At 34.3% G+C, this 288,358-nt stretch overlaps 2 protein-coding genes across 6 annotated transcripts; one reads left to right on the forward strand and one right to left on the reverse strand.

Moving 5' to 3' along the window:
- Positions 1-42,095: 42,095 nt before the first annotated feature.
- Positions 42,096-50,052, forward strand: LOC149961205 (very long chain fatty acid elongase 4-like). Its single transcript, XM_090175779.1, has 8 exons — positions 42,096-42,110; positions 42,712-42,834; positions 43,524-43,711; positions 43,785-43,868; positions 44,927-45,098; positions 45,161-45,288; positions 47,034-47,183; positions 47,833-50,052. The coding sequence occupies exons 2-8, from the start codon at positions 42,735-42,737 to the stop codon at positions 48,091-48,093; spliced, it is 1,083 nt and encodes a 360-aa protein (XP_090031905.1). The 5' UTR covers positions 42,096-42,110; positions 42,712-42,734; the 3' UTR covers positions 48,094-50,052.
- Positions 50,053-53,549: 3,497 nt separating this feature from the next.
- Shal (Potassium voltage-gated channel protein Shal) lies at positions 53,550-242,045 on the reverse strand. Of its 5 annotated transcripts, none has more exons than XM_090175807.1 (6): positions 239,952-242,045; positions 73,453-73,615; positions 62,492-62,674; positions 61,627-61,779; positions 57,420-57,725; positions 53,550-54,067 (listed from the first exon to the last, which is right to left on the reverse strand). In XM_090175807.1, the coding sequence occupies exons 1-6, from the start codon at positions 241,064-241,066 to the stop codon at positions 54,065-54,067; spliced, it is 1,923 nt and encodes a 640-aa protein (XP_090031933.1). In that variant the 5' UTR covers positions 241,067-242,045; the 3' UTR covers positions 53,550-54,064. The 5 variants fall into 5 exon arrangements, with proteins under 5 accessions (XP_090031933.1, XP_090031925.1, XP_090031942.1 ...); XM_090175799.1 differs by lacking the exon at positions 53,550-54,067 and adding an exon at positions 55,690-55,969; XM_090175793.1 differs by lacking the exon at positions 53,550-54,067 and having other exon boundaries at positions 57,393-57,725; positions 239,952-241,825; positions 241,905-242,045.
- Positions 242,046-288,358: the final 46,313 nt, after the last annotated feature.

A 288,358-nucleotide genomic window follows, 5' to 3' on the forward strand; every position in this document is an offset into this window, starting at 1 on the left:
GTTTAACCTGTCTATTGTCCATAATAAAGCCACATCTACATTCCTAAAAGCTTTCCCTACACGTTTCCAAGAGGGTGGTTTAACTTGTCTATTGTCCATAATAAAGCCACATTTACATTCCTACAAGCTTTCCCCTACACGTTTCCAACAGGGTGGTTTAACTTGTCTATTGTCCATAATAAAGCCACATTTACATTCCTAAAAGCTTTCCCTACACGTTTCCAACAGGGTGGTTTAACCTGCCTATTGTCCATAATAAAGCCACATTTACATTCCTACAAGTTTCCAACTGGGTGGTTTAATTAACCTGTTAATAATCTAGTAAAAAACAACGTGTAACTGTACAAAACCATCGACCCCAAATTTATAACCGAAAGATAAAATATCACCAATCCGTTGGAAGGAAATGTGAATAAAACCAATATTCGACATCACAGAAAAAAAACGAAATATTTTAAAACCCGGGGATGATAATGCTCTCCAAAAAAATGTAAATTTCCGCTTGAACAGACCTAAACTTCGTCGTTGAATTGATGCTTATAAATTGGCTCTTTCGTGAAAGTATGAACTAGACAAAAAAATTAAATCACGATCTTAGGTTTTCCCACTTCCCACAAGACCTTTATTACTAGAGAACACATTGATATTTTTTTTATAAAACCATTACAAAAAATAAAATCGTTTTTTCTTCTTCTAAATGGTTGGATAGAAATATTTCTCACCTCCCAACATCCATGTTTATTTATAGAATACCAGACTCGCATACCAGCTGATACCGTCTAAGGGTTACTAACATGAATACAAATACATTTACCGAATCAAATTTCATTGAATTGCTTATTCCCAAAATATCATATTTAATAACGTAAAATTCGGTAATATCATCATTATTTATATAATATAAGGCTTGATAATATATTACATATACGACCTGATAATGTTATTAAATATAATATAGGTTTTGGTAATATATTACATATACGACCTGGTAATGTTATTAAATATAATATAGGTTTTGATAATATATTACATATATGACCTGATAATGTTATTATATATAATATAGGTTTTGATAATATATTACATATATGATCTGATAATGTTATTAAATATAATATAGGTTTTGATAATATATTACATATATGACCTGATAATTTAATTAGGTCTAATATGTCTTGATGTCCTGAGAAGGTATTATATATGAGCTGATAGTAAAATTAAGCCCCGTATATGTCCTGATAATGTAATTCAGTTATTAAGCGTAGTATACGACCCGATAATGCATCCTAGCCTATTATATGTATCTAAGCATAATATGTGTCTGGATAATGTAACTAAGTCTAATATATGCCCTACATAATATGACCTGATAATGTATCTAAGTCATGACCTACATAATATGTCCTGATAATGTAACTTAGTATAATATATGACCTGATAATGTATCTAAGTCTAATATATGACCTACATAATATGACTTGATAATGTATCTAAGTCTAATATATGTCTGGATAATGTAACTTAGTCTAATATATGACATTATAATGTAACTTACAAGGAGAGTACCCGAGGTGTTTATTGCCGATTTTGTTCAAATTCGTTGGTAATGTACACCTATATGAGATATGAAATTTCCCAAAAGGAGACGTTGCACTACCCATTCGATTTGCTATGGCAACCGAAAACAATAAAATCTCCATTTAAAAAAGCATGGGATTTTCTCGGTTTCACAGGGTCCTAGCTACGAAAATTTTGAAAAAATTTGAAAATCACGAAATGTGAAATTTGGACCACATTTAGGTAAATTTCATCAAATTTGGGTAATTTGAAACATTTTTAGGGTAAATTTGTAACAAATTTTGGGTAAAATAAGGAAAAAATCTTATTTTGGTTGTAAGTGGTCAAAAACATTTTCGGTTGCCATGGCAAATCGAATTTGTAGTGCAACGTCTCCTTTTGGGAAATTTCATATCTCATATAGGTCTACATTACGGCCGACTTTGAACTAAATCGGCAATAAACACCTCGGGTACTCTCCTTGTTAGTCTAATATATTACTTACCTAATATGACCCTATAATATAACTAAGTCAAATATATGACCTAGCTAATATGACCTGATAATGTAACTAAGTCTAATATATGACCTGATAATGTAACCAAGTCTAATATATGATATGATAATGTAACCGAGTCTAATATATGATATGATAATGTAACCGAGTCTAATATATGACCTGATAATGTAACCAAGTCTAATATATGATATGATAATGTAACCGAGTCTAATATATGATATGATAATGTAACCGAGTCTAATATATGACCTGATAATGTAACCAAGTCTAATATATCACCTACCTAATATCACCTATAATGTAATTAAGTCTAATATATGACATGATAATGTAACCAAGTCTAATATATCACCTACATAAACGACCATAACATAATTTTTAAGTTTCAGTTCAGTTCAGTTTAGCGGAAACTTCTCTTGAAACTTGATTCGAGGCGATGGTAAAGTGGTTTAGTAAGTCACTTCTTTCGACAGTCGTTTCTCACACAAAAGCACTTTAAGAAAAGTTGTAAACGAGAGGCGGGTTTCAAAAGGGCCAGATTTCCACAAAGCAGAGAGCCGGGGTTACGCTACGGGACTCCTCGGCACTCCTATTGAAACTAAATTTATTTTATTATAAAAGAAAACTGGATTTCGTGTTAAGTAAATAAGACAATTCAAGTTCCCGGTATTCAGAGGAGCCGTGAAAAAATTAAATCAGAAAAAAATGGTGTTAGAATAATTATATTGGTAATTCAAATTTGAAATCGGAGAACAGCGTTTTAAACGTTCATAATATATCTTTATCTTAGTTTTAAAACGTTGTAACTTGGGATATATTAAAGATAGAGTTACGACATTTTTTAAACTAAGGTAGTTATTTTCATTTTGTTTATGGTGAAACCTAGGGCTGTGCTAGTACTCTGCCTTTTTTGAAGTCGAGTACTCGAACTCGACCTCGAATAAATAATTGGAGAATACTCGTCGATTACCGAGTACTAAAATATTGCATATTCGGGTACCCGATTACTCGAATAAGCTGCTCTCTAAACTCGTCGAATATTTGCTTTTTTTCTATCCTCGTTGCTTCAAAGTTTAAAGAGGGGTTCTTAAAACTTTTTGGGGGCAATAAACGATACCTACAAAGTTGTGGAAAGTGTGGTTCATTTAAATTAAAGGAATATTTTTCAGCATTGAAAGTTACTTTATACTCATTTTAAATTTAATTTCATAATTACTCGAATAAAACCAGCTTCTAATTAAGTACTCGATAACCCGACTCGTAAAAATATTACTCGAGGTGAATTTAGTTACTCTACTCGAAAAAGTTTCCCCTTAATCAAGTACTCGATTACTCGACTCAACTTCAATATTAATCGACTCGAATACTCGATGAAAATAAATTGATACTCGATAACTGACTCGATTGCCTAAAACCACTACTAGCACAGCCCTAGTGAAACCTTATCATACTTTTCTTACTAAGATGTTACAGTATTTCTCATGAATATCCAGTAAATATATTGAATTATTTTATGAATATTTAGTTGCATAATTAAATATTTAAACGCTTAGTTAATACAGCGAATATTTTGATTTTTCACTGTTATGGATATTTAATTAAATATTTCAATATTCAAATGAAAAGTTATTCAAAGGTATTTGGTAAATGTTAATTTTAAAGGTTTGTATCATTTGTCAAAACTTGCGTTGAAACTTAGGCTTCTCAAAGAAAATCATTTTAATATTTCGGAGAAAAAATCAATACGGGAGAAAAAATAGATTCAAGGTAACGAAATTGCGTAATAAATTTGGAAATATATTTGGTTAAAAGCTTTCACATACTGCCACCGTGGAAATATAATGGTTGTATTCTTTATTTACTAAGCTTCGAAACTATTGAGAATAACGACGTACAGTTACTTCATTTTTCATATTTACAAAATGTATCGCACCCCGAAGGACAATTTGTGTAAATATAAATGCCTCCATTCAGAAGATAATAGAAATTATATTATGAGATAAGTATTCATATTCCAATACTTCCGATGTTATTAGCTTGAAACATCTACCTTCACAAGTTCCCGCTGATTTTACAAAATAAGTGAATAGCAATAAGTAGTTTGCCACCATTCAGCTCCGATCACAAATATTTTGAAATAAGTCAGGTCTGATCACAAATATTTGGAAATAAGTCGAGCCCGATCACAAATATTTTGAAATAAGTCAGGTCTGATCACAAATATTTGGAAATAAGTCGAGCCCGATCACAAATATTTTGCAACCAGTCAGCTCCTGTCACAAATATTTTGAAATACGTCGGGCTCGGTCACAAATATTTTGCGATAAGTCAGCACCGATCACAAATATTTTCCGAGAATTCCTCACCGGTCATAAAAAGATGGCGACAAGTCAGCTCTGGTCAAAAATAGTTTGAAATAAGTCACCCACGGTCACAAATATTTGGCGTTAAGTCAACACCTGTCACAAATAGATGGCGAAAAGTCAACACCGGTCACAAATATTTTGCGATAAGTCGGGCCCGGTCACAAATAGGTTGTTAACATTCAGCTACAGTTAAATATTTTTTGCGAGAAATCTACCCTAGTTACAATTATTTTGGGACTAGTCAGCCCCGGTCACAAATATATTTGGACTAGTCAACCTCAGGCACAAAAAGATTACGACAAATCAGCCCTGGTCACAAATAGTTTCCACTAAATCACCACACAACCTCAGACTAAATAGTCAAAGTACCTATTTTTAGAAGAACTCAAAGTACTAACGGGCTTTGAATTTGCATGATAATTTGGGTCATTATGGGAGTCGTTTTGCCCACAAAATAATGTCCAAATCAGAGGAGATTTATTGCTAATCTGACAATTGCCTAATTGTTAGGGCACCCTGCAGACGACTTAGATTAACGTTTTTCAAATACCGGTAACCGTTAGAATGTCAACGTTCCACCCATCTCCATAAAACCAAGTGGGTGTCAATATTTCTAAAAACGTTAATAAAGGTAACGTGAAAAAGACCAAAAATATTTCTACACAAATTCCGAGTGGCAGGTCACTTCCTTGATTAACGACGCACCCCTCGAAAGATTAAATACGATTTAATCGTGATTATTTTGATTAAATTCAATACAATCACGATTATGTTGATTAAATCATGTTTAATCCATAATTAGAATGTTTAAATCTGATTCAATCATGAATAAAATGATTAAATCTGATTCAATCATGAATAAAATGATTAAATCTGATTAAAATGATTAAATCCTGATTGAAACGATTAAATCATGATTAGTATGATTAAATCGTGATTAGAAATTAGAACTAGAATCAAAATAATAATATTGGTGATTGGAATGATTATAATTGTGCGTGATTAGAACGAGCTGATAAGAATAATTTAAGATGCGATTAGAATTATTATTTCGTATTTACCCCGCTCGATAAATTTCGATTCGACCGATTGTATTAATTATATCGTGATTAAAATGATTAAATCGTGATTAAAATGATTAAATCTGATTAAAATGATTAAATCATGATTAGAATGATTAAAATTCGTTTAAATCGTGATTAGATTGATTAAATCGTAATTAGATTTTTAATCTTGATTACCCTGATTTAATCATTTTACTAGCTATGATTAAGACGCACCTAAAATGGAAGTGACCTGCCCCTCGACAAATTCCCACACAAAAGGGTTCAAAACGGCACCAGGAAATCTCGAAAGACAATAATCTAGTCATTTCAAGTCATCATCCTTTGATATAATTTTCACTGTCAGGAACTTTATCTTAATAACGGCTCAGGAAAAAAAAACTACCAAATAATTCGTATTTTTTTATTGGACGAATAAAAATCATTCCAATATTGAAAACATATGTAGGTAAAAAATAAGTGCCCAAACCAATAAGTATTATATATTTATATATAAAATGTCTTATTATTTTGATATTCTATAAATAAGTTCAGTTTGTCCCAGTTTAAAAGAGCCTGGATATAAGAAATGGAGAGAATTTTTGGGTGGGAGATATACGTGAAAACTTTCACTGCGAGCGATATAGGAAAGTGAACCGCCTCTGGTAGGAGGAAGTATTTCATTGAAAATAATATATATTTATACGTTACGTAGCCTATATTCCCCCCAAAGAAAGCGAAATCTCTATAGCCCAAAGATAATGGCTACTTCCTTTTACTGGAAAATTTTACGAAACGGGCTTTGTAGTCGACAGCTCAAGATCAAATGAACAAAAAAGAAATATAAAACAAATTTAATTTAATTATTTTTTTATTCGAGGGTTACTTTAATTCCATTGTTTTAACCCCTAATTCTTTATTTTTATATTTTAAGAGGGATAAAATATTATTGAAATATTATATTACTTAATTTCTTTATTGTATCTGATATAATGAAAGTTCTTTATTGTCTACTATCATTTACATTTTTAATATAGTCTCGTGTTTCACAATTTACGTAATATTATAAATCCGATTGTTTTTATGGTGTGGATATGTTCTGCCTTCATACAGTAGTTATTAACTATTTTAAATATAAGGATGTGGTAAGTGTCAAAATGTCTTTCCTACTTGGGCAATGTGGAATCCAATCTGATCCAACCCCAACGAAACCTAACCTAGACTTAAATCTTTTAAGATTTGACTTAAGATTTACATTAGTAATCTTGAAGTAATTTTTTAAAATTGCAAATCACAGAAAAAGACCAGTATAATATTTGAGGCTAATTTGTATTTATTTGTATCTAAAATTATTTCATAAAAAAAAACCAAGTAATATTAAAACCAGTAAAGAAACCTAACTAGCATGGGCTATGAAGTAGTATGGTCCAACCACGCTTTTGTTTTGTCGTGTACTCTTCGTTACCGAATTCGGAACAAACACATACCATACACAACAACCGATATCGGTATATTTATTGGTTTTTCTCCCGTACCACCGAATTCCCATTCGACCGAATGCTACAATTTTGGAGGATTTAAAATAAATTTACGAGGAACTTTTAATATGCAATAATAAAATATATTTTTATTCAAACTAACTTAACTCAACCTAATCTAATCTGACCTAACCCTATACACTAAACCAAACCCATACCCTATCCTGGGGGGCAAGTCACTATCATGATTATTAAGACACCCTCAAAAGACTAAATCAGATTAAATCATGATTAAAATAGATTAAATCAGGATTAAGTCAAGATTAAATCATGATTAAAATAGATTAAATCAGGATTAAGTCAAGATTAAATCATGATTTAATTTTGATTAAATCAGGATTAAGTCAAGATTAAACCATGATTTAATTTTGATTAAATCACGAATAAATCATGATTAAGTCATGATTAAGTCAAGATTAAATCATGATTAAATATATTAAATGATTAAGTCCAGATTAAATCATGATTAAATATATTAAATGATTAAGTCCAGATTAAATCATGATTAAATATGTTAAATGATTACGTCAAGATTAAATCATGATTAAATATATTAAATGATTAAGTCAAGATTAAATCATGATTAAATATATTAAATGATTAAGTCAAGATTAAATATATTAAATGATTAAGTCAAGATTAAATCATGATTAAATATATTAAATGATTAAATCGTGATTATTAGGACACCCTAAGGCCTAGTGACCTGCCCCTCGCCCTATCCCTAACTTATAGGGATATATTACTTTTAAAATATCGCATATTTATTCATTCAATCTTATGGGAATTTGGTTCTAAAATTATTTTTCAATTAAAACGAATAAGATTATCGGGGACATACAAAATTGATAAAATATTCGTGACCAATAAATAAAATAAAGGTTTTGCTATAGTGTTGTTCAATCTCGTTTTTCATTCGTCGTGTGTCCTTCTTTATCAAATTTGAAACAATCATGGCGTAGTCAATATTTGGGTATTTTGACACTCTGAACTTATTAATAAACTAGACTTTACACTTAAACTTGACATTAACAAATAAACCAAAAAACAAAGAGTGAAATATCGACTAAATTGCTTTCGTTCATAAATTGGGTCGTACACGCGCTATATCGCTAATGCTTTAGTTATGTTTTGAAAACACATTTTTGCCTCTTCGTTCCGTTTACCGATAGCCTACTTCGAAACGAGTCGAAATGAAAAAAAAAAAATATATAAAAAGGTTCACGCCATATTTAAGTAAAGTTTAAAACTACAAACATTCTCGATGAATATGGAAATATTATTGATATTACGTTTGAAAACAGCGTAATATTAAATAGCCAGAGCTCGTTAGTTATATCATAAGTTTATAACACGTTTCTTACGAGATAAGTTTCCATTTAGGCCATTAAAATGTGGGCAGGCTTCAATCAGTAAATTAAGTCGAAGAGTAAAAATTACTCTAATTTCATGACGATAAAAATTACCCGTCACCTAAACAGATTTTAATTTCATTTAAGTCGAACACTAAAAATTTCCTTAATTTCCTGACTTTAAAAATTAACCATCACCTAAACAGATTTTAATTTAATTTAAGTCGAACACAAATTACCCTAATTTCCTGACGATAATTATTACCCATCACCTAAACATATTTTAATTTAATGAACAAATTCGAGTCTTTATAAATATTTATCAAAGATTAATTACCTATATTATTATTTAATTCGCTTTTTAATATTATTGATGATCTTAAGCACATCGATGATAAATATTTAAAGTATGATATATATTGTATTATATGAAATAAAAATTTATTTGATATCAGAAGTTTATAAGATATAAACTATTGGTCTATTTCTTCAGAATTTAAGGCGTATTACTGCGTTTAACGATGTAAAATGTAAAAATTACATAATATTGTTCCCGATGAAATTGTTTTAAAAAGTTACATCTGCACTATTTTTTCATTCGAAACGTGTTTTTGAAAACATTTACGAGTGCCTGCAAAGGTACATGATTCAAATAAATATAATTACTTCAGATACTTAACAATTAGCTATCAAAATCTAAGATGCGTAAAATCATGCTCAACTTTACACATTTATATAACTTATCTTAGATCTGAAGAGTTAGTACAAGATGTATTTTTAACACCTTTAAATTTTCTTCCAAAACATTTTGAAAAATCAAACCATTAGCTGTATAGTGTACATTGGAAAATGGATAAGTATTTCGTAAGAAGTATTGTAAATAGCCAAGGCTCGAAAGCTTGCTAATATTTTAAAATAAACATTATTTATAAAACCCCGAAATATTGGTTACGTTCTCAGTATTTTAATTTTAAATCAATTTTAATTACTTGTTAAATATAACGTGGTAACTATGATTTTTTTAAATTTCTGCTTACATTTAAAAAGGGGTACCTAAAAATAACTTATTCAGAATGTAGACAAATATTTTTTACTCTACGGGTACCAGCATGTTTTATCAGGATCTTTGATCTACTATTAAATGATTTATCAATAAATATTTCCCATTTCGATCACTGTGATATTCGGGGAAAATCTAATTTAAATAGAAACTGTTGTGAATTTCCCGAGATATTTCAAAATCGGCAGTCGGAAATCGGGAATCTAAAAATAATTTTTTTTTGTAATTGTGTTTTTTTTATAAAGATATCTAGATCAGATTTGTCGCGAGGGATAGAAACCAAACAATGGAATAACGTCAAGCGTGTCCGTAAAGAAATATCAGATTAAAATACTGTCAACCGATCGTCTTTGGTTTATAGAAAAAACATTCAGATAAAAAATAAAATAAAATCTTTCAGTTAAAAGTTCACATCTGTCCCTTCCCAAGATACTAAAATTAAACCATTTTTTTTTAACAAATATTAATCCATAAATATGTTTTTCGCGTCTTTATCCGAAGTTTAGTTCTAGAATTTTTGCTTCCGTAAACAGATTTGGTTTACGCCTATAAGGCCCACTTTCGAGTATGATATGCGTTTCAATAAATGCCGCTCTCTCTTTTTCTTCCCTCCTCTACGCGTATGCGCGAGTCACTGAATAAAATAATCACGTGTTTCCGTTAGCTTTTATTTGTAAAGTTTAAGTTGATAGCGCGCGCACATTTTTTTATTTGGGGAAGCACGTGCGAAATTGAACGAGTCCTTCTGTACTGAAATATTAAGGAGCGCGCGCATTTTAAAATATCACGCTTTTACGAGTATGTCGTGGCTCTCTGTATTACTACTTCTAGGCAAATCACTGAACGGGTTTTATTTAAGCGGCCATTATCAATAAAACCGCAGAATACACTTGGTGTTAAATTATATAACCTCAACGCGTAAAAAGAGCTTTTTGAAGGCTAGTAAATTTCTGTTTAAATTTATCTTAAAATTTTGGACTGCTTTAAAGTAAGTATAATCTTGCTAGTGGCATTAAATTCAACTTTGGAATGCTAAAAGCAAGTAAAATGTTGTTATAGTGCAAATTAAATAAATTTTGGAATTCTCAAAGCAAGTAAAATATTGTTAGTGCCAGTTAAATAAACTTTGGAATGCTAAAAGCAAGTAAAATATTGTAAGTGTAATTTAAATAGACTTTGTAATGCTAAAAGCAAGTAAAATCTTGTTAGTGCCATTTAAATAAACTTTGGAATGCTAATACTATTAGTAACAATTAAATAAACTGTATAATACTAAAAACAAATACAATATTGTAGTGTCATTTAATTAATTTTTGAATACTAAAAGCAAGTAAAATATTGTTAATGCCATTTAAATAAACTTCGGAATGCTTACAGCCAGTACAATCTTGTTAGTGTCATTTAAAAAAATTAAAAATGCTAAAAGCAAGTACAATCTTGCTAGTAACAATTAAATAAATATTAGAATGCCAAAATCCAGGAAAATGTAGTTTTAGCTAATATTAAAAGTAACAATTAAATAAATTGTAGAACACTAAAAACCAATACAATCTTGTTAGTGTCATTTAATTATATTTTGGAATGCTAAAAGCAAGGAAAATCTTGTTAGTGTCATTTAAATAAATTTTGGAATGCCAAAAGCAAGTAAAATATTGTTAGTGGCATTTAAAAAAATTAAGAATACTAAAAGCAAGTACAATCTTGCTAGTAAAAATTAAATAAATATTAGTATGCAAAAAGCCAGAAAAAATCTAGTTTTAGCTAATATTAAAAGTAACAATTAAATAAATTGTAGAATACTAAAAACCAATACAATCTTGTTAATGTCATTTAATTATATTTTGGAATGCTAAAAGCAAGGAAAATCTTGTTAGTGTCATTTAAATAAATTTTGGAATGCCAAAAGCAAAGAAAATCTTGTTGGTGGCATTTAAATAAATTGTAGAATGCTAAACGCAAGTACAATCTTGCTAGTAACAATTAAATAAATATTAGAATGCCAAAATCCAGGAAAATCTAGTTTTAGCTAATATTAAAAGTAACAATTAAATAAATTGTAGAATACTAAAAACCAATACAATCTTGTTAGTGTCATTTAATTATATTTTGGAATGCTAACAGCGAGTAAAATCTTGTTCGTGGCATTTAAATAAATTTCAGAATACTAAAAGCAAATACAATCTGGTTAGTGGTATTTAAATGAACTTTGTAATGCTAATATTATTAGTAACATTTAATTAAATAAACTTTGTAATGCTAATATTATTAGTAACATTTAATTAAATAAACTTTGTAATGCTAATATTATTAGTAACATTTAATTAAATAAACTTTGTAATGCTAATATTATTAGTAACATTTAATTAAATAAACTTTGTAATGCTAATATTATTAGTAACATTTAATTAAATAAACTTTGTAATGCTAATATTATTAGTAACAATTAATTAAATAAACTTTGTAATGCTAATATTATTAGTAACAATTAATTAAATAAACTTTGTAATGCTAATATTATTAGTAACAATTAAATAAATTGTAGAATGCTAAAAATAAATACAATCTTGTTACGCGCCATTTAAATAAACGTTGGAATGTTAAAAGTTAGCACCATCTGGTTCTATATTTATCTTGTCGGTCATCTTACAACGTTCGTCTTAGGCAAGCTACGGAGATAGGTAAACATCCATATCCTCAAACGGAGGATCAATCGATGTTGGATCCGGTCCGCGTATCATTACGAAGAGAGGGGGCTATTTGAACAAAGCAAATTCGATCGGGGTGGGTGGGAAATTTCCCGAATATTTCAAGTGTAATCCCAATTTTCAAGGTAACGGCTCTCGGGGTACATTCAACGAGACGCGGAATAGGTTGAAGGGGAACAGCACCACCGTTACCGTAAAGAACAATACTGGGTCAACGGCATTGAACTAATAACCAGGTTTCGATAGACGCGGACAGCAACACGCAGCGAACCCACGGAGTCCTTTGATACCCGCTCCCAAGTTTACTTTGATCAGTACCCTTAAAAGCAACGGACCTTATCAAGCCAGACGCGTAGCGTTGCCATTGGTACGCGATACTGCCGTTCTTGGTGGAAGTCTTAAGTTGATGTCTGTTCAAAACAGATCCTCGCCTCAACGGAGAATCTCTCTTCTTTTATTTGCGAATAAACGCCCTTACGCGCTACCTATTTGGAAGTATATTTTTCTAACACGTTTTACGCGTGGTTCCGTATTTGACACGGAGAACCACTAGTGCCCTGGTCCTGTATACAGAAATATTGGTACGCTCCGAAACAGTGTTCGTCTTCTTATCGTGCCGCGCTTTTGCAAGCTCTTACTTACCGGAAGTAATGACCATTGTTGAACCAATATTGAATTAATGGATGTACCGATTCCATTTTGTCCAGTAAGTTTGTCGTTTATTTGTTATTGATCTTTTTGGTGGTTGATATTATTTTAGTGCTTAATTTCAACAGTCAAATAAAATTAAATTGGTATGAGTTCATTTGAGTATCGGGATAAAAAAAGTAATCGAAATTTTTTAAATCATGATAAGAAATTAACTGAAAATCAGAAAATCAAGATAAGAAATTTACTGAAAATCAAGATAAGAAATTAACTGAAAATCTAGATAAGAAATTAACTGAAAATCCAGATAAGAAAAAAACTGAAAATCTAGATAAGAAATTAACTGAAAATCTAGATAAGAAATTAACTGGAAATCAAGATAAGAAATTAACTGAAAATCAGAAAATCTAGATAAGAAATTAGCTGAAAATCAAGATAAGAAATTAACTGAAAATTAGAAAATCTAGATAAGAAATTAGCTGAAAATCAAGATAAGAAATTAACGGAAAATCAAGATAAGAAATTAACTGAAAATCAAGATAAGAAATTAACTGAAAATCAAGATAAGAAATTAACTGAAAATCAAGATAAGAAATTAACTGAAAATCAAGATAAGAAATTAACTGAAAATCAGAAAATCTAGATAAGAAATTAGCTGAAAATCAAGATAAGAAATTAACTGAAAATTAGAAAATCTAGATAAGAAATTAGCTGAAAATCAAGATAAGAAATTAACGGAAAATCAAGATAAGAAATTAACTGAAAATCAAGATAAGAAATTAACTGAAAATCCAGATAAGAAATTAACTGAACATCAGAAAATCTAGATAAGAAATTAACTGGAAATCAAGATAAGAAATTAACTGAAAATCAGAAAATCTAGATAAGAAATTAGCTGAAAATCAAGATAAGAAATTAACTGAAAATTAGAAAATCTAGATAAGAAATTAGCTGAAAATCAAGATAAGAAATTAACGGAAAATCAAGAAAAGAAATTAACTGAAAATCAAGATAAGAAATTAACTGAAAATCAAGATAAGAAATGAACTGAAAATCAAGATAAGAAATTAACTGAAAATCAAGATAAGAAATTAACTGAAAATATGATAAGAAACTAATTGAAAATAATGATAAGAAACTAATTGAAAATAATGGTAAGAAACTAATTGAAAATAATGATAAGAAACTAATTGAAAATCTAGATAAGAAACTAATTGAAAATAATGATGAAGAAACTAATTGAAAATATGATAAGAAACTAATTGAAAATAATGATAAGAAACTAATTGAAAATCGTAATAAGAAATGAATTGCAAATTTGGAAATCATTCTCAGAAATTAATAGTAAATTTGGAAATCCTTCTCAAAAATTAATAGTTAATTTGTAAATCACTAGGAGAAATCAATTGTAAAATTCAAAATTATAATAATTAATTTAATTAATGTAAATTTTAAATAAATGATAAATAAATTTTAAAAATATGATAATAAATGAATTAAAAAAATTTAAAATATGATAATAAATTAAATAAAAATTTTAAAAAATATGATAAAAATTAATTGGAAATTTTAAAAATATAATTATAAGAAATGAAGTGAAAATTTAAAATTGATTTATTTGTAATTTGGGATAATTTATAGTACAAGCATTTAAATTGGATTTGCGCAAATATACTAATATTCCCGATTTTCATAAATATAAATTTGCTTAGATCGCTAAAATGAATCTAAAGAAATTTACGTCGATAATTTTCCTATTTGAAGTTAAAAACGTGTTATTTATTTTACTTCAATTTCTTAAATCAGGCGATTTACAAAGCCCTCAAGTTCAGGAGAAAATCGGTAAATAACGTTACTGTCGGGTATGAGATCACGAAAATTATAGGGAAATATTTTCAAACCTTCATTTTTCCTTTTAGCGTTAAACAGCTATAAGAAATGTCTCAAAAACTCAGCGATCTATCGCAGGAATTCGCCCAAAAAAGAATCCAGTAATTACACCCGGGTTAAGAAACGGGTTTTAAACAGTGTTGAAGAAAAACAGTAAAGAAATTATGCAGACGGGGAAAAAATTTTGGGTTTTCCTTTTTAATAACAGTAATATTTCTTCTGTTACCTGAATTTTTTTATATATAAATTATACGTTTTCAAAAGAAAAACACGATCGAAACACACGATTTACGTCAAAGCAAATGGCACTAGTTGAATTATTCGTCAAGATATTTCGTTTTAACTCGATCGAAGGTTGCAGAAATCAAATATTTGACATTCTGATTAGGAGTAACGAAGTAGTAGGTTTATACCGTATTTATGTGGGTGTTTTAACATGTAATGATTTTAATATTGCCAGTCAAAATCAAAGACTATGAAACCTTTCATAGTCTTTGTCAAAATGATCAATTATCAAGAAAATAATTTAAAAATTTTGAAACGACTGATGCCATATGCAAAATTAGTTTCGATTATAACAGAGGGACCAGCCATTCGAGAAATCGGGGATACATTTAGAAAATAATCGATTACTCGATTTCTTAAAATCTAAATCTTAATAAGATTTTCGATAAATATTTCTAGATCTTAAGAAATCGGTGAAATTCAAAATATACGAAAATAATCTTAGAAAATCAAAAATTATCCAAAATATTATTAGAAAATCAAATATATTCGAAAATAATCTTAGAAAATCAAAAATTATCCAAAATATTATTAGAAAATCAAATATATTCGAAAATAATCTTAGAAAATCAAAAATTATCCAAAATATTATTAGAAAATCAAATATATTCGAAAATAATCTTAGAAAATGACAAATTATCCAAAATATTATTACAAAATCAAATATATTCGAAAAGAATCTTAGAAAATCAAAAATTATCCAAAATATTATTAGAAAATCAAGTATATTCGAAAATAATCTTAGAAAATCAAAAATTATCCAAAATATTATTAAAAAATCAAAAATCTTTGAAAATAATGTTAGAAAATCAAAAATAATCCAAAATAATTTTAGAAAACCAAAACTTATCCAAAATATTATTAGAAAATCAAAAATTACCGAAAATAATCAAACAAATTCATAAAAATTTAAAAATCTCATTTAGAAATCAAAATAATTTGGAATCAAAAGAATGCTTTAGAAATCATTGTTAATCAGTAAAAAATCCTGGAATTCAACTATTAGCTTAAAAAATCGTAAAATCGTTAATAGAAATTTTAAAAATCCAGGATTATTTTCGAATTTGTAAAATTACTGGGAATCGAAATAAATTAGAAATATTGCGTACACTTTTTACTTAATCAGCTGGTCCCTCGATTACAACGTTTAAAAAATTTAAATGACCTCTGTAATATATAAATCAAGGATTCAACTTGCTTACGACCTTAAAATGTCAAGAACCCAAGGTTGTTTATGGAGATATCCCCCCACGACCACACACCCAAAACCTTTTCCAAATCAACTGAATACTAATTTATCTATTCCGCAGGTATAACGTGTACAATTGTCATAGTGGTCAAGAAGCGCAGACTGATCAAGACATTTGAAGAAAAATTCAGCCAAAGAAATTCAGCCCAAATAATCCAAAGAGGAAAATAATTTTAACCCCACATAAAAGAGTAAGTCATATAAGTTCCTTTTTTTAATTTAGTTTTCCGTTTCAAATTTCTTTGAGAAAGTGGTCTGTTTCCTGGGCTGACTTTCAGCAGTATAACCCTTTAGCTCCGTCCTTTTTTTCGTACGGTTATTTAGAAAAATTAAGATCACGTTTTGTGTTATCGCCCACTGACCCATATTAATCTTCGGACTTTTGAAGAAGGATTTTTTTTGGTTTCGAAATATTTGGCACGCGCCTATTGATTTATTTACGTAATAGTGTACCGGGTTTCCACCGATAAGGTTTATCTTCCGAGGAGAATCTGTTTTAGGAAATAATTGTATTTTCGTTAAATATACGAGTTCATCCTTTAAAAAAATATATATTTGTATTACGTATTTTTAATTTTCCAATTTTTAAAATTAAAAAATTTCTTTGTCTTACGTAGTTTTAACTTTCTGATTCTTAAAATTAAAAAAATTGTCTTACGCAGTTTTAGCTTTCCGATTCTTAAATTAAAAAAATTGTCTTACGTAGTTAACTTTCCGATTCTTAAAATTAAATAATTTCTTTGTCTTACGTAGATTTTACTTTCCGATTCTTAAAATTAAATAATTTCTTTGTCTTACGTAGTTTTTACTTTCCGACTCTTAAATCTAAATAATTTCTTTGTAGTTTCAACTTTCCGATTCTTGAAATTAAATAATTTCTTTGTCTTACGTAGTTTTAATTTTCCGATTTTTAAAATGAAAGAATTATAATATTTGTTTTACGTAGTTTAAACTTTACAATTCTTAAAATGAAAGAATTATAATACTTATCTTAAGTAGTTTTAAATTTCCGATTCTTAAAATGAAAGAATTTTAATATTTGTCTTACGTAAGTTTAACTTTTCGATTTTTAACGTAGTTTTCAAACTCTCACCGCTCCAAAAATAGTGAAAAACAAGGAGTAAAATTTTCACCGCTCAAGAAAAGAGTGAAAGCTTAGGAGCCAAATTTTCACCGCTCAAAAAAGAGAGTGAAAGGTTAGGAGGTAAATTTTCATCGCTCAAAAAAAGAGTGAAAGATTAGGAGCCAAATTTTCACCGCTCAAAAAAAAGAGTGAAAGATTAGGAGTAAAATTTTCACCGCTCAAGAAAAGAGTGAAAGCTTAGGAGCCACATTTTCACCGCTCAAAAAAAGAGTGAAAGATTAGGAGCCAAATTTTCACCGCTCAAAAAAAGAGTGAAAGATTAGGAGCCAAATTTTCACCGCTCAAAAAAAAGAGTGAAAGATTAGGAGCCAAATTTTCACCGCTCAAAAAAAAAAGAGTGAAAGATTAGGAGCCAAATTTTCACCGCTCAAAAAAAAGAGTGAAAGATTAGGAGCCAAATTTTCACCGCTCAAAAAAAAGAGTGAAAGATTAGGAGCCAAATTTTCACCGCTCAAAAAAAGAGTGAAAGATTAGGAGCTAAATTTTCTACGCTCAAAACCACACCTGCGCGATCGCCTGCTAAAGAAAAATTCCCACCACTGCTTTCGAAAAACTAGCGAATAATAAAAATTCCCTGTTAAAGGTGAGCCTCTTACAGTTTGACCTATTTCGAGCATTCAGAACCTTATAATTTGGAGGACCCCTCTAAAAAAACTATTAAATCAGCGGCCGGAACTGTCCTGACAAAATGAAAGCGCGCTAAAAATCGAGAGTATTCAGATCAACTTCCACATTTTGATACCGGCGGAATCTGGTTTTTCCCCAAAAACACGTATTAGCTACTAAGCCTCTGTCTAATCTCCAAATGAAAATAAAATGCTAGGAATAATGCGGGCCCACCCATCTGCTTCTAGACACACGTATATCCGCCCACTACCAACTAAATAACAGGATTCTGCCTTCATCGACGCCATCGCGGTTGGCCGTAATGTGGATTTTTAGCTCAACGGCGTTTTTTTTTCCACAAAAGAAAGCTGGGTCATTACCCATGTTTCGAACTACTTCCTGAAACAAACGCCACCATTAAAAATAATAATTATATTTTCTGCGGGTATATTTCATCGAGGTGTCTATGGGTTTTTGGGGAAATTGAATTACCGGTTGCGAAATCAATCATTTTAAGTGTCTGGAAATCGGCACTAGGTTTTAAGCGTTTATTCCCATTCGACCGAAATCCCATTCGACCGAAAGAATTTTAAAATGTAGCCCAATTGGCGGGGTGATTTGGTATTTTATTTATAAGGTATGTACTATCGAAGATCCATGTTTAGGTTAGGTTAGGTTAGAGTTGGTTAAGTTTACTATTTCAGTTTTGGTTCAGTTACTTTTCTTGACTAGGTGAAGATAAAAATATAATTCATGCTCATTCCAAAAGCCAATTTATATAGCAGCGTTCGGTCGAATGGGACACATAAAAACCGCCTTCGGTCGAATGGGACACATAAAAACCGCCTTCGGTCGAATGGGACACATAAAAACCGCCTTCGGTCGAATGGGACTAAAGCGTTTTTAAGGGCCCAATTTAGTATCTCGTATTTGTATTCGGTTAATTCATATACAGGTCAATTAAGTGGCCCAATTAATTGTATAGTGCGAACTGGGCTTAAGACTACCTGTATATCAGGTAGCCGTTTGTTATACACCCTAAAGATTTTACAAAATAATTTTTTTTGAACAATTTTAAAAAGGAACCATAGACTAAAATTCTAAAACACTGAAATATATGGGTTTAAAAAAGTCAAACATTACAAATTAAAAAATGAAAGTAATAAACAAACAAAATTACTATTCCCAGTTATTACGGCACTTCTATTATAATGTCTAAAAAGAATCGTTGAAATCAAATTCCCCATTGTTTTCTTTTATTACACCACTGACTAAAAATTTAGGAAATAATTATATTTTGTGTTGTTTGTGCCATTCTCGTTCCTTTTCTACGAATTTGAGTAATTTTGATTTAATCGCGATTTTCAACATATCTAAGGCGTTATCGTTACAACCATTAATTTTTTTATGGTAAGTGAAATATATGGAAAGTTTAGAAATAGCCAGGATTATTTTAATAATATTTACTAGTGTGGATATAATATAATATAATATAATATAATATAATATAATATAATATAATATATTTAAAGAATAAACAACGTTTATACGTAACGTTTAAGAGAGTTTCGTTGAAAATTTGTAACCAGAAATAATTGCAAATTTAATGCTTTAAAAGCAATTAAATTAAATAATGGATAGTTTTATACAAAAATATTATTTTTAATTTAATGTGCATAGTTATTTTTGTTTTATTGTTTGAGAAAATGACCATGAATAAATCGTTAAATTGGAATACACTGAAATTAGGGAAATATATTCAGCCAAGTCAAAAGATGCCAAGGTTACCTTGATTGATCTTTAGAAATACGGTTCTCACAAATGTAAGTTTCCTATTTAATTGGACCTATACAGGGTCTTTTTTTTTGCTCGGAAAAGTGTTTTTTTTCAAAAACTATTTATAGTACCGATTTCAAATTTGGAAGGTCAATTCTCTATACCGGGGGACATCAGTTTGAGAAATTTGAGCGTTTTCGGTAATGTTTTTCACCAATTTTGAAAAATTATTTTTCGACCACTAGGTGCGAGATAAAAAATTTCTATTATAAAGTTGTAGGCCGTCATCGAAAACCCTTAAAAATTGTTCACTCGACGAAAAACAACTTATTTATCAGTGAAAATTCGAGCTTGAAAAATTTACAAGTTGGTGAAGCCAAATTACGATTGTTTGAAACGATAATTGAAAAGGGAACAAGTCTAATACAAACGTAGTAGAGTTTTCACACTTGAAAAAATGTACACGTTTGGTTTTTAAATGCAGATATTTTACTCACATAAATTTTTACAAAACATTTTCAATAATATCACCATTGGCTGCAACACAGGTTTGTGCGCGGACAATTAAGCTCTCAAACGCTTTCTCTACCATTTCTGGTGTGACGTCTCGGCAAGCACTGATTATTCGTCTAATGAGTTCCTCCCTAGTTTCAATGGGCGTGGCGTATACCTTTGCTTTAACGAATCCCCAGAGAAAATAATCCAGCGGTGTTAGGTCAGGTGACCTTGCTGGCCAATGCACTGGACCATTTCTCCCTATCCACCTTTCAGGAAACTCGTTGTTGAGGTGCTCAGTTACTTGCCGGGAAAAATGCGGAGGGGCGCCATCTTGCTGAAACCACAACTGACGTCTTTCAGCCAATGGAAGGTCGTCGATTGCGTCACTCAGTTCGTTCTGTAGAAAATGTAAATACCTTTGGCCGTTGAGGTTCGTCGGCAGGAAAAAGGGACCAATCAAACGGTTTCCAACAAGTCCAACCCAAACATTGACCCGTTCAAATTGAACCTGGTGATGATATTCAAAACCCCAATGTGGGTTGATGTCAGACCAAAGATGGCTGTTTTGATGATTAAAGGGCCCATCTCTAGAAAATGACGCTTCGTCGGAGAACAAAACATGGCGAAAAAATTGTCTATCTTCTTGGACAGCATTTAGTAACCAGTTGCTAAATTCATAACGTCTTTGATGGTCTCCGTCAATTAGTCCTTGGTGGAGCGTAGCTCTGTATGGGTGATAGCGATTCTTACGAAGAATTTTCCACACACGATTTGCAGAACAACCCAAATCAGCAGCGGCGTTAGCGCAACTGTGACGAGGTTATGCCACAAAGTACGCGAGTACATTGTTCTCGAAGTCTAAATCCGGTTGACCCAATCCGCGAAACCTAGGTTGCAAGTTACCAAATTGATTGAAATCGTGAATTGCTCGTCCTACTGTATTTACAGATGGTGCTCCATTTGGATGTCTTTCTGCGAAGATTTCAGTCACTCTTCTAAGGTTTTGCGCTGCTTCTCCATAGTAAATGGCAACTATCTCGGTACGCTCAGCTACTGAATAACGAGGCATTGTTCGAAATATTATCAAACACTGATAATAATCTCCCAAAGTTTCCCTTTAAATACCCAATGCATGTTTAGGATTGACCTATAGCCTCGTGTTTTTTAAATCCGGTCGTTTTTTTAACCAAAGTTTCAACTGGATTAGGTAATTCGGTTTCAATTATCGTTTCAAACAATCGTAATTTGGCTTCACCAACTTGTAAATTTTTCAAGCTCGAATTTTCACTGATAAATAAATTGTTTTTCGTCGAGTGAACAATTTTTAAGGGTTTTCGATGACGGCCTACAACTTTATAATAGAAATTTTTTATCTCGCACCTAGTGGTCGAAAAATAATTTTTCAAAATTGGTGAAAAACATTACCGAAAACGCTCAAATTTCTCAAACTGATGTCCCCCGGTATAGAGAATTGACCTTCCAAATTTGAAATCGGTACTATAAATAGTTTTTGAAAAAAAACACTTTTCCGAGCAAAAAAAAAAGACCCTGTATAAAAATACCTTTTGCGGGTAATAATTTTTTATTCCGTTAAAAAAAGTTACGGTTCATTGATATTTTTATTTACGCGAAATCTTCAATTGAAGTTCCAATTCCTTACCTGCTGCGTGAGTTATTCTTCTATTTACCTTTAAAATGTACGGCGCAAGATGTTCCTGCAACCTTCAAAATATTCGTTTTGTGTTGCGCCATATCTGGAAACACACATAATAAAAATAATATATAGTATATACTGGGGGATAAAAAGAAGATACTAAGAAATATTTCTTTGTACCAATAGCCCGCTCCTTCTTGGTTTGGAATTAGTTGGTTAACATAGAAGGAAAACATTGTTTAATATAAAGTTAAAATTTTTGGTTAATATAGACAAGAATTCCTTGGTTGAAATACGCAAAATTTATTTCATTAAAATAGACTGAAATTACTTCATTGAAATAGACTGAAATCACTTCATTGAAATAGACTGAAATTACTTCAATGAAATAGACTGAAATTACTTCATTGAAATAGACTGAAATAACTTCATTAAAATAGACAAGAACTCCTTGATTTAAAAAAAAAAAACAGGAATTTCTTAGTTAAAACAGACCTACGTTTCGTGGTTTAAAATATTTAATTAAAATAGATAGGAATAATTAATTTAAAATAAAATTATTTTACTAAAACAAACAAATTATTTGATTAAAATAGACAGAAAATATTTGATTAAAATATACAGGAATTATTTGATTAAAATAGACAGAAATTATTTGATTAAAATAGACAGAAATTATTTGATTAAAATAGACAGAAATTGTTTGATTAAAATAGACAGGAATTATTTGATTAAAATTAAATATATTTTATTAAAACAAACAGAAATTATTTAATGAAAATGTACAGAAATTATTCAATTAAAATGTACAGAAATTAATTGATTACAATGGACAGAAATTAATTGATTAAAATGGACAGAAATTAATTGATTAAAACGGACAGAAATTATTTGATTAAATTAGACAGAAATTATTTAATTAAAATAGACAGAAAAGACATAAATTATTTAATTAAAATAAACAGGAGTCCCTCGATTAAATAGACAGGAATTCTTAGTAAGAATTGAGATAGATGTAAAATAAGCTTTCACTTTTTGGACAGCCTATGAAATTCGAATTTTTGTACGACTTTCCAGAGAGTCACCCTGTAGCTACAAACACGTTGTTTTTGGGCTTGTACAGAATGAAGGGAGAAAATTCGAATAATGTACGTCTGCGCAGTAGCAGCGAGAGTCACCTTTGGGGTACCCCTTCGGGTTTTCCGGGGCGATAAAACAGGCGAGAAAGAAGCGGGTTATCTTCAGAGACAAAGCAATAACGTTTCACGTAATTGCCAGAGCCACGCGTGATACAGGTATCCGACAGGTATTTAGGACGGAGAAACGACCACGGAATAGTAGCGTGCTCTTCGGTTCTTAACGTCGAGATTTGACCGTGGGAAGAAATATTGAAATTTAAACCTATCCACTTTTATAATCGGTATAATATAATACGGTAGCAAAACTTGTTCAGATTATTTTTAGACTTTCTCCAAATCCATCTCAGATAACAGCGGGGTTAGTTGACCTGAGCAAATATATATATGATAAATCAGATATCAGATTATCCGCATTAACGCTCAGATATTACCAGATCAGTTCAAACGGTTGGATATCAGGGAAAACTTTCCAAACACTCATAAAATTCCCTTTTTTTTCAAAAAATTATAATATTCCTGAGTTTCTCTAATGAGAATTTAATAACCCCGATAATTCCAGGTCTAGATATGAACCCTGCCCTTGTAAAAAGCTGTAGTAATGAAACGCCTACGATAAAGCCCCTGCCATCCCTAAATTCATTAAAATGAAACGTGCTTAAAATGGGCTTGAAACTTAAAGCGTGTATTACTAATGTTGCAAATTGTAAAAATTACACTCGGTTATGGAGCGAAACAAAGTCTATTAGGGTTGCCAAAGTTTTTTAGGATTCAAATTCCATGACTTTTTCAGGTTTGCCCTGGTCATATCCGGAGATTTTAAACCAAAATTTATAAATTTTTACCTAATTTTTACAAAATTAAATTTCCTGACGTTTATACCATTTTTTGTCAAGATTAAATTTCCTTCTTTTTATACCAATTTTTGCCAAAATTAAATTCCTTAAAGTTAATTCTAATTTTTGCAAAATTAAATTCCCTAAAGTTTATTCTAATTTTTGCAAAATTAAATTCCTTGAGTTTATACCAAGTTTTGCAAAATTAAATTCCTTAAAGTTAATTCTATTTTTTTTTGCAAAATTAAATAAACTTTAGGGAACTAAAGTTTATTCTAATTTTCGCAAAATTAAATTCCTTGAGTTTTATACCAATTTTTGGAAAATGAAATTTCTAGACTTTTAAACCAATTTTTGGAAAATTAAATTGCTTGACTTTTATATTAATTTTTAAAATACCCTGGATTTTATATTAATTTTTAAATACCCTGACTTCTACACTAATTTTTTAAATACCCTGTTTTTATACTATTTTATTAAATACCCTGTTTTTATACTAATTTTTTAAATACCCTGACTTTTATACTAATTTGTTAAATACCCTGACTTTTATAAAAAAAATTAAAATACCCTGACTTTTATATTAATTTTTAAAATACCCTGACTTTTATACTATTTTATTAAATACCCTGTTTTTTATACTAATTTTTTAAATACCCTGACTTTTATACTAATTTTTTAAATACCCTGACTTTTATACTAATTTTTTAAATACCCGGTTTTTTATACTAATTTTTTAAATACCCTGATTTTTATACTAATTTTTTTTAATACCCTGACTTTTATACTAATTTTTTAAATACCCTGACTTTTATACTAATTTTTTAAATACCCTGACTTTTATACTAATTTTTTAAATACCCTGTTTTTATACTAATTTTTAAAATACCCTTACTTTTATACTAATTTTTAAATACCCTGATTTTTATACTAATTTTTTAAATACCCCGACTTTATACTAATTATAACCCTGCGAATTTATTTGTTTTACTACGCTGGAATTAATTATAATTTAATTAATTGTAACCCTGTCCATACAAAGTTAGAATAAATGTATTTTGGCCCACGCAATATTATTTCTTCAGAAACATATTTTTTTAAATAAGCGGGAGACCGCGTAGGTACACCCTTCTTTACAAGCGAATAAGATGAGCACTATAGGGAGTTGGATAAACATCCGGGAAGATGGAGAAATAGCTACTCCATAACCGTAAGATTTTAAACAAATATAATTGCGAATTATAACATCAATTACGTGTAATTTTTTTGTGAATCTCCAACTAAAATCCACGCTCGATTTACTGTCTCATTAGAGAATATTTTGAGTTCACATTGTTTCCTGTAAAGAGGCATTCTTATAAAACCAATTACGAATTAATTGGTTTGGCTAACTGGCGTACTTTCAATAGTGGTTTTAATTTTTTTGTTTTGGTAAGCTTGAAAGTGTTTTAATTACAAAATAAATATTCATTAAATGTAGTTACAAAATATATTTTTATTGTATCAACCATTTTAGCTATTAAAAATGTCATAAAGGGGACGACGGTGATATCGCTATTATTCCATATTTTTTTGGCATACAGGAAAATATTTTACCATATTTTATAAATTATTTATATATAATAAATATATTATTGTTATAATTGTTTAGTTACTAAAAGACAAATACAAAAAAAGGATTGAAATAAAAATATTCTTCATTATTACTTGATTAATTAAACGATACAATATAAATAAATAATTATATTTATAATTAATCGATTAATTAACAGATATAGTATGACATTCAAATAATAATATACTTTATAATTAATCGATTAATTAAGCGATATAGTATGACACTTAAATAAGAATATACTTCATAATTAATAGATTAATTATCCGATATACTATGGAATTTAAATAATAATATACTCTATAATTAATCGATAAATTATCCGCTATAGTATGGCATTGAAATAACAATATACTTTTTAATTAATCGATTAATTACCCGATATAGTAAGGCATCGAAATATTAATAAAATTTTTAATTAATCGATTAATTACCCGATATAGTATAGCATCGAAATAATAATATAATTTTTAATTAATCGATTAATTAATCGATACAAAATGTCACTGAGATAATTATATACTTTTTAATCGATTAATTAATCGATACAACATGTCACTGAGATAATTACATACTTTTTTAATCGATTAATTGGGAGATACAACTTGGCTCTGATTTATCGTTGATTTCTTGTGATTTGCAGTGGTTTATCTGTGATTCCAGTGACTTTCGTAATCGGTATCACATGATTACGTACAATTTATACACCTGATTACTTAAGTGATCACCCCCTCTATTGAAGTAATAATATGGTTTATTATTAACCGATTAATTAACCCATACAACATGGCATTAAAATAATAATATACTTTATTATTAACTGATTATTAATTAATTATATTTTTACTTCAATACCAGGTTGTAACTAAACAATTATACCACCAACTCAAACCCTGTAAATTAAATTCATAATAATATTAATTATTATTATTCTTGAATTATGCACATTATTTAAATATTAATATATTAATATTAAATCTGTATAAATACACTTTTTAATAATATAATAAAAAGGATAGAATAACCTGTTTCAAGGACAATATTTAGAAATTACAATATCACAATATTTTAACTTTTAAAAATATTACAAAAAAACTTGGTTATATATATTTTGACACTTCAACTTTTAAGCTTTAAAATATCTTGGTTTTTACAAAATATCAATTTAGTCACTAAAATTGTTATTTCATTTGAAATCTCGTTAAAGGAGATGAAATATTGTTCTTGGAGATATATTTACACACATTTTAAGACATAAAATACACTGACTTTTATACTAATTTTTTTAAATACCCCGACTTTTATACCAATTTTTAAAATACCCTGACTTTTATACTAATTTTTAAAATACCCTTGACTTTTATACTAATTTTAAAATACCCTGACTTTTATACTAATTTTTGGAAATACCCCGACTTTTATACTAATTTTTAAAATACACTGGACTTTTATACTAATTTTTTGAAATACCCCGACTTTTATACTAATTTTTTGAAATACCCCGACTTTTATACTAATTTTTAAAATACACTGGACTTTTATACTAATTTTTAAAATACCCTGACGTTTATACTAATTTTTAAAAAACCCTGACTGTTATACTATTTTTTAAAATACCCTGACTGTTATACTAATTTTTAAAATACCTTGACGTTTATACTAATTTTTAAAATACCCTGACGTTTATACTAATGTTTAAAATACCCTGACTGTTATACTATTTTTAAAAAAACCCTGAGTGTTATACTAATTTTTAAAAAACCCTGACTGTTATACTAATTTTTAAAATACCCTGACTGTTATACTAATTTTTAAAATACCTTGACGTTTATACTAATTTTTAAAATACCCTGACGTTTATACTAATGTTTAAAATACCCTGACGTTTATACTAATTTTTAAAATACCCTGACTGTTATACTAATTTTTAAAATACCTTGACGTTTATACTAATTTTTAAAATACCCTGACGCTTATACTAATTTTTAAAATACCCTGACGTTTATACTAATTTTTAAAATACCCTGACTGTTATACTAATTTTTAAAATACCCTGACTGTTATACTAATTTTGAAAATACCATGACGTTTATAATAATTTTTAAAATACCCTGACTGTTATACTAATTTTTAAAATACCCTGACTGTTATACTAATTTTTAAAATACAATGACTGTTATACTAATTTTTAAAATACCCTGACGTTTATACTATTTTTTTCAAAATTAAATACCCTGACTTTTATACAGCTTTTCAATGACTAACGTAAAATAAACATGTTTGTAAGATCTCATTTTTTTACAATAATCCGTCGAAATCGTATGTGTGTCGCCTCAAAGATATATATGCCTAGGTTAGAAATGAGATTTTGGTCGGAAAAGCCCACGATTTTTTCGCAGTAACTGACCTATTTTTAAGCAAAGGTCGTTTCCGAGAGGAAAAAAAAAGGACCAGAAGCAATGATCGACTTCCGGGTCTCTCAGTCAAAAAAAAAAACAACCTGTGGGTAGTTTTACGGGTGTACTGGTTTAACAGGATAGCGAGCTAACTCATCTTTTTAACAATGCATAAATTGTAATTAATCAACTTTCGTTTTTCCTCTTCCATCGACCTTAATTTCTCTTAAATTCCTGCACGTTAATTGAGAGTTATACAATACCTTCATTATACTATACAGCTTCGTATCTCGAGAATTTAGAGCGAAGACATTTCTGATAAATAATGATTATTACAATTATTGTTCATATTCATTAAGACAATGCAAACTGTGTTTACCGCTTTATCAAAAAGCGTTACTGTGTTCCAATTTTTTTTATTCGAATTATATTAAATAGAAATTTTAACTACGTAAAAGTGACTAAATAAAACACTAAATAAAATTTTAAAATCAACGGTATTTATTGTGCACAATATTTAATAATTACACAACTCGACTTTAGTTTAGTTTCGGCTTGTTTGTCCACCTGAAGATGGCCCAAACAAGCCGAAACTCATCCTTCTCACAGTCCATAGGTGGTTTCTTCTAACTTAACTTATCGTATATACTATTTTCCACCATACTCCCCCATTTTGGGCTTTCCGTTGCTATGCAACGCGTTTTTAAATTTTTAATGTTTAGGCTTAGTTTCTCTTTTAGATATAACAGTCGCCAGCCAGATTTCCCGCACGGTACTGATGAGTTCCAAAAAGAACGAAACCGGTCTACCGTTGGAATTTCTGGCTATTTTATTTAGTTTTTATGTAGTTTTTTACTCGAAGATCTATTTGATCCGAGATTCACGTCTTTTTGTTTGCTCGAAGACCTATTGGTACGAGTTATTAGTAAGTTTTTTAATTTCATCAAATTTGTTTAGGGTTTAGCTATATTATCCCTTTTAATTATGGACTAATCTACTTTTTCGCGTATTTTCTCTTCTTAATTTTTAAATATTGTGCACAATAAATACCGTTGATTCTAAAATTTTATTTAGTTTATTTATACACAAGTAGCCACAAATAATTTAGTTACGTAAAAGTGATTTGTAATTTTTATGATTATTAAATAAAAATTTATATAACTGACGTATCAAAATTACGTATTCGAAACAGTGATTTACCATAGTTCGTTCTATGCAGTGTAATTTTAACTAAATTTAATATCGAATCAAATAATAATAATATAGGTAATTAAATTTTAATAAATATTAATTAAGACAAGTCAAACTTAAAAAAGGTTGCTGTATCTTCGAATTACTACATTACAAGGAAAATGGTCATTTTGACGTATAGAAAGTAACCAAACTCGAATTGGCGCATTAAATTAAAATCTGTTTAGTCGATGGGTAATTTTTATCGACAGGAAATTTGGCGAATTTTTAACGTTTTACTGACTGAAGTGAAAGATTATCGATATTTTCCTCGTTGGAGTTTCGGGGAAATTACGTTATGGAAAGTATTCTTTTTTTAGCGACGGTATGATAATATTTTCCTAGTAGACGGAAGTACATAAACCTATAGGGCACTCTGAATGTATACTATTGAATGACGTTACGAAATAGTTAATATAATAACGAATTTAAAATTATAGTAAGAAATATTGGTAACTGAAAATTATAATAAGAAATATTGGTAACTGAAAACTATAATAAGTAATATTTGTATCTTAAAATTATAATAAGAAATATTTGTAGCTTAAAATCATAATAAGAAATATTGTCAACTGAAAATTATAATAAGTAATATTTGTAGTTTAAAATTATAATAAGAAATATTTGTAGCTTAAAATCATAATAAGAAATATTGTCAACTGAAAATTAGAATAAAAATATTTGTAGCTTAAAATCACAATAAGAAATATTGTCAACTGAAAATTATAATAAGTAATATTTGTAGCTTAAAATTATAATAAGAAATATTTGTAGCTTAAAATCATAATAAGAAATATTGTCAACTGAAAATTAGAATAAAAATATTTGTAGCTTATCTTCATAATAAGAAATATTGTCAACTGAAAATTAGAATAAAAATATTTGTAGCTTAAAATCATAATAAGAAATATTGTCAACTGAAAATTATAATAAAAATATTTGTAGCTTAAAATCATAATAAGAAATATTTGTAGCTTAAAATCATAATAAGAAATATTGTCAACTGAAAATCATAATAAGAAAATTATAATAAAAATATTTATAGCTTAAAATTATAATAAAAATATTTATAGCTTAAAATTATAATAAAAATATTTATAGCTTAAAATTATAATAAAAATATATAAAGCTTAAAATTATAATAATCACATTTACTGCTAAAAATTATAATAAGAAATATTTAAATCAGCTTAAAATTATCACTGACGAATTTACAAAAGTTTATTTTCCGCAACGGAAGGTCAGACCAAAACAAAAACACGTTGTCATAGTTAAATAATCAAATTCTACACGTTGCAAAAATCTACTCAAAATTTATATTAATAATAATACCATAAGTCTATAATATTGTTCCATTCTTTGAGGAACATTTCACTGAGAGTTAGTCAACACAAGGAGAAAATCTCCCCCTAGCGAGGCGCTGTCAAAGGCTACGTGTAACGCGTTAGCGAGTGGACGCAAAACGGCGACGAAGCCCTGAATTCAGTCTGTCTTGTGAATAGCTCTCAGTAATATTTTTGCATGTGAAGAATAGAAAGTGTCACACTTACGTATCAATATTATGCACTTATGATAATGCTAATAATATTCTAAACGTGGAAAATTGATGTCTGTTCAAACGGTAAACGCTATAGTCGGAATATATTCAAAGGTCGTAATTTTACCAGCAACTCAACAGGGTTGTGTTGTCACAATATTTTCTTATTCAATTTCCCAGTTTTCCCAGACCATTTTAGAGATTTTTAAATTGACCTTAATAAGGTATAAATTAGACAATTTGAAATTTAATATTTTACTTTTATCAGAAGTTAATGAAATCCCTTCAACTCAATCGTGACCGAAAACTATCGCAACGCCCCCTTTGGTTCGCCATTGCAACCTATCATAGCCAATTGACGCTAGCATACACTCGTAAGATTAGTGTTGCATGTTAGATTAGGTTAGGTTAGGTGTTCCTCGCGTTCTTTTTCATCGTTTTAGTTTAGTTTTTCAGCCTGTAAATTTTTAAGTTAGGTCTTTACGATTGCATTATATCTCCATCTTTAATTTGGTGTACGTTTCGGCCTTCTGCAGTGTTCGGTTGAGGGCTTTGCTTTAATTTAAAATAGTTGTTCGGCTGGTATAAATTTAACGTGTGCCGTGTCTGTTTCGGTTATTTGTGCAACGCAGTTACCGGCGGTTATTTGTGCAACGCGGTTACCGGCGGTTATTTGTGCGACGTGTCCGTCCTCTTGGGGCCTACCTTCATTTTATTTCTGTTCGGTGTGATAATCATCAAGTTTGCATTCCTAATTTTATTTTAATATTGTTTTGTGTTTTGCGTCTATTTCGCCCGGTTTTATTAACGAATATTGCCGATTAATAATTAATTAACTATTAATTTTAAGTTGTCGGTTCCCTTAGTTTAGCCTGCCACTGCCACCTCATTGGTCCTGCGTTATCCGACGTTTTCCCGATTTTCCAAATTTGTTCATCGCCCAATTTTAGTGCTTTGCTGTTAATTTAATATTATTTGACTTTAGTGTACTTAATTTAATTCATCTCCCTGCTTATTTTACGGTTGTATGTTGACTCTTATAGTGTCCATTTACTGGGTAGTGTCGCCGGTTCTTCCAGTTTTTTTATTGCGGTAGTGTTTTAAGTCCCTTTTTATATTTTGCTTTTACGCTGTACTCACGATGGTAGTTTCTTTTTCGTGCTAACGTGTACTAACAATATTTTTCTGCTTTATCATTGTATAGCCACTTTGTTTTTGGTAATTAGTATTCTATCTTATTGTATAATATTCAACCTAATTTCTTGCCCGTTATATTTCCCTTTTATACTATTGAACTGTTCAACTGTGTAGCATTTTTAGTACCCTAGGCCTAGTGCTATTACATATAATCCATTTGTTTCTTAATGCTTTGTTGGTCTTGCCAAATGTGATTCCTTGTTATGTAACTCGGTTTATACTCAGCGTTGGCTTCCACGCCTCGTATATGTTCAAGCTTGGCAATTGTTTATTCGCGATACTTAACTTTATGGACATCTATATATTTTTTGTATTATATACTGATTATACGTGTCTTACAATATCGGCATTTTGATTCGCGTGTATGTACATTTAACTTTTAAATACGTTGTGACGTTCATGAACTTCACTATTCCCAAAATTGGAGTACCGTTGAACATATGGCTAATACTTTTGCTGTTTGGAAGAAAGTACTGAACTTGTCAGGTTAATTTAGGTGCTCTCGTCCTTTTTTGGTGCGCGAAGCCGCTAAGGCTTAGGTAGCACCCTTTGTCGGTTTTCTCCCCCCCCCCCGCCTCGCTCATGTCTCCAGCCTCGTCCTCGCCAGATGGCGCCACCCTTCCCACTTCTCCAGATTCTGCTTCCCAAGACGGCGGGAACAATATTTACAAAGGTGGAGTCAAGCATCCCTTACCTCCCCCCAAGGATATTTCTCACTGCTATGTTGATTGTCAGCTCGGTAGAGCCGACGAAACAGCCGGCCGGATGCTAGCCTGCGCCCACTGCCGTCGTCGGTTTCATCTAGCTTGTTGCGGCATTCACCACAAAACCAACCTCTATTTCCTGTGGGCTTGCAAGGACTGTCTAGATTTCCCGTCCGCCCTCAAAACGAAATTGGCCACCTTTGAGAAGAAACTCACGGCTGCCGTAAGCCGTATTCAAGCGCTTGAGACAGAAAATAAGAGCCTCAAGCAGAAGCTGCTCTCCGCCGCTTCTCCAGCCACGGATAATCTACAATCCAACTTTAAAAAGGTGCCGCACGATGCCAGACACCCTGATCGATCGAAACCCAATCCTGAACGTAACTCCCTGCCACTATCTCATGGCCCCCTAATCTCAGCTTCTCATGACCCAACTCCCTGGACCCAGGTTGTCCGAAAAAAACCACATAAAAGGCTTCCCGCTAAACCACAACAGCACCAGGTCACTGGCGTTGCCTCTTCGTCTTCTACCACTTGCCTCCAGGCTGCGCCCGCCTTGACGGCCATCTACATTTCTCGGCTTCACGAAAGCCTCGCCTCCAAGGATCTCGAGACCTACATCACAGGTCTCGGTATCACGCCCTATGGACTGCGGCTCTTAGCTCTTCGCAAGCAAGGCTTCATAACGGGCTTTTTTGACGTCGTAGCACTGGTCGTCCAAGCTGCACTTGACCCTCTTAACTGGCCCGAGGGTATAGTCATCTCCCGGAGTGAACGTTCACCGACTAAGCGGGAGCCAGCTCTCTGGGGGCAAAAATCCGACCCCTCTCACGCCCACCTTGTCTCCAAAGTAGAAAGGAGTCTCCTTGTGTCCCACGCACACATCGACACCACAGTCGCTCAGGTTGAAACCCACCTGCATCAACTCGATCTTCACCCACTCGCCGTTCAGTTGGTGCCGGGCTCTGGGCGGCCCAGTCACGCATCCTTCAAAATAACTCTTCCTGCCCAGGAAGTGAAACTAGCCTACAGACCAGAAAATTGGGTCAAGGGCATAACGATAGGCCCATTTCGTCCTTCTATCACCCTACAGCACGCCGACAATCCTCCTGAGGCGCCAACGCCCAGTTGTTGACGCGACATGAGGAACCAACCAATCCTCTATACTAACTTGAATTCCATATGTAACAAATTCTACGGTCTAAGAGCATATATTGACGCCCACCAACCCTTCATCGTTGCAGCTACTGAGACCAAGGCGGATGACTCCGTCTCATCCCTTGAAATGTTTGGTCCTTCCTTTACGGTTTACCGGAAGGACAGGAACAGACATGGTGGAGGTGTCTGCTTAGCCATCGACACAGCCTACAAATCCTATCCCCTTGATCTCAAGACTACAGTGGAAGCTGTGGCCGCGAGAATTAACATTGGCCCGTCGTGTCTCTGCATTTGCTGCGTTTATCGCCCACCATCTGCTAAACCTACATACACAAAGCGCCTGAACGACCTGATAACTCGCTTGGCTACCATCTCCTCAGACCTCCTTGTTATCGGCGATTTTAACTTCCCATCAATCAACTGGAGTACCCTCTGGAGCTCTTCCTCTGAAGCTACTAGCTTCATTCACACCACCCTCGCAGCTAATCTCTCACAGAGTGTTATGGAGCCCACCAGAGACAATGATTCTGGAGGTAACCTTCTAGACCTGGTACTGGTATCGGATCCCGATCTCATAGACCGGGTCGACCATCTCCCCGGTATCGCGGATCACGACTTCCTTTTGTTTAATGTCAGGAAAGTGAGCCCACCTCCCCGCAAGCCACCACGTAGCGTTCCCAACTTCAACAAGGCCGACTACCCTGCCATCTCGGCGACCTTATCACAAGTGACTGTAACTCAAGCCACCTCGGTTCATGACGCTTGGGCCATTATCAAGGCGGCCCTTCACTCTGCTGTACTCTCTCACGTCCCTTTGAAGAAACTATCCTCACGGCATAACCTGCCTTGGGTAGGTCAGTCTCTCCGCCGACTCATTCGCATCACGAAGCGTCGCTATAATAGGGCTCGAAAATACCCTTCCGCTTGTAACCAGCAGAAATTCTCCCATCACCGCTCCATTGTCAAATTCGCTCTTCGTGCTGCACGTACCCAGCACATGGACCGAGTGGCATCAGATCTCACTAACAACAGGCGACAGTTTTACCAGCTTGTTTCCCAAAAAGCCAAGCACTCTGGTATCCCTGATCTTAATGGCCCGGAGGGTGCTATCACCTGCGCAGAGTCTAAAGCCAAACTACTGGCCGAAACATTTCAACGCACTTTTCCTGTTCACACATTTGAAACTGTCTCCCTTCTGCCGCCGCGATGTCCTGTAATGCCTCCGATCATCTTCACGGAGCAAGGCGTACAACGTCTGCTGCAGAGAGGCAGGTCTTTTAAGGCTGCGGGCCCTGACGGAATTCCAGCTGCTGTCTTGAAGAACTGTGCCGTGGCCCTGGCTGCTCCCCTAACGCGGCTTTTCCAACTCTCGTACGATTCTGGGAGTATTCCGGCTGATTGGAGTACAGCTAATGTGACTCCCGTTCCAAAGGGCGGTGACAAATCAAATCCGTCTGAATACCGCCCGATTGCACTACTTTCCCTGGTGCTCAAGGCTGATGAACATATCGTGGCTTCGGACATAACCTCCCACCTTCAATCCCATGATGTTCTGCAGCCTTACCAACATGGTTTTCGCAGCGGCTTTAGTACGGAAACCCAACTACTTTGCTGCGTTGAAGATTGGTTCGACGGGCTGGAACGCACTGGACGTGTTGACATTATCTTCCTCGATTTCCGTAAAGCCTTTGACTCTGTGTCTCACGAACTCTTAAAAGCCAAGCTCCACTCCTATGGCATTAGGGGCCAGACCTTGCTTTGGCTGGCTGCCTACCTTCAAAACCGGCGTTTCCGTGTTGTTATTCCAGGGGCTGCGTCCGACTGGCTTCCTGCGGCCTCTGGTGTTCCACAGGGCTCAGTTCTTGGCCCCCTTTTATTCGTCATTTTCATAAACGACATAGGGGACCATGTTATCTCCCGACTGTATATCTTCGCCGACGATGTTGCGCTCTCAAGAACCATTTTCGCCCCCTCCGATGTTATGACCCTACAAGAGGATCTCAATCGTATTCTGTCTTGGAGTGACTCGAACAGGCTACCTCTAAATGCCTCCAAATGCTCAGTCCTCTCCCTTCACCGCTCAGGGCAACCAGCTCACTCTCCCCACTACACTTTGGGGGATGTCGAACTTAAGTCCGTCACCTCCCAAAAATACCTCGGGGTAACGCTATCCTGTACCCTTGATTGGAATCCCCATATCTTGACCGTCACTTCCAAAGCCGCCCGTGCCCTAGGTTTTGTGCGCCGACACGTCTCACATTGCTCCTTCCAGACAAAAACCCTCGCTATAAAAACATATGTCCTCCCCATTCTGGAGTATTGTTCCCCAGTCTGGTCCCCCAACACCGCCAGCGGTATGCATACCATTGAAACCATCCAACGTAAAGCCCTCCGTTTTGTTGCCAACATCGGTTTCTCTTGGAGTACAAGCATGACGCGAGTCTTGAAAAACTTTAAATGGGATTCCCTCTCGGACCGTCGCCGCGTCAAACGCCTCGCAATAGTAAACAGTGTTATTCACCGCTCCAACGGAGCCCTGGCCCCGCTTACGTCCGCCATCTCATCTTGGCGTCGTGCTCCGCGCGGGATGAAATCCGCGGCTCTCATTCTTCCTGGCTTTCGACTCTCCGTCCGCAGGCACTCCTTCCTCCCCTCTTCGGTCCGTGACTGGAACTCTCTCCCGGACTTCCTAAAGTCCATTCCCAACCCCAAACAGTTCCGCAAGGAGCTAACTGAGTTCCTAGAACTTCATATTTAACTCGTTTACATGTAATAATGTAATATAACTCCTTTATTTTGTTTTATTTCCCTTGTATCTCCCTCACATTGTACTGTTTTCCTGTACATACAAACTGTATATATTTTTTCTCTGTATATGTATAATTTGTATTGTCCACTGTCTTAACGTGATGGGTCTTAGACCTCTTGTTGAGCAATAAAAGAACTAAAGAACTAAAGAACTAGATAGGTAGCGGCTAAAGCAGACGCTATTAGTTTTTCCTCATCGTTATTCGTAAATTTGATGATATAATATATAATTTTTGCATCGTTTGCTTATATTTGGAGAAGTTTATTTAAGAAAAAAAAACGTTCTTATGACTTTTTAATTTGTAGCAGACGCTAGATCTTAGGCGCAATCTCGGAGATGCTAGCGCCGTTACGCCACCTAGACAGTGCCGTATTTCCGCCTAGGCCAACCTAGGCCGTGGCCTAGGGGCCCATCCTTGGAAGGGGCTCACCAGTGACCGTAATTACTGTATTCGAAGTCATAAATCTATAATATCAATCGTAATTTATATTGGAGAAATTCCTAGGTAGAAGATTTGGTTTTAAAATTACCAAAATTTCTGCCTGGCAGTTTTCGGACGCAGCCTTAAATCACAATGTTGCATAATTATCGCGTATTTAGTCGACACTTGTTAAGAGCTTTTATTAGTAATAAAACCGTAGAGTTCAGACTTCTACGCTGAATCAGGGAAATTCCGGCACAGAATAGTTCCAGGGATAAGAATAAATTCAGTGCGTGAAAAGGGGGCCCAGACTCCTTATCTGCCTATGGGCCCAGGATCTCTAAGTCCGGCCCTGCACCTAGACTCGTTTCGGTCGCGAATAAAGGTATAATTCTTCAGGTTATGTTTCAACTAAAAAAAATTAACTGCAACGCTGAAATTACAACGTTTATGGAACGAAATAATAATCACGAAATTTATTACTATAGTAAAATTACTTTAATAAAATTTTAAAGATTAATTTTAATATTTACGGTTGTTCAAAATTCCTTGACCTCTCCCTGACATTTTAAGCCCATCTCCGGATTCCGTAACCTTTCCCTAATTTCCCAGTTTTCCCTGACCCGAGGAAACACTGATAAATTTTAAGCTCTAAACGGGGCTTTCCCAAATTCAAACTGACCCTTTTCGCGAGTGACTCTAAAGGACGCCGACATTACCAGGAAGCTACCTTTCCCAACGCTTCGTAACCTGTTATGGCGTCCCCCGGCAGCGATTGGATAATGGTGCCGTGAAAAGGGTCAATAACGATAATGGAATTTACCTGTTTTAAAGGAAAGTAATGAAATATATTTTTCAAAGTGTGCTTTTGAACAGCCGCTTTGCGACCCGAATATGTTTTTATTTTATAGAAGTACACATTTTAATTGGTAATTTTCGTTTTCACACAGGAAGTGAGTGTGCCAGCCACGTGTCTGTATTTTAATATTTATGGCAAATTTAAATTAAAATGAAATATCGTGGTAAAGTAATCGTTTTGGGGACGTTCAAAAATTACGTTACGGTTAAAAATCTTCTTTTTCGACACCCGCTCCCCCTCGTGCCAAAAAGTGTAACAATTAGCCCTTTCAGTTTACATAAGAGCCACGTAACGGCCAACGCGAGAAGCTCATAATCTAAGCAGGCGATAAATCAGTAAGGGTCTGCTTAGTAGACAAAAATCCGGCAGTTTAGAACAGGGTTGGACTTAAGGATATTTTTTTAGTAGTCACTGACTAGGGGGGGGTAAAAATGGGGGTATAAAAACAAGAAGGACAGCTAACATTTTGCTTTACCCAACAGAATTAAAACAGCAGTTAATTAACACTTTAGTTACATGATGGTTTTTTTTATTAAAAAACGGGATTGATGAATAATGAATTTATGATACGCCATATTCGCCATTATTTATGAATATTTAGGTAAATTTTTCACTAGTCAAATTGACTATCGAGCCACCAGATTTCGTCTAATTTTAGTAGGCAGAGCATTTATTTTATTAGTCAAATGCCGTGACTAGTACCTTATGTCCAACCCTGGTTTAGAAGCTTCTCAAGTTAACCGCTACGTGGCACTAAGTAAATTGAAAAGGCTATTGTTACCTCAATAATAATAGCACCGTAAATCTTAAAATTATTAAATTTAATTCAAAATTAAGTATATATTTTTATGGTTCTGCGTTTATAAAAATAATCATACTATTATAAATGTGAAAAACAAGTATTAAATTGCTTGTGTAGCTCAAAATATTTTATGAATTAGGCTCACGTTTATAATTATGATGTATGACGTAACATATTTTAGCGATCCATCATCCTCCGAACGGTAATATTTAGTAACGCTTGAATGACGTTACATTAAATTTAAGTCAGTTTTTATGACACAGCGTTGAATTGGCGGGTTTAATTAAAAATTCAAATAAAATTTTCCACATTTAATTTCCCCATTTACTTAAAATGCAAATAAAATTTTCCACATTTAATTTCCCCATTTACTTAAAATGCAAATAAAATTTTCCACATTTAATTTCCCCATTTACTTAAAATGTTAATAAAATTTTCCACATTTAATTTCCCCATTTACTTAAAATGCAAATAAAATTTTCCACATTTAATTTCCCCATTTACTTAAAATGTAAATAAAATTTTCCACATTTAATTTCCCCATTTACTTAAAATGCAAATAAAATTTTCCACATTTAATTTCCCCATTTACTTAAAATGTAAATAAAATTTTCCACATTTAATTTCCCCATTTACTTAAAATGCAAATAAAATTTTCCACATTTAATTTCCCCATTTACTTAAAATGTAAATAAAATTTTCCACATTTAATTTCCCCATTTACTTAAAATGCAAATAAAATTTTCCACATTTAATTTCCCCATTTACTTAAAATGTAAATAAAATACTTAAGTGTTTTGAATTTCTATGATATGGTAAATTATGGTTCAAGTTTTTAATGAAAATTATAGGTGTTTTTTGGTAGGGTTACTTCCACATAAAATGGAACCGGTTAAAGGTTTACTACCGGCATTTATAATGTATACCAAATATCGGATTTTTATTTTGGTCTCAGAGATATCCAAGTATTTAAGCACCATATCAATTTAGTACGACAGCTTACCGGTTCTCCACCGATTATTATTTTCAAAATTTTTCCGCACTTTTAATTTCGGAATTAAACAATTCTGATTGGCATTTTAATTAATAGCTCTGTCAATTTTATATCTATAAAAAGCGCGCTTTGATTAATTACTGGAAATTGATTTGTATTTAATATTATACCACGATTTATATTTTATAGCCAATGAACGATGAAAATAGCTAAAGAAATATTTTAAAAATATGACCAATATTTTATTCCACGGAAATATGCTACCTGAGAGCCAGAGTCAAGTAATTTGATATACGTGACTTTGGAAAGAAATTCTAAATAAAAATCTTCAAGTGTTTTTACATTAGGTTGATTTATGTACTTTTTATGTTACTTTAACCTATTTTGTATATTATGGTTGACATATTTTTCAAGAATTTGATAATTACAAATAAGCGATTATTGTACTTTGATTAGTTTTAATTACAAATTATACATTTTAGTAATATGAAGAAATAAACAAATTTTATCATGTAATTTTTTTAATATTAACAAGTTTAGTTTGTCAATATTAGGAAGCGAACTACTTTTTACCTTAATAGGAAGATAACTACTTTTTACCTTAAAAAAGCGAACTACGTTTTACCTTAAAAAAGCCAACTACGTTTTACCTTAAAAAAGCCAACTACGTTTTACCTTAAAAAAGCCAACTACGTTTTACCTTAAAAAAGCCAACTACGTTTTACCTTAAAAAAGCCAACTACGTTTTACCTTAAAGAAAGCGAACTACGTTTTACCTTAAAGAAAGCGAACTACGTTTTACCTTAAAGAAAGCGAACTACGTTTTACCTTAAAAAAGCCAACTACGTTTTACCTTAAAAAAGCCAACTACGTTTTACCTTAAAAAAGCCAACTACGTTTTACCTTAAAAAAGCCAACTACGTTTTACCTTAAAAAAGCCAACTACGTTTTACCTTAAAAAAGCCAACTACGTTTTACCTTAAAGAAAGCGAACTACGTTTTACCTTAAAGAAAGCGAACTACGTTTTACCTTAAACAAAGCGAACTACGTTTTACCTTAAACAAAGCGAACTACGTTTTACCTTAAAGAAAGCGAACTACGTTTTACCTTAAAGAAAGCGAACTCCGTTTTATCTTAAAGAAAGCGAACTCCGTTTTATCTTAAAGAAAGCGAACTCCGTTTTACCTTAAAAAAGCCAACTACGTTTTACCTTAAACAAAGCGAACTACGTTTTACCTTAAACAAAGCGAACTACGTTTTACCTTAAAGAAAGCGAACTACGTTTTACCTTAAAGAAAGCGAACTCCGTTTTACCTTAAAGAAAGCGAACTACGTTTTACCTTAAAGAAAGCGAACTACGTTTTACCTTAAAGAAAGCGAACTACGTTTTACCTTAAACAAAGCGAACTACGTTTTACCTTAAACAAAGCGAACTACGTTTTACCTTAAACAAAGCGAACTACGTTTTACCTTAAAGAAAGCGAACTACGTTTTACCTTAAACAAAGCGAACTACGTTTTACCTTAAACAAAGCGAACTACGTTTTACCTTAAAGAAAGCGAACTACGTTTTACCTTAAAGAAAGCGAACTACGTTTTACCTTAAACAAAGCGAACTACGTTTTACCTTAAACAAAGCGAACTACGTTTTACCTTAAAGAAAGCGAACTACGTTTTACCTTAAAGAAAGCGAACTACGTTTTACCTTAAAGAAAGCGAACTACGTTTTACCTTAAAGAAAGCGAACTATGTCTTACTTTAAAAACAAGCGAACTACGTTTTATCTTAAAGAAAGTGAACTACGTTTTACCTTAAAGAAAGCGAACTACGTTTTACCTTAAAGAAAGCGAACTATGTCTTACTTTAAAAACAAGCGAACTACGTTTTATCTTAAAGAAAGCGAACTACGTTTTACCTTAAAGAAAGCGAACTACGTTTTACCTTAAAGAAAGCGAACTATGTCTTACTTTAAAAACAAGCTAACTACGTTTTATCTTAAAGAAAGTGAACTACGTTTTACCTTAAAGAAAGCGAACTACGTTTTACCTTAAAGAAAGCGAACTATGTCTTACTTTAAAAACAAGCGAACTACTATTTACCTTAATAGGAAGCGAACTACTATTTACCTTAATAGGAAGCGAACTACTATTTACCTTAATAGGAAGCGAACTACTATTTACCTTAATAGGAAGTGAACTACTTTTTACCTAAAAATGAAGCGAGCTTCTTTTTATAGCTTCGGAGTTCATATTTTTATAAAATCCCTGTAAATAAGTATTGAAACCTTAAAAAATATTTACCCCTCAAATAGCTCGACAAGCTAGCCGACCCAAATCGCAGACTTTCTCCACCTATTTACTTTTGATACGATACCATCCCATCTACGACAAACCGCAATAAAAAGTGGACCCATTAAAGTTGAGATACCAAATCAGAAACATCGAACCCAACCCTCACCGGCACAAAATGAAAATATCTTATCGATGGCTGATGCAAAAAGTAACAAAAATCGTCATGTACTATTAACGGTAAGCAATCACGGATCTCAACGTTTAACCCATAAATACTCATTAACTTTTAAACAATGGTCGTTTAAAACAATTAAGCTCCTCTTTACGCGTATATCTGAAGCATCTTAAGATACGACTCAGCTGGTAGTGAAGTTGAACGAGGACAAATACCCGTTTCCCTTTGAAATGAGATTCCAAATAAAGAAACGCGATACCGAAATTAATATAAATGAGAGGCTACGCTAGACTAACCAACCGACAGATAAAGTACTTTGAGCGTAACGCCGCACGCGTACGCCAAAAATTATTACACGATGTAGACTTTTTTATACGTACGCGTTTTGGACAATTTCGTACTCGGTAATTTAAAAAGGTTTTTTTGGTGATTTAATTAAGCGATTTTTTGGACCCATGTAACAGGTCAATTAATTTTAGTTAGAGATCAGAGTGATATTTTTTTAATATTTTCCGTTTTTTTGTGGAATGGTTTATTTCATAGTGGTGGTTAAAAAAAAAGTTATAGTCATTCGACTTTCCAAACGAAATTTGCATATTGGTTATAGAATTTAGTGTACACGGTGCTGTTTCGTATATTGACTTTCGAAATCTTCCCGAATAGGTTGTGATATCAAGCCAAACAATATGTCAGTAACCGAGCAATATATCAGTATTGGAGTACCAATTATTGACGATTACATTATACATTGGTATAACAGATACCTTTATTCCCTGCAATGGGCAGGTAAGTACTTAATCATTATTAATTTATTTTAATTGTTAGAAAAATTAATTGGAAAATATGTAGATATTTAAAGCGGCTGAAATATTATACCTGTTTTAGAAACATCACGAAATATTTTGAGGTTAATTCCACACTAATTAAATTAAGCGTAGTTTTAGTGTTTGTAATTTTAATTTAATTTTAAATTTAATACCTATTCTTCTTGACAATAATTTAAAATTTGGGTGTAGCGTTAACGTAAACTAAAATTTAAATCTGGATTTAATAGTGAGTGTAGGGAGCTGTTGGCTCGCGTGGCATGAAGGGCTTGCCACCACCCTCCTCCGCATAGTAACCCGGCCACCTGAATTAATGGCATTAAAAGTTGCTTGATGACTTAGGCCTAATGTGGTGCCTTGGGTATTAGCCTAGCATATTATAGTAATAGTGAGTATAGAGGGCTGTTGGCTCACGTGGCATGAAGGGTTGGCCACCACCCTCCTACGAATTGTAACCCGGCCACCTGAATTAATGGCTTTAAAAGTCGCTCGATGACTTAGGCCTAAGGTATTAGCCTTTTGTAATTAAAGCTTTAGTAGCGGCTTTTTTAAGAAAGTTGACGTTTTGTATTATATTTCAACCATCGGTGATTTCATATCTGTTGATAGTCCAGTGTAGTTAATCCCTGTGAACCCTGTTGCGTGTTTCAGATCCTCGATCGAGCAAATGGCTGTTGATGTCATCGCCGATTCCGACGATGATCTTAGTCTCGATATACCTGACAATCGTCAAATGGGGTCCAATCTATATGCAGAACAGGAAACCTTTCAACGTCAAATACCCCCTCATAGTCTACAACCTCGGCATCATGGCCCTCAACTTCTACATTGCCACAGAGGCGAGTACAATCGCGTATACTTCCATCCAAGGGTTAAATAATAACTATTCCAATATCTTCCATCAAAATCTAGCTTTTGTACTGCGCTTTTTACCAGCTCAATTACAATTGGTTCTGCCAGTTAGTCGACACGGGTGATAACTATTACGAACTCAGGGTAATGTGGAAACTTATAATCAAATAGAATTGTACCATAAGTAACATAATAACAATAAGTATGACACTTCCTATTGCTGTAATGCTAATTTTCTACCCGAACCATTTTCCGGCGCTGATGCTCTCTTCAAGCTGTGACTTGGACTCGCGACTTACTGTTTTGGATGACTACTTTTTGATGAAAATTTAAGCCTAATATCGGAGAGCACGTGCTGGAGTCGCGAGGGGCTTTGGCTTTGTTTCAAAGCCCGTGTGCGAATCACGCGTGATAAAAAAAAAGCTCGTGGCGCCGAGAAAAACTTCTTTAATTTTTATCATTTTAGCCTAATATTCCGCCTATCTATCGGAAACCTGATATTTTGGCTTAGCGGAAGTCTCGCGTATTTTAGACACTAGAGGGCTCTGTTCTGAGAAAACATCTTGATCACGCAATAACTATGAAAATCAGTTTAGTTGTAAATCTCGTTAACAGGGTTCGTACAAAATTTCCGGTATTAAATTCCCTGACATTTCCAGGTTTTCCCTGACTAAATTGCCAAATTTCCCTGACCATTTTTGTAGAATAAATTTATGTTTTGAGGTAAAATCTTGAAAAATTGTTAATTATGTATTTTTAATACATTTTTAAAACATTTATTGGCCGGATTTGTTTTTGGGGTCATTTTAAAATTCCCTTACTATTTTGGACCATTATAAATTTCCCTGACTATTCCCTGACCATTGGGAATCATTTTCAAATTCCCTGACTTTTCCCTGACCTTTTGGAAACATTTTAAAATTCCCTGACTTTTCCAAGTTTTCCAGGTCGTGTACGAACCCTGGTTAATTGTCATACTTATTGTTATTACGTTACTTATGGTTGTACCAATATGGAACCCTCATACGAACGTGGCAAGCCAGTTATTGAATAGAAAACAAGTTCGCTCTGTACGTGTACATTTGTAATTCACACTATTATCGCTGTAAAGAAAAACAGGTTGGCCACGTACGTGTGACAAGATTCACGGACAGCGTTTAATGATTTAATATTGAATGTCTAAGCGCAACGTGTTTTTGCAGATCGCGCACGCTCTCTGGTGGTACTATTTCTCGAAATTGGTGGAGTTCATGGATACTTTCTTCTTCATTTTGCGCAAGAAGGACAACCAGCTGTCCTTCTTGCACGTCTACCACCACTCGACCATGTTCGGCCTGTGGTGGATCGGCGCCAAATGGGTGCCCGGAGGATCCGGTCAGTCCGCTACCATTTTTACTCCCAATTCCATACTAATGACCTTTCCTTTTCGTTATAAGCCGCGCCCGGTGCAATTGTCAACTGCTACGTCCACGTGTTGATGTACCTGTACTACGGCCTTTCCGCACTCGGACCCAAAGTTCAAAAGTACTTGTGGTGGAAAAAGTACATCACAGTCATACAATTGGCAAGTTAATTTTCTAAAACCATCTATGTTTCACTCCTAAAGTAGCCACCATGGGCCCACTAACCATGTCCGCCAATCACCTTCACTTACCAGGAGACATCCCGAAGTGTAACACACCGATTTTTTTCAAACTCGGGGGATTGGTAGACGTTCATGAATCATGAAAAATACTAAAGGGAATTTATTCAATGGGCAACCGTTTTGCCATGGCAACGAAAAATGTTTTTGACAACACAAAATATTAATTTTTCCATTGAGAATAACATGGTATTTTGACCTAAAATTGATTTTTATCTATTTTTTCTACTTTTGGCATTTTCTAAATTTTTAAATTTGTTAAGATTTTTCACAGGGGGGGTACCAGGAATCGGTCAGAATCCCATGTTATTTTCAATGGGAAAATTTCAATTTTTTGTTGTCAAAAACATTTTTCGTTGCCATGGCAAAACGGTTGCCCATTGAATAAATTCCCTTTAGGATTTTTCATCATACATGAACGTCTACCAATCCCCCGAGTTTGAACAAAATCGCTGGGTTACACTTCGGGATGTCTCCTTGTTAGCAGAGATCATAGATGGTGATTTAGGATAATTCTTTCCATGTTCCTACAAGCTTCTACTAGAGTTATTTTCCCCTTTCGAGTATGACGGGACTGTGTGTCAGAATTTATAGCCCGGTGTACCTAGTAACAAAGACCATACCACCGGAGGCCTATCATCATAGTGCCCTACGCCAGCGTCCCCAAGCCCGGACAGGTGACAAAGCCAGCATGGGTAGCAGAACCCTACTACTGATGGTCGCGCCTTAGACGCAAGCCACTCAACCCAGCAGAAGGTGCAGCAATGGGTGGACCAAGACGGGACTACAAGAATTGGCAATATTAAAAAAAAATAATCGCCACCTTAGGTCCCAATCATAGGGCGACTTTGAATGCCATCAATTACAATGCGGAAGAGGGTGGTAGAAAGCAGTTCATGCCACGCGAGACAACTTACTATTACCGTTAACCTCCACAAGTAGATTGGAGTGTAGAATCTTACTCATTTACTTATTAAATTAAAAAAAAACCCTAGTATACATAAAATTAATACATATCTTATTGATAAGGTAAAAAGTACATTTAGAATATAACTATTTAAAAAAAAATACTATCTTAACCTAGGTTACCTTAGCTATATCCAAGAATTTGCTTTTAAGCTGGCAATTTAAAAAAATCTATAATATTGCTGTATTTAAAAAAAAGCTAAGACCTCAATTAGAGCTGATCATTTAGGTTTGGCCATATTTTAAACAGGTAGATTATTAAATGTATTTTTTTCGAAATTTTAAAGAAATTATTGTATACAGTGAAGTAACGATATCTGATATTTAGTTTTATAAATTAGAATATTTTGGAAAATAATCTATAATACGCTATAATATAAGAAGCTTCAAAATACCAAACTTTAATAGTATTTTTAATACAGTTCAAAAAGGCGGCATCCATGGGCGCCCGCAAGGGGGGGGGGGGGCAAACGGGGCAAATGCCCAGTGGCGTGGCCCCATTGAGATTTTTACAGGGGGGGGGCCTTAGTTCTCAGCTACGCCACTGAAAATACCCCCTTTTATGAGCTATAAATGCACCAATGAAGTTCCTTCCCCCTTTTGACTAAGTATGAAGATTGACCCCCCTTTGAAAACTTTCTGCGGGCGCACCTGGCAATATTTAAAAACCTAAATAACTGTCATAACCCTTGTGATTCCAGATTCAGTTCATCGTGGCTCTGACGTGCGGAACGGTCACTCTCTACAGCGGGTGCAAATTCACATTGTGGATGCAGTGGGCTTTCGTGACATACGCCGTCTCATTCATCTTCCTTTTCGGAAACTTTTACTTACACGCTTACATCAAAAAGGTAAGCCCCCGCCCACACTTCCAATCGATTATTTCCCACGACAAAAGTACCGTTATCGATAGAAATAAATAGCATTTGCAATTGGAACCTTATTTCTGAATGTAACACGCCGTTTTGGCGCCAAACCGCGACGCGTGAGAGACGCCGTTTTGGCGCCAAACCGCGACGCGTGAGAGACGCCGTTTTGGCGCCAAACCGCGACGCGTGAGAGACGCCGTTTTGGCGCCAAACCGCGACGCGTGAGAGACGCCGTTTTGGCGCCAAACCGCGACGCGTGAGAGACGCCGTTTTGGCGCCAAACCGCGACGCGTGAGAGACGCCGTTTTGGCGCCAAACCGCGACGCGTGAGAGACGCCGTTTTGGCGCCAAAGCGCGACGCGTGAGAGACGCCGTTTTGGCGCCAAAGCGCGACGCGTGAGAGACGCCGTTTTGGCGCCAAAGCGCGACGCGTGAGAGACGCCGTTTTGGCGCCAAACCGAGACGCGTGAGAGCCACCATTTTGGCGCCAGATTAATATTCAAATCGTTATAACTCGACGTTGAATAGAGATAGCAAAATGATTCAAATTGCAAATCCATACTATTTTCCAAGCTCTATTGAATCAAACTAATTAAAATATTATTACTCAAATTATAAATCGTGAATCTAGACTGGACAACGCAAGGCGGCCGTGAAAGCCGGCGAGGCCACGAATGGAGTTGTCAAGAACGGCTTCGCAAAGAAGAACGGGCTAGTGGAACAGAACGGCAAGGTGACGGTGAACGGCAACGGCAAGAAGGAGTACATCGACGAAATTAATGGCAACGTCATAAACGGATACAAAAACGGTCACGTGATCGAGCCCGTCCGGTTACGGAACGGGATCTCCAAAAGCCACAGTTTATCCGACGGCTGTTACCCGTCCGATTAAGAATGATTTATTATTAAACGCGACAAAATAACAAAAAATTTGCGGTTCCCAATAACAAGATAAAACACAAAGTACGATAAAAAAAATGCTTCCAATAAAACCTTTTGGGTTCTTCTAATTACCTAAATCGAAAAAAAAATACATTTTAATTTCGTCTTCGAGAAAAAAATTCCGATGACAAAAAAAGTTTTTTTAGGACTACGTTAAAAAACTTTTTAGTAATGTTCAATTTTAACGGTTAACCGAATGAGAAAAAACATTTAATCGATAAGTGTGACGTCATATATCGCGTAGATGACGTCATATAGACGGCCGCGAATACGTTAAAAAAATACTTGTCGTAAAAATAGCTTTTCAATTCGTGAAAACCGAATTTCTCGAATATTAAAATTAGTAAAATTGTTAAACTTATATTTTTCATATAGTAATCGTAAAATATTCCTTGATACGTGAGCGCCATCTGGAGACGAGTGAGGCTAACGTGTTATTTATATGGATTTCCTAATTCATTTATAGTACAAATAGTTCGAAACCAGATGGCGTTGCGTTCCCGATTTAAAAACAGAACTAAATTGGATTCAATTGAAATCTCAATCTAATTAGAAATAAGTGCTTGTACGGAGGCCTTTGTTATATATATTTTATTATTATACCCCAAAAAACCTATTGTTTTACGTTTATTGTTATTATGCACCCCCCTTTTGTATATATATGTATAGTTCCCCTTTTTGACCCCCAATAGTGAAATGCCCTTATAATTACCCTTTGATGATATTTTGCTTTTTTTGAATTAAAATGAAACTATATCCTCCTCATAATTTGTTTCATAAATAAATTATTATTTTCCCAGCGTTACGCCATTTTTAGCGTCGAAATAAAACCCAAATATAACGAATATTTAATCTAACTCTGGATTTACGTTTATATAAAAATCCTAAACCAAAATAAAGTTTTGTACCGGTAATAAAAACTTAAGAAACGCGATGTTACGCCGTTTACGGCAGCGGCTACTACAAGTACTATTTCATAAGCTAGGCGAGTCGCGTACGAAAATGTGCTAGGATAAAAAAAATTACAAAATGCTAAACATTTTAGGTACTTATTTGCACATAACTTTTAATAGGTTATAGTAGAAATTCTTAGAGAATTTGGAAAAGCACCTAAAATCCTTTAAGTTCCATTTTGGATTACCCCCACCCAAACAAAAAGGGCTGCAACTAAACGCTACAAATTTTTCTATAAAATGTAGAAGTGCAAATTGAGATTTAAAAACCCCGACTTTGCAGTAGAAATAAGCTAAATAATTTGGCCTCTATACTCTGTAAAATACAATTAATCTAACTCTATGAAAAAATTGCAAACAATTTCTTAATTACTAGCTTTAAAGTAAGGTTAATTATAACTACTTCACTAATAGCTCCGATTTACTTACTGAACGACAGTAATTAGCCATTTGTTACTATAGTAGAGCCACCTAGTTGCAGGCGGGAAAACCACTGGAATCCAACGCGTTCCCGTTGGCCGTTGGGTGGCGCTGTTGCAACTTGCAAAAAGCTAATTACAAATCTTACGTCGTAAAATTTTCCAAAATGCCATCGGGGCTGATATTTTTCCGATTAATCTATATTTAATCGATTAAAATTATTATCGATACGAGAAGAAATCGAATAAATCGATCATTGTTCGATTAAGTTCATTGATTATAGATTTTGTTCTTAGGTTGTATAACTCTTAGGTGGTTTTAAGGTTTAATCGATTACATTTACTTAAATCGATTACACTTACAAGGAGAGTACCCGAGGTGTTTATTGCCGATTTTGTACAAAGTCGGGCGTAATGTAAACCTATATGAAATATGAAATTTCCCAAAAGGAGACGTTGCACTACCCATTCGATTTGCTATGGCAACCGAAAATGTTTTTGATCACTTAAAACAATAAAATATCCATTTAAGAAAGCATGGGATTTTATCGGTACGAAAATTTTGAAAATTTTTTGAAAATCACGAAATGTGTAATTTGGACCACATTTAGGTAAATTTCATCAAGTTTGGGTAAATTGAAACATTTTTAGGGTAAATTTGTAACAAATTTTGGGTAAAATAAGGAAAAAATCTTATTTTGGTTGTAAGTGGTCAAAAACATTTTCGATTGCCATGGCAAATCGAATGGGAAATTTCATATATCATATAGGTCTACATTACGGCCGACTTTGAACTAAATCGGCAATAAACATCTCGGGTACTCTCCTTGTTAGTTTAACACCCTACGGCGTACTATGTTAGCCTAAGGATATAAATCGCAATTTCGTTGCTCAAAAATAGTACGTACTTCCTTACTTTAAGATTATATATAAATACTAGGATATAGCGAAGTTTTTTTTACACGATAAAAAATGTATAATTATAAAGACAATTTAAAATATCTCTGATGTATAAAACAAAAATGGCGTACACTTTTTAACGCGTGAATCTCATTGTAATCGTCAACAAATAGATGAGGCAATAATAAAAAACGATTGATTAACATTGCGTCAATTTATTTTCCTCCATTTTCAAATTTTGTTTCGACAACCACTCAGACGGCTTGTTTGATTTCATATGTACACGTTAAGGCGCTAGGATAAAATAAAACTACGTTCCATCTTGTTTCGATTAAAACCAACACAAATAGTCACTTGTTTGCTAAATTTAATCAAAATAATACAAATTTAAATAGCCAAAATACACCTAAGCCTTGATAACTATTAAAGGGAATATAACCCCTTTCTGACGCCGTCAAAATTGTTCGATCTCCTTTGGCTTTTCGCATTTTTGACGCTATTTAGTGGTTTGTTGCGGAGGTATTACCGAAAATTTTTAGTTTCTTCGTTGAAGATCACGTTGTATGTTATATTCTCTTTAAGAAAATCGTTAATTCTAAAACTAAAATAAAAATCTCTGAACATGAAAATATTAAAAAAAATTTATCTTACCTGATACAATTATCCAAGTCGACGAACTTTTAGACGTTCGAAATTAAATCTTTTAGGCGGGCAGTCGTACCAAATTAACTTATTTAGATGTACTAAAATAACTTATTTAGACGTACTAAAATAACTTATTTAGACGTACTAAAATATCTTATTTAGACGTACTAAAATATCTTGATTAGACGTACTAAAATAACTTAGACGTACCAAAATAACTTAATTAGACGTACCAAAATTACTTAATTAGACGTACCAAAATAACTTATTTCGACGTACCAAATAAATCGTTTTGTACGTACTAAATAAATCTTTTAGACGAACTAAAATAAATCTTCGAGACGTACTAAAATAAACCTTTTAGACGACCAAAGTTGTAGATGGATATCTACAATCTAGACTTCAGATCTCATTTCACTTTTAAGAATGGGGAAGAAAAATCATTTACGTAATAAACCAATAAAAAAACCTTAAAAAATACAAAAGTTTTAAATTAAATAACTATTAGTTTTAAAATAGATACATGAAAAAAAATAAAAAACTCTGACTTCAGAAAAAAAACAGGGCCGAAATGGGAAAAAAAAATCGTAAAAATAAACTATTTTAAAGTTTATAACAAAACTTGAAATTTTAAAATTTCCCCGTTAAAAATATTATCGAAAAAATCAAATGTTCAAAAGTTTATTACAATAATGTAGGAGCCGCCAGTGAAATACTTAATATGTAACAAAGAAATAGTAAAGAAAAATTGAACAGAACCCGAAAATATCGATAATTAGAGAAAACAAAGATTGTACACTTTTCAATGGTAGAGAAAATGAAATATATATGATTCGGTCGAAACACATACTGTTCCTTGTTTTCAACTGGTTGTTAAAACTATTATTATAGTTAATAGTTTTATTTTTCTGTTACTAAAACCAGTATTATTATTGTTTACACACTCGAGGAAAATTAATTTGTTTCTTTTATTTTTTAAAATGATAAAAAAAAGAAATGTGGTAAAAAATTGTCTTCAACGAATTAAAACGAAATTCAGGTATGATTAGATATTTGACTTAAATATTATTATACCTGTTCGTAACGTTTTTTTAATTCATTTTCATTTGGAATTGAACATAGAGAGTATGAAATGGTCTTCATTTTAATAAATACTCTGGTATTTATTTTTTAACTCTTTTTGTTTCTAGTTATTTGTTTTATATATAAATCAATATGAGTCATCACAGACATTGGTAATATATATAGCAACTGTATTTTTTTAGCTGGAGTCAACTTTTTTTCTGTTAAAGGGACTACTTTGTTTTTTATTTTTTTAATAACGGTTAAAACGGTCTTTTACGAATAAAATTTGTTTTATTCGATGAAAAAATATTTTTTTTTTAACTAGAAGTGAGAATAACTCACTTCGATAACCGCTTAGTTTGCATTATTAACGATTTATAACGATTATCATTCTAATTACACTTAGTTTTTTTAACCATCGAATAAAACAAAATTTGTCATTCGCGTATATTGGATTTTTTTTTTTTTTTAAATATTATCGGTTCTCATTAGACAGAAAAACAGATATGCTATTTTTGAAATATTTTTCCCTGTTATTTTTTTATATAATCAGAAAAACCTCTTAATTCTAAATGAAATTCAATGCTATTAATCTACATGAAATTAAATTAAACTTTGATCGCTATTAGTTTATTTTTAACAGAATAATCGTTTTTTTTAATAAAATTTGAGTAAAATCGGGGATGGGGAAAAGGGAAGATAAAATAAAAAATTTCAAATAGTTTGTACTAATGTTTCTCCAAGGTTTTTTTCATATAGGCGTTTATTTAATAAACATTTTTCAACATAATAATAACTATAGCGCCTTTTCAGCCACTAATAACAATAATTTTTCGTCGCTAAATAATAACTATAATAATAACTTTTAACAGTTTCATTAATATTCAAAACAATAAACTATATTTTGTGTTTGAAAGAACGTCTAGTATTTCTATACGAATAAAGTTCGGAAAAAACGTTCCTAATTTTAAATAAAATTAAATTTCTTACCGATATTTTTTCGTAATTATTTTCCGTACGCTATATCTGTGTTTTCTGAGCAGCATAAAATATATTACAATGGTATATATATTTTTCTTTTTTTTTTTCAAGTCTCCCCAAAAAATTGGTACCCCAAAAAATTTCACATCTTTTCAAAAAATTTCATATATTTCCCCCAATTTTATTTGGGTTTTGCGTAACATTAGAGATTTGGTTTTTTTCGTAGGGTACTGGTATAATCACTTTGAAATAGTTCTTTTTTAAACATGAGAAGACAACGCTCCAGGTCTTGGAGAAGTATTTTTTTGTAGTTTGTTTCATTTACTAAGTACAGGTATTTACATTGAATTTGTTGTTTTTATCTGATTGTGTAGACATACATTAATTAATAATCATTAATTAGCGGTTAATTCATTAATCGTTAACTATCAATTATTCCTCGATGTATGGTGAATTAGTGAACATAAACTTTCATACGATAATTAATAATTTTCGTATTATCTTCCACACATATACACCAAAATCAAATTTTCCAAAATGTTTCATTTATACCCATATTTTGCATTTATTCGCGGAATTTCATTATCTTACACAGAAGATGCAATTTATAAATAAGATTTTTGTTTTGTTTTTTTATATATATATATATAGAGCAAAAAACCGTCCAGCTTATATTTTTTATTATTTATTTTTAACATTCTTTATTTTTCTATTCGTTTGCAACCTTTCCGAAGTAATGAATGAATGAAGGAACCGTTCACCCCTCCTCTCCTAAGTTATTTTACATCTTCACTGTAATTAACGGTATCGGAAAGAGCAACACTAATTTCGTTCTTTGTTCATTAAATATTGTAACCTATTTTTTTTACATTTTTATTACCGTTTATTAACCACGTACAAAACTGAGCAAATGTTCTCATTGGTTGCATTTCGTGGGCAGCCCTGATCTTTGTTTTATTTACTGGAATAATAATAAAAATTAGATGACCGAAAATTACCCGATTCCATAATATAACTTTTGCTTAAGTTTTAATCATTCGAAACTAACGTTAGTTAGTGGGCATACAAAATGCCACTCCACCGTTTCACTGAACGCACCTTAAAACAGGGCTAAGAACAGGCACAACGTTACTACTTTTAATAGTAAATAACGGTAATTTTATAGCGATTACTTTTGTAATAAAAGTAGGGGGAGAGAACGAAAATCATAAAATGTGTAAAAAACCTACCTAAATAGCACACTTAGTAATTAAAAAATACCGAAATCCTAAATACGCGAGTAGGGGGAAAATGCTGGTTCTACCACCCTGTAGATATAAAGGGACCCGCCCAGGGGCTCCGAAAACGAAATATTGTGCCCAGAAACGTTAAGTTTCCACAGTTATACTTTTTCAGAAAAACCTATAAAAGTTCACAATTTCACAACGTACAGTTATTCTTAAAAGTTAACAAGGTTCACGTTTAACGCGAAAAATTTTCACATTACGCGATGCAGCGTAAAAAGGCCAGGCAATATGAACGCGAGTGTGAGTGTGTATGTATGTGTGTGTGTGTGTTTGTGGTATCAATGGTTATGTGTCGTGGTGAAACACTGTTTAACGTGATTTCAATGGATTTTTAAAAACATTTTAAAACTTAATACAAAAATTAGTTCAAAAATTAATTTAAATTAAATTAAAATAAATATCTAATAAGCTCTTCGTTAAACCGTAATTACAGTCAATATAATAAAATAACGTCGGAAACCAATTGGTGACGAAAAAAAGATAGTTCGATATATATAGTTATACAGCGTAATTTAAAAAAAAATATAAACACTAGTATTTATTTGAATAATAACGATAATTTTTTTGCCAGTTTTTGTCGAAAAATTATTGTGATTCGCTTTTCGTCAAATATAGTGCACAAAGTGTTAAGAATAATTCAATAATTTTTCATTTAAAATTCGTACTTAGATAGAAATCCTTAGAATATTAATTATTAATTAGTTTCTTAATAAATTTCCAATTGCTTAAGTCTATATCTCTCTCACCAGGATGTACCGAGGGGCGGGGCCAAAATCTTATTTATAATATTAATTAATTATTAATATTAGCAGTGAAGAGTTCGTCTCTTCAAAAATACTAATTATAATTAATGAGCAAAAAATATTGGTTATCTGGAACGTAAAATATCCGTGATCACCACGCCATCTAGTGACCAAGGGGTGATTTTATTTGTTTTTTTTATTAAATATTTTCTTAAATATCATAAAACGCTTTCTAAATTTTTCTGTTTTTCTTTGAATCCGAAGCGAATTTTCTTAAACGGTCTCGAACATTTTAAAATCTCACCATTTATTTTTATTCATATTTTTTTAAGTTTAAATTTTTCCCTAAGTATTTGTAAATCGCTATACACATCTGTTTTTTATATATATATATATTTTTTTAATATTCGTAAAAACTAAAAAAAATTGCGTTTTTTTTTGGAATTAGATGAACCTAAAAAGCACTACTTATCCGGGTATTTTTTTTCATACGTAACTATGACGGAGAAAAAATTATCCCAAAAAGTCCAAAAAATGTCGTTAAAAAATTCGTGTTTTTATACAAAAAAAAAACCAAAAAAACGACTTGCACACATCGGTTATTGTTTTTCTGGAATCAACGTGTTTTGTATCATTTTCTCTAAGTGTTTTCAACAACGTTATTGCAACGTGTGTTCACGACGTTATATCAACGTGGTTTTTTTATTTATTATTAGAGGTGTATGTTTTGTGTGATCCGGGTTATACGACGCCTTCAGCACCATTTTTTACAAGTCCTGATCTGACCATCCTCTCCGGGAATGCGTGATTTCTTGGTTAAAAAAATGTTGGTAACTTGAAGAGAAAAAAATTGATTTTTTTTGGAGGATACTAATGGCACGAAATATTTTATTTTATATTATTTTATAATTTAAAATTTGAAATATATATTAATTGTCTAAAAAAGATTCTAAGTTTATATTTTTTATTTAGATCCAATTTTAATACGTTTAACTATGTGACTACTATAATATGATAGAAAATGAAACGTAAGGTGGAATAATATTAAAAACCGATAACGGAAGAGACGTTGCTTTTAAAATTTAATCTATATTTAAATTACAAACGGGGGTTTATAGCTAGGTCAAATATTTTATTTTTTTTTATTCCTAAGTTTCTCTGAACACGTTTTAGTTGCCATCTAGCCTGACTTTTTTTGCAATACGTTAGGCCTTTCGCGCTCAAATAATTATAGCTGCCATATACATATTTTTAATCTTCATTATTATTATTATTATAATTTTTTTTGCGAAATTTAAGTTTAAAAATTATGAGATATACGCGGGAGCTGGTGGTTAATATATTATTATTATTATTATCGTTATTATTATGTTATGTAATTTTAGTTAATTTTTTAAAATTAAATATGAATAATATTTTTTTTGCAGAAAACGGTGAAATAGTGCGACGAAATCACATATATATATTTATATTTTTAATAAAACATTTTCACTTATAACCGCTTGTTTTTGTTTGTTTAGTAAAATCACTTTTTGTTATAATAGGTCAGGGGTCATGCCCTTATATCACTGCGCACACTATGGTTACGCCATCTGACGAGGGAAGAAGGATATAACACGAGTTCATTATTATATCTCCTTAAAAATGACGCAAGTTAAAAATAAAAATTAAAAATTAAAAAATAAAAAAAACGTTAAACATCACATATTAGTGGCACATACGTTTCTTGGTATATTTCTTAAACTTCTTACGCATTAATACTGGAAGATTTCAGGTTTTTCATCGTAATTTCGTAGGGGCGGGGCTTGACGATTAACTCCTTAAGAAAGGGGGCGTTCTTCGTAAACGGGAGGGCGGGGGTTAAGGGCGTGGTTAAGGGCGTGGTTAAGGGCGGGCCATTTATAGTTCGTCCAATTATTTATTCTCGATTTCTCAAAATATTACTTTTTTCCGAGAAATACCATAAAATTCGTTATTTTGAATTAGGTTTGAGCGAAACCTAAATTATTGGTTAAATTAATATAAAATAACCATTCTTTACAACCGCTAAAGGGTCGGCGAAATATTTAAAGGTATTTTTCCACCTTCAAAAAACTTAAACAGCGTTAGTTATCGAACCTTATATTTAAAAAGAAATCGTTCATAAGCCGTTAGTATTTTTTTTTAATAATATTTGCGTTTTCCAATTTTTTTTTAGGTTTCCTCGCGGTAAACGATTTTATTTAAAGGAAAATTTTTTCTCTCATATTTGTGTGTGAGTCGACTATAGTGTAGAGATTCGTACCATAGGGCCTGTACTAGCATTTCCTGGAGACGGTGTCGCTGTGCTGACGGACATATTGCCTTCTTGCTCAGACGAGTTGGGATTGGGTAGCGTCACCACGGTCGTCGTCACGACGCTGCCGCCCATAGGGGGCGTGGCCATCGAACTGACGATGGGCGCCGGGTTGTGGAGACTGGAGCGACTGATGTTGTGGTGGTGGGCGTGAACGTCGGCCATGCCCGCCCCCGACGACGGCGTCCTATTGGGCATGCGAACCTGGATGTCGTTTAGCTCCTCCTCCTGTTCGGATACTGCCGTACTAGTGTGCTGTTTTTTGCCATTGGGGATGGGAGGGACCAATGGAAATAAGGCGGGCGTTTCGGAAGGGAGGAGTTCAATAACCCGGTCGGAAAAAGGGGAGGGCCGAGGGATAAACGATAACCAAAACAAAAGACAAAGAAAGAAGCGCAAAATAACATTACGATGTGCGACGATGTGCATTGTGGTGCGATACATCGGTTCTTTTTTTTTTTAAATTTTCTTAAATAAATTTCTGGTAGAAACTTGAAAACGGGGGCTGGTTGGGTGGTGGTGGGCAGTACCGGGTGAGGGGCGGGGATTCATGCCACAATTAATGCAAAAAATGTGGGAGGGGTTTCATTGTGGTGCGACAAACTTTAAGGATACAAGACAAATTTGTGTATATCGTTATGTGAGGGAAATTTATCATATATTACAAAAAAAACACGACGTTACAAAAACGACAGTAAATTATTTGTAAAAATGGAGTTTCAACTTGCAAATGCAAAAATTGTCTACAAAAATATGACGTAAAATGTAAGTTTCGGTAATGAACAAAATGTTGCAAAAATCAAGACCGAAGTAGAGGTATAAAAAAGTTACTTGAGTTTAAAAACGTCGTAATTTTAATTTTAAATGAAAATTAAAAGTTTTGTGAGGGTAGGTATAGGATCTACACTGTAGTAGAACTCATGAAGATGAGTTCAATTGTTTGGACTGATTTAAAATATAATTATAATTCAGAAGTATAGTAAAGTAGAACAGATGAAATAATTGGTGAATTGTTTGGACAAAACTAAACATTTATATAGTAGGGCAGGTTTGGTTAGGTTAATATTGGATTGGACAATACTTCTAGGTACTGTCCTCTAGGTGGCGTTGTAGACGGCCCAGCTTGTTTAGCAAAAATGGGGTTGGAGTGGCGCCAATACTTACCGTACGATACCGTTTGTTCAAACAATAAAACTTCTTTTTCATCAGTTCTACTTTACTTGTCTCAGTTACTATAGAAACCCCTTCGTTTTTCTGTGTTCAATTTCCTCTAGTATAGTCTAGCAATGAAAATCGTTTTCGCGAGTTCTGATTTAGTGTAGGACCTATACTTAAGTGGCCCCATCAGGATTAAATAAATAATAAGTCAATTTTCATTATCTTCATATCGCGACATCTATTGGCCGTCGGATGAAACTAAGAAAGTGCATTATGGGAGGAGATCAAACCGAAATAAATTCGTAACCGAGATACGATGTTTTTAAACTCGGGCAACGAAAAATTTACGATTTATCATAAGCTGTGCAAAAATAAAATCTCGGATAGTAAAATTTCCCTGACAGGTGGAGACACAATCGGTTAAAATTCCGGCGTTACCGAGGGCGCCACTATCGCCACGCCAACAGCTCTCAAAACAGGCAGGAGCCGAAAAATCGAAATAAAATCGCCTGGAAAACGGCTTGAAAAATTGAATGTCAATTGAAAGGCCGAAACTAGCTGTCAATGGCCGAAAATAGGGTCATTTATCTGGAGCAGCCGATAGTTCGGAGGGAGAAAAGGTTCGCTCTTCGCTGTCAAATAAAGTTGCCGACCATTGAGACAGTTATCCATCTAACGCTACCCCCGGAATTGACAAGTTAGCCTATCAGTGGAGCGTCATACGCGGGAATCTAAAAAGTGTATTTATTTTGTTGCTCTGAATAACCGATAGATGGCGCGTTCTATTATTCGTTTTTTTTACCTCTTAGGAACGATTGAAATATTAAACCTCTAGGTTAAACGTCCGTATTACCCAATATTAAAAACAGGGAAATTATATATATACACTGGGATTCTTCTAAGGCGTAGTGCGATGGTTCTGATGATTCCCATAAGACGGGCGTGGTTTACAGCCGAAATTTTTGGGCTGTTATGTTAAAATTAAGCCTTGTCACGAAAAAGGGTTCATAATACGTCATTTGCTCTATTTTAACCGCCTAAATACTGTTTCAGCCAATGAGTATTCGCAGCATGGTGCCCACGGACGCTTAGCCATTCCCAGTGTATAAATATATAACTTCCTGATAGATCGTACCGATTTCAACGGAAAAAAAATTACAATGTTAGACATCATTACAAAGGTATCATACTCTTGCTATGAATATCAGACGTTCATTCAAATGTATGGAAAGATTCTAACGTGCTTATCCCAATGCGCAATCAAGGAGGGTGGGAAGTTGTAGTTCATCACGATAAATCATAGGTAATCACGATATATTTAGGGAAATCACTGATAAACTAGTACAAACCACTGAGAAACTAGTGTAAATAACTGAGAAACTAGTGTAAATCACTGATAAACTAGTGCAAACCACTGAGAAACTAGTGTAAATAACCGAGAAACTAGTGTAAATAACCGAGAAACTAGTGTAAATCACTGATAAACTATTGCAAACCACTGAGAAACTAGTGTAAATCACTGAGAAACTATTAAAAATCACTGAGAAACTAGTGTAATTCACTGATAAACTAGTGTAAATTAGTGAGACACTAGTGTAATTCACTGATAAACTAGTGTAACTTACTGATACACTAGTGCAGATTAGTGAGAAACTATTGCAAAGCACTGAGGAACTAGTGTAATGCACCGAGAAACTATTGAAAATCACTGAGAAACTAGTGTAATTCACTGATAAACTAGTGTAAATTACTGATAAACTAGTGTATATTAGTGATAAACTAGTGTAAACAACTGAGAAACTAGTGTACATCACTGAGAAACTAGTGTAAATAACTGATAAACTAGTGTAAATAACTGAGAAACTAGTGTAAATCACCGAGAAACTATATATTTGTCCCACTGAAGATGACCTAAGCAAGCCGAAACTACCATCGGGTTGTAAAATTTTAAATACTGAGCACAATAAATACCCTTGATTTAAAAAAAAATTATTTAGTTTCTTTATGCACAAGTAGCCACAAATAATTTAGTTATATCAAAAGTCAAAATTTCCAACAGTTGACCGGTTTCGTCCTTTTTTGACTCATCAGTACTGTGTAGGAACTCTGGCTTTACTCGGAGATCTGCCGATATCAGTTAAACTAATGTACATTAGTTATAGGGCACTCTGAATGTATATTAATTTAGTTCAAAAATAAATTATTCAAACCGCCTAAAAACATTTTTTTTTTAGTTTAGTCTAGCTAATAATATTCTTTATTACCCACTAACGTGATGAAATCATAGATCATTGAGTTGGGAATAAATAGAGGTACAACTAAATTTGGCTGGCGCGGGACCAATTCCGTTCAATAAGGAGACTTATTCAACTTTATCTTTCTACCGTGGCGGCATCTGTCTCTAGTGGTGGAAACTATATTGCAATTGAATTTTTTCGCGAATCTGATGCGAAATTGAAATGTATGATTACTCGTAACAAACAAACCTTTGAAGTTGTTTAAAAATAATTTTATTCTGTCAACACGATCCTTTTTAACTCAAGTTACGGTGAGTTAGCTAAGAATTATTTATTTTTAGCCATATAACTTTACAAAATATGGATGGCGCTACTGCCTAATTATAAAGATTAATTTCGTACAGTCTTCTCAGAACAGGTCCCGCGTAACCATGGCAACCGATACCGTAATTGTAATTCTAGCAGTATTATTCCCAATTCAATATCATAGATTCTATAATCACGACCTCGGGTCAAGCATACCCGAAAAGAATCTTTCCATTTGACAGATGAAGAAATACCACGAACGAGGAGTGTTAAGAGGGGGGAATGATTGATAGTGAAAGTGCAGGTGCGATGGGACTAGTGACGAACTACAAAAAAACTGTGACGTCAGACAGGAAGTGTGTGACGTAAAAAAAACGCAATAGTCTCGAGACAATGGAACGAAAAGAGAAGAGAGAGAATGGAGACTCGAAATCGCGGAGAACGGAAAGGCTCACTTGATATTTCTTTCCGCAGCGGCGACCGCAACAGGACTGCAGAAGGTTGTTACCCTGAGAAGACACAGATGGCGCGGGAGACAGCGGTGGAGTTGAAGGCGGCCGGTTGGGCTGCCCGTTGTATGGAACCTCGAGCTCCACGAACTCGCGGTCCTGCAATGCCAAAAGATATATCATTGATTTTCAGGTCTTAAAAGGCGCTAGCTAAGATACAACACTATTTGGGATTCCACGATGGTATTCAGTGGGCAAAGTTCAAACTAATTGGGATTCCGCGATTGAATTTAGTGGGCAAGGTACAAACTAATTGGGATTCCCCGATGGTATTCAGTGGGCAAAGTATAAACTATTTGGGATTCCGCGACTGAATTTAGTGGACAAGGTAAAAACTAATTGGAATTCCACGATGGTATTTAGTGGGCAAAGTCTAAACTATATGAGATTCCAAGATGGTATTGAGTGGGCAAAGTTCAAACTAATTGGGATTCCGCGACTGAATTTAGTGGACAAGGTAAAAACTATTTGGGATTCCACGATGGTATTTAGTGGGCAAAGTCTAAACTATTTGGAATTCCACTATGGTAATTAGTGGGCAAAGTCTAAACTATTTGGGATTCCACTATGGTAATTAGTGGGCAAAGTCTAAACTATTTGGGATTCCCCGACTGAATTAAGTGGGCAAGGTACAAACTAATTGGGATTCCACGATGGTATTTAGTGGGCAAAGTTCCAACTAATTGGGATTCCACGAGGGTATTTAGTGGGCAACATCTGAACTTTTTAGGATTCCACGACGGACCACGTTTTTGGGGCAAGATCTAAAATATTCCAGAGTCTCGTTATTCGCGGTAGCAAATAAACTTACCGTAGTTTTCTCCAAGCATCTTAGCAAATGGTGATGTTGCAATTCGAAGATATCGTCCGGTTGATCCTCTAGTTCTTGACCACTCTCTCTGGCGGCCATGCGGGCTTCGGCCGCTTTCTTTTTGGTCACGAAAGCCGCTCCGCTCGTTGCTTTGGCGATTCGAATTCTGGCCATTCGTGCTTTCTGCGAAAATGAAACGAAAAAAGAATTAAAATTTTGTCCCTTTGTTGGAACAATTTAGTGGTGCCATCTGTGCTTTTTTAATATAACTATTCTTAATAATTCGTAAATTATTTAATATCGTATAGCTAAATAGTAATTTAATAAAAAGCTTCACAGCTTTTATTCTTAATAATTCGTAAAATATTAATATTTTAACTAAATAATTATTTAATTATATTCTTAATAATTCGTAAAATATTTAATATATTAACTAAATAATTATTTAATTATATTCTTAATAATTATTAAACTATTTAATATTTTAACTAAATATAAATTGAATAATATTCTTAATAATTATTAAACTATTTAATATTTTAACTAAATATAAATTGAATAATATTCTTAATAATTCGTAAAATATGTAATAATTTAGCTAAATAATAAGTTAATAAGCCTTTCAAAGTTCTTATTCATAATAATTTCGTAAACTATTTAACAATTTAACAAAAAATGAATTTAATAAGTTTTCAAAGCTCTTATTCATAATAATTCTAATCTATTTAATATTATAACTAAATACTAATTTATCATGTACCTTCAAAGCTTATAGAAACTGACCACAGATGTCGTAGCACTCAACGTTTAAAAATAACTTCCACGTTTCCACTATCTAAATTATCACTACGAGTCCCTTTGTTGGAACAATTTAAACAGACCAAATATATCCAATGGGACTCGTACCGTTAGTATTAGGGTAGTGAAGAAAATTTAGTGGTATCATCTGTGCCTTTTCAATATAACTATTATTAATAAATCGTAAAATATTAATATTTTAGCTAAAAAAGTAATTTAATAAGAAGCTTCACAGCTTTTATTCTTAATAATTCGCAAAATATTTACCATTTTAACTAAATAATAATGTAATAAGTCCTTCAAAGTTGTTATTCATAATAATTCGTAAACTATTTAATATTTTTACTAAATATAATTTTAATAATATTCTTAATAATTCGTAAAATATTTTATAATTTAGCTAAATAATAATTTAATAAGCCTTTCAAAGCTCTTATTCATAATAATTCTAATCTATTTAATATTATAACTAAATACTAATTTATCACGTACCATCAAAGCTTATAGAAACCGAGGGGCAGGTCACTTCGTTGATTAACGACGCACCCCTCAAAAGATTAAATCCGATTTAATAGTGATTATTTTGATTAAATTCAATTTAATCAAAATAATCACGATTAGAATGTTTAAATCTGATTTAATCGTGATTAAATGATTAAATCTGATTAAAATGATTAAATCCTGATTAAAAAATATGATCGCGATTAGTATGATTAAATCGTATTTTAGTTTTGATTTTAATGATAAATTCTCTATTCGACCGTTTATATTGATTAAATCGTGATTAAAATGATTAAATCGTGATTAAAATGATTAAGTCTAATTAAAATGATTAAATCTAATTAAAATGATTAAATCTAATTAAAATGATTAAATCTAATTAAAATGATTAAATCTAATTAAAATGATTAAATCTAATTAAAATGATTAAATCTAATTAAAATGATCAAAGCTGATTAAAATGATTAAATCTAATTAAAATGATTAAATCTAATTAAAATTGTTAAATCTAATTAAAATGATTAAATCTAATTAAAATGATTAGATCATGATTAGAATTATTAACTCTCGTTTAAATCGTGATTAGATTTTTTAATCTTGATTACCCTGATTTAATCATTTTATTATGATTAAGACGCAGCCAAAATGGAAGTGACCTGCCCCTCGATAGAAACTGACAACAGATGTCGTATCAATCAACGTTTAAAAATAACTTCCACGTTTCCACTATCTAAATTATCACTACGAGTCCCTTTGGGTATAAGTGGTCTAAGAAACAGAGAAATGAATTTAATAGCAGACGACCAAAACCGAATCATTTACGTCATCGAACAGCGGATTAATTACGACATTTTCGGGAGAGCGAGTTTTGGGGATTGACACCCCTCCCGAATGTAAGAATTTAAATTCCGAAAGAAGTCAAACGAAACGCGTCTAAGATGTAATGGGCGTGTTCGTGTCCGCCCTCAAGAGCGAACCAATTTAAAAAAGGGGGGGTACACACAAAATTAAATGACGGAACGAAGGGGGGTTTCAAGAACGGGGGGGGGGAATGAAATTGGAAAACCCACTTCAAACTTATCTAATCCAAACTGTACGCCGGGACGACAAGCTGTTTAAATAAGATGAAGACGAGATTTTAGGGCGAAAGGGGGTAGGTTGGAGGGGCGCGGCAAGACGAAACCGATCAATATAGCGTACAGAGGCGGAAGCGACCCCTACCGGCGTACGGCTATAACACAAAATAGCTACTTTCTTTAAACATTAGCTTAGGCTCGTCGCGCGAGGAAGGACAACCCGAATTTACGAGTCTTCGAAACTCGGCAGCCCCCTTGAGAGACGCTTCTCCTCCTTGCTTTTTTTCGGCCCTTCTTCTTCTTCTAAGGCTAAGACGTCCGTAGCGCCATCTAGATGTTCCGTTTCAAAGTAGGCTTTTGGTACGGAAGGTACGAGGGGAAAATACGGTTAACGGCTGGTGAGCCATCCGGGTTCGTCTGACAGCTTCTATCGGCCAGACTTAACGCGATAGATAAGTAGAAAGAGCGCCTTCTAAAGTCGAACTCCGGAACTAATAGGGAATATTTATTCCGACAGCGTGGGGGATGTGTGTTTGGGTTTGATGGCATTTGAAAGAAACAAGACTAAGACACGACTCAAAATTGCCGTTTGACAAAATACAATAGTTGATTCTGAAATATAATATCGACAAATACATGTAAAAAGAGTTAATTTTATGGGCGCGCGCTCTTGATTTATTAGTAGATTGTGGCTCGCCCGATTGTGCACGCGCGTTGAAAATGAAAAATAAAGCGCGCGCTAAAATACTTTAACCATACAACAGAAAGTAACCAAATCATGTGACCACCAATCTTTTTCGGAATCACCTATTATGGAATTATGGAATTTGTGGACTGTATTTCGTCGCCACGTATCTTTTCGGTGGCCTTTTTGAGAAAAATGAATTTTTAATTTTGCAGGGAAATCGCGTGTTAAGTTTTTACACGCGAGTTAATTTTATAGTTAAATATTTTCGTTTCAATATTGAAATAATGATGATTTTAATTTTTTGCGTGTCGCTAATGTACTCATTATAATAATTATTCCCTGGTAGAAATGTTTCTTTCATACAGATGGGGTAAAGATAGTTCCATCCACTGGTATTTTAAACCATGATACGGTAATCAGAGCCCTTTATTTCTTAATGTTTAGTGTTTTTTCATCGTACAACGAGACGTAACTTGTCCTGGAAATTTGCCTTTTTAATTTCTAGGGTGTAGCCAAACGTTGCCATACGTTATCATGATCTAGCCAATTGGGCGGTTTGAGTAAAATATATTTTGTTTTGGCTTCTTCTACGTCAGACATTCAAGAATTCGTGTTTTCCGATCGATTGAAGGCGGAAGATTGTTTGCTAAAATTCACATTTTCTATTTGGAATAACTTATAAAATAATTAATATTTTAATATGAAATTTTGACAGTCGTCGCCGTTAAAACCAAACCACGTATCTTTTCGGTGGCCTTTTTGAGGAAAATTTATTTTTAATTTTGCATGGACTTGTGAAATTGCGTGTTAGGTTTTTACACGCGAGTTAATTTTATAGTTAAATAATTTCGTTTCAATATTGAATTAATGAGGATTTTAATTTAAAAATATTTTTCTAAAGGGGAATTTTTAGAGATACGTGGTCTCGCGTCATGTAGTGAGATAGGAGCTGACAATAAGCGAGATACGTGCTTTTGCGCGAAATAAGTTGTGAATATCAAAGATACGTTTAAATGTTTTCTCGATTTAAAAAAAGAAATTCAATTGCAACCTATTAATGTTTTTAATGTTATATACGTAAATTGGGGTGTAGAATCTAAATATGTCAATTTTGACAAAACCACGTATCTCAAGTTACGTGGTTTTGTTTTAACGTCGACGATTTGTCTCTAATTCTGTCAGGGTTATTTAACTTTTAGAAGGTTGGAGTACGACGCTATAGTGGTGGCCCAAAACAAGTCAAACTTTTTGCCCTCCCCCAAATAGAAAAGAATAGGGGATTCGTGTTGATTTGTTAACAGTTCCCTCTATTGCATAGAAATAGCAGTTTCGATTAATTATTAAAGAATGTGGCGGCTCTATCAAAAAAGTAAAAAAAAAGGTTTACAAAAATTCTTTTAAAAGCACTTCTAAGTGGCAGCTAGGAGCAACAAATACAATACTCCACACAAGGAAAACGCAACCCGTCAAAAGTCGTGCATTTTCTTGTGTACAGTTTTCATTGGTTAGACGCTTTAGCTCCTGCTGACGTAGGAAGGGGAAAATTCAGAAATTGTCTTCCCTCTTTCCGTAAAACGTTCAGCGTAAAGGTTCGTCCAATGAAATTTGTACACAACACTGCGTTAGCGTGTTTAAAGGCTAGCTGCGTTCTCCTTGTGTTTGTTGCTCCTAGGTGGCAGCACCTTCCGGGGACTTAAAACAAAGGCGAGTTGTTTGCAATCTATTGGCTTCCCGAAACCACGTGTTTAATATGTGCATAATCACGTGATTCCGAAAAGCCAATCAACGCGAGAAGATCCCAATTTGCCACACCTTTTAGGCTAGATTTGGATACTTACTCAACTTGTTATGATTTATACGCTAACGACATCTAGTGCGAGATAATGCAACTAGACCGGAGCCACCACTTGCGTTAAAGTAATTTAATAAAATGTATTTACTTTCATAACAAAATTATCAACAAATATTTATTTAAAATTATGGTTAATTTTATTCAACATAGATGGCGTCCCTGTGCAATAACGATAAAAGAGGGGGAAATTTGGGGAAAGTAAGTCTGATTTATGAACGCTATTAACATGCTTACGTAATCCAACCTGCTAAAGTTGAATAACACTGATACTGCATTTTCTACAAAATATTTTTTTGTATTCAGTTTAATCTTGTTCTTTGTTACCTTACAATGTAACGGAACGCGACTTCTACTGCACTTTTAAAATAGAAATGATAAAAGCATTGAAAATGTTCTTTAAAACTTAAATGTAACGACCAAAACTTGATAATGTGTTCGTAGATTGAAATGGTACCTTATTTAATGTACTTATGATTAAAATAAAAACGCGCTAAACTAAAATTTCAAGAAAGTTTTATGAATAGGGATGTATTGTAGAATACGCGGCGATAGGTTTTATTCGATAAGCATGGATAAATTGAACTAATAAGGAGTCGACCCGAGGTGATTTTAACTGATTTTGTCTAAATTCGGGGGATAAGTAGACTTTTATGTAACTTGAAATTTTCCAAAAGGAAAAGATTCAACGGGCTTTAGATTTTCCATGGCAACCAAAAAGGTTTTTGATAACTTAAAACCTACTTTTCCATGTGGAAATTAATATGGAGAAATCGCAAATTTTAATGGTCCTTTGAAAAAATTTAAAATATTAAAAAATAAATTATTTTTAAAAAATTTGTACATTGGTTAAATTTAGGTGAATTTTTGTAAATACGTGTAAATTTGCGGGAAAATAAACAAATTGGGTAAACACAAGTAAATTTGCGGGAAAATAAACAAATTCGGTAAATACGTGTAAATTTGCGGGAAAATAAACAAATTGGGTAAATACAAGTAAATTTGCGGGAAAATAAACAAATTGGGTAAATACAAGTAAATTTGCGGGAAAATAAACAAATTGGGTAAATACAAGTAAATTTGCGGGAAAATAAACAAATTCGGTAAATACAAGTAAATTTGCGGGAAAATAAACAAATTGGGTAAATACAAGTAAATTTGCGGGAAAATAAACAAATTGGGTAAATACAAGTAAATTTGCGGGAAAATAAACAAATTGGGTAAATACAAGTAAATTTGCGGGAAAATAAACAAATTCGGTAAATACAAGTAAATTTGCGGGAAAATAAACAAATTGGGTAAATACAAGTAAATTTTCGGGAAAATAAACATATTGGATAAATACAAGTAAATTTGGCTTATATTATTTAAAATGGGTAAAAATTTGTAAATGCATATACATTTCGGTAAATATTACCCAAATTTTGCTTATTTAATGGCATGTACTTAAATTTGCGACTTTACTTGAATTTACTCAAATTTAGGCATTTTAATGGAATTTACCAATTGTCCTTCCAAAACCAAAATTTGGTCAATTTACTTGAATTTACCCTAATTTAGCCAATTTAATGGCATTTACCATGTGTCCTTCCATAACCAAAATTTTGTCAATTTACTTGAATTTACCTAATTTCCACATTTTACCAATATTTCCCGAAATGTACACGCATTTACCCATTTCAAATAATATAAGCCAAATTTACTTGTATTTACCCAATTTGCTTAGTTTTTTTCAAATTAACACGCATTCATCCAAATTAACCTGAATTTACCCGATGTACGATTTATTTTAACTTAATTTTTTTTTTTTTAATATTTTAATTTCCACAGGGAAAAGTAGATTTTAAGTTATCAAAAACGTTTTGGATGCCATGACAAAACTAAAGCCCATCGAAACGTTTCCTTGTAAGTATTAGGACGGTATAAAAACGCATAGAATGACTAAATTTTAAGTTGTATTCGAAGATTATAATTATTAACGTAGTTTCATAATTGAAATTAAATTAAATCGAGAGAATATGTCATAATTTGATCATAACTCTTTTTAAGCGAACGAACTTGGCTCATGTTCAAATGGTCGTTAAATATTCGGATATAAAATAGGAACGAAACGGGTCCTAGACCCGGTTAATAATCGATTTTTTACCCCATTTTTCTATGAAATTCCGTATACAGGGTGTTTCAAAAGGTTATGCAAACATTTGAAGGAGTTGTAGGGGGTGAGTTGAGAAGTATGCCTGTTTTTTCCCATTACCCTACGATGAGTTATAAGAGCGCCAGAGAACTTCAAAGTGTGACCTACAAGCCCCTGGAAGTAGGCTGCAACAAGCGCCAAACCAAGCAGCAGGGACTTTAAATACTGTTTAAGTATACTTTTCTACGCTGGTTACCTCGATTTGTTTACAAAGTCCTTTTTCACCTATCACACGAACCCAAACCCAGGGTGACCAGCGAAAGGCTTTCAATTTTTTTAGGAAAAATAGGAATTTTAGAGGCGAATTATACGAAAATATAGGAAACTAAATAGGTGAATTAAAGGAAAATGTAGGAAACTAAATAGGCGAATTAAGGGAAAATGTAGGAAACTAAATAGGCGAATTAAAGGAAAATGTAGGAAACTAAATAGGCGAATTAAAGGAAAATATAGGAAACTAAATAGGCGAATTAAAGGAAAATGTAGGAATTTAAATAGGCGAATTAAAGGAAAATATAGGAAACTAAATAGGAAATATAGGACACGAAATAGGAAAATATAGGAAACTAAATAGGCTAATTAAAGGAAAATATAGGCAACTAAATAGGCGAATTAAAGGAAAATATAGGAAACTAAATAGGCGAATTAAAGGAAAATGTAGGAATTTAAATAGGCGAATTAATGGAAAATATAGGAAACTAAATAGGAAATATAGGACACGAAATAGGAAAATATAGGAAACTAAATAGGCTAATTAAAGGAAAATATAGGCAACTAAATAGGCGAATTAAAGGAAAATATCGGAAACTAAATAGGCGAATTAAAGGAAAATGTAGGAATTTAAATAGGCGAATTAAAGGAAAATGTAGGAATTTAAATAGGCGAATTAAAGGAAAATGTAGGAATTTAAATAGGCGAATTAAAGGAAAATATAGGAAACTAAATAGGAAATATAGGACACGAAATAGGAAAATATAGGAAACTAAATAGGCTAATTAAAGGAAAATATAGGCAACTAAATAGGCAAATTAAAGGAAAATATAGGAAACTAAATAGGAAATATAGGGCACTAAATAGGAAAATATAGGAAACTTAATAGGAAAACATAGGACACTAAATAGGAAATATAGGGCACTAAATAGGAAAATATAGGACACTTAATAGGAAATATAGGACACTAAATAGGAAAATATAGGACACTAAATAGGAAAATATAGGGCACTAAATAGGAAAATACTCATCGTAAGAAAATGGGGAAAAACAGGCATACTTCTCAACTCACCCCCTACAACTCCTTCAAATTTTCGCATAACCTTTTGAAACACCCTGTATTTGGCTGGAAAAGCCGATGAAGGAGCTAGACGGGGATGCGCTCTTCCAGGGGTAAGCCCGTTCTATTTTTAGAAACTCGCGGAAAAGACGGAGGGAGCAATACGCTTACCCCTTTCATTTTAATCGAGAGAACGGCGAATTTTTCTAAAGGATGGAAATAAATTTTATATAAAAGGGAATTCCCGTATGCTTTTTTTCAGTAAAAGGGTCAACTAATGTCCGGTTTTAACGAGCTTTTGACACGGAACGCTCCTATCTCAATAAACAAGGTACCGTTAGAAAGGACGTTAAAAGTATAGCCGGACCCCCGACGAAACGAGTCTGTAGCCATTGTGTAGCCGACGCGATGGCGTGTTTCTAGTTAAGCCTCGGCAGTTTCTCGAACGCCTATATCGAGTTAAAAACGGCACCGTCGCGTAGAGCTATAATCAAATGCGGAATGGAGGATTGAATCGTAATAAATGCATCCTTCTCTCAACAAGGACTTCCGAGGGATAAATGATTAGCTTTTTTACAAGCTCTATTTTTAACGTTTACTCCATTGAGTGTTCCAAGTGGAAAATTACAGCTGGACTGTACAATAGTGTGGAAAAAGGTGGAAAATTTCGCCCTGGACAAAAGTGTGGAAAAAGTGGACAATAGTGGAAAATTCTAGGTGGGTAATAGTGGAAAATTCCAGGTGGACAATAGTGGAAAATTCCAGGTGGACAATAGTGGAAAATTCCAGGTGGGTAATTCCTGGTGGACAATAGTGGAAAATTCCTGGTGGACAATAGTGGAAATTTCCAGGTGGACAATAGTGTGGAAAATTCCTGGTTTACAATAGTGTGGAAAATTCCTGGTGGACAATAGTGTGGAAAATTCCTGGTGGGCAATAGTGTGGAAAATTCCTGGTGGAAAATAATGGAAAATTCCAGGTGGACAATAGTGTGGAAAATTCCTGGTGGACAATAGTGTGGAAAATTCCTGGTGGGCAATAGTGTGGAAAATTCCTGGTGGAAAATAATGGAAAATTCCAGGTGGACAATAGTGTGGAAAATAATGGAAAATTCCAGGTGGACAATAGTGTGGAAAATAATGGAAAATTCCAGGTGGACAATAGTGTGGAAAATAGTGGAAAATTCCAGGTGGACAATAGTGTGGAAAATAGTGGAAAATTTCAGGTGGACAAAAATGGAAAATTCCAGGTGGACAAAAATGGAAAATTCCAGGTGGACAATAGTGTGGACAATAGTGGAAAATTCCTGGTGGACAATAGTGGAAATTTCCAGGTGGACAATAGTGTGGAAAATTCCTGGTTTACAATAGTGTGGAAAATTCCTGGTGGACAATAGTGTGGAAAATTCCTGGTGGGCAATAGTGTGGAAAATTCCTGGTGGAAAATAATGGAAAATTCCAGGTGGACAATAGTGTGGAAAATAATGGAAAATTCCAGGTGGACAATAGTGTGGAAAATAATGGAAAATTCCAGGTGGACAATAGTGTGGAAAATAATGGAAAATTCCAGGTGGACAATAGTGTGGAAAATAGTGGAAAATTCCAGGTGGACAATAGTGTGGAAAATAATGGAAAATTCCAGGTGGACAATAGTGTGGAAAATAGTGGAAAATTCCAGGTGGACAATAGTGTGGAAAATAGTGGAAAATTCCAGGTGGACAAAAATGGAAAATTCCAGGTGGACAAAAATGGAAAATTCCAGGTGGACAAAAATGGAAAATTCCAGGTGGACAAAAATGGAAAATTCCAGGTGGACAATAGTGTGGAAAATAGTGGAAAATTCCAGGTGGACAATAATGTGGAAAATAATGGAAAATTCCAGGTGGACAATAGTGTGGAAAATTCCAGGTGGACAATAGTGGAAATTTCCGGCCAGGACAAAATTTAATTTAGTGGTCAATCTGGCCAAAAGTGACCAATAAATATTTTTACCACAAAAAATTATAAAATAATAATAAAAAATATTTTAACGCAGAATTTTCAGATTAAGGCAAATATATATGTATAGGAATGGTCAGACTCTGATTAACATTAGAATAAGTCGGTAAATTTTTTGGAATAATTAATTCTAACATTGTAAGTTCAATGTAAACTAAGATATTTTTACAATAAACTTTTTTAAGGTTTGAAATGCAATTTTTCTTTAACAGTCACTATTTGGCACTTTTGGCCAAATTTCTACTATTTGCCACTGGCCTGGCCTTTTCTCCAAAAAGGTGGCCTTTTAGAAACACTTAGAAGATCATTCGCTTATATAGGGTGGAAGCCTCAGCCGTGGTCTAGCCTCGGTACTTCTCCTAGTACACCAGAGTGCTGTGGGTGGAACACTTCTACAGGCGCTGGTAGGCCAAAAATAGACCAATGGGATAATATATTTCTCCCATTGGTCTATTTTTGACCTACCGGCGCCTGTAGAAGCGTTTCACCCGCAGCACTCTGGTGTACTAGGAGAAGTACCGAGGCTAGACCACGGCTGAGGCTTTCAACCCTGTACATGTATAGGAGTGGTCAAGAATAGAAACTGACCTTTTGCGCTTTCCTCTTGTCGGCCCTCTGGTTCTGATGGTAGATTCTGGAGAAGTTGGAGACTATGACAGGAACGGGAAGAGCGATGACCAATACTCCGCTCAAGGAACAAACACCACCCACAATTTTGCCCGTGATCGTCGCGGGTACCATGTCGCCGTATCTGTCAAGGGTAAAGGAAAATGTATTAGTTTGAGTAGCTCTCAAATTATTTCTTTCTTGAGAGAAAGAGAAAGTAAACGCGGCCATCTTGTTTTAACGAAGCTCTTACGTCACTGTCTCTCTAAGAACGTGTGCTAGAGGAATTCTGGATATTTCTTTAAGACTTTGTACTATTATAAAGATCTGAACAGTTATGAAATAACCCATCCAAAAACTTAAATTCCTTATAGGAAAAATACGGTTATATTTTTTGAATTTATAGGATAATACAGAACAAAATATTTTATAAAATAGGATATTTAAATTCCTTATAGGAAAAATAAGGTTATAAGATTTTAATTTATAGGATAATACAGGACAATAGGATATTTAAATTCCTTATAGGAAAAATACGGTTATATTTTTATAATTTATAGGATAATACAGGACACAATATTTTATAAAATACGATGTTTAAATTCCTTATAGGAAAAATACGGTTATATTTTTGAATTTATAGGATAATACAGGACACAATATTTAATGAAATAGGATGTTTAAATTCCTTATAGGAAAAATAATGTTATATTTTTTAATTTATAGGATAATACAGGACACAATATTTAATGAAATAGGATGTTTAAATTCCTTATAGGAAAAATAATGTTATATTATTTGATTTATAGGATAATACAGGACACAATATTTAATGAAATAGGATGTTTAAATTCCTTATAGGAAAAATACGGTTATATTTTTTGAATTTATAGGATAATACAGAACAAAATATTTTATAAAATAGGATATTTAAATTCCTTATAGGAAAAATAAGGTTATAAGATTTTAATTTATAGGATAATACAGGACAATAGGATATTTAAATTCCTTATAGGAAAAATACGGTTATATTTTTATAATTTATAGGATAATACAGGACACAATATTTTATAAAATACGATGTTTAAATTCCTTATAGGAAAAATACGGTTATATTTTTGAATTTATAGGATAATACAGGACACAATATTTAATGAAATAGGATGTTTAAATTCCTTATAGGAAAAATAATGTTATATTTTTTAATTTATAGGATAATACAGGACACAATATTTAATGAAATAGGATGTTTAAATTCCTTATAGGAAAAATAATGTTATATTATTTGATTTATAGGATAATACAGGACACAATATTTAATGAAATAGGATGTTTAAATTCCTTATAGGAAAAATAAGGTTACATTTTTTAATTTATAGGATAATACAGGACACAATATTTTATGAAATAAGATAATATAGGACTAAATTGCTCAAATACTGGATATTCTGAGACAAATTTAAACATTAATAACGCAATAATGATTCCAAAAAGTTAAGAAGTTGAATTGTTTTATACGAGTATGACGATTATTTGAGACCGAAACAGACATAGGTGGTGCTGCAGACTCAACAATCAATTGTTGACGGTAGTCGGAAACCGAAACCGGATAAAGCGATTATTTATCTAAATTTTTATTATTTCTGAGATATATGCAAATTCAATTTACCAGGATTTACAGGATAATATGATAGGTTTAAAAACATTAATTCCAGGACTACTGGACTGTTTGGAAACATTTAATATATTTACTTTGGTTTTATTTATTTATATAGATATATGTATTGTCCCTTTAAGGACCGTTACTTAAAGGCCTTGGTTTTCTTCTGCCTGTCACCCTTTAAATTTACTTTCCTTCCAAACAAATACCCTGATGGTAGGCCAACATGTTCTGCTGTGGGCCTACCACCAGGGTATTTGATTGGAGGGAAAGTAAATTTAAAGGGTGACAGGCCGAAGAAAACCTAGGCCTTTAATGTAGTATGTTACGTCATATATCCTTATAACCTAATTTATCAAATAAAATTAATTTAATTCTTAAATTTTCACATTTATTAAATTAATTGTTGTTATTTTAAAGGTATTTTAGGGGATGGGGTTTTACTACCAGGGGGAAGGGTACGTCGATTTATTTTGATTTGTAATTTAGGTAAAATTTCGCCTTGAGAGCATTTCATAAAAAGATTAAATATTTCAAACACTATTCGTAAGTTAAGACAAATACTACAATAATGAATTGCATCATTATATAATGTAATTAATTATATAACTAGCAATTAATAAATAAAATTCCAAATTTAATACCAAAATATAATTATATATTTAATTACATAATTCGCGACTGAATATTAAAATTTTATAATAAATTCCAAAATATGATTGTCTCCCATACAACCGAATGAAGGGCTTGCCACCACCCTCCTACGCGTTGTAACTTGGCCACCTGAATTAATGGCTTTAAAAGTAGCTTGATGACTTAGGCCTAAGGTGGTGCCTTGTGTATTAGCCTAGCAGATTTTTATAAATCCTTCAATTTTGGCGGGTTTCAAATTTATTTATGAGGAACTTATTAATATGCAATAATTAAATATCATATTATTAAATGTTTTCTGGTACATTACTAAAAAAAAGTAAAAATGAATTTAAATTTAAATAAAAATATCAGATTAATTGAAAAACTAGCGCTAAATTTCACAAAAATCGCCAAATTACACATTGCATAAAAATTTCCGGTACCGACATTTCTAACCTAACCTAATCAAACCCAATCAAAGCAGAGCCGCGGCTCGCAAAGAATATTATGGACCGGATGAAGAGTCCATTAAAGGCTTAAAATTGGCTAAATTTCCTCATTATAGAACCCTTCCCAGCCCCGCTCTCAGCTGTGACCCTTTTATAATAATATAAACCAATTTCCAACTAGTCGCGCGCCCAATAGCGGAGATTCCAATTTTCGCTATCTCCGTCTATAACCTTTAAAATGCCCGCGTAGCCAAACGACAATGACCAGTACACTCCGACGAGGACGAAATCGATTATTTGCGAAATTCACCAGATATTTACTCGAACGAATTTCGTATATCTATATTTTACATATTTATTTATTTTATAAATAAAATCGCGGTCTCCATATATTTTAAATTTAAACTCTACGTTGGAAGATTATACAATAAAATGATAAATAATAACCCTAGGCCCAAGTCATCGAGCGACTTTTATTGCCTTTAAATCGGGTGGCCGGGTTACAATGCGTAGGAGGGTGGTGGAAAGCCCTTCACGCCACGCGAGCCAACAGCTCCCTACACTCTCTATTACCATTAACGTCTACAAGTTTTTATGGAAAGGGGAAACCAAAGAATTTGGGAGGAAAACCCCTTAAAACAGTGGGGAGAGAACTTGCAAACTTAACGCAGAAGGAGTTTTTCCGAGTTTTCACCCAGTGCCACGAGCTGGGATCAAACAAGGCTCGTTTTGTTGCTAACCACCCCGCCACCTTGTTGCTAACCACCCCGCCACCCTACCTAACCTAACCTAACCCTAGCCTAACTAATAGGGATATATTGAAATACCGTGTACATATAGCAATCTATATTATCAACGGATCGAAACTAAAGTTTTATTTGCTCACCCCACGGTCCCACCAACTTGGTGATATTGATTCGGTCGAATGGGAATTCGGTTATATGGGAGAACACCCAAAAATTTAAATTATATAATTAATTACATAATTCTCGATTAAAAACTACATTTTTATAATAAATACAACAAATATAATTATATAATTAATGAGGAAGATTTTTACACCGACTACTCTGAAGATGGCGCTACACAGCATTATTTAATAACGCACGTGACAACTAACACGTGCCCCCGAGCTTGCGTCGGGGGCCGTTACTAAATAGCAGTGAGAAAGCCCACTTAAGTTTTGTAGCGCCATCTTCAGAGTAGTCGGTGTAGAACTCTTCCTCCCTATTTAAATCGTGATTAAAAATTACAATTATAAATTAAATTAAAAATAAAATAATTAAAAATTAAAAAATTTCAGTCAGATTGTATATTTCTTACTGAAATGTACATTCTGACTAGCCAGTTTTAAATCGGCTCCAGATCGAAAGCTTGCGAACACTTTAAATGTTTTTAAAATAAACTTATATGAAGTATCCGTCAACATAAATTATTTCTAATTGTTGAAGTAAAAAAATAGGCTTAATCTCGTTTTCCCAATATATTTCCTCCCCCCCCCCAATGGATATTTTAAAATAAGGTTTTTTCACCCAATGTTTTTAATTTAAAAAAAAAACTCTTTATTTTCGAATGGATTTTTTGGGTACAACTATCTTTACTTTACCAATAAAAAATCTTTTTGTGATTAAAAATTATAAATTAAATACAAATAAATAGAAATTGATCTTAAGGTGGAAGAATACAGCAAAAGCCTCGTTTTCGTTCAAGCTGAACGTTTCTGTTTTAACAATTACACAATTGAATTATATTTTTCTTATTAGGCTGAACCTTCCTCTAGTGCTTAAAATATTTTTTATAATTCTAATATTAATAGTTAACGAGATATAAGGTCCTAACTAAAGGGTAGTTTGGGCGGTTGCCCAACTTGTTTAGCTCCGGGGGTCCGAATTAAAACGTAATAATTTAATAACTTTTAAATTTAAAATTGTCAAAATTATTTTAAGCACTAAACAAGAGGCTGTTCTACACTTAAATATTAATGTTTTAAATTAAAATACAAAATTAAAAGATTTCAGCTTGAAAAAGCGCGAAAGTAGACAACGGCCACTGTAGTCTTCCCCCTTAAACCGTAACCCAAAAAATATATTTTACGAAGATAAAAATAACCATCAAAAACAACAACTCCACAACGTGACGATAGATGTCGCTCTGTCTATTAGTCGGGCGACAGAGCACGACGAGGGCGAGGGAGAGATAATTGCGTTGGAGGACGATTAGCGGCTGAGACTGAAGCGGAGGCAGAGAGACAATCAGTTTCCTTGGGCGGATCGGGACGCACTCGAAAGGGGGGCCGGCCAGAGTAATTAAAGAAATACGATGCCGACGGATCTCTAATCGAGTAAAACGCCGTTAGAGGGAGCCAGGCACGTCTTTGTTTTACAGCTTCGAGTATAGATGTCGCCTCCGTTCGCTCCTTTCAATTTCAACTATTATCCGGAGAATTCGGCCGTTCCGAAAATCTCCAGAAGATACAATCGCCGAGGAAAATCTGAACGCCTGGTCATCTCTATACCCTTGACCTTTCGGACCATTAGACCGTCAAATGGACGGACCGGACACCCCCCAAATCCTTGGAATACGAATGGGGTCGTCTTCGCGACGAGTTTCGCGGAATACGTATCGACAGTATCCCTTTAAACCCCCAACTATTTTAAAACAAAGCTGACGATTCTTAACAAATCGTCTGCATTTTTTTAAACGTTTTCTTCCTTACGTGTTATCATAAGTTTATAATATTAGGCCATAAGTTTATCACTTTGGGAAATATTTTACTGAGAGCTGATATTGGTTCATACGTTTGTTACTTTGGGGAATATTTTACTAAGGGCTGATATTGGGCCATACGTTTGTCACTTTGGGGAATATTTTACTGAGGGCTGATATTGGTCCATAAGTTTATCACTTTAGGGAATATTTTACTGAGAGCTGATATTGGTCCATACGTTTGTTACTTTGGGGAATATTTTACTGAGGGCTGATATTGGTCCATAAGTTTATCACTTTGGGGAATATTTTACTGAGAGCTGATATTGGTTCATAAGTTTGTCACTTTGGGGAATATTTTACTGAGAGCTAGTAACGGAGTGACGTCATCACAAGAAGAAAATCTCCCCCTAGCGAGGCGCTGTCAAAGGCTACGTGTGACGCGTTAGCGAGCGGACGCAAAACGGTGACGAAGCCCGTAATGCAGTCCGTCTTGTGAATAGCTCTCAGTAAAACTTTTGCACGTGAAAAAAAGGAAGTGTCACACTTATGTAATTATATTATACACTTATGATGTTACGTATAACCAACGTTGAATGAAAAATAAATCAACGCTACAGAGTTTAGAATCATGACGTCTACATTTTTGATTATCGTCGCATTTTCATTGATTAGACGCTTTGACAGACGACAAAATCCAAATGAAAATCAAGATAAACGCTCTTTCAACGCTTCACTGCGACGTTGAATTTGTTGCGCAACCGTGAGAGTACAATGACTCCGTTGACTAGTTACTGAACGTACCCAAAGAATGTATTTATATGTACCAGAGATAATGCAGATCTCGTACCCTAGCTTCAAAACAACTGCCCCCCCGCGTAGTCAATAGCGAACTATAGATAGCCAGGCCCTTATATGGGGTGGGGGGGGGGGCGCCAAGATATGCTAATATCTAAGGCACCACTTTAGGCCCAAGTCATATAAAATTTTCCAAAGGGGGGAGAAATTGTTGCCGAAAAAAATTAACGCCACCGGGTAACTTTCAAATCGGCGCTATGCTCTAGGTGTAAATAAAAAGCTTAAATTAAACTAGCGAGATTTCGGGGCCAGCCACTATCCCCCCAAATATAATAAATAAATGGCCAACAACATTTCCCACCCGCGCTGACCCTTACGCTAGTCAGAACTCGCTGGACATTCTACTAATAGGCCCGTTCAACTACGAAGCCTCGTATAACGGTAGGCCATTTACTCTTTGTCATGTTAGGCCTATTTTTCCTTCCGCAACCTCTCCGAGTCCCATTACTATGGCAACGGGAAGCCGGAGAGGGAGATCCCGACCATATCTCTACATCTCCGACGAAGCTATTTTGGGCCCCGGCAGGAATTAGAAGGGGTGGGGGCTAGGAACAGCCGGTCCGGTTGAGGGTGGCTGGGCTGCAAAGCGCCAAACGGTTATAAATCATATTTTCTAGACCCCCGAAATCTCTTCTCAAGAGCCAGGTTCACACTTACCCCTAAAATCGCTTCGTGATGGTTCGGAAAGCAACTCGTCCAAGTCGGTTCGCTTAGGATCACTTTCAAACCGACCAATATAATCGGAATAAAATTCTAAATAATGTCAAATAACAGTGGCCTAGCCAGAAATTCGTCAAGGGGGGGTCGAAGTATGTGAAGGTTATGAGGGGGTCGAGAAGGGGTGGAATTTTAGTACAGTCAAAGGTAGGCCCAAGGGCGAGGGGTCTGGACCCGGAAACCACCCCCTTGTCAAATAATATTACTGTACGTATAGTAAACATGATTAACTAATTGTTTTGGGAAACATTTTTAGTGTGCGGAATTGTTTATTCATTATCCACAAATTGTCCGATTTATTTCAAAAACGTTGGTCAAAAGAATATCATTTTAACTTATTTAAATATGTTTTTTACGCAACCAAACATTTATTTGAATAAAAGTGGTATTTATTTAAATAATTGTTTGTTTTATTTAAATAATAGGCTTATTCACTTTCGATTATTTAAACATTTTACAATTTTTATTCAACTATTGGTTATTTAAATAAATATTATTTAAATATAGCCGAGCTTATTTTATTCATGGATAAAAATTAATCGACTGCCGATCTCTAAACATTTTAGTATTTTCAAAATTCTGGTCATAATTTGAAAATACGTTAAGTCTTGGCTATAAGCGATTTCGCACGTGTGAACCATGAATTATCGTCTGCGGTCAAAACTGGTATTCAAACCGACCTGAAATGGGTTGTAAGCTCTAGTGTGACCGTGGCTAAGGTGGGGTGGCGGAGTGGTTAGCACTTTCGCTCGGCAGTAAGGGGTGCCGTGTTCGATCCCAGGTTGTGGCATTGGGTGAAAACTCGAAACCACTCCTTCCGCGTTGAGTTCGGAAGTTCTCTCCCCACTGGTTAAAGGGGTTTTCCCTCCCTAATTCTTTGGTTTCCCCTTTCCATAAAAAATTGTAGAGGTGAACGATAAAAGTGCGTGTAGGGAGCTGTTGGCTCGCGTGGCATGCAGGGCTTACCACAACCCTCCTACGCATTGTAACCCGGACACCTGAATTAATGGCTTCAAAAGTCGCTAGATGACTTGGGCCTAGGGTGGTGCCTTCGGTATTATTATTTATCATTATAATCTTCCCACATAAAGTTTTAATTTAAAATATTTGGACTGATTCCGCGATTTTATTAATAAAATAAATATGTAAAATATAGATATACGGAAATCGTTCGAGTAAATATCTGGTGAATTTCGCAAATAATCGATTTCGTCCTCGTCGGAGTGTACTGGTCATTGTCGTTTGGCTACGCGGGCATTTTAAAGGTTATAGACGGAGATAGCGAAAATTGGAATCTCCGCTATTGGGCGCGCGACTAGTTGGAAATTGGTTTATATTATTATGAAAGGGTCACAGCTGAGAGCGGGGCTGGGAAGGGTTCTATAATGAGGAAATTTAGCCAATTTTAAGCCTTTAATGAACTCTTCATCCGGTCCATAATATTCTTTGCGAGCCGCGGCTCTGCTTTGATTGGGTTTGGGAGCGGCCAAATTGGACTCTGATATTTTTAAAGGTTCTATATGATAATTAGTTAAGAGCAAGCATTTATTCGACTATCCGTTTTCAAGGTGCTGGTTATAGGCGCTAGTTTTACAAATATTTTCTAAATGTTGGACGAATTTTATATCTATATAGTGGAAACATATAGAACGGTTTAAATCAATTCGAAATTGCATACCTTATCTAAATTAGCTAAAACCCATTTCAGATCATTTAAACCGGGTTTTAAACTCTTTTACGTAAAACCAAAGATATCTTATTTATTATTCTGATGTACGTTTTGGAAAGTAATTTCAGACGATGACTATATTATTGAAATACACGTACGAAAAATGCAATTTTAACTTGCTAATACGGTTTCGTAAGCCTAGTCTGAAAAGCGAACACGCGAAACTTTGCGAACAAATTTACAGATCTAAAATGTAAGTTATCTAAAAAAGAATGTTACGATAACTGTGATCTGAAATCTACTCATCTTCTTAATTCAGATTAATTTCGGGTTTAAACTATCTGATTGGTTTTTGAGGTGTATCACCTGATCTGATAATATCCGCACGTAAATGCGAATAATCTGATATCTAATCTATCTTAATTATTACCTCAGATAATTTCCGCAACTGTTATCTGAGAATCATTTGCAAGAAATATGGAAATTTAACTATAAAGTCACTTTTTTGGAGAAAAGTCCAGGCCAGTGGCAAATAGTGGAAAATTGGCCAAAAGTGGCCAATTAAGAAATATTACATTTTATAGCTTAAACAAGTAACTGGAATTAAATTTTTAAGAAGTTTATTGTAAAAATGTCTTAGTTTACACTGAATTTACAATGATAGAATTCATTATTCCAAAAAATTAACAGACTATTCTAATGCTAATCATAGTCTGAACATTCCTATGCATATATATTTACCTTAAGTAATCTAAAATGTTTTAAAATATTGTTTTATTTTTAATTTATAATTTTCTGTGGCAAAAATATTTATTGGCCATTAAATTCACTTTTGTTCAGGTCGGAATTTTCCACTACTTTCCACATTATTGTCCACCTCGGAACACTGAATTTAACAAAATTTATTCCACTAAAGGGGAACGGTCAAGCTTTAACCAGTTAGATAGCCTTATAGCCCATTAAAAACTAAAATTTATGGCGAGAACCGCGTCAAAAAATATTGAGTGGTTAATGTTTAATAAAATAAAGAAATTTCGGGAAATCGAAAAGCGCGCGTCCGCCGCGACACCTGGTGAGAAGTCGGTGAGACAGACAAACAACGTAAAAGCGCGCGCTGCTGAAGCCGCGAAAAATTTGTTTTGCACGCGCGGCGCGTTCCAGTTATAAGAGACCTAAGCCTAAATTGCGCGATTTTAAAAGTTAGGATAGTTCGCAAATCGCTCATACGGGGTTAGGGGCGCTGGCGGCAGCCCCTAAGATGGCGCCGAAAATTCCAACCCAAACACCTGGCGTTATTTTTCGTTTCAACTTTTTTGGCCAAAAGCTGTTTTTTCAAGACAAAAAAAGGTACGTGTTAGTATATTGAACGTCTTGTTAATCTTTTGATACGGAAATAAGGCCATATTTGGAAAAGCTTGGCCGTTCCCCTTTAACTTCCTAAATTACAATCAGCATATGGCACTGCAATCAAAGCAACTTCTCCTAAAGAAGTATCTTATTAACTTCTGGTAGTTCGTACAGTTGTAATACAAGATCATCAAAAAAATTCGGTAAAGATTGGTAGGTTGTTTTTCATGACGTCCGTGGCGTGGCGTTGTATGCTTAATGACATCGTCCATGGTTAATGGTTATTGTGTTTTGCTGAGAATTAATTACCACTTTAAATGTCGTCAAGGAGGTTCGGAGCGCCGTCTGGCACCAAAAAATAGGCCAAATTATTAATGTTTAAGAATTCTATTTTTAACACAGTCGAAAAACACTTAAAAACTCATTTGATTCTAACGTAACATATTGTATTAGAATTACCAGTGAGACGCAATTTAAGATAATCAAAGATATTTTGGGAATAAGGCCGTTATAATAACTCTAAAACGAAGAACGTATTGAGGTAACCTAGAATTTATAGCCGTAGTGGCGGTGTGGTTTGCACTTTCGCATCGCAACGAGAGGAGCCGGGTTCGATAAAAACTATTTCTTCCGCTGCTTTTAGGGGCTTTTCCCCAAGTGCTCTGGTTTCCCCTTTCCATAAAAACTTTTGGCGGTTAACGGTAATAGTGAGCTGTTGTCTTGACACCACCCTCTTACGCAATTTAACCCGGCCATTTGGGAAAAAGGCATTAAACGTCACCAGAAGTAAATGAACCGAAGTTATCGAAATAGCGCTCAGAACCAGAGGGCGTTTTCCTTAAGAAAATGATGAGAAAATCGAGTCAAATAAAAGAGGAGTAAAAACGCGAACAAGTAAAGAGACCAAGAAGTGGGGGAGAAAACCGAGGGGCAGTTCACTCCAATGATTATTAGGACACCCCTCGTATGATTAAATCATGATTAGATTAGATTAAAATTAAATCTGTAGCTTTGGCTGTACAAAGATTAAAAATGATTAAATCATGACTAACTTTTTAATCATGATTATTAGGACACCTTGTAACAAAGTGATCTGCCCCTCGGAGAAAACTAAGCTTTATTGGGGAAAAATATGCGGTACTTTGGCCGATAGGCCTTCAAGGCCAAAAACTTTAATAGTCAAATAAAAGCTAATTTCAAACCCCGTATTTTGACGCGATAAATTGCCCTGGGGAATTGTGGGTATAGCTATTTCTTTGTATTTTTTTTTCTTTTTTCGGCCTAGGAGCGCGCAAAATTTCAAATTCGAGGTCAAAATGTAACTTTATAAGGAAAACGCCTCCAACATGGGGAGTATAGCAGTCCGATAACTTAGGTTCATTTACTTTTGACGTCACTAGATAACTTTGGTTTAAAGTGGTTCCTTTGGTATTAGCCTTGCTGATTAATTTTAACTAAATCCTGATGATACCCGAATTACACCCGGGAATCAGTGGCGGGGAAATATGGTATCTATTCGTACCTCCCAAAAATTTCATAAGTCATATTTAAAGGGAATATAACCTCAGGTATTTGGTGTGGAACACCAACGCTTGCAGCTCTGGCCGCTCTTGCCTTCGGCTTTAAAAATGTTTGGCGCCACTGTACAGGGACATTTGAAAAATTGAAGGGGTCTTCCGTAAAGATTGCTTTGCAGGTTATATTCCCTTTAAGCAATCTTTACGGAAGACCCCTTCAATTTTTCAAATGTCCCTGTACAGTGGCGCCAAACATTTTTAAAGCCGAAGGCAAGAGCGGCCAGAGCTGCAAGCGTTGGTGTTCCACACCAAATACCTGAGGTTATATTCCCTTTAACTAATTTAAATTTTTTTAATTGATATTTGATGCTGTTTTATTTTCTTTAATTTTGAAACGTTCAGGGCCAATAACAGGGTTGCCACAAAATTTTCAGATTCAAATTCCCTGACTATTCCCTGTTTTCCCTGACCATTTTGAGAGATCTTCCCTTACTTATTAAGGCCAAATTTTTTCATTTATATTTTACTTTTATCAGAAGTTAATAAATTTATTTGGACTTAAATATTTAAGTAAAAAGGTTATTGCAATGTTGAAAAAATTAGCCAAATATTCAAGGAAATAAATGATAATCGTGGAATTTATTAAATTACCTTCAAAAAGTGCCAAGATATAATTGAATTCCCTGACTTTTCCCTGACTTTTTAGGCCCATTTTTAAATTCCCTGACTTTTCCCTGATTTCCCTGTTTTCCCTGACGTGTGGCAACCCTGAATAAGTCGCAAGATGACTTCGGCAGATAAATTCTGTAATATAACCCAAATCCATCTATTACTATTACTCAATAAAATTGAAATTTAAAATTTAAAAAAAAATTAAAACTTGAGTAAAGGTGAAGAATGGATAAATGTTTGAACATAGTAATTTAATCGATTTATGTTATTGTGTGGTAAAGTAGAGTACACGAAGACAGACATAGAGTAACTGTTTGGACAATATTAACAAAGTAGTTTATAATATATCTTTTACGAGTTATCCATCTAGGCCATAAAAATGAAACGTGTGATTAAATGTTTTACAGGGTTTACCCTTAAAATTGGTCAGATTCCCATGTTATATTCAATGGGGAAATTTACATTTTGTGTTGTCAAAAATATTTTTGGTTGCCATGGCAAAACAGTTACCTGTGGAGACATTTCCCTTCGGGATTTTTCAAGTTACACGAAGATCTACGAAAACCCCGAGTTTGAACCAAATTGGTGCGTTACACCCGAGGGGCAGGTCACTTCCTTGATTAACGACGCACCCCTCAAAAGATTAAATCCGATTTAATCGTGATTATTTTGATTAAATTCAATTTAATCACTATTAAGTTTATTAAGTCACGTTTAATCATGATTAGAATGTTTAAATCTGATTTAATCATGATTAAATGAGTAGATCATGATTAAAATGATTAAATCTGTTTAAAATGATTAAATCCTGATTAAAAAATTATATCGTGATTAGTATGATTAAATCGTACTTTAGTTTTGATTTTAATGATAAATTTTCTATTCGACCGATTATATTGATTAAATCGTGATTAAAATGATTAAATATAATTAAAAAGATTAGATCGTGATTAGAATGATTAAATCTGGTTTAAATCGTGATTAGATTTTCTAATCTTGATTAGATTTTTTAATCTTGATTACCTTGATTTAATCACAGTTACCCTGATTTAATCATTTTACTATGATTAAGACGCACCCAAAATGGAAGTGACCTGCCCCTCGGTTACACCTCGGGTCGTCTCCTCGTGAATTTTTCTAAGAACAATTGGCTCGCATATTCTCTGTCCCCTGAATACGTTCCTGGTAAAGTGTGTACAGTGGTGATTCAGTGGTCAAAAATAGAACCAAAAATACAATCGTTTCGACATTAGAGTATTTAAGCCAACACTCGAAAAACGTGAACGGGGAACTTGAAGGAGGTGCAGGCTGTACGTCTACACTCGGCTACAAGTTCCACGTTCACGTTTTCGAAAGGCGGCTTAACAAAAATACAAATATGAAAATAACAACAGCGTCTACGTTGGAGAAGCCGTAACCGTTATAAAATAACTGCTGTTTACTTCAACGTTGCATTTGTAGCAAATCGCTTTGAGAAGGCGAGGAAATAAACGAGGTTGTTGGCTGAAGCGGAACACGCGACGTAGACCCCATTCAAAACTACATTGATTTCTTTTCGAGGGTACGCTCTTTGCGCTCCAGGAATTTTCCACATTCTTTTTTTGCTCAAGTTATTTTTCATCTTAAACTAGGTGGTTCGTCAAATGAACATATATACACACTCTATAGCAGTGTTTCCCAAATATAAAGTGCTAATAACCCATAAGGTTTAAATTTGTAGCGCGTAAAACGGATTCTGTTTATTTGGGAGAAATATAAAGTGCGAATAACCCATAGGGCTTAAATTTGTAGCACGTAAAACGTATACTGTCAATTTAGGCTTTATTTTATTGCTATTTATTTGTTTTACATAAACGGCGAGCACATACTATCTTGGGTACAAATTATCTTCCGTTTTCGTGGAAGCTTATTCATTTTTAGTTTACTCTAAAATGTTATTCCATTTTACGCGAGTCCTGCTGCACAATTTTATTTAAATAATTAAATCCTGGGTTTTTTATTAAAAAAACCAAAACACAGATTTGCGACTCCCCATTAGGGGTTCCGCGGATTTTTTTCAGATACAAAAAGTTTGGGAAAGCGAAGTGGTACTTACAACATTCAAAAATCGTTTTCTTAAAGCAAGTGTCGGCTTGACGTGAAGTAACTCTTTTTTCAACAGATGTCGCTAACTTAGAAATTAAAACAAGATGCTCAAGCTACATTTTGAGCCAAAAGGCGAGACATAAAAGTACCCCTCGCGTTTATTGGCTCGTTTGTAATTTTGACCATAACTTAAATTATAGTAATTTTTAACAATATATTTTATATGGGAATTATAATTTAGGTTAAAGTACGCTAAATAGAGTATAAGTTGCCTAATTATAATACTCTACAATGGGTTTTTTTAAATTTTAGCTTCCTTTGCCATTAATAGATGGCACCACACTTTCCAGTAAAGTCGTTTTTTTTCGAAGAATTGGATAGATTCATTGTTATCTCTAATAATAACGGCCTTATCATAACGCAGGTGGCCGACAGTTGTTTTAATGTTATCTCAATTCGAAATGAAACACAAACGTAAATGGAATTCGCCATCAGCTAAACATCTTCATCGCACCTATATTCTCTAATAGGTTCGCGCTAGAAGATCTTCTATTCGGCTCGCGTTATCGAACGAAGGACGCGTTTGCATATATTCCTTTCTACGTCATCAATATCGGCATCGATTAAACGTAGGGTTACCACAGTTTTATCAGATTCAAATTACCCTACTTTTCCAGTTTATCCCTGGAAATTTTCCCTAACTTTTTTATGACAAAATATGGCAGTTTTTACCCAATATGTTATTTGCAACCAAAATTAAATTCCCCAAATTTTTAACCCATATTTAAATGCCCTGACATTTTCCGTTTTGAGCAACATTCAAATTCCTCGACATTTCCCTGATTTTTTACCCATCTTTCCAATTCTCTGACATTTTCCTCTTTAAGCCATATTCAAATTCTTCGACATTTCCCTGATTTTTTACCCATTTTCCAATTCTCTGACATTTTCCTCTTTAAGCCATATTCAAATTCTTCGACATTTCCCTGATTTTTTACCCATTTTCCAATTCTCTGACATTTTCCTCTTTGAGCCATATTCAAATTCTTCGACATTTCCCTGATTTTTTTACCCATTTTCCAATTCTCTGACATTTTCCTCTTTGAGCCATATTCCAATTCCCAGACATTTCCCTGACTTTTTGACCAATATTAAAATTCGATGACTTTCCAGTTATTCCAAGTTTCACAGGTACTGTGGTAACCCTGAAACATCCGCATCCTAGCTTAAGTCTCCAACAGGTCCGAGCTAGCAGCTCTTCCTTTTGGTCCACGCTCGACGCTCTTAGCTCCAGTCCGCGTTCGACGATCTTCTCTTCGGTCCGCGCTCGACGCTCTTCTCTCTAATTCGCGTTTGACGCTCTTCCTTTTGGTCCGAGCTCGACGCTCTTCCATTTAGTCCGCGTTCGACGCTCTTATCTACGGTCTGCGTCCGCGTTCGACGCTCTTATCTACGGTCTGCGTCCGCGTTCGACTCTCTTCTCTTCGGTCCGCGTCCGCGTTCGACTCTTCTCTTCGGTCCGCGCTCAACGCTCTTCCTTTGGTCCGCGTTCGACTCTCTTCTCTTCGGTCCGCGCTCAACGCTCTCCCTTTTGGTCCGCGTTCGACGCTCTTCTCTTCGGTCCGCGTTCCCCTTTCAGCGTCATCGAGAGGGCGCGACAGGAAGACATCCTATTCAGACTTTGTAAGCAATTCCTCGTGTGGTTCAAGCCTCATCCATTCGAAACGTAATTCGAGGGCAGTTACAAATGGGATATTCGGGGCTTAGTCAAAAACGTCAAAAAATGAAAAGAGAGAGAAAGAGATGTGGCCGAGAAACGGGAGCCCGATCCGGACCGTTTACCATCTTTTGGAGAAGCTCGCGTAACCTTCTCGCCTGCTTGGCTAGAGGGGGGAAAATGGCACAAGAGAAATAAAAACCTAGAGAGAGAGAGAGAAGCTTAAGGACGATAAATAAAATTATTTTTAAGCCATCTGGCCACTTTCACGCCGCTTACCCCATCTAGCGAGGGTTCCCTTTACGAGTTAAAAGGAGCGTAAAAACCGCGAGAAAATAGGACCTACTACAGCGGTGAAATACACACATTTTATGAGGTTAAAACATCGCGCGGACCAGGCAAGAGCAGTAAAAATTGGAGCGGACCATTGCCAAAACGATATACAAAACCTTTTAATAGTGCTCTTAACTTAGGAGGTTTTTTTTGGGACTTTTGTGAAAGGAATAAGGTTAATGTGGGGCTCATGGATCAGTAATTATAGTTCAAGTTTATTATGTTCACTTAAAAAATAAGCCATGGTTGAAGCTAGTTGTTTTCTGACAAACCTTACGTTATTTTATTTATTATATATTTATATTTAGACTATTACAGGGCCCCCACTAAAATCTTCAAATTTTTATAGGAAAAATAGGATTATATTTATAAAATTTAGGACTTGGTAGGAATTTTTTTTAATCTATAGGATTTTATAACACTATATGCCATTTCATTTACATACTTCATGCATTTAAAAACCAAATCTATATTAAGTTAAATAAATCTTTGATTTTCACTTAAAAAATAGAAACCATTTTAATAAAAAGGTTATTGCAATGTTGAAAAAATCAGCCAAACTTTTAAGATAATAAATGATAATCATATGTCATAGATATAGAGTAAAATTACCTTAAAAAAGTGTCAAAATAAAATTGAATTCCCTGATTTTTAGGCCCATTTTTAAGTTCTATGACTTTTCCCTGAATTTTCACAAATTCTTAAAATTCCCTGACCTTTCCCTGACTTTTAGGCCCATTTTTAAATACCCTGACTTTTTCCAAATTCTTAGAATTCCCTGACCTTTCCCAGGCGTTTTAGGCCCATTTTTAAATTCCCTGACTTTTCCCTGAATTTTTACAAATTCTTAAAATTCCCTGACCTTTCCCTGACTTTTAGGCTCATTTTAAAATACCCTGACTTTCTCCAAATTCTTAGAATTCCGTGACCTTTCCCAGGCGTTTTAGGCCCATTTTTAAATTCCCTGACTTTTTCCTGAATTTTTACAAATTCTTAAAATTCCCTGACCTTTCCCTGACTTTTAGGCTCATTTTAAAATACCCTGACTTTCTCCAAATTCTTAGAATTCCGTGACCTTTCCCAGGCGTTTTAGGCCCATTTTTAAATTCCCTGACTTTTCCCTGAATTTTTACAAATTCTTAAAATTCCCTGACCTTTCCCTGACTTTTAGGCTCATTTTAAAATACCCTGACTTTCTCCAAATTCTTAGAATTCCGTGACCTTTCCCAGGCGTTTTAGGCCCATTTTTAAATTCCCTGACTTTTTCCTGAATTTTTACAAATTCTTAAAATTCCCTGACTTTTAGGCTCATTTTAAAATACCCTGACTTTCTCCAAATTCTTAGAATTCCGTGACCTTTCCCAGGCGTTTTAGGCCCATTTTTAAATTCCCTGACTTTTTCCTGAATTTTTACAAATTCTTAAAATTCCCTGACCTTTCCCTGACTTTTAGGCTCATTTTAAAATACCCTGACTTTCTCCAAATTCTTAGAATTCCGTGACCTTTCCCAGGCGTTTTAGGCCCATTTTTAAATTCCCTGACTTTTTCCTGAATTTTTACAAATTCTTAAAATTCCCTGACCTTTCCCTGACTTTTAGGCTCATTTTAAAATACCCTGACTTTCTCCAAATTCTTAGAATTCCGTGACCTTTCCCAGGCGTTTTAGGCCCATTTTTAAATTCCCTGACTTTTTCCTGAATTTTCACAAATTCTTAAAATTCCCTGACCTTTCCCTGACTTTTAGGCTCATTTTAAAATACCCTGACTTTCTCCAAATTCTTAGAATTCCGTGACCTTTCCCAGGCGTTTTAGGCCCATTTTTAAATTCCCTGACTTTTTCCTGAATTTTCACAAATTCTTAAAATTCCCTGACCTTTCCCTGACTTTTAGGCTCATTTTAAAATAACCTGACTTTCTCCAAATTCTTAGAATTCCGTGACCTTTCCCATGCGTTTTAAGCCCATTTTTAAATTCCCTGACTTTTTCCTGAATTTTTACAAATTCTTAAAATTCCCTGACCTTTCCCTGACTTTTAGGCTCATTTTAAAATACCCTGACTTTCTCCAAATTCTTAGAATTCCGTGACCTTTCCCAGGCGTTTTAGGCCCATTTTTAAATTCCCTGACTTTTCCCTGAATTTTTACAAATTCTTAAAATTCCCTGACCTTTCCCTGACTTTTAGGCTCATTTTAAAATACCCTGACTTTCTCCAAATTCTTAGAATTCCGTGACCTTTCCCAGGCGTTTTAGGCCCATTTTTAAATTCCCTGACTTTTTCCTGAATTTTTACAAATTCTTAAAATTCCCTGACCTTTCCCTGACTTTTAGGCTCATTTTAAAATACCCTGACTTTCTCCAAATTCTTAGAATTCCGTGACCTTTCCCAGGCGTTTTAGGCCCATTTTTAAATTCCCTGACTTTTCCCTGAATTTTTACAAATTCTTAAAATTCCCTGACCTTTCCCTGACTTTTAGGCTCATTTTAAAATACCCTGACTTTCTCCAAATTCTTAGAATTCCGTGACCTTTCCCAGGCGTTTTAGGCCCATTTTTAAATTCCCTGACTTTTTCCTGAATTTTTACAAATTCTTAAAATTCCCTGACCTTTCCCTGACTTTTAGGCTCATTTTAAAATACCCTGACTTTCTCCAAATTCTTAGAATTCCGTGACCTTTCCCAGGCGTTTTAGGCCCATTTTTAAATTCTATGACTTTTCCCTGAATTTTTACAAATTCTTAAAATTCCCTGACCTTTCCCTGACTTTTAGGCTCATTTTAAAATACCCTGACTTTCTCCAAATTCTTAGAATTCCGTGACCTTTCCCAGGCGTTTTAGGCCCATTTTTAAATTCCCTGACTTTTTCCTGAATTTTCACAAATTCTTAAAATTCCCTGACCTTTCCCTGACTTTTAGGCTCATTTTAAAATACCCTGACTTTCTCCAAATTCTTAGAATTCCGTGACCTTTCCCAGGCGTTTTAGGCCCATTTTTAAATTCCCTGACTTTTTCCTGAATTTTCACAAATTCTTAAAATTCCCTGACCTTTCCCTGACTTTTAGGCTCATTTTAAAATACCCTGACTTTCTCCAAATTCTTAGAATTCCGTGACCTTTCCCAGGCGTTTTAGGCCCATTTTTAAATTCCCTGACTTTTTCCTGAATTTTCACAAATTCTTAAAATTCCCTGACCTTTCCCTGACTTTTAGGCTCATTTTAAAATACCCTGACTTTCTCCAAATTCTTAGAATTCCGTGACCTTTCCCAGGCGTTTTAGGCCCATTTTTAAATTCCCTGACTTTTTCCTGAATTTTTACAAATTCTTAAAATTCCCTGACCTTTCCCTGACTTTTAGGCTCATTTTAAAATACCCTGACTTTCTCCAAATTCTTAGAATTCCGTGACCTTTCCCAGGCGTTTTAGGCCCATTTTTAAATTCTATGACTTTTCCCTGAATTTTTACAAATTCTTAAAATTCCCTGACCTTTCCCTGACTTTTAGGCTCATTTTAAAATACCCTGACTTTCTCCAAATTCTTAGAATTCCGTGACCTTTCCCAGGCGTTTTAGGCCCATTTTTAAATTCCCTGACTTTTCCCTGAATTTTTACAAATTCTTAAAATTCCCTGACCTTTCCCTGACTTTTAGGCTCATTTTAAAATACCCTGACTTTCTCCAAATTCTTAGAATTCCGTGACCTTTCCCAGGCGTTTTAGGCCCATTTTTAAATTCCCTGACTTTTTCCTGAATTTTTACAAATTCTTAAAATTCCCTGACCTTTCCCTGACTTTTAGGCTCATTTTAAAATACCCTGACTTTCTCCAAATTCTTAGAATTCCGTGACCTTTCCCAGGCGTTTTAGGCCCATTTTTAAATTCCCTGACTTTTTCCTGAATTTTTACAAATTCTTAAAATTCCCTGACCTTTCCCTGACTTTTAGGCTCATTTTAAAATACCCTGACTTTCTCCAAATTCTTAGAATTCCGTGACCTTTCCCAGGCGTTTTAGGCCCATTTTTAAATTCCATGACTTTTCCCTGAATTTTTACAAATTCTTAAAATTCCCTGACCTTTCCCTGACTTTTAGGCTCATTTTAAAATACCCTGACTTTCTCCAAATTCTTAGAATTCCGTGACCTTTCCCAGGCGTTTTAGGCCCATTTTTAAATTCCCTGACTTTTTCCTGAATTTTCACAAATTCTTAAAATTCCCTGACCTTTCCCTGACTTTTAGGCTCATTTTAAAATACCCTGACTTTCTCCAAATTCTTAGAATTCCGTGACCTTTCCCAGGCGTTTTAGGCCCATTTTTAAATTCTATGACTTTTCCCTGAATTTTTACAAATTCTTAAAATTCCCTGACCTTTCCCTGACTTTTAGGCTCATTTTAAAATACCCTGACTTTCTCCAAATTCTTAGAATTCCGTGACCTTTCCCAGGCGTTTTAGGCCCATTTTTAAATTCCCTGACTTTTTCCTGAATTTTCACAAATTCTTAAAATTCCCTGACCTTTCCCTGACTTTTAGGCTCATTTTAAAATACCCTGACTTTCTCCAAATTCTTAGAATTCCGTGACCTTTCCCAGGCGTTTTAGGCCCATTTTTAAATTCCCTGACTTTTTCCTGAATTTTCACAAATTCTTAAAATTCCCTGACCTTTCCCTGACTTTTAGGCTCATTTTAAAATACCCTGACTTTCTCCAAATTCTTAGAATTCCGTGACCTTTCCCTGGCGTTTTAGGCCCATTTTTAAATTCCCTGACTTTTTCCTGAATTTTTACAAATTCTTAAAATTCCCCGATCTTTTCCCTGATTTCCCTGACACGTGGCAACCCTGTGAGTACAGTTCAAACATTAACATAATTTAATTCGTCTTTAACGACTAGTTAATTAATAAATTTAATAAAAACGACCGTAATGTAGTTCCAACATTTCCATCTTCTTCTTCGGATGGGGGAGGCAAAGTTCCCCCCTCTTTTAAAGGTCACCATGTAAGTGTAACCCATTTATCCCTTGCTTGCCGTGACCTTAATTAAATAACAAGGTCTACCCGTCTCTCCTTTCTGGCACAATGGACGAGAAAACGGAGCTCGCATTACAGAAACAGAAAAATAAAGTAAAAGTTAAGTAAGAAACGCCCTCTAGGAGGCAAGATTAGAAACTGAGTTGGGAAATAATTATGAATTAATTAAGGAACAATTTCAGATGAATTCTTTTCATTTAATTTATCTTTTTTTTTTCTTTTCTCTCCTTTTGAAGAAATTCAGTCGTAATTCACTGTTGGTCTAATAGATGGCGCTGTTCTAATGGATGTATTACCGTGACAATCGACTTACTTCTAGACCGTTTCTTTCGCTAACGCTCCTATTCCTATTCATTAGGCTAATTTATCGAGGTTTTCGCTCCCTCGACTCTCGGCTCCAGAAAGGGTGTAACATTTTTACCCTCTCATTGTCTTTCAAAATAGCTTGTTATTGAAGTCCCGTTTTTAATTCAATTTGTTTCCTGATGACTTAACTGTTTTCGGATGCTTTTTTTAATTTGTCAAAAAAATTAAAATGATAAATGGCGTTATAACTATTTTACTTACTTTAATTCAATCGAATAACAGGGTGACCAGGGAAAAGCTTTGAAAATTTTATAGGAAAAATAGGAATTTTAGGGTCGAATTATAGGAAAATACAGGAAACTAAATAGGCGAATTATAGGAAAATATAGGAAACTAAATAGGCGAATTATAGGAAAATACAGGAAACTAAATAGGCGAATTATAGGAAAATACAGGAAACTAAATAGGCGAATTATAGGAAAATACAGGAAACTAAATAGGCGAATTATAGGAAAATATAGGAAACTAAATAGGCGAATTATAGGAAAATACAGGAAACTAAATAGGCGAATTATAGGAAAATACAGGAAACTAAATAGGCTAAATATAGGAAAATATAGGAAACTAAATAGGCGAATTATAGGAAAATATAGGAAACTAAATAGGCGAATTATAGGAAAATACAGGAAACTAAATAGGCGAATTATAGGAAAATACAGGAAACTAAATAGGCGAATTATAGGAAAATACAGGAAACTAAATAGGCGAATTATAGGAAAATATAGGAAACTAAATAGGCGAATTATAGGAAAATACAGGAAACTAAATAGGCGAATTATAGGAAAATACAGGAAACTAAATAGGCTAAATATAGGAAAATATAGGAAACTAAATAGGCGAATTATAGGAAAATATAGGAAACTAAATAGGCGAATTATAGGAAAATACAGGAAACTAAATAGGCTAAATATAGGAAAATATAGGAAACTAAATAGGCGAATTATAGGAAAATATAGGAAACTAAATAGGCGAATTATAGGAAAATACAGGAAACTAAATAGGCGAATTATAGGAAAATACAGGAAACTAAATAGGCGAATTATAGGAAAATACAGGAAACTAAATAGGCGAATTATAGGAAAATATAGGAAACTAAATAGGCGAATTATAGGAAAATACAGGAAACTAAATAGGCGAATTATAGGAAAATACAGGAAACTAAATAGGCGAATTATAGGAAAATATAGGAAACTAAATAGGCTAAATATAGGAAAATATAGGAAACTAAATAGGCTAAAGATAAAATAGGCGAATTATAGGAAACTAAATAGGCTAAGAAAAATATGGGAAAATAATAAGGTAATTATTGCATATCGGTATACTTTGACTCGAATCACCTAGAATATTGATAATGTTTTTGTACACTGCTTTCTTGCATTATTGGATCACTTAGCGGATTTACAAAGCTCGTATATTTCAAGATTTTTTTTTCTAAAATGGCAGTATTTACACTAGATGATGACACGTACAAAAAAGTTCTTTCATTTACAAAAGACCGTGAAATTATAGGAAAATATAGGAAGTCTGGTCACCCCGGACTAATTGTTCAGGGTTCGTACAAAATTCCCTGACATTTCCAGGTTTTCCCTGACCGAATTGCCCAATTTTCGCTGACCATTTGTGTAGAATAAATGAATGGTTTGAGGTAAAATCTTGAAAAATATTTATTGCGTACATCTTTCAAAAATTTATTTTCCCGATTTTTTTTGGGTCATTTTAAAATTCCCTGACTTTTTCGACAATTTTCAAATTCCCTGACTTTTCCCTGACCTTTTGGAAACATTTTCCAATTCCCTGACCTTTTGGAAACATTTTCAAATTCCCTTTTCTAGGTTTTCCGGGTCGCGTACGAACCCTGTTGTTCTATTACTAAAAAAAAAGTTGCTATTGAGATAGGTATGGAAATCTAGGAAAAAATAGAAGAGTCGACTCAGCCAATATCTCGAAACGTGCTAAATAGCAGGAAGAACCTATTTAGGTAACTGAGATATTAGAAGTCTACCTGCCAGGCCTGATAACATGATCTACTACCTAAGCTCTACTCTCAAACGGAAACCCTTAATTTTTCCTATGTTATAGCGACATCTAGAGTCTGTCGTACCAACGTTTTTTCATAACTAGATGCATTAAAATTATATTAAACTCCTAATTTAAATTTTGTAACGTTAATTAACGGTAATAGTTAGTGTATGGAGCTGTTGGCTAGCGTGGCATGAAGGGCTTGCCACCACCCTCCTACGCATTGTAACCCGGCCACCTGAATTAAGGGCATTAAAAGTCGCTAGATAACTTATTATTATTATTATCGATCTTCTTAATTATAAATAGCAAAATAGGTAGCAGACTGCAGGGCTTGCCATCACCCTCCTACGCATTGTAACCCGGCCACGTGAATTAAGGGCTTCAAAAGTCGCACGATGACTTAGGCCTAAGGTGGTGCCTTGGGTATTAGCCTAGCTGATTATTATTTATTTATTTATTGTGACAAGAAAAGCATATATTAAATCGATTGGGCGATAGGTGGCGTTACTGTTTTAATTTAAATTGGCAATTTCGTTTTGATTTGGGTCTTGCTTCTAAAAACTGGTTATCGGTTACATAAATACGTTCTCGATACTAGATGTCGCTGTTTCTACTGTTTTCCCCTCATTTACAGTCAATTCGCTTATAAATAGCCATCAAAACAAATGTCGAATCTTGACGGGAGTTTATCTAGATGATGGATAGATGGCGATACCGTCACTACTTTTTGAAAAAAAAAACTCCCTTTAACATCTTGGCATGCTTATATTTTTCTCCACAGTGAACTTTTTCTATTCCTAAATTTCAGATATGTCAGAATATAACCCAATATCTCTAGCACGCCACTGTATGAAGTCGACAAAACCATCCAAACTCGGGGGGGGGGGGGGGGATGGTACCCCCAATAAAGAAATGCAAAAATATATTTCCAAAAACTTGGGGCATTCATAATATTTTGCTTATCCTCCAATGACCGCTACGGAAACGGGGGAAAAAAATATAAATTCCAAACATTTTCCTGGCATTTTTTTGTAAAAGAGGACCCTAAAAAAAATACACTTTTGCCGGGTTCCTTCGGGGACCAATATGATAAAATATGGAGCCGGCAACTACGTATATAGTCGGAGTTACCACTAGCTGACAAATTGAATCGAAGGTGCATCGCCACTCTGTACAAAACTAAGAGTCGATACGACTATAGGTAAAATATACCTCTTTTTTTTTACATGACCCAGATCATGGGTTTTTTTTTAAAATAAACATAAGTCTAAGGGAAAAAGATAAGCAATATTTTTTTAGTATTGACCACTGAGTCGGTGCGGTTCAAGTGCAGCTCCATTTCTCAAAAAAATTGAACGGATGCCACTACGAAGAAAGCCAATCAACATATATGTCCATATTTCCGAATACCCTCATCCTTTTGCAAAGCCCCTTTTTTGGCACATTCATAAAATGGACGGATCCCACGATACTGTCATGGCGCTTTTTATGCAGAATGGTTCGGATACAATTCGACAGATGGTGCTGGGAATTTATTAAAAAACTATCCGGATTATTTGGAAAATAAATATGTTTTATAGAAGTACATACAAATAGTTTTAATGAATTTGCACGAAAGGCTGAAAAAACTTACGGGCATCGATGGTAATTTGCATTTAACCGAAAACAACGCTTAAAAGGATTACAGGCAACCATGAATACACTTATTTCCACGCAAGAAGCTTAAAGAGTAAGTTGCAAATTATTCGTTACCGCCTTAATTTTGTTATTAAACGAAGCACTTACGTTTAAAGTACCCAAATATAAAGTTTCGTTGCTTTCCGTTTCGTTGTTAATTGGAGGTAATTAGTAGAACGCCAAAACAATTGGAATTTTAGCGTAGTTATTGACGTCATTGACTACGCGTTATTTCTCATTGGCCGTTTGGATACAAAATGAACATGCTACGATTCCGTGGTCAAATCCGAAAAATCTCCTATAGAATTATGGGATTCTACTACTGAATTTCGTACGCGGGTGCTTACATGGCTTTAAAAACACCTTTAGAGCGCGCGCTAAATTCACATCGCCATATTATCTAGCAAGCTGTAACGCCTATAGGTGCCTAGCGTTGACATATACTACTACTATGCTACTAGATTAAAATGGTTCGTAAGGACGCTAATGATTTATTAAATAAGGACAAGTTTTTGCCATACCCAGATTCTGATTTAATGATCAACTACTAAATTTACTATTAGACAAACATTTCGAATCGAACTACTAAATAAAAACCAAACAATACCGCTAACAAATAAAATACTACTAGATTAATTTACATGACCCCCAAAATAACTACACGCAGCATGCACTCGACCAATGCCAGACTACTAAAAATTCGCGGTCTACTATATACGCTTATTGCGCCATATAAAAAGTACTCATCACTATTCTTGATTATCGTTGGTCTCGAGACTTGAAAGTAAAATGAAAAGGGTAGATGTGAGGAGAGAGTTCGTAGAGTGGAAGAGACGAGTTGAAGGCTTGAGACGTTGGAGATACGATGAGGCTACTACTATCGTCTACGATGTCGTGGTGGTGACGGGCAGAGGAAAACCATGGTCCGGCGATTTCAGTTTTGTTGTATAAGCCACGTGACGTTTTGGGTCCATCCTGGTTTTTTCGTTAACCAAACGAATTACTATGACGGGCTGTCACGTGGAGGGACACTATGATTTGACCAATCACCAAATTTCAACGTAGGGCTTTATTTCAAGCGCCCATGTGTTTCACGTGTGTTTCAATTTCTTGAGATCACAAGACGCGCGCACATTCGGTGACAATTACACCAAACAATAATATCGAGGCGCACTCCTATAATTGTAAGCATTGGTCGAGAAAATCTGGCAAAGGTTCGAGTTTAATAATAAATACACGTGGCATGCACACTATACGCTATTCTCCGTCGATTCTAAAAACGATCGTAAAACTATAAATCAGTGGCTGGGTTGACAGGAGGGCAATTTCGGGCATCTATTGAGATTCCTTTTAGCAGAGTAGTAACAATGGAAACACGTTGGATCCCTCTTTTGGCCTTTCGCTAACTACTTCCCATTCCTACAAACTATTCAACGCGACCATATGGGGATGCCGAGGGACGTAAAATAATTGTTTCCCTAACAAAATCTATTATCTAAAAGAGGGGTAACGTATTGAAAAATATTCGTTACAAAGGATATTACAAGATTCATCTTGGTAGGATAGTCGGGACTATATAATCTACAATTGGCAGTGGGAAAAACTTAGAATCTGTTCCATTGCGCCGAATCCCATTCGACCGAACCCAATCCCATTCGACCGAAAAAGCCGCACTTTGGCGGATTTAGGATTCGGTCTAATGGGATTGTCCTATTCGACCAAAAACCCGCACTTCTCCGGGTTTAGGATTCGGTTTTATTCGTTTCAGCATCCGTCAGAACAGCATGCAGTGTTACCTAACCTAACCTAACCTAACCTAACCTAACCTAACCTAACCTAACCTAACCAGGCTATTTTTAAAGTGGTCAACTCATTTGCCCTATACCACCACAATTTCCTTACCTTTCCTAAGCCTAACTATTTCGTTTCCAACAGACTTAAAAATATATTAAAACGCTTCCATCAAAAATCAAAAGGAGTAGAAAGAAAAACTATTTTTTTTTGCGGTCGCTCAATTGAGAATATTGCGTCTTTCGCTTAGAAAAATACAAAACCCGCCTTTGGGCTAATTTCATCAAAAACATTGGCGGAATTCGGTCGAATGGGATTCGGCGCAATGGGAAGATACCAAAATTTAGACAGAAAATTAGTTCATGACGTCACAAACTAGGCGCGATAAAATTATCGTTCAGAATAGAAGCCGCAGTAACGGCCATCAGTAGAATATTCCGATCACATCGCGGTGGTCAAGGGGAAAGGGGGGACCAAATTGGGGGAAAGAAAATAAAGTAAATAGTGAATGCGAGCGGGAATATGGGGTTAAATGAAAATAAAAGTTTTTATTAGAAACAGCATCTCTAAGAATAGGAGCGGATTTATATATATATATATATATATATATATATATATATATATATATATATATATATATATATATATATATATATACTTGGACAAAGCACGTAGAGCCAAATGGAAAAACTTGGAGCGAACATTCTATCTCGTGAAGGAAAGAACTTTTGAAATGAAAAATCGGAAAGCCGAACGAAGCCACAGAAAACATAGCAGACAACAGCCTGTAAAATTCATAAAGTTCGGATTTCAGTTTAGCGCCCGGTACAGGACTACAGGGTCGCCGGCTTTCGGCATGACAGAAATACGAAAGAAATTAATCGTTCACGGGGTCGCAAAAATATTTTCATATTCAAATTCTTTGACTTTCTTCTGAGAATTTTAGAGATTTTCCTTGAACGTTTTCGGAGAATTTTAGAGATTGGATCATTTTAAACTTTATATTTTACGTTTAGCAAAAGTTACAGAATTTACATTTAAAAATGTAGGAATTTATAGGAAGGCATTAACAATATAGGAAAATACAGGAAGTGTGGTCAACCTGCATTGGTTTCTTATAATTGAAGCTCGCGCCAGTTACGTTTTCCTCCCCCCTCTCGTAACTGGTCGAAAACTAGACCACGACGCCCATAGTAATTATCCATAACTATAAATAAATACATTACTATCATAACTAATAATAATTGCCTAATTTGCAAACCTTAAGTTTTTTTAGAACACTTTTATAAAAGTTTGACGATAAATTTTTATTAACTTTATCGTTAACCCGCGATAACCCTGCTTAAGACGTTTAAATTTGAGGGGTTGTGCGAGTACTCGGCTTTTGAGGTCGAGTACTCGAACTCGACTAAGTAATTGGAGAATACTCATCGATTATAGAGTACCTAAAAATTGCATAATCGGGTACCCGATTACTCGAATAAGCTGCTTTCTAAACTCGTCGAGTATTTGTTTTTTCTATCCTCGTTGCTTCAAATTTCAAAGAGGGGTTCTTAAAACTTTTTGTGGGGCAATGAACGGTACCTACAAAGTTGTGGAAACTGTGGTTCATTTAAATTAAATGAATATTTTTCAGCATTGAAAGTTACTTTATACTCATTTTAAATTTAATTTCATAATTACTCGAATAAAACCAGCTTCTAATCAAGTACTCGATAACCCGACTCGTTAAAAATATTTATCGAGGTTTTTTTAGTTACTCGATTCGAATAAGAGAAAATTTCCCCTTAATCAAGTACTCGATTACTCAACTCGACTTCTGAATTACTCGACTCGAATACTCGATGAAAAAAAATTGATACTCGATACCCGCCTAAGACCACTACTCGCACAGCCCTAGTGAAACCTTATCATACTTTTGTTACTAAGATGTTACAGTATTTCTCATTAATATCCAGCTAGAGGTCGGCAGTCGATTAATTTTTATCCATGAATAAAATAAGCTCGGCGATATTTAAATAATATTTATTTAAATAACCAATAGTTGAATACAAATTGTAAAATGTTTAAATAATCGAAAGTGAATAAGCCTATTATTTAAATAAAACAAATAATTATTTAAATAAATGCCACTTTTATTCATATAAATGCTTGGTTGCGTAAAAAACATAATTAAATAAGTTAAAATGATATTCTTTTGACCAACGTTTTTTAAATAAATCGGAAAATTTGTGGATAATGAATAAAGAATTCCGAACACTATATCCAGCCAATATATTGAATTCTTTTATAGATATTTAGTTAAATATCTCAATATTCAAACGAAAAGTTATTTATAAGTATTTGGTAAGTATTAATTTTAAAGGTTAGTAGAATTTTTTAAACGTGCGTTGAAACTTAGGCTTCTCAAAGAAAATAATTTTAATATTTCGGCGAAAAAATCAATACGGGAGAATAAATAGATTCAAGGTAACGAAATTTTAGTTTTAAATGACCATGGAAAGGTTAGCTTTCCCCTAAAACTCGGTAAAAAGATATTTTTAACTTAGACGTTTCCTCGAAGAACGTGGGGCGCTTAACCTCCTTATTGACGACGTAAAATAAAGGAGGTGCAGCACGTACAAACGCAGGAGGGGGGTAAAGTGCGGAAGAAATAGACGGCTTCGAAAAGTAAAATCGCGCGTCGGTGCCAAGAAAAATTCGAACATAAAATAATATATTCGTAAGCAGACAAAAGAAACTACGCGACCAGAACTACAAAACGAAAAATTCAGAGGGGGCAGGAAAGGGGGGAAAGCGGGAGAGCCCAAGACGATGGACGTGAAAACATTTTACGGGTTGAAAATTCGTCTGCTTCGCGAGCACGCGCGAGATAAAAAAAAAAGGAGAATGAATCCCGAAAAATCAAAAGCAGAATGTTCAGCACACCATTTGTATATTCTCGGGTCTAATATATCCTAAGCTTCTCTGACCCGACGCTTAAAAGGAAACCGGAACGAAGGGGTAAAGTCAGCGTGCGCGATACGTGCGGGACGAATGTCAGGTTTCCCCAGCGAAGCGAAAATATAAATGGTTCGGGAGCCAGGATGGTTGGAAGATAGGCGAAGCTTTCACTCGAAGGCGAGTTACAAGTGTGCTCGACTGGAGAGCCGAATCCCGAGGGGCTGTGAAAAAGAGCTCCGATGGGAAGACGAACCTAAGGAGAAACGCTAGAATGATTGATCTGAAATTGCCGGGATTTTAATACTTAAAAAGGGCTTATGACGAGAAGACTGGGCTAATCTCGAGAAGGAAAAGTGGATGTACTTGATTTACTAAATTATCTGTATTTGCATATGCTTTACTAAATTATCGGTATTTGCATAGGATTTACTAAATTATCGGTATTTGCATATGATTTACTAAATTATCGGTATTTGCATATGATTTACTACATTATCGGTATTTGCAAATGATTTACTACATTATCGGTATTTGCATATGATTTACTAAATTATCGGTATTTGCATATGATTTACTAAATTATCGGTATTTGCATATGATTTACTAAATTATCGGTATTTGCATATGCTTTACTAAACGATCGGTATTTGCATATGATTTACTAAATTATCGGTATTTGCATATGATTTACTAAATTATCGGTATTTGCATATGATTTACTAAATTATCGGTATTTGCATATGATTTACTAAATTATCGGTATTTGCATATGATTTACTAAATTATCGGTATTTGCATATGCTTTACTAAACGATCGGTATTTGCATAGGATTTACTAAATTATCGGTATTTGCATATGATTTACTAAATTATCGGTATTTGCATATGATTTACTAAATTATCGGTATTTGCATATGATTTACTACATTATCGGTATTTGCAAATGATTTACTACATTATCGGTATTTGCAAATGATTTACTAAATTATCGGTATTTGCATAAGTCTATAATATTGTTCCATAAGTTTGTCACTTTGGGGAACATTTTACTGAGAGCTAGTAACGGAGTGACGTCATCACAAGATGAAAATCTCCCCCTAGCGAGGCGCTGTCAAAGGCTACGTGTGAGGCCAAGCGCTCACTGCCCTTCGTAACGTCTACGTACTATTTCCCACAAGCCTTTGCTTCGTAACGGAGACAATGCCTTGTGGAAGGCAGGACGGATACGAAACGGAGAGCCAGTGGGCGCCTAGCCTAACGCGTTAGCGAGCGGACGCGAAACGGCCACGAAGCCCGTAATGCAGTCTGTCTTGTGAATAGCTCTCAGTGAAACTTTTGCATGTCACGCTTCTGTAAAAATATTTTACACTTATGGTATTTGTCATGAAGATTGTACCTTTGAAACTTTTTATCTAATACTAAGTTTATTCATTACTGGCAAATAAATATTGTTAGCTAATACATAATCGGTAATTTATTTAATAAATTAATTATTTATATTTAAATCTACCTGCACTGTCTCCTATTTTCTCTGTGCATCTCCTTATAGCACCTTCTATAGAAATTAATTCCGTTTTTAAAAGTACTCGTGACTTAATTTATAGCATCAATGAGGTCACAGATGGTAGTTAATTTGACGGGCTCGAATGTAGGGTTGGAAAAAAGCCTTTTTTTTAAACAAAATCCAGACCAGTGGTTTAAATTGGCTATAACCGGTTTTTTTCGGTTATAACCGGCTAAAATTTAAACAGTACCTTTTACTTATGTAAGTAGAAATTGTCTGCAGTTATTGTCGTAAATAAGAAACTAAACAAATAAAGCGAAATAACTATATAAAATAACTGAATTCTTTTGATTTCCTCGGGAAATTCCCCCTAGTTTTTGTGTATGACGCACCGACAGAAGCGCGGCAGCGGACTTTGGAACTTTAAACCTAACGAAAAACTGGTAATAGTAAACCGGTTTCTAAATATGAAACAAAAAATAAACTGAATTTCTAAATAAAAACTATTAATTTACTAAAATATTCATATTGTAATTTTTTTTGAAAAAAAGACCAAAAATTCTGGATTTTTTCAAGTGGCTATAACCGGTTTTAACCAGGTGGCTATAACCGGTATGGCTGGTTCTATGCCAACCCTGCTCGAATGTAAATAAGATTTAATTCGTGTCGCTAATGTACTCATTTAGACTACAGCAGCGCCAACCGTGAAATAATTATTCCCTGGTAGAAATGTTTCTTTCATACAGATTAGGTAAAGATAGTTTCTTCCACTGGTATTTAAAACCATGATACGGTAATCGGAGCCCTCTATTTCTTTATGTTTAGTATGTTTTCATCGTACAACGCGACGTAACTTGTCCTGGATATTTGGCTTTTTAATTTCTAGGGTGTAGTGCAATCATGCTCTAGGCCATTTGGTGGTTTGAGTAAAATATATTTCGTTTGTCTTACGTCATACATTCAAGATTTCGTGTTTTCGGGTCATTTGAAAGCGGAAGTTTGTCTGCTACAATTAGAGTTCGGGGACGGTTAATCATTATCCACGATTAAATTGATTTTTTCCTGTAATCCCAAGCGTCTGGGAGGCAGAGTTTGTGGATGGTCGTGTGACGAAGACCACCAATCCCCCAACGGGTGGTCGGAATACCTCCGCCACGGGTGTCCCCACGTATCCCACCGTTGCCGTGGCCGTTACACATATCTCACCCTGATTAATCAGTTTGTGTGCTATTGTCTAAGGCCTCAGGTCGACACCGATTTGCGTATCTCAAAAATAAAATTGATTTTTTTCGGGAAAGATATGTAAAAAAGAAATTTAGCGGTTAATATTTCGGAAAATGATTAAAAAACATGTAATATTCGGAAAATGTGAGCTTTTTATCGAAAAACGTCGTTTTCCGATTAATTTTACAAATTTATCAGAAAATTAATCGGATAATACAAATATATAAATTACTTGATCAAAACGTTTTACGAATAATTTTGAGAGCTTTATCTATTGAATAAAAAAGTTAACCATCCCCGACCTCTAGCTAAAATTCACATTTTCTATTTGGAATAACTTATAAAATAATTAATATTTTAATATGCAATTTTGACAGTGTTTACAACTATACATAATCTAATAAAATATAAAATTTGAATTTAATTAGGGTTGATACCGATATTAGAAAAATAGGCCGATATATGGGTGCATCCCTATCAAAAACTGCCGTTTTATAGCGTGGTAAAACGAAATGTTTATCAGCAGCAGACGCTCTAGCCAGTCATAGTTTTTAAGTCCCGCATTTTTTTGGCAACATCCCCGAGTCAATGTCTCTCATTGAAGATTGGGCTTGCCTTACGGGACTCTATAGCAGTCTTACGATTTAAACAAATAAAGGTAATCTTGGCGCGTGCCTCCGTCGCCTACTGCCAGCAAAATAAACTATCCCTTACCCACCCTATTAGAATAATACGAAGACAGCACCCGCGGATGTCTAGCTTTCTTTTCATTCCAAAGCTAAGAGTCACCGCGTCAAAATCTAAATATTTAAAGTTAAGAGGCGCGCGAGGGGTTTTTTTTAATCGGGCGCCATCTATGATACACATCAGTTATTGTCGGACGTATTTCAAAAATTTAGTTTTTTGTTAATTACAATAAATACAAATTTGAATTAAATGAAAACTAATAAGAAATTGAATTATATTAATAATAATTAGGAAATTGAATGAAATAAAATTAACAGAAAATGGAATAAAATTAACAGAAAATTGAATAAAATTAAATTTAAATTAATAGGAAATTGAATTAAATTGAAATTAATAGGAAATTGAATTAAATTGAAATTAATAGGAAATGGAATTAAATTGAAATTAATAGGAAATTGAATTAAATTGAAATTAATAGGAAATTGAATTAAATTGAAATTAATAGGAAATTGAATTAAATTTAAATTAATAGGAAATTGAATTAAATTTAAATTAATAGGAAATTGAATTAAATTGAAATTAATAGGAAATTGAATTAAATTGAAATTAATAGGAAATTGAATTAAATTGAAATTAATAGGAAATTGAATTAAATTGAAATTAATAGGAAATTGAATTAAATTGAAATTAATAGGAAATTGAATTAAATTGAAATTAATAGGAAATTGAATTAAATTGAAATTAATAGGAAATTGAATAAAACAAAATAATAGGAAATTTAATGAAATAAAATAATAGGAAATGGAATTCGATTGAAATTAATTGGAAATTTAATTAAATGAAAATTAATAAGAAATTTAATTAAATGAAAATTAATAAGAAATTTAATTAAATGAAAATTAATAAGAAATTTAATTAAATGAAAATTAATAAGAAATTTAATTAATTAATAGGAAACTAATTGAATTAATTAACAGGAAGTTAATTGAATTAATTAATAGGAAATTAATTGAATTAATTTATAATATATTGAATTAATAAGAAATTGAATTAATATGAAATTTAAAAAGAAATTGAATTAATTAATAGGAAATTAATTGAATTAATTTATAATATATTGAATTAATAAGAAATTGAATTAATAGGAAATTTAATAAGAAATTGAATTAATAGGAAATTTAATAAGAAATTGAATTAATAGAAAATTGAATTAATAGAAAATTGAATTAATAGAAAATTGAATTAATAGAAAATTGAATTAATAGAAAATTGAATTAATAGAAAATTGAATTAATAGAAAATTGAATTAATAGGAAATTGAATTAATATGAAATTGAATTAATATGAAATTGAATTAATAGAAAATTGAATGAAAAGGAAATTGAATTAATATAAAATTGAATTAATATGAAATTGAATTAATAGAAAATTGAATGAAAAGGAAATTGAATTAATATAAAATTGAATTAATATGAAATTGAATTAATATGAAATTGAATTAATATGAAATTGAATTAATATGAAATTGAATTTATATGAAATTTAATTAATATGAAATTGAATTAATATGAAATTGAATTAATATGAAATTGAATTAATATGAAATTGAATTAATACGAAAATGAATTAATATGAAATTGAATTAATTACAAAGAGATTAATTTAATTACCAGGACATTAATGTAATTACATGGAAATTAATTTCATTACATGGAAATTAATTTAATTACATGGAAATTAATTTGATTACAAGAAAGTTAATTTAATTACAAGGTAATAACTTGAATTAATTATTAGGAAATTAAATCAATTAATTATTAGGAAACTAATTCAATTAATTATTAGGAAATTAATTCAATTAATTATTAGGAAATGTATTCAATTGATTATTAGGAAATTAATTCAATTAATTATTAGGAAATGTATTCAATTGATTATTAGGAAATTAATTCAATTAATTATTAGGAAATTAATTCAATTAATTATTAGGAAATTAATTCAATTAATTATTAGGAAATGATTGGAATTAAATTAATATGAAAATAATTGCCAATGTTTGATTTCTAAAATAACGCTCACTAAAATATAATCCTTTCAGGTATTTGGCTTTACGTCTTTCGATTATTATATTGAGCACGTGTTTAAAATTTGGATGGACAGCGTGCCGCTTATCAAGATTATGGTCGCATAGTTTGTTCCATGTATGTACATGGAGATTTTAACGCCGGACGATGTTTTGGCTTTTGGGTATTTTGTCTATAAAAGAGAGACAACTATTTTTTTATAAGGAGTCGTCGTTTTCGTCACTTATAAAATGTCGGCGTCAATTATATAAGCAAACGAGACTTATCGGAAGTTAACAGGAAGATAGTTCACAAATTAAGTTTTTCCAGAATTCCCCCCAAAAATATTTATTTATATTGAGTAGGAAGTAAATATTTAAATGCTAAAGATTTCAGGATAACTCCTGAAAAATAATTAGGAGATGTTGCCAAAACGTAATAATAATAATAATAATAATAATAATAATCAGCTAGGCTAATACCCAAGGCACCACCAAGTGACCAATAGTTGCCAATAATGGATATTTAGGGAATATTGTAAGTAAAAAACTACTAGTTTGATTGAAATTTTTTAACTATTTATTTTAGAGCTGTAATATTATAGTTTAATTTGCAATGATGCCACACAAATAGTCAAATGTATCAGTTGGCATGCTATACTGTATATTTAAGTATAATTTTTAGTATAATTTTTGGTATAACTTTTGGTATAATTTTTGGTATAATTTTTGGTATAACTTTTGGTATAATTTTTGGTATAATGTTTGGTATAATTTTTGGTATATTTTTTCGTATAATTTTTGGTATACTATTTGGTATAATTTTTGGTATAATTTTTGGTATAACTTTTGGTATAATTTTTGGTATAACTTTTGGTATAATTTTTAACGATTTTTTTTCAATTACGAAATATTTACGAACTAAATTATTGAAAATGAGAAACTAATTTTGGAGCGACGTTTAAGTAAATGAAATTTCAATTAATTTTAAATTATCCCAAAAGCTGACCAAAAAATATTTTGTTTTCCCAAAAATAAACTGAAGGGTTTGTTATATTATTAACTTTGACCATTTTGTAAACTGCCTTTAAACAGATAAATATAAAAATATTTAAATTGATGGTCCTATTCCCTGGATTTATTTACGCACGTTGAAGAAAATTAGGGATTTTTATGTATTCTAAAATAGAATCTGAAAACGGGATGGTTTTACACAGGGTTGCGACAGTTTTTCGTATTAAAATTCCCTGACCTCCACAGGTTTTCACTGACATATTTGAAGCCAAAATTTGGCAACGTTTTATTAATATTTTAGTAAACGTTTTCCATTTGCAAATAAAATGAAATTCCTTTCCCAAGGAGTTTTAATAGTTTTTAAAATTCCATGACTTTTCGACCTATTTTCAAATTCCCTGATTTTTCCCTGGGTTTTCGACCCATTTTCAAATTCAATAAATAAATATATATAATTCCCTAGATATAACCTACCCAATTTGGAAATAGTAACATATAGTAAGAAAATTAGCTTTAAGTAAGAAAATAATTAGCAAATTTTAGTAAGGAAAATGGAAAAAGTAAATTTTAGTAAGAAAATTAAAAAAAGGAAATTTTAGTAAGAAAATTGGAAAAAAAACTTTTAGCAAGAACTAAGAAAATAAGTAAATAGTAATTTTAAAAAAGGAAATTGGAAGATAGTAACTTTTAGTAACCAAATTGGAAAATAGTAAATTTTAGTAACCAAATTGGAAAATAGTAAATTTTAGTAACCAAATTGGAAAATAGTAAATTTTAGTAACCAAATTGGAAAATAGTAAATTTTAGTAACCAAATTGGAAAATAGTAAATTTGTGTAACCAAATTAGAAAATAGTAACTTTTAGTAATCGATTTAAAAATAGTAACTTTTAGTAAGCAAATTTGGAAATAATAACTCTTAGTAAACCAATTTGGAAATAATAATAAATAAATAAAACAAATGAGAAAATAGTAGCTTTTAGTAAGAAAATGAGTAAAATAGTAACTTTTAGTAACCGAAAAAAGTGATTAAGTATCAGTACTACAAGTACCGCGGCAACACTGTTACATTACACAACAGAAAAGATACAAGATTTCCTCCACCAGAATTTCCCCCTTTAACTCGTTAAGCCTTTCCCGACATTATCGGAAGTTCGCTGATGAAACCTTGAAATTGGGACAGAATTAAATCAGCGGGATTATCCGAAGCGAAACCAGGATTAGAATCTCTGGTAGCGTCGATTGAACCACTTGTCTAGAAGAGAGAGATAGGCGGGATATAATCACCAGAAGCCCCGGTTCCAAATATAGAATCGAAGCAATCTAAAATTAGCCGACAGAGAGAGAGGAACTAACTGACTGTTCCCACGTATAGAAATTATAATCTGCCACAACTTCCACCCCAGGACCGACATCGACAAGTACAAAAAATACACCCCCCTAAACCATCCTCTCCATCAGGTACAGAACCCCAAAAACCCACCAAAGATAAAAAAAATACTACGCTGAGTTTCGAAAAGAAATAAAATATATTCGAGAAACCGAAAAGGCCTGAATGGATCGTAAAGCCAGTAGCCGAAACACACACACACAGCCAACGTCGCACGTCAGAGGAGAGCGAAAATATTAAGTACGGAGTTCAAGCGCTAGAGGGACTCGTAAAAGAGCGTCTGCTCCGGGGTTTCTAAAAATAGAAAGGTCGATATCCCGCTCTCCCTCCCGTCGCCATTTTGCTAGGTCAATAGAATCCAGGCCATACCCTATCCCTTCCGCGTATACAAGCACACGTATAAGGGAAATGTGTGTATGTGTTTTCTCTTTTTCATTTCTCCTCCACGCGCCTAAATGATGTATAGCTGCACACTGAATTATTTAGTTCGGAATATATGTTAAGTGTGTTTTGGTGGTACGTGATTTCGGCTTTATAAATTAAGTAAAACGATGTAGATCTATTTACGAAATATTCATGGCGTATATTGGGGGATCGTTTCGTGCAAAGTGAATGTTGGAATATTACTAATATTTCAGACGAAAGTACGATGCTAAAAATATAATAGTTTTGAAATTGGTAGGGTTATTCTATGAAAAAACCTTGTAAACGTAATTTTTAAATTAAAATATAATTAAGGATTTTTAATTTTCATTAACATTATGGTAACGAATGTTGGAATATTACTAATATTTCAGACGAAAGTACGATGTTAAAAATGTTAATAGTTTGGAAAGTGGCAGGGCTTTTCCATGACAAAACCTAGTAAACGTAATTTTTTAAATTTAGGTATAATTAAGGTTTTTCTAATTTTCATTAACGTTATGGTAACGAATGTTGGAATATTAATAATATTTCAGACAAAAGTACAATGTTAAAAAAATATATAATAATATTGAAATTGGTAGGGTTTATTCATGACAAAACCTAGTAAACGCCGTTTTTAAAATTTATATATAATTGAGGTTTTTTCCATCTTCATTATCATTATGGTAATGAATGTTCGAAATTACTACAGATTGATGCGAATAAAATAATATATTTGAAATTAATAGGGCTATTCCGTGACAAAACCTAGTAAACGCTATATTTTTAGTTTCGAGATAATTAAGGTTTTTAGATTTTGATTAACATTACCTCTTATGGTAATGAATGTTGGAAATTACTATAATTTCAGACAAAGGCACTATAATAAATAATATATTTAAAATAGGTGGGTCCGCTATTCGTAGTACAAAACCTAGTAAACGCCTTTATTTTTAAAATTTAGAGGAAATAAAAGTTTTTTGATATTGATTATGGTGTTTTTTTGGTGTAAAACTAAATTTGTTTTGGAGTTTTGAATTTTAACAGTTGATGCACAATTCACATTTATACTTGATTACCATTACCCATTCGAAATTATTGAAATTAGCGTTTACTAGCCTACTAGGTTTTGCCATGAGACATTCGAGGTGATAACATAGTTGGAAATTTACGCGAATAATCCGATTACACCTTAAATTATAACTGCTCATAAGTTCGTCTGCTAAATAGTGTTTCGACAACGAATCGAAAGATGGCGCTGACCAATTAAATTGGAAAACACTCTTAAGACTCTATAAATAGTTATTTTTATAACCTTAAAATGAATGTTGCTATTGTCATAACAAATCAGTAATACACTTATAAAATAACGAAATCGACTATCGTCGTATGCAAACTAATCGAAAGATGGCGCTAGTGTGCTTAGGAAATTAGTTTGACCATAATGAGTAGTGTTAGGAATTGTTTATTCATTATCCACAAATTTTCCGAATATCATTTTAACTTATTTAATTATGTTTTTTACGCAACCAAGCATTTATTTGAATAAAAGTGGTATTTATTCAAATAATTGTTTGTTTTATTTAAATAATAGGCTTATTCACTTTCGATTATTTAAACATTTTACAATTTTTATTCAACTATTGGTTATTTAAATAAATATTATTTAAATATAGCCGAGCTTATTTTATTCATGGATAAAAATTAATCGACTGCCGACCTCTAATAAGGAGTCACAGTAGGTCGACTTATACGTACATTTTTTAACGCATTTATTTCAAAATTAAACCAAAACATAACTGATGGTACGATATAATTTAAAAGTACTTCGCGAAATGATTTTCCACTTTTAAAACATTTTCTTGGTCCGAAAACGGCGTCAACTGAGAGGAGGTCAAGTCGGTATATGGCGAAATCAAAAGAACATTTCGGCTTCCTTTTATCTAAAGAATGGCGCGCCAGAAGAGACAGAGACAATTCTTCGTTTTTGAAAATCCTAGCATCCCGGGGATGGAAGCGCGAGAGCAAAGAGAAAGATGGAGAAAGAGAAGAGCGACGGAGAGATGAAGGGTAACCATAGCAACGGGATAGGGTGAAAAAAAAAGGAAGGCAAACGGCCGTTTTCTGTCAGACGAAGGTGGCCGCTGTATATAGTCCTTCCATGTGAGAAATACAACAGATTCTCCCCTCTTATCCGTTACCGAAGCGACGATCTATCGGAGAGGTAAAGTGAACGCGCCTGGATTAACGAATAATACGTCAAATAATTCCAAATGACTGGAAACTGCATTCTCCAGAAACGAAGGAGAATTATTTTGGCCGAGACAAGATGAAGGGGGGTCTCCATTACTCCCCCCCCCTCTGTTATAGCGCAAAAGGGACACACACAACGGACGAGATGAAGAATTAATCTATACAAAGCCAGAATTAAACGGCGCTCTTATAATATTATCACACGTGGAGGACAAAGGCCTAGAATTAAAAGAGGGGCGCACACTTTGGGGGAATCAAGTCGGATATCAAATATTTCTGTTTTTTATTCGTGTTAACAGGGTTGCTTAAATTTTTTCATATTCTAATTTCCTGACTATAACCCGAGATTTTCCTGGACTATATCCCGAGATTTTCCCCGACTATATCCAGAGATATTCCCTGACTATATCCAGATACTTTCCCTGACTATATCCAGATACTTTCCCTGACTATAAACAGAGATTTTTCCCCGACTATACCCCAGGAATTTCCCTGGATTTATCCCGAGATTATCCTTGACTAAACCCCGAGATTTCCCCGACTATAGCCCGAGATTTTCCCTGATTGTTTTCCGAGATTTTCAAAATTGAACCCCCATTTTCAAATGCCATTGTATACCTTTAATTACTAGGCAAATTGTGCTCAAATGTTTTGAAGGTCCATGCTATAGCGTACACTCTGTTAAATAAGTCTTCGGCCATTGGGATTTTGGCACTTATTTGCGATTATATCAAAAACTATGAATGATAGCAAGTTGAAACCAATTTTATTTTTAATATTTTACAGATATCTTTCATACCTATGTCTTGATTCACGTGTAACATTTTCATATCCGCCGGAAACGCCAAATATCGTTTTTGAAAACTTTTTTAATAACGATGTTACGCCCCTGAAACCTGCATTTTTGGATTCAGAAGGGTCAATTCATATTTAGAAAGTGCCATCGTTTTCCGGCTATGTCGAACGGCTGCTAAGATATGGCCTATCGAAAATTCGGGTCTCATTCGGAAAATTCTAAAATGCCTAATTAATAAATATTATAAATCCGGCATATAACCACAGCGTTCCAACAACTCGTTAATTCAATATATATATGCTTATTGTGTTACCCGCAATGAAACGACGAAAGTTGTTTTTTCCTGAACAATAAGATATTATTTCTCGGTCGCCTCGAGCATTTTAGAATTTTCCGAATGAGACCCAAATTTTCGATAGGCCATATCTTAGCAGCCGTTTGACGTAGCCGGATAACAATGACACTTTCTAAATACGAATCGACCCTTTTGAATCCAAAAATTCAGGTTTCAGGGGCGTAACATCATTATTAAAGAAGTTTTCAAAAACGAAATTTGGCGTTTCCGGCGGATATGGAAATGTTACACGTGAATCAAGACATAGGTATGAAAGATATTAGTAAAATATTAAAAATAAAATTTGTTTCAACTTTTTATCATTCATAGTTTTTGATATAATCGCAAATAAGTGCCAAAATCCCAACGGCCGAAGACTTATTTAACAGAGTGTACTTACGAGTTAGTATAATTAAGATTGTTTAAGGACCATTTCTTTTCAAGAAAATTTCGTTGAACAAATATTGTCAAATGACACGTAAAAATTGGGATAGAGTTGGCAAAAACCAAGGCTTCTTAGAAACCAATATTAATATTTTTTCAAAAAAAATTCTTCAAAGGGAGCGATATAAATATTTAAATAAAGGGGGACTGCGAGCGCAATTATTAAAAGCTTTCCAAGTAAGCCGCCTGGTGCTTATTTAAAGGTTCAATGGAGAGAGAATCTGGAAATATTTATAAAAGCAACAGACCAGAACTGTAGTTGCTATCCACTAAAAGCCACGTTTAAGAATATTCCCCATCGCTTCACGTTTCACTGACGTCACGCTCTTACGGTTTAGATTTTGGGACGTCACCTCTGAAGTTTTACATTTTGTAAGGTCACTCTCTTACGTTTTCCATATTATGACGGCACTTTCTTACGATTTACATATTATGACGACACTTTCTTACGATTTACATCTTGTGATGGCAGTCTATTACGTTTTACATCTTTTGACGGCACTCTATTACGTTTTACATCTTGTGACGTCACTCTGTTACGTTTTACATCTTGTGACGTCACTCTGTTACGTTTTACATCTTGTGACGTCACTCTGTTACGTTTTAATCTTGTGACGGCACTTTCTTACGAATTACATCTTGTGACGGCACTCTATTACGTTTTACATCTTGTGACGGCACTCTATTACGTTTTACATCTTGTGACGGCACTCTATTACGTTTTACATCTTGTGACGGCACTCTATTACGTTTTACATCTTGTGACGGCACTCTATTACGTTTTACAACTTGTGACGGCACTCTATTACGTTTTACATCTTGTGACGGCACTCTGTTACGTTTTACATCTTGTGACGTCACTCTGTTACGTTTTACATCTTGTGACGTCACTCTGTTACGTTTTACATCTTGTGACGTCACTCTGTTACGTTTTACATCTTGTGACGTCACTCTGTTACGTTTTACATCTTGTGACGTCACTCTGTTACGTTTTAGATCTTGTGACGTCACTCTGTTACGTTTAACTTCTTGTGACGTCACTCTGTTACGTTTAACTTCTTGTGACGTCACTCCCTTACGTCACACGCGATATTTAAATGAAAGAAATTGTTTATTCTAGCTTTGAAAAGAAATTGATAATTTTAATATGTGACTAATTTATTTTTTTTGTTTTGATAAATCAGTGGGAAGGGACAATTCAAAATTATGAGACGCCATATGGATTACATTTAAAAGAAGAACCTTGGGCGTGATGTATTTATATATGAATCTTATTTCTACTTAAACGATCCACGGTCACCATGGTCTAATTTTCCTTTGGCACTAGAGAGGAACAAGAGTGGCTGGCAGACCGTGACGTAGATTGAGAATAACGCTAAAACTCGTTCCAACAAAGTGATTCTCCCTAAGTATAAATAAATACCATGAATGTATTCATTTTAACCATGAATATCGAACTGAATTAGGTAGCCTGGCCTCAGTCGCAAGGATGGGAGGGGCTTAGCTATCATGACATCGTATCGGTCACGCGCCACCGCTCAAAAATTGTATTGAAGCATTTTTTAAGGGCAACGTTTTGAAACGTGACTATCTTAAGTTTCTAAATTTTTAATACACATCTTTTTGATTGAACGAAAATAGGTAAGAATATTATTAATAATTTCGTGTATTTATGATTATCAAGTAATTTCGATAGAGTACAGTTATTTTTCTAAGAATCACGAGTCATTTTCTTCGCCGGTTAAATCGCGCAATCCCGGAAACGTTTTGCGGATCGAGTCAACGACAAACGTCTCCTGATTGGCTCAAGTGATGACGTAAGACCCAAAACGCACCGCCCATTTTATCCCCAGATGGCAGAAAGGGTAATGATGTCGTTCGATATTCATGGTTGAAATGAATACATTCATGTAAATACTCTCTTCTTAATACCTAGAATGTATTAATTTCTACTTAGGAAGAATCACTCTTAATCCCTGAAAATAAGCTTCAAATCAGCCCGGCAGCTCGTTGGTTCCCTAAAACCAGGGTTGGAATGGAACCAGCCATACCACCTGGTTAAATCCCATTTAGAGGTCGGTAACGGTTAATCATTATCCATGTTTAAGTTGATTTTTTTCGGGGAAAAAATGTAAACAAGGAAATTTACCGGTTACTATTTCGGAAAATGATTAAAAAACATGTATTATTCGGAAAATTTGAGCTTATTATAGACAAAAACGTCGTTTTTCCGATTAATTTTACAAATTTATCAAAAAAATAATCAGATAATACAGAAATATAAATTACTTGATCAAAACGTTTTACGAATAATTTTGAGAGCTTTATTGAATAAAACTTAACCATCCCCGACCTCTAATCGCATTATAGCCAATTGAAAAAAACCGGATTTATTTGGCTTTTTTAAAAAATAAAACATTTTACAATAATTTACTAAATAATAATAATCAGCTAGGCTAATACCCAAGGCCCAGCCCAGTAAACGTTTCTAAAAAGAGTGTATAAAGTAACATTGGCCTTCTTGTTTAGATGTATCAGGCGTAGAAGTGACGTTTCACTATGATAGCCAATAGACGCTAGCATACACTCTATTTATGTCTTACTCAACTTGTTTCAAGTTCCACGCGCGCGTCTTGACTTTTTAGCGTAAATGGGCTCGAGCGATTTCGCGCGTGCTTCCTGACATTAAAAAAATGCGCGAGCCTTTGACGCTAAAATATGAAAGAGCGCGTGGAACATTTTAACAAGTTGAACAAGACACGAATTAAAATTCGACGAGTCGCCCTTTTTATAAAGATCTAACCTTCAAAACTGAACTGAACTCCTACGTATCTCGTGACGAAAGCGATACATTAAAACAAGTTCGGCAAGCGTAATGACTTTATAGAAAGGCTTAATTGAGCGGGAACAGGGGTAGGTTTAAAGTTCGAAAGTTCGCTACCTCGTTTCGGTGACAAAAACTAGGGGGAAATACATAGAATTTTATTATTTTGCTTATTTTTGTTTAGTTTCTAATTTACGGTAGACAATTTCCGACTTAGAAAGTGAATGTTATAAGTAAAAGACGTTGTTTTTATTTTAGCCGGTTTTAAACCAGGCTTTTAAAAAACCCGGTTTTTTTCAAACTTATTCTAACAAGCTAACATTACAAAAATCGACGTATTTCGACTTGCGATATTAATAAAATTTAAGACATTTCTAGTAAAATCTATGAACCATATATTTAAATTTTTTTAATATCGCTCCAAAATATATCAACTAAATAAGAATAAACATGTGTTAAAACTAAAATAAGTGTGAACTGAATCTTCCTTATATAAAATACAATCCACTTTTAGAAAAAAAAGTGGGGTTTTTAAGTATGTTTTATAGTGACTTTTTTAAGTGGGTCGTACCCAATAAAACCCGCGGGTTTTTGTGGGTACGTTTTTTTTTATTTCGAACCCTGCTTTAAACTGACGTCATTTCTCGTGCTGGCAGCAAATTAGACCATGATGCCAGCCGCAGTTCGTCTCAATATAGTCATTATCCCTAAGTATAAATAAATACTATCTTGGTAATATTTCGTCGTATAAATATTTTCTCAAGCTCTCACGAGTCGGCTGGTTATAATGGATTCGGAAAAGATACAGCGTTTTCCGTTCGCTGCTCTTACGTAAGTGTACCCCGATGGTAAACCCAATCTCCACTTAACGTTGCATTTGCTTACTGATTGCTCTAAGAACGCTCCGAGAGTATCCTTAGTGTACCCCGATGGTAAACCCAATCTCCACTTAACGTTACATTTGCTTACTGATTGCTCTAATAACGCTCCGAGAGTATCCTTAGGTTCAGGAACACTAGCATTAAGCGTGGACTTCTTGGTTTAACGAGAAAGGCTAGCATTAACTCTCCTACTAAAAGAGCCTATGAATTCATCCATAGGCTTTAACTGAACTATTTAGTCGCCCCATTTTAACAAGTTGGGCAAACGTAACCGAGTTTACGCTCTCGCATATTGTCTTAAGTGCTATTTCTTTGCAGCGCGGTTTTGGCCAATTATTAAGTTTCATTTTAAGATCAATAACGTCGAAGAACGAATCTAAGGGTGTCATTTGGTGTCGCGGCGGACGCGCGCTTTTCAATTTCCCGAAATTTCTTTATTTTATTAAAAATTAACCACTCAATAGTTTTTGATGCGGTTTTCGCCATAAATATTAGTTTTTAATATTCCCCTTTAAGTTTAATTTTTTGAGATAACTGATTTTGGGATTAACTTATTGAAATGCTGTAATTATAATATTTAGATAAAGTTTTATTAAACAAATATCAGAAATTCAACCTACAGTAAATTTCTATCAAAATAGACGAAATTTTGTAATGACACTAGCGCCATCTCTAGTATAACACGTAGGAGACGACAGTTGATAGAATTAAAATTATTTTAACCAAGGAAAACTTCTGCGCATGTTTCCATACCAGAGTTTCTGCGGAAAATCATATCACCTCGGGCAGGAATCGATCCAACAACCTTTGGGTTACCGTTCCAAAGCCACTACCATTGAACTAAAGAGGCCACGAGTGCACAGGCCTCGAACACCCAATTTATGAATGACACGATCAGGTCCGCTGATTTGATGGCGTAGCATTTCAAACAGGTCTTTGATAGCTTCTAGTCATAACAATGATAATTATATATATTTGTTTTATTGCGCAGGAATTAATACAATTATAGAAGTTTCTTTTTAATAAAGGACAGGGTTCGTACAAAATTTCCGGAATTAAATTCCCAAACATTTCCAGGTTTTCCCTGACCAAATTGCCAAATTTCCCTGACCATTTTTGTAGAATTAATGAATGGTTTGAAGTAAAATCTTGAGAAATATTTATTATGTACATCTTTCAAAAATTTATTTGCCCGATTTCTTTGGGGATCATTTTAAAATTCCCTTACTTTTTTGGACCATTTTAAAATTATCTTAATTTTTTTGGGGTCATTTTAAAATTCCCTTACTTTTTGGGGTCATTTTAAAATTCCCTTACTTTTTTGGACCATTTTCAAATTGCCTGACTTTACCCTGACCTTTTGGAAACATTTTCAAATTGCCTGACGTTTCCCTGACCTTTTGGATATATTTTCAAATTGACTGACTTTACCCTGACCTTTTGAAAACATTTTCAAATTGCCTGACTTTTCCCTGACCTTTTGGATATATTTTCAAATTGCTTGACTTTACCCTGACCTTTTGAAAATATTTTCAAATGGCCTGACTTTTCCCTGACCTTTTGGATATATTTTCAAATTGCCTGACTTTTCCCTGACCTTTTGGAAATATTTTCAAATTCCCTGACTTTTCCAGGTTTTCCATACCAGAGTTTCTGCGCGCAGAAGTATTCTTTGATTAAAAAGAAACTTCTATAATTGTACTAATTCCTACGCAATAAAACAAATATATATAATTATCATTCTTCTAAATTTTGTTGGAATCAAATTTGATCCACCCTTTCCATTATGGGTAGTTGACCGATAGACATTCACCCTGTACGCGTCAATTATGAAAAGTGACAGGGCACTAAACACGCGGGAAAAGGGTGTCCCCGGATGAAGTCTGTTACGGGGATAATTTTGAAAAGTATGTCATTATTTCTGCCATGTACAGATATTTCCGAGATAACCCACACCACGCACGCTAGGTATATATTTATTTGGCAAGACTATATTTCCAAGGGCGTAATGGCTCGCCCGTGTTCGCCAAAGAAATAAAAAGGATAATTGAGATTGGATGGCTACCCGGTAATTACCTATCAATGGGTGCGGTAGTAAAGACACCCCGTCTGCTTCGAGGTTATAATATTCCCTACAGATTCTTCCATACTAACCCCGTATTTCCAGACTGTTAATTACATTATAATTTATATTATAAAATAAAATTAAATAATTTCGTGATATAGTCAAGCACGCCCTTGGAAGTGTGAAATTTTTAGTACCGATAGGGCTTGGGAATCCTATCAGGCCCGTAGCCGGGCCCTCTAAAAATAATTTGTGCCCCCTCAATAAGTTTCTGTGCCCCTCAAAAAAAATCTGATTGTGCCCCATCATACCCCCTCAAAAAGTCTCTGTGCTCCTTTAAAAATCTGAGTGCCCCATCGTGCCCCCTCAAAAAATCTGAGTGCACCATTGTGCCCCCTCAAAAAATCTTAGTGCCCCATCATGCCCCCTCAAAAAGTCTCTGTGCCCCTTTAAAAAATCTGAGAGTGCCCCATCGCGCCCTCTCAAAGTTTCTGTGCCCCATCATGCCCCCTCAAAAAGTCTCTTTGCCCCCTTAAAAATATCATTGTGCAACTAGAAAAATATCAAAGCAAACAAAATCAATAAAAAAACATCCTATTGACATATTATATTAATTAAGTCCCACTGTCTAAACTATGTAATTTACTTTCGTGTACCTAGCTTTATTGTATTAGTATCACTTCCACCATTTGAAGTTGAAAGTTCTAGCTGTAGCAGAAACTTTAATATGACTAAGTAGAAATATTGATTGGACTATACTAACTAAGGTTAATTTTGCGTAGGACCGTAGTCTATATACTATTGGCTCGCGTGAGATTAATCAAGTCATTGTAAGCCCAAGTATGGATAAATTTGTGGTAAAAGCACAAATAAATTAAGACCAACTGAATAATCCGGGCCTGAATCATATACGGTTTATCCAAACTAAGATCAGACGCGTCGGTTAATTTTTAAATTCTAAATTCAGAATTCCCTATTGAGTGTTTGCTCGTAGTGTCGTAGGCATACGTCATGGTTAAACCCCGCCTTGAAACGGTCGCCATGACATTAGTTTAACGTCACAGATCACGAGGAAAAACACCTTACGATCCAGCGAAATAATAAAGTAATCGCCATGGGCGTCTTAACGTCATGGCCGACCTATACGCGTTACCATGGCAACGAACACAAGCCACACCCACGAGAAAGCTACGAATAGATTTTATACCCTTCTAAGGGTGCGACTGACTTGTGAGTATACTCCTAATAAATCAAGGCACCGCCACGTAGTAGCTCACTTCACCCTGAACACCGGTGCGTTGCGGGTGGAACACTTCTACAGGGGCTAGTAGGCTAAAAATAGGTCAAATCGTTTCTGGGAGGAGAATAAACTATAAATCGAAAATTCGAGATAAAGAAACAAAATTGAAGAGCGAACCTAAGTTAAGAAACAACAAAATTATACCGAACTAAAAAAAAAACATCTTTTTTTTTAAAGAAACTCGGAAACGAAAGGAATGAAAATTCTATACGCGGGATAAAACTGGTCCTGGTCATTTGAAACTCCCACGTCGTCCCCCTACCATTGGTTTTGTGGAGAGGCTAGTCGCGACACCAACCGGCCGTTGCTGGAACTAAGATCTCGAGCGCGCTTTAGCTAGTCGCTACACGGCTGGTCATCTTGATAGGGGAAGTCCTTAGCCCCCGGTGAACGTGCCCCATTTATAGAGTTTAGAGATAAAAGGCCAAGGAAGACCGCCGCTAGATGGGGCTACCTTCCCGCTTTTATCTATTATAAAATTTATTCCACTCGCGTATTTCAAGCCGGTTCCAAACTAGAACCCTATTTCCAAAGGAACTGTCAGGTGAGCGAACCGCATTCCTAATGCGCTATTTACGGTTATCATCCAGTCTTAGTGGAAAGCGAGTACCGCGGTGCAGCCCCGCTTCGTGTTTAATAGAATTAAAAGGATGAAACGTATAATGGGAATCTATATTCGGATGCCGGGGGTTTTGCGGAGAAGCGAAGTTATAGTAAAACCCTTGTTTTCATATTAAAAGGAGGGTAGGCCGCTCCTTCGAAATTGGAGGAGAACTTTGGAGCCGTAACTCACTATATTAACTCGGGGGAATTGAGGACGTTTTCTTATATATATAAATATATAATATAAGCGGCTTTAAGAACCCAGAGAGTGTTTTAAAAGAATAAACAAACGGATTCAGTTTGGTTGTGGGTTTAATTAAGAGACAGACGCACTTTCACGTTTATTTAGTTAAAGAATACGTTTTCTATTTGAAGTTTTGAAGGAACTACTTTCACGACAAATTTCTAGGGCTGTGCGAGTAGTACAGCTATCCCATGGCAAAACCTTTTAACCAACACGATCGTAATTTTGAGATATTTGACTTTTTCAAAACCTAAGTTATAAGATTTTAACGTGGTTTTTCATGCGAAAATTATAAAATCCAAAACCATTTTTTAAGTCATATATAGTTAAATATTTATGACTTTTACCTGAAACTTTTACAGTACTTTTGTACATGCCTTAGTAATACTGATGCGTATAAATCTAATTTTTCAAAAATTTGTTGGTTATAAGGTTTTGTCATGGGGCAGCCGAGTAGTTTTATGCTATCGAGTATTTATAAATTTTTCATCGGGTAGTCGAGTCGGGTATTGGATTATTTCCATTTAGTCAGAAAATTCCGTCCGGGTAGTCGAGTAATTAAGAAAATTTTAAAATAGCCTACTAGTTACTACTTAAATGAATGTTAGGTAACAACTAACAAATTAAAAGATATAAAAATTATTAATAAAACGCTAAACTAAAGAACATTACTCCGGCACTCACGGCAAAGATAATTACGACCTCTCTCAAAACCAAAACCAAAACCAAAAAACTTATTTTTCCCCCGTTTTTCTACCCGAGGGACTGGCTATGACAAAGAGATTATTGTCGATTACCCGAATATTATCGGCGGAAAAAACAAATCAGCGAGTTTTACAGGTGGCTTATTCAAGTATTCGAATACCCGATTATGGCAAATTTTTTATACTCGATAATCGATGAGTATTTAAAATTTTGTTATTCGAATTCGAGTTCGAGTATCCGACCTCAAAAACCGTCGGGTACTCGATGTACAGCCCTACAAATTTCGAAGTTGATTTCGTTTAAGTACGTGACACTACTTTGGTAAGAATTTTTATAAAGTCAAATCATGCAATCTTTCGTAGTTTTACAAGCGATTTTTGGGGGTTTCAAAATATTTTACGACAATGAAAAGAGTGAGATAACGGTTTACGATAGGAAAGTTAGGTTTTTATTCGTTCCCTAAAAATCTAAATATTAAGGAAATATTTTTTCGTCTAGATAAGAAGGTTATAGGATGTTAGCCAACTGCCTATAAATTGCAATGTAGTCTAACCAAGAATATAAACTTATTTTTACTTAAGGATAATTACTTATGTTGGGATGATCCGTTCGTTGAGTTTTCCACCCTGGCATGAATGTTAGTGGGGGAAGGAAAAACGACACCGGAGTTCACTTCAATCGCGTCGGAAGATGTTAGATTTAGGGGACCAATAAATACTTATTGTCAATGCTACCATTGGAAAATGCTTCTTGTCAAGGCTACCATTGGAAAATACTTCTTGTCAAGACTACCATTGGAAAATAATTCTTGTCAAGACTACCATAGGAAAATAATTCTTAACGGGTCACAGTGTGCAATGGCTGGTGACTTTACCGGGGAATCGGGGTCCGGCTCTTGTAACCCATAAGGGCGGTGGCGCACTGGGAGATGTTAGCCGTGGTCAAATGGTCCCATCCCCACCTACGACTTCGGTCAGGGGCCGGGAACTGCGTTTCGGCTCGGGCTAACGGAGAGGGTCCAGGCATCCGTGCCTCTTCGGAGGAATTGGTAGCCTGCTTTGGTGCAGCGGCTCTCCGATAGAATTAATTCTTCTTGTCAAGACTACCGACAGAATGAATTCTTCTTGTCAAGACTACCGACAGAATGAATTCTTCTTCTCAAGACTACCGATAGAATGAATTCTTCTTGTCAAGACTACCGATAGAATGAATTCTTCTTGTCAAGACTACCGATAGAATGAATTCTTCTTGTCAAGACTACCGATAGAATGAATTCTTCTTATCAAGACTACCGATAGAATAAAAATTTCTTGTCAAAACTACCGATAGAATGAATTCTTCTTATCAAGACTACCGATATAATTATTTATTCTTGCCACGACTACCAATAGAATAAATAGTTTACAAGGCTAGGAACAAAATAAATAATTCTTGCGAAAGCTAACAATGGAAAAATCCGCTTATAGGACGTCTAGCTCTGTCACGCCACTAGCGGCTAAGAATGCTTCTTAGATTCACACACACAAAAACTGTAACATATCAAATATCCTTTTCAGTAATCACAGCCATGAAATCCATTTACAAAAGCCACCGAATAGCACGGAGGAAAACCTCGCTTTTAAGGCCAGTGAAGAACTCTACGTGGGCCGCAGGTTTTCACTCAAAAGGAGAGTACCCGAGCTGTTTGTGGACGATTTTGTTCAAAGTCGTTCGTCATGTAGACCTATATGCGTAGTGCTCGGATTTAGATTAATTTTTATCCATGAATAAAATAAGCTCGGCGATATTTAAATAATATTTATTTAAATAACCAATAGTTGAATAAAAATTGTAAAATGTTTAAATAATTGAAAGTGAATAAGCCTATTATTTAAATGAAACAAACAATTATTTAAATAAATACCACTTTTATTCAAATAAATGCTTGGTGGCGTAAAAAACATAATTAAATAAGTTAAAATGATATTCTTTTGACCAACGTTTTTTAAATAAATCGGAAAATTTGTGGATAATGAATTAAAATTTCCGAGCACTATATATGCGATATGAAATTTCCCAAACGGAGACTTTGCAACACCGATTCAATTTGCCAATGCAACCGAAAATATTTTTGACCACTTAAAACAAAAACATCTTCATTTTAAAAAGCATAAGATTTTCTCGGTTACGAAAATCTTTAAAAAAAAGTTAATTTTAATTTTTTTTTGAAAATCACGAATTGGGTAATTTGGACCACATTTAAGTAAATTTCATCAAGTTTGGAACATTTTTGGTGTAAAATTGTAACAATGTTTGGGTAAAATAAGGAAATGGAGATTTTTTGTTTTAAGCAAATCGAATGGGTAGTGCAACGTCTCCTTTTGGGAAATATCATGTTCAAGTTCAAGTTTATTTTACATTTTCCTTGGTTTTTACAATGGTTGTATCTCATATAGGTCTAAATTATGCCCGACTTTGAACCAAATCGGCCATAAACACCTCGGGATAGAACACAGGCTAAACTCGCTGCAAGAGTTCAATTAGGCTTTGAAGAAACTTGAGCCTTTAATTTTTTTAAGACCAGAAACAATTGCTGAAAATTGAAGATAGCGGCATTGTCAAGGTGGGAGGCACTGACTGATAACAACCGCAAGGACCAGAGTTTCAACTTTTAACCGCCCATAAAACTCCTCCGTTTTCTCCATCTTTCATTATATGGTAGGACAGTCTTTTATGGCTGGAAACCCTTCCTTATTTTATACTATATAATGTTATAAAGTGGACAAAAAGAAATAAAAAGAAATATATGTATATATATTATATATACAGGGTGGAAGCCTCAGCCGTGGTCCAGCGTCGGTAGTTCTCCTAGTACACCAGAGTGCTGCGGGTGGAACACTTCTACAGGCGCTGGTAGGCCAAAAATAGACCAATGGGAGAATGGATGCCTTAGTCGTGGTCCAGCCTCGGTACTTTTCCTAGTCTAAAAACGACCAATGGGAGAATTAGAAGCGCATCTTACAAATGCTTTTTCGGGTGATTGGACAAAGATGCGCTTCTAATTATGCCATTGGCCTATTTTTGGCCTACCAGCGCCTGTAGAAGTGTTCCACCCGCAGCACTCTGGTGTACTAGGAGAAGTACCGACGCTGGAGCACGGCTGAAGCTTTCACCCTGTATATATAGAAAAAAGATCTCCAGAGCAGCTGCTTCTTGGAAGAGATAAATGTTTAAAGAAGCAAGTCGGGAAGATCAAACCCCCAATCTCCCAAAAAATAGGGGGGGGGGGGCGCCGAGTGGAAATAATAGCCCCACCCCATCATACAATTCTCCTTTCTTCATAGGACCCGTTACACCATCTAAACTCCATCTTGCCGATATTAAAAGTGACACTGAATGAAAGAAATATTTCCTCAAGCACGCGGAATGATTCGGTAATGGAATTGAATTTTAAAACTAATGAATCGTTACCATGGTTACTCGGGTAAAGGTTGGTTTTCGTGGTAGCGTAATGAAAAGCTAACCGCTTTTTCTATAGACTTAATTAAAAGTTAATCTCATTTTATGTTCCGAAATTTAATTTGAGTAATTACTTGCATGGGTGTTTGCATTGCAAATTATTAATTTAGGTAATTTGTAAAATGATAAGATTCGGAAATTTGTAAAATTACAAGATTCTGTAATTTGCTAAATTATAAGATTCAAAAATGTGTATAATAATTTAAAAAATTTTAAGTTTCAAAATTTTATAAAATTATATGATTTGAAAATTTTATAAAGTTATATGATTTGAAAATTTGTAAAATTATAAGATAATAAAATTTGTAAAATTATAAGATAATAAAATTTGTAAAATTATAAGATAATAAAATTTGTAAAATTATAAGATAATAAAATTTGTTAAATTATAAGATAATAAAATTTGTAAAATTATAAGATAATAAAATTTGTAAAATTATAAGATAATAAAATTTGTAAAATTATAAGATAATAAAATTTGTAAAATTATAAGATAATAAAATTTGTAAAATTATAATATTCGAAAATTTGTAAAATTATAATATTCGAAAATTTGTAAAATTATAATATTCGAAAATTTAAAAAAATTAAGAATTTTATAAAGTTACAAGATTTGAAAATTTGTAAAATTCTAAATTTCGAATATTTATAAAATTAGAAAATTTTGTTTCGGAATTTTGTAAAATTAGGATTCGAAAAATTTGTGAGATTACAAGATTAGAAAATTTATAAAAAATTATAAAGGATGCAAAAAATTCGCGCTTGTTGCAGCCTACTTCCAGGGGCTAATAGGCCACACTTTGAAGTTCTCTGTCGCTCTTTCAACTAATAGCAGGAAAATGGGAAAAAACAGGCATACTTCTCATCTCACCTCCTACAACTCCTTAAAATTTTTGCATCACCTTAAGTCCCATCGCACTTCACACAGATATTTCAAGACAGCCCAAAGATAAACTAGGAGAAACTGCAAACCTATAAAAATAGCGCGTACAGACAGTGTAGTACCAGATTTTCCTGTATGAAAATCGTTATTGTTCAGAGTTAAGAGCCACCGGAAGAGATGTGAAACGCGAGATCCCAAAAAAAGATATAGGGTCTCTCTCTCGCCATTTTTTCTCAGATTTCTCTCAAATAAGAGTTCGTAATTCTATTCTTCATATTTTCTATTTCTTTCACGCTTAAATAAAACCAGTTCAGTTATTTTAAGAATCAAATCCTTTTCTTCAAAATAATGAACAGTTGCGTCGTATCTTACTTAAAATACGCGTGGCTGATTTCTTAACATTCGTTATCAGTTCTGATTTAATAAAATGGGTGTCGATAATACAATTTCCAAATGCAAAAATAAACCCTACCCCCCAAAAAAATATCTGTCTTTTATCACGAAGTTATCATCAACCACGTCGTAAGGAGTAAATTACTCGAGAAATATGTTAAAACAAGATGGCACAGGCCATAATAGCAGCCTCACCCTGATCTTTATTACCTTAATAGAGTGCCAGCAGCTTGAAATCCTGCGACGTCACCAATGTTAAACGTCTATTGAGAAAAAACGCGAGTTTTCATGAGAACCATTACGGAAGCTACTGCTGTGACTTCACTAACTTTTAAAAACGCATCAACTGCTAGCACTCTATTGTGACCTCAGTGGTCCCTGATAAATCAAGGACCCAAAGTTACGGGCCCCCAAGGGCCCAAACGGGTATCGCACCTGAGAGTGTTTCATACCCCATTCATAGACGTATCGTTAATATGTGTCGCCTCAGCGGTCGCTGACAAATAAATTGACTGTTTCGCGGGGACGTTTATAATAGTTTTATTCGGGGGGCGAAAAAAACCCCTATTATCAACAACAAAGGTTCTGTACTGGTATAGTTAGATATAGATTACTAATACCAAGGTTGGCAAAGTGGATACCAGCCCGTGTTAATCCACCCTGTTCAAACCGGTTTAATCCACTTAAAAAAATCCACACAAAAATCCGGATTTTACCTAAATTTCAAAAATACAAGAAATCGACCTTTGAACCGAACTTTTATTTATTTTTCTGAACTCATATTCAAGAATCTGTTTATTTTAACCAGTTTTTCAGCTTTTTCGAACCCTAATCGGTTTCTTAAATTCATCCACACTAGTCTATATGTAGAAAATAACATTTCAATTCCCGCTGAACTTGCAGAACAAGACATTAGTGATGAAACGAAGTTACAAAATTCCACCGGTTTTTTGCCAACCCCGACTAATACTGATCGAACGCCGTATTGTTAAGATAATTGACCGTTTCGCGGGGACATTTACGTAAGAGTTTTATTTTGGGGGGGGGGCGAAAAACCCCTTTGATCAACAACAAAGATACGGCACTGGTATAGTTAGATAGAGGGAACTAATACCAATCGATCGACGTATCAATTAAATTTTTATCAAGTGCCGCTGACGAGAAATCGCCGTTTCTCGGGGACCTAGAAGTAACTTTTGCATTTGGGGGACGAAAACCCCCCTTTATTAATAACAACGTCGCTGCTTTGGCATGGTTAGACAGAGGGAACTAACTAACCACCATCACCACCAGCATCGTCACCGATAACGTCATGAGTGAAAATAACAGCCTCAATCCCTCTATAACTAGAGGGGTGAGGCAAAAAAATACAGAATGGATGGGGAATGACAATAAAAAATCCTATTCGTGCACCCCCCCCCCCCCTCTTTTTCGTTCTTTTTACTGTAATGGTACTATTGCTATCTTCCTCCATTTGCGTTCGGAAAATAAATACATAAAAAATGCGTTTAATAACCCAAAGTTGCCAGCTCAAGGTAGATTCTTATATTTTACTATGGGCCCCGTTAGTTAGTACGAGGGAAACTCTTACATTCGTCGAAAAGTGTAGTAGTACCGTAAAAGAAGATAAGTATTTAATTATAAATTAAAGTTGTAAGTCGGAAAATGACAAAAGCCTTTTTTACAGAAAATTTTCCGTATTTTTACGAAAAAAATAAAAAAACTTTTCATTCCACGATTAGTCTAATATTGTTCGCCAATTGAATAAAGCGGCATTGTCACCTCATTTTTTCGAAACTAAAAGTAAAACTAAACATCTAGACTAGTTTAAACTGATTAACAATGTAACACTATTGATGTATTGTAGTATGTTTACTGATATTAGACATTTTATATCGATAAAAAGTTAAAAACATTAAAAACCCCTAAAAAGTAATTTATGTTCCAATTTTCTGGAAATGTTTCCGCATTTTATTTTTCCGAAAAATTAAAAACCCCTAAAAAGTAATTTATGTTCCAATTTTATAATTTTCCGCAATTCGGAAAATATTCTGGAAATGTTTCCGCATTTTATTTTTCCGAAAAATTAATAACCCCTAAAAAGTAATTTATGTTCCAATTTTCTGGAAATGTTTCCGCATTTTATTTTTCCGAAAAATTAAAAACCCCTAAAAAGTAATTTATGTTCCAATTTTCTGGAAATGTTTCCGCATTTTATTTTTCCGAAAAATTAAAAACCCCTAAAAAGTAATTTATGTTCCAATTTTATAATTTTCCGCAATTCGGAAAATTTTCTGGAAATGTTTCCGCATTTTATTTTTCCAAAAATTAAAAACCCCTAAAAAGTAATTTATGTTACAATTTTTTATTTCTCCGATTTGCGGAAAATTTTCTAAATTTTTTTTAATTTTCCGGATGATTAACAACTCTATAATAAATTGTGCCAATTAGAATATGCAGTTTACATAAAGCCCCGTAGCGGTCAAAAAGTGAAACTCATAAGCTGTTTGATTTTCACATTTTTTGATTTATCGAAGGCATAGTAGACGAAAATTAAGTTATCGTGGGTTTATGTACACTTTACAATTTACAATTTCCCGTTAGGAACTTATCACAAATTACGTAACGTCAAAAATCCTACACAGCATTAAGGGGTTTTCCCTCTTCTATTTAATATCGCACGTGACAATTAACACGTGACACTGAGCTCCCCTAGTGTTGTGTAGCGCCATGTTCCGCATAGTCTGAGTAAATTTGTTTCTCATTGGTTGGATCCCAAAACCGAAAATTACGGAAAAAATACCTTACTTGCACCATAAAACTTAAAGTTATTAAACTACATTCAAAATTAAGTCTATTTTATAATTTTACTTTAAGAAAACTAATTATATTATTATAAATGCGGCCCATATAAATGGTAATAACGAATATTAAATTCCTAGTAGACCTTAAAAATACTACTTCAGGGTTGCCAGAGTTTTTTCAGTTTCAAATTCCCTGATCATCTGCAGATTTTTTTCCCGTACTTATTTTGTACCACCATTTTGTACTTTTATCTTAGTTTGTTTTTCATATTTACAAGCGAAATAAAATTCCCTGACATTTTCCTGATTTTTTACCAATTTTTAAAATTCTGACTTTTTCCCGATTTGTAGACTAATTTTTAAAATTCCTTGATTTTTCCATGATTTTTAAACTAATTTTTAAAATTCCTTGATTTTTCCATGATTTTTAGCCTAATTTTTAAAATTCCTTGACTTTTCCATGATTTTTAGACTAATTGTTAAATTCCCTTAACTTCCCCGATTTTAGACTAATTTTTAAAATTACCAGAATCTTAGACTAATATTTAAAAAACGTTTCCCGGTCATTTAAATTCCGTGACTTATCCACAAATTCCAGGTTTTCCAGGTACTGTGGCCACCCTTTAATTTATGTAAAATTGTGGTATGCGACGTGAAATATTTAAGTGACTTTCCTTGACTTTCCATGAACTAATTTATAAAATGCCCTAACTTTTCCATGATTTTTAAACTAATTTATAAAATGCCCTAACTTTTCCATGATTTTTAAACTAATTTATAAAATGCCCTAACTTTTCCATGATTTTTAAACTAATTTATAAAATGCCCTTTCATTTCCATGATTTTTAAACTAATTTATAAAATGCCCTTTCATTTTCCATGATTTTTAAACTAATTTATAAAATGCCCTTTCATTTTCCATGATTTTTAAACTAATTTATAAAATGCCCTGACTTTTCCATGATTTTTAAACTAATTTATAAAATGCCCTGACTTTTCCATGATTTTTAAACTAATTTATAAAATTCCCTTTCATTTTCCATGATTTTTAAACTAATTTATAAAATGCCCTGACTTTTCCATGATTTTTAAACTAATTTATAAAATGCCCTTTCATTTTCCATGATTTTTAAATTAATTTATAAAATGCCCTGACTTTTCCATGATTTTTAAACTAATTTATAAAATGCCCTTTCATTTTCCATGATTTTTAAACTAATTTATAAAATGCCCTGACTTTTCCATGATTTTTAAACTAATTTATAAAATGCCCTTTCATTTTCCATGATTTTTAAACTAATTTATAAAATGCCCTGACTTTTCCATGATTTTTAAACTAATTTATAAAATGCCCTGACTTTTCCATGATTTTTAAACTAATTTATAAAATTCCCTTTCATTTTCCATGATTTTTAAACTAATTTATAAAATGCCCTGACTTTTCCATGATTTTTAAACTAATTTATAAAATGCCCTTTCATTTTCCATGATTTTTAAATTAATTTATAAAATGCCCTGACTTTTCCATGATTTTTAAACTAATTTATAAAATGCCCTGACTTTTCCATGATTTTTAAACTAATTTATAAAATGCCCTGACTTTTCCATGATTTTTAAACTAATTTATAAAATGCCCTGACTTTTCCATGATTTTTAAACTAATTTATAAAATGCCCTGACTTTTCCATGATTTTTAAACTAATTTATAAAATGCCCTGACTTTTCCATGATTTTTAAACTAATTTATAAAATGCCCTGACTTTTCCATGATTTTTAAACTAATTTATAAAATGCCCTTTCATTTTCCATGATTTTTAAACTAATTTATAAAATGCCCTGACTTTTCCATGATTTTTAAACTAATTTATAAAATGCCCTTTCATTTTTCATGATTTTTAAACTAATTTATAAAATGCCCTGACTTTTCCATGATTTTTAAACTAATTTATAAAATGCCCTGACTTTTCCATGATTTTTAAACTAATTTATAAAATGCCTTTTCATTTTCCATGATTTTTAAACTAATTTATAAAATGCCTTTTCATTTTCCATGATTTTTAAACTAATTTATAAAATGCCCTGACTTTTCCATGATTTTTAAACTAATTTATAAAATGCCCTTTCATTTTCCATGATTTTTAAACTAATTTATAAAATGCCCTGACTTTTCCATGATTTTTAAACTAATTTATAAAATGCCCTGACTTTTCCATGATTTTTAAACTAATTTATAAAATGCCCTTTCATTTTCCATGATTTTTAAACTAATTTATAAAATGCCCTTTTAAACTAATTTATAAAATGCCCTTTCATTTTCCATGATTTTTAAACTAATTTATAAAATGCCCTTTTAAACTAATTTATAAAATGCCCTTTCATTTTCCATGATTTTTAAACTAATTTATAAAATGCCCTGACTTTTCCATGATTTTTAAACTAATTTATAAAATGCCCTTTCATTTTCCATGATTTTTAAACTAATTTATAAAATGCCCTTTCATTTTCCATGATTTTTAAACTAATTTATAAAATGCCCTGACTTTTCCATGATTTTTAAACTAATTTATAAAATGCCCTGACTTTTCCATGATTTTTAAACTAATTTATAAAATGCCCTTTCATTTTCCATGATTTTTAAACTAATTTATAAAATGCCCTGACTTTTCCATGATTTTTAAACTAATTTATAAAATGCCCTTTCATTTTCCATGATTTTTAAACTAATTTATAAAATGCCCTGACTTTTCCATGATTTTTAAACTAATTTATAAAATGCCCTGACTTTTCCATGATTTTTAAACTAATTTATGAAATGCCCTTTCATTTTCCATGATTTTTAAACTAATTTATAAAATGCCCTGACTTTTCCATGATTTTTGTATCGATTGAAATGGGGAAGTAATTTATTAACGATATCTTAGTAAACAACATTTAAAAAGCAGACTAATGTGAAACGTGATATGGTTGATGTCCAGCTTGTTTTCTACTTGTAGCGACGGAATACAGGAGGAGGACAGAAAACTATTTCCCGAAAAAAAAGGGGTGCTAAGCTAATAGATCTACCTGCAGGGAAGGGATAGAAGGTTTTTCTTTCGTAGGAGACGCGCGAAAGATGGAGCGACCCTGGAAGGAAGGCTACGACGGAGAGAGGACGCCCGAGATGAGGATATGATGATCAAAAACTAGAGTGTATATATCCGCGTTTTTTTTATATTTCTCCCTCTCTCGCTCTTCCCCATCATCTGCTCTCGGTGTTCTCGCTCTCTCCCCATCATCTGCTCTCGGTGCTCCCCGACGGCGGTGGGATGAAAGAAGACACCGCCAACGACAAAATGAGAACGTCAATGCGTGCCGACACAAAAGCCTTTTTGATCCCGGTGTGCGGCATGCTCATCCACACAGTAGTCATCTTTAGTCCTCGAAATATTGATGTTTCTTTGTTCCTTTCTTTTCGTGGAATTTCGAGATAAATGGTTACGTTATATAGTTATATGGGGAGCTGTACGGGGTAAAGATATTTCTGTTTAAGTATATTCTCGCGTAATGGACGTTGTTCTCGGTAATGCTTTTCGGAGATGATCTGTTTGATGTCTCAATACTATGACGTCAGGTAATGAAATTCTACGAAGACAGGGCTTCACATATTTTAAAATAGGAACCAAATAGGGACCATTTTAATAAGCAAAGATAAGATCTTTATTCAAACTTTTAAAAGCAGCAAATTTTTAAAACTGACTTACAAGGAGACTACCCGAGGTGGTTATCACCGATTTTGTTGAAACTCGGGGGTTAGGTAGACCTTATGGTAGTATGAAAATTCGCAAAGGGAAAAGTTGCAATGGGCTTTAGTTTTCCTATGGCAACCCAAAATGTTTTTGACCTCTCCATTTAAAAACGCATGGGATTTTCTAGGTTACCCAAATTTTGTTAAAATTTAACCAAAATTTATCAATTTTAGCCAAAATCATTGATCAATTTTACCCAAAATAGGTCAAATTAATCTTTTTGGGATCAAAAACATTTTCGGTTGCCATGGGAACTTTTCCCCTTGGCAAATTTTCATACTACCATAAGGTCTACCTAACCCCCGAGTTTCAACAAAATCGGTGATAACCACCTCGGGTAGTCTCCTTGTTAGTTTTAATTTAAAAAAATGCACAAAAATTACTTAGTTTTAATTTCTAAAAAAAACTTTTATCGATCACAAAAATGACTATAATTTTTTTGTAATAATTCTATCACATTAAATCGGGTTTTTTTCGTTTTTCTACGAAATATTTTAAGGCGATGGTACTTTTCCCCAAATGTATTAGAAATAGGGTGATTTAGTGACAAATTCCCGATTTTATGGTGGTTTAGGGACCTTGAAAAAAAGTAGGGGCTTTTAGGCATTTTAGAGACCTGGTGGGAGCCCTGCGAAGAGAATAAACTAATTTCAACGACGTATTATAGAAGTAAAATGATTTATTTAGGGTCGAGTGATGTGGGAATAATAGAGTTGGCACACAATTTGCTAATTCTCTGATTTTTCCTCGACTATTTTACTAGTTCTTAAAAATTCCTCGACTTTTCCCTAATTTTAAGAGCAATTTTCAAATTCCCAGACTTAATCCTGATTTTTAGACCAATTTTAAAATTCCCAGACTTTATTCTGATTTTTAGACCAATTTTAAAATTACCAGACTTTTTCAGGATTTCCAGGTACTGTGGTAAGCGTCAATAATACTCTGGTCCAACCAATTCACAACAGGAACCTGCTAACATGTATTGTTTTAATTACGTAAAATAACGGCCACCTGGTGACACTTAACTAATTTGGAAATATGGACTACAATATAAATAATCCACTCTCACGAGCTTGGTTTTCAGTTTTGGCATTTATAAAATATTGCATTTTACACATTTATTTATTTTAATTTATTTCCCCTTACGAAAATTTTAGAAACAAATTGGTTTGAATCAAATAATTTTGATGAAATCGAAATAAAGCTCCAATTTAATACATTGTAATTGCGATCATATTTCGATAAAAATAAAGAATTTGGATGCTGCGGAATTTTTAATAAAATTTGATTCGTCATTTTTTTTAAAGTATTTTTCAAACTTTCTTCGTAGGGGTTTATGAGCCCTAGATTTGTAAAAAATATATATCAAGAGATACAGCCTACAGTAAAGTCCTATTAAAGCCATCGAAATTTTGTAATTACACTAGCACCATCTATACAATGTAGCAGATGGCAGTTTCTAGAATTCAGAGTTTTGGTACGACAGGGGTGACCAAGTTAACATCGACTCCTTATTGAAGGTCGAGATCTCCATGTTTATAATTGGTTATTTTTTAATATGTTAGTATATTTTTCGAAGGTCTAGACTTAGTGCCCAGTGCCTACGAAGGTCTTAAAACTCTTAATAATAATAATAAATAATAATAATCAGCTAGGCTAATACCCAAGGCACCACCTTAGGCCCAAGTCATCTAGCGACTTATAATGCCTTTAAACAGGTGGCCGGGTTACAATTCGTTGGAGGGTGGAGGCAAGCCCTTCATGCCACCTAGGAGCAACAAACACAAGGAGAACGCAGCTAGCCTTTAAACACGCTAACGAAGGTTTGTGTACGAATTTCATTGGACGAGCGTCACGAGCCTTTACGCTGAACGTCTTACGGGCGGGGGGAAGACAATTTCCAAATTTTTTCCTTCCGACGGCAGCAGGCGCTAAAGCGTCTAGCCAATGAAAAATGTACGCAAGAAAATCCACGACTTTTGACGGGTTGCGTTCTCGGGTGCTGTGTTTGTTGCTCCTAGATGCCACGCGAGCCAACAGCTCCCTACACTAACTAATACCGTTAACAAGTTTTTATGGGGAGGGGAAAGCGAAGAACTCGGGGGAAACCCCCTTTAACCAGTGGGGAGAGAACTTGCAAACTCAACTCAGAAGGAGTAATTCTGAGTTTTCACCCAGTGCCACAAGCTGGGATCGAACCCGGCTCCTCTTGCAGCGAGGCGAAAGCGCTAATCACTCCGCCACCCCACTTAGTGCCCTGTGCCTACGAATGTCTTAAAAAGTAACTGCATTTTGGAAGTTGAGTAAGCCCATTTGCACACCCAAGTGGTACATAAACAAAGACCTCTTGAAGTAAATTGTTCAATAATAAAAGTAGTATTTTGATTACAGTTATTTTCCAAACTTAAGCAAAATATTTTTTATAAAAGGACAATATACGTTAATTAGATTTTAGGGCGAATGCGTTCAATTTACCAAATAAAAAGGATGAGCTGATCAATTATAAGATACCAATTACCCCAGGATACTACTAACCCAAACCCCACCCCAAAAAAAAAAGCAAAAAACACGTCAAAAACATCAAAAAATTAGGTTGGAAAGAAAAAACTTTTTTTTTTTTTATAAAAATCATTATATGGCACAAAAAGAAGCCATTCTATCCGTTGTATCCGTGCAAACTAACCCATCAATAACACCTTTTTATCCTTCACCAAGTAAAAGGATCCAAGGCTCGTTATAAGAGAGAGAGAGAGACTGAGAGTTAGGGGGGGGGGGCTATAGATCGACCCGTTTCGGGAGAGAAAGGGATAGGGTGCTGTTAAAAAGATGGGTATCGTGGGCCAGACTGGGAAGAAAACCCAATAATAATTACAAGCCCTCGAGGAAGAACAAAGGCCTAAGAAGAGAAAGGAATAGTTTATTGGTCAGATCAGTGTTTGGGGTCAAGAGGACGATCTCTTTCGGTGGCGCCATCTTCCGAAGATGGCCGCAAAGATGGGGTGGCGTGGCTCATTCTCTTTTTGCCACTTTGGTTATCTCGACGCCTGTCCTTAGAACGGAGTGGATCGTTAATATAATTGCTATTGCAGGAAGGGGTGCAGGTGTGAAGCCAAATAACTCCGGATTGCAGCACCACCTTTTTTCCCTCACTCTTGGAAGCGGACGACATTACCCCCCGATCACATTAGTTTCTTCTGTATTGATGAAATAGAGGATGTCTTTGGGACTCCGATAACGGTGCATCGTTTATTAGATTACCTTGATAGTACAATTTTCTTATTGCACGTTTTTATGGCACATTTGTTGCCTCAGGAATAATTTCATACTTAGTTTGAAGTTAAAAGCCGGGTTGACAAGAACCAGTCAAACTGGTTTAAACCACCTTGGTTTAAGCCGGTTTTAACCATTCATGGTTAAACCACTTTTTATTTTATTAAAAAAAAATATTGAGAAATGAATTAAAAATATTGAAAAAACTAAAACTTAACCTTCACTTTTGGTCGTAAGTAATGAGAACGCAGCTAGCCTTTAAACACGCTAATGAAGGGTTGTGTACGAATTTCATTGGACGAGCGTCACGAGCCTTTACGATGAACGTTTTACGGGCGGGGGGGAAGACAATTTCCGAATTTTCCCCTTCCGACGGCAGCAGGCGCTAAAGCCTCTAGCCAATGAAAAATGTACACAAGAAAATCCACGACTTTTGACGGTTTGCGTTCTCCTTGTGTGGGGTGTTGTGTTTGTTACTCCTAGGTCTAAGGAAGATTTTTACGGCCGTGATGAAGCTCGTAGAAACGGGCGTGTCTTAAAGCGGGAAAACTCACGAGAAAAACTATCGCACCTCGCTACCCTAATTCGACGAAAACTGGTCATTAAGCCTAGTCATGGTTATTATATTATTAGCTTACCTGATTATCTCTTTTATAACCATAAAAATACCTCAAATTAGGTATCACTACACTTCTTTCGCGAAGAACATTATAATTACTTCAAAATATTAAGTACGATAACAAATTGAGGTTTTTAAATCCATTGTTTTATAAGCCTTTTTGCGCGGGAAGATCGCCTATTTGTTACCATGACGACGCATTCCTTTCGCGTCAAACCTCGAGCCAATGAATTTGAAATGTCGTGTTACGTCTTACGATTGACGTAGTTAAGCCCCGCCTTTTTCTGTACGTTTTTGTATCCCCGTCCCAATGGAACCTTAGACATTCTAAGTGTATACCTCTATAGTTTCCTGATATAAGCAATTAGGGGTTCTTAAAATTAATTTTGCGCGTGAAAATACGCCGCCATGTTAGGGTTTAAAAGCAGGTAAATAAGTCTGCTATACCTCACGCGCAAAAACGTCATTTTGAAATCGGGCAATCTGAGTATTTTCGAAGTAATGAGGGCTAGATATAAGCAATTTGAGCATTTTTTATTAATGGATTTGAGCGGTTTACACCACCATGCAGTTACAGCCGGGTTCAAACAACTGGATTTTTAAATTTTTAAAAAACTCAGTTTTTTGTCAACCCTGGCCAAAAGAGAGTCACACTGGTTGCTGCCTCAGGAATAATTTAATACTTAGTTTGCAGTTAAGGGAGGGATCAATGGTCTCCATGGAAACCGGGAGTGGTGATCAAAATTTAAACCATTTCTCGCGTAGCCATGGCTCCGGGAAAATATTATTTTCGGGCCCCTATAAATCCGTAACAATAGAGACTTGGCACTCCGTAGCTTTGGCCATGGCCGCCATCGTGGTAACATTTTTCTCCCCACGATAAAAACTATTGAAAAAAACTATGACGTAGTACTGCCAAGTCCCTATTGGAGATAACTATACATTTTATGAAAGAAGTATAACTATAGTTTGTTCCGAATCGGGCCCCGAGGCTGCGCGGGCCCCGGTAATTTGTACCGGCTTTCCCTTCTCTGGTCGGGCCGGCGTCATTGATGACGTAGGGATGCAAACTATGTATGCAGTCGTATTGTCAATAATGCATTTATTCATATTTAAGGAGAATGACTAACAAATTGTAAGTTGAGACGACGCTGCGGGGTCAAAATAATTTTCGGCTGCCATGGCAAATCGAACGGGTATTGCAACGTCTCCTTTTGGGAAATTTAACATCTCATATAGGTCTACATTACGCCCGACTTTGAATAAAATCGGCAATAAACACCTCGGGTACTCTCCTTGTTAGTATAATCCCTGATCTTTCCCTCCCTTTTGAAGTTCCATAACGTATCCCCGTTTTTCAGGTTATCCCTCTTCCATACCAACAGTAGCGGCGCTAAGGGTGGGCTGAAGTGGGCTTTAGCCCCCCTGCATTTCTGAGAGGGGCCACATATTTATATTAAAAGGGCCGCATATTTGAATTTATGAATTTTTTTATCTCTAGAAATTTGTATTATTGCTAAGAAACGTATTTCTGGAAAACAAATCTTTCAAAATCAATTTGTTTACTCAAGAAGATAGTAGACCATTAACAGTGTTACCTAAATGTCACATTTTTAGAATAAAGTCCATGTCAGTGGCATAAAGTGGCCAAAAGTGGCAAATATGGCAAAAAGTGACAAATAGTGACTAATAATCAATAAATGCATTTAAATGATGTAAATAATATCTTTCAGAGATGTAGCATCACTTACATGTGAGATAATGTTTCAGTTTTTCACAAAAGAACCGTTAAAAACACCTTAAAGATATATAGCAGACGAATTCAAACTCAGGAAAAATCGTTGAAAAATAGCCAAAAGAAATTACTAGATTGGGCTATAATTGAGTATCTAGCCCAAAAGCTGACAACTAATCCAGTATATTTGTCTAAAATGGCACAAATATATTTTTCCTTTCGTATGTTTTTTTATTTTTATTAAAATTTATTATTTCCCACTTTTTGGCATATTAGCCAGTAAAAGTATTATTCGCCATGTCGGTATTTACCACTTTTTGCCATATTAATTGACACCTGACATTTACCACTTCGGAACACTGACCATAAACAGACAGATTCGGGAGGAAGGGAGCGGAAATTGAGAGAAAGTTGAATGTCCAATAGAAAGAAAAGAAAGCGGCTTAAGGGAATTGAGGGAAATACGCCGGGCACGCACGTGTCCCCTCCAGGTCGGATACAAGGTCAGTAGGGGTCCAGTAAACGCTACGAGAGCCGCAACAATATAAAACGACCTTGCACTTCTCGCTTGCTGGAAAATATTGGGTTTATTCGATTTCACCACTTTTGCGAAATATGGTCCATCCAAGGTTCCCGCTAAGGGCCACAAAATAATAAGCCCATCTGTGAAAAAACCTTAGCGCCGCTACTGCATACCAACCCTGACTTATCCCTTAAATTTTCCGAAATTACCCGAATCCCTGGCTTATACCCCAGGTCAATACCAACCTTGAACGATCTTCCGCTGCCAATTTGCATAAAGCGTAGAAGGATTTCCGTAAAGCGACGAAACAAGAAATAAACAAGTTGTCACGGACATTTAAGTACACACAATCCCCTCGATGTATTAACTATATTTCAAATATTAAATTTAAATTTGAACATATTTCCAATCATCTTGTCTATTGAAAATAATGTTTAGATAAAACGAATTTTTCGAAATACCTGGTTTGGGAAATAAGGTAGCGAAACGCGAACGAGTTAGATGGCGCCTGTAACAATTCGTAACCAATTCAAATATAACAATAGTGCGTACGCGGGTTGTGGGGTCCCGCGAATTGGCCAGAAATCTCACTTAAAATTCAAATTTCTTAATAGAACTGAAAATGTAGTTCAGAAATGATCGGTAGTAACTAAAAATAAAATATTCAAACAAGTCGCTCTAAATTAAAAAAAAAGTAAGTACATTATATTGGGCAAATTCTCCACTTCCGGGGACCCGATCTCCCAAATATTGGGTGGCGGAGTGGTTACCACTTTCGCCTCGCAGTGAGAGGAACCGGGTTCGATCCCAACTTGTAACACTGGGTGAAAACTCGGAACAGCTCCTTCTGCGTTGAGTTTGCAAGTTTTCTCCCCACTGGTTGAACGGTTTTTTCCCCGAGTTCTTCGGTTTCCCCCTCCATCAAATTTGTAGAGGTTAACGGTAATAGTTAGTGTAGGGAGCTGTTGGCTCGATCGCGTGTCATGAAGGGCTTGCCACCATCCTCCTACGCATTGTAACCCGGCCACCTGAATTAATGGCTTCAAAAGTCGATTAACGATTTTTTAAGCAAAACATATATTGTGTCAACTTTTTGTCCAAATTTCCACAACTTTCCACCTGAACTTTTCTACCTCTACATTTAACATAAATAGAGCTAATAGTATTTAACAAATATTTGATCAGGTATAGAAACTAAAACACGTACACAATCAGAAAATACGTACACACGGATATCAAACCGACAGCAGCGCTGACGAGGCAATTGATTGACCTATCATGTATCTTTCAGGGTTGCCACAGTTTTTTCACAATCAAATTCCCTGACTTTTCCAGGTTTTCCCTGACCATCTCCGGTGATTTTCCCTGACTTATTTTGTGCCCAGATTTTGTAATTTTTAACCGATATTTTAGCAAGAATGTATTTATTTATATTTAGGAAGAATGATTATGTTGCGACAATCGCCGGGCACGTTGAACGCCTTTCCCCCAGTCTCGCGCGGGGGGGGGGGGGGGGGGAGACAAAACGTCACCGGCGTTTGATTTCCATCGCGTTAGGTGACGTATATTTTAAGCAGCCAATGAAATACCGGGACTATTCGTTTTATTTTAAGCGGAGGAGCGTACTGGGGGGACCAACGGGTGGATTGAGAGAAAGGCTAAAAACCGTCTCGACATAGACATTCTCCCTAGGTATAAATAAATACATTCTTGATTTTAGTAAAAGTTTCCTATTTGCAACCACAATTAAATTCCCTGACTTTTCCAGGAATTCCAGTTTTCCAGGTACCGTGGCAACCCTGTCTTTGTACCTCTAACGTACCGAGCAGCGTCGCCAGACGTACGATAATTATCGCACAGTGCGATAATTTAATCAAAATTTTTAGGGCGTACTATAATTTTCATGGCGTACGATATCGTACCATTATTTCGATAATTCTGCCTCAACGTACTATAATGTACGATAATCTTTAGATTTTTTTAAAAACCTACGAACGATTTATATTTTATTATTAATTTATATAACTTTTCTACTTAAAAATGAATGATATACATTTTCTGTACGCGTAGTCCAGAGTGTGAGTTTATTACTCCTAGCTATTACCGCATTTTTTGAAACATTTTTAAACATATTAAGTTCAGTTAATAATGATAATAGACATTTTGTTTATTTCCCTGAAATAAAACTCCTGTAGTGCTTTAAAAAATCATCTAAATTCAACGCATTTATGTATTAATTAAAATTTATCGCCAAAAAGAAATGTACGATAATTTTCCAGGAAAATCGATAATTTTTTGGCCTAGATACGATAATTTCAGATTTATGATCTGGCAACGCTGGTACCGAGAGCAATCGTACAAACACCGGCGGCGACACCGGCGGCGACACCGGCGGACACAATACGTGAAACTAATACACACAAACCCCCTAGAAAGCGGCAATTTTACCAGCTAAATAGCGAAAGTTAATAATACCTCTAAGGAATGAGATTTTTGGCGTTTACGTTTTCAATTCGGAATGGCGAAGAAAAAGAGCAGCGTTGCCAGATCGAAAATCTGAAATTATCGTATCTAGGCCAAAAAATTATCGATTTTCCTGGAAAATTATCGTACATTTCTTTTTGGCGATAAATTTTAATTAATACATAAATGCGTTGAATTTAGATGATTTTTTAAAGCACTACAGGAGTTTTATTTCAGGGAAATAAACAAAATGTCTATTATCATTATTAACTGAACTTAATATGTTTAAAAATGTTTTAAAAAATGCGGTAATAGCTAGGAGTAATAAACTCACACTCTGGACTACGCGTACAGAAAATGTATATCATTCATTTTTAAGTAGAAAAGTTATATAAATTAATAATAAAATATAAATCGTTCGTATGTTTTTAAAAAAATCTAAAGATTATCGTACATTATAGTACGTTGAGGCAGAATTATCGAAATAATGGTACGATACCGTACGCCATGAAAATTATAGTACGCCCTAAAAAATTTGATTAAATTATCGCACTGTGCGATAATTATCGTACGTCTGGCAACGCTGAAAAAGAGTGAATAGGGAATCGATCCGTGGCAGCGCGGTCCGTGACATTGAACACGCGAATGCGGGGGGGGGGGGGGAGAAAGTACGGGTTCCTGACCTCCTTAGCGGAGGGAAAAAAGCCACCTTCTACTCCTACCACCGCACAGCCAGCCCCACAACCCACCACCGCGGCCAACACTCATTCTCAGAGAGAAGCAACACGTACATTTTATTATTACGAATTGACTACCCCTTTCGCCATTGCCTCTTGTAAGAACTTACTTCTCGCTACATGAGAGCAAAAGTCAAGTAAGTCGAGATACGTGACTATTGAATGTAATTAAAAATAAGAATACTTGAGTGTTTTTAAATTGAGATGACTCACAAGGAGACTACCCGAGGTGTAGTAACACACCGATTTTGTTCAAACTCGGGGGTTAAGTAGGCTTTAATGAATCATGAAAATTCCCAAAAGGAAAAGTTTCAACCGAAAATTGTTTTGGCAACGCAAAATGGAAAATTCCTTACCCAAAAAAACATGGGATTTTGAAAATTTCTAAAATGCAAAAACCAAAATTTTTTTTATCAAAATTGACGAATTGATAAATTTTTTCAAGTTTTAATTGCATTTTAAGGCTTAGTATGTTTGCACGTACAATATGCGATTGATAATTTATGAAAGGATAAAAACTTCGTTAGATTTGCATATTTAATAAAAACAATGGACTCATTGTAAATATCATCATTGTTTTTATTAAATATGCAAATCTAACGAAGTTTTTATCCTTTCATAAATTAATTGCATTTTAAAAATTTTAATTTTTTTTGGAAATTTTCAAAATCCCATGTTATTTTCGGTAAGGAATATTCCATTTTGTGTTGTCAAAAACATTTTCGGTTGCCATGGCAAAACTAATGCCCGTTGAAACTTTTCCTAAAGAAGAACTAAAATATATTAAACCAAAAATATTTTTACCAAAGCAGTTTTAAAGGGAGATTTAATGGGGAGATGATAAAATTAGGGCCTATCAAGGCCCAGATATAAATGATATTTTAGATTTAGAGATATTTTTTGGGAATAATTAAAAAATATAGAATATTTTAGTTTATTTCATAAATCTTTGAAAATAATTGTAATCAATTTTCGTCACCTTGTATATAGATATACATATTTATCAGATGGAACTATATATTTTAAAGCCCTTTGCTTAAATTTGATGCTTGAAACCGTAACCATGGATTAAACACTAAAGGATGTTCCACGACCGAAAAAACGCAAATATACTCTATAACCTGGCCACCTAGCGGCGCGAGCCCGCAAACCGGAAATTGTTTTCTATCCAGGGGCAAACAAACATACGTGCAATGATACTTCGTTTATATACTTACCAAAGATCTTTATTTTAGGATTTGAAGCTTTGCAGTTTCAAACTTTTCACTATTTACTATTTGTAATTTTAAACGAAATTGAAGATTGATAAAAGAAGCGTGTTTTGATCCATGTGGCTATAACCTTCAACTAAAAGAGCAGACGAAAATCACGAAATTACAAAAACCCGCGAAAATATTTAAAAAAATACGAGATGGCGCTAAAAAATCATATCCGGTGCCCCCAGGGGAGTTAACACGTTACGACCGAGCCAACGCGAACCCGGCATTGAAATCTTAGCTCGTGGAACATCCTTTAGTGTTTAATCCATGCCGTAACAGTAAATTGATAAACTATTAAATTGTAAAGGAGTACGTCCAGGGTTTAGATATTGCTCAATTGTAGATAATATTAGACGTTTTAACCGAAGACCGCTAAAAAAGTTTGAAAAACCAAACGCTGTAGTTCGTTAAAAATTAAAGACCTAAATGTAAAAGTTTTAAAGTTCACTGGAGTCGTGATTAGATTCGGGGGAAAAAAAACAAAGAGCAATAAAATAAGACAAAGCGAACTTTAAAATTCCATTACAAAAAGACGGCTGGGATGAGCTGAAAACCGCCAAGATAGCTTCTCCTTTAAAAGTACCTTTTATTTTCCAAAGAGATGAACTCCGCCATTTCGTTTAAAAAAAATAAATCAAATTAAAATACGTGGTCTAATATTTTGGATACGAACCCAAATAGGGGCGTGCGAATGCATTAATTCCGAAAGAGAGCCCATTATCATGGTTATTAGGATACCCCTAAAAAGGTTCAATCGGAGTAAATCTTGAATAGAATGTTTAAATCATAATTAAACAGATGAAAACGTGATTGAATGCATAAAATTGCGATTAAGCAGATGAAATTATTAATAAAGAGATGAAATCCCGAGAAGATGAAATCATGATTAAAAAGATGAAATCACGATTGAGAAAATGAAATCACGATTAAAAAATGAAATCACGATTAAAAAGATGAAATCACGATTGAAAAAGAACATTACTAAAAAGATGAAATCACGATTAAAAAATATCATTACTAAAAAGATGAAATCACGATTAAAAAAGATCATTACTAAAAAGATGAAATCATTATTAACTGATTAAATTTTAAATAAATTGATATTATTAAATCGCAATTGAAATGATTAAATCACAACTGAGATGATTAAATAACAACTGAGATGATTAAATCACAACTGAGATGATTAAATAACAACTGAGATGATTAAATAACAACTGAGATGATTAAATAACAACTGAGATGATTAAATCGCAATTAAGATGATTAAATAACAACTGAGATGATTAAATAACAACTGAGATGATTAAATCGCAATTAAGATGATTAAATAACAACTGAGATGATTAAATAACAACTGAGATGATTAAATCGCAATTAAGATGATTAAATAACAACTGAGATGATTAAATAACAACTGAGATGATTAAATCGCAATTAAGATGATTAAATAACAACTGAGATGATTAAATAACAACTGAGATGATTAAATCGCAATTAAGATGATTAAATAACAACTGAGATGATTAAATAACAACTGAGATGATTAAATAACAACTGAGATGATTAAATAACAACTGAGATGATTAAATCACAACTGAGATGATTAAATAACAACTGAGATGATTAAATCACAACTGAGATGATTAAATCACAACTGAGATGATTAAATCACAATTGAAATAATTAAATCACAATTGAAATAATTAAATCACAATTGAAATACTTAAACTGTGATCGAGATAATTAGATCGCGAATGAGCTGATTAAACCGTGATTAAATCACACACTCCGAAAATAGCGTTCCTATCAACGAAGAGTAAACGCGAATAAAAGCGAAACGTGAAACGGAAAACCTTCGTTTAGCAATTATTACACTCGGAATAATCCGGAGACGACGTCATCGAACAGGACGTCACGTCTCCATGGTAACGCCTCGGGAAGCTCTCTACAAATACAAGACGACGCGCGGATCAGCGCGGTCGCTTAGATTGATCGGAAGGGATTCGGGAAAAGCTCGGGCCGCCGATACAGTTCGCGAGGGAACTAACATTCATTACTCTCTCAGAAATTCGCAGATTTCCTATATAATTCAATTGGGTGAGCTGTTAGTTTTAGACAAAGCCCGCTAAGGTGATAAAGTTTGCTTACAATAAATATCAAGATGTATATATATATATATATATATATATATATATATATATATATATATATATATATATATATATATATGTATATAAGCCTCAGAGTGAGCTAGAAACAGAGCACGTGCTAATTATACAAATTGCAGTTGGTGTTGGTGTGGCAGGGAATTGTCTTACATACTATGACAATGCTCAAATTCGGAATTTGCTTTTACGAAAAGCTCGTATTGGTCTTAATAATAACTTGCGGGTAATTACTTGGAAAATATTAGGTTTCGTACGAGGCCCGTAATAAATATCCTAATTGCAATTATTTATAAGTGTAATTACACGATATGTAGAGCTTTACTACGCGGTTAACGCAAAATTGCGGTAATACTATTTGGTCGATACAGAGATAAAGAGATTTTGCGAGTAGAGGTCGGGGACGGTTTTATCATTATCCACGATTAATTTGATTTTTTTCGGGAAAGATATGTAAAAAAAGAAATTTAGCAGTTAATATTTCGGAAAATGATTAAAAAATATTTATTATTCGGAAATTTTGAGCTTTTTATAGAAAAAAAACGTCGTTTTTCCGATTAATTTTACAAATTTATCAAAAAATTAATCGGATAATACAGAAATATAGATTACTTGATCAAAACGTTTTACGAATAATTTTGAGAGCTTTATCTATTGAATAAAAGTTAACCATCCCCGACCTCTATTTGCGAGGGAACAATTTTAGCGTCTACTACAAGGAAACGTGTTAATCAATTTTGGATAAATAGGTGCCGTAGCTTTGATGTACAAGAGTTTAAATACTGCTGGAGTCATGTATTAGTTTTGATAACCAGTTGAAAAGACTACAGGAAAATATTTTTGAGGATTTAGTGGTTTAAGACGCCTTTATTTTAGGAGAACCTCTTTATAGTTTCGAACAGGGTTGAAAAAAATCCAGTTTTTTTAATAAAAACCCAAAAAAACGTTTTTATTTGTTTAAACCAAGTTTTTTGGGTTTAAATCAGGTTTTATTAAACACAGCTTTATTTTACATTTAATATATTTTTCGCTTTTGTTTAAAAAAATATGCCTAGATTAAACCATGCACAAATTAATTGCGTATAAATGCAGGGTGATCAGGAAAATGCCTCGAAATTTCATAGAAAAATTGGATATTTTCAAGCGAATTACAGGAAAATATAGGAAAAACCATAAGCAAAAATAAGGATTATCGAAAAACAGTAGTTTAAATAAAGTTAAATATAGGAATGTTTTCGGGTTATATAATACACGAGAAAACTTCAGAATATTATAGGAAGGTATTGAAAATTTTGGAAATGTGGTCCCCTTGTAAATGTTTTTAGAAATTTAATAATTTCGGTAAGAAAATGTACAAACATTTTGGAATAATTTTTAGTTAACTAAAAAAACAAATTACTAAAAAAACCCTGGTTTTGTTTAAAAAAATAACTTGGTTTAAACCATGATTTAAACCATGGTTTAAAACAGCCAACCCTGGTTCCCACAATATTCTCAGATTCAAATTCCCTGTTTTCCCTGACCATTTGAAGTAATTTTCCCTGACTTTTTAGGGCCAAAATTAGACAGTTTTAAACTTTTAAATTTATCAGAAGGTGATTAATTTAATCAGATTATATTTCGGTACAAACGTTATTTCAACGTTAAAAAACCTTTCAATGATCTAAATAATAATAACAGAATTGCCTGTTCTAGCGTAAAATTACCTAAAAAAATTATCAAGTAAAAAATGGACTCCCTGACCTTTAACAAATTCTTAAAATTCCTTGACCTTTCCCATTTTTAAATTCCCTGACCTTTCCATGACTTGTATCAACCCTGATTATGGTTTATTCCAAGTCCTGACGTTAGCGGACAGTAGTTGCAATATATAATTTCCAATATATATAAAACGTAATTATGGGTAGTGCCATTTATGGCTTATGGAAATAAATATTGGTCATTATCGAACGTTAGCTGACAGCATTAGCAATATTCTACAAAAGTAATAAGAGTTATGGCTTACGCCTGTTACGGTTGCGATAATGTAACAATCTCTATATGGTTCTGTGGTTGGAACAGTCTTTTTATTTGGCGAATCGCGGCCGACTGAAAAACCGCGTTTCCTATTTTAATTATTAATTGACACTTTGCACTATAACTCTCACTATAACTCGGTTTAATCTCGTTTAAATAACTCAACTCTCGGTATATTAAAAAACTCAATTTGATCGACCATCTCACTCCTTTCAAAACAAATTCTCAACTGACAAAATATAATTTACAAATCCTCTTTGTGCGCAAACTTAAACAATTATTCCGCGCAATTTCTTTAAATCAAGGTTGGCAAGAAACCGGATTTTTCTAGAAAAATCCTCTGGTATGGATTTTTGCTGGTTAAATCTGGGTTTTGTTAGTTTAAACCGGATTTTTCCAAAAATAATAATATATGCGTTTCTTAACTTATTTCTAGCCCGTTTAAGCACGTAAAACTAGTGAATCGTCGTCTGCTAATAGTTCCTATCTCTAGACCGCCTGAGAGAACGTTTCGGGAATTTTCGCGCTCGTTTTACACTGTTAGACTTAGTGGAAATTAGGCTTAGCTCACTACTTATCTTTCAGAGATTTTAGTTCTCAGTATTTTATTAGTATGCCAGTGACATCAAAAACAAGCTAGTAAATGAGGCAAATGAAAATTAAACGAAATGGTGGAATTTTGTAACTTCGTTTCATCACTAATGTCTTGTCCTGCAAGTTCAGCGGGAATTGAAATGTTATTTTCTACATATGGACTAGTGTGGACGAATTTAAGAAACCGATTAGGGTTCGAAAAAGCTGAAAACTGGTTAAAATAAACAGATTCTTGAATATGAGTTCAGAAAAATAAATAAAAGTTCGGTTCAGTGGTCGATTTCTTGTATTTTTGAAATTTTAGTAAAATCCGGATTTTATTGTGGATTTTATTAATTGATTTAAACCAGTTTTAGCCGGGTGGATTAAACCGGACTGGTATCCACTTTGCCAACCCTGCTTTAAATACATTACTAATCAAAAATATACGATACATAACAATAAATATTAGCACGTGATACATTTACACAACTATTCAATACAGTTCAAATATATAGTAATTCTTTTACAATGTTTTACATCTTAAATTTTTATGTATATAATAAAGTTTCAAATATTTTTATTTTTGATAGCGAAATTCGCAACATGCCCAATCTATAAAAAGGAATTATAGGTTGTGCTAGTTATTTATTATAAAAATATTATCCCGTTTTAGTTAGCCAGTTATGGTTTATTTAAAGACGCTGTTTAAGCCGTTAGCAGACAGCAGTAGCAATGTTTTACAAGTGATAAGAGTTATGGCTAATTCCTAATCCTAAAAAAAAGCCATATGAGTTGCGCTGTTTATGGTTTACGAAAAACGATAGTACTCCCACTTTAAAACTCACAAAGTACACGAAGAAACCATTAACTTACAACTGCATTTTAAAAATAGCTGGTTATAAATCTCGATTAAGTACACTAGGCTCGGAAACAAGCGAGTAAAAATAATTCTTCGTTAAGCCTCGGATTACCTGATGGAGGAAACCTTTACATAATAAAGAATGAATTCAACTGGACAGAGAATACGCTAGGAGATTTTCTTACTGTAATCTTTCCCGCTACGAGAAAGAGAATAACTTCCAGGAATAATGAAAATCGAGGTTATAGTTGCGGCTAGATATTCTTTATTAACCCGCATATATTCTTGGTATAATAATATTTTTGGCAGAGAATGGCAGATTCCGGAAGAGCGACACGTGGTTTTTAATTAAAGACTTTACACATTCTTGGACTGTAACAGTGCCATATTAGCCCATCGACCTGCCCCTAGTGGTACATAAATAAAATAATCAGCTAGGCTAATACAGTATGTAACATAATCTAATATATAAAGATGAATGTTTGTATATGTTTGTCCGCTATAGGAATCTACAGTTTTCAACTTAGGTCGACCACATTTGGTATACTATCTCATGGTACCCTGACTGTGGTTTTCAACGGTAACGGTCGGAAAAACAACTTTAATTAATTTAATAAATAGGTATATCCGCTATATACAAGTACTACACTTTGATCTTAGCCAAAGACCGAGTTCCTTAGTTCTTTAGGCATACACACGAAAAAAGCTTAAATTATTGCATTTTATTTAAAAGCCTTCTTCTATAGACACTAGGTCGTATAATAAAAGGCAAATTATTATGTAGTCAACGTCTTTAACCAGTTGGTTATATTGGGTATGGTCAGAAGTAAATGAACCAAAGTTATTGAAATAGCGCTTAGAATCGGAGGGATGAGAAAATCGATTCAAATAAAAGCTAATTACGTCTTTTGCCGTGATAAATTGCACTTGCGAATTGTTGGTATAGCTATTTCTATGTATAAAAAATGGTTTCATAAATACAAAAACGTTTTTATTCGGCCTAGGAGCGCGCAAAATTTCAAATTCGAGGTAAAAATGTAACTTCATAAGGAAACCACCTCCAACATGGGGAGTATAGCAGTCTGATAACTTCGGTTCAGTTACTTTTGGTATGGTACCATGCGTGGATACAGTTATTGCCGCGTTTATTTTCGTGTTGAATGTGTCGGAGTTAACATTTTCATAAGAACAGGTACTATACCTTATAATACAATCAGGCTTATTTTTCCGGGAAATACCGGCTACCCCAGCTAGTTTCTTATAAGTATGACACTGTTATAACATTTCCATACAAAATATTTCAATGTCACCTTGTTTCACAAGGATCATACAATAAGAGGACTCAAAAATGGAAAAATTCTTATAATCTTTACGCTATTTAAAGCGTTTTAAATCGGTAAAGCTGATGATCCGTTTTTTTCTCTAACAAGGAGACGACCCGAGGTGATAATCACCGATTTTGTTCAAAGTCGGGTATAATGTACACCTCTATGTAACTTGAAAAACCTGCAAGGGAAAAGTTGCGACGGGCTTTCGTTTTGCTATGGCAACCGAAAACGTTTTTGACAACATGATTTGGAATTATTTCCATTGAAAATAACATGGGAATCTGAAGTATTTTAAGGGTCCCCCAATTGACCAAATTGCATTTATAATTGATTAAATTAAATTTTTAAAATCAATTAAATTGTTTTTTAACGTTTTTGAAATGTTTCACAGGGGGGCCCTTAAAATCCTTCAGATTCCCATGTTATTTTCAATGGAAAAATCCCAAATCATGTTGTCAAAAACGTTTTCGGTTGCCATGGCAAAACGAAAGCCCGTCGCAACTTTTCCCTTGTAGGTTTTTAAAGGTACATGGAGGTGTACTCTATACCCGAGTTTGAACAAAATCGGCGATTATCACCTCGGGTCGTCTCCTTGTAAGTTGGCAGTGACGTAATTTACGTCCTACCCCGTGATGAAAATGCCCGTAAGCAAGCTTTCATTAAAGGAAATACTTTGCATGGCATACTTATGAGTAATTATATTACATATGCTAATACCCTTGGCACCACTTTAGATGCGGCACTGCTTCGACAAAAGAACAAGCCAATTAAATTAAGATCGGTGAGAATAATAAAAATACCGACACTTAAACGGAGTAAAAATCATCATTGGAGTCATCAACAACTCGGAAAAGTATCAATTTTTTGTGAGCTCATAAGTACCTTAAATCAATATTTCAAAAACCATCAAAAGAAGGGGTTAGAGAGAGGGAGGCGAGTGGGTTACCGTGAATATTTTGGGGTCGATAGGACACCCATTAAAGACCAATATTTGCTAAGCGATTTCGGGAAACGGGGGGCACAGAAAGGAAGGGGGCCGGGCATCGATAAAACTTCGCGTAAAAAGGATTGCTTCCAAACATTGAAATGAAAGAAAAACACATTTCAAGAAAAGCTCTTCAAAATGAGAGACTAAAATGCGCCGCTACCTGGTGGATATTTTAAAAAATATTTATGTAAATCATGTAAATAATGCCAATAATATAAATAATGTAAATAATGCAAATGTAAATAATGCAAATTATATATATATAATATAAATATATAAATAGTGTAAATATATAAATAATATAAATATATAAATAGTGTAAATATATAAATAGTGTACATATAAATAGTGTAAATATATAATTAGTTTAAATATATAAATATATAATTAGTTTAAATATATAAATATATAAATAGTTTAAATATATAAATATATAAATAGTTTAAATATATAAATATATAAATATATAAATATATAAATAGTGTAAATATATAAATATATAAATAGTGTAAATATATAAATATATAAATAGTTTAAATATATAAATATATAAATAGTTTAAATATATAAATATATAAATAGTGTAAATATATAAATATATAAATAGTCTAAATATATAAATAGTGTAAATATATAAATATATAAATAGTGTAAATATATAAATATATAAATAGTGTAAATATATAAATATATAAATAGTGTAAATATATAAATATATAAATAGTGTAAATATATAAATATATAAATAGTGTAAATATATAAATATATAAATAGTCTAAATATATAAATATATAAATAGTCTAAATATATAAATAGCGTAAATATATAAATATATAATTAGTTTAAATATATAAATATATAAATAGTGTAAATATATAAATATATAAATAGTGTAAATATATAAATATATAAATAGTGTAAATATATAAATATATAAATAGTGTAAATATATAAATATATAAATAGTGTAAATATATAAATATATAAATAGTGTAAATATAGAAATATATAAATAGTGTAAATATATAAATATATAAATAGTGTAAATATATAAATATATAAATAGTGTAAATATATAAATATATAAATAGTGTAAATATATAAATATATAAATAGTGTAAATATATAAATATATAAATAGTGTAAATACATAAATAATATAAACATATAAATAAGCAAAATTACGAAATTAATATGTTCTAAAATGTATTTACTTATTTAGGGAGAATCACTATGTTAAGTTTAATCATAGCGTTAATTCAATGCCCTAACGCTCAAAGAGTTAGCTACTTACGCCTAAAACAAAATGAAACCAGCAAAGGTTATCATGGTTGCCCTAAAACTGACGTCTTCCGTCGCGATTGAAGAACACACCGGTGGCGTATTTTCTCCCCCCCCCCCCCCTCCAAACCTCTTGTGCCAGGGAAAAATTCAAGCATGATTCCAGCGGAATATCTCAACATAGCATTCTTCCTAAGTATAAATAAATAAGTATTCCGCATTTTATTTTTCCGAAAAATTAACAACTCTTAATTAATTAGCATGTTGAAGCTCAATATTCAAATCGTGTAAATTAGCTTCACCCTGAACACCGGTGTACTGCGGATGGAACACTTCTACAGGGGCTAGTTGGCCACAAATAGACCAAACTTTTCCCATAAAACCTTGAATGACACGTATTTTCCAGTCAAAAGTAAAGCGAGTAGACAAAGGCCAGCCAGGCCAAAAAAGGGGGGGGGGGAGCGGGAACGGGGGTGTGAAGGGGAAGAAAAAAGAAATATGGCGAAAAAAATGGTCCTTTCCGGGTATTTGTTTAGATAAGAAATAGAATGGAAAATTCGGAGACGTCGGTGACACGCCAAACAGTGCGCCGGGGAAATTTGGTCGATTCCCGCGTCCGCACACCGCCGCGCTCCCGACGGACCCATTCCGACGCTGGCGCTCTCCGAATTCAACTTATATTTCCAGAATTGAGAAGGAAGATATATCAGAAAGTCGCCATTCCACGGACGTCGATTGTTTATAAGGAGGGGCGCGGGGATTTACGAGTTCCGGAGTGACGTTGGTCGGCGGGGATCCAAGAAGCTATAAAGGTAGGAAATAGGACGCCAAGACTGGTTTGGATCGAAATGAAGAATAATATACAGATAGTATCGAAACATTGTTGCAGAGGACAGAGATGAAATATGGGGTGACTTATGTAATTGGAAGTGACGTCGTCTGCAATGATTGATGCGACGTAATTGATTTATAATGATAGGGGGGAGGAAATACATAGCCCCCATTGACGAAAATAATCTTTGTTATTATTATTATATAGCGTAGTGTTCGTACGGGGTCAAAATAAAGTCAGGGTCGGGGTCGGGGTGGGACATCCCCGGAAAAATAAAGTCGGGGTCGGGGTCGTATGCATTATGAAAATGCCCCAGTTTTAGATAACTGTGAATTTTAAATGAAAGCTATAGGGTTTTATTCAAGATTCCAAGTAATATATATATATATATATATATAAATCGCTCGATGACTTGCATGGGCATAAGGTGGTGCCTTGGGTATTTGCCTAGCTAATTATGATTATGATTATTAATATTATGATTATGATTATTAATATTATGATTATGTTTATTAATATTATGATTATGATTATTAATATTATGATGATGATTATTAATATTATGAGTATTATTATTAATATTATGAGTATGATTATTAATATTATGATTATGACTATTAATATTATGAGTATGACTATTAATATTATGAGTATGATTATTATGATTATTATTATTATTATTATTATTAAGAACGAATTAATTTTCCTGTTTAAACTACTAAATAACAAGATACCAGGCAACAATATTATATCGAACCTAAATATTTATCTTCCAAATTACAAATTAAGAAATAAACAAATGTTCAAAACCACAAAAAATTTACTTAACCCTACAAACCGTCTCCAAATAACTGCAAATAAATACTTGTCTCTTATTGATTTATTCGACTGCAAAAAGTCTGACATTAAAAATCTCCACCTCTCTAATTTATAATTAACTGTATATTCAAGCGTGGGTTTGCTTTGTTTTATATTGTATAATTAACTCTATATACGTACATTTCGTATCTATTATGGTTTATTATATCCTCAATACATGTATATTCAACTCAACATTGTAATTAAAAAATTTTTACGCTGTGTAACATGGCTGACCGTGTAACTAGGGTTGTTTTGCTACACAATAAACTTCATTAATTCATTATTATTTTTATTATTGTATTATTCTTTTTTGTTTCAAATGTATGCACGTATATTATTATTAAAAATACCACTGCACTCTGGAGATGAGACAACAATTCTAAAACTAAAACAAAATGCGAGAACCACGTCAGCGAGCCTGAGTGACTATGTATTATAAGATTATTGTGAAAATGTCTTAGTTTACACTGAACTTACAATGTTAGAATTAATTATTTCAAAAAAATGAAGACTATTTTAATATTAATCAGAATCCGACCATTCATATGCATATATATTTGCCTTAAGTAGCCCAAATGTTAAATTTCTGTGTTAAAATATTTTTTATTATAATTGTATAATTTTCTGTGGTAAAAATATTTACTGGCCACTAAATTCACTTTTGTTCAGGCTGGAATTTTCCACTATTTTCCACATTATTGCCCACCTCGGAACACTGAAATTCCCTGTTTCCACTGACCATTTTAAGAGATTTTCCTCGACTTTCTAAAGCCAAAATATTTATTTGATATTTTACTTTTATCAGAAGTTAATAAATTAACATGAACTTATATTTCAGTAAAATGGTTATTACAATGTTGAAAGAATTAGCAAAACTTTCGAGGAAATAAATGATTATCATAGAATTTGTTACACCGATTAACAGCAAGCGTAATAACAAGCTCCTATATTTTGATAGTGAAGCGATAAGGCGTAGAAAACAAAATTAAAAGACACAAACTCGTTTACAAGATTTGGCACTTTTTTTCCGTGTCTTTAGAACACGCCGACGTCGGAAATAATCTCAAAAAGAGGAGACAGTACAGAGACACTTTAAAAAAAAAGTCATTTAACAAAATCAACATCTCTCTCTCTCTCTCTTTAAAACCGGAAAAAATCTGTTCTAAAAATAAACTCCTGTCGCTCTCTCCGAGCGTAGACCACTTACATCCACAACGGGACTCGTAACGACACACTAAGAAAATTAGTAACATTACGATAGAGCGTGAATTTTAGTAGCGACATCATTTGTGCGTTAACACTTGGGTCATTCCACGTGAAATCGACAAGCGTTGTTGCTCGATAGTGACGGATTTCGCCCAAAATTTTTTCCCTTGTTTATTTACCATAAATATGAAGCCTCCTGGAGTTTAGCGGGCTAATTTAAAAAATTTGAAAAGTTATGATTTTTTGAAATTTCATGCATTTTCGCTAGAGTTTCGTTACTTAATAAACATTTTTTTCAGTAACATGATTCGTAAAGCTCTTCAAAATATGAAAATTGGTACTCTTAGCTAAAAAGACCTACAGATTCCGAAATTGGCTTCCAATTTACTCTATGGGCTCTAGTGTTTGATATAAGAGCTTTTTGGGGGGGTAGCGCAAAACATCGTTTTTACAAAGGGGTCCATCTCAGAATTCAATAAAAATTTAAAATAAGCACCTCCTTGCGCATAGAAAGGTCCCTCTTAAATTTGGTGTTGGCGACCAAATTATATTTATCAAAACTAATTTTTTGAAATTGGCCATTTTTAGCATCTTTCGCAAAATTTCAGTCCGTGAGCAGCTTAGGCGGGGTGGCACTTAATATTTAAAGATCCCCTCAAAAGTTACCAGAAATTTCGACAAATTTTCATTTCTAGGTTTCAAAGTACTTAATTTTTAATTTTCTATTCTTATTTTTTATGAAATATTTTTGAGATGAAATATTTAAAATATTTTAAAAAATCAACAGATAAGTTTAAATAGACGCTAGCATAAACTGTATTTATGTCTTATTCAACTTGTTAAAAAGGTCCACATGCGTCTTGATATTTTAGCGTGAACGAGCTCGAGCGATTTCGCGCGTGCTCCCCGAAATAAAAAAATTGCGCGAGCCTTTTACGCTAAAATATTAAAGAGCACGTGGAACATTTTAACAAGTTGAACAAGACATGAAGAATTTATGCTAGCACCTATTAAAATACTAATTTACTTTTTTTTAAATAGTGTCTTGGCCTTAATAAACACTCATTTCAAAAGTAGTAATGGACCCCTTTGTAAAAACGATGGTTTGTGCAACCCCCCCCCCCCCAAAAAACTAGAGCCCATAGAGTAAATTGGAAGCCAACGGAATCTGTAGGTCTTTTTAGCTAAGAGTACCAATTTTCATATTTTAAAGAGCTTTACGAATCATGTTACTGAAAAAAATGTTTATTAAGTAAAGAAACTCTAGCGAAAATGCATGAAATTTCAAAAAATCATAACTTTTCAAATTTTTGAAATTAGCCCGCTAAACTCCAGGAGGCTTCATATTTATGGTAAATAAACCAGGGAAAAATTTTTGGGCGAAATCCGTCACTATCGAGCAACAACGCTTGTCGATTTCACGTGGAATGACCCACTTACTATAATTATTTAATTTACTATAATTATTTAATTTATAGGATAAAAAGATTAGGCTTAGCTTCTCTCAGGGTTGGCCAAGTTATATTATTTTTAAAAACCAAGGGTTTTTTTATAATTGGTTTTTTTTAAATTAACAATAAATTATTAAAAAAAAATTATACATTTTCTTACCAAAATGATTACATTTCTTAGACATTTACAATGTGACCACATTTCCTATATATTTTCCATATCTTCCTATAAATTCCTTGGGTTTTCTCATGTAGTATATAACCTTCTAAGGTGGTGCCTTGGGTATTAGCCTAGCTGATTATTATTATTCTTATTATTAGCTTTTTTCACACCCTTTTTATTACGGACTTTTCTAGTTTTTGTATTACAGCCCATAGGTGCTTCTGGTTAACTACAAAATTCGTAGTCGATTAATAGGTTTTTATAGGAAATATTATTTAAAAAAAAGTTAAATATACGATAATTTCTGATGTCCTTACAGAAAAATTTAGGTTTCAAATACTTATGAAATGAATCTCCATGGTTTTTAAAAGGAATTCTGTTTAAACAAATTGTACACTCGGTTGCACGTTCCAATTAACACGTGACCCGGAGCGTGCGTCAGATGCCGTTATTAAATAGATGTGACAAAGCCCCCTGGAGTAAACTTGGATTAAATTAAACTTATTTAATCCATGGAGTAAAAATCTTCTTCATTCTTAAAATATTTAATATTTTAATTAAATATTTATTTAATTATTATTTTTATTATTATTATTATTATTATTCATAATAATTCAAAAAACATTTAATATTTTAAGTAACTACTAAATTAATAAACACCTTCAATGATTATAGAGACCAGCTTTATCAAAGGTCTAAAATTGGCAAAAAGCTTATAAATAAATGCATGTTATTTTCAAATAATCAGCTAGGCTAATACCCAAGGCACCACCTTAAACATAACTCATCAAACGACTTTCAAAGCCATTAATTCAGGTGTCTGGGTTATAATAGTAACAATATAATTTAATACAAAACAATTAGCAAAAAAGTACAAGTTGGAATGCAATGTCTTCAATCTGAATAAGTGCCTCTGATATATAATTTTTACATTATTTTTTATAAAAAAAATTCTTAACTATTTGCTACCTATGCCGGAAAAATTAACTATTTCCCATACTTTTTTCCATTTCGTAACACTGCTAACAGATATCGCTTCACTCGATTTTTATTTAAAACAAAAACTAACCGCTTTTCTAAGAGGATAATTTGGCTAAGGCAGCGTATAAAAATGTTCCGAGTCCCGTGCGGGGGTAAATGGTCCGAGCTGCGAGCGGTTTTGAAAGACGGCCCAGGATCTGACTAACATGGATATTAAGACGAACGCGGAGTGTGAGATGCGAGATTTTTAAAACGTCTAGAATTACGGAAGAAAGCGATAATTTTTCTACGGCGGAAGATGGCTTATTTATAGCCGCGATAAAAACGGGGGCTTCAACCGCGACGCACTTTACTCCCGATAGTAGAATTTGTAAACATCGTTTTAACGCGAATATTTTGAGAGCAAGTCAATAGCGTTTCGAGAGTAAGTGTTTCGACACTTTGTACATCAAAACGTTCGCCTTCGTCTCGATTTCTCAATGGAAAATGATCGTGTTACTAATATCAAGAATGTGCAGCGCTGCCATAGTAGAGTTCGGCGTTTGGATAAAAATTAACCACTTATTTTATTTTTATCCATAACCTACAATTATCCGAAAATATAAATTACTTTTGGCTTGTTAAATCGTTGTTTATCCATGGATAATATCCATAAATAAACAGTTAACCAAAATATTTACGATTAATCGAAATTTTGTCAGTTAATTTATCTGTTACGCAGAGCTCTAGGCCATAGCATTTTGATATGCAAATTCCCTGATTTTTCAAGGAATTTTACTGGTCATTTCCGGAGATTTTTCCTAACTTATTTTACGTCAAACTTTGCCAATTTTTAAACTATATTTTAGTAACGGTTTCCTATTTGCAATCAAAATTAAACTCTATGACTTTTATTAACTATTTTTTTTAAATTCCCTGACTTTGAGAGCCATATTCAAATTCCCTGACTTGGTGAGCCATATTCAGCCATATTCAAATTACCCGACTTTAAGAGCCATATTCAAATTCCCTGACTTTTCCTGGAATTCCCGGTACTATGGCAACGCTAATCTATTTATTTATAATTTACCCATTTATCCACTGGTTTTAAAAGACGGTATTTTCTAACCAAGGTTCATTTCTGGATTTAGGCCAGAGTTTATTTATTTCTTGTTGATTTATAAATCTTTTAAAATTTGATCAGTTGGGTTTTAACCGAATATACTAAAAATATATTAAATATAGGATAAAAATGGGATAATAGGATAGGATGTCATAGGACCATTACAGGAAAAATATAATAATTATATAGGATAGCTATAGGAATGAAGAATATATTATATTCTACGGAGATGATTTTTAGCTTACGTTCTAAAGCCGGGTTTTCATGGACGCTTGTAGCTTGAAACAATTTGGCTTGAGCTAGAAATAGTTTAAAGTTCGCGCTCACGCTGCGATCGCTTCTGTTTTCAAGAACGCGTGTATTTTGCGCTTGGAGTGTGCGCTTGTGAAAATAGATTGGAACACGCTTCTAGCGCCGATCAAATCCAACTAGGTATTTTTACGCCCAATCGAAAATTTCGCGCGTGACGTCGGTCCATGTGACTTCAGCCAGCCAATGGGTATGTAGTATGTTAGTACCGAGGCTTATCACACTATTGTACGCTGTTCGAAACAAATAACAATGAGTTCAACCACAACCAAATAAACGAAAAAGCAACAAAAATAAATAGAAAAAGAAGAGAAAACAACAAAGGGAAATAGAAGTGAAGAACAATTTTATAAGCCATGTAAAGGATAACCCAATAATTTGGAACCGAAAATGAAATACAAAAGCAGTAAATGTTGCATGGATAGAGTTGAGCAAAATTATGCAAATAGGGTGCACCCACCATCGTTTGTTTTGTACCTTCTTTTATTGTTTTTGGCTTTGATAATTACTAAAAGTTTAAGTAATAACATTTTTTTCTTAATCAAAAGACGTCCGCGATTCGGAGCCGCCATATTTATTTAACGCGGCAGCCGCCAGCTCAAGCTTCACGCTAGAAATATCTTGCATCGTGAAAACTCGAACCACTTTCCTTGCAGCTTGAGCGCGAAATATAAAATAAAGTATACGCTTCCCACAAAATGGAAAAATCTCAATCTTTTCTTTTTCAAGCTACAAGCGTCCATGAAAACTCGGCTTAACAGTAAGCTTCTTGCCCTGTAACTATTGACAAGCCTTTTTCATTAATATTTACCAGATTTTTCCAACCTCAATAAAAACTCAGGTTTTAACGTATTACGTGATAAAAACTTACCTAGTGTAATTCTCCGTGTCATTGCTAACTTAACCAATCATTTCACGATGTAGTATGGCCTCAGTCGCTAGAATGGGAGGGGCTTAGTTATTATGACGTCGAAAATTGTATCGAAGGGTAACGTTTTGAAACTTGACTAGCTTTCAGTGCCAAGGCTTAGAGCGAAATTTAGTTTTTAAAATTCTAATACACATCTTTTTAATTTATTAATAAAAAATTACTTTATTTATGATTATTAAGAAATTTGGTTAGAGTACAGGTATTTTTCTAAGAGTCGCCAATCATTTTCTTCGCCGGTTAAATCGCTCATTCCGGAAACCGGTTTTGGCCGGGTTTTTGCCAACCCTGGTCACGTGACTACCATCTGTTCAGCCCCCCGGACTTCATAGTTTCACCTATTCCCTGATATTTCCAGGTTTCCCAGGTCTGTATGAACCCTGAAAATTAAATCAACCCTGATTTGGTTCCCTGATTGAAGCACCGGTGACTCCCCCCCCTCCTCTGGCGACAGGGGAATACAACGTAGTCATACTCTACCAAATATAAATAAAACCATTTTGGCTAATACTTCAAATTGATAACGTACGTCTCACCAGAGAGACCATTAAAATGAAATAGGTACTTTTGCGAGGCACTTTGCAATCTGCCCGAATGTTTCGTATTTTTGCTCAAAATTTTCCAGGCGAATTACTTTGCCATAACGATGTAAAATGTAGAAATTACATATTTTCTTTATGTAAATAGTTTTAGAAAGTCAGTATTTTATGTTTTTCACCCCACACTATATTTTCTTCCGAGAAATCAGTGAGAGCTTTTGAAGGTACGCCAATAAAATTATCGCACACTCAACGAAGATTAATTGTACTTTTGGGGTTTCTATGTCAAAAAATCTGAGCGGGATTTAGTACACATTTTGTAAATATTAAAATATTGTTTAACTAAAAATTTTTACCTCTCCGAGGGGACTTTGTACCCTAGGAGGGATTATACAACCACCGTGTCTGTCTGTCTGTGGGTGGGTCTGTCTGTCAGGCCTGCGAACGCGTTCGCATTTTCGGGGCAAAGGGTAATCACTGCGTACGCAGTTTCTTAGAATCAGGGAAAAGGTTTTTCCAAAAACGCCCTCTTTTTGCCATTGGGTGTAGTATAATATTTTCTTTGGCTGAGATTCGAACCCGAGCCCTCCTGTACGACAGGTGAGCGTTCTACCGCAGAACCACGGATACAGTTACGCTTCATTGAAAATTAAAAACTCCTCCGAGGAGAGGTATATTTTGGCTTGCCAACTTGTTTACTTTTATTAACAAAGAGACACGCATGGATTTTACTTTTAATAAAAGTAAAAAATTTTTAGTTACACATTTTGGGATTAATAAAAAGATTTTTTTTTTTTCAAAAAAGTACTGTGGCCAAACATGAAAAAATTGGAAAATCACTAGTTTGATTGAACATTTTAAACTATTTAGAGTATTAATATTGTATTGGCGGAGTGGTTAGCGCTTTCGCCTCGCAATGGAAGAAGCTGGGTTCGATCACCGCACAGGGTAAAAAACCTCGTAACAACTCCTTCTGCGTTGAGTTTTGCAAGTTTTCTTCCCACTGCTTAAAGGGGTTTTTTCCCGCACTCCTCGGTTTCCGCTTTCTATAAAATCTTGTAGAGGATAATGGTAATAGTTAGTGCAGGGAGCTGTTTGCTCGCGTGGCATGAAGGGCTTGCCACCACATTCCTACGCATTGTAACCCGGCCACCTGAATTAACGGCTTTACCTGAATTAACGGCTTCAAAAGTCGCTTGAGGACTTGGGCCTAAGGTGGTGCCTGGGTATTAGCCTAGCTGATTATTATTACTTCAATTTGCAATAACCCAAAAACTGTCAAAACGTATAATTATATTTTTTTTTATAAATAAATTAAAGATTTTTTAAGCAAAACATATTTTGTAAACTTTTTGTCCAAATCTCCATCTGAACTTTTCTGCCTCTATAGATCTAGGAGCAACAAACACAAGGAGAACGCAGCTAGCCCTTACACACGCTAAAGCAGTGTTGTGTACAAATTTCATTGGACGAGCCTTTTCCCTGACCGTATTACGGGTGGGGGGGGGGGAACAATTTCCGAATTTTCCCTTCCGACGGCAGCAGGCGCTAACCAATGAAAACTGTACGCAAGAAAATCCACGACTTTGGACGGGTTGCGTTCTCCTTGTGTGCGGTTCTGTGTTTGTTGCTCCTAGCTATAGATGGAATAATATTAAATGAAATTTAACATAAACTAACAAATATTTAATCAGTTATAGAAACTAAAACACGTACACAATCAGAAAATACGTACACACGGAAATCAATCCGAAAGTAGCGCGACTAAGCCCCTAAAAAGGAACCAAATCAGAACCAAATCAATGTAATTTTACTTTCAAATGATCAAATCTTAGTCTTATCGTACCAGACAAAACCAAACATCAACTACAAAGAAACACAACGGGGATTCTAATGAAAAAAACCCCGTCAGTATATTCAATCTAGTCAGCAAAACTAATTACAATCGAAGGCAGCATGTTATATTGATGGGTAAGTGTAGACAATCAACAAGAATCATTGAGAGGGTATAGCCCCGTAATAAAAGAAAGCGGGATAAGAAACTTATTTTTCTTTAATCCTACAGTCCTAAAAAACCGCTACAATAGACCAAGGCTTAGGGGGGCTCGACTATTCCGAGGTAAGGCGCGTATAACGGAAGCAGACTGTACCGGCTGGGGGAGTTGGTAGTAGGTCTCGTCTCCACTCTATCCGCTCGTAATTGCCCCATTTTGCCATCCCCCGTATCGTAATTCAACTTTTCTCCACCAGGGCGGCGCGCCCGGGGCATCAATAAGAAAGGATCAGCCCAGTCTTTCCGATATATATATATATCCCTTTTCGCCAACGACGGCTTAAGTTGGTACGGTTACTACGGAAACCGGAAGCGACGGGACGTCCCTCCATCCCACTTTCAGGATCATCTGGCTCCGAAGAGGAGGTTCAAGCTAAAAATAGCTCCTCTCTCTCTCACTCGTCCTAACCAAACCCGAGTATCTTGACACTACTCCCCTATCGTCTCCTTCTATTCTACCCGCTTTCTAGTGACGTTATCGCGTCTCCAATAAGTACGCGGCGAGTTCCTAAAACCTAACCAGATACTAGGCTAGAAAGGGGGTTTAGTAGATAGCTTTGGTGGCAGGATACGTGGTCGGTCCACGGTCAGGCAAGTGCCCAGTATCGAGCGAAACAAAAAAAAAAGAAATGAAAGAAAAACCGAGTCTTTGCGATGCTCGCTGGAGTGTACCGTGTTGGAATAGAAATTATGAGGGATTCACGCTCACGAATCTAACTCGCATTTATATCGTTTCTATTTACTTTTCTTTGAATATTTTACGAATTCCGAAACCCGGTTTTATTGGAAAGTGGTTTTATTATTTAGAGTGTTATAATTGGTTGGGTTTGTTTTACGATGACGACACGAATTTATATTGATTGTATACGTTTAAAATCCCATTTGCATAAGCTATTTGTGGTGTTGCTTGTTAGGGCGTTTTAATTGGGCTAGTTTTACGATGACGTCCCTTGGTTAAAGTGAGTATAACCCCTTTTGTTTGGTAAAATTGGTAGGGTGCACTTAGATTGTACCGAGTATCTTCCACAAGCCTTCCTAGCGAGGGGCGGCAAGAAGTTAGTTTGATCATGGATTAAATAACCTTACAGGGATAGTTCTCTGGGGAACAATATGTGCTCCAGGCATACCCTGGTGGCCAGAATTATCGATTTTACCGATACACGGGGGAAAATTGCAAAGGGGGTGCAATCGCGATTGATGAAATTATTATTTTTGTAGGCCAAGGCCTATCTATTGAAAACTTGTTTACAGTTTGAAAGCCTATAAACTATTTAACGAAAAATTAGGTGATATATATAAATGGGTCAAAAAAAAAATATGAAAAAGGTCGCTTACGGTACCTATTTATTTCCCACATTTAACCAGGAAGCTCCAGAGCCACTGAGGTACTGACCACGATTGAATATTTCAATTTCAAATGTAATAAAACAAACCGTTGGAAAAATATTAAATTCGCCAAAAGCCGCCGCGAGATGGCGACGTGTCAAGAAATATTATTCCGTATTTGTATCGGTAAAGGGGGTAAAATTGAGGGGACGTAAAAATATCTGGCAGCCTCGTTTGAAACAAACATCTTCAACTCGTAGTATAATAAAATGTGTTAGAGAGAACTATCCCTGTAAGGTAATAATCCATGGTTTGATCGAGGTTTTACCCCCAAATTCCCAAAAAGTGTATACACCCTATATATCTAAACTAACTCCTTGCCATCCCTCGCTAGGAAGGCTTGTGGAAGCTACTCGGTACAGTCTAAGCTCACCGTACCAAACAAGAGGGGTTATATTCCCTTTAACCTTTCCATTTAGATATTTTTGGGTCTTATTTAGTGGAATAACGCGTTCAACATGGTTCATACAGCTATTGTTAACCCGATTTCCATGATATTTCCAGGTTTTCCAACGAATATTTTTCTGATTTTCCGAGTGCATGATCAAATAAAACTAATCAGAGTAACTCATTCCACGATTGTCATTTAAGTTAAATTGGTTCAATATTATCGTATAAAAGTAGAAATCAAGTCAAATCTTTAATAAGAAGAATTTATTAATGTAAATTTGTATTCATTAGCGCAAAACTTTATGAACCATCATAAATTCCCCTGATTTCTACTAAAAAATTCGAATTTTCCTAATTTCCCTGATTTCTACTAAAAATGGGAATTTTCCCAATTTCCCTGATTTCTACTAAAAAATTGGAATTTTCCTAATTTCCCTGATTTCTACTAAAAAAATGGAATTTTCCTAATTTCCCTGATTTCTACTAAAATGGGAAATTCCCTGACTTCTACTAAAAATGGGAAATTTCCCTGATTTCTACTAAAAATGGGAATTTTCCCAATTTCCCTGATTTCTACTAAAAAATTGGAATTTTCCTAATTTCCCTGATTTCTACTAAAAAATTGGAATTTTCCTAATTTCCCTGATTTCTACTAAAATGGGAAATTCCCTGATTTCTACTAAAAATGGGAAATTTCCCTGATTTCTACTAAAAATGGGAAATTCCCTGATTTCTACTAAAAATGGAAATTTCCCTGATTTCTACTAAAAATGGAAATTTGCCTGATTTCTACTAAAAATGGGAATTTGACATTTATGTCAACAGTCGAATTTTGTTTATAAATTTATCTAAGCCTTTGTTATTTATAAAATTTTATATATTTAGAGTAGGAAATCATTCTCTAACGACGTCAATTTCGATACAAAGTTAATATAACATTTTCCGAACAATAAAAGTCATTTTCATCTCTTACTAAAAATAGCATTGATCCGACGTACGGATGACGTCATCGACTGTTTTTAATTTGATACAAAATTAACTTGTCCAAGTCTGGAGGCGTGAGAGTCATTAACTCGTTAAGCCTTGTCCATAGACATTATATTGGAATTTTCGTTAAGCCTCGCCGCTCGTTCGAAATCAAAGCAAAAAAGAAATAAATGAGACGAACGAAGCGGAAAGAAATTCGTCAGTGATTCACAATAATCGAAAAGTTCGCTCGCAAAGAGAGAGATTCTCTTCCGTCCGTCGAAAAGGAGGAGAAAAAACTAATGAGATTATAGGTTCACGTTCCTTTTTTTTGGGTGCAGATCTTTCTTCTTTTGTAGACTGTAGAGGGCAGTTTAAGATTGATGAATCCCTTGATACACGGACTGACCTCGACGTTCAAGTACCCGTGTGTGTGACCACCCAATTTCCCGTTTCGGACAGCGACGTGTTATAAGTGCTGGACCACCGCCACCACGCCACCATTCCAGAACAAAGAATTCTGTATTCTAAATTAGTCTTTCACGCTTCGATGGGTTCTTGGGGAGTACTCGCGATTATAAGTCTTAAGCGTGGAGAATACTGAATTTAGTGCTTCCAGCAGCCAATTGTTCTCGGGTTAAGTTAAGTTATAAGCGTGGAGAACGACCAATTTTTTTATCGGTTTCAGGTCGTAATTTTCAGATATCTGGAGATAATCAGTTTCCCCTTAATCAGTCGCCAGATTCAGTTAACCGAACAGTTACCTGACTTAAAAGTTTATAGTAAAAGAGCCCATGAAAAATAAGCATGTGATAAGGTACACGGTGGGTCAATATATTTTTAAATTAGGTAGTAAATTCATTCCCAAAAGCGGATGACTATGGTACTTGGACAATCCTAATAGTTATTATCATAGCCAGGATTGTTTAAAATAAAAAAAATCAATTTATTGGATTTAAATTGGATTTTTATTGATTTTAATTGATTTTTTATTTTATTGATTTTAATTGATTTTTTATTTTATTGATTTTTTAAGGTTTTATGTCTGTTTTTTTTTGGACAAATTAATAAATAATTTGAGTGCAGCGGTAACGTAAACTATATCTCGAATTATTCTTTATTAAATTGAATTAATAATTAATAATACAATTTAATTGCATTTTCTTTGAATTGAAATTTCTAAAGAACCCACTTTCGTACCTTTTCAGAAATACATTGAAATATTTAAATCAATTATTTTTTCAAAAATCATTTAGTTCGCGATTTAAATCTCTGATTAAAATCAGACAACCCTGGTCATAGCTAACATTAAATAACAATAACAATGACAATTATCAAAAATTATCATCGAACTGATTTTCAGAGCTATTGCGTAATCAAGAATTGTCCTAATAGTCCAAGAGCCCATGACAAAATAAGCATGTGACAAGGTACACGGTGGGTCAATATATTTTTAAATTAGGTTAGTGATTTTTTAAGAAAGAACTGTTTGTCTTACGGGTCAAAGTGGGGGCTTTCCGGAAATACGAACCACTTGACGTCACTTCCGGTGACCTTGAAAATTGATATGACCTGATATTGGTATCATTCGATTGGTCTCTACGTGCTCTTACCAAATATCGCTAATTTAACGATCAAATAAGAACCAAGAGGCGTATAAGATTAAAAAACTAATTTCGAGCCCATCCCAAATTTACATGTATAAGACAAAATTACTTTTTTAGTCATGGGCTCTTGGACTATTATTAGATCTACAAAATTTCCGGGATTAATTTCCCTGACCGATTTGACAAATTTCTCTTGACCATTTTTGTAGAAGAAAAGAATAATTTGAGGTAAAATCTTGCCAAATATTTAATACATCTTTCAAAAATTAATTTGCCTGATTTTTTGGGGTCATTTTCAAATTCCCTGACTTTTTGGAATCTTTTTCAAATTCCCTGACATTTAAAGGTCGTGTTCGAATCCTAATGTAGTAAAATAAGTAACGGTCAGATTAGTTTAGGGTTTAAACTATCAGGTTTACATTTTGACCAATTTCACATGATCTCATAATATCTGAGAGTAAAAGTGGATAGTCTGATATCTGATTTAAGACAAGTAAGTTTTATGTTAATTTAAAGTGTTTCGCCACAAGATCAATATTATCTTCAATATATTTAAGGACAATTTCTTCATTCCATTATTGAAAGGGCATCGGACGTCAGCGCTCCTACCGATAGAATCTCCAAACATTTCTACGAATCGTGTCCGTAAAAACGACGAGCTAAACACATTAGAATTTACATTGAATACCTGTTAATTGTATAGGTGGAAATATTTCCAATATCGAACACCGTGGCGCTACAAGCGTCTTTGACCAAATGAACCAACAAGGCGATCTAGATTCTAATCCAGTAGCTTGTTTCTCTAAGCTGTTTATTCCTTCATAGTCAAACCATATCATATTATCGGTTATGGTGAATATTAATGGCTTTAAAATTCGCTTGATGACTTAGGCCTAAGGCGGTGCCTTGGGTATTAGCCTAGCTGATTATTATTATTATTATTATTTAGATAGATTAAATCAGAAACGCGAAGGAGGAACTTGTAGACGCGAAGATTATAAAGAATAAAGCTACATCTACCCACCTACAAGTTTCCTCTACACGTTTTCGAGGGCTAGCTTAACCTATCTATAAAGCATAATTTTTCTCTTGGTCGTTCTGGTTAAAGCCTTTTCCCATGTGACCTTCCAATCAATTAGTTCATTTTATCAAGTAACTTTTCCTTCTGGTTTTAATGTTGCTTTTACGTCGTTGGTGGTTTCTTTTCGTCTGTTCTCGGACTAAAAGTGTACACTTTTTACCCTAAGAAGTTTTATTTGCCTGTTCCGGGGATGAGAATTACTCCGGCCCATAAACTATTCGCCTGTTCCGGGGTATTAGGGCTACTCTTTTTACTCCTTCTGGAAAGGAGGTGTAAAGGCGTAGATAGGATTTTTGTTGTCTGTTAGCCAGAATTTATCTGCTGAATAGGCCACAGACAGCCATTTTGGAAAAACGTTTTTACTCCGACTCGAACTATTCGTCACCGCAGAATCGGAGTAAAATGACGTCATAGAGTTACTCTTCTTACCCTACTCCGAAATGCCGGAACAAGCCAAAAGAAACCACCTACTTTCTCTAACTTACTTTTACAAGTCTACGAGTCACATGAGGAATATACGTTTTTCTAGCGCGCGTGCAAATCGCGCGTGCGACGAATATATTAATGAAGCTGCCACTTGTAACGTAAGAGCAACCACAGACCACCTACCCCAACAGGGACATGTATCGCTGTGAGTAATTTAATTTTTTTATGACTCGAATGTGAGGCGGCTTTTTAAGAGCCCGCCATCTCACGGCAAGTATAGGCAGTTTTGAAGGTACAAAGAATAAAGCTACATCTACACACCTACAAGTTTCCTCTACACGTTTTCGAGGGCTAGCTAAACCTATCCATACAAACTCGTAGAGGTTAACGGTAATGGTGAATGTAGGGAGCTGTTGGCTCGCGTGGCACGAAGGGCTTGCCACCACCATCCTACGCGTTGTAACCCGGCCACCTGTTTAAGGCATTAAAAGTCGCTAGATGACTTGGGCCTAAGGTGAACTTACCTTAGGTGGTGCGTTGGTAATTTGCCTAGCTGATTATTATTATTATTATTATTATATTATTATTTTAATTTCGTAAAATAAAGAACTTTCACGCGCTATTTTCTGTTTCCTGGAAACACATCACTTTTGAAACACCTTTAGAGGTTGATGCGAGTCCTTTTTGGGATAGGTGGTCTGTAGAGCAACATATTATATTTTTTAACTTTTAATTAATTTTATTTTATAGAAACAACTATTCGCGATCCACAAAAAGTATGCAACTATCCCTATAAAAGCAATACCGAAACGTATCTTAGGATACGACCGAGGCTTAGCTAGTAGCTACCCTTTTAAAAAGTACCAGAAACCGAGGCTTAGATTAAAACGAAACTGCGATTGAAGACCCCCGACCATTGGCGACTCTTAAAAGGACGGTGGAACGGATTGCGGCCCAGGGAGGGGATACACACCCACTAACAGTTTCTTAATAGCCAAGGGTCGACTCGGATCAATTTCAGGGAACTAATGTTTCGGAAATTTCCGTCCTAATTTCTCCGTAAGCGATAGATCCTTCCGATCCCCCGAAGTGACACTGCACCGCTCGGCCCAACATCGGGTGTTTCCGGAAGAAGACACATCTCTAGCGCATCCGACGAACAGGTGGAGATCAAATTTACCCCCTCCCGTTCTCTTATTCCCCAGCAACCATTTTTATGGCCCAAATATCCCCCCCCCTCTACGGCCGACGTAGCAATAAAGCTAAAAGCTATGAACGCGTGCTTCCTTCCTACTGGCAAGAAAAAATGCATTTCCTAATGGAAAACGTACTGTCGTACCGTTAATCACTTGTCAGTACGCGGAATATCGTAAAAGCGACGATAGGCGGAAAATGATATACGATAGAAATTGGTTTAAAGGGTCATGGAATCGTTTGGAAATTTTGACGGTGGAGCTACAGAATCACGTGTTTTTGGGAAGTACATCTCTGTACTACCTACGTAATTAATCAAGGTCCGTGCATGCCCGAAAAAAAATTATTTACTGGTCCTTCGAATTTGCTGCAAATTCTCGCATGTAAGTCGAATATTATTAGTTTTATTTACTTGTTCTTAAAACTTTCAGACTTTTTCCTCATTTTAGGCAAAATTTCAAATTCCCTGACTTTTCCTTGACCTGTATACTCAATTTCAAATTCCCTGACTTTTCCTTGACCTGTATACTCAATTTCTAATTCCCTTACTTTTCCTTGACCTGTATAACCAATTTCAAATTCCCTGACTTTTCCTTGACCTGTATAACCAATTTCAAATTCCCTGACTCTTCCTTGATCCGTATAACCAATTTCAAATTCCCTGACTTTTCCTTGACCTGTATACCCAATTTCAAATTCCCTGACTTTTCCATAACATTTTTATTTGTTCTTAAAACTCCTTTACTTTTCCCTAAAGTTTTCATTGGTTCTTAAAACTCCATGACCTTTCCCAGACTTTTAGACCCATTTTCAAATTCCCTGATTTTTCCCAAACTTTTTTAATTGTAAAATCTCCTTGACTTTTCCCTGAGCTTAGACAAATTTCAAATTTCCTGGATTTTAAGGTACTATGACAACCTTTTAGATTACACATTGTTGGTCACAGTAATAAAAGTGTAATAGTGAGTGTAGGCTTACTACCACCCTCCTACGCATTGTAACCCGGCCACCTGAATCAATGGCTTTAAAAGTCGCTTGATGACTTGGGCCTAAGGTGGTGCCTTGCATATTAGCCTAGGTGGTGCCTTGGGTGATTTTCTAGCTGATTATTTTTTTTATTATTATATTAATACATTCCCTGCCAACCGAAAAATACTTCAATTTAAGGGAGAAGAATACAGTAAAAGGCTTTTTTTAGTACAAGCTGAACGTTTCTGTTTTAACAATTACATAATTGAATTATATTCTTCTTATTAAGTTGAACCTTCCTCTTAAAATAATTTTGATAATTCTGATATTAATAAGGTCCTAACTAAAGGGTAGTTAGGGCGCTTGCCCAACTTTTTTATTAATAATAATAACTTAATTAATTTTTAATTTTTAATTGTCAAACTTATTTTAATCACTAAACAAGAGGTTTTTCTACACTAAAATAATAATTTTATAAGTTAAAATACAAAATTAAAAGAGTTCAGCTCGAAATAACGCGAAAGTCGACAATGGCCACTTTAGTCTTCCCCCTTAAGTACTGGTTACTTCTCTAATAATATATCCTTTATAAACTTTTGGTAAAAAGAAATCACAAGTTCTTTCGTTATTAAACGATTTCAAAGACCAGTTCAGCAATTTATAAATTTTATTTTCAACCGCGGCTGGTCGTCCCTGCTTTTGGCTCTAGTGAAAACTAACCTTAGGCCTAGGTAAGGGTGGAGGGATATAGCAGACGATTTTTCGATAAGCCTCGGTTCAATCAAATCCAAATTCGATATAAGCCCTCCACGACCAGCTTGAAGCTTCGGTACATGATCCGGAAAAACCCGATAAATTTTGAAAGACATGAATATTTTAAACGTAAACTAGATTCGCCAAAACCCGATCAGAATGAAAAGCTGATTCTATATTTATACGCGCTCAGTTCGACGAGAAAAAAATCAATGGATACAACCAGAGTTTTACCAACGACGACCGTATTCAGGGTTCGTATAAAATTTCCCTGACTTTTCCACGTTTTCCCTGACCATTTTTATAGAGTAAATGAATGGTTTGAGGTAAAATCTTGCACAATATTTAATAAATATTTTTAATACGTCTTCCAAAAATGAAATTTTATATGTTTTGGAGTCATTTACAAATTCCCCACCTTCTCCTTGACTTTTTATAGCCATTTTCAAATTCCCTGACTTTACTTGATTTTGGGAACCATTTTTAAATTCCTTGACTTTATCGAACCATTTTCAAATTCCTTGACTTTTTCGAACCATTTTCAAATTCCTCGACTTTTCCAGGCTTTACACGTGGTACGAACCCTGGTAAATAGTCTATTTTTTAATTTATCTGACCTTTTACTAATTCTTTGACTTTTCCCTGACCTTTTAGGTCTATTTTCAATTTCCCTGACTTTTCACAAATTCTTTGACTTTTCCCTAACCGTTTAGGTCTATTTTCAATTTCCCTGACTTTTCACAAATTCTTTGACTTTTCCCTAACCGTTTAGGTCTATTTTCAATTTCCCTGACTTTTCACAAATTCTTTGACTTTTCCCTAACCGTTTAGGTCTATTTTCAATTTCCCCGACTTTTCACAAATTCTTTGACTTTTCCCTAACCGTTTAGGTCAATTTTCAATTTCCCTGAGTTTTAGCTTTTTTTTTACAATTCAGTTCACCTTTTAGGTCTATTTAGAATTTCCCCAACTTTTCAGCGACCTTTATCTACCCTGTAGACCTTACAAAATAAAGTTATCTCGATAACAAAGTTCTGGTAAATTTAAATCAGACAAACCGTCGAATGTTTTATTTTTAAACAGGGATAAGCAAAATAAAAAATGCAAAACGTTTTTGAAATAAATATTTCGAGTACCATTTTATTCTATATTTTTTGTTCATAAACGTAGCTTAAAATTCACCGTTTTAGATTTCCAAAATCACCGTATTCGAAACGAGCGAAAGTTTCGTCGAACATAGGGCTCCATTTAACAGCGGAATATCGAGGCGTAAATCCGGTCCCAATGATCATTTACAAGTACACCGAAGCTTTCTTCCAAAATATCTTTGGGAGGAAAAGGAGAATTTTCATAGGAAAACCCAACCGTTACTTAAGCCTTGGCTACGCAAACAAATGGCGGGAAATGGCTGAGAGGGGGGGCTGGGATATTCCGTGGGGAGTGGGGGAGGCAAGAGACAAACGCTCGTTTTATCGCAGAGGCTTAACACGTGATACCTTTTTCGGCGGCACGGGGGGAGAAATACGGGGGGATAGATAGCGCCATCTACGCGTGCCGTATCTAACTAAGGATAGGCTAGAAATGGCTACGGAGATCCCCGAAAATGATCCTACGATTATTATTCCCTGGGATACCCTTTTCCCCGGACTCGGTGTATTTAAACCCCGTTTCCAGAAGTTGCGGCGCTTATTTTTATTCCCCTCTCCTCTAGCGCCATCTTACGATCGGTAATTATAATACGAAGTTCCCCGCTTTTATACGGACGGTTTTGCCAAAGCCTTCCTTTTATCGCTTTGAGCGCGCAGCTTGTAAAATGTATTTATTCGGCTAAATGTTTTTACTGGTAGCGGCTTCTAATTTAGAGATGCCATCAGGAGGGGGGGAAATACTAAATATACCCTACTATTTGAGCAACAATATATGTATTTTATCCACCAATTATGAATAAACAGAATTAGTTGTAAAAGAATGTTCCGTATTGGATAATGATTGTATGGGATACTTGAATTAGCCGTTTCATTTGATATAGAGACACGTATCGGCTAACGCGAGAAGCTCATTTTGCCGCAGGTTTTTCCTCTACTATACTCACAAGGAGACGACCCGAAGTGTTTTCACCGATTTTGTTTAAACTTGGGTGATAAGTATACCTTTACGTAACTTGAAATTCCCCAAAAGGAAAAGTTTCGACTGGCTTTAGTTTTACCATGGCAACCAAAAATGGTTTTGATTACTTAAAACCTACTTTTCCCTATGTAAATTAACATAGAGAAATCACAGATTTTAATGGTACACCCTTTGAAAAATTTTAAAATATTAAAAAAAATAAATTATATTAAAAAAAAATTCATTAGGTAATTTCAGGTTAATTTGGGTAAATGGGTGTACATTTCGGGGAAATAATCAAATATAGTAAATACAAGTAAATTTGGGTAATATTATTTAAAATTTTGCCAATTTAATGGCATTTACCTAAATTTAGCCACTTTACTTGAGTTTACCCAAATTTAGACAATTTAATATTATTTAACAATTTTACTTGAATAACCAAAATTTAGTCAATTTTACTTGCATTTACCTAATTTCCAAATTTTACTTGCATTTACCTAATTTCCAAATTTTACTTGCATTTATCTAATTTCCAAATTTTACTAATACTTACCCAAAGGTACATGCATTTAACCATTTTAAATAACATAAGCCAAATTAACTTTTATTTACCCAATTTCCCTTTTTTTACTAAATTTACACGCATTTACCCAAATTAGCCCGAATTTAACCAATTTACAATTCCTTTAACATAATTTTATTTTTTTAATATTTAAAATTGTTTCCATAAGGTAAAGTAGGTTTTAAGTAATCAAAAACATTTTTGGTGGCCATGGCAAAAATAAAGCCCGTCGTAACTTTTATTTTTGGGAAATTTCAAGTTACATAAAGGTCTACTTATCCCCCGAATTTAAACAAAATCAGTGAAAATCACCTCGGGTCGTCTCCTTGCCAGTTGCAGGTTAAGAAAAACAAAATATTTAGTATAATTGGCTGAAAGATACTAGCACGAATTTCCGGTAAATCATCGGCGGGAATTTCGAATTTGGCCTGTTTACGGTTGAATTTCTAAGTAAACCCGCGCTGGAAATTTTTCCGCATTTTATTTTTCCGGAAAATTAACAACCATAGTTAAAAGGTGATAATCGCTTTAAGTCGATGTCTACAATTTTTAATTATAATAAAATCAGTCAATAGCGGAACTGCCAGCTTAAAAGCATCCCCCGAACAAACTTCTCCCTAAAAGAATATCGGCCTTTTGTTTTTTCGTCAAATTCTTTAACTTGGAAGAAAAGAATCAATTCGATTTGTAATTGAGCAGTTCTTTCCGGAATCTCGGATTTATTTTTTCTTCTTATTTTCGACTATATCTCTAACGGAGTTCTCTTCCGTATTAGATTCCGCGCCACCTTTAGGGAATACAGGTATACTCCCATGGCCAATTTCGAAAGTTTTCCGGCAAAGAATTTGTTTCGGTTCACATTTCAAGTTCTCTTTCCCCTTTCAAAAGCACTTGTTTTACTTCAAAGCGCCGCGTACGCCCGGATAAAGACAAAATACAAAGAGTACTTTTAAAATCACCTTTTCTTTAGCTACGATTGGAATGTTGCTTTGCAGCTACAAATGTATGTCTCTCTTTGTTTAGCAACTTTACTATTTTACCGTATTTATGGTGACACGCCATATTCTTCTAAAAAAAAATTGGTGTTACAAATAATAATACAAATTATAATAATAATAATAATATATATTATATCAAAAGTCTTTTGATATAATTAACTAATTTATAATATAATATATCAGATAAGATCGGTTACAGATAAAATTTCCAGGGCTCCCAACTAGGGTTGTGCCTTTTTTGAGGTCGAGTACTCGAATAAGTAATTGGAGAATACTCGTTGATTATCGAGTACCTCAAAATTGCATATTCGGGTACCCGATTACTCGAATAAGCTGCTCTCTAAACTCGTCGAATATTTGTTTTTTTTTTATCCTCGTTGCTTCAAAGTTCAAAGAGATGTTTTACAACTTTTTGGTGGGCAATAAACGGTACCTATAAAGTTGTGAAAACAATGGTTCATTTAAATTAAAGGAGTATTTTCAGCATTGAAAGTTACTTTAAGTGAAAAAAGCCCTTGTTTTCCGTCATCACTATTTCTTCAATAACTTTACAACCACAAATCCGATTTGAAAAATGAAACCAGATTATGTTTCCGAAAATTCTGACGCTTCGAACAAACGTAGTCACAACAAATTATATTTATTTTTTCTTGACGTCATTTTGGAGGGGTTTGGCTATTTCCGGCTTTGCTCGCTCCCTAATTGTGGTAGGTCATTAATTTTCACCAATATTATTTTCGTGAGGGTATTCTTTCATAGAAGCCTAAAACATTAAAAACATTGCTGCAAAGAGAAAACGGCCAGAAACTTTTGATCGGGACTGTACAAGATTTGTTTAGGGTGGAATGCGGTAATATGAAAAGATAGGTTTAATTTGAATCCGTCATTTGCTTTAATAAAATGAACCGATAGGTTTAATTTGAATCCGTCATTTGCTTCAATAAAATGAACCGATAGGTTTAATTTGAATCCGTCATTTGCTTCAATAAAATGAACCGATAGGTTTAATTTGAATCCGTCATTTGCTTCAATAAAATGAACCGATAGGTTTAATTTGAATCCGTCATTTGCTTCAATAAAATGAACCGATAGGTTTAATTTGAATCCATAATTTGCTTCAATAAAATGAACCGATAGGTTTAATTTGAATCCGTCATTTGCTTCAATAAAATGAACCGATAGGTTTAATTTGAATCCATCATTTGCTTCAATAAAATGAACCGATAGGTTTAATTTGAATCCATAATTTGCTTCAATAAAATGAACCGATAGGTTTAATTGGAATCCATCATTTGCTTCAATAAAATGAACCGATAGGTTTAATTTGAATCCATCATTTGCTTCAATAAAATGAACCGATAGGTTAAATTGGAATCCATCATTTGCTTCAATAAAATGAACCGATAGGTTTAATTTGAATCCGTCATTTGCTTCAATAAAATAAACCGATAGGTTTAATTTGAATCCATCATTTGCTACAATTAAATGAACCGATAGGTTTAATTTGAATCCGTCATTTGCTTCAATAAAATGAACCGATAGGTTTAATTTGAATCCGTCATTTGCTTCAATAAAATGAACCGATAGGTTTAATTTGAATCCATCATTTGCTACAATTAAATGAACCGATAGGTTTAATTTGAATCCATCATTTGCTTCAATAAAATGAACCGATAGGTTTAATTTGAATCCATCATTTGCTTCAATAAAATGAACCGATAGGTTTAATTGGAATACATCATTTGCTTCAATAAAATGAACCGATAGGTTTAATTTGAATCCAACATTTGCTTCAATAAAATGAACCGATAGGTTTAATTTGAATCCGTCATTTGCTTCAATAAAATGAACCGATAGGTTTAATTTGAATCCATCATTTGCTACAATTAAATGAACCGATAGGTTTAATTTGAATCCATCATTTGCTTCAATAAAATGAACCGATAGGTTTAATTTGAATCCATCATTTGCTTCAATAAAATGAACCGATAGGTTTAATTTGAATCCGTCATTTGCTTCAATAAAATGAACCGATAGGTTTAATTTGAATCCGTCATTTGCTTTAATTGGCAACTTAGACGTTGACCAAACAGCCGGAATAAGTTGGAGCTGGTAGAAGCGCAGCGACCGAAGCAAATACAATAAAAATCCGGGCAGCTTAGTTGATGCTACGGGATACTTCTCATTTCCTCCTCGGAGCAGAAAAGTAAGAAGAGTGAGAGAGATGGAAATTTTGAAAAGGCCAGCATAAAGTTGAGAAGACCCGGCATCGCTCTGAAGGTAAGAGAAGGAATACGCGAGGAAGCTCAAGATGAGGAGAAGGAAGCTCAAGATGAGAAGAAGGAAGCTCAAGATGAAGAGAGGGACGAGAGAGGCGAAAATCATCGGAGCGAACGAGGGAAGCCGGCAGATTCTCTTTTTCATTGAATTATCTTCGGCCTCTCTTTTGGTTCGGCTACGATTTTCTTGCTGTAGCCGGCATCTTTCAAAAGATTAGGGCGTTCTCTATCTCCACACCTTTTCGTACCTGCGCCGCCACGTTCTGCTGATCCAGGATCCTATATACCCGAGCCTTTACGATTTCAACGCGCCCCAAATAATAGGCGAACGGTAGGAAAAAATAAAAGCACATCTTGGAAGGCGTAAAACGCTGCTCTAGGCGAAAACATTATATAGTTACATTACGATTTTGTGGATATATATATGACGTATATACAATTAAAATAATTAAAAATTAAAATATCCTATTGAAAGGGAATATAACCTGCAAAGCAATCTTTATGGAAGACAACTTCAATTTTTTTAATTTCCCTGTACAGTGACGCCAAACATTTAATAATAATAATAATAATAATAATATTAATCAGCTAGGCTAATATGCAAGGCACCACCTTAGGCCCAAGTCATCGAGTGACTTTTAATGCCTTTAATTCAGGTGGCCGGGCTACAATGCGTAGGAGGGTGGTGGCCAGCTATTCAAGTCACGCGAGCGAACAGCACCCTACACTAACTATTACCGTTAGCTTCTACAAGTTTCTATGGAAAGAGGAAATCGAAGAACTCGGGGGAAAACCCCTTAAACCAGTGAGGAGGGAACTTTCAAACTCTACGCGGAAGGAGTGGTTCCGAGTTTTCACCAATTTTTAAAGCCTAAGGCAAAAGTGACCAGAGCTCACCAAATACCTGAGGTTATATTCCCTTTAAGGAAAATAGGCGAAATTCGAAATTTCCGCCACCGATTTACCGCCAAATGTACTAGATATTTTGCTTTTCTAAACCTGCAACTGACATTGTGAGTATAGTCCCTGACCTTTCCCTCCATTTTGAAGTTCCCCAACGTATCCCCGTTTTTCAGGTTATCCCTCTTCCATACCAACCCTGACTTATCCCTTAAATTTTCCGAAATTACCCGAATCCCTGGCTTATACCCCTCATTATCCCGTCGAATTATCCCGTCGAATTGGGTAGATTCCGACGTATTAAAATACGAGACGGAATTTTTGTTTCGTCTATTTTTATTTAAAACGGTTTAATATATATATTTATATATAAAATAGCAGGCTAGCCATATTATTTTCAGCTTTAAAATAAGCTGATTTATCCCAGACCATTTTTAGATATTCCCAGGACCAAAATTAGACAAATTTAACTTTATATTTTACTTTTATCAGAAATTAATTAATTTAATGCATCTTATATTTTAGTATAAAGGTGACTCTTCGCGTTATTTTTTTTAAATCACCTTCATAAAATATTCACGATAAATTTAGATTTTCTGACTTAACAAATTAAAATTCCCTGGATTTTTAATCTTATTTTTAAAATTCCTCGCCTAATCACCTCCGTTAAAATTAATATTACCATATGTAACATAATTACTCATAAGTATGCCTCTGTATAATATTTCCATTGAAAAAAATTCAATGAGACCTTGTTTCACGCGGAACATACATTGAGCGGACCCAAAAATGCAAAAATGCTTATAATCCTTGCGCTTTTGAAAAGGTTACCATGGAAATGAAATCATGTGATCGCGAGGCACGAGCTAAACTTGACATGGGCAAAGCCAGAAACGCGCGAGGAATTCTCACTAACTTCCGTTTCCCACCAGTAAAGTTGATGACGCGTATTTCGTCACGGAGTTTTAAGTGACGTAATTTACGTTATATCCCGTGAACAAGGTTTCATTAACGAAAATGCTTTTATGGCATACTTATGAGTGATTATGTTACATATGATATTACTGATATTTATGGTTTAATTTATATTTGGTCGATTTTTGACCTAGAAAAATGTGTTCCACAATCGAAACAGCTATCGAAATTATAACAATATAGCCAAGACACATACACACTACACACATGCTTAAAAAAAGATTTTAAAGTGAAACAAAGTACACCCAAATAGAATAAGAACTTTTAATAAAATTAATAAAATATATCTTTGAGAGGAAGGTTGTATTAGTTCCGAAATCCGCCGGGAGAGGGAGTTTTTCCGCGAAGGCGTGTCCCCACGTTTTCAACACCATCATCAACGGAGCTATTATCATTTTGGGGTTTCCGACAACAAAAAGAGACGGCGTGAGAAACGTGCCAAACAAAGATTCATCAGGACCTAATAACATTGACAAGAGACTGTGTGTGCGCGCGTATGTGTACGGGCATTATAAAGGCCTAAAATTAGGGCGCGCTCGTTTTCAACGCTACGACACCAGTGTTGGGTTGACAGCGCGGTTGGGGCCGCGCAGACGGGGTGCAGTCGATAGGGCCCAAGCCCGTACCTGTCAGATAATCCATTACGAGGAAGCGCGCGCTGAAAGTCACGGGGCGTTTTCCGTTCGCACGTGAGAGAGATAATTGGCGAGATGCCCGAAGAGTTCCGGAAGGGGGGGGGGGATACCTTTTCCAGTGAAGGCCTCGTCCAAGAGGATACGGAACTAGTGCACGCGAAAGGATGGTACATTGTGACGGGGGCCCAACTCTCTTCGGATTAAATTAATTATTAACGGGGACTGTAAGAGACACGAAAGAAAGTATATTTTGTGACGGTGGCTCCAACCTGTTAATTTGCGAATAAATATTATTTGGTGCCGCTGGAACGACAACTTTAAAATTATCCAAATCTTTTTTGGACTTTTGACGATCTCCAAAATAGCTACAGCTGAGGTTAGGTTAGGTTATCTTCTAATTACTGACGCGTTACGATTTCGTTCGTAGATTAACGTCTTATATATTGACATATTTTTCAAAGATGAACTGTATTTCGTACAATATCTCTATATTTTTATAGTTTTATTTTCTAAGGTGTTACAAATATTACGCAAATAATGGTTTTTATCATTTGGGGAAGTTGGAGCATTTAAATTTATTAACTATATTAAAGACCAAAACATTACATTAATCAATTACTAAGTAGCTGTATCAATTACCAAGCAGCTGTATCAATTACCAAGTGACAGTATCAGTTACAAAGTAGCTGTATCAATTACCAAGTGGTAGTATAAATTACCAAGTGACAGTATCAGTTGCAAAGTAGCTGTATCAATTACCAAGTAGCTGTATCAAATACCAAGTGGCAGTATCAAATACCAAATGGCAGTATCAATTACTAACAATTGTAAGTGGCTGTATCAATTACTAACAATTGTAAGTGGCTATATCAATTACTAAGTAGCTATCTTTATTACCAAGTAGCTATCTTTATTACCAAGTAGCTATCTCAATTACCAAGTAGCTATCTCAATTACCAAGTAGCGATCTCAATTACCAAGTAGCCATATCAATTACAAAGTAGCGGTGTCAATTACAAAGTGTTTGTATCAATTATAAAGGGTTTGTATCAATTATAAAGTGTTTGTATCAATTATAAAGTGTTTGTATCAATTATAAAGTGTTTGTATCAATTATAAAGTGTTTGTATCAATTATAAAGTGTTTGTATCAATTATAAAGTGTTTGTATCAATTATAAAGTGTTTGTATCAATTACAAAGTGTTTGTATCAATTATAAAGTGTTTGTATCAATTATAAAGGGTTTGTATCAATTATAAAGGGTTTGTATCAATTATAAAGTGTTTGTATCAATTATAAAGTGTTTGTATCAATTATAAAGTGTTTGTATCAATTATAAAGTGTTTGTATCAATTATATAGTGTTTGTATCAATTATATAGTGTTTGTATCAATTATATAGTGTTTGTATCAATTATATAGTGTTTGTATCAATTATATAGTGTTTGTATCAATTTTAAAGCGTTTGTATCAATTATAAAGTGTTTGTATCAATTATAAAGTGAATGTATCAATTAAGTTGATGAATTTGTTCCAAATTTGTAAAACGTCCTTGAGTTGGCGATAAAAAATCTTTCGATTCCAGTGTTAATTTTCTCTTTACATATCCTGGCTTGTAAGACAACGCAGTGTGAAAATAAGGTTACTAAATTTAAATTATCCTTAATTGAATGTTTTATATCAACAAGAGAAATATTTGTCCACGTAACTGTTCTGGTTTGAGATTAATAGTTATAAGACGCAGTGTGAAAATGAGGTTACTAAATTTAAATTATCCTTAATTGAATGTTTTATATCAACAAGAGAAATATTTGTCCACGTAACTGTTCTGGTTTGAGATTGATAGTTATAAGACGCAGTGTGAAAATAAGGTTACTAAATTTAAATTATCCTTAATTGAATGTTTTATATCAACAAGAGAAATATTTGTCCACGTAACTGTTCTGGTTTGAGATTGATAGTTATAAGACGCAGTGTGAAAATAAGGTTACTAAATTTAAATTATCCTTAATTGAATGTTTTATATCAACAAGAGAAATATTTGTCCACGTAACTGTTCTGGTTTGAGATTGATAGTTATAAGACGCAGTGTGAAAATAAGGTTACTAAATTTAAATTATCCTTAATTGAATGTTTTATATCAACAAGAGAAATATTTGTCCACGTAACTGTTCTGGTTTGAGATTGATAGTTATAAGACGCAGTGTGAAAATAAGGTTACTAAATTTAAATTATTCTTAATGGAAAACGTTTTTGGAAATATGCCGAGTGAAAAGGAGCAAACACGCAACGTGAATCTGAAGGCTGCCATCCCCATCATTAAAATGGGCTATTGCCACGGTGACCTTCCAAAAACCCAGCCTAACTCGGTTTGAATACAAGTTTTATTATTTCGAGAGATAGTGTATCAGAACTTTATAGTTAACACAGCATTGCCACAGTATTTGCAGATTCAAATTCCCTGGCTCTTGGAGCTTTTCCACGGACATATGGCAAAATTTTAACCTCTATACTTTAGTAAATATTTTATATTTTCTATCAAAATTAAATTACTTAACATTTCCCAGACTTTTATACTAATTTTTAAAATTCCCTGACTTTTAGACCCTTTTCGAATAAAATTCCCTGACTTTTAGACCCTTTTCGAATAAAATTCCCTTACTTTTAGACCCTTTTCGAATAAAATTCCCTTACTTTTAGACCCTTTTCGAATAAAATTCCCTGACTTTTAGACCCTTTTCGAATAAAATTCCCTTACTTTTAGACCCTCTTCAAACTCCCTGACTTTTAGACCCTTTTCGAAGTCCCTCACTTTAAACCCTTTTCGAACTCCCTGATGTTTAGACCCTATATGAGCTCCCCGACTTTTCGACCTATTTCAAATTCCCTTACTTTTCGACCTATTTAAAATTCCCTTTTTTTCGACCTATTTCAAATTCTCTTACTTTTCGACCTATTTCAAATTCCTTTACTTTTCAACCTATTTCAAATTCCTTTACTTTTCGACCTATTTCAAATTCCTTTACTTTTTGACCCATTTCAAATTCCTTTACTTTTTGACCCATTTCAAATTCCTTTACTTTTTGACCTATTTCAAATTCCTTTACTTTTTGACCTATTTCAAATTCCTTTACTTTTCGACCCATTTCAAATTCCTTTACTTTTCGACCTATTTCAAATTCCTTTACTTTTTGACCTATTTCAAATTCCTTTACTTTTTGACCCATTTCAAATTCCTTTACTTTTTGACCCATTTCAAATTCCTTTACTTTTTGACCTATTTCAAATTCCTTTACTTTTTGACCTATTTCAAATTCCTTTACTTTTCGACCTATTTCAAATTCCTTTACTTTTTGACCTATTTCAAATTCCTTTACTTTTTGACCTATTTCAAATTCCTTTACTTTTCGACCTATTTCAAATTCCTTTACTTTTTGACCCATTTCAAATTCCCTTACTTTTCGACCTATTTCAAATTCCTTTACTTTTCGACCTATTTCAAATTCCTTTACTTTTCGACCTATTTCAAATTCCTTTACTTTTCGACCCATTTCAAATTTCTTTACTTTTTGACCTATTTCAAATTCCTTTACTTTTTGACCTATTTCAAATTCCTTTACTTTTTGACCTATTTCAAATTCCTTTACTTTTTGACCTATTTCAAATTCCTTTACTTTTTGACCCATTTCAAATTCCTTTACTTTTCGACCTATTTCAAATTTCTTTACTTTTTGACCCATTTCAAATTCCTTTACTTTTTGACCTATTTCAAATTCCTTTACTTTTCGACCTATTTCAAATTCGATTACTTTTCGACTTATTTCAAATTCCATTACTTTTCGAACAATTTCAAATTCCCTTACTTTTCCAGGAATTCAATGTTTTTCAGATACCCCGTAGGTCGATAATTTCTTATAACTATTTATTAACTAAAAAAATTATTAAACGGTTCAATATCATCTGAGTACCCAGGATAAAAATTCGTGATTTCATTTCGGTAAAAATGCATTTAACAAACAACGCAAGATTACTTCCTGCCTAAACCGGCAACCGTCTAGTACCCCAACACATCACAACAACACACCACCGAAACCAGCCAAACATCCGGACAAGTTAACGATGTATAAAAACGGTTAGTCGGAATAATCATAACGAGAGAAATGAAATAAAAAGTGTCAGAAAAATGTCAAGTGTGGGAAAAGACATTAAAGAGGCGACAAGGCGAAACTTGGGCGGCAGAGAGCGCGCTGCTAATGATTCAGAGACCACCACTGCAGAGATTCGGATACAAAAAATTTCGTCACGGCCAAAAGAGGGGAGGGGAGGTGAATTTTCAAACAAGTCTGTCCAAGCCGTAATATTAGTTTCACATTGAATGTGTTTAGATAGTTACCCTACCCAGTGGAAAGAGCCAGTGGCGGATTAACAACCACATGGGCCCCTAGGCTTAAAGGAAAAGTCCAGGTTAGGTAAAACTTGGGTCTATATGAAAGATCATGTTTACAGATGAAGGCGCACATAGCTTAAAGCAATTTTCGGCTCTATCATTGCCACCTGTATTATAGAGTCCGACGCTGATGTAAAAATGATCAGCGGCGGCGTGTCTCATTTTTAGAGCCTTCGGCGGCGGCGCTTGCCGGCGTAACAATGGCGGATGCATTCATTGAACAATAATTCTAATGACTAGAGTAAGAGCCCTTGGATTTTTTTAGAAAATAGGAAAATAGTACGGCGTCGCGCCGAAGAAACGTCGGCGGCGGCGCGGCGGCGTGTACAGCGGTGGAGTCGGACTCTACTGTATTATGATAAGGATCTTGTTATTAGAGATGGCAATGAATCTCGAAAAAAAAAGACTTTACTGGAGAGCGTGGTGCCATCTATTAATGGCACAGGAAGCTAAAATTCATTGGCACAGGAAGCTAAAATTCAAAATAGCGACACGATAACGACGTCAGAGAACCATTGTAGAGTATTATATTTACACATCTTATACTCAACTTAGTGGACTTTAACTTAAATAATATTATATATATCATATAAAATATATTGTTAAAAATTTCTATAATTTAGGTTATTGTCAAAATATAAACAAACCAATCAACGCGAGGGGTATCTATAAGTATCGCCTTTTGGGTCAAAATATAACTTAAAGGGGAACGGTCAAGCTTTAGCCCGTTAGAGAGCCCTATAGCCCATTAAAAACTAAAATAAAGAGATTTCGGGAAATCGAAAAGCGCGCGTCCACCGCGACACCTGGTGAGAAGTCGGTGAGACGGACAAACAACGTAAAAGCGCGCGCTGCTGAAGCCGCGAAAAATTTGTTTTGCACGCGCGGCGCGTTCCAGTTATAAGAGACCTAAGCCTAAATTGCGCGATTTTAAAAGTTAGGATAGTTCGCAAATCGCTCATACGGGGTTAGGGGCGCTGGTGGCAGCCCCTAAGATGGCGGCGAAAATTCAAAACCAAACTTTTTGGGCCAAAAGCTATTTTTTCAAGACAAAAAAAGGTACGTGTTAGTATATTAAACGTCTTGTTAATCTTTTGATACGGAAATAAGGCCATATTTGGAAAAGCTTGGCCGTTCCCCTTTAAGCAACTTGTTTTGATTTCAACGCTAGCGACGTCTGTAGAAAAAAAAAGCTGTTCACGTCGAGCCGATAGTTGCTTTATTGATCAATTGAGCAATACCGTGAATTGGCTAAAAACCTTATAAAAAATTTAACTTTTTATGCAATAAACGATGGTAGTAAGTGTAAAAATATAATTTTCAGTCAATTTATGTCAGAAATATTGTGGGGGTATCGAAGGTACGTAATTTCCTATCTAGTCATGATTTAACCATTTCTAGAAGAGTTCTTGAAGACTTATGTCCAATACGACGGCGGTGGCGGCGTCGGCTACACCGTACGTGATTTTAATACCGCCGCAATTCCCAATTGGGAATTGTGTGTTGAAAGGACAAATAGAAAGGAGCGCGATTTAGCCGCTCTCCCGCGTCGAGAATTACGAAACTTATTAAAACATTAATAGCACGTTCTCTCTCTCTCTCAACCGACTTTATCTGTTCGAGAAAAAAAATAAACACCATAGTCTTTGCCAAGCCGTAGCGGGAGTTCAGTTGCGACAGAATGCAGGGAAAATTCTTACTAGTATAGCTTTTATTGTAGGTAGTTTTTCACGCTAAATTCCAATAGATTCTTCAATAAAATCATTCAAAACCGAATGGCTTCGAGAGCACGCTGCATAATTGACGAATTTATTTGGCTTTTAAAAAAAATAAAACATTTTACAATAATTTACTAAAATAATAATAATCAGCTAGGCTAATACCCAAGGCCCAGTAAACGTTTCTAAAAAGAGTGTATAAAGTAACATTGGCCTTCTTGTTTAGATGTATCGGGCGTAGAAGTGACGTTTCACTATGATAGCCAATAGACGCTAGCATACACTCTATTTATGTCTTACTCAACTTGTTTCAAGTTCCACGCGCGCGTCTTGACATTTTAGCGTAAATGGGCTCGAGCGATTTCGCGCGTGCTTCCTGACATTAAAAAAATGCGCGAGCCTTTGACGCTAAAATATGAAAGAGCGCGTGGAACATTTTAACAAGTTGAACAAGACACGAATTAAAATTCGACGAGTCGCCCTTTTTATAAAGATCTAACCTTCAAAACTGAACTGAACTCCTACGTATCTCGTGACGAAAGCGATACATTAAAACAAGTTTGGTAAGCGTAATGACTTTATAAAAAGGCTTAATTGACGGCTTTTAAAATTCATTTTGCGCGTGAAAATACCTCTACATGTTATGGTCAAAAAAGCACGCAAAGAAGGCTGTGTTCCCAAGACATGTACATGTAGTGTCGCGCGCTAAAACGTCATTTCAAAATCCGTCCATAAGCCCAAAAAATGGAATAATGAAAAACTCACTACAAATAGTTCTTTTTATAAAGTAACGTGGCCTTCTTGTTTAAATGTGGCACCTAGGAGCAACAAACACAACACCCCACACAAGGAGAACGCAACCCGTCAAAAGTCGTGCATTTTCTTGCGTACAATTTTCATTGGTTAGACGCTTTAGCGTCTGCTGCCGCCCGAAGGGGAAAATACGGAAATTGTCTTCCCCCTTTCCGTAAAACGTGAAATTTGTACACAGCACTGCTTTAGCGTGTTTAAAGGCTAGCTGCGTTCTCCTTGTGTTTGTTGCTCCTAGGTGGCACAGTCTCTTATACTTTTACAAGTCGACGAGCGCGAGCTACAGTCGCGAGGAAAATATCTTTTTCTAGCCCGTGAGCAAATCGCTCGTGCGAAGAATACACTAATAAAGCTGGGTCTTGTGACGTAAGAGCAACATGTTAACAAGTTGGGCAAGACCACTTTTTATTTTATAAAATCAACTATTGTATTAGCTATATTTAAATATATTATTTTTATAAATATAATATTTTTATAGAATATTAATCAAATTTTATTCACATTATTTGGTTGTTTTTATATATAATGTAATTTTACTCTCAAATAATTTATAAAATAAAAAGTAATTATTTTAGATAAAACAATATCGTTAAAAGTATTTTCTAAAAGTATATTTATAAGTAGTTAGAAATTTCGAAAATTTGGTTTTTGTGAAAGTTGCCATAATTAATACTTTCATTTTCGCTCGCTAGATGTCGGTATTTGAGTCTTAGATAACTTTATAAATAGATTTAGTAGAGCCACATGGAAATGGAAACTTTATATAATAAGCTAAGCTAATACCCAAGGCGTGATAAGATACGCGAACAGGTAGAATAGTTCATAATGAAATGGAACAAAAGCTAAACCCTAAACGAATTTGAAGAAATTTAAGAACTTACAAAACTCGTAGGTGTTCGAGCAACCAAAAAGGCGCAACTCTCAGACCAAGTAGATCTTCGGTAAAAAAACTATGTAAGACTAAATAAAATAGCCAGAAACTCCAACGATTGACCGGTTTCGTCCTATCTGGGACTCATCAGAACCGTGCGGGAAATCTGGCTCGCGACTATTACACCGAAAAGAGAAACTAAGCCTAAACATTAAAAATTTAAAAACGCGTTGCATAGCAACGGAAAGCCCATTTCATTATGAACTATTCTACCGGTACGTACATTTTATCACTCTTTGCAATGCAGTCCATAGAACTCAAGGGAAAACCCCTTTAAATCGGTTCTTGATCTATCGTCGTATTCGAAAGGTTTTGCCACCGTTTCCAACTACACTTGAGCGTCCCAGATAAGCGAATAATTTCCGTCCACTATCTTAAAATGAATATAACCCACAAAGCAATCTTAATGGAAGACCCCTTCAATTTTTTAAAAATTTCCCTGTACAGTGGCGCCAAAAAATTTTAAAGCCAAAGGCAAGAGCGGCCAGAGCTGCAAACGTTGGTGTTCCACACCAAATACCTGAGGTTATATTCCCTTTAAAGCAACTGTCGACTCTATCATTGCCACCTGTATTATAATAAGGCCCTTGTTATTAGAGAGGGCAATGAGTCTATACGATTCTTCGAAAAACGACTTTATTGGAGAGCGTGGTGCCATCTATTAATGGCACAGGAAGCTAAAATTCAAAATAGCCATCAGTGAACCATTGTTGAGTATAATAATTAGACAAGTTATATTCAACTTAGTGGACTTTAACCTAAATTATATATCAAATATAAAATAAATTGTTCAAAATTACTATAACTTGGTTATTGTCAAAATATATTGTTAAAAATTACTATAACTTAGGTTATTGTCAAAATATATTGTTAAAAATTACTATAACTTAGGTTATTGTCAAAATATATTGTTAAAAATTACTATACCTTAGGTTATTGTCAAAATATAAACAAACCAATCAACGCTAGGGGTACCAATAAGTTCCGCCTATTGGGTCAAAATGTAGCGTAAGCAACTTGTTTTGATTTCAACGCTAGCGACATCTGTTGAAAAAAGAGCCGTTTCACGTCGAGCCGAAACTCGCTTTAAGGTTTACTAGGGTAGTAGGTTTAACCATTAACAAATAATTTTCGGCCAAACCTTTCGGGTCATTGTATTTCTTCCGTCGAAGATCCTTAACGGCACCTAATATAACAGATTACAACGACGCGTCGGCCACTAATAGCCCGCCATCACGCCCCAACGGACAGGACTGACCTTGATCACGGAAATAAACGCGTGGGTGTCAAGACACCAATCAAATAAATCACTTTGGACGTGGCCAGCTAAACGGGCCTCGCCGTTCGTTGAATAGGGCCAAATATTTTTAGCCAAGAACAAAAAAACTCGCGGAACCAGGCGGTCGTTGGGCTGAAATGGACAAGAGGGCGGATTGGGTACTGTTCACCCCCTAAAGAAGAAGGTCAGACGCTATAAACCCGGTCATCGTGACGTCCTATCATCAGACTAGGGATTTAAAAAGGGGCGTGGACCACGCATCACCTCCGACGTACAAGTATCGCGTGTGGCAGCTTTGTTTTTGGGTGGTGCCTTTTCCTCGAAGACTCGCTCGAATGAAAAAATAGCCAATTGACGTATAAGCTCCTACACAAAGTTTACTCTCGAGGCAGCCATTGTTGGTACCATAGAAATAGAAATGAGACTAGAACCACGATCGAATTGGGGAGAGGTGTACCAGCTAGAAGACCGCCATTAAAGTGGAATCGCTACATCCGCGCCATCTAGTAAAAAAAATTAAACTAAATATGATCACGTGGCATAACGTCGTCTGGTTTTTATGTTCTTCGATCGGTTTTCGACATGGTAGAGTTGTAAAAAAGACATTATTTCAACGACATTATATAAAGTATTAGGTGGTTTTTTTTTCGCCTGTTCTCGGACTAAAAATTTACTCTTTTTACCCTAAAACGTTTTATTCGCCTGTTCCGGGGTATTATGGCTACTCTTTTTACTCCTTCTGAAAATGAGGTGTAACTATTCGCCACCACAGAAGCGGAAGTAAAATGACGTCATAGCCTTACTCTTCTTACCCTACCCCGAAATCCCGGAACAAGCGAAAAGAAACCACCTATTTAAAGGCCGACTACATAAATCTTCGGTTTACTCTGTCTTTCACTGGAAGTAGGCTTACTGCAATACACGTGTGCCATGCAGTCAGCCTACTTCCATTGAAAGACAGAGTAAACCGAAGATTTATGTAGTCGGCCTTTAAACAACTATGAAAATCATTACGTTCGCAAGAATCTAAATTACAGTTTTATAAACGTTTTAAATTTACTGGCCTAAAAACATTTCAAGAACCTCATTAAACTTCTTTAAAGAAGCTAAAATAACTAAATCCGTTGTTTTTTATTTGTGATTGTAACGTGTGGGACAAATTTAATTCGTGGGGACAGGGGTGGGGACACCCGTGGCGGAAGCATTCCGACCACTCGTTGCGGGATCGGTGGTCGTCCTCACACGGCCATCCACAAACTCTGCCTCCCAGACGCTTGGGATTACAGGAGTACGCCACTACTCCCGGCACTAAATCCGTTGTACATTTTGTAATTTGCAGCGCCAAATTGTTTTGGGGGTCTTGGACTCTTGAAAGTTGAAACCCTGCCGTTGCCTAGACAACGGGGGTCCAGATACGAGAGAGCCTAGTGGACAGAATTGGCGAACTTAAAATGATAGAAATTAATTGAAGAAATAACGTAGGCGACGGTACATCGCGGTAAAGGCTGGTAAAAACTAAAATAAACGTCATTAACGCCTCTAAATAATTATACATACGCCGCGAGCTAACTTGGGCGCTGTGTGTAACTTTCAGGTAACGATGTTTAGCTATCTCCTTCGTTATGTAATTTTTGCTTCAGACAAAGACCTATACGTAGTTCACACATACGCCGCGAGCTAACTTTGGCTCTGCGTCTAGCTTACAGGCAATCTAATTTTTGTTTCAGACAAAACCTATTGAAAATTGAAAGGCTTTCATAATTAAAATTGACACTGACTTCCGGCGAAATATTACCAAATTGAGTATTTTAAACACACTCTTCGATCCTGAAAGTACTTATATTGAAATTTAAGACTAAAAACGTGTTTTTACTGGTAGTCATTCTGCCAACAAAAACAGACATAATACTAGCTAATTTTTTGGTAGCTCAAGTTCCTATATATTAATAAATACATTATTGCTGAAGTATTCGCGACCGAAAATCATCGCTAAGAGTCCTTTGGTTAGCCATTGAAAGCTAGATAGGTAGCGGCTAAAGCGGACGCTATTAGTTTTTCCTCGTCGTTATTCGTAAATTGGACTTTAAAAATAGTGATACTTGCATTTTAATATAATTTTTGCATGGTTTGCTTATATTTTGATAATTATATGACGTTTTACAATCACCGTGTCTATCTGTCTGTCTGTGGGTCTGTCTGTCTGTCTGGGTTGCGAACGCGTACGCATTTTCGGGGCAAAGTGTAATCACTGCGTTCGCAGTTTCTTGGAATTAGGGAAAAGGTTTTTCCAAAACAGCCCTTTTTAGTTATTGGGTGAAGTATAATATTTTTCAACCAATCAATTTGTATAGAATTTTTTGGGTTAAAAATCGTATCAAAATTGATAGAATTATTATTATGGTATATTTCTGAAATCGATCAAAAAAGTATCAGATTCAAAAAAGATATGATAGTGCCCATCTTTACTCGGAGAAGATAGCGCCGTTACGCCACCTAAACTAGTTTCGAATAGTGTTGCGTACATGGTCTTTAAGACGTTCAATATTAATTTTATAAGGTTCCACTTGTTCCCGAGAAAAGGGCGTATTTTAAAAGCGCAAGAAAATATAAATTTTCCCTTAAAAGCGTTGCTAAAACGAGTTACAAAAAAATAACCTCCGATTCGTAATGGCGCCGCCCATGTCATAGTCAGTGAAAATAGCCTATTTTTAGCGGGTTTTTTTCGTTCTAAATCCATTATCTATCAACTGCGTGTCAACTGCGGTATAAAAAATAAAGGGGTCAATAGGAAATAAAAAAATATATTATCAAAATCTTCTTTTATCCGTATTTCGCCGATAACGGTGAGAATTTATTGTCTGTCCCAAACGAATTGCCAATTCGTTTAATGCGATGGATTTTTCGGGGTTCCAGCCTTGGTCACCTATACCGGGGTCAGTTCGAGTTTTCCTTGAGGCTATTAACTTAATAATGTAACCGTGGTCGATATAGCTAGCAGACGGAATACTATAAGGCTAGCTTGACTATAAATATACCGTTATTTTGCATAATGAAGAAATCATGTAAATTTATAAATGTTCCGTACAAAATTATATAAAAATTAATTATTACGTAATTTTAGCATCGTTTTAACTATCCGATACCGTGGATAACGGGTTTTCCACAATTTGTTTATTCAGATTAAAAATTCCCCGTCTTTTCCAGGTTTTCCCTGGTTTCGCGGAGATTACCAACAAACGTAAAATCCCCAAATTTTGTACTATTTTTTTCATTCTCAGACTTTTAGACCTATTGTCAAATTCCTTGACTTTTCTTGACTTTTAGACCTATTGTCAAATTCCCTGACTTTCAGACCGGTTTTCAAATTCCTTGACTTTGCCCTGACTTTCAGACCGGTTTTTCAAATTCCCCGACTTTCAGAACGGTTTTTCAAATTTCCTGACTTTCAGACCAGTTTTCAAATTCCCCGACTTTCGGACCAGTTTTCAAATTCCCCGACTTTCAGACCAGTTTATAATTCCCCGACTTTCAGACCAGTTTATAATTCCCCGACTTTCAGACCAGTTTTCAAATTCCAACTACCTAGGCCTGTTTTCAAATTCCAACTACCTAGGCCTGTTTTCAAATTCCAACTACCTAGGCCTGTCTTCAAATTCCCCGACTTTCAGACCAGTTTTCAAATTCCAACTTCTAGGCCTATTTTAAAATTTCGACTTCTAGGCCTGTTTTCAAATTCCCCGACTTTCGGACCTGTTTTCAAATTCCCTAACTTTCAGACATGTTTTCATAGTCCCTGACTTTTCGATCTATTTTCAAATTCCATGACTTTGCGCTGACTTACATCAGTTTTCAAATTCCCCGACTTTGCCCTGACTTTCAGACCTGTTTTCAAATTCCCTGACTTTACCATGATTTTCAGACCTGTTTTCAAATTCCCTGACTTTACCATGATTTTCAGACCTGTTTTCAAATTCCCCGATAATTCCAGATAACACCATTCTTACATAATTATATAAAAATTAATTATTACGTAATTTTAGATGTGGACAAATAAACTAGTGGACCTGAATCGTAAACAATAACCGTTTTCTTGCATCGCCTCCAGCGTTCCTACCGAAGGAAACGTGAAATATTTCCACCCAAACATAAAGCACTTACGTAAAAACGTTAAATTGCGAGCTAAAGATATGAGCCCTGAAGTCGTTAGTTTATTTTCGCACCTGTTATAAATTGGGTAGAAATATTTCCAATACCAGACACCGTGGCGCTACAAGCGGCGTTGCTATGAAAGAACCGAGCACCCAATCTAAATTCGTTCCAGTGGTTTACTGGTCCAAGGTGTAGCTCCCTAATGCCTTGGGACTGAAACGTCGAATAAACAGCCGCATAGTTTAAAAAAAAAACAACGTTTCCTCCCATTACAGTAGTTTTACTACCATCGATGGGTATTAGGGCTATTAAACCGGCCCATTAAACAACAGAGAGGCGAAAAAAATAGCTATTTATATTTTCAAATTCCCAGTAAGCTAGGATCCACCATAAAATAAAGCAATAACAATAAAAAAAATAACATAAAAAGGATTGGAAACCAAGTGTCCCAAACGTGTTAACATATATTTCAAAAGCGACTTCTGTACTTAAGGAGCGAAACTACTATGAAATTTCGATAAATAATCACTGCCGATAATATATTTTTAATTTCGTCATTAAAGAAAGGGTTTAAGACTCAATCAATTACTGTCAAATTGTAGTTATTCGTAAACTATGTACTTAAGAGGAGCTGTTAAGTGTTTTTTACAAATCGAATAAATCGATTTAATTTGAATCGGTTTTTTCGCTTTTAATTGTTTTTCGATATTATAGATTTTTAAATATTTTGCTTCTCTTTTTTACTAGCAAATTGATAAATAATTTGCATGCAGCAGTAACTTGCAACTATAATATAAAATCATTTTTGTAATATTTAATAATCCTTGTATGGCTCTGAAATATCAATTGCTTTTGTACATTTTCATGAATACGTTGCAGTATAATCGGCGAATTAAATCAAAGGTTTGTCAAACAAAATCAATTTAAATTGCCATTTAAATAAGTTTGATTTATATCAGATAACCCTGGCCACTAGGGGCACTCAAAACGTGCTTATAGCAGTCAATTTGCGTACAGCGGTAATGTAAGCTAAAATTTAATTTAATATTAATTTAATTTAATTGGAAATTAGTTTGCTGTGAAATGGTATTATTATAGAAACTGCTTTGGTACATTTTATTAAATACATCGAAATAAAATAGGCGATAGAAATTAACGTTTTGTTTTAAAAAATAATTGGATTGAAATCACTTAATTTATTAAATAAAACTTACTTCATTTAGAAAACCCTGGCCACTAGGGGCGCTCAAAACGGGGCTCGTGCCACCTTTCCGTATTAAAGTTAACCCATCAATTCGAGAAAAAAAAACAGCATTAAACTTTAAATTTAATTAGTACTTTTGAAATTAAAATTGCTAAGGTAACATTTTCATATAAAAGACTATTTAAATCAACGATTTAAAACATAAATTTAATTTAGCCAACCCTGGCCACTAGGGGCGCTCAAAACGGGACGAAAAATAACCACATTTGCTTGAAGCAAAACTAAAACCTAAATTAATCTTCATTAAATTTAATTACTACTTGTAACTTAATTTGCTCAAGAAATTAAAACTGCTACGGACTGTCCTGTTTGTACACTTTCATAAAATCAGTAAAGTATAAAAGACAATTTAAATCAATGATTTAAAAATAAATTTAAATGGGACTGCCTTGGCCACAAGGGGCGCTCAAAACGGAACGTGCACCACCTTTAACCCATCAATTCGACGAAAGAAAAGGCGTCTTTATATGGGTCAAGAGAATAATCTCCGTGGTCAAAATGATCACGTTTGAAGCGGGTCCATGTAAGTTCGGCCATTATAAGGTTTTGACACCGTCCAAAGTGCCTGAACAAGAGGGACCTCGGTTTTATTATAACAGGGGAAACGCCCCCCAAATTACCCCCAAAATATATATAAAAACTATTTGGGGTGCTTCGGAGGGGTCCCCCGGGAGTTCAAGTAGAAAGGGGGGTTTAATGTCAAATAAGCCTCCATTACGGGGGTAGAAGCGTTGTATCCCCCAGATCCACCATTAAGGGGGTCGTGATTTATCCACTTCCCCTTTTTCTCTCGGCTCTACCTCCAACGAAAAACATTGATTTTCTATTAACTATCGTTAGAGTTTTTTTGTTATTTTTGGGGGCCCAACCGCGATTCTATTTTATATAATATAGTACTCAACGCTTTTTTCCGTGCTTTTTAACTGTCTATATTTTTCTAGCATTTTTTCTCGTATGCTTAAGAAATCATTTTTATTCGCTGTTTTTTATTCATTTCGCTTACAATGGCGCATGCGCAAATTTTAAATTTTATTTTATTACTGTATTTCCTGGAAGACTACATATTTTACGATCAGGGAGCCGCGTGGCGGTAAAACATTGAACAAGTGGCTCCTTTGTTCGTTTTCCCATTGAAACGGTTCTAAATTTCTAATTAACATTTTCTTATCGTGAAATTTTATACTAATAGAATACAATACGAAACTGTAAATATCTCATACCGTTAAGTGGCACCAAAGGGGGGGAAATTGAGAGGTATTTTTAGATGGTAGTAGTAGTTAAGTTTTAAGGTGTGAAAATTAATGATTTGATAGATGTTTGACCTGATTGGTTCATAATTTACCACGTATATTACTCCATCTATCGATGTGAAATATAACAATTTTTCTACAATAATTTTAAAAACTAGCTTTATGGTGTATTTCATTAAATTAAAAGTTTGAAGTCGCGATAGTCCAAGCCCAATTTTTTCGGGTTTAGCAATAGATTGAACCGTCGATAGCTGAGAGCGAAAGTCAAGCAAGTCGAGATAAATGACTTTTGAAAGAAATTTGACATAAGAATCATAAAGAGTATTTTTACATTAGGCGGACTCATTTCTTATAAGTCATTTTAACTTTCATTTTTAGTTTAATATGGTTTCTCAAATAGGGTCTGTGTAGACTTGCTGCTCTCCCAGCCAATAGTCCCTAAGAATTTATAGGAATTCTAGGACGAAAATTTAAAAGTTATAGGATAATTATAGGATGAAAGTTTGAAAGTTGTAGGATAATTAAAGGATGAAAATTTAAAAATTATGAGATAATTATAGGATGAAAATTTCACAATTATAGGATAATTATAGGAATAAACTTCCACAATTATAGGATAATTATAGGAATAAAATTCCACAATTATAGGATGAAAATTTCACAAATATAGGATAATTATAGGATGAAAATTTCACAAATATAGGATAATTATAGGATGAAAATTTCACAAATATAGGATAATTATAGGATGAAAATTTCACAAATATAAGATAAAGGATATATAGTCAAAACCATCAATCGTAAATGTTCTCCGTTTTCGAATCTAGGGTACGAGGTCTATATTATCTTTAGTTAGAAACTCTTACAGGGTGGCCTCATTTTTTGTCTGATGATTTAAATTCCAACTAATCGGAATTGAACGTTAGATGTCGCTTTTCAATCTCATAGCGCAGCTTCGTTAACATTCTTCTAGTGTTACGTTCTTATTTAAAGAAAGTGCCCGTGATGGCAGATGGTAAAGAATGCCTTACGTCTACAATTCCACGAGGGGGGAACAATGGTTTTTGAGGGGGTCAAAATGACTGCGGTACTAAGTAACGTTAAGCCTTGGCTCGGCTCGAGTCGTAGCGGAAGAAATATTCGCACGAGACTCTGGAAGCACGAGATCCAAAAATTATTTTTAAAATGACAATGCATCACGGCCCGGCCCCCATTGGATTATTTGGCCCGGCAAAAGATTCGAGTTTTGGGGTGGGGTAGAAGAACAACATTTCAAGGGGAGTTGGAAAGTTGGCAACAATACAAAGAAATTTGCTGTTCTTCAGCAATATATGTAACGGTGTTAATGGACGGGTTAATGTTTGAAAATTATCAATTCTAAAGAATATTTAAATAATATCAATTCTAAAGAATGTTAAAATAATATCAATTCTAAAGAATGTTAAAATAATATCAATTCTAAAGAATGTTTAAAAATTATCAATACCAAAGAATGTTTGAAAATTATCAATTCTAAAGAATGTTTAAAAAATATCAATTCTAAAGAATGTTTAAAAAATATCAATTCTAAAGAATGTTTGAAAATTATCAATTCTAAAGAATGTTTGAAAATTATCAATTCTAAAGAATGTTTAAAAATTATCAATACCAAAGAATGTTTGAAAATTATCAATTCTAAAGAATGTTTAAAAAATATCAATTCTAAAGAATGTTTAAAAAATATCAATTCTAAAGAATGTTTGAAAATTATCAATTCTAAAGAATGTTTGAAAATTATCAATTCTAAAGAATGTTTAAATAATATCAATTCTAAAGAATGTTTAAAAATATCAATTCTAAAGAATGTTTAAAAATTATCAATTCTAAAGGATGTTTAAAAATTAGCAGACTAGGGAATGTTTATCAGAGTATAAAATTTAAAGAAAAATTATATGAATAACCTAATAAGAGTAAAACATTTGAAAAATTATCAGACTAGAACCTTTGAAAAATTATTACATTTATTTATTTTTTAATATACTAAATTTTCAAAATTTAAAAAAATATCTGCCTCGAAAAATAGTAAAATTATCTGCCTCAAAAATTAGTAAAATTATCAGACTCAAAAATTAGTAAAATTATCAGACTCAAAAATTAGTAAAATTATCTGCCTCGAAAATTAGTAAAATTATCAGACTCGGAAATTAGTAAAATTATCAGACTCGAAAATTAGTAAAATTATCAGACTCGAAAATTATAAAAATTATGAGAATCGAAAATTATTAAAATTATCAGACTCAAAAATTATTAAAATTATGAGACTCGAAAATTATTAAAATTATGAGACTCGAAAATTAGTAAAATTACCAAACTCGAAAATTAGTAAAATTATCAGATTCGAAAATTAGTCAAATTATCAGACTAAATTTTTTTCAATGTCTCGAAAACCGGTAAAATTAACAATGCTGAAAATTCGTTCCCGCTCTTAATGTCTTATTATATTGTTCTCTAAACAAATACTTTTCACATATACATATATATATATATATATATATATATGTATATGTATATATCACCAAAAAGCACTAAAATGGGCAAATGACTAGGTCGTACGAAATTTTCTGATCTAAAATCCCTGACTTTTCCAGGTTATCCCTGACCAATTTTTGCCAATATTCCTGAAATAGTTTTGAACCTTTTTATAAAATTATTTTAGGTCAAAATTTCTTTGTTAATGTGTGGTTTGGTTGACTAACTAAAATCCCTGACTTATCCCTGACTTTCTGCGAAGTTATTTAAATCCCTAACTTATCACTGACAGTTTTCCTCCATTTTACAGATCCCTGACTTATCCAGGTTTTCCAAGATATCCAGGTTCTGTACGAACCCTGAGCTTGTGGGCCCCCGATCTCCAAAATTCATGATATTTCTTTTCGATTAAGATAACCCTACTAAGCCTAATTCTTGGAGAGTTATGTGGAATACGACGGCGTCGGCATCGGCTACACTATGCGTGAGTCAAGTATCCACAAATTCCTTAGGGATAGTGTGTAAAAATGGGCCAAACAGCTGCCTGTAGACTTCTCACATACCTCTGTTCTTGGAGAGAGAATTGAACTTGTAACGAGCAGAGGGCTAAGTTTCAACCGTGCATTAATGATATTTGAGAACGTCCAAAATATTTGCTAAAAATAGCTTTCCAAATATTACTTATTTTCGAGAGCGGAAAAACCATACAGAAGAAAGAATGAAAAAAATAAATAAAGTAGATATAATCTTAGCTCGAAATAAATAGCTATATTTCTCCTATGAGAGTATAATATGGCCGGCAGCAACAAAACGTAATCTGCTTTTATACCGAAAGAAATATTAAAGTAAGGTTATATTATAGCTCAAAAGGGAGAAAAATGAGAATCTAGAAATTTAACAAAGGTATACGGCGAAAACTAATAAAAGATTTTACGTGCCCTTTGGCTGTTTCGTATAGCGCCCTGGTATTCATCCGCCTATATATCGCCTACCTACGTCTCCCGCTCGCCAACCTCGGCTTCGAAAATGAGTCCCGAGATTAATTTTTTAGCAGATATAAAAAAAGATGAGAAAACTGGCGGTCGCCCCATCTCGCGGACGTTTACGGAACTCGTTACTTTCTTCGTATTATATCGTTAACGAGATTATGTCGTAAAACAGTGCCTATCAGATCAAGCCGCGAAAATATCGTTATGATTTAAAGGATTATTAAGCAAATTTAACTACTAAACGGTTCAACCTAGAATGTTTTAAACGTGTATATATGAAAAAGGTAAAAGAGTTGATTTATTATCAAGCCCTCTTTTTCAAACCATGGCCGGCAACTGTACGAAATTTTCCTAGATATATTTGTATTGGGGCATTTTTAAAAAATTATTTTTTCTGTAATAATTAATTTTAAACAATTATTTCCCTTTCATATATTTGTAAAAGTGGCATTTTAAAACATTTCGGTAATATTTAAATTTAAACAATTATTTATCTTTCATATATTTATATTGGGGTATTTAAAAAAATTCTGCAATAATTAATTAATTTTAAACAATTATTTCCCTTTAAAACGTGAATTAAACCAATAATGTATTATAATTGTATTATAATTAGACAACTTATACCCTACTTACTTGTTAGTGGACTCTAACCTAAATTATATATCATATATAAAATATATTGTTAAAAATTACTATAATTTAAGTTATTGTCAAATTTACAAAGGAGCCAATCAACGCGAGGGGTACTTTTTTGTCCCGCCTTTTGGGTCAAAATGTAGCTTAAGCATCTTGTTTTGATTTTGACGCTAGCGACATCTGTTGAAAAAAGAGCTGCTTCACGTCAAGCCGACACGTGCTTTGAAGGCCATGCACGATTAATTTCTACTTGGGGGATAATAAACGCTTCAATAAAACATCTTCAAGGAAATTGCCAAGACGTAATATTTCTGAGAGCCAGGACCTGCAAGTTACTTTTTAAATAGTGCTTGTTGAAATCATAGTAACTTTTGCTAAGCCTTAATATGTCAAAAAAAAGCTACCTGGTTAAAAGGAATCACTTTTGTCATACCGTACAAGTGAAAAGTTTCCATTATTTCAACAAGAACTATATTAACAGAGATTTGCAGGTCCTGGCTCTCAGAAATATTACTTCTTGGAAATTTCCTTGAAGATGTTTTATTGAAGCGCCTATACATTCTTGACTAATACTAGATTAAAAAATAAAATTCGTAACTAATTTCAAATGTATTTCCAATGATAATAGACTAATATAAAATTCTGGAAATGTAAGAACATTCTATTTTGGTTTCCCACTGACAACACAGTGGATTCTTTGGGGGTTCAAAGAGGAGAGCTGCTAATAACTCTAATGGTGAGTACTCCCTTAAATTGTAACATTCTTTGCACGCATTCCGTGTTAGTTTTACTCATAACTCAGTTTCATTAATATTCTTAAGACACCTAAATTTAGAAAACCAATTTCACGTCATTTGAAAAATCCACTATCAAGTCATTAAAAAAACCATTTTCGCTTCAATTCAAAACCCTTTTTCTTCTCAATTTCCAAAACCCCTTTCGCCTCAATTTCCAAAACCCCTTTCGCCTCAATTTCCAAAACCCCTTTCGCCTCAATTTCCAAAACCCCTTTCGCCTCAATTTCCAAAACCCCTTTCGCTTCAATTTCAAAAACCACTTTCACCTCAATTTCCAAAACCCCTTTCAACTCAATTTCCAAAACCCATTCGCATCAAATTTCCAAAACCCCGTTCGCATTAAATTTCTTAACCATTTTAAACTCAATTTTCAAAACCCCTTTTGCCTCAATTTCATAAAAACTTTTCACCTCAATTTCCAAAACCCCGTTCGCCTCAATTTTCAAAACCAGTTTCACCTCAAATTCATAAAAACTTTTCACCTCAATTTCATAAAAACCCTTTCACCTCAATTTCATAAAAACCCTTTCACCTCAACATCAAAAGCAGCTTTTAAATTATTCTATAAAAGAACTTTAACCCCAATTTCAAATATTTGCGTTCATTTTCCACGCAATTCTTTGCCCCACACACACGTAAAAAAATAATATTGAAATACTGAATTTCTCCATCAAGCGTATCGGCCCAATATCTACGCGACTGAATATTATAAATATCAGCGCTAGATTCACTTCCAGCAAAAATATCAGGTGAAAAATCGATATCTCGTTTAATTTACATCGGAAATACCTGACAGTACCTGACATTTAGCGTCAACGCTCGACCAACTTTGGCGCTCGCTGAATACACGGAGATAAAACGCCGAGCAAACAAACGAAAAGCGACAGCTAACTTTAAAATTAAATTACGGGAAAATAAACAGATTACCAGACACCGTCGTTTACGCCCCAAAAGTTAACGCGATTTAGAACCAACGATACTCTCGGTAACGCCGTCAACCCATACTGGATACAGCCGTACGATTACCCCGTAATTCGCCCGTTTCGTTTGGCAGCGTTGGTTAAAGGTTTCCCCGCCTTATAAGCTAATCGAATCAGCCAGCGGAAATAAAATTGGTTGATACGAGGGTTAAAAATAAATTTTTTAACACGGAAGGTGTTGGGAAAGTAATTTAAAATGACTATAAAAATTTCCTCTCGGCTCAGCATCCAGTCGAGGTTAATTAAACGAAAAATAAAATTATGGTGATTGTAATTAACGCACTCAACGCGGTACTTAGCTTTACAGAGGGTAGAGTTAGTCGGATGGAAAAGTTGTATTAAAAGTTACATTAGCTAGATATTGTCTGGGTATACTTTTGTATAACTTCAAAAGTACGAATTCAACTTTGAAAATTTGTGGAATGAATAGATTAAAATGACTACGCATTAAAACTACTAGTAAAAATTTAAAACAAAAGTATTTTATTTAAAAATAAAAGATATGTCTAGTTTCGGTAACCATTCGTTTCCATCATCATGTATTTTAAATTTTTACTAGTAATTAGTGTGATATTTAAACTATTTACTATATATATTATATTATATTATATACACTTGTTAATTTTTAACCTTTTATGAATTCCAATTCATCGGTGGTTCGTAACTATTATTAATTTTATCATAAGTAACATGAAAAAAATAAGTGTGTCAATTAGGAAAAAATTTAACCGAACTAATTTTCAGAGATATTGTCCAAGGCGAAATATATTCCTACCAAGGAAGACAATTTACAACTCAGCTGGTCTAATTTGGTCAAATCAAAGTTATTCGGTACTAATAATATGACAAGGAATAATCTTCTAATTGGAACCAAATCCGTAAATCCAACGGTTCTCCACACTAGTAAATGTCCACCCCCCCCTACACGAGGAATGTTTCATAGAAATTGGAAATTTGGACACCCTGTATAGTGGGAAAGCGAATATAAAGAACGGGACCGCGAATATAAAGAATGGGAAAGCGAATATAAAGAACGGGACCGCGAATATAAAGAATGGGAAAGCGAATATAAACAATGGGAAAGCGAATATAAACAATGGGACAGCGATAATAAAGAATGGGACAGCGATAATAAAGAATGGGACAGCGAATATGAACAATGGGACAGCGAATATAAAGAATGGGACAGCGAATATAAACTATTGGACAGCGATAATAAAGAATGGGACAGCGATAATAAAGAATGGGACAGCGATAATAAAGAATGGGACATCGAATATAAATAATGGGACAGCGAATTTAAACAATGGGACAGCGAATTTAAACAATGGGACAGCGAATATAAACAATGGGACAGCGAATATAAACAATGGGACAGCGAATATAAACAATGGGACAGCGAATATAAACAATGGGACAGCGAATATAAACAATGGGACAGCGAATTTAAACAATGGGACAGCGAATATAAACAATGGGACAGCGAATTTAAACAATGGGACAGCGAATTTAAACAATGGGACAGCGACTATAAACAATGGGACAGCGATAATAAAGAATGGGACAGCGAATATAAACAATGGGACAGCGAATATAAACAATGGGACAGCGAATTTAAACAATGGGACAGCGAATTTAAACAATGGGACAGCGACTATAAACAATGGGACAGCGATAATAAACAATGGGACAGCGAATATAAACAATGGGACAGCGAATATAAACAATGGAACAGCGAATATAAACCATGGGACAGCGAATATAAACAATGGGACAGCGAATATAAACAATGAGACAGCGATAATAAAGAATGGGACAGCGAATATAAATAATGGGACAGCGAATATAAATAATGGGACAGAGAATATAAAGAATGAGACATCGAATATAAACAATGGGACCGCGATAATAAAGAATGGAACAGCGATAATAAAGAATGGGACAGCGAATATAAACAATGGGACAGCGATAATAAAGAATGCGACAGCGAATATAAACAAAGGGACAGCGAATATAAACAGTGAGGAAGCGATCGCAATCGTAGGAAAGCGACCATAAACAGTGAGAAAACCCCCATTTTCACTTCAGATAAGGATACAATTCCCCGGAGAAGCGCGTGAACTGGATAAGGAAATACGCCATATAGTCTTTTCAAATTGCAAGTTTACGAATTAGGAGATTCTATTTATAACCCATTTGAAAGCGGGCGAGGGGTAATAAATAGCGGAAACCCCCTTCCCCTCCCGCCATAGTTTCCGAAATAAACTATTTATTGAGCGTAATGATTCGCGGACGACACCCGTCCCCCCCCCCTTAATCTTCCTTCCCCCTGGCTTGGTAGCTTGGAAATTTTTCTTCATTCGGACCTATAAACAAATGACCGTAGCGTTTCCATTGATCATTCTGAGACTAGTCTGTCGCGAACACTCGTTCCTCTCTCTTCCCCGCAGTGTTCTTTCCATTCGCCAAGGCCTAATCGTGACGTCCTAAGCCTCGGTCCTCCTCGCGAACCGGGTCACTGTTTAACGCATTGTAGTTTTGAACTCTAATGGCTTAGACGTTAAATTAGTCCTTCCGAGTTAAAACTCATTGTTGCTCGGGTGGGCGCTGCAAGAAGACTGGCTTTTCTCAAATTCCCCAGCCATTAGAGATCCACTTGGGTTTAGCCATAAAACGCGACGCTCATAAAACGTCATTGCCCATAAATGCAATTAGTCAGAATTTAATTGCTTGTGGCCCGAGCGGGGGGGGGGGGCGTAGCTTTGAATATATATTATATACAATTTTACCGCTATTGTTTGAGGAAAATTGAATGGAGAATATTATTTTCTAATGGCTTAACGCGTATATATTATTATTCCCATTAATTGCGGAAATATTGAAGACTTTTGAATACAATAAAAAAACTATTTTTATATATTTATTTATACAGATTGTTTCAAAAGGTGATGCAAAAATTTATAGGAGTTGTAGGGGGTGACTTGAGAAGTATGCCTGTTTTTTCCCCATTTTCGAACGATGAGTGAAAAGAGCGCCAGAGAGCTTCAAAGTGTGGCCTACTAGCCCCTGGAAGTAGACCGCAACAAGCGTAAAACCAAGCAGCAGGGACTTTAAATACTGTTTAGGTTTACTTTTTTACGCTACCTACCTCGATTTGTTTACAAAGTCCTTTTTTACCTATTACACGAACCCAAACCTTAATGTTCGCGTTTCCCCGTTGCTTGGTTTTGCGCTTGTCGCTGCCTACTTCCAGGGGCTAGTAGGGCACATTTTGAAGCTGGCGCTCTTTTAACTCATTGTAAATGGGAAAAAAACCAGACATACTTCTCAACTCACCCACTACAACTCCTTCAAATTTTGGCATAACCTTTTGAAAAACACCCTGTATATTATATATAATTTTACCGCTATTTTTTGAGGAAAATGAATGAAGAATATTATTTTCTAATGGCTTAACGCGTATATATTATTATTCCCATTAATTGCGGAAATATTTCGCCGTTTACTCAATGCGAAGATTTTTGAATACAATAAAATACTATTTTTTGATATTTATTTATATAAATATACAAAGACCACGAAGCCTGTGATCGGAAAACTGGGGGAACAAGAATGTTTAATTATAAAATAGTTAAAGCTTAGCAAATTAATTAAATATTACAACTAAAAGAATTTAAACAACATATAATAATGGAAACTTTTAGGGGGGTTGATTGAATAGGAAATCGCCAAGAAGTAATATATACGAGAAACAGGACCTGCAAGTTACTGTTTAAGAAAATAATGGAAACTTTTCACCTGTAAACAAAACGTCGTGTTTAATACTTCAAAAAAGCTACCTGGTTAAAAATAAACACTTGTAGCATAAGGTACTAGTTAAAAGTTTCCATTACCCCAACAAGTACTATATAAAAAGGAACTTGCAGGTCCTGGCTCTCGGAAATAGTACTTCTTGGCGATTTCCTTGGAGATGTTTTGTTGAAGCGTCTATTGTATCGCGGCTGGTTGCGTAAACCCAAGACTGCTTTGGAACGATGAGCCAACACTATGCTTTTGAATGTTCCATCGCCATAAGAGCATTTTAGTACTTAATTTCAATAAAATGACTAAATAATTTTAAGAACGAATAAATCACAATGAAATAATGAGAATCACTATAAAATAATTAAAATAACTATTAAATCATTCCAAAATCGAATAAATGGCTTCCAAATCGAATAAATCATTTCGAAATCGAATAAATCGTCTCAAAAACGAATAAACCACCTCAAAATCGAATAAATCATTTCGAAATCGAATAAACCGTCTCAAAAACTGATAAATCATTTCGAAATCGGATAAACCGTCTCAAAAACTGATAAATCATTTCGAAAACGAATAAACCGTCTCCAAAACGAATAACGCATTTCAAAATCGAATAAACCATTTCAAAATCGAATAAACTGTCTCAAAATCGAATAAATCGTCTCAAAAACGAATAAACCACCTCAAAATCGAATAAATCATTTCGAAATCGAATAAACCGTCTCAAAAACTGATAAATCATTTCGAAATCGGATAAACCGTCTCAAAAACTGATAAATCATTTCGAAAACGAATAAACCGTCTCCAAAACGAATAACGCATTTCAAAATCGAATAAACCATTTCAAAATCGAATAAACTGTCTCAAAATCGAATAAACCGTCTCAAAAACGAATAATTCATTTCAAAATCGAATACCATCTCAAAATATAATAAACCGTCTCAAAAACGAATAATTCATTTCAAAATCGAATACCATCTCAAAATATAATAAACCGTCTCAAAAACGAATAATTCATTTCAAAATCGAATTATCCATCTCAAAATCGAATAAATCAGCTAGGCTAATAACCTTGGCACCAAAGTCATCAAGCGACTTTTAAAGCCATTAATTCAGGTGATCGAGTTACAATGCGTAGCACCCTGGTGGCGAGCCCTTCATATCCAAATCTGAATGAAATCAATTCAATAACGATGCCATAATTTCCACAACGATTATTCCATTTCAATCACGATTATATTATTTTAGTCAACAATAAATCATTTTATCCTTTCACGATTTAATGTTTTTCGGATGTCTACACCTCCTAAATACTATTTAATATCTAAGCTCGATAATCCGTATAGATAATTAATAATTATGTCGTCCCTGCTAATATAAAAGTATCGGTGACAAAGAATTTCTATAAATACCGATCTTCTCTTGGGATAAAGCTAACGGTATTATTCTAACGGTATTATTCTAACGGCATGAAATAGAATTTTAAGCGAAAATTAATAAGGATACAACCTCCATTAAGCAAATATTTTAAGCCCAAAGCGACAAAGCGGGTTTGAAGTTAGCCAAAAAAAATACCCAATAAATATTGCGAATATGGTAAACAATTACAAGGATTAAACGCGGATCCAATCTGAACGTCGCTTTAATGACCGAAAAATCCAGGTCACTTCATCTTAGACGCCACCCCTCCCCTCAACTTATTTTTTGCGCCTTAAACGAAGGAAAAATATATATATTGTTCTAAGACAAAGAACGGACTGAACCCGTCAAGGCGGCGTCGAACGGCGCTACCAGGATAACTCGGTCGTCGTTTATCGTAGCCCTCCGGAAACCATCTAGTCCTTTCAACACTGTAAGGAGGGCTTTTCAACAAGTTTTAAGCTCTTCCCGCTAGATGGAGACGCTGCTGTACGTGGTTATAATAGATTAGGGTGCTTATGAGCGGGGCTTACAACGCGCTGACCTTCTTTTCACGAGAGGAAGCGTCGGAAGAAAAAGGTGCCGAGATAATGCGTTCCAGAGATCCTAAGGCGACCAAACAGAGTATGTTGGATGACTGCGAAAAATCCTCTGTTGTAGCCTCAGTGTGAGGCCGCTAATTCTACGTTACGAAGCATTTAGCCGCCACTAAGCCTAGGACCCACAGCGCCCAAAAAAATGCCCAATCCTGATTTATGTCTTCAGAAAGGATCTTGAAAGATGTGGCGATTTTGAAATAGTTAAATCAATTTTCGCCTACTTTGTTTGGATGTTGTTCCATCCGAAATCTACCGCCGCACACTATGACGGTTTTTCAAATGTTTTAAATAAATTCAATTTGCGCAATTTTAAAATTGTAAGGTTTTATTTTATTTAAAATAATTATTTTGTAGTTGAAATAAAGTTATTTTAATTAAAATTAAAAAAATGCAGTTAAATAAAATTATTTTAATTAAAATAAAAAAATGCAGTTAAATAAAATTATTTTAATAAAAAAAATTGCAGTTAAATAAAATTATTTTAATGAAAATAATAATTTTTTGCAGTTAAATAAAATTATTTTAATGAAAATAATAATTTTTTGCAGTTAAATAAAATTATTTTAATGAAAATAATAATTTTTTGCAGTTAAATAAAATTATTTTAATGAAAATAATAATTTTTTGCAGTTAAATAAAATTATTTTAATGAAAATAATAATTTTTTGCAGTTAAATAAAATTATTTTATATGAAATAAAATAATTTAAAATAAATATTTTTGTAGTTAAAATAATTTTATTTTATTTAAGATAATAATGTTTTGTAGTTAAAATAATTTTTTTTTATTTAAGATAATAATGTTTTGTAGTTAAAATAATTTTATTTTATTTTATTTAAGATAATAAGGTTTTTTAGTTAAATAATTTTATTTTATTTTATTTAAGATAATAATGTTTTGTAGTTAAAATAATTTTATTTAAAATAGTTATTCTTTGTAGTTAAAATAATTGTTTAAAATAATTTATTTTTAAAGTAAAAATAAAATTAAAATTAAATTATTTTAAAGTTAAAATAATTTAAATTTAAACATAGCACTATTGTACAAAACAAATTTTTAAATAAGTCGATCTAAAATAAACAAAAACGTAATACAAATTAATTATTGTTATTTGTAAATTTAAAAACGTAAATACTTAAGGGAAAGGAGATGTCTTTATTTTGGGAATCCTGATCAGTGGCGTCGCTAGGGTGTTTTAGGCGGCGCTTGAGCCACCTGTAAAATTTCTGAAGCGCCACCTAAAATTTCTGAAAAGCGCCTCCTAAAATTCAGAATTTTTACAATTTACTTGGCGAAATGTTTCTTCGAACTTAAAAATGGGATGGCCCTGACCAGCGCTTACGGCTTAAGCGCCACCAGTTTGGAAATCCTGGTGACGCCACTGATCCTGATTTACATCTTAAGAGCGTATCATGAATAATGTCACGATTCTGAAATAGTTCAAATAAATTTATTTTACTTTTTTAAGGGAAATTAATTTTAATTTTAAAATACCACTAAGATTAACTTAGTTTTAAAAGATTTTCGATTTTAAAACAGTTTTCACGATGTTATTTGAAAGGGGGTGAGAAAATGTCGACCCGCCCGGCAGAATTTGAATTTATACGAAGTCGAGGTGTGACCCAAAAGCAGAAAGGAGTTTGGTTTTCGTATAAATTCAAATTTTCAAGGGTGGGTCGATATTTTTAACCCCCTATTTCATATTGATGTAACTTCCCATATACTTAAAGACAGGGTTCGTATAAAATTTCCGGAATGAATTTCCCTGACTTTTCTACGTTTTCCCTGACCAATTTTGTCAATTTTTTTCAGACCATCTTTGTAGTATGAATGGTTTGAGGAAAAATCTTTAAATTTTTAAAATGTATTAAAAATACAACTTTCAAAAATCTATTTGTGTGATTTTGTTGGGGCCAATTTCAAATTCCCTGACTTTTTAGCTCCATTTTCAAATTACCTGACTTTTTGGTCCGTTATCAAATTCCCCGATTTTTAGGACCATTTTCAAATTCCCCGACTTTTTGGGTCCGTTATCAAATTACCAGATTTTTCCTTGATTTTTGCCTCCATTTTCAAATTTCCTGACTTTTCCCTGACGTTTTGGAGCCATTATTAAATTCGCAGACTTTTCCCGGAATTTTGAGTGTATTATCAAATTCCCAGACTTTTCCCTGACTTCTTGGGTCCATTATCAAATCCCCTGGCGTTTAGGGGCCATTTTCAAATTCCCTAACGTTTCCCTGACTTTTTAGGAACATTTTAAAATTCCCCGACTTTTTTGGACATTTTTTAAATTCCCCGACTTTTCCCTGAATTTTACTCTTTTGGATCATTTTTAAATTCCCTGACTTTTCTAGGTCGTGTACGAAACCTGAAATATTTTCGGGGGAAGAACTTACACCTTATTTTAAAATTTATAAATTTTCACAATAGCGAATTTAAAATGAGTACCAAATTCTATAATATTCAACTACCCGACTTTGTAAACGCGCTGTATTAATATTCCACAAAACGGAATCCAGAATACCAGATCGAAGCCTAAATTCGCTATGAATTTCTGATAATACACCAATGTTGAAGTGGAATACACTCTGAAACCTCGCTATAAACAAAGACTATGAAGATAAAACCAAACAAAAAAATCGGGTTCCGAAAATAAGATTACTTTGTAATAATATATCAACAACACGATAGTTCACTTTTTATTTCAATTTCCCCCTGCCCCCCCCCCCTCCCCCAATCTCCTTTTTATGAAATATAAAAAACCAAGGCTTAACTCGAGACCCAGGCTAAAAATAAAATAAGTATGGATATAAAAAAAATATGAACGAGGCAAAAAAAAAATCGAGTTAAAAACCCATCAAAATCATCAGATCCCTATTCATCCTAAATTCTTTATAGAAAAATTAAAAAATAGGCGAGTGGCGCCACCAACGGCGCGTTTTGAGAGTTCTTCTTTCTCTTTCCCCAGTTTTTTTTTTATCTTTTTTTTGGTTCCACCAAAAATATTCGATCCGGACTAACCCCTCTTTTCCCCAAAAAAGATCTCTTTAGCCCAGAGGAGGGGGGAGAGATTGGGTCAGAGGGGGGGGGGGCAGAAGGGGACCAAATTTATTCCGGCGAGTGCTTAAAAATAGTTCTCAAGTGGGTGTCGACTTTATCAAGTCATTTATATAGAAAAAAGGATAAACTACTCAATTTTAGTTTAAGCTTAGTTTTTCCTTTAAAAAAAATAGAACATATTACAAATAATATTGGAAGTCTAATAATTACTTTCGACGAAACTTTTCCCCGCAGATGGGGTTTGATCTCGAGGGCGTTGTTTTAATTTCGGAAAAATATCAAAGGATATCCACGCAAAGATATAGTAAAAAAGAGGAAAGTTTTTCCTTTATTATCCGAATTTTATAACTCAACAATAAATTAATTAAAATATAAAATACCCTTAGTAATTTAAAAAAATCATTTATTTCAAAATTATTCTAGGTTTTAAATAAGAAATTAAATAAAATTTCAAATAAAACGGTAATAAAACTTGTTTAAAATGTCTAATTTTGACCTATAAACGCCTGTAGAACTGTTCCACACGCATCGCATCAGTGTTCAGAGCGAAGACAACATTTAGGAGTATAATAAATTTCCGAAAGCATTTTCCTAGCCAAAGGGATCCGAGTACTAGCAATATCTATATTGAATGATAATTTATTACAAATTATGTGATACAAAATTGTTCTAATCCCTTTGGAATTTACACATTTTAACGTCAAGATCAGCTCATAACAAAGCGGATGAGTTTTGGCGCACATCCTTTTAACAATAACGGAGTTAAGCCAAGTCTTAAAATATCAGTAATAACACTAACTAAGCCGTTCATTTAAAACGTTTGCTAGAAACTAAACCCCAACGCCGCGAAATTTTGACCGGCGACGGGGATCTGATGCTTTTCCATCGGCGGCGGCGGCGCGATCGGCGTGCGACGATTTTTTGTCGGAGGCGGCGTTGAACTATAATTAAAATTCAACGGCGACGTGGTGCGGCGTTTACATGAAATTTCATAGTAATATTTGAAATGTGATAGAGAAAGAACTACATTTTTGTTAAAGCTGCAAAGAGACTGATATCAACGGAAAATCTGGTAGCCCTGTTCAAAAATATTATAAACCGTCGGCGGCGCGCCGAGGAAACATCGGCGGCGGGGTCTACCAGAAACTAGTACGTTTTGACACGAATACGGACAGGTGCAAAGCTAATATAATACCGAGTATTTCTGGAATGAAAATTATTTTTCCAATTACAATGTTTATAGGCAAGGCTTAGTTTCTAAACCGGTAAACCATCCCATTAGCGAGGAGTTAGTTGTTCTCGAGGTTAGCCCTCCCTTTCTCTCCAGCTCGGAGGTTTATTCGACACGAAATAGCAAACGCCCATATCGTGTAATTGAACCACTAATTAAAAAACAACTAAGCTTTAATATACTTTGTGAAAAACACCATCAGAATTACCTCCTTGAAATAAGCCCGGAAATGTAGAGGTTCACCAAGGCCCACAACGACGTCTGAAATGGTTCTTATCACGAACGTATTTATTTCGCTGAGAGCACACGAGTCGACCCATTTAGAAAAACATGAAGTACTACCTAGGCCAAAATAGTGGCGCCATCTAACGGAGACTTGTTTTAAAATGTTTTTTTTTCCATAATACTGAAATTCACAAATAAAATTAAAATAGTGGTGCCATCTAACGGAGACTTGTTTTTAAAGTGTTCTTTTTGGCATAATACTGAAATTCACAAATTAAAATAGTGGCGCCATCGAACGGATACTGGTTTTAAAATTTTATTTTCCCATAATACTGAAATTCACAAATTAAAATAGTGGCGCCATCTAACGGATACTGGTTTTAGAATGGTTTTATTGCCATAATACTGATATTTACCAATCATATCAAATTGAATTAGTGGTTCCATCTAACGGAGACTTGTTTTAAAATGTTATTTTGCCCCAATACTGAAAGTCACAAATCAAATAAAGTAGTGGCGCCATCTGACGGATACTGGTGTTAAAATGTTTTAATGCCACAATAATTAAGATCTATTTATCTATATATGACTAACACTAAATTTAAAACGTTAAATGCATATTTTAACTTAAGATTTTCTTCCTTAGACTAGCGGTTCTCTAAGCAGACGACGCGTGTTATTTACTATAATCCGTCATCTGCTTAAAGGACCGTAATACCCTATTCAGACGAGGCTAATAAAACTGGGTTCAGTAAACCAAAGTTACATTTTTATAGCACATTTCAGTATAGCTAAATAAGCTCTGGTTTCAAAAACGGGATCTAACCCCGGGTTTATAAGCCTCGTCTGTAAAGAGTATTAACCGGATCGCGAGCCTAGCGGAGAAAACGTCTTTAATTTAACTAATTAATTTATTAAATTGAACTTTTTCAAAACTAATTACAGATATTTTCTAAAAATAAACGTTTCTACAACCAGATGGTGCTAAATAAGTTATACAATTAGTGAAAATGGGAAAGTATACTCGGATACGTCCTTGCTAACCCGAATACGTTCTTTGATAATATCTATTATAGATCCGGTTTTCCTCCGCCCTCGTAATTGGCGTAAAATGTAAGTCGATTATTCTCGGAGTGAAGAAATGCAAGGTTATAACCATTATCATTCTTTTCGAACAATGCAAAATGAAAAACCTTTTTTATCTTTGTTCCAATGTCGCAGATGTTTCGTCTATTTTTAGAAACTTAAATACATTACCCCGAATGAAGAAAAAAAGCCTAACGAGCAAATTAATTCAAGACATAATTTAGTGTCTGTTAGAACTTGGACTAATTAATCTATAGGGAAGTTTTGGCTCTTCTAAATCGTTAAAGATATATATTCGGATTAGAAATTTCATTTATATTTAATATTTATGTGCCTGCTGAAAAATATTAATAATTATTATTTATCAATAGAATGAAAGAGTTTTAGCGGCTTGCTAAGAACCTACTTAAGATTCCACTGAAAAAGGTGAAATTTAATTTCTTTTTTATTATATAGTTAAATAGGAGTGGTCGAACATTAAGAAATTTTTGTGTAAGGGATTTCGGAAATCCGAAACTGATTTTGAGATTTATAAGTTTGATTTTGATGATGATTTCCGGAGCCTTTTTCATACGTTCATTGTAAGATTTTTAACATTTTATTTTTAATGAATGTTAGGGATTTCCAAGAGTTGACGATCTGGCAAAATATGGAAAATAAAGCAAGGCTGGAACTTCGATTTTTTTTAATAAAAATTAAAACAATCGCTTTTTTTATTTTATTCTGATTTATTTTATTTTATTTTCTTGAATTAATTGATTTGTATACAATTAAAGGCTCTTTTCCTGTATAATTAACGGTTAATTTAATTTTATGAGTTTGCTAATCTTGAATTAAATTGAACCTCAATTGAATTTAATTACTATTTAATATTTCAGTTTGCTCAGATTTATAGTATTAATAGTAGATATTGTTTGGGAAAATATAGGAAAATATCGGATTGTTTCTGTTGAAATTACAGAAAAATAAACGTTTTAAATACTTATGAAGGGGGCGATTTCTAATAGGATAAAAAATATTTTAACGTCATTTTGAAAAATATTTTCTAACTTCTGATTGCCATCTATATCAAATTATACACTCTTTTACGAAGTCGGCCATTTCATTACAGGCCTAATTTAAAATAGTACAGGCAAGGGCGCCTGCACGTGCTCATCAGCTCGAGACGTCGCGTGCACCTTACCGCGTGAAGCGGCCTGGCGTACACTATTTGAAATCAGACCTGTAATAAAATGGCAGCTCTCACAAATAAGGATATAAAAGAGTGTATAGGAAAAATTATAAAATATACGAAATATTTTAAAATATAAGAAAATTAATATAAAATAAAAAAATTAGAAATATAGGAAATATAAATAAGAAAATTAGAAATATAGGAAATATAAAATAAGAAAATTAAAAATATAACAAATATTAAAAAAAATAGAAAATTAAAAATATAACAAATATTAAAAAAATAGAAAATTAAAAATATAACAAATATTAAAAAAATAGAAAATTAAAAATATAACAAATATTAAAAAATAGAAAATTAAAAATATAACAAATATTAAAAAAATAGAAAATTAAAATATATTAATAATTATAAAATACCGGAAATAAATTAATGAGATAGGAAAAATTATAAAATATAGGAAATAAATTAACAAGATACAAACAATTATAAAATACCGGAAATAAATTAATGAGATAGGAAAAATTATAAAATATAGGAAATAAATTAACAAGATACAAAAAATTGTAAAATATAGGAAATAAATTAACAAGATAGGAAAAATTATAAAATATAGGAAATAAATTAACAAGATACAAAAAATTATAAAATATAGGAAATAAATTAACAAGATACAAAAAATTATTAAATATAGGAAATAAATTATGAAATACAGGAGATGTGGTAGACCCGCCATATAGGCGAAAAAAGTAAAAAATTCCTCCAAAGTTACGAGTAACGGTAAAAATGAAGTCTTAAAAGAAAAGCTCATAGCTCAAATTGGAATTAAAAACTACAAACTGAGAACCGTGTACCTCTTCCCTGAAAAAAAAATAGAAAATGAAATGAGTTCGCGGGGTATTTAAAGCGATACTCTCGGCAAGAGAAAAAACGTGGAAGAAGCGTATCTATTTTTAAATCGCAGCAACACACCCCAAAAGAAGAGAGAAAACTGTTTCACTTTTATTTTCTAAAACATTACTCTCCATTACATCGCGAGCGACGCTGACTCGGATTTGTTACACGCTCTTATTGTAACTAAAAAAAAACTTTTAGAGGTTTTCCGGTATTCTCTAATCGAGAGACGAAGAAAGGGGGGTATGAAGAGAAACTTTGGACTATTAATCCCCCCCCCCCCATGTTATATTCTTCCCCGGTTGCATTTATTTTGGGTGATTTACGTTCACCGTATAGAGCACACATTCACTCTCATCAAATTTCCATCAAAAAATGCATTTCAGCCCCAGAAAAGGATTACCGCCACTTCAATGGTTTCGTTCCCCGGGCCTTTGCTCCCCGAAGAATCGCGTCTCGACGTATGGTTGCGACTCAAATCGACGGGGATGAGCTATATATTTTATAGGAGCAAAGATTTACTCGACTGGATTTAAAACAAAAATATTCTCATTCGCTAGAAAGAATAATCGGAAATGTTATTTTAAAATTGTGTCAAAAAGGAGTTATTTTTCTACGTTCATTACTATTTCGAATGGTATTTCTTAATCTGATTTCATTCAAATTTGATTTAAAATATAAAATGGATTTAAATCATGATACTTTTTAAAAAGTAATTAACTTAACTTAAAATATAAAATGGTTTAAATTATAAGACTTCTTTAAAAAAGTAATTAACTTAACTTAAAATATAAAATGGATTTAAATCATGATATTTTTTAAAAAGTAATTAACTTAACTTAAAATATAAAATGGTTTAAATTATAAGACTTCTTTAAAAAAGTAATTAACTTAACTTAAAATATAAAATGGATTTAAATCATGATACTTTTTAAAAAGTAATTAACTTAACTTAAAATATAAAATGGTTTAAATTATAAGACTTCTTTAAAAAGTAATTAACTTAACTTAAAATATAAAATGGGTATCATGAACTTAACTTAATACATAGAATGGATTTAAATCATGATACTTTTTAAAAAGTAATTAACTTAAAATATAAAATGGTTTAAATTATAAGACTTCTTTAAAAAAGTAATTAACTTAACTTAAAATATAAAATGGATTTAAATCATGATATTTTTTAAAAAGTAATTAACTTAAAATATAAAATGGTTTAAATTATAAGACTTCTTTAAAAAAGTAATTAACTTAACTTAAAATATAAAATGGATTTAAATCATGAGACTTCTTTAAAAACGTAATTGATTTAAAATAAACATCTGATTTAAATTAAGACATTGTTTTTATAAAATCATCCATTTAAAAAAATATACCAATATTAAGATTTATTAAAAAAATCATTGACTTAAAATAAATTTTATTTAAATCAATGATTTTTTAAAATAATCCAAAATGAAAATTTGATTAAAAGTATAAGATTTTTGAGAAATTATAGGATTTAAAATAAACATTTGATTATATCGCGATTTAAAAATGATTTTATAAAATATAATTGATTTAAATTTCCTCTGATATTTTAATGTATTTATAAAAAGTACAAAATTAAGGAAAAATAATTATTAGAACTATTTTAATTTAATTTATATTCATTTAAATTTTGATTTAAGTTACCAATGTATGCATATTATAAATTATTTTAAATAAAAATAACAATATAAAAAACAATTTTGGAACTACTATATAGCGCAATCAGTTTACAAAATCAATAAGATATAGTTAATTAACTATTTATAATGTTTTGTATAAAACTATAACCGTTAAATGAGTAGGATTTTGATAACAAATCCACTATTTATCCAGACAACTAGGCTGGCAGGTTTGCCAGATAATCCTTTTTTGTGCCTCTGGTTCACGAAAAATCGGGACAAACCTTCAGCCTTTCTATACACAAAAGTAAACAACCCACATAAGTAACATTTAATAGAATGGTCCATTGTATCGACGTCATTAGAAAGTTACTACATTTACAGTGACTAAAGTTCAATTTCTAGTCACTATTTTCGTCCGCTTAAAAAAATAGAGCCGATTTACTTTCTTTCAATAATTTATCGCTACGTCAAATGGAGTACCAAGATGGTCCCGGGTTACTTCGCGGAATCATTTTTTAACAGGTTTAGAAAAAATCCGCAAGAAGGCGCGCGTAATTAGGACGTGGTAACAAAAATCGACAGCTGGAGATTTTAAGCTTACGCTTCAATCAGCCTGAGGAAGGAAAATATTTTTTGGTACAAAAATAAAAACGCTACAGATTTCGCGTTTGTTTTGGTTTTTCGAAGGTTATTTTACATATTTGCTACTGAGTTTCACAAAAATTGGGTAAATAGAAAGTCTACATCGGTATCTAACTAATTATTTTAATAAAATACAACCTCTAATTTATATAATTATATAATTATATATTATTATACTATGTATAATCCAGAATCATGGTGACCACAGAATATTTTTAATTCCTTTAAAGGAATTATAGGAAATTTATCAGTGAAATACAGGAAAATATATAGGAAGAAAATTGGGGAGGGGAAGGAAGAAATAGGAGAAAATTAATTATACAATAAGATAAAATGGTTGTCAAAATTATTTAAGATCTATTTGGTCCGAGTTTCGCGTCTTTTTGTTTGCTCGAAGACCTATCGGTACGAGCTATTAGTAAGTTTTTAAATTTCTTCAAATTTGTTTAGGGTTTAGCTTTATTGTCCCTTTTCATAATGGACTAATCTACTTATTCACTAATGTAATTTATTAACTTTTTTGGGAAATAAACTGTACTGACCTGTAATTAGGGTTGGCAAAAACCAGCCAGATTGGTTTCAACCACCGAAAAAAATCCATGGTTAAAACTACTTTTTATTATTAAAACAAATATTTATAAATGAATTAGAAATATTGAAAATTTTAAATACTATTCATTTATTACAAAACGAAACTAGAACTGAACCTTCACATTTTGTCGTCTGCTACGTCGTCTTACGAAGTAATGAGGGCTAGATATAAGCATTTTGAGCAATTTATTAATAGTGGTTACAAACGGTTATAACCATACTGGGGTTTTTAATTTTTAAATTACATTTTTAGATGTGTAGCTCAAATGTTATAAGAGCGCCTAATAGTGTAGATAATTACACTGATATCAAAACGCCGGTACATAAAACATTGAAATCGCAATGTTGGAAAGAAAGTGCATTACTAAATAACTCGAAGCCGTCAGAAATAATCGAATCCAGGCTCAAGTAAATTTCCCCGCTTGCCCCAATTAACTATTCACGAGAAGAAAAAAAACAGCACGGGTAGAAAAAAATAAATAGTTAGGTACATTAAATCAATATACGCTACCAACTAAAGTCATTCTCAAAGAAGGTTATTAACGGGGGTTGCTGACGACGTTACCTGGCAGTTAGCAAGTAGAATTCGAAATGTAGACTCGCACGTAAAGTGCTTTACGTGGAAGCATTTGCGATTTCGTATTCCAGAATGAATCCACAGAAAATACGAAAGTAGAGGAGTTGATACTGTAGATTCCAGTACGCGTTAATACGACCTCGGCTTACGTCGTAGCATTACCGGAAGTGAATAAGCCTAACGTATCACGAGATGAAGTTTCAATTCCTTAAATCTATTTTCTTTTGGAGAAAGAAAAATCAAACAGTTTCTGCGCGAGACGAGATTTTTGAAATAAATTTCCTTCTGATGTTTTTATAAAACGGTTCGCGATTGAAGAACTTTAAAAAATTTATTAGCCTATAAAAACGTCTATAAACAAATTTACTTTATTTTCTTATACAAAAAGAAGATTATGAAGATATTCAATTAGATTAGATAATTAATTTTTAACTTATAAGTATCTGGAATTCTTGGTTATAATTAATATCCAGGTTTTCCCATTGATATTTCCAGGTTTTCCCATAGTCTTAGTCGATAGCAACGCCGCAAAATTTTCGTTTTGAAAACCTAAACATTTGAGAGAGTTGGCCGTTTTCGGTCTATCGAAATCTGGCAGCCTTGCCTGCCTTCCGGCCTGTATCTCCATACCGAAAATATTTTATTAAACTGATCGGCGGCGTTTTCGACCGTTATTTGGAATTATCGACTACGACTATTGATATTTCCAGGTTTTCCCACTGATATTTCAAGGTTTTCCCACTGATATTTCAAGGTTTTCCCACTGATATTTCAAGGTTTTCCCACTGATATTTCAAGGTTTTCCCAATGTTATTTTACAGATATTTCCAGGTTTTCCCACTGATATTTCTCTGATATTTCCAGGTTTTCCCACTGATATTTCTCTGATATTTCCAGGCTTTCCCACTGATTTTCCCCGAGTTATTTCCAGGCTTTCCCACTGATTTTCCCCCAGGTATTTCCACGCTTTCCCATTGATATTTCCACGCTTTCCCATTGATCTTTCCGGGTTTTCCCATTGATATTTCCGGGTTTTCCCATTGATATTTCCGGGTTTTCCCATTGATATTTCCGGGTTATCCCATTGATATTTCCGGGTTATCCCATTGATATTTCCGGGCTATCCCATTGATATTTCCGGGCTATCCCATTGATATTTCCGGGTTATCCCATTGATATTTCCGGGTTATCCCATTGATATTTCCGGGTTATCCCATTGATATTTCCGGGCTATCCCATTGATATTTCCGGGCTATCCCATTGATATTTCCGGGCTATCCCATTGATATTTCCGGGCTATCCCATTGATATTTCCGGGCTATCCCATTGATATTTCCGGGTTATCCCATTGATATTTCCAGGTTATCCCATTGATATTTCCAGGTTATACCATTGATATTTCGCGGTTCAAAATAACATCAATAAAACGAAGGTTTTTATCTTATTACGTCGCAGACATTTACCAAGTGTAACTCTCCGCGTCATTACAAACTTAACAAATCTTTCACTAAGAGGTATAAGGTTACTTATTTCATTCGTTTCATATTATTATATATAAGAGAAGTAATAAAATCCATTTTTTAATATGAAACACTTATTGATGTAAATTTGTACTTTTTAAGGCAAACATCCTAAATCATCATAAATTTCCCATATTTCTAATAAAAAATACTCATATCCCTGACTTTTCTAATCTAATTCGGGCCTGATAATCACTTACACAGTAGAATTTTGTGAGTTTAGTTACTAAAAAGTTTAAAAAAGTGACTAAATAGTGACTGTGAATCTACCAAAAATGGAACAAAAATACTGTTTTATTGCGTTTTTTGACTAGTTACACAACCAAAATAGTAACTATATAACCATAGGAAGTTATATCACTTTTGATTTAGAATAGACGAAAATATATTAATTTTTTTAACTATTTTCTTTTGAATTAACTATTTTTAAACATACCTGTTCTTTATTTGGATAGTTATACGCCTTACAAGTGTGAATACCCGCGAAATTCAGACGTACTTTTTACAACACCCCCTCTCCCTTAAAATTGGTCAGATTCCCATGTTATATTCAATGGGAAAATTTCCATTTTGTGTTGTCAAAACATTTTTGGTTGCCATGGCAAAACGGTTGCCCATTGAATAAATCCCCTTTAGTGTTTTTCAAGTTACACGAAGGTCTACCAAACCACCGAGTTTGAACAAAATCGGTGCGTTACACCTCAAGTCATCTCCTTGTCAGTATAATAGAATAGACGAAAATATATTAATTTTTTTAACTATTTTCTTTTGAATTAACTATTTTTAAAAATACCTGTTCTTTATTTGGATAGTTATACGCCTTACAAGTGTGAATACCCGCGAAATTCAGACGTACTTTTTACAACACCCCCTCTCCCTTAAAATTGGTCAGATTCCCATGTTATATTCAATGGGAAAATTTCCATTTTGTGTTGTCAAAACATTTTTGGTTGCCATGGCAAAACGGTTGCCCATTGAATAAATCCCCTTTAGTGTTTTTCAAGTTACACGAAGGTCTACCAAACCACCGAGTTTGAACAAAATCGGTGCGTTACACCTCAAGTCATCTCCTTGTCAGTATAAGGCCGGCTAATTCCCTGATATTTCCATGTTTACCATGTTTGGACCCTGAAAATCTATACGAACAATACGGCCTTAGAGACAATGGCGACGGTGTATCTTTTAAAGTCAGTCGCCGTATAGAAACAACGTGATAGACATATCTGCAAAAAACGGTATGGAAAAACACGCGCGTCCCATTAGACGGGCGAAGTTTTACAACCTCGTGAAATTGTGCGCCAAATTTATTCTTATATGACGCGGCATCACTACTCGCCTTTCATCTCAGCGGGGGGGGGGGGGGAACTGTCCGCTTCCCCCGTCCGTACCTTCGCTAGCGGACAGGAAATCAAAGGGCCTTTGCTCTTTTATGGAATCGTAAAAGAATTTTCTCAATTCTTGGCGGAGAGCGTTGCTGATAAGACTACCCATCCTTTTATCGTTTTATGTTGGAGTGTATTTTAGGGCTTCGAGTAGACAATAACTCGCTAACGTCATCGGAGACTCGTGGATTTCATTTTCCATATTTCTTTTAGCTTTTTACACCCAAAAACTTTCGGGCTAGACGAAGAAATTTAAGAATTTATGAAGTTTTCGAAGCTTTTCGTCCTTCTATCCTGGTATAATTTAACTTTAGCTATTTTACAATTGCTCCGACGAAATCGAAAGGTTTTTGCCGACAGTAAATTTTAGCGAATAGTAAAAGTTAGCTAGGAAAAATCTTTAATGCCATTGGGAATCAAAAACTGCCACTGAAATCACGATAAATCAACGAACTGCAGTTGCGAGTTTTAGCGATGTTTCCAAAACTTTGAACTAATTAAAAAATACCAGAAAAGGGAAATATTTTGAATTCCCAAACGATTTAAACGGCCGAGATACATTTTAGTTTAATCAAAAGTAAATAACCCTTTTCTCGGGGATAAGTATCCAGCTAAGTCGTAAAAATTTGAAGCTACGAAAGTCTGAATAACCTTATTGCTTATATCAGAAATATGGTATCTTCCCATTGCGCCGAATCCCATTAGACCGAATTCCACCAATGTTTTTGATGAAATTAGCCCAAAGGCGGGTTTAGTATTTTTCTAATCGACCAACGCAATATTCACAATTGAGCGACCGCAAAAAAAAAATAGTTTTTCTTTCTACTCCTTTAGGTTAGGTTAGGTTAGGTGAGGTTAGCTAAGGTAAGGTAAGGTAAGGTAACACTGCATGGTGTTCTGACAGATGCTGAAACGGATAAAACCGAATCCTAAACCCGGAGAAGTGCGGGTTTTTCGGTCGAATGGGACAATCCCATTAGACCGAATCCTAAATCCGCCAAAGTGTGGCTTTTTCGGTCGAATGGGATTGGGTTCGGTCGAATGGGATTCGGCGCAATGGAACAGATTCAGAAATATAACACGTACTTTATGAGAGAAGGTGCTATAATTAAAAATGTATCAAAGTACTTATTACTCGTACCAAAAGTATATATAATGTACTTTATGAGATAAGTGTCAATATAATGCAGCGTTATTACAACTTTTAAAATCCAATTAATTGGGACACCAAATTTGTCCAAATTGGCAGTGAATTACGTTGTGATTATTCAAGACCGAAAATGTTACTTTATAGGATAATAAAGCACTAAAATTTTAAGGATATTTAAATAAAAAATTTCAGGTAAAGATACGGAATTTGTTTTTAAAAAGTACGTAAATTTCATTTTTAAGTAAAATACTCGAAAGTGAATTTTTGGTTTAATTGTAAATTCTCACTAAAACTTTCTTAACAATAACATAAATTTCTAATGTTAGTAAACCTCACAAGACTTACTTTTAAATTTTATTTTCCAAATTAGCTATAGAAAAAATCGTTCTATGGAAGCAGCCCAGGAAATATTTACCGATAGTTTTCGTTTGAGAATAATGCAACTAAATAACTATGTTCATTGAAAACACATACTACCTCAAATACATACGACTTTATAGGACATATCAAGAAATTACAGGATAATGTAGTATATATGTTGAAAAATATAGGATTTTATAGGAATTATAGGACCGCTGGGCTGACTGCAGACATATATAATTTTGACAGGCTAAACTTAATCTCTAACTTTCGTTAGCCCTCTCGTTAACAATTGCCCTACTAAAGGGACACACAAAAACTGAAAAAAAAAAAAAACAATTTTTGGGCCATCGCATATAATAATAATAATCAGCTAGGCTAATACCCAAGGCACCACCTTAGGCCTAAGTCATCAAGCGACTTTTAAAGCCATTAATTCAGGTGGCCGGGCTACAACACGTAGGAGGGGGGGGGGGGTAAGCCCTTCGTGCCACGCGAACCAACAGCTCACTACACTAACTATTACCGTTAACCTCAACAAGTTTTGATGGGAGGGGAAACCGAAGAACTCGGGTGGGAAACCCCTTAAACCAGTGGGGAGAGACCATGCAAACTCAACGTGGAAGGAGGAACAACTAGCAAGTAAGTTGCCACCAGTCCAATATCTACCATTGGGCTAGGTAAGACTAAGCCCTAGGGCGCCGTCTGGTCCTTTACATTTTTCTTATAATTTAGTAGGCCTTTCTATAAATTAACGTGGCCTTCTTATTAACTTAAAAGGAGCCACCTAAGGACTGCATTGTAAAGGATTATATAATTAGCGAATAAGTAGATAAGTCCATTATGAAAAGGGATAATAAAGCTAAACCCTACAAATTTGAAGAAATTTAAAAACTTACTAATAGCTCGTATACCGAGGATCTTTTAGGTCCGAGTTTCGTGTCTTTTTGTTCGCTCGAAGACCTATCGGTACGAGCTATTAGTAAGTTTTTAAATTTCTTCAAATTTGTAGGGTTTAGCTTTATTATCCCTTTTCATAATGGACTTATCTACTTATTCGCTAATTATATAATCCTTCTTATTAACTGTTTTTTCCCCCACTTCTACAATTCTTCCCCAGCTCTCCCACTAAAAAGAGCTAGTGAATTCATCCAAAGGTTTGAGTGCACAATTTCAAAGTTGGGCAGTCGTAGCGAATTTATGGAAAGGTCTATTGTAAAATATTCAATAAAAACCATATGAAAAAGAGCGCCTGATATTATTAGTCTGAACGGTACTTTAGTCGTAATAATTAAAAATGAGTGTATTCCATGTACCAAAAGTGTAAATATTATATCCTACAACAGAAGAATCCATAAAACCATCCGGTCAAACTCCATGCATCATCTCGGTAATCATTATAGAACTATAATTTGTCCATTTTACACTTATTTCTTCATTTTCATTAATTTTATTTTTGCATAAAACCAAGAATACATATATTTATAGTCAGGGAAAATGAATATGTCGAGACTATCGACGGACACGTTGAGGCCCTAACCCCGTCACGCTAAGGGGGGGGGGGGGGACAGGCCTTATTTTTTGCGTCCTCGCAGCAGCGTTAATCGCGTCGAAAAACGTAATTTTTAAGAACCAATGAGATTGCAGTATTATTTGATTTTACCGGGGGCCCCAACCGGTGGAATTGGAGAAACGCTAAAAATAATCTCGACATATTCATTCTCCCTGAGTATAAATAAATACATTCTTGATAAAACAAAGTATAACAATTAAATATCAAAATCTGAAGGACAGAGAAAATATTGCACTTAAAATATCGATTGTTTCTGGAATATAAAACCATCGTTATAAATCTTTGTTAAATACTAGAAATCAACTCAACTGTGAAGTAACCATACCAATGCAGGATAGCGGTCGGATTATGCAGGATTATAGGAGAATTCTTCTAAAATCACTGCTAGTCATAGGGTTGCCAAGAACCAGCCAGACCGAATTTCACCACCAGGCTTTAACAAGTTTTAACCACTTAGAAAATTCCATGATTGAAACTGATTTTTTTAGTCTTGTTAATTTTCCAGAAAAAATAAAATGCGGAAAAATTTCCAGAAAATTTCCCGCAAATCGTAAAATTAAAAAATTGAAACAAATTACTTTTTAAGGGTTTTTTATGTTTTAACTTTTTATATGTCTAATAACAGTAAACATACTACAAAACATTAATAGTGTTTCATTGTTAATCAGTTTAAACTAGTCTAGAGGTTTAGTTTTACTTTCAGATTCGAAAAAATGGTGTGAAAATGCCGCTTAATTTAAATTTGAAAACAATATTAGACTAATCATGGAATGAAAACTTTTTTTAATTTCTTCGGAAAAATACGGAAAATTTTCCGGCTTACAACACTAGAAAGTACGAAACTTAAACTTTCGGATTTGAATCATCTGCTGAAAACATCAACACTAGAAGTAATACATATTAGGACTTGATATAGAGTTTTTAATGGTAGTTACATTGCGGTTTGAGTCAGCTAGCTTGATAAAACCATACTGGCTTTTTCATTTTTAGTACAAACCAGTTTTTTGCCAACGCTGAAGTCAAATTTTACGGATAAGGGTAGTGCTTTCAACCGATTATCGTAGAAAACAATTGTGAAAAATCAGATATCAGATTATCCGTATTTATGTTCAGAAATTATCAGATCAGCTGACACTGGTCAAAATGCAAACCAGATTGTTTAAACAAGAAACTAATCTGAATTGCATGTTCACCTCACTGATATAGATTTTACATATTTCTGGATATTTTAATTATTGTTTATTTTCGTTGCTTCTAGAAGATTATTTATCTACCAAACATAAACCCGGCCACCTGAATTAATGGCTTTAAAAGTCGCTTGAAGACTTAGGCATTCAGATTGCTGAGTTTCGGGGAATGTGAAAGAGCAGCTTGAACTGACTACAACATTTTTCAACCTTTGTTGTTTAAAAAGTTAAAACCCAAATAACAAATTTATAATCTAGCCTATTCTACATCATATTTGTGGTTTTATTAATAAATTGATAATTCCGCAGTTTTGTTTATAAATTATTATAAATATTATTATTATTAATATAAATAATGATTTTTTTATAAATAAACAAGTTATTATTTTAAATAAATAAGTTATTATTATTATTATAAATAAATAAGTTATTATTATTTTAATTAAATAAATTATTATAAATAAGTTATTATTATAAATAAATAGCTATAAGTTATTATTATAAATAAATAACTATAAGTTATTATTATAAACAAATAAGTAATTATTATAAATAAATAAGTTATAATTATAAATAAATAAGTAATTATTATAAATAAATAAGTAATTATTATAAATAAATAAGTAATTATTATAAATAAATAAGTAATTATTATAAATAAATAAGTTATTATAAATAAATAAGTTATTATAAATAAATAAGTTATTATTATAAATAAGTTATTATTATAAATAAATAAGTTATTATTATAAATAAATAGGTTATTATTATAAATAAATAAGTTATTATTATAAATAAATAAGTTATTATTATAAAAAAAATAAGTTATTATAAATAAATAAGTATTTAAAGCGCGCGCTGCTAAATACTTCAGAATACATAGACCAAGAGCCCATGACAAAATAAGCATGTGATAAGGTACACGATGGGTCAAGGTATTTTTTAATTAGGTTAGTGATTTGTAACAAAGAACTCTTTGTCTTACGGGTCAAAGTGGGGGCTTTCCGGAAATACGAACCACGTGACGTCACTTCCGGTGACCTTGAAAATTGATATGACCTGATATTGGTATCATTCGATTGGTCTCAACGTGCTCTTACCAAAAAAGTAATTTTGTCTTATACATGTAAATTTGGGAGGTGCTCGAAATTAGTTTTTAATCTTATAAGCCCCCACTTTGACCCGTTAGACAAACAGTTCTTTGTTTCAAATCACTAACCTAATTAAAAAATACCTTGACCCATCGTGTACCTTATCACATGCTTATTTTATCATGGGCTCTTGGACTAACAAGGGCTAAAACAATTTCGCACGCGCATCCCGAAAAATGCGCGCGCGCAATCAACTTAAAAATAAAACCAAAATAAATTCTATTTTATTCAATGACTCGGGCGCATGCGCGTAGGAGGTTGGGAAGAAAAGAGAACGCCTTTTATTGAAAAGCCTATTATCTAAATCGTAATAATTAAACATGTACCAGAAGTAAATAAAATATCTGCAAGACAAAATTAGTAAAGTAGTAGCTAGTGAAGTGAATAAGACTGTACTTCAATTGTAGAGTGAAAACTATCTTGCGAAGTAACTTTTTTATAATTTATCTCGACCTTGACAAAGAAATGACCTTAAATTCCGAGCGGAAGGGGTAAACAAGGATCTCGATTGTAGCCTTGACAACAAGATAATGAGGGTTAAGGCGCGGAATTTGCCCTAATCGTCGAGTGTCATTTTTTTCTTGATCCCCGACTAGCTGAGAAGTGGCGGAAGTTTCAGAAGGCGAAAACAAACTCCTTTAATAAAACAATTTTCACAGCCACACATTGGCGCGAATTGAAAACTGGCAACTCTCCTGCAAATTTCACGCTGGAGATAAAAAACATCTTTCCCTTCCGCAGCCGGGTTTCACAAAAGATCCCTTTGTTTACGTCGAAAACAGAGAGTGAAAAAGAAATGTTGAATAAAAGATGGCGTCCTTAACCGATTATGACAGACTACGGCCTGCGCGAAGGGAAGGGAAACCTTCAAGGGGAAATAATACCGTGGATCGCTATTTTTAGCGACCTAATTTTAACATCCCCCCCTCCCTCCCTCCCTCCCTTGAAAGCCAAGTACGCCAGAACCAAAATATAAATTCCGTAGAAGATGGACTGGACATTTACCCGGATACTACGAAATTAATTGGTCTCGGATTTGGGCATTTACCATGGATACTACGAAATTAATTGGCCTCGGATTTGGGCATTTACCATGGATACTACGAAATTAATTGGCCTCAGATTTGGGCATTTACCATGGATACTACGAAATTAATTGGCCTCGGATTTGGGCATTTACCATGGATACTACGAAATTAATTGGCCTCAGATTTGGGCATTTACCATGGATACTACGAAATTAATTGGCCTCGGATTTGGGCATTTACCATGGATACTACGAAATTAATTGGCCTCAGATTTGGGCATTTACCATGGATACTACGAAATTAATTGGCCTCGGATTTGGGCATTTACCATGGATACTACGAAATTAATTGGCCTCGGATTTGGGCATTTACCATGGATACTACGAAATTAATTGGCCTCGGATTTGGGCATTTACCATGGATACTAAGAAATTAATTGCCCTCGGATTTGGGCATTTACCATGGCTACTACGAAATTAATTGCCCTCGGATTTGGGCATTTACCATGGCTACTACGAAGTTAATTGGCCTCGGATTTGGGCATTCATCCGGATACTACGAAATTAATTTGTCTAAGAACTGGACATTTACCCCGGATAATACGAAATTAATTTAACTCAGAACTAGACATTTACCCCGGATAATACGAAATTAATTATCCTCAGATTTAAGCATTATCTCGGGATACTACGAAATTAATTATCCTTAGAATTGGACATTTACCTCGGATACTACGAAATAAATTTCATGATGTGAGGATAATTTCTTATAAACTGAGTAATTTTTATAATATTAAGTAATGAGAAAAATTACAATATAACTAAAAAACTACAAAATAATTTATTAATATAAATTAAATATTATAAAATATAATTTATTTATAAATCAGTTCTTGTTTAAATGTCCTCCCAAGGAACAGGTCAATTTAAGCCATTTATAGGAAGTCAGAAAGTGTCAATAATCAAAAAGGAAAAAACTATTTATAAGCGTAGTAGCAAAAACCCCAATAACAGGAAGTAAAAATGAAAACCCGATAAACTTGTACCTACGCAAGTTCCAAAGGCCTAATTCAGGCCCGTACATAGGGGGGCGCCAGGGGATGCTCAGCGCCCCCAAATTAGTACTTGAGCATCCCCAATCCGACCGACCCCAAAAAGAATCGATTGCTCAATTACCGAAAGATATGGTATGTTCCCATTTATTCCAATTTTACCTTCTCCCAAAGTTATCAGTTCTCCCAAAAACATGGTGTCCCATTTGTCCCAATTCCATTTCTCCGAACCGGAGTTCATTTAACCCAAAAATATGTATTCCCATTTTTCCCAAAAAAATTGATTCCCATTTCTCCCAACGATCAATATTCCCAAAAATATGGATTCCCCTTTCTCCCAATCATTATTTTCCAAATATATGGTAATTGCGAGGTTTTAGATCTCATCTAAACAAAGTAAGTTTACCGTTTTGTGAATATGTGAATTGACTTGGCGTTAGGTTAGGTTAGTAGGCATATCCTAATTGTAGTAATATAAAGAATTACTTGGACTTATTTCATGTAATATATATTTTTATGGTAGGTTAAAATAAAACTTAGATTCATGTTTATAACAAGTGTAATTTTGGGACAAATGGGATTTGGGATAACTATTTTGGGACAAATGGGATTGGGACCAATAGGATTGGGAGAAATGGGATTGGGAGACATGGTAATTGGGAGAAATGGGATTGAGAGAAATGGGATTGGGATAAATTGGAATTGGGAGAACTATTTTGGGCGAAATGGGGGTAAACCAAAGATATGATCTAAAATATTTGTATATTAATCAAAAAGGAAAATTACTTTTACTAGCGAGCTAGTATCAGTAGATATTTGAAACCATTTTACAATAGTTTTTGAAAATTGCTTTCGCGCGTCTCACTGCACCAGAAAAACTTTTCAATTGTAGAAATATTGAACCAGCTTATCAAAAATGTTTGGACGGATATTTTAGGGCAACAACCGGACACACGAAAAAGAGAAAAGTGATTAGACTCAAGGCATTGGCACCCCCAAAAAGAATTTGAGCGCCCCCGAGTTTTGGCGGCTGTGTACGGGCCTGGCCTAATTACCTGTACCAAAAGTATATAACTTATCTTGCGAGAGAAGTACCAATCTAAATTGTAATAATTAAACCTGTACCAGAAGTATATAAGATATCTTGCGAGATAAGTACCAATCTGAAGTTCGTAACAAATAAACATGTGCCAATGACTGTAATCAGTGTTACCTAAATGTCACATTTTTAGAATAAAGTCCATGTCAGTGGCATAAAGTGGAAAATATGGCCAAAAGTGGCAAATATGGCAAAAAGTGACAAATAGTGACTAATAATCAATAAATGCATTTAAATGATGTAAATAATATCTTTCAGAGATGTAGCATCACTTACATGTGAGATAATGTTTCAGTTTTTCACAAAAGACCCATTAAAAACACCTTAAAGATATATAGCAGACGAATTCAAACTCAGGAAAAATAGTTGAAAAATAGCCAAAAGAAATTACTAGATTGGGCTATAATTGAGTATCTAGCCCAAAACCTGACAACTAATACAGTATATTTGTCTAAAATAGCACAAATATATTTTTACTTTCGTATGTTTTTTTATTTTTATTAAAATTTATTATTTCCCACTTTTTGGCATATTAGCCAGTAAAAGTATTATTCGCCATGTCGGTATTTACCACTTTTTGCCACATTATTTGACACCTGACATTTACCACTTCGGAACACTGACTGTAATATTTGTACCAGAAGTATATATATATCCATCTAACTCATAATAATTAAACAATTACCAACGATTGTATTACTTTAACTTTAAACAACATGACATATCTTGCGAGATAGGTTCATAAATATTTAAAATTATTGTAATAAAAATAATTTGCACTGTAGGGCGCTATCTATAGTTGGTTACCATGGTAACAATGGAGTTAATATTTTCGGAGTTCCAGCAGAAGTGGGTAAAAACGCTATGGACTACGTGCGAGGCTGTGAATTCAAATCTCATGGTACGAGGTTGATATTATCTTTGTCTCAAGTCAGTTATCGACTTTTAAAGCCCGTAATTCAACCGGTACCAATGGGGTTAATTTAAACCCTTTAAAGGTAACCCAAAAAGTTAACGAACCCGTCACGTATCAAAAACAAATAATTTTATTTATAAGCTTAGTAGGAAAAACCCCAAATAACAGGAGGTAAAACTAAAAACCCGATAAACCCCGTTCTACTAATCGAACTAATCCTTAATTCACGTGGCCAAATTTAGACTGCCGAGCGATTTCGATATCGATACGAAAAGCCTGGCGAGAAAGCCTACGTTACGAAGTTGCGACGTACCGGCAGCATTACCCGCCACAATATAATATTCGATTTACGACGAAGTACTTATTTTTTCCCCTTTTCCATACGGGGCTCTAACTCGCTACAACTCTTTTCCTCGAGGCTTGTGTAGTTCTGTCTTTCTCGATAGACTAATATGTCAAAAGCTTTCTCTTGACAAATCAATATGTCGGACGGTAGTCGATTGCTTATATTTCTTTGCGCTTTTATACAGTTCTTTTTGGTGTCTCATCCCCCTCCCCCTAGCGAAGGGGGGAAGGGCGAACTAGTGACGCGAAAATCATGACAAAAAAAACGAAAGCTGGTGCGAATTTGAGGAAATATTTTGTTAGCTTTAGCCTTTCGTTAATCGAATTTTTGTAGCAGAAAGAGATGGGACTTAAACATTGTAACTCTTACAGGGTTGCCACAAAGTTTGGATTGAAATTCCCTGCTGTTCCTAAAAAGGTACCTTTTTGGAGAAAAGTACAGGGCAGTGGAAGATAGTGGAAAATTTGACCAAAAGTGGCCAATAGTGGCTAATAAAGAAAAATTGCATTTAAAAGCTTAAAGAAGTAATTGGAATTAAATTTTTTATGGTAAAAAATGTCTTAGAATTAATTATTTCAAATAATTATCACACTATTATAATGTTAATCAGAATCCGACCATTCCTGCGCATATATATTTGCCTTAAGTAGCCCAAAACCTGAAATTTCTGGGTTAAAATATTTTTTTATCATTTTAAAATTTTCTGTGGTAAAAATATTTTTTATTACTATTTTAAAATTTTCTGTGGTAAAAATATTTAATGTCCATTTTTGGCCAGATTGACCACTAAATTTAATAGATTTTCCTCGGCTTTCTAAGGCAAAAATATTTTACTTTCATCAGAAGTTAATAAATTTAAATGGACTTATATTTCAGTAAAAACGTTTATTGCAATGTTGAAAAAATTAGGCAAACTTTCAAGGAAATAAATGATAATCATAGAATTTGTCATAGAGCTAGAGTAAAATTACCTTAAAAAAGTATCAAAATAAAATGGAATTCTCTGACTTTCCCCTGAATTTTTACAAATTCGTAAAATTTGCTGATCTCTCCCTGACATTTAAGTGCCATTTTTAAATTCCCTGACTTTTCCCTTAAAGGGAGTATAACCCCTCTTGTTTGGTAGAGTGCGCTTAGACTACACCGAGTAACTTCCACAAGCCTTCCTTGCGGGGGGCAAGGAAGTAGTAGGAAGGCTTGTAACAATTGAAAAAACTCCTTCCGCGTTAAGTTTTCAAGTTATCTCCGCACTGGTTAGAGGGGTTTTCCCACACGAGTTCTTCGGTTTCACCTTTCCATAAAAACTTGTTGAGGTTAACGGCAATAGTTTAGACATTAAGAGTCGCTAGATGACTTGGGCCTCAGGTTGTGCGCCTAGCTGATAATTATTATTATTAAACGGAACGTTATATTTGAAATTTTAAAATACGCAAATTGCAATATTTAGAATTTAAAACTTATCTCCAATTCTAACAATAGAGTAGTATCGCTCTGTAGCTTTGGGCTATGGCCACCATTTTGAGGGCAATTTTTTAATATATAGGAAAAAGCATAGGTGACGTCGACCTACGTCACGCCGATGTTACTCTTTACAACTATTTTTCAAATATTAAAATTATTTTCAGAATAGATTTATAAATATATTAACAAATTAAGGAATTTGGTGAAATATAAAATATTTATAAAATATACTATGTAATTTATGATATATAATATCATAAGTAACATAACCATAAGTATGATACTTCGTAATGGTTTTAATGCTAATTTTCTTACCAAACCGTTTTCGACAACACTCTCGACCAGCTGCGACTTGATCTCGAAACTGAGCTCACAATTATCAGTTATATATTTCGCTGTTTACATATTTAGACACTAGGGGACTCCGTGCTGAAATAAACCTTGATTGCGAAATAACTTTGAAAAATTGTTATTAAGTTACTTTTGATAATATATAATTTGTATAAAATTATAATGCACAATTTATAAAACTATAATGCACAATTTATAAAATTATAATGCACAATTTATAAAATTATAATGCAAAATTTGTTAAATTATTATGCACAATTTGTAAAATTATAGTGCACAATTTATAAAATTATAATGCACAATTTATAAAATTATAATGTACAATTTATAAAATTATAATGCACAATTTATAAAATTATAATGCACAATTTATAAAATTATAATGCACAATTTGTAAAATTATAATGCACAATTTGTAAAATTATAATGCACAATTTATTAAAAACTATTGTACAATTTAATAAAATTATAATGCACAATTTATAAAAATCTATTGTACAATTTAATAAAATTATAATGCACAATTTATAAAAATCTATTGTACAATTTAATAAAATTATAATGCACAATTTATAAAACTATAATGCACAATTTATAAAACTATAATGCACAATTGGTAAAATTATAATGCACAATTTGTAAAAAGTATTGTACAATTTATTAAAATGTATTGTACAATTTATTAAAAAGTATTGTACAATTTAATAAAAAATATTGTACAATTTAATAAAAAATATTGTACAATTTAATAAAAAATATTGTACAATTTAATAAAAAATATTGTACAATTTAATAAAAAATATTGTACAATTTAATAAAAAATATTGTACCATTTATTAAAAAATATTGTACCATTTATTAAAAAATATTGTACAATTTATTAAAAAATATTGTACCATTTATTAAAAAATATTGAATATTTATTTACTAAAGTATAAAACGGGGTGGATGAGAAAAAAAAAAGGGTTACGCATAAGAACTTGAGGACAAATTATTTATCTCTAGGAAGCAGGCCAAGGTTCTTTATACTCTTTCAGAGCTGAGCGCATAATTTAAAATAACGCGCCAGGAGAGTTTCCATAAAAATAAATCTTCCTGCTCAACCTTTCCGCGAAATATGCATTCTACAATATCAGAAATATATGTTTAAAAACTCCATAATAGGAGCAAAAATGTATTTATTTCTATTTGTGGAGAATGACTGTTGAGACGTTTTTTTATCGTTGTTCCCAATCCCCCTCACGCGCTAACAGTAAGCTCCTCCCCATAAAAACCAATCGAATCAGTCCGGTATCTGATTGGTTCCCTGCAACTGACGTCAGCGACGAGATTTTCTGAGGGGGAAGAAAATTAGACTATGATGTCCAAGGATCTCCATTCTAGCTAACTATAAATAACTACATTCTTAATAAAACCGAGAGCATGAACCTTATTGTTATTCATGAAAGTTGTCCCGTTTATTAAACTCGACATAGAGTAAAAAGAGAGGGAATGGTAATATTTAGTATTTATGCTAATTTCGGTTTCACTCGTAATATCGAAGCGCGGTTTCTGTATCGTTAAAATTCGTAGGGAATTTAACGTCGACTATTATTGTTCGTAATATTTAATCTTTATGAGTTTGTAACGAATATTTGCGAAGCGACGACGTGCTTTAAAAGGGCTTAGGGAGGTTTTGAACCGCCAGATGGCAGTAGCGAGTGCGGAGTAGTGTTGGGATTGACGGACTCCGATGGACTTAGGTTAACGGATTTTTTCTCTGAAAAAAGATGAATTTAACTCCCTACAAAGCGTTAGATGGCCGCGAATGGATGCACAATGAAATGTAAAATAAGTCCACCAGAACAAAATCTTCAAAATTCATTAAAAAAATCGATAAAGTGGATTCATTTCGACGATTATATCGAATGCCGACGTATATAGAGAAGTAAATAATTGGTAGAGCCATTCCTTAAAAAAGTACAATCAAACAGGCATGTAATGCAGGACGCTTGGTTCCGGTCAAGGGATGAGGTGAAGATTAGGTGGGTAATAGTAGAGGTGAAGAGTGGGTGGGTAATAGTAGAGGTGAAGAGTGGGTGGGTTATAGTAGAGGCAGAGGCGACGGGTGGGTGGGTAAAGGCAGAGGCCAATGGACCGAAGGGTAAAGGCAGAGGCCAATGGGTGGGTGGGTAAAGGCAGAGGCCAATGGGTGGGTGGGTAAAGGCAGAGGCCAATGGGTGGGTGGGTAAAGGCAGAGGCCAATGGGTGGATGGGTAAAGGCAGAGGCCAATGGGTGGAAGGCTAAAGGCAGAGGCCAATGGGTGGAAGGCTAAAGGCAGAGGCCAATGGGTGGAAGGCTAAAGGCAGAGGCCAATGGGTGGGTGGGTGGGTAAAGGCTGAGGCCAATGGGTGGGTGGGTAAAGGCAGAGGCCAATGGACCGAAGGGTAAAGGCAGAGGCCAATGGACCGAAGGGTAAAGGCAGAGGCCAATGGACCGAAGGGTAAAGGCAGAGGCCAATGGACCGAAGGGTAAAGGCAGAGGCCAATGGACCGAAGGGTAAAGGCAGAGGCCAATGGACCGAAGGGTAAAGGCAGAGGCCAATGGACCGAAGGGTAAAGGCAGAGGCCAATGGACCGAAGGGTAAAGGCAGAGGCCAATGGACCGAAGGGTAAAGGCAGAGGCCAATGGACCGAAGGGTAAAGGCAGAGGCCAATGGACCGAAGGGTAAAGGCAGAGGCCAATGGACCGAAGGGTAAAGGCAGAGGCCAATTGGTGGGTGGGTAAAGGCAGAGGCCAATGGACCGAAGGGTAAAGGCAGAGGCCAATGGGTGGAAGGCTAAAGGCAGAGGCCAATGGGTGGAAGGCTAAAGGCAGAGGCCAATGGGTGGAAGGCTAAAGGCAGAGGCCAATGGGTGGGTGGGTAAAGGCAGAGGCCAATGGGTGGGTGGGTAAAGGCAGAGGCCAATGGGTGGATGGGTAAAGGCAGAGGCCAATGGGTGGATGGGTAAAGGCAGAGGCCAATGGGTGGGTGGGTAAAGGCAGAGGCCAATGGGTGGGTGGGTAAAGGCAGAGGCCAATGGGTGGGTGGGTAAAGGCAGAGGCCAATGGGTGGAAGGCTAAAGGCAGAGGCCAATGGGTGGGTGGGTAAAGGCAGAGGCCAATGGGTGGGTGGGTAAAGGCAGAGGCCAATGGACCGAAGGGTAAATGCAGAGGCCAATGGGCCGAAGGGTAAAGGCAGAGGCCAATGGGCCGAAGGGTAAAGGCAGAGGCCAATGGGTGGGTGGGTAAAGGCAGAGGCCAATTGGTGGGTGGGTAAAGGCAGAGGCCAATGGGTGGGTGGGTAAAGGCAGAGGTCAATGGGTGGATGGGTAAAGGCAGAGGCGAATCGGTGGGTGGGGAAAAGTAGAGGAAACGAAGCGTAAATTAAGAGATAACGAACTAGGCTGTGGTACTCACCCGAGCGTCGTCATGGTGACGATGGTGTACCAGAAAGCAGCCGGTATGCTGGTGAAGGTGGTGTCTTCGACGTTCTTTTCGGCGTAGAACATGACGGTGGCGAAAATAATGATGGCCATGGCGAGCGAGAAGACGAGGAAACCCAGCTCGGACGCGCAGCTCTTGAGCGTGTAGCCCAGGATGCGGAGCCCTTGCGAGTGGCGGGAGAATTTAAAAATACGGAACACCCTGAAGACGCGCAGGGTGACGAAAGCGCCCGAGACGTCGTCGTTGTCCCGGATGAAGAGTCCGATGTAGTAGGGCATGATGGCCACGACGTCGATGACGCTCATGACGCTGCGCATGAATTTGCACCTGTCCGGGGCGGCGTACAGCCGCAACAAGTACTCGGCCGTGAAGATCATGACGCAGGCCGTGTCCAAGCAGAAGAAGGCGATCTTGTACATCTCGCCGCACGACATGACGGAGCCCATGCTCTCGTTGATGCCGCAGGGGATCGTCTCGACCACGTTGGCCATGACGGAGACGGCGATGAAGAAGCCCGTCACGTAGTAGAAGACCAACGCCGCGGTCGAGGTGTGCGGGTTCTCGAAGGCCCGCCACATGCGCTGCCTGGAAGTGCTGTTGATCATGTCCTTGTCGTTGTTGGCCTCCGACATGCGGTCGTCCAGCATCCGCTCGGCGTTCTCTCGCTTCCGGTCGCGGTAATCCTCGTAGCAACAGTCCCCGATCACGTCCGGGATGATCCCGAAAAAGGCCAGCTCCTCGTCGTACGACGTCAGGCATTCGTGTTTCGGGTAGTGCAACTTACCAGTCCGGTAGTAGTTCAGAATGTGCCGGAAAATGTCCGGATCGCGGTCGAAGAAGTACTCCTTCGTCTCCTCGTCGTAGAAGAACTCGCGCTCGTTGGAACCCAGCAGCGTGTCCGGGTACTTCTCGACCGTGTTGCGCCACGTCTCGAAACGGCGCCCGCTCACGTTGATGATGAACTTCTCATCTTCGCGTTTGCGGGTCACTTTAGTCACGGGGGGCGCGGGCAGAGGGTTGTTGGCGATCGGCACCCACCCGATGGCCGCCGCCCGCGCGAAGGGCAGCCAAGCCGCCACGGAAGCCATGCTCGCTAATCAGATACTTCGACGGACCGACCTTTCAAAGACCGAGGCTTAAGGCGCGCCCACGACAACGACAACAGCAACCGCGAACATCAACGAAAAAATAGAATTGCGGAGTGGTGTAGAGTAAACGCGAGGTCCCTGTGAGGGGAACCTCTACGAGAGACGCCAAAACAACACCGTTGATTAGATACCTCCACCGATAATCGCCGGTAAAGGAACGACCAAAAACGTATTCACGGATATCAAGAACGCACTACGATTTTTAACTCTTTTTTTAAAAAATATATACGTATAAAAAAAACAACAACAAAGCCGAAATCACGAATCCATCGACTTATTTCGAAAACTAGTCGAGTACCTTACCTTCATTTTCCGGTACTCCTTGGATTTTTTTATATTTAGGTAATTTTCTTCTCCACACCCGGGTTTTTTTATTTTTTTCCTCGTCGAAAATTTGGGAACCACAAAATTATAGAACACGACGATGTTTATTTTTAACAATAAAGAAATGAAACCGTAAAAACGCTATAGTATCCACAACGAAGAAATTTGAGTGATATTCTCAGCCTTTTTAAGCCTAAGAGCCTAGCGTCCGCGGTCAGTCGCTAAGCCTAACACTGGCCCGTTTCTCCTCGGGGGCTTCGTAACTACCGCAGCTTCTTCGAGAGACGCGAAAATAGCCAGCCGTCGTCGTTCGCCGTTTCTTCATGATTCCGACAGAGAGCTTTTTCCCCGAATTTACTTTACAAAATAAAATCCCTATTATATTTTAGCCTATTTACATTTTGATACACCTTTACGTAAAGCGCGGCTTTTTCACATTTTATTTCTCACTCACTCTCTATCTCAAAAACGTAGACCCTAATTCCGCGGCGACGAAAAACTGGTCGACGCCGAAAACCGTTGACGGTTCAGAGAGTCGCGCGAGTCGGGGTTGATCCCGGAACGGGCAACTAGCGCGGTGAACGGCAGGCGCGAATCCGAGGTCGCCGGGAACGATTTAGCGCCATCATGGAAAGCGACTTGCGCCGTTCGTCTGCGCAGAAGCGGGTCTGTTTCTCTCTCTCTCTTCTCCTTTGATCGGCGATTCTGCTGGCTGGGAGCGCGGAGAGCGGAGGAGAACCATTTCTATACTACAATGCAGCCTCACTTTGTAGCGACTACAACGCTTACTTGTTAATCCAAACGCAAACTGTACCCAATCTGTTCGTTTGGTAGAAACGTAGCTTAGGAATTATAGGGAGCGCGAAGAGTGGAGGAGAAGAATGACTATACTACAACGCGTCCTCACTTTGTACCGATTACCGAAGCTCTCAGTTAATCCGGACACAAATTGTACCCAACCAGATATTCTGTAAGAATTGTAAATTGAAGGAGTCTTCAGTGGCCTTTTTTTCCCAGCCAGAAAAACGTTGAAAAGGTATTGCTCTGTTGACCTATCTTTGCAATCTGAAGAAGGGAGCCGATTTTAACCCACAAACTAGCCCGGTCGGCATCTTGGCAACCCTTGACGAATACCTTTTCGGGGTTAAAACCCCATCGGGTTCCATCCCAATGCCAACGTAACCCAGATTTGTCACCCGTAAATAAGGAGGTATTAGCATACGTAACATATTCGCTAGTAAGTAAGCCGTTTAAGTATTTCCTGTAATGATACCTTGTTCGCGGGATATGACGGAAATTACGTCACTTACAATTCCGTGACGAAATATGCGTCATCAACTTTATAAATTGGCAAACGTAATTTAGAGAAGCGGATTCTTGCTTTGCGATCACGTGCTTTTGTTTCCATGGTAACCGTTTCCATAGAGAAACATAAGAATTTTTAAATTTCCATGGTAACCGTTTCCATAGAGAAACATAAGAATTTTTAAATTTCCATGGTAACCTTTTCCATAGAGAAATATAAGAATTTTTAAATTTCCATGGTAACCTTTTCCATAGAGAAATATAAGAATTTTTAAATTTCCATGGTAACCTTTTCCATAGAGAAATATAAAAAATTTTAAATTTCCATGGTAACCTTTTCCATAGAGAAATATAAGAATTTTTAAATTTCCATGATAACCTTTTCCATAGAGAAATATATGAATTTTTAAATTTCCATGGTAACCTTTTCCATAGAGAAATATAAGATTTTTTAAATTTCCATGGTAACCGTTTCCATAGAGAAATATAAGATTTTTTGAATTTCCATGGTAACCTTTTCCATAGAGAAATATAAGAATTTTTAAATTTCAATGGTAACCTTTTCCATAGAGAAATATAAGAATTTTTAAATTTACATGGTAACCTTTTCCATAGAGAAATATAAGAATTTTTAAATTTCAATGGAACCTTTTCCATAGATAAATATAAGAATTTTTAAATTTCCATGGTAACCTTTTCCATAGATAAATATAAGAAGTTTTTAATTTTTGGGTGTTTCTATAAAATACGGGAGGTCACGTGTAAATTTCTTTTCTACGTCACTAGCTATAGTTATTAACGATAGAGAGCGCGTGCGCTCGAGTCGATAAAGATTTTGGAATTAGAAGTCCACGTGCGAAACGCGCGTACCAATAAAGTACTAAAAGCTTAAGCTCGTGCATGGCGCGGAGAAAAACATTTTACACTTTTAATTTTTTATTATTTTATTTTATGGAAACACCTATTGTATATTCCGTGTGAAACCTTGGACGAATAAACTATTAATTGGAATCGAATCATAAGCAAATGCATCATACGCCAGCGCCCCTACCGAGATAATTTCGATACATTTCCAGCCAAATCGAAGCACGCACGTAAAAACGTTCGATGACGAGATTAAAGATATTATTCCTGACGTCTTTCGCTTATTATAGTGCGCGCGTGTTTAATATTTTAATGTAAATCTTTGTAATATCGGACGCCGTGGCGCTTCAAGCGGCGCATTATCCAGTTTTCGGTACGCTAGTTTATTTTTCCAAGTCTATACAGAGGCATTCTTACGCGTCATTACTTTACATATAAGGCTGCGCGAATAACCGAATTAACCAAATAATTCGGTCGACTATCGAGACAAATAATAGTCTCGATATTCGTATCACGCCTTTTTTGGTATTTGATTGTATAATAATAATAATAATCATAATCACCACCTTAGGCCTAAGTTATCAAGCGACTTTTATAGCCATTAATCGAGTAACGTTTCTATTATTCGGTAAATATTCGGTAAGTAATGAGTAAAATTTCGGTAAATAATGGGTAAATATTCTGTAAATATTCAATAATTTGGAGGAAGAAATTTCTATGGTAGTGCTCTAACTTGGCGGTGGTTGACGGCTAGAATAAAAGAATTTATAGGGCACTTCTATATACAAAAAAACGTACGTCATTGGTCAGTTGGGTCTCAGCAGATAGCTTTAGTTTTCATTTACGTCATAGGTAACCTATGACGTCATTAAATAATTATGTTCTACTGTTTATATATTAAAATTTTAGACCTGTTATTCGACTAATATTTGGGCCTATATTCGACTAATATTTGAGCCTATATTCGACTAATATCTTGGCCTATATTCGACTAATATTAGGACCTATATTCGGCTAACATTTGGCCCTATATTCGATTAATATTAGAACCTATATTCGACTAACATTTGGGCCTATATTCGAATAATATTTGAGCCTATATTCGACTAATATTCGGACCTATATTCGACTAACATTTCGGCCTATATTCGACTAATATTCGGGCCTTTTATTCGAAGAATATTCGATCAGATAGTAAGCCTAACTATTCGGTAGTTGATTCGAAAACTAAAATTCGTCTCAGTATTCGACTAGAAAAATTTAGCTATTCGATATTCGTCTTGATAGGCTAAAAGGGCTATTCGTCCAGCCTTAGTTACATATGATAAAAGTATTAATGAAATGTATTAATTATTATTCATAAATATTGATATTATTTGGTTTAAATGTACAAAATAAAACTTAAATTAATTTACATAGGCGTAGCGAGGGGGGAGGCACAGGGGGTAATCTACCCTCCCCACCCGAACCGTATTTACAATTTTTAATAAATTTGTTTTTACGCCAATGTGGGTTTTTGGTTAGATTTTGCTAACCGACAATGTAAAATATCAGCGACCATATTTCGCAAAGGTTGACTTTTAAAATAGAGCTCGCACTTTAGAATCTTTTCGAAACGGGAGCCAATTATTGTTATTCTTCTTGGGTTTAAAATTATAGAACGCTCTGCTCTCTGTCTTTAAGTCTTCCAACGTCAACTTTTTACGGGACCGTGGTTGAAATATTACGCAGTAAATTGCCCGTGCTATTTTCCAACGGCTCTTTACGGCGAATGCCAAGGAAGACGCTTGTTTTGAAGAGACATTCTTAGTTACTTAAAGGAAGAAGATGAGGAAAAAATGCGGAGAACAAAGGATTCGTTTGCGAGTTTAAATATATGCAGACGCTACTTTGGTGGGTGCCGGGGAACTTGTTAAAAATCCCAGTTCTTTAGAACTTTACTGTGACATTCCAGTTTTAGCAGTAGCATTTGGTTTTAATAATTCTGAAATTTTTGAGTAGACGAGTATTTGCGAGGGGTCGGACATTCCCAAAAAAAGCGTACGGGATTTCGAAATCTCTGATTTCGCGATTTCGTCCGAGATTTCGCGACTTTGTCAGAGATTTCGCGATTTCAAAAGATTTCACGACTTTGTCAGAGATTTCGCGATTTCAAAAGATTTCGCGACTTTGTCAGAGATTTTGCGATTTCGTCAAAGATTTCGCGATTTCGTCAGAGATTTCGCGATTTCAAAAGATTTCGCGACTTTGTCAGAGATTTTGCGATTTCGTCAGAGATTTCGCGATTTCAAAAGATTTCGCGACTTTGTCAGAGATTTTGCGATTTCGTCAAAGATTTCGCGATTTCGTCAGAGATTTCGCGATTTCAAAAGATTTCGCGACTTTGTCAGAGATTTTGCGATTTCGTCAAAGATTTCGCGATTTCGTCAGAGATTTCGCGATTTCGTCAGAGATTTCGCGATTTCGTCAGAGATTTCGCGATTTCGTCAGAGATTTTTAAATTTCGTCAGAGATTTTGCGATTACGTCAGGGATTTCGAGATTTCGTCGGAGATTTCTTGAGAAGTGTACGGGATTTTGTACAAATGTCCGACCCCTCGAGTATTTGTGTAGCAGATAAGTACTGAAGAAAACGTTTGATTTTCGAAAAGTTGGTTGGTTGCAGTTCTTATGCTGGTTGTAATTTAGGGTTAGAATGAAATAAACCAACTGGTTCTCAGTTAACAAGTTGAATGGGGTGGTTGAGTTGTTAGCACTTTCAACTCGCAGCGAGAGGAGCCGGGTTCAATCCCAGCTTGTGGCACTGGGTGAAAGCTTGGAACAACTCCTTCTGCGTAGAGTTTGCATGTTCTTTCCCCACTAGTTAAAGAGCTATTCGGTTTCCCCTTTCCATAAACATTTGTAGAGGTGAACGGTAATAGTTAGTGTATGAAGCTGTTGGCTACCGTGGCATGAGGGTCTTGCCACCACCCTCCTACGCATTGTAACCCGGCCACTTGGATGAATGGCTTTTAAAATCGTTTGATGACTTAGGCCTAGCATTTAGTTATCGATTTTACATATACCTCGATTAAATTATATTCAGAGTTTTAATTTGTTTATTTTATTTGCTTTCCACAAGATTATATAGATACTTAATGTATTTAAATCAAGATTAAAATCAAGTTATTTTTTTAAAAAAATCCTTGATTTAAATCACACAATGTATTTCAATGGAGGAATAAAAATTGGTAATAAACAGGTTCTTGAAAAATTAAAATACATAGAAAATTTGAGCAAACTAAAATATTAAATAATAATTAAATTTAATTTAGATTTAATTCAATTCAAGATTAGCTAACTGATAAAAGTAAAATATCCGTTAATTATACAGGGAAAGAGCCAATAATTGTATAACAAACAATTAATTCAATAAAATTAAAAAAATCCGATTAAAATAAAATAAAAAATCGATTGATTTGATTTTATTGAAAAAAAATCCAAAAGTGCCAACCCTGGAAGCATAAAGCACTTTCACAAACGAAGCGAATATTTTTAATGACGCGTTACAATTTAACAATAGGTTTTAAACTCCGACAAGAAATTCCAAATTCGTTTGAGGCGTATGTGGGATCTTAATAATTTTTCGAAAACAGCGAAATTTTTAAATTGTTTCTTTAATTAAAATCCTTAATGTTACACGCATTGTATCATGGAAGTTAATTTTTATAATTTGAGAAGGGTGCAAACTTTGGCCATTTTATGATCCGTTCCGCTTATTTGTGGAGTGCTTAGAGGGGAATTTCGCTCATTAAAAATTGCCAAGGTTTCATTTTTACCACATAGCCGGGTGTGACCAAAAGTGTATATAATTAATCTCTTTTAATATAAATATTGACAGCACTTATACATGTAAATAGAGTAAAATAATAAGTCCACATATTGTATAATAATTACTATATTACATAATTATTATACAATATGTGGACTTATTATTTTACTCTATAATTAATCTCTTTATCCTGCTAATGTTATTCGTTTGAAAAATGTGCCTACTTCTCTCGTAAAACATATATAATCTACTTATGGCATTACTAAATAATGTATAATAGTATAGAAATGTACCTACTCTACCCGTTCTCCGTACACGTTTCAGTGTACAAGCTCAATCTCTTTGTTGTTCCATTATGGGTGCGTCTTAATCATAGTAAAATGATTAAATCAGGGTAATCGTGATTAAATCAGGGTAATCAAGATTAAAAAATCTAATCAAGATTAGAAAATCTAATCACGATTTAATCGAGATTTAATCATTCTAATCATGATCTAATCTTTTTAATCAGGATTTAATCATTTAAACGATATTTAAACATTCTAATCATGATCTAATCTTTTTAATTAGATTTAATCATTTTAATCACGATTTAATCAAAATAATCGGTCGAATCGAGAATTTATCATTAAAATCAAAACTAAAGTACAATCTAATCATACTAATCACGATATAATTTTTTTAATCAGGATTTAATCATTTTAAACAGATTTAATCATTTAATCATGATAAAATCAGATTTAATCAACTTAATCGTGATTAAATTGAATTTAATCAAAATAATCACGATTAAATCGGATTTAATCTTTTGAGGGGTGCGTCGTTAATCAAGGAAGTGACCTGCCCCTCGGTTGTAAGAATGACAGGTTTGATAAATTTTCAAATGCGCAATTTAAATTATCCAATTATTTAAAAACTATATTTTTTAATAGCGTACGAATTTTGGTAAGAAATGTTCGATAGTGAGTCGTCAGTAAAGTCGAAGGCGGATAACGGTATCATCCTTCGCGCCATTAATAAACCTATCTCCCACCTTTGAACCGCAATGCCAAGTGTCCCACGAAATAATTTATAGAGCGCGAACGACGCAGAGCCTTTCAAAAAAGTAAAACATAAGTAAAAAAAAAGGCCAAGGGAAGAATTATTGGCAAAGAACAAAGAGAGATATGTATACGAGAGAATGCCGATATAGATTGTAGACGACAACGAAAATCTTCGTGTTTTGCATCTCGCTCGAGTAGGATAACTGGAGACAAGGCCTTCCCCGCCTTGTCGCGCGCGCAAAAAAATAAAATAAAATAAAAATAGGCTAGGAAACTTCGTCTACCAAAATGAGTATCTCTCCTCTCCGTCTAAAAAACGCGGAAGGAAAGCGCGCACGTCGCCATCTATCGGTAAAATATATAACTAATATTTGCACGATGTGTGGGTTTTCCATTTCAACGTTGCTTTACGCTTTTGGATATTAGTATGCGTTAATACATTTAATGACTTGTTTAATTTAAGGGAATATGAACTGATAGTTAATTTATATATTTCTTGAAAATATTGCAATATTTTAAAAACATTTACGATTTCTTTAACAGATTATTTATAATTGATGTAGTATGCGTTAATAAATTTAATGACTTGTTTAATTTAAGGGAATATGAACTGATAGTTAATTTATATATTTCTTGAAAATATTGCAATATTTTAAAAACATTTACGATTTCTTTAACAGATTATTTATAATTGATGTAGTATGCGTTAATAAATTTAATGACTTGTTTAATTTAAGGGAATATAAACTGATAGTTAATTTATATATTTACATAACATGTTTAAAATATTTACGATTTGTTTACTACATTATTTATAATTTATGATAATGATATTTAATTTAATTTAAAAGGAGAAAAGTTAAGTAATTTGTAAAAAAATAGGTCTTGAAATTTTGAAAACTTATTTTTGATAATGTTTTAAATAGGGGATTTAAAACCTTTTCAAATTAAAAGAAATGAGTTATTCCTGTGTTTGGAATTACCATAAATTCTTGGAAATATTGCAACTTGTTTAAAATATTTACGTGTTAAATTTTATAAAAATTTGTTTGCTCGTTTGTTATAAATTAATGATAATCTTGCAAATATTTGAATTTAATTTAGGATAAGTTTAAATAATTATAAAAAGTAAGTTTTAAAATATTTTAAAACCTATTTTGTATCATTTTTGAAAAAGGGGAATTAAAAACGTTGTCAATTTATCAAAATAAAAAATATTTCCCTGTGCATTAAATATTTTTAATTTCACCTTAGAAAAAATTTCCCTTTTTAGCATCATCAAATCATTTAAAATCGAAAACAAATATACACCGTTCCATTTAAAATATAATCAATTCACAAAACAACAAAAAAAAACAATCGTACAAAAGAAAATAAAAAAAACCAACATTTATATAAATAAAAAAAACGTAGGTAGAAAGTATTTTAAGAAAGATTTCCCTGTCGCGATCGGAAAATATTAAGCGTATCGATAATGAGCCGATATAGTAGCAAAAAATGGCAAAGGAGGGTAATACCGAAAACTATTCGTGAAGTATCGAAAAATGCGGTTAAAAATAAAATTATCGAAGTTTGGGTCGCTGCTCCAAAGATCTTCAACAATGGAATGGCTTCGGAAGAAAAACCCACATCGAAGGCATTGGGGGGAAGGAAAAAGGGGGGAGAAGCAGGCAGCACCCTGTAAAAAAAAAGACTGCGCGCGCCCCGAGTGGAGGGGGGGGGGGTAGAGAGGAAAAAGACGGAATGGAGAGTGACGCGTTATACCCAGGCGGTTTCCATGGCGACGCCGACGTCAGCAGAGGTAAAGCCTCGCGCCTGGCCAATAGACAACACTCCGGCGAGCGCGCGGACTTCTTTCCGCGCGCTCGCCCCATTCTTTGTTTTGCTTTTCTCTCTCTCTCTTTAATAGTTTTTTATCCTCGCGGCCTTCTTCCCCCGCTTGGCGCAGCTTTGGCCCGGAAATGAAGGGTTCCTTCGCCTATAAACTATACTTCCGAAACAGCCCGTCGCGTCGAGTGAGGGAGATCGTCCCGCCACTGTGAAAATGATTCTTCGGATATTGGTTTATAATAAATTAAGCTATAACTAGTGGCGCCGCCGGGTGATGGGCTGAGTAAGTTGCAGCCTTATTGTAAGAATCTCGAGGCCCCAAAATCTAAAAATTTGGACATCGGGGACCCATGATTTAAAACAAATATGGAATGTTATGTCAGCATTTTATTTCCATATAAAAATAAAATCATAATTGAAAAATAAATTATTGGGAATATTTCATTTACATTTCTATTGACATCTTTTTTCTTTCATTACAATAATTTATTATAAAATATATAAAATATCGTAGTTAATCATTTATAACCACCTTTTCCGCTGTGTGGCGTTCGTAACCATGGTGACGGTTTTATTATGTTCAGATAATCAGCTTTTCCACCGTGTGGCGTTCGTAACCATGGTGACGGTTTATTATGTCCAGATAATCAGCTTTTGCACCGTGTGGTGTTCGTAACCATGGTGACGGTTTTATTAAGTCCAGAAAATTACCTATTCCAACATGTGGCGTTCGTAACCATGGTGACAGTTTTGCAAGGTCCAAAAGACAATCTATTCCACCGTGTGGTGTTCGTAACCATGGTGACAGTTTTGCAAGGTCCAAAAGACAATCTATCCCGCTAGGTGGCGTTCGTAACCATTGACTATGTTTTATTATGTTCAGGAAAACCCCTATTGGAATCAGACGCTCAAACAGAAATACAGCATTAGCCAAAGCCCAGGTGCGTTGAGAAGAAACTTGGAGTGTCGGCATTTCTCTATGATCGGCGATTTCAAATCGCTCAACCTACCACGTTAAAAATCAACAGGATTCAATTTTACATTGTTTTTATCCCTTATGTGTCGCGACTTCTCCGCCTTCACAAATATTACTTACATTTACTGCTATATCTAGACAACTTATACTCAATGCAAAGCGAGGATGATAATGTAAGCGAAGGCAAGGGTTATAAGAATAATGTACCGCAGCACCGCCTTCTATTGTGCAATTATTCAAAATGTTTTACGACTATATACAAACAAGTTGCAAAAAGCACAATATAGTCCGGCGCTTAAGTAGTCATCTTAATTCTTACTTCTTAATTTAAATTTAATTTGAATATAATTCTTAGTTTTAATTTAATACGAATTCAATTCTTAATTTTAATTTAATCTTTATTTAATTCTTAGTTTTAATTTAATACGAATTCAATTCTTACTTTTAATTTAATCCAAATTTAATTTTTAATTATAATTTAATCCGAAATAAATCCTCAATTTGATTTAATCTGAATTAAATTCTTAATTTTAATTTAATCTGATTTTAATTCTTTATTTTAATTTAATCCTTTTTTAAGTCTCAATTTTAATTTAATCCGAACTTAACTCTAAATCTGAATTCAATCTCAATAATTCTAAATCGGAATTCAATGTTAATTTAAATCTAAATCTGAATTCAATGTTAATTTAATTCTAATCTTAATTCAATATGAATTTTATTCTAAATCTGAATTCAATCTTAATTTAATTCTAAATTTTAGTTCAATCTGAATTTAATTCTAAGTCTGAATTCAATCTGAATTTATTTCTAAATCTTAGTTCATTCTGAATTTAATTCTAAATCTTAATTCAATTTTAATTTAATTCTAAATCTTAGTTCAATCTGAATTTAATTCTAAATCTGAATTCAATTTTAATTTAATTCTAATCTTAATTTAATTTTAATTTAATTCTAATCTTAATTCAATCTGAATTTGATTATAAATCTTAGTTCAATCTGAATTTAATTCTAAATCTTGATTCAATTTTAACTTAATTCTAAATCTTCGTTCAATCTGAATTTAATTCTAAATCTGAATTCAATCTGAATTTAATTCTAAATCTTAGTTCATTCTGAATTTAATTCTAAATCTTAATTCAATCTGAATTTTATTCTAAATCTGAATTCAATCTTAATTCAATCCTAATTTATTCTAAATCTTAATTCAATCTGAATTTTATTCTAAATCTTAATTCAATCTGAATTCAATCTGAATTTATTCTAAATCTTAATTCAATCTGAATTCAATCTTAATTAATTCTAAATCTTAATTCAATCTTAATTTATTTTTTAAATTACGCTTTCAAGATTAAACTCTAGCCGAATTAGATAGAGGGCTCCAAAATCTTCATCTATACCTTGTCAGTCAGTTTGCAGATATTCAAAGGCCTTTTTACCTTTGGCAATGGTGTCAACCGGAACGAATTTGTCACCTTTATCAAAGTTTATCATAGTATTATTCTGGCGCCATTTATGACTTAAAAAGACGAACTCAACAAATGGGACTCCATTAAAGAAAATAATCCCAAAGTTGACACTACTCGCAACTCTTTACACGTGGAAGTTACTTTAAGGGAAGCTGAATTTACTGGTTGTACGAAGCTGCAATGATCGACAAAGGCTTAAGAAGTCGTAAAATTTGCAATTAAAAGCAGAGAAAAATTCCATTAAAAATAATTATGATCGTGCGGACGCGGAAGATGTTTAGCGACCAAAAGAGATAATTAGCGCGGACGACCAAAAAATTCGAAGGGCTCCGCAAATAGAGCTTTTAGGAATCGCGCTTGCGCGAAAGGACGAAACATTTGGGTAAATTAGTAAAAACGCCACGTAATTGAAACGGGTGATTTTTATTATAAAAGAAGTATAATAATAATTGTTCAAAATTGTTAAAAAAAATTTAAAGAATTTAAAACTAGCGATTCACCGATAGGAAAATAATTTCAGAAAAACATTTAAAAATAAGAAATCTATTAAATAACTAATGATAATATTTTATTTGGTTGGCCGCGCCACGTACGCCAGACTTCAGAAGCTAGATCATATCTTTTTTTAGACGGGGGGTTACGAGTGTAAACAAATAGAAAAACAACGATATTCGATTTGTGATAGAAAATATGTATCAAGTAAAATGAAAAGAAACATATGCTCTTGCAAACCTTTTTTCTCGAAAAATTAGAATAAAATGGTATGACAGTGTACTGAACCGTCTTTTACAATGATTTTATCATGTACACTACTGTTATGATAGATAACTTTGTTGATATCGGCTGTATCCATTATCGGTGCATCCCTAGATAAAACCAAAAATGAATTTATTTATATTTAAAATAATTGTGTTCGAATTTATTCCTTGGCACGAGAGAGGGTCGATTTGATTTGTTTTAGGGAAAAGGAACAATGTCATTCTCATTAGGTTTAATTAAATACATTCTTCATAAAATAATACCAATAAGTTCAAATAAATTTATAAATATTAGAATAGTTCAAAACGTTAATAAAACTATTCAAATGAAAAGTGAAAATAGAAAATAAAAAAATAAATCCACCAACAATTAAAAAATAGAAAAAGAAGTATATTTATAAATAATTAGTAATTTTAAAAATAAAAAATCAAAATTTCTGAAAAAGTGTTCAAATAAAAAAATCTAAATGATTAAATCCACACACAAAATAAGAATAAAACATGAAATAACTCGAATCGTCGTCTGCGATGTCTTAATATTATTCGCGACTGTTGATTTAGATTAAAAATAACTACGCATTTTAAAAACAAAACGAAAACTTTATTCAGCGTAGACTGCTCTGTTGGTCTACAAAGCTAGACTAAATCAAATTAAAAGGGTATTTTTGTTAATTTCGCACAAAAAATTGGTTAGAGAAGATAAAAAAAATGATTTCGGTCAAATAGGGCAAGGGCCAAGAATCTAAGGGGACTCACTGTTGCCGATATTTGGACACGGTAGGCGTGGCCTAAATCGGTAGGCTTACTGAGGTAAAATTACTTAAATCCTTTACAAAAAATTTAATAAAACTAGTCTATATCTTTAAATAAAAAAATAATTTTATCCTTATGAGTAGGTTAAACAAACCAACTGTTATAAACGTGTGACAAATATAAAATTCCATAACATTAATACCAAAAACGTAATTAAATTAAACTTAAAAACTAAATTAAAATTCAATTCAATTCAATTCAATCCATAAATAATAATACGATAAATAACTTTCTTAACTTATGAGTAGGTCGAAAATAGACCGAAACGCCTGTAAAAGTGTTCTACACGTCTTACACCAATGTTTAGAAACGAAACTACCTAACACAATAATCAAAGGCGTGAGTCAACGTAAAATTAATACGCCCGTACTCCTAGGTTATGAAACCTGTCGTTACGGAATAAAAACAGTTTATATATTTTTTAATCCTACCGTATATAAAATCATAAAAGTAGTGTTAAAATTTTCCGTATTTTTTCCGAAAAAAATAAAAACGTTTTAATTCCATGATTAGTCTAATATTGTTTGCAAATTTAAGTAAAGCGGCATTTTCGCCTCATTTTTTCAAATCTAAAAGTAAAACTAAACCTCTAGACTAGCTTTAAACTGATTAACCATGTAATGTTTTGTAGTATGTTTACTGTTCTTAGGCATTTTAAAAAAATAAAAACGTTTTAATTCCATGATTAGTCTAATATTGTTTGCAAATTTAAGTAAAGCGGCATTTTCGCCTCATTTTTTCAAATCTAAAAGTAAAACTAAACCTCTAGACTAGCTTTAAACTGATTAACCATGTAATGTTTTGTAGTATGTTTACTGTTCTTAGGCATTTTAAAAAAATAAAAACGTTTTAATTCCATGATTAGTCTAATATTGTTTGCAAATTTAAGTAAAGCGGCATTTTCGCCTCATTTTTTCAAATCTAAAAGTAAAACTAAACCTCTAGACTAGCTTTAAACTGATTAACCATGTAATGTTTTGTAGTATGTTTACTGTTCTTAGGCATTTTAAAAAAATAAAAACGTTTTAATTCCATGATTAGTCTAATATTGTTTGCAAATTTAAGTAAAGCGGCATTTTCGCCTCATTTTTTCAAATCTAAAAGTAAAACTAAACCTCTAGACTAGCTTTAAACTGATTAACCATGTAATGTTTTGTAGTATGTTTACTGTTCTTAGGCATTTTAAAAAAATAAAAACGTTTTAATTCCATGATTAGTCTAATATTGTTTGCAAATTTAAGTAAAGCGGCATTTTCGCCTCATTTTTTCAAATCTAAAAGTAAAACTAAACCTCTAGACTAGCTTTAAACTGATTAACCATGTAATGTTTTGTAGTATGTTTACTGTTCTTAGGCATTTTAAAAAAATAAAAACGTTTTAATTCCATGATTAGTCTAATATTGTTTGCAAATTTAAGTAAAGCGGCACTTTCGCCTCATTTTTTCAAATCTAAAAGTAAAACTAAACCTCTAGACTAGCTTTAAACTGATTAACCATGTAATGTTTTGTAGTATGTTTACTGTTCTTAGGCATTTTAAAAAAATAAAAACGTTTTAATTCCATGATTAGTCTAATATTGTTTGCAAATTTAAGTAAAGCGGCATTTTCGCCTCATTTTTTAAAATCTAAAAGTAAAACTAAACCTCTAGACTAGCTTTAAACTGATTAACCATGTAATGTTTTGTAGTATGTTTACTGTTCTTAGGCATTTAAAAAAAATAAAAACGTTTTAATTCCATGATTAGTCTAATATTGTTTGCAAATTTAAATAAAGCGGCATTTTCGCCTCATTTTTTCAAATCTAAAAGTAAAACTAAACCTCTAGACTAGCTTTAAACTGATTAACCATGTAATGTTTTGTAGTATGTTTACTGTTCTTAGGCATTTTAAAAAATAAAAACGTTTTAATTCCATGATTAGTCTAATATTGTTTGCAAATTTAAGTAAAGCGGCATTTTCGCCTCATTTTTTCAAATCTAAAAGTAAAACTAAACCTCTAGACTAGCTTTAAACTGATTAACCATGTAATGTTTTGTAGTATGTTTACTGTTCTTAGGCATTTTAAAAAAATAAAAACGTTTTAATTCCATGATTAGTCTAATATTGTTTGCAAATTTAAGTAAAGCGGCATTTTCGCCTCATTTTTTCAAATCTAAAAGTAAAACTAAACCTCTAGACTAGCTTTAAACTGATTAACCATGTAATGTTTTGTAGTATGTTTACTGTTCTTAGGCATTTTAAAAAAATAAAAACGTTTTAATTCCATGATTAGTCTAATATTGTTTGCAAATTTAAGTAAAGCGGCATTTTCGCCTCATTTTTTAAAATCTAAAAGTAAAACTAAACCTCTAGACTAGCTTTAAACTGATTAACCATGTAATGTTTTGTAGTATGTTTACTGTTCTTAGGCATTTTAAAAAAATAAAAACGTTTTAATTCCATGATTAGTCTAATATTGTTTGCAAATTTAAGTAAAGCGGCATTTTCGCCTCATTTTTTAAAATCTAAAAGTAAAACTAAACCTCTAGACTAGCTTTAAACTGATTAACCATGTAATGTTTTGTAGTATGTTTACTGTTCTTAGGCATTTAAAAAAATAAAAACGTTTTAATTCCATGATTAGTCTAATATTGTTTGCAAATTTAAGTAAAGCGGCATTTTCGCCTCATTTTTTCAAATCTAAAAGTAAAACTAAACCTCTAGACTAGCTTTAAACTGATTAACCATGTAATGTTTTGTAGTATGTTTACTGTTCTTAGGCATTTTAAAAAAATAAAAACGTTTTAATTCCATGATTAGTCTAATATTGTTTGCAAATTTAAATAAAGCGGCATTTTCGCCTCATTTTTTCAAATCTAAAAGTAAAACTAAACCTCTAGACTAGCTTTAAACTGATTAACCATGTAATGTTTTGTAGTATGTTTACTGTTCTTAGGCATTTAAAAAAAATAAAAACGTTTTAATTCCATGATTAGTCTAATATTGTTTGCAAATTTAAGTAAAGCGGCATTTTCGCCTCATTTTTTAAAATCTAAAAGTAAAACTAAACCTCTAGACTAGCTTTAAACTGATTAACCATGTAATGTTTTGTAGTATGTTTACTGTTCTTAGGCATTTTAAAAAAATAAAAACGTTTTAATTCCATGATTAGTCTAATATTGTTTGCAAATTTAAGTAAAGCGGCATTTTCGCCTCATTTTTTAAAATCTAAAAGTAAAACTAAACCTCTAGACTAGCTTTAAACTGATTAACCATGTAATGTTTTGTAGTATGTTTACTGTTCTTAGGCATTTTAAAAAAATAAAAACGTTTTAATTCCATGATTAGTCTAATATTGTTTGCAAATTTAAGTAAAGCGGCATTTTCGCCTCATTTTTTCAAATCTAAAAGTAAAACTAAACCTCTAGACTAGCTTTAAACTGATTAACCATGTAATGTTTTGTAGTATGTTTACTGTTCTTAGGCATTTTAAAAAAATAAAAACGTTTTAATTCCATGATTAGTCTAATATTGTTTGCAAATTTAAGTAAAGCGGCATTTTCGCCTCATTTTTTCAAATCTAAAAGTAAAACTAAACCTCTAGACTAGCTTTAAACTGATTAACCATGTAATGTTTTGTAGTATGTTTACTGTTCTTAGGCATTTTAAAAAAATAAAAACGTTTTAATTCCATGATTAGTCTAATATTGTTTGCAAATTTAAATAAAGCGGCATTTTCGCCTCATTTTTTAAAATCTAAAAGTAAAACTAAACCTCTAGACTAGCTTTAAACTGATTAACCATGTAATGTTTTGTAGTATGTTTACTGTTCTTAGGCATTTTAAAAAAATAAAAACGTTTTAATTCCATGATTAGTCTAATATTGTTTGCAAATTTAAGTAAAGCGGCATTTTCGCCTCATTTTTTAAAATCTAAAAGTAAAACTAAACCTCTAGACTAGCTTTAAACTGATTAACCATGTAATGTTTTGTAGTATGTTTACTGTTCTTAGGCATTTTAAAAAAATAAAAACGTTTTAATTCCATGATTAGTCTAATATTGTTTGCAAATTTAAGTAAAGCGGCATTTTCGCCTCATTTTTTAAAATCTAAAAGTAAAACTAAACCTCTAGACTAGCTTTAAACTGATTAACCATGTAATGTTTTGTAGTATGTTTACTGTTCTTAGGCATTTTAAAAAAATAAAAACGTTTTAATTCCATGATTAGTCTAATATTGTTTGCAAATTTAAGTAAAGCGGCATTTTCGCCTCATTTTTTCAAATCTAAAAGTAAAACTAAACCTCTAGACTAGCTTTAAACTGATTAACCATGTAATGTTTTGTAGTATGTTTACTGTTCTTAGGCATTTTAAAAAAATAAAAACGTTTTAATTCCATGATTAGTCTAATATTGTTTGCAAATTTAAATAAAGCGGCATTTTCGCCTCATTTTTTCAAATCTAAAAGTAAAACTAAACCTCTAGACTAGCTTTAAACTGATTAACCATGTAATGTTTTGTAGTATGTTTACTGTTCTTAGGCATTTTAAAAAAATAAAAACGTTTTAATTCCATGATTAGTCTAATATTGTTTGCAAATTTAAGTAAAGCGGCATTTTCGCCTCATTTTTTCAAATCTAAAAGTAAAACTAAACCTCTAGACTAGCTTTAAACTGATTAACCATGTAATGTTTTGTAGTATGTTTACTGTTCTTAGGCATTTTAAAAAAATAAAAACGTTTTAATTCCATGATTAGTCTAATATTGTTTGCAAATTTAAGTAAAGCGGCATTTTCGCCTCATTTTTTCAAATCTAAAAGTAAAACTAAACCTCTAGACTAGCTTTAAACTGATTAACCATGTAATGTTTTGTAGTATGTTTACTGTTCTTAGGCATTTTAAAAAAATAAAAACGTTTTAATTCCATGATTAGTCTAATATTGTTTGCAAATTTAAGTAAAGCGGCATTTTCGCCTCATTTTTTCAAATCTAAAAGTAAAACTAAACCTCTAGACTAGCTTTAAACTGATTAACCATGTAATGTTTTGTAGTATGTTTACTGTTCTTAGGCATTTTAAAAAAATAAAAACGTTTTAATTCCATGATTAGTCTAATATTGTTTGCAAATTTAAATAAAGCGGCATTTTCGCCTCATTTTTTCAAATCTAAAAGTAAAACTAAACCTCTAGACTAGCTTTAAACTGATTAACCATGTAATGTTTTGTAGTATGTTTACTGTTCTTAGGCATTTAAAAAAAATAAAAACGTTTTAATTCCATGATTAGTCTAATATTGTTTGCAAATTTAAGTAAAGCGGCATTTTCGCCTCATTTTTTAAAATCTAAAAGTAAAACTAAACCTCTAGACTAGCTTTAAACTGATTAACCATGTAATGTTTTGTAGTATGTTTACTGTTCTTAGGCATTTTAAAAAAATAAAAACGTTTTAATTCCATGATTAGTCTAATATTGTTTGCAAATTTAAGTAAAGCGGCATTTTCGCCTCATTTTTTAAAATCTAAAAGTAAAACTAAACCTCTAGACTAGCTTTAAACTGATTAACCATGTAATGTTTTGTAGTATGTTTACTGTTCTTAGGCATTTAAAAAAAATAAAAACGTTTTAATTCCATGATTAGTCTAATATTGTTTGCAAATTTAAGTAAAGCGGCATTTTCGCCTCATTTTTTCAAATCTAAAAGTAAAACTAAACCTCTAGACTAGCTTTAAACTGATTAACCATGTAATGTTTTGTAGTATGTTTACTGTTCTTAGGCATTTTAAAAAAATAAAAACGTTTTAATTCCATGATTAGTCTAATATTGTTTGCAAATTTAAATAAAGCGGCATTTTCGCCTCATTTTTTCAAATCTAAAAGTAAAACTAAACCTCTAGACTAGCTTTAAACTGATTAACCATGTAATGTTTTGTAGTATGTTTACTGTTCTTAGGCATTTTAAAAAAATAAAAACGTTTTAATTCCATGATTAGTCTAATATTGTTTGCAAATTTAAGTAAAGCGGCATTTTCGCCTCATTTTTTCAAATCTAAAAGTAAAACTAAACCTCTAGACTAGCTTTAAACTGATTAACCATGTAATGTTTTGTAGTATGTTTACTGTTCTTAGGCATTTTAAAAAAATAAAAACGTTTTAATTCCATGATTAGTCTAATATTGTTTGCAAATTTAAGTAAAGCGGCATTTTCGCCTCATTTTTTCAAATCTAAAAGTAAAACTAAACCTCTAGACTAGCTTTAAACTGATTAACCATGTAATGTTTTGTAGTATGTTTACTGTTCTTAGGCATTTTAAAAAAATAAAAACGTTTTAATTCCATGATTAGTCTAATATTGTTTGCAAATTTAAATAAAGCGGCATTTTCGCCTCATTTTTTCAAATCTAAAAGTAAAACTAAACCTCTAGACTAGCTTTAAACTGATTAACCATGTAATGTTTTGTAGTATGTTTACTGTTCTTAGGCATTTAAAAAAAATAAAAACGTTTTAATTCCATGATTAGTCTAATATTGTTTGCAAATTTAAGTAAAGCGGCATTTTCGCCTCATTTTTTAAAATCTAAAAGTAAAACTAAACCTCTAGACTAGCTTTAAACTGATTAACCATGTAATGTTTTGTAGTATGTTTACTGTTCTTAGGCATTTTAAAAAAATAAAAACGTTTTAATTCCATGATTAGTCTAATATTGTTTGCAAATTTAAGTAAAGCGGCATTTTCGCCTCATTTTTTAAAATCTAAAAGTAAAACTAAACCTCTAGACTAGCTTTAAACTGATTAACCATGTAATGTTTTGTAGTATGTTTACTGTTCTTAGGCATTTAAAAAAAATAAAAACGTTTTAATTCCATGATTAGTCTAATATTGTTTGCAAATTTAAGTAAAGCGGCATTTTCGCCTCATTTTTTCAAATCTAAAAGTAAAACTAAACCTCTAGACTAGCTTTAAACTGATTAACCATGTAATGTTTTGTAGTATGTTTACTGTTCTTAGGCATTTTAAAAAAATAAAAACGTTTTAATTCCATGATTAGTCTAATATTGTTTGCAAATTTAAATAAAGCGGCATTTTCGCCTCATTTTTTCAAATCTAAAAGTAAAACTAAACCTCTAGACTAGCTTTAAACTGATTAACCATGTAATGTTTTGTAGTATGTTTACTGTTCTTAGGCATTTTAAAAAAATAAAAACGTTTTAATTCCATGATTAGTCTAATATTGTTTGCAAATTTAAGTAAAGCGGCATTTTCGCCTCATTTTTTCAAATCTAAAAGTAAAACTAAACCTCTAGACTAGCTTTAAACTGATTAACCATGTAATGTTTTGTAGTATGTTTACTGTTCTTAGGCATTTTAAAAAAATAAAAACGTTTTAATTCCATGATTAGTCTAATATTGTTTGCAAATTTAAATAAAGCGGCATTTTCGCCTCATTTTTTCAAATCTAAAAGTAAAACTAAACCTCTAGACTAGCTTTAAACTGATTAACCATGTAATGTTTTGTAGTATGTTTACTGTTCTTAGGCATTTTAAAAAAATAAAAACGTTTTAATTCCATGATTAGTCTAATATTGTTTGCAAATTTAAGTAAAGCGGCATTTTCGCCTCATTTTTTCAAATCTAAAAGTAAAACTAAACCTCTAGACTAGCTTTAAACTGATTAACCATGTAATGTTTTGTAGTATGTTTACTGTTCTTAGGCATTTTAAAAAAATAAAAACGTTTTAATTCCATGATTAGTCTAATATTGTTTGCAAATTTAAGTAAAGCGGCATTTTCGCCTCATTTTTTCAAATCTAAAAGTAAAACTAAACCTCTAGACTAGCTTTAAACTGATTAACCATGTAATGTTTTGTAGTATGTTTACTGTTCTTAGGCATTTTAAAAAAATAAAAACGTTTTAATTCCATGATTAGTCTAATATTGTTTGCAAATTTAAATAAAGCGGCATTTTCGCCTCATTTTTTCAAATCTAAAAGTAAAACTAAACCTCTAGACTAGCTTTAAACTGATTAACCATGTAATGTTTTGTAGTATGTTTACTGTTCTTAGGCATTTAAAAAAAATAAAAACGTTTTAATTCCATGATTAGTCTAATATTGTTTGCAAATTTAAGTAAAGCGGCATTTTCGCCTCATTTTTTAAAATCTAAAAGTAAAACTAAACCTCTAGACTAGCTTTAAACTGATTAACCATGTAATGTTTTGTAGTATGTTTACTGTTCTTAGGCATTTTAAAAAAATAAAAACGTTTTAATTCCATGATTAGTCTAATATTGTTTGCAAATTTAAGTAAAGCGGCATTTTCGCCTCATTTTTTAAAATCTAAAAGTAAAACTAAACCTCTAGACTAGCTTTAAACTGATTAACCATGTAATGTTTTGTAGTATGTTTACTGTTCTTAGGCATTTAAAAAAAATAAAAACGTTTTAATTCCATGATTAGTCTAATATTGTTTGCAAATTTAAGTAAATCGGCATTTTCGCCTCATTTTTTCAAATCTAAAAGTAAAACTAAACCTCTAGACTAGCTTTAAACTGATTAACCATGTAATGTTTTGTAGTATGTTTACTGTTCTTAGGCATTTTAAAAAAATAAAAACGTTTTAATTCCATGATTAGTCTAATATTGTTTGCAAATTTAAATAAAGCGGCATTTTCGCCTCATTTTTTCAAATCTAAAAGTAAAACTAAACCTCTAGACTAGCTTTAAACTGATTAACCATGTAATGTTTTGTAGTATGTTTACTGTTCTTAGGCATTTAAAAAAAATAAAAACGTTTTAATTCCATGATTAGTCTAATATTGTTTGCAAATTTAAGTAAAGCGGCATTTTCGCCTCATTTTTTCAAATCTAAAAGTAAAACTAAACCTCTAGACTAGCTTTAAACTGATTAACCATGTAATGTTTTGTAGTATGTTTACTGTTCTTAGGCATTTTAAAAAAATAAAAACGTTTTAATTCCATGATTAGTCTAATATTGTTTGCAAATTTAAATAAAGCGGCATTTTCGCCTCATTTTTTCAAATCTAAAAGTAAAACTAAACCTCTAGACTAGCTTTAAACTGATTAACCATGTAATGTTTTGTAGTATGTTTACTGTTCTTAGGCATTTTAAAAAAATAAAAACGTTTTAATTCCATGATTAGTCTAATATTGTTTGCAAATTTAAGTAAAGCGGCATTTTCGCCTCATTTTTTCAAATCTAAAAGTAAAACTAAACCTCTAGACTAGCTTTAAACTGATTAACCATGTAATGTTTTGTAGTATGTTTACTGTTCTTAGGCATTTTAAAAAAATAAAAACGTTTTAATTCCATGATTAGTCTAATATTGTTTGCAAATTTAAGTAAAGCGGCATTTTCGCCTCATTTTTTCAAATCTAAAAGTAAAACTAAACCTCTAGACTAGCTTTAAACTGATTAACCATGTAATGTTTTGTAGTATGTTTACTGTTCTTAGGCATTTTAAAAAAATAAAAACGTTTTAATTCCATGATTAGTCTAATATTGTTTGCAAATTTAAATAAAGCGGCATTTTCGCCTCATTTTTTCAAATCTAAAAGTAAAACTAAACCTCTAGACTAGCTTTAAACTGATTAACCATGTAATGTTTTGTAGTATGTTTACTGTTCTTAGGCATTTAAAAAAAATAAAAACGTTTTAATTCCATGATTAGTCTAATATTGTTTGCAAATTTAAGTAAAGCGGCATTTTCGCCTCATTTTTTAAAATCTAAAAGTAAAACTAAACCTCTAGACTAGCTTTAAACTGATTAACCATGTAATGTTTTGTAGTATGTTTACTGTTCTTAGGCATTTTAAAAAAATAAAAACGTTTTAATTCCATGATTAGTCTAATATTGTTTGCAAATTTAAGTAAAGCGGCATTTTCGCCTCATTTTTTAAAATCTAAAAGTAAAACTAAACCTCTAGACTAGCTTTAAACTGATTAACCATGTAATGTTTTGTAGTATGTTTACTGTTCTTAGGCATTTAAAAAAAATAAAAACGTTTTAATTCCATGATTAGTCTAATATTGTTTGCAAATTTAAGTAAAGCGGCATTTTCGCCTCATTTTTTCAAATCTAAAAGTAAAACTAAACCTCTAGACTAGCTTTAAACTGATTAACCATGTAATGTTTTGTAGTATGTTTACTGTTCTTAGGCATTTTAAAAAAATAAAAACGTTTTAATTCCATGATTAGTCTAATATTGTTTGCAAATTTAAATAAAGCGGCATTTTCGCCTCATTTTTTCAAATCTAAAAGTAAAACTAAACCTCTAGACTAGCTTTAAACTGATTAACCATGTAATGTTTTGTAGTATGTTTACTGTTCTTAGGCATTTTAAAAAAATAAAAACGTTTTAATTCCATGATTAGTCTAATATTGTTTGCAAATTTAAGTAAAGCGGCATTTTCGCCTCATTTTTTCAAATCTAAAAGTAAAACTAAACCTCTAGACTAGCTTTAAACTGATTAACCATGTAATGTTTTGTAGTATGTTTACTGTTCTTAGGCATTTTCAAAAGATAAAAACTTTAAAAACCCTTAAAAAGTAATTTATGTTTCAATTTTTCCGGATATTTTCTGGAAATGTTTCCGCATTTTATTTTTCCGGAAAATTAACAGCTCTAGATAAAATGTTGAAAATATAATTAAGAATCGTGTGAGCGGAAATGATGTGGCTCTGCAGTTGCAAAGATGAAATGAGATAAAGCATCTCATCCCAGAGAGATCGTTGCTTTTTACGCGGGGAGAAAAATAAACCCAGTCGAGTGAGGAGCATATGTTTGCCCTTTAAAAGGGAACAGGGAGCACCTTGTTTTTATGACGTCCAAGAATCAATGCGAGGGGGGGACACTTGTGACTCTAGCTTTCACCCCCCCCACTCGGTTCCTTTTAGTATTAATCCCTAAAAATCAGGGGTAGTGTAAAGAAAAAAAAGGTTGTTGCCGAAATTACCGGAGAACGGGTGTAAGCCTCGTGACCTTTCGCCGGCGAATAGCCGTTCTGACCCCGAGATGACCTTTACGGGGTGACTAATTGTCGGGTGTAATGCAAATAAATGGAATTGTAAATGTCAATCGCATTTTCCAGTTCGTGGGGATTGAATCCGAAAGTAAATTAGCAAGGCTGTGCTAGTAAGTAATTGGAGAATACTTGTCGATTATACCGAGTAACAAAAAGTTGTATATTCAGGTACCCGATTACTCGAATAAGCTGCTCTCTAAACTCGTCGACTGTTGGTTTTTTCTATTATCGTTGCTTCAAAGTTCAAAGAGGGTTTTTATAATTATTTGAGAGGCAATAAACGGTACCTACAAAGTTGAGGAAACTGTGGTTCATTTGAATGAAAGGAATATTTTTCAGCATTGAAACTTACTTTATAATCTTTTTAAATTTAATTTAATAATTACTTGAATAAAACTAACTCCTAATTAAGTACTCGATAACCCGACTCGTTAAAAATATTACTCGAGTTTTTTTATTTACTCGACTCGAATAAGAGAAAGTTTCCACTTAATCAAGTGCTCGATTACTCCACTCGACTTCAATATTCCTCGACTCGAATACTCGATGAAAAAAAATTGGTACTCGATAACCGACTTGATTGCTTAAAACCACTACTCACACAGCCGAGGGGTTGGACACTTGCCATAATTTTGTACGGGATTTCGTAGAGATTTTTGCAATTTTATCATTACTTTTTGAAGGGATTTTGGGATTTAAATGTTAATTTACCATAGAGAGAGCTAAAAGATTTTGCGATTCTAGACAAAGTGTACGGGATTTCAGTAAATGTCCGACCCCTCGCACACAGCCCTATAATTAGCCCCTTTCACATTGTAAATTACATTATACACGGTGTTTCCAATCAGCTAACAACGACATAAGGTAGCACTAATTTGAGCAAAGATAATATAGAGCTCCGTACCCTAGATTCGAATTCATCGAGCTTTCCGATTGACGGTTTTTCAACGAAGCGATTGCCTACTTCAGGCACGAGACCTCCGAAAAATCAGCCTGTAGGGCGCTATATGTAGTTGGTTACCTTGGTAACTTTGGAGCTAATTCTTTCGGAGTTCCGGCTGGAAGTGGGTAAAATTATCTTAGATTTGAGGATCGAACTGTCGACATAATAATTTGAAACTGCCTGTATTTTGGACCGTGCAGAGATATTTCTGGGCCCGGGGCCTTTTACTGTAGTGAGCACCTGTCGTAGCGGGGCTGCGGGGCCCCTACAAACTATGCTTGTAGGACCTTTATGGGCCAAACCTCTTGGGCCTCTCTGCACTGCCCTCTCAATATTATAACCTTAAAATGACACATAAGTAATTGTATTTAATTATTGATTCATAAAAACTAACGACGTAAGTTAAATATTAAGCATATTTCCTTTTTAAAATCTATCTAAAATACCCTTTGAAAAATAAATTATCCAATACGCAAAAAATAATTAATATTATTAATTATTAATAAATAATTAATATAGGATGCGGCAATGCCACGACATTATAGTTTTAACGAAAGTCAAGAGATCTCAAAATATCTAATAGTTTGACCGGAAGTTAAGTCACCTAAAATAACAAGTCGTTTGACCGGAAGTGAAGTCAGGTAAAATACCGAGTAGTTTGACCGGAAGTGAAGTCAGGTAAAATACCGAGTAGTTTGACCGGAAGTGAAGTTAGTTAAAATACCGAGTAGTTTGACCGGGAGTGAAGGCAGTTAAAATACCGAGTAGTTTGACCGGGAGTGAAGTCAGGTAAAATACCGAGTAGTTTGACCGGAAGTGAAGTCAGTTAAAATACAGAGTAGTTTGACCGGGAGTGAAGTCAGTTAAAATACCGAGTAGTTTGAGCGGAAGTGAAGCCATCTAAAATTCAGAATAGTTTGACCGGAAGTGAAGTCAGCTAAAATACCGAATAGTTTGAACGGAAATGAAGTCAGCTAAAATACCGAATAGTCTGAACGGAAGTGAAGCCATCTAAAATACAGAGTAGTTTTACCGGGAGTGAAGTCAGGTAAAATACAGAGTAGTTTTACCGGCAGTGAAATCAGTTAAAATACCGAGTAGTTTGACCGGAAATGAAGTCAGGTAAAATACCGAATAGTCTGAACGGAAGTGAAGCCATCTAAAATACAGAGTAGTTTGAACGAGAGTGAAGTCAGTTAAAATACCGAGTAGTTTGACCGGGAGTGAAGTCAGCTAAAATACCGAATAGTTTGAACAGAAGTGAAGTCAGCTAAAATACCGAATAGTCTGAGCGGAAGTGAAGGTATCTAAAATACAGAATAGTTTGACCGGAAGTGAAGTCAGCTAAAATACCGAATAGTTTGAACGGAAGTGAAGTCAGCTAAAATACCGAATAGTCTGAACGGAAGTGAAGCCATCTAAAATACAGAGTAGTTTGAACGGGAGTGAAGTCAGTTAAAATACCGAGTAGTTTGACCGGGAGTGAAGTCAGCTAAAATACCGAATAGTTTGAACGGAAGTGAAGTCAGCTAAAATACCGAATAGTCTGAGCGGAAGTGAAGGTATCTAAAATACAGAATAGTTTGACCGGAAGTGAAGTCAGCTAAAATACCGAATAGTTTGAACGGAAGTGAAGTCAGCTAAAATACCGAATAGTCTGAACGGAAGTGAAGCCATCTAAAATACAGAGTAGTTTGAACGGGAGTGAAGTCAGTTAAAATACCGAGTAGTTTGAACGGGAGTGAAGTCAGGTAAAATACCGAATAGTCTGAACGGAAGTGAAGCCATCTAAAATACAGAGTAGTTTGAACGGGAGTGAAGTCAGTTAAAATACCGAGTAGTTTGACCGGAAGTGAAGTCAGGTAAAATACCGAATAGTCTGAACGGAAGTGAAGCCATCTAAAATACAGAGTAGTTTTACCGGGAGTGAAGTCAGGTAAAATACCGAATAGTCTGAACGGAAGTGAAGCCATCTAAAATACAGAGTAGTTTGAACGGGAGTGAAGTCAGTTAAAATACAGAGTAGTTTGAACGGGAGTGAAGTCAGGTAAAATACCGAGTAGTTTGACCGGAAGTGAAGTCAGGTAAAATACCGAATAGTCTGAACGGAAGTGAAGCCATCTAAAATACAGAGTAGTTTGAACGGAAGTGAAGTCAGGTAAAATACCGAATAGTCTGAACGGAAGTGAAGCCATCTAAAATACAGAGTAGTTTGAACGGGAGTGAAGTCAGTTAAAATACCGAGTAGTTTGACCGGAAGTGAAGTCAGGTAAAATACCGAATAGTCTGAACGGAAGTGAAGCCATCTAAAATACAGAGTAGTTTGAACGGGAGTGAAGTCAGTTAAAATACCGAGTAGTTTGACCGGGAGTGAAGTCAGCTAAAATACCGAATAGTTTGAACGGAAGTGAAGTCAGCTAAAATACCGAATAGTCTGAGCGGAAGTGAAGGTATCTAAAATACAGAATAGTTTGACCGGAAGTGAAGTCAGCTAAAATACCGAATAGTTTGAACGGAAGTGAAGTCAGGTAAAATACCGAGTAGTTTGACCGGAAGTGAAGTCAGGTAAAATACCGAATAGTCTGAACGGAAGTGAAGCCATCTAAAATACAGAGTAGTTTGAACGGGAGTGAAGTCAGGTAAAATACCGAATAGTCTGAACGGAAGTGAAGCCATCTAAAATACAGAGTAGTTTGAACGGGAGTGAAGTCAGTTAAAATACCGAGTAGTTTGACCGGAAGTGAAGTCAGGTAAAATACCGAATAGTCTGAACGGAAGTGAAGCCATCTAAAATACAGAGTAGTTTGAACGGGAGTGAAGTCAGTTAAAATACCGAGTAGTTTGACCGGGAGTGAAGTCAGCTAAAATACCGAATAGTTTGAACGGAAGTGAAGTCAGCTAAAATACCGAATAGTCTGAGCGGAAGTGAAGGTATCTAAAATACAGAATAGTTTGACCGGAAGTAAAGTCAGCTAAAATACCGAATAGTTTGAACGGAAGTGAAGTCAGCTAAAATACCGAATAGTCTGAACGGAAGTGAAGCCATCTAAAATACAGAGTAGTTTTACCGGGAGTGAAGTCAGGTAAAATACCGAATAGTCTGAACGGAAGTGAAGCCATCTAAAATACAGAGTAGTTTGAACGGGAGTGAAGTCAGTTAAAATACCGAGTAGTTTGAACGGGAGTGAAGTCAGGTAAAATACCGAATAGTCTGAACGGAAGTGAAGCCATCTAAAATACAGAGTAGTTTGAACGGGAGTGAAGTCAGTTAAAATACCGAGTAGTTTGACCGGAAGTGAAGTCAGGTAAAATACCGAATAGTCTGAACGGAAGTGAAGCCATCTAAAATACAGAGTAGTTTTACCGGGAGTGAAGTCAGGTAAAATACCGAATAGTCTGAACGGAAGTGAAGCCATCTAAAATACAGAGTAGTTTGAACGGGAGTGAAGTCAGTTAAAATACCGAGTAGTTTGAACGGGAGTGAAGTCAGGTAAAATACCGAATAGTCTGAACGGAAGTGAAGCCATCTAAAATACAGAGTAGTTTGAACGGGAGTGAAGTCAGTTAAAATACAGAGTAGTTTGAACGGGAGTGAAGTCAGGTAAAATACCGAGTAGTTTGACCGGAAGTGAAGTCAGGTAAAATACCGAATAGTCTGAACGGAAGTGAAGCCATCTAAAATACAGAGTAGTTTTACCGGGAGTGAAGTCAGGTAAAATACCGAATAGTCTGAACGGAAGTGAAGCCATCTAAAATACAGAGTAGTTTGAACGGGAGTGAAGTCAGTTAAAATACCGAGTAGTTTGACCGGAAGTGAAGTCAGGTAAAATACCGAATAGTCTGAACGGAAGTGAAGCCATCTAAAATACAGAGTAGTTTGAACGGGAGTGAAGTCAGTTAAAATACCGAGTAGTTTGACCGGGAGTGAAGTCAGCTAAAATACCGAATAGTTTGAACGGAAGTGAAGTCAGCTAAAATACCGAATAGTTTGAACGGAAGTGAAGTCAGCTAAAATACCGAATAGTCTGAACGGAAGTGAAGCCATCTAAAATACAGAGTAGTTTTACCGGGAGTGAAGTCAGGTAAAATACCGAATAGTCTGAACGGAAGTGAAGCCATCTAAAATACAGAGTAGTTTGAACGGGAGTGAAGTCAGTTAAAATACCGAGTAGTTTGAACGGGAGTGAAGTCAGGTAAAATACCGAATAGTCTGAACGGAAGTGAAGCCATCTAAAATACAGAGTAGTTTGAACGGGAGTGAAGTCAGTTAAAATACCGAGTAGTTTGACCGGAAGTGAAGTCAGGTAAAATACCGAATAGTCTGAACGGAAGTGAAGCCATCTAAAATACAGAGTAGTTTGAACGGGAGTGAAGTCAGTTAAAATACCGAGTAGTTTGACCGGAAGTGAAGTCAGGTAAAATACCGAATAGTCTGAACGGAAGTGAAGCCATCTAAAATACAGAGTAGTTTGAACGGGAGTGAAGTCAGTTAAAATACCGAGTAGTTTGACCGGAAGTGAAGTCAGGTAAAATACCGAATAGTCTGAACGGAAGTGAAGCCATCTAAAATACAGAGTAGTTTTACCGGGAGTGAAGTCAGGTAAAATACCGAATAGTCTGAACGGAAGTGAAGCCATCTAAAATACAGAGTAGTTTGAACGGGAGTGAAGTCAGTTAAAATACCGAGTAGTTTGAACGGGAGTGAAGTCAGGTAAAATACCGAATAGTCTGAACGGAAGTGAAGCCATCTAAAATACAGAGTAATTTGAACGGGAGTGAAGTCAGTTAAAATACCGAGTAGTTTGACCGGAAGTAAAGTCAGGTAAAATACCGAATAGTCTGAACGGAAGTGAAGCCATCTAAAATACAGAGTAGTTTTACCGGGAGTGAAGTCAGGTAAAATACCGAATAGTCTGAACGGAAGTGAAGCCATCTAAAATACAGAGTAGTTTGAACGGGAGTGAAGTCAGTTAAAATACCGAGTAGTTTGACCGGAAGTGAAGTCAGGTAAAATACCGAATAGTCTGAACGGAAGTGAAGCCATCTAAAATACAGAGTAGTTTGAACGGGAGTGAAGTCAGTTAAAATACCGAGTAGTTTGACCGGGAGTGAAGTCAGCTAAAATACCGAATAGTTTGAACGGAAGTGAAGTCAGCTAAAATACCGAATAGTCTGAGCGGAAGTGAAGGTATCTAAAATACAGAATAGTTTGACCGGAAGTGAAGTCAGCTAAAATACCGAATAGTCTGAACGGAAGTGAAGCCATCTAAAATACAGAGTAGTTTTACCGGGAGTGAAGTCAGGTAAAATACCGAATAGTCTGAACGGAAGTGAAGCCATCTAAAATACAGAGTAGTTTGAACGGGAGTGAAGTCAGTTAAAATACCGAGTAGTTTGAACGGGAGTGAAGTCAGGTAAAATACCGAATAGTCTGAACGGAAGTGAAGCCATCTAAAATACAGAGTAGTTTGAACGGGAGTGAAGTCAGTTAAAATACCGAGTAGTTTGACCGGAAGTGAAGTCAGGTAAAATACCGAATAGTCTGAACGGAAGTGAAGCCATCTAAAATACAGAGTAGTTTTACCGGGAGTGAAGTCAGGTAAAATACCGAATAGTCTGAACGGAAGTGAAGCCATCTAAAATACAGAGTAGTTTGAACGGGAGTGAAGTCAGTTAAAATACAGAGTAGTTTGAACGGGAGTGAAGTCAGGTAAAATACCGAGTAGTTTGACCGGAAGTGAAATCAGGTAAAATACCGAATAGTCTGAACGGAAGTGAAGCCATCTAAAATACAGAGTAGTTTGAACGGGAGTGAAGTCAGTTAAAATACCGAGTAGTTTGACCGGAAGTGAAGTCAGGTAAAATACCGAATAGTCTGAACGGAAGTGAAGCCATCTAAAATACAGAGTAGTTTTACCGGGAGTGAAGTCAGGTAAAATACCGAATAGTCTGAACGGAAGTGAAGCCATCTAAAATACAGAGTAGTTTTACCGGGAGTGAAGTCAGCTAAAATACCGAATAGTCTGAACGGAAGTGAAGCCATCTAAAATACAGAGTAGTTTGAACGGGAGTGAAGTCAGTTAAAATACAGAGTAGTTTGAACGGGAGTGAAGTCAGGTAAAATACCGAGTAGTTTGACCGGAAGTGAAATCAGGTAAAATACCGAATAGTCTGAACGGAAGTGAAGCCATCTAAAATACAGAGTAGTTTGAACGGGAGTGAAGTCAGTTAAAATACCGAGTAGTTTGACCGGAAGTGAAGTCAGGTAAAATACCGAATAGTCTGAACGGAAGTGAAGCCATCTAAAATACAGAGTAGTTTGAACGGGAGTGAAGTCAGTTAAAATACCGAGTAGTTTGACCGGAAGTGAAGTCAGGTAAAATACCGAATAGTCTGAACGGAAGTGAAGCCATCTAAAATACAGAGTAGTTTTACCAGCAGTGAAGTCAGGTAAAATACCGAATAGTCTGAACGGAAGTGAAGCCATCTAAAATACAGAGTAGTTTGAACGGGAGTGAAGTCAGTTAAAATACCGAGTAGTTTGACCGGAAGTGAAGTCAGGTAAAATACCGAATAGTCTGAACGGAAGTGAAGCCATCTAAAATACAGAGTAGTTTGAACGGGATTGAAGTCAGTTAAAATACCGAGTAGTTTGACCGGAAGTGAAGTCAGGTAAAATACCGAATAGTCTGAACGGAAGTGAAGCCATCTAAAATACAGAGTAGTTTGAACGGGAGTGAAGTCAGTTAAATTACCGAGTAGTTTGACCGGAAGTGAAGTCAGGTAAAATACCGAATAGTCTGAACGGAAGTGAAGCCATCTAAAATACAGAGTAGTTTGAACGGGAGTGAAGTCAGTTAAAATACCGAGTAGTTTGACCGGAAGTGAAGTCAGGTAAAATACCGAATAGTCTGAACGGAAGTGAAGCCATCTAAAATACAGAGTAGTTTTACCGGGAGTGAAGTCAGGTAAAATACCGAATAGTCTGAACGGAAGTGAAGCCATCTAAAATACAGAGTAGTTTTACCGGGAGTGAAGTCAGCTAAAATACCGAATAGTCTGAACGGAAGTGAAGCCATCTAAAATACAGAGTAGTTTGAACGGGAGTGAAGTCAGTTAAAATACCGAGTAGTTTGACCGGAAGTGAAGTCAGGTAAAATACCGAATAGTCTGAACGGAAGTGAAGCCATCTAAAATACAGAGTAGTTTTACCGGGAGTGAAGTCAGGTAAAATACCGAATAGTCTGAACGGAAGTGAAGCCATCTAAAATACAGAGTAGTTTGAACGGGAGTGAAGTCAGTTAAAATACCGAGTAGTTTGACCGGAAGTGAAGTCAGGTAAAATACCGAATAGTCTGAACGGAAGTGAAGCCATCTAAAATACAGAGTAGTTTGAACGGGAGTGAAGTCAGTTAAAATACCGAGTAGTTTGACCGGAAGTGAAGTCAGGTAAAATACCGAATAGTCTGAACGGAAGTGAAGCCATCTAAAATACAGAGTAGTTTTACCGGGAGTGAAGTCAGCTAAAATACCGAATAGTCTGAACGGAAGTGAAGCCATCTAAAATACAGAGTAGTTTGAACGGGAGTGAAGTCAGTTAAAATACCGAGTAGTTTGACCGGAAGAGAAGTCAGGTAAAATACCGAATAGTCTGAACGGAAGTGAAGCCATCTAAAATACAGAGTAGTTTTACCGGGAGTGAAGTCAGGTAAAATACCGAATAGTCTGAACGGAAGTGAAGCCATCTAAAATACAGAGTAGTTTGAACGGGAGTGAAGTCAGTTAAAATACCGAGTAGTTTGACCGGAAGTGAAGTCAGGTAAAATACCGAATAGTCTGAACGGAAGTGAAGCCATCTAAAATACAGAGTAGTTTGAACGGGAGTGAAGTCAGTTAAAATACCGAGTAGTTTGACCGGAAGTGAAGTCAGGTAAAATACCGAATAGTCTGAACGGAAGTGAAGCCATCTAAAATACAGAGTAGTTTTACCGGGAGTGAAGTCAGGTAAAATACCGAATAGTCTGAACGGAAGTGAAGCCATCTAAAATACAGAGTAGTTTGAACGGGAGTGAAGTCAGTTAAAATACCGAGTAGTTTGACCGGAAGTGAAGTCAGGTAAAATACCGAATAGTCTGAACGGAAGTGAAGCCATCTAAAATACAGAGTAGTTTTACCGGGAGTGAAGTCAGGTAAAATACCGAATAGTCTGAACGGAAGTGAAGCCATCTAAAATACAGAGTAGTTTGAACGGGAGTGAAGTCAGTTAAAATACCGAGTAGTTTGACCGGAAGTGAAGTCAGGTAAAATACCGAATAGTTTGACCGGAAGTGAAGTCAGGTAAAATACCGAATAGTCTGAACGGAAGTGAAGCCATCTAAAATACAGAGTAGTTTGAACGAGAGTGAAGTCAGTTAAAATACCGAGTAGTTTGACCGGGAGTGAAGTCAGCTAAAATACCGAATAGTTTGAACGGAAGTGAAGTCAGCTAAAATACCGAAGTCTGAGCGGAAGTGAAGGTATCTAAAATACAGAATAGTTTGACCGGAAGTGAAGTCAGCTAAAATACCGAATAGTTTGAACGGAAGTGAAGTCAGCTAAAATACCGAATAGTCTGAACGGAAGTGAAGCCATCTAAAATACAGAGTAGTTTGAACGGGAGTGAAGTCAGTTAAAATATCGAGTAGTTTGAACGGGAGTGAAGTCAGGTAAAATACCGAATAGTCTGAACGGAAGTGAAGCCATCTAAAATACAGAGTAGTTTGAACGGGAGTGAAGTCAGTTAAAATACCGAGTAGTTTGACCGGAAGTGAAGTCAGGTAAAATACCGAATAGTCTGAACGGAAGTGAAGCCATCTAAAATACAGAGTAGTTTTACCGGGAGTGAAGTCAGGTAAAATACCGAATAGTCTGAACGGAAGTGAAGCCATCTAAAATACAGAGTAGTTTGAACGGGAGTGAAGTCAGTTAAAATACAGAGTAGTTTGAACGGGAGTGAAGTCAGGTAAAATACCGAGTAGTTTGACCGGAAGTGAAGTCAGGTAAAATACCGAATAGTCTGAACGGAAGTGAAGCCATCTAAAATACAGAGTAGTTTGAACGGGAGTGAAGTCAGGTAAAATACCGAATAGTCTGAACGGAAGTGAAGCCATCTAAAATACAGAGTAGTTTTACCGGGAGTGAAGTCAGGTAAAATACCGAATAGTCTGAACGGAAGTGAAGCCATCTAAAATACAGAGTAGTTTGAACGGGAGTGAAGTCAGTTAAAATACAGAGTAGTTTGAACGGGAGTGAAGTCAGGTAAAATACCGAGTAGTTTGACCGGAAGTGAAGTCAGGTAAAATACCGAATAGTCTGAACGGAAGTGAAGCCATCTAAAATACAGAGTAGTTTGAACGGGAGTGAAGTCAGGTAAAATACCGAATAGTCTGAACGGAAGTGAAGCCATCTAAAATACAGAGTAGTTTGAACGGGAGTGAAGTCAGTTAAAATACCGAGTAGTTTGACCGGAAGTGAAGTCAGGTAAAATACCGAATAGTCTGAACGGAAGTGAAGCCATCTAAAATACAGAGTAGTTTGAACGGGAGTGAAGTCAGTTAAAATACCGAGTAGTTTGACCGGTAGTGAAGTCAGCTAAAATACCGAATAGTTTGAACGGAAGTGAAGTCAGCTAAAATACCGAATAGTCTGAGCGGAAGTGAAGGTATCTAAAATACAGAATAGTTTGACCGGAAGTGAAGTCAGCTAAAATACCGAATAGTTTGAACGGAAGTGAAGTCAGGTAAAATACCGAGTAGTTTGACCGGAAGTGAAGTCAGGTAAAATACCGAATAGTCTGAACGGAAGTGAAGCCATCTAAAATACAGAGTAGTTTGAACGGGAGTGAAGTCAGTTAAAATACCGAGTAGTTTGACCGGAAGTGAAGTCAGGTAAAATACCGAATAGTCTGAACGGAAGTGAAGCCATCTAAAATACAGAGTAGTTTTACCGGGAGTGAAGTCAGGTAAAATACCGAATAGTCTGAACGGAAGTGAAGCCATCTAAAATACAGAGTAGTTTTACCGGGAGTGAAGTCAGCTAAAATACCGAATAGTCTGAACGGAAGTGAAGCCATCTAAAATACAGAGTAGTTTGAACGGGAGTGAAGTCAGTTAAAATACCGAGTAGTTTGACCGGAAGTGAAGTCAGGTAAAATACCGAATAGTCTGAACGGAAGTGAAGCCATCTAAAATACAGAGTAGTTTTACCGGCAGTGAAGTCAGGTAAAATACCGAATAGTCTGAACGGAAGTGAAGCCATCTAAAATACAGAGTAGTTTGAACGGGAGTGAAGTCAGTTAAAATACCGAGTAGTTTGACCGGAAGTGAAGTCAGGTAAAATACCGAATAGTCTGAACGGAAGTGAAGCCATCTAAAATACAGAGTAGTTTGAACGGGATTGAAGTCAGTTAAAATACCGAGTAGTTTGACCGGAAGTGAAGTCAGGTAAAATACCGAATAGTCTGAACGGAAGTGAAGCCATCTAAAATACAGAGTAGTTTGAACGGGAGTGAAGTCAGTTAAAATACCGAGTAGTTTGACCGGAAGTGAAGTCAGGTAAAATACCGAATAGTCTGAACGGAAGTGAAGCCATCTAAAATACAGAGTAGTTTGAACGGGAGTGAAGTCAGTTAAAATACCGAGTAGTTTGACCGGAAGTGAAGTCAGGTAAAATACCGAATAGTCTGAACGGAAGTGAAGCCATCTAAAATACAGAGTAGTTTTACCGGGAGTGAAGTCAGGTAAAATACCGAATAGTCTGAACGGAAGTGAAGCCATCTAAAATACAGAGTAGTTTTACCGGGAGTGAAGTCAGCTAAAATACCGAATAGTCTGAACGGAAGTGAAGCCATCTAAAATACAGAGTAGTTTGAACGGGAGTGAAGTCAGTTAAAATACCGAGTAGTTTGACCGGAAGTGAAGTCAGGTAAAATACCGAATAGTCTGAACGGAAGTGAAGCCATCTAAAATACAGAGTAGTTTTACCGGGAGTGAAGTCAGGTAAAATACCGAATAGTCTGAACGGAAGTGAAGCCATCTAAAATACAGAGTAGTTTGAACGGGAGTGAAGTCAGTTAAAATACCGAGTAGTTTGACCGGAAGTGAAGTCAGGTAAAATACCGAATAGTCTGAACGGAAGTGAAGCCATCTAAAATACAGAGTAGTTTGAACGGGAGTGAAGTCAGTTAAAATACCGAGTAGTTTGACCGGAAGTGAAGTCAGGTAAAATACCGAATAGTCTGAACGGAAGTGAAGCCATCTAAAATACAGAGTAGTTTTACCGGGAGTGAAGTCAGCTAAAATACCGAATAGTCTGAACGGAAGTGAAGCCATCTAAAATACAGAGTAGTTTGAACGGGAGTGAAGTCAGTTAAAATACCGAGTAGTTTGACCGGAAGAGAAGTCAGGTAAAATACCGAATAGTCTGAACGGAAGTGAAGCCATCTAAAATACAGAGTAGTTTTACCGGGAGTGAAGTCAGGTAAAATACCGAATAGTCTGAAGGGAAGTGAAGCCATCTAAAATACAGAGTAGTTTGAACGGGAGTGAAGTCAGTTAAAATACCGAGTAGTTTGACCGGAAGTGAAGTCAGGTAAAATACCGAATAGTCTGAACGGAAGTGAAGCCATCTAAAATACAGAGTAGTTTGAACGGGAGTGAAGTCAGTTAAAATACCGAGTAGTTTGACCGGAAGTGAAGTCAGGTAAAATACCGAATAGTCTGAACGGAAGTGAAGCCATCTAAAATACAGAGTAGTTTTACCGGGAGTGAAGTCAGGTAAAATACCGAATAGTCTGAACGGAAGTGAAGCCATCTAAAATACAGAGTAGTTTGAACGGGAGTGAAGTCAGTTAAAATACCGAGTAGTTTGACCGGAAGTGAAGTCAGGTAAAATACCGAATAGTCTGAACGGAAGTGAAGCCATCTAAAATACAGAGTAGTTTTACCGGGAGTGAAGTCAGGTAAAATACCGAATAGTCTGAACGGAAGTGAAGCCATCTAAAATACAGAGTAGTTTGAACGGGAGTGAAGTCAGTTAAAATACCGAGTAGTTTGACCGGAAGTGAAGTCAGGTAAAATACCGAATAGTTTGACCGGAAGTGAAGTCAGGTAAAATACCGAATAGTCTGAACGGAAGTGAAGCCATCTAAAATACAGAGTAGTTTGAACGAGAGTGAAGTCAGTTAAAATACCGAGTAGTTTGACCGGAAGTGAAGTCAGGTAAAATACCGAATAGTCTGAACGGAAGTGAAGCCATCTAAAATACAGAGTAGTTTTACCGGGAGTGAAGTCAGGTAAAATACCGAATAGTCTGAACGGAAGTGAAGCCATCTAAAATACAGAGTAGTTTTACCGGGAGTGAAGTCAGCTAAAATACCGAATAGTCTGAACGGAAGTGAAGCCATCTAAAATACAGAGTAGTTTGAACGGGAGTGAAGTCAGTTAAAATACCGAGTAGTTTGACCGGAAGTGAAGTCAGGTAAAATACCGAATAGTCTGAACGGAAGTGAAGCCATCTAAAATACAGAGTAGTTTTACCGGGAGTGAAGTCAGGTAAAATAACGAATAGTCTGAACGGAAGTGAAGCCATCTAAAATACAGAGTAGTTTTACCGGGAGTGAAGTCAGCTAAAATACCGAATAGTCTGAACGGAAGTGAAGCCATCTAAAATACAGAGTAGTTTGAACGGGAGTGAAGTCAGTTAAAATACCGAGTAGTTTGACCGGAAGTGAAGTCAGGTAAAATACCGAATAGTCTGAACGGAAGTGAAGCCATCTAAAATACAGAGTAGTTTTACCGGGAGTGAAGTCAGGTAAAATACCGAATAGTCTGAACGGAAGTGAAGCCATCTAAAATACAGAGTAGTTTGAACGGGAGTGAAGTCAGTTAAAATACCGAGTAGTTTGACCGGAAGTGAAGTCAGGTAAAATACCGAATAGTCTGAACGGAAGTGAAGCCATCTAAAATACAGAGTAGTTTGAACGGGAGTGAAGTCAGCTAAAATACCGAATAGTCTGAACGGAAGTGAAGCCATCTTAAATACAGAGTAGTTTTACCGGGAGTGAAGTCAGGTAAAATACCGAATAGTCTGAACGGAAGTGAAGCCATCTAAAATACAGAGAAGTTTGAACGGGAGTGAAGTCAGTTAAAATACCGAGTAGTTTGACCGGAAGTGAAGTCAGGTAAAATACCGAATAGTCTGAACGGAAGTGAAGCCATCTAAAATACAGAGTAGTTTTACCGGGAGTGAAGTCAGCTAAAATACCGAATAGTCTGAACGGAAGTGAAGCCATCTAAAATACAGAGTAGTTTGAACGGGAGTGAAGTCAGTTAAAATACCGAGTAGTTTGACCGGAAGTGAAGTCAGGTAAAATACCGAATAGTCTGAACGGAAGTGAAGCCATCTAAAATACAGAGTAGTTTGAACGGGAGTGAAGTCAGCTAAAATACCGAATAGTCTGAACGGAAGTGAAGCCATCTAAAATACAGAGTAGTTTTACCGGGAGTGAAGTCAGGTAAAATACCGAATAGTCTGAACGGAAGTGAAGCCATCTAAAATACAGAGTAGTTTGAACGGGAGTGAAGTCAGTTAAAATACCGAGTAGTTTGACCGGAAGTGAAGTCAGGTAAAATACCGAATAGTCTGAACGGAAGTGAAGCCATCTAAAATACAGAGTAGTTTTACCGGGAGTGAAGTCAGCTAAAATACCGAATAGTCTGAACGGAAGTGAAGCCATCTAAAATACAGAGTAGTTTGAACGGGAGTGAAGTCAGTTAAAATACCGAGTAGTTTGACCGGAAGTGAAGTCAGGTAAAATACCGAATAGTCTGAACGGAAGTGAAGCCATCTAAAATACAGAGTAGTTTTACCGGGAGTGAAGTCAGGTAAAATACCGAATAGTCGGAACGGAAGTGAAGCCATCTAAAATACAGAGTAGTTTGAACGGGAGTGAAGTCAGTTAAAATACCGAGTAGTTTGACCGGAAGTGAAGTCAGGTAAAATACCGAATAGTCTGAACGGAAGTGAAGCCATCTAAAATACAGAGTAGTTTGAACGGGAGTGAAGTCAGCTAAAATACCGAATAGTCTGAACGGAAGTGAAGCCATCTAAAATACAGAGTAGTTTTACCGGGAGTGAAGTCAGGTTAAATACCGAATAGTCTGAACGGAAGTGAAGCCATCTAAAATACAGAGTAGTTTGAACGGGAGTGAAGTCAGTTAAAATACCGAGTAGTTTGACCGGAAGTGAAGTCAGGTAAAATACCGAATAGTCTGAACGGAAGTGAAGCCATCTAAAATACAGAGTAGTTTTACCGGGAGTGAAGTCAGCTAAAATACCGAATAGTCTGAACGGAAGTGAAGCCATCTAAAATACAGAGTAGTTTGAACGGGAGTGAAGTCAGTTAAAATACCGAGTAGTTTGACCGGAAGTGAAGTCAGGTAAAATACCGAATAGTCTGAACGGAAGTGAAGCCATCTAAAATACAGAGTAGTTTGAACGGGAGTGAAGTCAGCTAAAATACCGAATAGTCTGAACGGAAGTGAAGCCATCTAAAATACAGAGTAGTTTTACCGGGAGTGAAGTCAGGTAAAATACCGAATAGTCTGAACGGAAGTGAAGCCATCTAAAATACAGAGTAGTTTGAACGGGAGTGAAGTCAGTTAAAATACCGAGTAGTTTGACCGGAAGTGAAGTCAGGTAAAATACCGAATAGTCTGAACGGAAGTGAAGCCATCTAAAATACAGAGTAGTTTTACCGGGAGTGAAGTCAGCTAAAATACCGAATAGTCTGAACGGAAGTGAAGCCATCTAAAATACAGAGTAGTTTGAACGGGAGTGAAGTCAGTTAAAATACCGAGTAGTTTGACCGGAAGTGAAGTCAGGTAAAATACCGAATAGTCTGAACGGAAGTGAAGCCATCTAAAATACAGAGTAGTTTGAACGGGAGTGAAGTCAGTTAAAATACCGAGTAGTTTGACCGGAAATGAAGTCAGGTAAAATACCGAATAGTCTGAACGGAAGTGAAGCCATCTAAAATACAGAGTAGTTTTACCGGGAGTGAAGTCAGGTAAAATACCGAATAGTCTGAACGGAAGTGAAGCCATCTAAAATACAGAGTAGTTTGAACGGGAGTGAAGTCAGTTAAAATACCGAGTAGTTTGACCGGAAGTGAAGTCAGGTAAAATACCGAATAGTCTGAACGGAAGTGAAGCCATCTAAAATACAGAGTAGTTTTACCGGGAGTGAAGTCAGGTAAAATACCGAATAGTCTGAACGGAAGTGAAGCCATCTAAAATACAGAGTAGTTTGAACGGGAGTGAAGTCAGTTAAAATACCGAGTAGTTTGACCGGAAGTGAAGTCAGGTAAAATACCGAATAGTCTGAACGGAAGTGAAGCCATCTAAAATACAGAGTAGTTTTACCGGGAGTGAAGTCAGGTAAAATACCGAGTAGTTTGACCGGAAGTGAAGTCAGGTAAAATACCGAATAGTCTGAACGGAAGTGAAGCCATCTAAAATACAGAGTAGTTTTACCGGGAGTGAAGTCAGGTAAAATACCGAATAGTCTGAACGGAAGTGAAGCCATCTAAAATACAGAGTAGTTTTACCGGGAGTGAAGTCAGGTAAAATACCGAATAGTCTGAACGGAAGTGAAGCCATCTAAAATACAGAGTAGTTTTACCGGGAGTGAAGTCAGGTAAAATACCGAATAGTCTGAACGGAAGTGAAGCCATCTAAAATACAGAGTAGTTTGAACGGGAGTGAAGTCAGTTAAAATACCGAGTAGTTTGACCGGAAGTGAAGTCAGGTAAAATACCGAATAGTCTGAACGGAAGTGAAGCCATCTAAAATACAGAGTAGTTTTACCGGGAGTGAAGTCAGGTAAAATACCGAATAGTCTGAACGGAAGTGAAGCCATCTAAAATACAGAGTAGTTTGAACGGGAGTGAAGTCAGTTAAAATACCGAGTAGTTTGACCGGAAGTGAAGTCAGGTAAAATACCGAATAGTCTGAACGGAAGTGAAGCCATCTAAAATAAAGAGTAGTTTGAACGGGAGTGAAGTCAGTTAAAATACCGAGTAGTTTGACCGGAAGTGAAGTCAGGTAAAATACCGAATAGTCTGAACGGAAGTGAAGCCATCTAAAATACAGAGTAGTTTGACCGGAAGTGAAGTCAGGTAAAATACCGAATAGTCTGAACGGAAGTGAAGCCATCTAAAATACAGAGTAGTTTGAACGGGAGTGAAGTCAGTTAAAATACCGAGTAGTTTGACCGGAAGTGAAGTCAGGTAAAATACCGAATAGTCTGAACGGAAGTGAAGCCATCTAAAATACAGAGTAGTTTGAACGGGAGTGAAGTCAGTTAAAATACCGAGTAGTTTGACCGGAAGTGAAGTCAGGTAAAATACCGAATAGTCTGAACGGAAGTGAAGCCATCTAAAATACAGAGTAGTTTGAACGGGAGTGAAGTCAGGTAAAATACAGAGTAGTTTTACCGGCAGTGAAATCAGTTAAAATACCGAGTAGTTTGACCGGGAGTGAAGTCAGCTAAAATACCGAATAGTTTGAACGGAAGTGAAGTCAGCTAAAATACCGAATAGTCTGAGCGGAAGTGAAGGTATCTAAAATACAGAATAGTTTGACCGGAAGTGAAGTCAGCTAAAATACCGAATAGTTTGAACGGAAGTGAAGTCAGCTAAAATACCGAATAGTCTGAACGGAAGTGAAGCCATCTAAAATACAGAGTAGTTTGAACGGGAGTGAAGTCAGTTAAAATACCGAGTAGTTTGACCGGAAGTGAAGTCAGGTAAAATACCGAATAGTCTGAACGGAAGTGAAGCCATCTAAAATACAGAGTAGTTTTACCGGGAGTGAAGTCAGGTAAAATACCGAATAGTCTGAACGGAAGTGAAGCCATCTAAAATACAGAGTAGTTTGAACGGGAGTGAAGTCAGTTAAAAAACCGTGTAGTTTGACTGGAAGTGAAGTCAGGTATAATACCGAATAGTCTGAACGGAAGTGAAGCCATCTAAAATACAGAGTAGTTTGAACGGGAGTGAAGTCAGTTAAAATACCGAGTAGTTTGACCGGAAGTGAAGTCAGGTAAAATACCGAATAGTCTGAACGGAAGTGAAGCCATCTAAAATACAGAGTAGTTTGAACGGGAGTGAAGTCAGTTAAAATACCGAGTAGTTTGACCGGAAGTGAAGTCAGGTAAAATACCGAATAGTCTGAACGGAAGTGAAGCCATCTAAAATACAGAGTAGTTTTACCGGGAGTGAAGTCAGGTAAAATACCGAATAGTCTGAACGGAAGTGAAGCCATCTAAAATACAGAGTAGTTTGAACGGGAGTGAAGTCAGTTAAAAAACCGTGTAGTTTGACTGGAAGTGAAGTCAGGTATAATACCGAATAGTCTGAACGGAAGTGAAGCCATCTAAAATACAGAGTAGTTGAACGGGAGTGAAGTCAGTTAAAATACCGAGTAGTTTGACCGGGAGTGAAGTCAGCTAAAATACCGAATAGTTTGAACGGAAGTGAAGTCAGCTAAAATACCGAATAGTCTGAGCGGAAGTGAAGGTATCTAAAATTCAGAATAGTTTGACCGGAAGTGAAGTCAGCTAAAATACCGAATAGTCTGAACGGAAGTGAAGCCATCTAAAATACAGAGTAGTTTTACCGGGAGTGAAGTCAGGTAAAATACAGAGTAGTTTTACCGGCAGTGAAATCAGTTAAAATACCGAGTAGTCTGAGCGGAAGTGAAGGTATCTAAAATTCAGAATAGTTTGACCGGAAGTGAAGTCAGCTAAAATACCGAATAGTCTGAACGGAAGTGAAGCCAGCTGAAATACAGAGTAGTTTTACCGGGAGTGAAGTCAGGTAAAATACAGAGTAGTTTTACCGGCAGTGAAATCAGTTAAAATACCGAATAGTCTGAGCGGAAGTGAAGGTATCTAAAATTCAGAATAGTTTGACCGGAAGTGAAGTCAGCTAAAATACCGAATAGTCTGAACGGAAGTGAAGCCATCTAAAATACAGAGTAGTTTTACCGGGAGTGAAGTCAGGTAAAATACCGAATAGTCTGAACGGAAGTGAAGCCATCTAAAATACAGAGTAGTTTGAACGGGAGTGAAGTCAGTTAAAAAACCGTGTAGTTTGACTGGAAGTGAAGTCAGGTATAATACCGAATAGTCTGAACGGAAGTGAAGCCATCTAAAATACAGAGTAGTTTGAACGGGAGTGAAGTCAGTTAAAATACCGAGTAGTTTGACCGGAAGTGAAGTCAGGTAAAATACCGAATAGTCTGAACGGAAGTGAAGCCATCTAAAATACAGAGTAGTTTGAACGGGAGTGAAGTCAGTTAAAATACCGAGTAGTTTGACCGGAAGTGAAGTCAGGTAAAATACCGAATAGTCTGAACGGAAGTGAAGCCATCTAAAATACAGAGTAGTTTTACCGGGAGTGAAGTCAGGTAAAATACCGAATAGTCTGAACGGAAGTGAAGCCATCTAAAATACAGAGTAGTTTGAACGGGAGTGAAGTCAGTTAAAAAACCGTGTAGTTTGACTGGAAGTGAAGTCAGGTATAATACCGAATAGTCTGAACGGAAGTGAAGCCATCTAAAATACAGAGTAGTTGAACGGGAGTGAAGTCAGTTAAAATACCGAGTAGTTTGACCGGGAGTGAAGTCAGCTAAAATACCGAATAGTTTGAACGGAAGTGAAGTCAGCTAAAATACCGAATAGTCTGAGCGGAAGTGAAGGTATCTAAAATTCAGAATAGTTTGACCGGAAGTGAAGTCAGCTAAAATACCGAATAGTCTGAACGGAAGTGAAGCCATCTAAAATACAGAGTAGTTTTACCGGGAGTGAAGTCAGGTAAAATACAGAGTAGTTTTACCGGCAGTGAAATCAGTTAAAATACCGAGTAGTCTGAGCGGAAGTGAAGGTATCTAAAATTCAGAATAGTTTGACCGGAAGTGAAGTCAGCTAAAATACCGAATAGTCTGAACGGAAGTGAAGCCAGCTGAAATACAGAGTAGTTTTACCGGGAGTGAAGTCAGGTAAAATACAGAGTAGTTTTACCGGCAGTGAAATCAGTTAAAATACCGAATAGTCTGAGCGGAAGTGAAGGTATCTAAAATTCAGAATAGTTTGACCGGAAGTGAAGTCAGCTAAAATACCGAATAGTCTGAACGGAAGTGAAGCCATCTAAAATACAGAGTAGTTTTACCGGGAGTGAAGTCAGGTAAAATACCGAATAGTCTGAACGGAAGTGAAGCCATCTAAAATACAGAGTAGTTTGAACGGGAGTGAAGTCAGTTAAAAAACCGTGTAGTTTGACTGGAAGTGAAGTCAGGTATAATACCGAATAGTCTGAACGGAAGTGAAGCCATCTAAAATACAGAGTAGTTTGAACGGGAGTGAAGTCAGTTAAAATACCGAGTAGTTTGACCGGAAGTGAAGTCAGGTAAAATACCGAATAGTCTGAACGGAAGTGAAGCCATCTAAAATACAGAGTAGTTTGAACGGGAGTGAAGTCAGTTAAAATACCGAGTAGTTTGACCGGAAGTGAAGTCAGGTAAAATACCGAATAGTCTGAACGGAAGTGAAGCCATCTAAAATACAGAGTAGTTTTACCGGGAGTGAAGTCAGGTAAAATACCGAATAGTCTGAACGGAAGTGAAGCCATCTAAAATACAGAGTAGTTTGAACGGGAGTGAAGTCAGTTAAAAAACCGTGTAGTTTGACTGGAAGTGAAGTCAGGTATAATACCGAATAGTCTGAACGGAAGTGAAGCCATCTAAAATACAGAGTAGTTGAACGGGAGTGAAGTCAGTTAAAATACCGAGTAGTTTGACCGGGAGTGAAGTCAGCTAAAATACCGAATAGTTTGAACGGAAGTGAAGTCAGCTAAAATACCGAATAGTCTGAGCGGAAGTGAAGGTATCTAAAATTCAGAATAGTTTGACCGGAAGTGAAGTCAGCTAAAATACCGAATAGTCTGAACGGAAGTGAAGCCATCTAAAATACAGAGTAGTTTTACCGGGAGTGAAGTCAGGTAAAATACAGAGTAGTTTTACCGGCAGTGAAATCAGTTAAAATACCGAGTAGTCTGAGCGGAAGTGAAGGTATCTAAAATTCAGAATAGTTTGACCGGAAGTGAAGTCAGCTAAAATACCGAATAGTCTGAACGGAAGTGAAGCCAGCTGAAATACAGAGTAGTTTTACCGGGAGTGAAGTCAGGTAAAATACAGAGTAGTTTTACCGGCAGTGAAATCAGTTAAAATACCGAATAGTCTGAGCGGAAGTGAAGGTATCTAAAATTCAGAATAGTTTGACCGGAAGTGAAGTCAGCTAAAATACCGAATAGTCTGAACGGAAGTGAAGCCATCTAAAATACAGAGTAGTTTTACCGGGAGTGAAGTCAGGTAAAATACAGAGTAGTTTTACCGGCAGTGAAATCAGTTAAAATACCGAGTAGTTTGACCGGGAGTGAAGTCAGTTAAAATACCAAATAGTTTGAACGGAAACGAAGCCGACCCTTAAAATCCCAAAATGACCAAAAGTGAAATGGAAAATTTTATTTAATTTTCCACCTTTACTTGGTTATCAAAATCATCACTTTGCCAACTGAACTTCAATTTACCAACCGGCCCAAATTAATGGGCAAGGCGTAAAATCTAAAGCCGCATTTTCAAAATTCCGTATAATTTTGACCGCGAGTAAATGCGAATATTAATAAACCATAAAATTTCCCCAAAATTCGAAAGAAAAAAATGTGATATTTTAAGCCCCGCTAATTTGCTTAAAACAGGGTGGATCCTTTTGCTGGATGATGGAAAGGCTGAAGAAAAGGTTAAAATACGCAACCGAAGATAATTTTTAGCCACAAAGAATGAAGCAAGAATTTCGGATAGCCCTTTGCCACGCTCGCCGCAAAAGATACGATCGAAAAATCGAAAAATATCCCAAACTCATTTCCGTTATGAAATCTAGATGGCGCTGACAATGGAGGCTCGCGCGATCACTATGGATAGAAAAAACAAAAGAGGGAGAGTTTAGTGGGTGGTAAATTTCAGATAAGAAGCGAACTTCCCCCCAGTTAGATTTCAGGTAGGGATAACCGCCCCCACCCGGGCTATTGTTACCGGGTTTAATTCGGAGGTTTTGAACCCCCAAAGTTTTAAACCACCCACCTCATCCATCTTCATACATTTCAAAGGTGACTTGGACTGCGCCTACATAATTATCCCCCCCTCCGTAAGCCCCTCCCCCTCCCTTCCGATTATAGTTTTACGTCACAGCGTAGATTTTAGGGTCGAAGGGCTGCCAGTTGCAATAGGGTCGCAGGGCTGCCAGTTGTAATATTTTGCTGCCAATTTTGACAGTTTTTTTGGTACGAAACATCAATAGGCGAAAGTGCCGCGAAACTATAAAACCCAGGGGGGTTGAAAAGATGGTAGTCACGTGACTTTGTGAAAAATTGCAGCGCCATCTATCGTAAGAAATACGAACAAATATTCATTTTGTTTTGCCAATGGTGCTTTAAATTTTGATCGATTCATATAAATTATCTAATTATTATTATTATTATTTAAAACATCTTGTAATAATTAGTTATCTGCTGTATCTGAAAGAAATATTTTTTTCTTTTCCGTCACAAGGCCAACCATGAAAACGATTTACCGAATCGAAGTTGGCCTGTGATATGGTAGTCACGTGATTTTGTTTTCCCATTTTAACAAGTTGGTTAAGACCAAATTTACTTTATAGTTTCGCCTATTGAAATTCCAAACATGTATGGTTAAAAATTGTTTGCCCTGAGTTGTTCGATATCCCCTATCCTAAAAATAATTATTGAGGTTAATGGTAATAGCATAAGTCTATAATATTGTTCCATAGGTTTGTCACTTTGGAGAATATTGTACTGAGAACTAGTAATCTCCCCTAGCGAGACGAAGCCCGTAATGCAGTCTGTCTTGTGAATAGCTCTCTGTAAAACTTTTGAATATTAAGAATTGGAAGTGTCACACTTATAA

Source organism: Leiobunum rupestre, chromosome 1 (assembly GCF_980474605.1).
Source record: "Leiobunum rupestre chromosome 1, qqLeiRupe1.1.hap1, whole genome shotgun sequence".
Lineage (NCBI taxonomy): Eukaryota > Metazoa > Arthropoda > Arachnida > Opiliones > Sclerosomatidae > Leiobunum > Leiobunum rupestre.

Bases quoted from the DNA above. Each gene is read 5' to 3' on its own strand.
- LOC149961205 (XM_090175779.1), top strand. From the start codon at position 42,735: ATGTCAGTAACCGAGCAATATATCAGTATTGGAGTACCAATTATTGAC. The intron at 42,835-43,523 runs GTAAGTACTTAA...TGCGTGTTTCAG, and splicing joins TTATTCCCTGCAATGGGCAG to ATCCTCGATCGAGCAAATGG. The intron at 47,184-47,832 runs GTAAGCCCCCGC...TCGTGAATCTAG, and splicing joins TACACGCTTACATCAAAAAG to ACTGGACAACGCAAGGCGGC.
- Shal (XM_090175793.1), bottom strand. From the start codon at position 241,066: ATGGCTTCCGTGGCGGCTTGGCTGCCCTTCGCGCGGGCGGCGGCCATC. The intron at 62,675-73,452 runs GTCAGTTTCTAT...TCATTTTCGCAG, and splicing joins ACAAGAGGAAAGCGCAAAAG to AAAGCACGAATGGCCAGAAT. The intron at 57,726-61,626 runs GTGAGCCTTTCC...GGCAAAAAACAG, and splicing joins GCTGCGGAAAGAAATATCAA to CACACTAGTACGGCAGTATC.